At 35.6% G+C, this 288,358-nt stretch overlaps 15 protein-coding genes, 4 long non-coding RNA genes, 2 other non-coding genes and 3 pseudogenes across 37 annotated transcripts; 10 read left to right on the forward strand and 14 right to left on the reverse strand.

The window, feature by feature from the left end:
• The first annotated feature begins 846 nt into the window (after positions 1-846).
• Positions 847-5,459, forward strand: LOC112765373 (myosin-binding protein 3). Of its 3 annotated transcripts, none has more exons than XM_025811271.3 (6): positions 847-2,194; positions 2,289-2,513; positions 2,587-2,715; positions 2,785-2,886; positions 2,992-4,404; positions 4,873-5,459. In XM_025811271.3, exons 1-5 carry the CDS (start codon positions 862-864, stop codon positions 4,359-4,361), a joined length of 3,159 nt encoding a protein of 1,052 aa, XP_025667056.2. In that variant the 5' UTR covers positions 847-861; the 3' UTR covers positions 4,362-4,404; positions 4,873-5,459. The 3 variants fall into 3 exon arrangements, with proteins under 3 accessions (XP_025667056.2, XP_072078578.1, XP_025667059.1); XM_072222477.1 differs by having other exon boundaries at positions 948-2,194; positions 2,608-2,715; XM_025811274.3 differs by lacking the exon at positions 2,785-2,886 and having other exon boundaries at positions 948-2,194.
• An 11,235-nt stretch (positions 5,460-16,694) lies between these two features.
• On the reverse strand, positions 16,695-20,287 carry LOC140180903 (uncharacterized). The gene is made up of 2 exons (XR_011875010.1): positions 18,250-20,287; positions 16,695-18,179 (listed from the first exon to the last, which is right to left on the reverse strand). It is a non-coding gene; the product is annotated as an uncharacterized lncRNA (long non-coding RNA).
• Positions 20,288-21,604: 1,317 nt separating this feature from the next.
• On the reverse strand, positions 21,605-37,304 carry LOC140180904 (uncharacterized). Of its 2 annotated transcripts, none has more exons than XM_072222486.1 (5): positions 35,741-37,304; positions 22,925-23,984; positions 22,561-22,839; positions 22,355-22,462; positions 21,605-22,262 (listed from the first exon to the last, which is right to left on the reverse strand). In XM_072222486.1, the coding sequence occupies exons 3-5, from the start codon at positions 22,777-22,779 to the stop codon at positions 22,041-22,043; spliced, it is 549 nt and encodes a 182-aa protein (XP_072078587.1). In that variant the 5' UTR covers positions 22,780-22,839; positions 22,925-23,984; positions 35,741-37,304; the 3' UTR covers positions 21,605-22,040. The 2 variants fall into 2 exon arrangements, with proteins under 2 accessions (XP_072078587.1, XP_072078588.1); XM_072222487.1 differs by having other exon boundaries at positions 22,925-24,003; positions 35,741-36,400.
• Positions 36,124-37,555, forward strand: LOC112764629 (HMG-Y-related protein B). Its single transcript, XM_025810320.3, has 2 exons — positions 36,124-36,319; positions 36,742-37,555. Exons 1-2 carry the CDS (start codon positions 36,269-36,271, stop codon positions 37,234-37,236), a joined length of 546 nt encoding a protein of 181 aa, XP_025666105.1. The 5' UTR covers positions 36,124-36,268; the 3' UTR covers positions 37,237-37,555.
• A 3,454-nt stretch (positions 37,556-41,009) lies between these two features.
• On the reverse strand, positions 41,010-48,784 carry LOC112764411 (DNA repair protein RAD4). The gene is made up of 14 exons (XM_025809982.3): positions 48,423-48,784; positions 47,527-47,559; positions 47,333-47,418; positions 46,873-47,166; positions 46,694-46,786; positions 46,419-46,511; positions 46,213-46,314; positions 45,888-45,937; positions 44,922-45,671; positions 43,460-43,703; positions 43,187-43,381; positions 42,914-43,066; positions 42,023-42,232; positions 41,010-41,626 (listed from the first exon to the last, which is right to left on the reverse strand). Exons 1-14 carry the CDS (start codon positions 48,463-48,465, stop codon positions 41,216-41,218), a joined length of 2,757 nt encoding a protein of 918 aa, XP_025665767.1. The 5' UTR covers positions 48,466-48,784; the 3' UTR covers positions 41,010-41,215.
• Positions 48,697-52,222, forward strand: LOC112764412 (tRNA(His) guanylyltransferase 1). Of its 6 annotated transcripts, none has more exons than XM_025809983.2 (3): positions 48,697-48,943; positions 49,807-51,434; positions 51,580-52,222. In XM_025809983.2, exon 2 carries the CDS (start codon positions 49,866-49,868, stop codon positions 51,432-51,434), a length of 1,569 nt encoding a protein of 522 aa, XP_025665768.1. In that variant the 5' UTR covers positions 48,697-48,943; positions 49,807-49,865; the 3' UTR covers positions 51,580-52,222. The 6 variants fall into 6 exon arrangements, with proteins under 6 accessions (XP_025665768.1, XP_025665771.1, XP_025665769.1 ...); XM_025809986.2 differs by having other exon boundaries at positions 48,714-48,939; positions 49,802-51,434; XM_025809984.3 differs by having other exon boundaries at positions 48,716-48,943; positions 49,802-51,434.
• Positions 52,223-54,793: 2,571 nt separating this feature from the next.
• On the forward strand, positions 54,794-59,641 carry LOC112764413 (THO complex subunit 4C). Of its 3 annotated transcripts, XM_072222488.1 has the most exons (8): positions 54,909-55,143; positions 55,476-55,730; positions 55,988-56,258; positions 56,579-56,722; positions 56,813-56,881; positions 58,204-58,394; positions 58,628-58,678; positions 59,184-59,641. In XM_072222488.1, the coding sequence occupies exons 3-8, from the start codon at positions 56,256-56,258 to the stop codon at positions 59,359-59,361; spliced, it is 636 nt and encodes a 211-aa protein (XP_072078589.1). In that variant the 5' UTR covers positions 54,909-55,143; positions 55,476-55,730; positions 55,988-56,255; the 3' UTR covers positions 59,362-59,641. The 3 variants fall into 3 exon arrangements, with proteins under 3 accessions (XP_025665774.1, XP_072078589.1, XP_025665775.1); XM_025809989.3 differs by lacking the exon at positions 55,988-56,258 and having other exon boundaries at positions 54,794-55,143; XM_025809990.3 differs by lacking the exons at positions 54,909-55,143; positions 55,476-55,730 and having other exon boundaries at positions 55,988-56,342.
• A 13,672-nt stretch (positions 59,642-73,313) lies between these two features.
• Positions 73,314-84,199, forward strand: LOC112762878 (uncharacterized). The gene is made up of 8 exons (XM_025808698.1): positions 73,314-73,598; positions 78,546-78,609; positions 78,968-79,038; positions 82,304-82,552; positions 82,613-82,783; positions 82,886-83,069; positions 83,169-83,669; positions 83,778-84,199. The coding sequence occupies exons 1-8, from the start codon at positions 73,314-73,316 to the stop codon at positions 84,197-84,199; spliced, it is 1,947 nt and encodes a 648-aa protein (XP_025664483.1).
• A 411-nt stretch (positions 84,200-84,610) lies between these two features.
• On the forward strand, positions 84,611-85,351 carry LOC112762880 (uncharacterized). The gene has a single exon (XM_025808699.1). The coding sequence runs from the start codon at positions 84,611-84,613 to the stop codon at positions 85,349-85,351; it is 741 nt and encodes a 246-aa protein (XP_025664484.1).
• A 19,325-nt stretch (positions 85,352-104,676) lies between these two features.
• Positions 104,677-111,092, reverse strand: LOC112765059 (outer envelope protein 80, chloroplastic). The gene is made up of 16 exons (XM_025810922.3): positions 110,395-111,092; positions 110,164-110,257; positions 109,971-110,053; positions 109,711-109,808; positions 109,561-109,630; positions 109,194-109,284; positions 108,532-108,613; positions 108,240-108,275; positions 107,599-107,752; positions 107,363-107,503; positions 107,169-107,239; positions 106,998-107,076; positions 106,807-106,922; positions 106,549-106,696; positions 106,142-106,211; positions 104,677-105,010 (listed from the first exon to the last, which is right to left on the reverse strand). Exons 1-16 carry the CDS (start codon positions 110,950-110,952, stop codon positions 104,856-104,858), a joined length of 2,046 nt encoding a protein of 681 aa, XP_025666707.1. The 5' UTR covers positions 110,953-111,092; the 3' UTR covers positions 104,677-104,855.
• Positions 111,093-134,589: 23,497 nt separating this feature from the next.
• Positions 134,590-141,593, reverse strand: LOC112764132 (xanthine dehydrogenase 1-like; annotated as a pseudogene).
• On the reverse strand, positions 139,471-145,882 carry LOC112764131 (DNA-directed RNA polymerases II and IV subunit 5A). 3 transcript variants are annotated; one of them, XR_003815075.2, is made up of 7 exons: positions 145,449-145,882; positions 144,387-144,609; positions 143,846-144,242; positions 142,710-142,823; positions 142,444-142,601; positions 140,309-141,599; positions 139,471-139,811 (listed from the first exon to the last, which is right to left on the reverse strand). XR_003815075.2 is itself a non-coding variant. In XM_025809668.3 (5 exons), exons 3-5 carry the CDS (start codon positions 144,224-144,226, stop codon positions 142,476-142,478), a joined length of 621 nt encoding a protein of 206 aa, XP_025665453.1. In that variant the 5' UTR covers positions 144,227-144,242; positions 144,387-144,609; positions 145,449-145,882; the 3' UTR covers positions 142,264-142,475. The 3 variants fall into 3 exon arrangements, 1 of the variants encoding a protein (XP_025665453.1); XR_011875008.1 differs by having other exon boundaries at positions 140,291-141,599; XM_025809668.3 differs by lacking the exons at positions 139,471-139,811; positions 140,309-141,599 and having other exon boundaries at positions 142,264-142,601.
• A 2,583-nt stretch (positions 145,883-148,465) lies between these two features.
• Positions 148,466-150,926, forward strand: LOC112765498 (GDSL esterase/lipase At5g37690). Its single transcript, XM_025811397.3, has 6 exons — positions 148,466-148,746; positions 149,151-149,278; positions 149,366-149,492; positions 149,581-149,693; positions 150,101-150,350; positions 150,461-150,926. Exons 1-6 carry the CDS (start codon positions 148,497-148,499, stop codon positions 150,670-150,672), a joined length of 1,080 nt encoding a protein of 359 aa, XP_025667182.1. The 5' UTR covers positions 148,466-148,496; the 3' UTR covers positions 150,673-150,926.
• LOC112765499 (uncharacterized) lies at positions 150,199-152,268 on the reverse strand. 2 transcript variants are annotated; one of them, XR_003183797.3, is made up of 2 exons: positions 152,154-152,268; positions 150,199-150,643 (listed from the first exon to the last, which is right to left on the reverse strand). It is a non-coding gene; the product is annotated as an uncharacterized lncRNA (long non-coding RNA). The 2 variants fall into 2 exon arrangements; XR_011875009.1 differs by having other exon boundaries at positions 152,003-152,188.
• A 539-nt stretch (positions 152,269-152,807) lies between these two features.
• LOC112764949 (glucan endo-1,3-beta-glucosidase 2) lies at positions 152,808-156,053 on the reverse strand. Its single transcript, XM_025810792.3, has 4 exons — positions 155,790-156,053; positions 153,733-154,986; positions 153,311-153,338; positions 152,808-153,216 (listed from the first exon to the last, which is right to left on the reverse strand). The coding sequence occupies exons 1-4, from the start codon at positions 155,854-155,856 to the stop codon at positions 153,054-153,056; spliced, it is 1,512 nt and encodes a 503-aa protein (XP_025666577.1). The 5' UTR covers positions 155,857-156,053; the 3' UTR covers positions 152,808-153,053.
• Positions 156,054-169,594: 13,541 nt separating this feature from the next.
• Positions 169,595-175,202, forward strand: LOC112764323 (uncharacterized). Its single transcript, XR_011875011.1, has 3 exons — positions 169,595-170,085; positions 171,372-174,739; positions 174,824-175,202. It is a non-coding gene; the product is annotated as an uncharacterized lncRNA (long non-coding RNA).
• LOC112764321 (proteasome activator subunit 4) lies at positions 172,434-176,917 on the reverse strand. Of its 4 annotated transcripts, XM_072222490.1 has the most exons (8): positions 176,590-176,912; positions 175,334-175,405; positions 174,038-174,114; positions 173,685-173,716; positions 173,549-173,591; positions 173,311-173,462; positions 172,970-173,064; positions 172,434-172,881 (listed from the first exon to the last, which is right to left on the reverse strand). In XM_072222490.1, exons 4-8 carry the CDS (start codon positions 173,699-173,701, stop codon positions 172,805-172,807), a joined length of 384 nt encoding a protein of 127 aa, XP_072078591.1. In that variant the 5' UTR covers positions 173,702-173,716; positions 174,038-174,114; positions 175,334-175,405; positions 176,590-176,912; the 3' UTR covers positions 172,434-172,804. The 4 variants fall into 4 exon arrangements, with proteins under 4 accessions (XP_072078591.1, XP_072078592.1, XP_025665673.1 ...); XM_072222491.1 differs by lacking the exon at positions 174,038-174,114 and having other exon boundaries at positions 176,590-176,917; XM_025809888.2 differs by lacking the exons at positions 175,334-175,405; positions 176,590-176,912 and having other exon boundaries at positions 174,038-174,181.
• Positions 176,918-182,015: 5,098 nt separating this feature from the next.
• Positions 182,016-185,501, reverse strand: LOC112766260 (protein BTR1-like). The gene is made up of 4 exons (XM_025812166.3): positions 185,026-185,501; positions 182,978-183,216; positions 182,775-182,881; positions 182,016-182,490 (listed from the first exon to the last, which is right to left on the reverse strand). Exons 2-4 carry the CDS (start codon positions 183,044-183,046, stop codon positions 182,364-182,366), a joined length of 303 nt encoding a protein of 100 aa, XP_025667951.1. The 5' UTR covers positions 183,047-183,216; positions 185,026-185,501; the 3' UTR covers positions 182,016-182,363.
• A 19,454-nt stretch (positions 185,502-204,955) lies between these two features.
• Positions 204,956-213,361, reverse strand: LOC112762881 (arogenate dehydrogenase 1, chloroplastic-like; annotated as a pseudogene).
• Positions 213,362-213,364: 3 nt separating this feature from the next.
• Positions 213,365-217,508, reverse strand: LOC112762882 (arogenate dehydrogenase 1, chloroplastic-like; annotated as a pseudogene).
• A 2,346-nt stretch (positions 217,509-219,854) lies between these two features.
• On the forward strand, positions 219,855-223,129 carry LOC112767019 (uncharacterized). The gene is made up of 2 exons (XR_003184666.3): positions 219,855-220,767; positions 222,933-223,129. It is a non-coding gene; the product is annotated as an uncharacterized lncRNA (long non-coding RNA).
• A 25,072-nt stretch (positions 223,130-248,201) lies between these two features.
• LOC112766544 (uncharacterized) lies at positions 248,202-251,079 on the reverse strand. Its single transcript, XM_025812431.2, has 3 exons — positions 250,360-251,079; positions 249,782-249,933; positions 248,202-248,640 (listed from the first exon to the last, which is right to left on the reverse strand). The coding sequence occupies exons 1-3, from the start codon at positions 250,903-250,905 to the stop codon at positions 248,433-248,435; spliced, it is 906 nt and encodes a 301-aa protein (XP_025668216.1). The 5' UTR covers positions 250,906-251,079; the 3' UTR covers positions 248,202-248,432.
• A 19,821-nt stretch (positions 251,080-270,900) lies between these two features.
• Positions 270,901-271,004, forward strand: LOC112768178 (small nucleolar RNA R71). The gene has a single exon (XR_003185616.1). It is a non-coding gene; the product is annotated as a small nucleolar RNA R71 (small nucleolar RNA).
• Positions 271,005-286,435: 15,431 nt separating this feature from the next.
• Positions 286,436-286,543, reverse strand: LOC112768004 (small nucleolar RNA R71). The gene has a single exon (XR_003185444.1). It is a non-coding gene; the product is annotated as a small nucleolar RNA R71 (small nucleolar RNA).
• Positions 286,544-288,358: the final 1,815 nt, after the last annotated feature.

A 288,358-nucleotide genomic window follows, 5' to 3' on the forward strand; every position in this document is an offset into this window, starting at 1 on the left:
AGTACACTAGTTGGTACATTTGTTTTCTCAATGAAATTCAAAGTAGTGGATTTGATGAAAGAGATGAATGGCTGGAAGACGGAGATGAAGGAGAGAGAGTAGAGGGTTTTTTTATTGAGTCCTTGTAGGAAGTCAATGGAATATTTGTACAATGTGTATAATAGGCTCTTGACCTTTCGAATCTAGAACTCTGATACCATGTCATGATATCACTCATCCCAAAAGTTTCAATTGATGGGAAAAGATAACACTAATGGTTATATTTCTAATATTGAATTGGATATCCGTACACCTCCATTGTACACATTGTACAAATATTTCATTGGCTTTCTATACTTTCTCTTTTTTATTTTATGTTGAGGCACTTTTATAATTTAAAAACTAAAAAGATGTTATCTTTTAAGTTTATATTTTATGTGTAGTATATTCGTTTTATTTAATGAAATATTTTGTTAATTTTAATTTTTTATAATAATAGAGAGTTAATTATAAAATTTGATATAATATAAAAATTTAATTAAAAAAAATATAAAAATATAATTAAAAATTTAATAAAACTATAAGAATAGACAGGCTAATTAAATCAACTCTAAACTATGTTATTTAGTTATTTACTTCTCCTCCTTATACCTCTATTACTGCCTTGAGCATTGCAACCTAATATTCTGATCCGTAAATTTATATTCTATTAAGAGATAATCCTATTATCACCTTCTGAATAGTATCTATATACTTATATCCATATTTAGAAGAACTGTTGTATTTATTATTTTTAATTTCCATTGTAATTTATTTTTAGATCGTTGCTTATAAATTCGATCCAAACTTGGACAGACAGTCAAAAGAATATCGTATATTGTAATGACAATATTTTTGACTCACCATGATGTGATAATTACCAAACTATCCCTTAATGTACTCTTTAACATCCTTCCTTCTTTCCATTGCTCTTTCTTTTCCCTTCCCACACTTTTCCCTCTTCTCACATTCTCTTCCACACTCTTCATAGAGTCACACACATATGCAAAAGAAACTCCAAAGCTTCGGAAAATTGGAAACAAAACCAAAAAACAAAAACCATCAATGGCCGCCAACAAGTTTGCCACCATGCTACACAGAAACACCAACAAAGTTGTGGTGATTCTTGTGTATGCAGTTCTTGAATGGATCCTCATAGTACTTCTTCTCCTCAACTCCTTGTTCAGCTACCTCATCTCAAGATTTGCAAAATGTGTTGGCCTCCAACCACCATGCCTTTGGTGCTCAAGGGTTGATCACATCTTGCAGCATGGAAAAAGTGGAAATTTGGATAAGGATCTTGTTTGTGAGTCTCATGCAGCTGAGATTTCGAAGCTTGGTTACTGTTCAAATCATAAAAAGCTTGCTGACACACAGCACATGTGTGAGGATTGCTTGGCTTCTAGGCCGAACCGGCACGAAAACTCAGTTGGGATTGGACACAACAGAATCGCATTCATATCTTGGATTAGTCATGAAAACGGTGATGATGATGACACAAAGAGATGCTCCTGCTGCAATGAGAGCTTGAGGAGAGAGCTTTACCCTCCTTATCTTTTGTTGAAGCCTTCTTGGGGAGATGCAAGAAAAGGCTCTTTCATTGTAGAATCAATACATGATGAAAAGGAAGCTGATAAAGACATTGAGTTTGAGATTAACAATGGAGAAGAAGAAGAAGAAGAAGATCATGATGATGTGCATCAGATACTTTCTGATATTGAGAGTTTTATCCTCAGGGAAGTGGCAGAGGATCGTTCGAGTTCTGTCTCGAACTTGCACTCTGATGAAAAGGAAGGAGAAAAAGATGATCTTATCATCATCACCGAGCTGGATCCTAATGGTTCTATCAATTGTTGGGAAGATAGATCAATTGAAGTCATCCATAGACACTTCAAGAACAATGTGGAATGCGAAACGAATCGCTTGATACCTGTTGAGTTCATAGATTCTGTTACCTCTTTGCCTTTTGAACCATGCAAGATTGATGAACTTGAAAGGTTTGATATAACTGAATCAAGCTTGGAGAATTCTATAGTTTTTGAATTTGAAGAATTGAAACAGGATTCAGTAGCAAAGGTACATCGAGAGAAGATTTTTACTTTTGAAGAAGCTCAAACTTCTTCGAATGAAGACAACAATGTTGAAGCTGTCTCAGAAGAACAAAATAACACTAGAGGTACAAGAATGTTCATGATTTTTTCATGTTTCTTTTACAATTTCTTTTTAAGTGAAATTCATCCAATAGTAGAAATAACCTTTTGGTCATGTAGTTGATTTGCCTATATCTGAAGAACCACTTTGCTCATATGGAAGCTCACATGAAGATGAATCTTCAATGGATGATGAATCCTCAACAAGTGATGATGATGATGATGATGTTGGAAATGCCTTTGAAAAATTCATTGCTCAGAATAATCTAAGCAAGTCTCAAATTTTATCCAATGGTGACAATGATATAGAAGATGATATGGAAGAATCACACAAAAATCCAACAGGTACAAACAATTACATAAATTATAAGAACTAACATTTCAATCTTTTATGTGACTTCAACAATTGCTTACACAGATAATTTGCCTCCATCTGAAGAACAAGAATTCTCATGTCAATGCATAGCAGAAGACGAATCTTCAGAAAGCGAGGATGATACTGGAGTTGCTAATGCCTTTGATGAATTCATTTCTCAGAATAACCTATGTAAGTTTTCTTGTACCTTACTCTTTTCGTTTTGTTTCATTCTAATTCTGAAGCACTCAAGTTCTGCAGGTTTAGATAAAGGTGAAAAAGATAATGATTATGCTGAAATGATTGTGAATGATGATGGAGTTGACAATGCCTTTGATAAATTTATTTCTCAGAATAACCTATGCAAGTTTTCTTGCACCTTACTCTTGGATTTTCCTTTTCTTTCATTCTAATTCCGGAACTTTTCAATATAGAAATTCTTAGCTATTTCATGGTTTCACAATGCAGGTTCAGATAAAGAAGCTGCAAAAGATAATGACTATGCTGAAATGATTGAGAAAACAAACTCAGCCGAGAAAAATCATGAAGAAACAAGCCATCAATCATGTGAAGCAGATGAAGATAAACTTCCTGGAACTCCCAGTTCTGTAAATGGCCTGCAATATGCGCATAGGAAATTGATGCAAAGAGAATTAGGAGCTGAGGATTCAATGGATGGCAGCGTTGCAAGCGAGCTAGAATATGGTGATCCAATATCAACAATTGATAATCTAAAAACAGCTCTAAAATCTGAAAGAAAGGCTCTGAGTGCTATATATCAAGAACTAGAAGAAGAGCGAAGCGCATCCGCTGTAGCTGCTAATCAAACAATGGCAATGATTACAAGATTGCAAGAGGAAAAGGCCGCGATGCGGATGGAAGCGCTGCAATACCAGCGAATGATGGAAGAACAAGCAGAGTATGATCAAGAAGCTTTGCAGCTTTTGAACGAGCTAATGTTGAAAAGGGAAAAAGAGAAGCAAGAGCTTGAGAAGGAACTGGAAGAGTATAGACAGAAGGTCATGGATTACGAGGCGAAAGAGAAGATAAGGCTGTTGAGAAGAATGAAAGATGGAACCACAAGAAGCAGAGACTCTTCTTCTTCCTCTGATATATCCATTGATCTCAACCGCGAAGTAAGGGACAAAGAAGAAGAAGATAACTTGAACAACAAGGCAACTACTGCTGATGGTGTTTCGAATTTGGAAGAGATGGCATTGGATTGTGTGAAACATATTAGTGTTCTTGATGATTCATTAGCCGAATTCGAAGAAGAGCGAGCCTTGATTCTTGATCAGCTAAGAGAATTGGAGGAAAAGATTATGAATCTCGAAGAGAGCGAAGAATTCATGGATGATATCGAAATAACTGAGCATTCATCAACACATTGTGACAAAGAATTGAATGAGAATTGCAGCAACTATAGCAGTCCAGAGGAAAATATGCATAATTTTTCAGATGATAAACAAAATAATCAAAGAAGAACAATGGGATCATTGGCAAAAAGGCTGCTACCATATCTAGATGCCGCGGAAAATGAGAACGAGGAAGAAGCATACACACTTGATCATACACAAATCATGAAACCTGAATCAGTTGAAGATGTGCAAGATTCAGTTGGTGCAATTGAAAAGGTTTCAGTTGAAGAAGAAGTGGATCGTGTTTATGAGCGGTTACAAGCTCTTGAATCTGATAGAGAGTTTCTGCAAAATTGTGTGGGCTCTATACAGAACGGTGACAAAGGAACCGATCTGCTTCAAGAAATTTTGCAACATCTTCGTGATCTTAAAGCCGTTGAACACAGATTGAAGAACTTGGGCACTGATCCATTGATGTGAAGTAGAATTCAGCAACCATAGACATGTAGAAATCAACTATAAGGTATGCATTTCACAGATAAACGGAAAATTATTGCGTACTCATTATATTAGTTTAATAGTATTTAATTTAAATAGAATCACACTTTCTATTGAAAGTATTTTATGATTATGAAAAAATTTCTTCAAATCAAAACTTGAACGAGATATTTACTAAGACTAAATTTACACTTGATGAAAACAATATGCTAATTAAATGATTGAAATTTACACTTATTTAAAATATCAACGTCATATATCATAAAGTAATTTTACATATACATAAAATAACTATTATTTACATTGACTGTGTTAATAGTCATCTAAAAAAAAATGGATGTAATTGAATGATTGTATAAAATATTCTGTACATCAAAATTAGAATCATTATATATTCTATTAAAAATAATGGAATTATTTTATACATCCAATTATCTTTATTCCAACTTCCAAGTACTGATTTCTCTTTTTTTTTTTCTTTTACTGTTTGCAGATTGCTTTTGTTGGATCATGATGAATATGTCACACTTCATGGTACCAAATTTTGTTGCAAAAACAATTAGGAAAAATTTCTCCTTGGAGGGAGAGATTTATGGTGTCATGCCAATGCCATGGTTTGTTGAAACTAGTACAAAATGCAAACCACGAAGTTCAAGTTCATCTTTATTTTAAGGTGTCGATTTGAGCCACATATATGACAAAATTATGTGTGAAAGCCCAAAATTTTGCAAGATGGTGTGAGAACCTTTGGTCTCTTGACTATTAAGTTAATCAATCTAGGAAGTTAAAAAATTATTAATACATCAAAGATCGTTGTTTTATATTTCCTTTGATTATCCATTGTTAGGTTGGGAAGGAGAAGTAGGTGGGAATGGGGGCTTTGGAACCTCATAGAAAAATCATGCGTCCATCATCTTGTATAATGTGTATTTATTTGGGAGTTATGGTTGTCAATGCCTCAATTGGTAAAGACTAAAAGAGTGTCAATTTTTTTTTCCTTTGTATCTGTCCTTTTCAAAATAGGGTGTAATATAAAATGGTATAAAATGGTAAAGGCTAAATCTGCCGTCTTTACTTTAATTAATTCATATTGCTTACTCGCTTGAGTGACGATTTGGTCAATAACTCAAGACTAGTTGTAGTGCTAAGTAGTCTCTTTTGTTGTTGGGCAAAATGTTCATATAATCTTGAGCTTAATATTCTCATTGGTTTATATAATAAGTGTTATGATGTGATATGTTTTGTGTTTTATTATTATTCTTGTACACTTAAGGCTATATTTGGATATTTTTTTATAATTTAATAAATAAGTATATTTATTATTTAAATATATATTATGTTAATAAAAAATAAAATTGTCAACTAAAAAAATTTAATTCATTTGATAAATATTTTAAATATTGAAATTCAATTTAATTTTGTAGTTCTACTAATTCATTCGAAATACTTGAATTCAATTCAGTTCTGCAATAAATATTATCCTTTTAAGTGGAAGGTTGTTACACTTAAAAGTTGAAACACAGTATAGAATAACAATCTTTGTCAAACAACTGTTGTAGAGATTAGAGAGATCCACTACAATGTCTTTTTTTTTTTTTTGTGAAAAAGGCCACCGTCGTTAATCACTGATTTCTAATCACATTTTTCTTTTTGATCGTGAGTCACAATTTGTTCCAATAGATCCAAACCACCACTCACTTTGGATACGGCCTCACCTTATCAGGTTTAATACAAGAAAGAACCAAAAATTAGAAATGAAAAACAAATGCCGGGTTTAGAAATTTTTGGCGTTAGACCGAAAAGTATCTCTCTCTATGCTGACTATCGGTGAAGGTCGTGATGGGGTGAAGCCCCATTGGTTGAGGAGGTAGACAACTTTTGAAGGAGTAAAAGGAAACTGTGAAGTGAAGACAAGGTGGAAGATAACCAAGTTGTAAAGAAGGGAATGTAAGGTCAGGGAAGGGGCCCTGGAGCTCCACAAATAAAGAAATCGTACGTGAGCATGGTTAAATGTCCAGACTTCATTTATGAGGCAGAATCGGAAGAGGAAGAGGAGTGAGGAGGACGACTCCGACTATGATTTCGAGTACGAGTATTCGGATAAGGAAGGGAAAGTTCTAAGAAGTAAAGATTGGAGAGATCGACGGACGCTCTTGAGGAGGAAGATTGTCTGGAATGAGGATGGATGCCCTAACCTCATTATGAACAAAGCGGAGCAAAACAGATTGAACAAGTTCTGGGAATACACTCTAATAGTGAAGCTTCTAGGGAGAAGAATTGGGTTTAACATTTTGAAAAGGCGATTGGATGCAATGTGGGCTAAAGAAGGAATGATCACTCTCATTGATGTTGGGAATGAGTTCTTCCTTGTTAGGTTCACGATAAGAGAAGATTATGACGGTGCCCTTAAAGGAGGTCCTTGGTTGATCTTCGACAACTACTTAGCTTTTCAAAGGTGAAAACCTGATTTCAACCCAGAAGGGGAAAAGTTGGATAAGATAGCAGCTTGGGTAAGGATTCCAGACCTTTTCATTGAATATTATGACAAGCACGTCCTGCGAACTATTGGGGTTACCATTGGTAAGACCTTGAAGGTGGCCTATAATACGGCGGAGCAAGCGAGGGGTAGGTTTGCTAGGCTGTGTGTGGAGATAGACTTATCAAAGCCCCTCAGGTCAAAGCTTAGAATCAAAGAAAAAATGGTTTTTGTTGAGTATGAGGGATTTCACTCCATTTGCTTCCATTGTGGGAGATGGGGATATACTAAGGAGCACTGTTCAGAGAATGACCATAGCCAAATAGGTAGGGAAGCTGACATTGTGCATGGGGAAAGAGCTAACAGTAATCCGACATCACCTGGCTAGTATGGGGAATTGCTTATGGTGTAGAGGCCAAAAGGAGAAAAAAGGTAAATGATAACAAGGAGGGAGAAAAGGTGAATAACAGAGTGGAGATGGGGTCTAGATTCAGTGCTTTGCAAGAAGGTGAAGCCAACGCGCCCCAGGAAATACAAGTGACAGGGAAGCAGACAACGAAAGAAAATAGGATCGAGGCAAGTAAAGCGAGTGAGGCCGAGGCAAATAGAGAGAAAGAAAAAAGAACATTCCTTTTTGGAAGCAAAATGCGCAAGAAATGTGGTAAGGCACCCAGGATTTTCGAATGACCGTTTTGTACGTATCTGAAACACCTTTGGAGAAATATGGTGGTACGAGGTGGAATCAATCTCCTTTAGGAGAGAAGGGAGCACAAAACGACAAGATAGCAAATTGCCTAATTAGTAAGGGGACCCAAGAGAGAGAAATCGTTCAAAGAAAAGTGAAGGGGAGGGTGGAACTGATATGGATATGGAAGGAGTCATAGTGGGAGTGGATGGGTCAAACCCAAAGCCACCGGATATACATGACAAGAATATAGGCCTTTTAAAGAGTATATGCTCAGAAGGAAATAGACTCTTGAGATAGACAATAACATGATGCCTAATGATACAGAGCAAATGTGTGTTGATCCTGTAAGGGATGACAATGAGATGCAGGCCTAGGCCCTTTTTTTGTTTGTACTCTTTCTCTTCTGGTTTATTTATGATTATTTTGTCTTGAAATGTTAGAGGAGTTGCTAGGGGTAAGTTCAACAGAGCCTATAAAGACTATCTGAACCCTTATAAGCTAGACATTGTGGCACTTAAGGAAACTAGGTGTAGTGGGATTAAAGCAGAAAAAGTGATTAAGGAACTGGGCTTCACCAAATCTATTCTAGTTGAGGCTAGAGGTTTTAGTAGAGGTATATGGTTGCTTTGGAGAAGGGATAACTTTGGGCTCAGACCCATACAACTTCATGAATAATTTATGCATGTGTTGGTAGAAGAGAACAGAAAGCCTTTGTGGACCCTCACCATTATTTATGGTAGTCCAAGAGAGAATGAACGAAGGGAGGCTTGGCAAGAAATCAAAATATATGCCAATCAAGTTCAGGGAGCCTGCTTCATGGTCAGAGACTTCAATGTGATAGCTGACCCCTCGAAGAAGAAGGGAGGTAGACCGGCTGACCCTCAGAAGTGTCTGAATTTAAAAATTGGATCTTCAACTGTAATTTGATTAATTTAGGGGCGAAGGGCATGAAGTATACATGGAAGGGAGAACCAGAGACGACAGAGACAGAGTTTTAGAACGCTTGGATAGGGGACTGTGTAATGATAGATGGCACATCTTATTTCTCGAAGCTTACTTAACAAATCTGGTCTGAACGTACTCATATCACCATTCCCTCTTGGTGCGGGTTGAAGGTGACCCTGTGGAAAAAAGAAACAAACCTTATAGGTTTAAATTCTTTTGGATGCAACATCCTGATTTCAGAAGACTACTGGAAAGTAGTTGGGAGGATGGGTGAAGTTACTTTACCAACATCAATGAGCTGAAATAAAGTATTGAAATATGAATAAAAGAAGTTTTTGGTGACATATTCAAAAAGAAAAGGCATCTCATGGCAAGAATTGGAGGTATTCAACTATGCGGGTTGTATGGAAGGAATCGGAGGTTAGAGGTCTTAGAAAAAGAGCTCCAAAACCAACTTGAAGAAATCCTTAACCAAGAAGAGAGGCTTTGGATTCAGAAATCAAGAGCAAATTGGATTAAAGATAGGAACCGCAATACCAGGTATTATCATGGTAAAACCATTATTCGAAGAAGGCGTAACAAAATTCTGTGCTTGAGGGATGATGATGGAACTAGGTGGAGGAACAAGGGATTCTAGAGGATATGGCCATTAGATATTACCATAACCTCTTCTCTGAAGATAAAGATGTTAGGGAGGACTTGAATAGTACTATCTTTTTTCCTCAAATTGTTGTGAATGCTATGAGACAGCTGGATAAGGAGGAAATCCGTAAAGCTATCTTCAACATAGGAGCTTTAAAGGCACTTGGAGTTGATGGAATGCTTAGTATCTTCTACCAAGAGAAATTAGGACAAAGTGCATAAGGGAATTGAAAAGGTAATCCTTAATCTTTGGAGAAACCCAAATGAAATTAATTGCTTGAATGAGACCATGCTTGTGCTTATACCAAAGGTTGATAAATCGGAGTTTTTGCATCAACTTCACCCCAAATCCCTGTGTAATGTGCTTTATAAATGCGTTACTGATGAATACGAATTTTTGACGGTTTAGAATTCACAAATGAATTTTCGTTGCAAGTATAGTTTCTAAACCAACATTAATCCTTTCATACAAAAATTTGTTTGTCACTAAAACAAACCCCTAAATTTATAAACCGAAGTATTGAAACCTCGGGTCGTTCTCCCTAGGAATTGCAAACAAATGTTCTTGTTATTGGCTATGAAGTATGTTTAGGATTTTTGAGTTAAGGAACAAGGAATGTAAATTGCAAAAGAAATAAACTAACAACTAAGAAGGCTCTTGGCAAAGTGTGAGAACTAGAAATCCCATCCTAGTTATCCTTATCAATTGTGATGAGAATTGTTCATTGCTCCCACTTAGTTAACCTCTAACCATGGAGGAAAGTCAAGTGGATGAATTAACTTGATTCCATAAGTCCTAGCCAACTCCTAAGGAAAGACTAGCTTTAGTGGTATCCAAGTCAATTAGCAATCTCTAATTATCAATCAACAAAAGAGTTTGATAACTCAAGTGTCACTAATTACTCTACCTAGGCCAAGAGGAACAAAAATCTAACTCATATCTAGAAGAGGCATTTCAACAAACACATAGAAGGCAATAAAGGCAAACATTATTAATTGCAAGAATTAAAGGAATCTACAACTACAAAAGCAAGAGATTAACAATAGAAAGGCAAAACAATTATGAAACAACAAAGAACTTACCAATTGCATTGAAGAAGAAATGTAGATCTACAAAAGAAAGTTCATAAACTACAACTAACAATACAAAGGAATTACAAGAGAAGAAGAATTCTACAACTACAAGAGAGCAATTAGGGAAAAAAAGGAAAATTAGAAGAGGAGAAGAAGTAGATTTAGATCTAAAACTTAATCCTAATTCTAGAGAGAAGTGAGAGTTTCTCTCTCTAGAAACTAACTCTAACTATTTCTAAAACTTAAACTATGACTAATGATCAAAAGTATATTAATTCTCCTTCAATCCTTGGCTTAAATAGCATCAGAAATGAGTTGGATTGGACCCACAAGGCTTCTAAAATTGCTGGCCACGAGTTGCATTAAGTGAACCATGTGCACCCATCGGTGCGGACGTGTACCGTGCACGTGCGCGCCCCTATCCGCGATGCAACTATGACAAATCTTATATCATTTTGAAGCCCCGAATGTTATCTTTCCAATGCAACTGGGACCGCATCATTTGGACCTCTATAGCTCAAGTTATGGTCGATTGAGTGCGAAGAGGTTGGCTTGACATCTTTTGCGATTCCTTCATTTCTTCATGAGTTCTCCATTTTTACATGTTTTTCCTTCATTCCCTTGATCCAATATTTGCCTCCTAAATCTGAAATCACTTAACAAACATATCAAGGCATCTAATGAAATCAAAGGTAAATCAAGATTAAACAATTAAGGGCCTAAAAAGCATGTTTTCACACTTAAACACAAATTAGGAGACAATCATGAAACCATGCTATTTCATTGAATAAATGTGGGTAAAAGGTCATAAAATCCCCTAAATTAAGCACAAGATAAATCCTCCAAATGGGGTTTATCAACCTCCCCACACTTAAACCAAGCATGTCCTCATGTTAAACCAAGAAAGAACAAAGGGGTATCAACAATTATTCAATGTAAACTAATCTAAATGCAAACTACCTATATGCAACTATCTACATGAATGCAATTGCTTGGTCAAAATAAATCAATTCCCAGAAATACATATATGCACAATGGCTAAGGGTATTAACAACCATGCCAAACCACAATTGACTTGAGCTATTAAATATTTTTACAAACTTGCATGAGGAATGATGATCATAGGTGGAAAACATGTAATTGAGCAATCGAACCCTTACCGGTAGTGTTTGCACTCTATTCGCTCAAGTGTTTAGGGTTGATTCACTCAATTCTCCCCTAATCATGCTTTCCAAAATTTATTTTTCTTCTCACAATCGACATTTATTTCATGCATGCATACAAGTATCATGAGGTCTTTTCATTGGTTGTAATGGGGCTAGGGTCAAGGTAGGATGCATATATGGTTAAGTGAGCTTGAAATTTGAATCTTTGATAAGCTTAGACTTCCCACCTAGCCTATGACATCCTATACAATTCAAAAGTTAACCTAACTACCCATTCTTCACTTTTTAACATACTCATGCATTTTCTTTTCATTTCACAACAATTATGCATTGATCCTTATTGAGCTTTGCTTTGGGGCATTTTGTCTCCTTTTTATTTCTTTTTTTCTTTGTTTCTTTCTTTTTCTATTTTTTTCTTTTTCTTTTCTTTTTTTTTCTTTTTGCTTTGCGATATATACAAAAACATCAATGCATAAGGTTTTACATTTATTACACATGAGCATGTACCCAATTCCCAACATTTGCAATAAAAATACAAAACTACCCTTTTATTCATCCAATGTCCCAAGTTTTCTCACACTTGAATGATACACACATTAGCCTAAGCTAATCAAAGATCCAAATTAGGGACTTTTATTATTTTTCGCTTCAAGGCTTGTAATGTGCTAAATTAAGAACAAGTGGGTTAAGTGTATGCTCAAAGTTGGCTAACAAAGGAAGATAAAAGGTAGGGCTATTTGGGTAAGTGAGCTAAATAAAATAATGGCCTCAATCATATAAATGCATGAATACACAAAATAATGGACATAAAGAATCAAACAAATCAAAGATTACAATCATAGGAAGAGAATAATGCACACAAGAAGGAAGAATAAGTGGTTATAAGATGTAACCATACCATTAGGCTCAAATCTCACTTGCTTGTGTTCTTAGCTCAAAAACATGATCCACAATATATATAAAATTCAAGCAAGTCCTATGAAAAGTTTTCACTCAAATCAATTGGTGCCCTATAGATAGAAATCTTGAAGAACCTCATTATTTTTACTAAGCTTATTATGTATATATATGCAAAATTAAGAAAATGCAACAAAAATCCAAAAAACCTAAAATGAAATGCAAAAGTGTTGGATTAGAAATTTCTCACCCAAAATCGCTGACCGGTCGGACGACCTCCCACACTTAAAAGTTTGCACCGTCCTCGGTGCACTCAAAGATGAGCAAGGGGGTACGGCGACTCTCTGGGTTGCTACCTTCAGCTGGTAGGTCAACCGATTGCTGTGTGTTCTTTGCGCTTCCGTTTTTACTTGTGGTGCATTAGTCATGAAAAATAAAAATATAACACCATAAGATGAGAGAACACAAAAACAAGGAAGCATACATTGTTGGGAATGAGGTACTAATCACTAGAATTGAGTGAGTGAATTAGTGTGACATTAGGAAAATAGGGATGTGAGTTCTAAATTAGGCGCCTTTTAGAACACACATTAGCATAAAAAGTTATGTCACAAAAGGAGCATGCACTTTACTCATTTTAGTGTGCTTGAGATGCTTTAAGTAAACTTGTAAGGTAAAACAAGCATTAAAGAAGCATGAAGGCATTCAAGCTATAAGCATATGGATGCATATGATCGTGAAATACAATGCATTAAAGTAAATGCACACCATCCAATGTCAAGAGATTGCCTAATCAAAGAATAGGGTTCAAATCACATCGTGGCCAAATCATGCAATTCAAGAAGAGTTACAAGCTCGAAGGCAATTCTCATCACTTGGTATTCTTAAAAGGTAAGCATGAAAAACTCAAAACCAAGTAGCAAAATATAACCTCAATAATAGAATCCAACAAAGATTATAAACATAATGATGTTAAGATAACATCCCTTTTTAATACTCAACAGCAATTAATGGTAAACAAGAATAACAATCCAATACTTACAATGAAAAAGAGAAAATGAAATGAAAACTAACTAATCAACTAACTAACTAACTAATTAGTTAACTAAAATAAATGGTTATCAATGGTGTTTGGGAGTATTAGATGAGGGGTAGAAGAAGGGAAGAAGAAAGGAGAAGGAAAGAAATGGAAAGAGGAGAAGAAAAGAGATGTGTTGAAGGAAGGACATCCGCGCGTACGCGCGCATGGCGTGCGCGCACGGATGGTGGTGCAATGGGCATGACGCGTACGCGTACATGGCGCGTCCGCGTCGATGGCTTATTTCGAGAGTGACGCGTACGCGTCATGTACGCGTACGCGCGAGTGGTTTTGTGCCAAAGGCACAATGCTAGCGCAGCGTTCGCACAACTCTCGGGTTTTTGGCTTGGGGGTGAAATTTCTCAATCCACGCGTACACGTACATAGCGCGTGCGCGCGGATAGGCGAAAATTCTTGATGCACGCGTACGCACGCAGTGCGCGTACGCGCAAATGGTGCTCTGTTTTTCAAAAAAAAATTTCTATGTTTTTGCACTAATCCAAGCATTCCAAACCTCTAAATAGCTACTAAAACACCATAAAACATTATTTAACATACTAAACTACCAATTAGACTCAACAAACTCAACAAAACATGAAATTAAGCTAATTCTATTAGTATGTACAAAAGAGAAAAAAAATGAAAAGAATTTACCATGGTGGGTGTCTCCCACCTAGAACTTTTGTTTATTGTCCTTGAGTTGGACTTTTGGGGAGCTCCTCTCAAGGTGGCTTGTGCTTGAAGTTATCCTTGAACATCCACCAATGCTTGAATCTCCAATAAGCTCCATTCTTCAATTGTAATATCTTCAAGCTTTGATGGAGTTCTTCACAAACTATGAGCTCCCAAATTTGATTTTCCTTGTGCGATCCGGGATCCCACACTTTGTTTTGACACCCGTCCTTAAATTGGTCATCGTTATTCCATCCGGGTGGCGTGACCTTAGAATTATCAAAGAAGCTTCCAAACAACTTCCTAGACCCATGCGAATTAGTTCTCCACCAATCATTACTATACAACTTTGAGCATGCAACCGTCATGAACCTAGAGTGATGTTTCCAACCACTACACAACTCTCTTCTACTTTTAACTCCACAAAGAGCTCTAAGTTGACCATCATTTTCAATCAAATCATATTCAAGTGAGAAAGTAAAGCTTAGGGATAAGAATTTTACCCACTTGAATGTTGTGTAGGATGGTGACTTAGGAAGGGGTGGTCCTAATGATCTTGCAAGCTCCACTCCTTTGTGCTTTTCCTTGACTATCTCCACCTCTTCGCAAGCTTCTTCAATTTCAACCTTTTTCCTTTTATCACTTGGCTTGGTGTTGTCTTTAAGAACTTCGATTTCTTGCTCAATGGGAGGTGATTCAATTTTGGATAGGAATTCATTGATGAATGAATCCATCTCTTGATCAACCTCTTCATATTCTTCAATTTTGATATACACCATGCCAACTTTTTCCCCTTGGTAGCTCTCTTCCGATTCACTCTCTTCTTCCTTGCCCACCAAGGGTATAGGAGGTTGTGCACATTCTTCTATAATTTTAACTTCATGTCCAATGGGAAAGGATTCAATTGTAGATAGAAATTCATCCATGATTGAATCCATCTCTTGATAAACCTCTTTCAAGTCTCCAAGTATGATATGCCTTGTAGGTTGCGCACCCTCCTCAACATCAATATCAAGTTTCTTGGAAGAGTGCTCCATGATGCTACATTCCCATGGACTTTCAATATCTCCTAAATCTTCAACCACTTCCTCCTTTTCTTCGATGATCATAGGCTCCTCCAATTGTTCTAACACAAAGTGGCATCTCTCATTTTCCACCAGAATTTTCAATCTCTCCTTCATGCTATGCTCTTCAATTGATTCTTCACATGTGGCTATGGAAGCACCTTAAGTGTTCAAGCATTGGTAGGCTAAAGTATGCACTACCTTGATCAAGTTAGTCACAAACTCTAGGGTGTTTCTTTGCATATCCGCTTGTCCTTGAAGTAGCAAGGTGAGAGAATCATCTATTGGGGCTTGGGGTGGATAAGAGGGTTCATTATTTTGGAGAAAGGGTTCATAGTAGGAAGGTGGTTCTTCTTGGTAAGGGTATAGAGATGGTGTGCATTGAGGTGGTCATGATAAGGTTGTGGTGGTTCCAAGGGTTCTTTCTCATAATGGTCATAAGAATATGGTATGGGTGATTGGTCATGTGATGGATATGGATCATAGGAAAGTGTTCGGTAATGAGAGGCTTGTGAGAATGGTTGAGGTTCATGTTGAGGATAAGAGTCATAGGCATATGATGGTGGTAGTTGATTTTCACATAAAGTTTCACCATAGCCATTGAATTGACATGCATTAGGATGGAAATTATACCTATACGCATCCGGAGGTTGTTGCCAATAGGAGTGATCAATTCCTTGAAACTCCTCCCATCTTGAAGTTTTCCATCCTTGGTACATGTTGTCATTAAAGTCCACATTTCCTACAACACAATCAGAACCAAACTCATAGCCAAGGTGAGAATTCATGATAGCAAAGACAAAAATAAAAGGCACAAAGACAAGGAGATAAAATCTAGCTACTAAATCAAACAAGCAAACTATTCACAATATTCACATATGTACAATAACCAATAATATAACACCATTGCAATTCCCCGACAACGGTGCCATTTTGATGAATACGGATTTTTGACGGTTTAGAATTCACAAATGAATTCTCGTTGCAAGTATAGTTTCTAAACCAACATTAATCCTTTCATACAAAAATTTGTTTGTCACTAAAATAAACCCCTAAATTTATAAACCAAAGTATTGAAACATCGAGTCGTTCTCCCTAGGAATTGCAAATAAATGTTCTTGTTATTGGCTATGAAGTATGTTTGGGGTTTTTGAGTTAAGGAACAAGGAATGTAAATTGCAAAAGAAATAAACTAACAACTAAGAAGGCTCTTGGCAAGGTGTGAGAACTAGAAATCCCATCCTAGTTATCCTTATCAATTGTGATGAGAATTGTTCATTACTCCCACTTAGTTAACCTCTAACCATGGAGGAAAGTCAAGTGGATGAATTAACTTGATTCTACAAGTCCTAGCCAACTCCTAAGGAAAGACTAGCTTTAGTGGTATCCAAGTTAATTAGCAATCTCTAATTATCAATTAACAAAAGAGTTTGATAAATCAAGTGTCACTAATTACTCTACCTAGGCCAAGAGGAACAAAAATCTAACTCATATCTAGAAGAGGCATTTCAACAAACACATAGAAGGCAATAAAGGCAAACATTATTAATTGCAAGAATTAAAAGAATCTACAACTACAAAAGCAAGAGATTAACAATAGAAAGGCAAAACAATTTTGAAACAACAAAGAACTTACCAATTGCATTGAAGAAGAAATGTAGATCTACAAAAGAAAGTTCATAAACTACAACTAACAATACAAAGGAATTACAAGAGAAGAAGAATTCTACAACTACAAGAGACCAATTAGGGAAAAAAAGGAAAATTAGAAGAGGAGAAGAAGTAGATCTAGATCTAAAATCTAATCCTAATTCTAGAGAGAAGTGAGAGCTTCTCTCTCTAGAAACTAACTCTAACTATTTCTAAAACTTAAACTATGACTAATGATAAAAAGTATATTAATTTCCCTTCAATCCTTGGCTTAAATAGTATCAGAAATGAGTTGGATTGGGCCCACAAGGCTTCTAAAATCGCTGGCCACGAGTTGCATTAAGTGAACCATGTGCACCCATCGGTGCGGACGCGTACCGTGCACGTGCGCGCCTCTATCCGCGATGCAACTATTGCAACTATGGCAAATCTTATATCATTTTGAAGCCCCGGATGTTAGCTTTCTAACGCAACTGAGACCGCATCATTTGGACCTCTATAGCTCAAGTTATGGTCGATTGAGTGCGAAGAGGTCGGCTTGACAGCTTTTGCGATTCCTTCATTTCTTCATGAGTTCTCCATTTTTACTTGCTTTTCCTTCATTCCCTTGATCCAATCTTTGCCTCCTAAATCTGAAATCACTTAACAAACATATCAAGGCATCTAATGGTATCAAAGTTAAATCAAGATTAAACAATTAAGGGTCTAAAAAGTATGTTTTCACACTTAAGCACAAATTTGGAGATAATCATGAAATCATGCTATTTCATTGAATAAATGTGGGTAAAAGGTCATAAAATCCCTAAATTAAGCACAAGATAAACTCTCCAAATGGGGTTTATCAGTTACCAAAATCCTTATTGAAAGAATAAAGACCTTGCACTAGGATAGAATATCACTGTTTCAGTCTAGCTTTGTGCCAGTGAGGAATATTCATAATAACATAGTAATTGTTTAGGAAATGGTCCATTCTATGAAAAGAGTGCGTGGCGCTCGGGGATTCATGTCTATCAAGATTGATTTGGTTAAAGCATATGATAGACACTCACAAAATTTGGTGTTCCCATTTAATTAGCCAACATAATTAAACACTGCATTTCTTTTCCTCAACTTTCTATTAATTGGAATGGCCAAAGAATGGCAAACTTCTCCCCAATAAAAGACATCAGACAAGGCAACCCTATTTTCCTGTATATATTTGTTCTGTGCATGGATAAATTGTCTCACTTGATTTCTGAGGCAGTGGATAATGGTAATTGGGTTCCCATGAGAGCGGAAAGAAAATGACCTCTTATGTCTCATTTGGTGTTCGTTGATGATTTAATTTTATTTCTAGAGGCATCCCCGCAGCAAATGAGTAATGCCTTAAAAATTCTGGACCGATTCTGTGAAGCCTCTGGATATATGATTAATAGGGTGAAGACTCATATATATTTCTCCAAGAATGTCTGAGAGTAGCAGAGGCAAAACATTAGAGACTTTAGTGGTTTCTCAGAGGTGAAGGATATTGGAAAATACCTGGGTGCGGTCATTTAGGGAAGTAGAATTTGAAAGGAGCATTTTAATCATATAATGGAGAAGGTAACCAACCATCTTAGTGGTTGGAAATTGAAGTGCCTTTCAATGGTAGGAAAAATCACTCTCGCCCACTCCATCATTGGCTTAATGGTGATGTTTCCGATGCAACATACTCAGGTCCCTAAAGGTGTTTGATAGTCCATTGAAAGAGCGCAGAGAGAGTTTATATGAGGGCATACTAGTACGAAAAAGAAAGCTCACCTTGTGAGTTGGAAGAAGATAATGCAACCAAAGACAAGAGGTGGCTTGGGATTCAAGGATCTGAGTAAGGTTAACCAAGCCTTTGTTATCAAGAGGGGATGGAAACTCCTTTCCAAACCTAATACTTTGTGGGCCCAAGTCCTTATTAGGAAATATGATCGAAATGTCTATCTTAAAAAGGAAATTCTATGCAATAATGGGGATTCTACATTGTGGGAATACCTAGCCAATAATTAAAAAACTCTCATTGAGAATACTAGTGTAATTATAGGAAAGGGGGATAGCATAAATTTCTGGAAGGACACTTGGCTGGAATCGGGTGTAAGCTTGATTGATGTTGCCTTTCCTATGCTCTATCTTGAGGAACACGAGAAAATGATTGCCGATTATGTGCGTAATAATGAGAGATGGGACTTGGAGCACATGACATACCTTCTACCTGATGTGGCTGTGAGCAAGATCAGTAAGTGTATGGTCTTAAAAGAGGAGGATGGCATTGATCGCTTGTGTTGGAAGCCAAACCCGAGAGGTGAGTTCACAGTCAAGTACACGTATAACCTACTAGCTAACCACCAACACCAGAGTAAGGGCCCTTGGAAGAAGATATGGAATTGGAAGGGTTTGTAAAGAGTTAAGGTGTTCTTATGGAAGCTCAGCCATAATGGAATTATGACTGCCTCAAGAATTACAGCTTGGAAGTAGGAAGGGAATCCGATGTGTCTGTCCTACAACAATCACATTGAGACTCCCATTCACATCATTAGAGACTGCCATAAAGCATCTTAGTTGTGGCTTGCTCTGTTGGATTCGTAACATACTGTTTCATTCTTTAACCTGGGTATTGTGGACTAGCTAGACTTTAACTTGACTAAGGAGCTGGGGAGAAATATAGAGACTTTTACTGGAAGGATGTCTTTATGGTGACTGCTTGAAAAATTTGGCAAGTTTGAAATGAACTAGTTCATTCTAATAGTTGTAGGCCTCTGAACATCCAGATATCCTAGATCAGACAGCTGGTGTAGAAAATTTGTAGTGTGAGAGTCAACCCACCAACTAACATAACGGACCTTCATCCGATTAGGTAGCAGCCCCACCAGAAGGTTGGTTGAAGCTTAATACAGATGGAGCCTCCAGGAAAACTCCTAGTCACGGTAGTCGGGATGGTGTGCTACGGAATAACAAGGGGGGATGGATTTGGGGATATGCAACAAGGATGGATAATTTAAAGGCTATAGAAGTGGAAATCTTTACAATTCTAGAGGGGTTGTGCATTGCTTGGAATAGAGACATCAAGAAATTAATTGTCGAATTAGACTCCAAAAGGGGATTGGAGCTCACTGCTAACCCTTCTCAACACCACCCCACTCTCACTAGAGCTATTAGAAGAATCACAGGGCTGGTTAAAAGGAATTGGAAAGTTAAGATGCAACACGTTTTGAGAGAGGCAAATAAGATTGCAGATGGAATGGCAAATTTCATTCTGGATTCTCACGATACCTTTCTTTTTTTGGAGCACCCTCCTGCAGAGATTACTCTTAGTTTGTTTGCTGATATTTGTAAGGTTCTATTTCTCCGTGGTAGTTAGTTTTGTTTTCTCTTCTTAGCCTTAGGCCCCTATTATACAAAAAAAAAAAAAACAAATGCCCCATTGGCAATGTATTTATCAGTCTTGAATATTATTTTGTTTGGCTTTTCAATCATCATTGTTTATTATAGAAGAAGATTTAGAAGTGGAAGGGGCTACAAAGGGTTAAAACTTTGATTTGGTAGATGCCTCATGAGAGTCTTCTATTCTTGCTAGAACCGTTAAATAGACGCAGGAGAGTAGTTCTACTTGCATGAGCTGTAATAGTGATAAGGAATCTATTATTCACATCATTAAATATTGTCCCAAAGCCTCTCTGGATAAACCTTATTCAACTCCAACAACTTAACCAATTTTTCTCGCTAAACCTTCAAGACTGTATTTAACTTAATCTTTTGGCATAAATTGGTAAGGAGCAGATTGGTTAGGTAATTTAATTTTTTATTCTAATAGAGATTTAATATTTTTTAATATTTGCTCCAGTAAAATACCACTGAAACTGTATTTAATTAAAACCAAAAAATCTTTTGATGCTTTATATTTACATCCCAACATTAATGCTAAATAAACTTTTGAGTAAACAACAAAAAAGCACTTCTAAGTTTATTTATATATATATATATATATCACAAATTAATTAATTAAATAGCTTTTCCAATCAAACCTCCAAAGCAATAATATCGAAGTTAAAAAAAATGTCTAATTAAAGAATTTATACTTGTATTTTTTATTTCTTTGTGATAGGCATTTGTAATTAATCGTGTATGGAATTTTAGTTTATTATTAGGTATGTTAAGTCTTTATTGGATAACGGGTAGTTTTCAATTTAGAGATTTGTTTTAAATATTCAATAACTTGATTTTTAATAATTATCTTCATGGTCACATGTATAGAACCAACTTCGAGATTGGCCACAGTATAGAAGAGATCTTAGAAGCACACATTCCTCAAAGGGGTAGATTGGGGTGTTGCGATAATTTACTTCAACGACGAGGTCTCTAGTTCAAGTCCAGGATGGCTCAGCTGCACCAAGAAAAAGAATAGAAGACTGACTTCTTCATGCATGCTCCACTTGGCTCGGGGGGATATAGCTCAGTTGGTAGAGCTCCGCTCTTGCAATCTATAATCAGTTAGTTTAGCAGTTGATTTCCATACATTAGTTCCCTTGCAAAATTATTATCCACTTTCACTACAAGAAAAACGTTGAGTACCATTAGATTTATTGTCGGAAGGAATCAAACGGTATAAATCTCGCCGGTAAATATTTACTGTCGGATTTTTTTGTCCAATGATAATGAATTATCTATTTGGAAAACCATTTGGTTATTGGCAGATTTTTCTAACGGTAATGTTGGCACCAAAATATGTTGTTTCTCGCACTATTACTATCGAATTATTTCCTTGGTAAATCCGATGGTAATGTCAATTTTTTTAAAAAAAATTGAATTAAATGGTCAATTTTAATTTTTTATTTAAATTTATTTTTCACACAATTAATGGTCAATTCATAAATAATAAAAATATATTATTTAAAATAAATAATACAATATTCAAATAAATTCAAAGTCAAGTACATCAAATAAATATAATAAAACAATAAAATGAAACACTAATAACTAAAGATCCAAGTAGTCGTCATCGTCGTTGTCGGTCCTGTGGCCCTGAAGAGGAGGCGCAAAAGGTGGTGATGTCTATTGCCACCAGTAGGGATGATGCCAGCGGCACACATCTAAGCCTAGTACACCTCCATCTGAGCCTCCATCCGCTGAAACCGCTCCAGCTACTCCCTCCATTCCAGCCTGAGATCATCGGTGTTTGTCACGCATGTGAGAATCTTCTGATACCTCTCCTGATAATCATTCAGCTCTTGATTCTACTGATGATGGTTGCGTTGGAGCTCCTGCATCTGCAGCCTCAAATCCACGCTTTCCTCGGCCTCGACGGCTCAACTAGTGGCAGAGCCTGATGATGGTCTCAACATGGAGGTGCAGATGCTGCTGGCAAATAACGACGTCAACCTGTATAAGCGGTTCTTGTACGGTGCTAAGGCGGTCTCGCGCCAAACCACATCGGGATCAACAACTGAAGCAACAAAGCTATCGACGGCGTTTTCGCCACTTTGCTGAGATTGCTGAGTCGCAGCCTCTAGTCTCTGCCTGTAGGACTCCTGTGTAACACATGTTATTGTGATTAGTACGACAACTATACAGTTAATCTCCAATAATTTTATACCAGAAGATCAAATGTATGTTTACTCACATAATAGTCCTGAGACCGCTGATAAGCAAATCTAGCTTTGTTCTCCTTCAGCGTATGGGTGTACTTGAACGTCTCCGCCAATGTCGGCTCGCAATCCAACGACTTCGACTACACATGTTGCATTGAAACAATATGATTAGGATGCCTAGTAATGATATGTAAAAGAATATAACTAAGTTATTAACAAAATTAAAGATATTACATACCAGCCTGCCCTTAGTCTTCATGAAGGTCGTTGAGCTGCCGGTATACTTGGACGACCAGGCCGATGCCCTTAGCTCTGTTGGTGAGACTCGATGCCTGAACCCCGCATCGGTCTCCCAATAAACTAATAGTGCCTTCTTTATTTCTGGTCGAAGCCAGGTCGTCAGGTGGTCCCGCCCCTCATGAACATCCTCCAGCATCAGTTGTAGCCGCCGTCCCATTCTATGATCATATATATTCCTGATAGTAAGATTTTGCCCAGCATCCTATATAAAGTGCAACTGCACAAAGAAAATTTAAAATTAGTTAATCAGTATAGAAGATATAAACTAGCTAAATTGTTTGAAACTTAAAAAAATTAATTACCACTTATTTCTTAAACCATCGCTCTCTGGTCTCAAGTTTGATCTTCTTGTAGCTAGGCCAGGAATGGTCGTACATCAGCTTGATGACGTTGGTCATCTCCTGAGCACATGTGTTGTTATTCGATGCAAACCTATCAACAATCCACAAACAAAATAATATGGCAATATAAATTAAAACTTGATTATAAGCAAATAATTAGATACTTTCAGCAATTCCATAATCAGGAAACATAAAACACTTCCAGCCATTTAAACCTAAATCCATTAAACAAGAATTAATAACCAGACACTTTCAACAATTCCATAATCAGAAAACAGGAAACACTTTTAGCCATTCAAACCTAAATTCACTAAATAAGAATCAATTTTTAGGCACTTTTAGCAATAACAATAATTAGGAAACATGAAATACTTTCAGCCATTTCAAACCTAAATCCACTAAACGAGAATCAATTTTCATGCACTTTCAGCAATAACAATAATCAGGAAACAAGAAACACTTTTAGCCATTCAAACCTAAATCTATTAAACAAGAATCAATTTTGGGCACTCTCAGCAATAACAATAATCATGAAATAGGAAACACTTTCATCCATTCAAACCTAAATCCACTAAACAAGAATCAATTTTCAGGAAATTTCAACAATAAGAATAATCAGAAAATAGGAAACACTCAAAGTGATACTTATCCCGTGCCGCCATCAGGCCAAATGGTCAACCGTACGATGGGAGGTGGTGGAGGGACATCAGCTGCCTCACTTTCGTAAGAGGACTCCTAGGATGCGGCTTCTGTCACTGGAGGCAGCGTTGTCGTGACAGCGGGCTGTTAAACGGTAGGAGGCAGCGTCGTTGCCATAGACGGAGGCACGTAGTTGGGTTAGAGACCATGATGAACGGCTGGTCTGCTAAACCCGCAACCTGTGATGTCACCTAAGTAGTCGGAGTAGAGGGAGAGGATCTAGAATTCCTGGGGTTACCGAAAGAAACCCTTCCTATACCACGACCACGACTACCTCCACGACCAGCACCCTAGTCTGCAACACCTCTATCAGTTGTCATGTCTGCAAAGATCAAAATCAGCTGTAACACAATAAATCAACATATTTCACACAATTTTAAACAACTCCAACAACAATATTCAGTAATACAATTCAATAATCAAAACACTTTTCAAAGTTCAAATTCAAATTCAAAATATGGTTCTGATTATTCAATCAATTAGTAAATTTTTATTCAAATCTAGTAATTCATATCCATACTCATTTCATTTCTTTAGAAACCAATATATGGTTTACAATCAAGCAATTTCGAATAAGAAGCTTCACCTTCTCGAGTAACTGCACTCAAATAATTTTGACCTGTAAATTTTACCATACATGCATATACACATACACATACAAAAAATAGAACAAAACCAACTCCTAAAGAAAAAACCAGAACCCATAATAAATAATTATAAAAAAATAAAAATAGAAATAAATCTCAGAAAAAGAATAAGAACAAATAATAAAAAAATCATAACAAAAATAGAAAATCAAGAAGTTTAGGAAAAAAACCCTAAACCAAATATTAGAATAGAAGAAAAAATAGAAGTTTAGAAAAATAAAAAAAATGAAGAACCAAGAAAATCAAAATAAAAAATCAAATACAAGAGCAAATAATCAGATCAAAGAAAAATTTGACTAAATAATTTACCTATGGCTCCATTCTAGATGCAGAGATGGAAACATAGAGGTTAGAGAGAGATGACATAAACAATGGAGAGGATATATAAGGGAGGCGAAAACAACAGAAAGTGAAACGAAGCACACGAGGAGCGAGGGCGATGGAGCTGATGAGAAGAGACGATGGAGGAAGGAGGGCGGAGACTGGTGGCATGGAGGAAGGAAAGGCGACCTCTGTTGGATGGCCGACGTGGTGAGTAGTGAGCAAAGAAGGGTTTGCGGCAGAGAGAAGTGAGCGTCGAGGGAGTGCTGGCTCCGACAGAGAAGGGTTATGGGAGACGACGGAGGGAGTTCTGACAAAAGAGAGAGTGCAAGCACCAACAATGAGCTCTATTTGAGTAAGGGATAAGCGACGGAGTCTGAGTGTTAAGGTTTTCAAAGCGTTAGTGTAATATTGTTAGGGGAGAAGAGTAGAAGAGTCTGATAAGTTAGTGTAGCGCGTTTGGGACTTTAATTTAGGAAGTTCTTTTTTTAGTGGGAACTTTTTCACCACGCTTTTCTCGGGGTGCCAATAGAGTTATTGGAAACGGGGACGCTTTAAAGCGTGCCAAGATAAAATACTTTTCGCCATGCTTTAAAAGCATCCCTGTTTCTCTCTATGGCCACGGTTTTGAAGTTCCGCAAAAAATGTGTGGCCATATCTCTAATGAATTTTCACCCTTATAAAAGTGTGGCCATTGAGCCCTTTCGCTACGCTTTTGAAGCGTGACAAGAAAAAACGTGGCCGAATCTCTAATCAATCGCCACCCTAATAAAAGTGTGACGAGAAAAAAGTGTGGCCACAGGCCTATTTTTTTGTAGTGTGTGTTCAGTTAGAAAAGTTTGGAGTATTATTACAAATCCGAATTTAGAGTTGCAAAATGATTAGATAATTTAGTATTGGAAGTTAACTCTACTATATGAGCAGCCTAGTTGCGAAATCATATTTTGTGTGGCTCAAGTTTTCGTTTTAATCAGTTTATCTAATTAGAGTTTAGAGAATCAAATCATAGTTCTCAAAATTGGTTTAATTCAATTGGTCGAACCGTAAACTAATGAAAAATGCAACTTAGTTTGATAACGAAATTGGTCAATTAAAAAATTGGATAGAAATTGAAAAATCTTCCAAAAATTAAGGGTTGGATTGAATCGAAAACCAAACATTTTTAAAACTAGACCAAAATTAGGGCAAGTTACATTAATAAATCATTTAGAGATCAAATTTACGCAAATGCAACTTTTAGAAACAGGTTACATTCTTGTCTTAAACCAACTCTATGTGATTCGGTACAAATATTGCGGATTACATTCAAAAGACACACAATTATAATCCGCTACACCCTATCGCGGACTATGAATAAAAAATGCAAGACGAAACCGCTGCACTCTGTCGCGGTTTATGACCAAATGGTGAAGTATAATTTGCTAAAGGTTATCGTGGATTACGTGCTGCATTGTTATAAAATCGCGATTATTCATTCGCTAGTTTTGAGTAGGTTTTGAATTGAGAGAGAATTTTGGATTGAGAGAGGAGGCCTTTCGGGAGACCTTAAGTGGGACTGTAAGGTCCCACATTGGTTGGGGGAGGGGAACGAAGCATGCCTTATAAGGGTGTGGATACCTCTCCCTAGCATGATGCATTTTGACGAGTGAGTGTGGGGGGTTCCGGCTATCATTCCTATCGTCAAAGGCAAAACCGTAAGGCCTTGTGTGCCAAAGCGGACAATATCGTGTTAGCGGGTGGTCTGTAATGTTACATATGGTATCATAGCCGGAGCCCGAATCGATGTGCCAGCGAGGGGCGTTGGGCTCCCTTAGGGGGTGGATTGTAAGGTCCCACATTGGTTGGGGAGGAGATTGAAGCATGCCTTATAAGGGTGTGGATACCTTTTCCTAGCATGACGCGTTTTGACGAGTGAGTGTGGGGGTTTCGGCTATCATCCCTATCGTCAAAGGCAAAACCGTGAGGTCTTGTGTGCCAAAGCGAACAATATCGTACTAGCGGGTGGTCGGGACTGTTACAGAGACTATGGCGGAAAAAAATTACTTGTACCAGTTGAGTGGCATTACTCACATATTGAATTTTTTTAATAAATTATTTTTTTTAAAATTTAAAATTTAAAATTTGTTATCTAAATAAAATTTAAAATAAATAAAAATAAAAATTTATACATAATTTACGTAGAATAATATGTGATATTGATATATAAAATAATATATAGATAGATGTATAGTATGTACTAACTATAGAAATATATATAAACTATGTTGAATTAACTATAAATTCTATTTAGATAACTTGATTTAAATTTATTTAATCTAAAATTTATATACATGTCTTATCCATTTTTTTAAAAAAAATGTTAGGACGATTCTCAAAAAAAATTTTATGACTTATTTTGGATGTAATTATTTAATGTTATGAAATTATTATTATTATTATTATTATTATATTATATCATTTTTTAGTTTTTTAGAGTATATTATATAACTATCAAATTTTTAAGTGTAGGATTATAAATATTTAGACTCGTCTTCTAACTATAAATAAGAAAAATTGGAGCATATCTCTTAAAGTTCCTCATACGATATATGGTAACGTACTCTAATTAGTACAAGATTTAATGTACTTTATAGAAATAAAAAATGGTATAATATAATAATAATATTATCACATTAAATGATTATATCTAAAATAAGTCACAAAATTATTTTTTAAGAATCGTCCTAACATTTTTTAAAATGGATAAAATATGTGTATGAAATTTTCACTTAAATAAATTTATATCAAGTGATTTAAATAGGATTTATAGTTAATTCAACATGATTTATATATATTTCAATAGCTAGTACATACTATATATTATTATTATTATTATTATTATTATTATTATTATTATTATTATTATTATTATAGTGGATTATGCTTCATCATTTGGTCACTGCGATAGGGTGCAGCAGTTTATGCCTTGTGTTGAGTTAAGTTTAATTTTGGGTTTATATATAAATGATAGCAAACATTTATTGGGTTAAAAGTCTAAAGTTGTTTAATGTGTGTCAGTGATGCAGGCTTATTTACTCACTTCTCAGCCCAAGTTTATGTTGCTTCAGCAAATTTAAATGTCACAACTCCAAAACTTCAGCCCAATATTAGTGCTCATCTTCATGCAGCGTTTCACACACACTATTCTCCACTCCTTCATCCTACTCTTCACATTCTGCAACTTACTAAGTGTTAATTCTCATTCTGTGATATACTGGTTATGTTTGCTCTCTTTTTTAAAATTTCCATTTCATTTGCTTATTTATTGTTGAGGCACATGCATGCATGTGTTAGTTCGAAAAATGCTTTACTTTATGTCATGTTTCTTAGAAAAATTTTTCAATATTATAATGTTGATTTTGGGGTTGAGATTTCTAGAGAAGTTAATTCTTACATTAAATGGGATGGTGCAGTAAAAAGAATAGCGACCAAGCATAAAAGCACTGATAATGACACTGAAACTCCATCTCAAGGTCATGATCCATTGATTCCTAAGTCTAACTCAACCAAAATCCGAATCATAACTGGTATCATGAAGGATGTGCTCCAAAAATTTATAAATCTGATAGTTCTTCTCATCAACTTTGGGGCCGAAAGGAAGAGAGCTGAAGGCATAAAGGAAACTGTGTTCAAGAAGACTAAAGGTCGCATTCGCATTCTCAGGAATTATGTGGAGGAAATTGAAGTTGGGTGTACCACCACTAACATTGAGGATGAGGATGAAGGCTTCGATGACTCCAATTCTGATGCCTAGTTTATCTCATCTTTGATATGGACAATTTCAAATAATCTCTACTTTTATTTTGAGACTTTATAGTTTTATTTTGTTTTTCTTAGATGACTGTAGACATTTTAATACTTTGCATTGACTGCTACTTCAGAATGCCTGTGTTAAGCCACTAACAAATTATTTGTAGGATCTTTCATTTCCCTCCTTGATGATAAGGGAGAGAAAAGAAAAATTAGGCTTGACTTAGGATATTGATGATGCTTAATGATATATATTGCCTTATGTATTGTTGTGTTATTTTATTTGCTTAACTTTATTTGCTCTGTGTCATTATTGTTGTGTTATATTGCTTTGGTATTTGTTCTTGGCCGTTTTAAGTTATCTCCATTTCAAGAGTAAGCCTTAATTAAAGGGGAGAAATACTGACATCGAGGGAGAGTATTACACACTTTGGATGATCATCAAAGGGAAGTATTATCAACTCATTTAAATTAATATTTTAAATTCAATTATCCTCTTTTATCATGTTTATCATCAAAGGACCGAGGAGATTGTTGAGTTAAGTTTGATTTTGGGTTTATATATAAATGATGATAAACATTCATTGGGTTAAAAGCCCAAATTTATTTAATGTGTGTGCTAGTGATGCAGGCCTATTTACTCACTTCTCAACCCAAGTTCATGTTGCTTCAGCAAATTTAAATGTCATAACACCAAAGTTTCAACCCAATACTCCTAATAAGCACCGTTTAGGATATACAAGCCAAGAGAGAAGGTTTCTAAACATTCATGGTTTGAACAAAAGAAGAAAAAGGTAAAGAAATATTTGGCACTATTATGGGACAGCTGTGGCTCTAGGAAAGCAACAATGACACAAGGACAAAACAAAGTCAAAATGCAGAAGATCACTAGCAAAGTTTGGAAGAGCAAAACAAAAATGCAAAGCTATGGACAGCAGTTGGTATGGCAGGAAAATAGAAATACTGTGCATGCTAAGGAAGGCAGCGGCTCCTTTGACAACAGAGTAAATGGAGCAGAATGGAAAAAGCATTGCATGCCAATGAAGACAGTTTCAACGAGAAGAAGGTACAAGAAATTGGAAGAGACAATGAAGAAGAATTGGAAGAGCAAGCTGCATCTATAAATCTGGACTCACTTCAACATTGGTAGACAAGAAAAATAGAGTGATACAAGAGCATCATCTCAAAACACTTGAGTTGAGTTCTTTTTAATTCAATTTGTACTTCATTTCAGATTTTCTTTTTTATGACTATCTAATGTCATCTTTTTGTATTTGAAAAAAAGGCTTATGAATGTGAGTTTAAAAAGCCATGAGAGAAGAGGTAAGAGAGATGCATGAAAAAGCCAAAGAATTATTTCTATGTATTTGTTTTTGTTGAACTAGGATTAGTTCTCCTTGCCAAGTTAGGATAGCACTTGGTGTATCTGAATCTGGTTAGGTGCTCCTTTTAAGTTGGGACAGCACTTGAGTAGTTAGGCTTTGGGGTAGAAAGCTTAGTGGAAGATACTAGATAAATTAGGTTGTAATTCATTAGTATTGGTATTTGTAGGTGGTTTGATTATAGTGAAAATTCTACCATGGTTATGATGGAGACTGGATGTAGGTTTTATGGCACTTGAAAATCGAACCAGTATACATACTGCCCTCATTCTCTTCTTTCCTTCTCTATTTCTATATAGTTTTAGAGACAAAATATGAAAAATCTCCTGCATAATTAGCTTCCGCAAAAACAGAGTATAAGAACTATATTTTTGAGTTAACTTGATTCAACCCCCTTCTCAAGTTCTAGCAATTCCATCACCTTGCATTTTTTATTCATAATCTGCGATAGGGTGTTGTAGATTATGATTGTGTATTTTGAGTGTAATCCGTGATACCTTATAGCAGATTATGTCTAAATAGTAAATCATGGTAGGGTACAGCAATTTACATAAAGTTGGTTTAGAACAAGAATGTAACTTGTTTACAAAAGTTACATTTGTGTAAATTTGATTTCTAAATTATTTATTTATGCAACTTGCCCCCAAAATTATGTCATTTTGGTGGGTTCTCCTTAGAAAAAAAAGAACAGAATGCATATAAGAGAAAACCATAATAAGTGCAATGAATAAAAAGAAGAGAAAAGTATAAAAAAACAAAGAGAGGACAAATGGAACAAAACGAGAAAGAAAGCGGACACAGTGGATCCGCAACAGTACAGGAACGTATGGTGGGTTCGGAATGGCATGGCGATGATGAATCTGGAATGACATGACGATGATGGATCTGGAATGGAGTAGCGGCATGTTTGCTTTTCTTTCCTCTCTTCTTGAGGAAATGAATATCCCCTCTTTTCTCTTTTTTATCTTTAAAGTGGTGTGATACTGATATGAATATGATACAAGGGAATGAGGAGTGATATTATTAGGGTTAATATTTTACTCTTATGTTGGAGATATGGACTGCTCTTCTATTTGAGACATGAAATATAGACACAATAATAAAAAAAGTCTATGAAAATGGTAAATACTATAACAAGGAGAAGGATTAACATAATGCACCTGCAAGAAATGAGATGGGTAGGGATGAAGGCAATGGAGTTATATATTTCTGGGTTTAAGATTTAGTATATAGGTAAATAATAAAAATGGAGTAGTCATTATTATGGATAAGCAGTAGAAGAAGGATGTGGTAGAGGTCAAAAGAATAGGCAATCGGATCATCATTATAAAATTATAGTAGAAAGGAGTATTTTTAATGTGATTGGCGCTTATGCACCACAAACAGGTTTGGATGAACAACACAAGAAGAGTTTTTAGGAGGAGCTAGAAAGTGTAATTCAAAACATACCTTTGGGAGCCAATAATTTTTTAGGAGATTTAAATGGTCATGTCGAAAAGAATGTGAATAGATATAAGAGAATACTTGGGTCATGGTTTTGAGAGGAGTTAGAAAGTGAAAAACCATCTTGGACTTTTCTTTAACGGCTCAACTTTTGATCTTCTTGTCGCGAATACTTGTTTTAAGAGAAGAGACTAACACTTTGTAACTTAAACTTATAAGAGTGGTTTTAACAAGCTCTCAAATTGATTTTCTTTTGCTAAGGATAGTTGATTAAAAATTTTGCACTAATTGTAAAATTATTTTGGGAGAGAGTTTGACAACGCAACATAGGGCACTCGTCATGGCTTTTCACATTAAACAAAACGTGATGAAAAAATACCAAGAGAAGAACCCAAGAACGAAGTGGTGGCAGATGAAAGGAAAGAAACACAGAAACTTCTAAAGACAGATAAAAGAAGAAGCAAAGTGAAAAGGACATTGAAGTGCAGATGAGATGTGGAATGAGATAGAAAACATTATCAGAAAAGTGACAAAAGAAAGTTTTGAAATTAGAGGGATTGAAGCAAGAGACAAAGAATAATGGTAGGGGAATACAAGTGTACAAGAGAAGATAAAAATTAAAGAGAAAATATTTTAAGGAGTGGTATTTAAGCTATAATGCTAAAAATTGAAAAAAGTATAAGATTGCCAGAACAAAAGCGTATGTGGGTCTTTATCAGTCTTTAGTTATGAAGGAATGAGAAAAAAGTATATATAAGATAACAAAGAATTAAGAAAGAAGAACAAGAGATTTGGATAAAGTTAAGTGCATCAAGGGCAAAAATAGTGAGGTTTTGGTCCAAGATGAGGGCATTAACGAAAGATGAAAAAGTTACTCTTATGAATTATTTGATGAAGGACAAGAGACTTTTTCATGCTTTGGTCGGTTACACGAGGGAAGAAAACTAAAACTTCAACTACTATCAAAGAATAAGAAAGGAAGGCTCTAAAGCGGATGAAGAGTGGAAGAAAAATAGGACTAAATAATATTCTGATTGAAGCGTAAAAAATTTAGGAGGGAAGGATGTCTTTTTGTTAACCATACTTTTAATGAGATCCTAGTATCTAAGAGGATGTCAGATGAGTGAAGAAAAACTACGTTGGTCCATGCTTATAAGAATAAAGAGAATATACAAAACTGTGAAAACTACAAAGGGATCAAACTAATAAGTCATACCATGAATTTATGAGAGAGAATAATATAACAGAAGTTGACATAGAAACATAAGTCTCGGAGAACCAATTTGCCTTTATGCCGGGTAGATATATCACCGAAGCTATACTTGTTAAGAAGAATGATGGAGAGATATCGAAGTAACAAAAAGGATATACACATAGTGTTTATTGATTCGAAAAAAATTATATAATAGGGTATCAAGAGAGGTTTTATGGAATGTCTTAAAAAAGAAGAGAATAAGAATTGCATATATTCGTGTAATTAAGGATATGTACAATGGAGTTACAACTAGTATGAAAATTCAAGTTAGTGTGACAAAGGAGTATTCTATCGGTCTAGGATTGCACCAAAGATCATTTCTAAACGTATATCTCTTCACATTAGTTTTGGAGCAGTGGCGGAACTTGAAACAAAATTTTGGGGGGTCAGATAAAGGATAATTGTCAAGATGCTTTTGATATGGACCCATTTAAGATAAGCTCGTCTAATCTCATCTCTCTGGTTTGGGTGATATTGCCAAATTTAAAGCCGTTTTCCAGGGTCTCGTTCCAAAATATTAAGGTTAAACTCATCAGATGTAACTTTTTGAACTTTTAAAGGTTGTATCTCACTTTTTTCGTGATTCATTAAAGTAGAAGAACTATCTACAGGTGCTGATATTGTAAAAGTTATATGTTCTCCATCTTAAATATTAGCATTCCTCTTAAAAAAACATAAATTCTTTAATTTTTTATTATTATTTTATATAAAATTTGAATATATATTCTGTAAAATATGTAAGGAAGAAGTTAGAATGACAAATATTAAAATTTACAATATTTATTGAATTATTTTTTATTATATAAAAAATTAAATTAAATAAAAAGTAAAATATAAAATAATATTAAATTAAATAAATAAAAAATATCTAATTTTTTATATTTGAACTTAAAGATAGAGGAAGTATTGCTTATTGAACTTATTGGATATTTTAAGTCATAATAAAGTATTTAAGTCAATTGAACTATTTTTTATCTTTTGAAAAAGTACTACTAATTTTTTTATAAAAAGTTTGGGGCCATGGCCCCCCTTATCTCAACTAAGCTCCGCCCCTGTTTTGGAGGTATCGAGCATATTAAGGTTTTGCCGATGACACTATCCTGATGGGAGAAACAAAAAAGATTTAAATCAAAAGTTAAAACTGTGGAGAAGAGCTTTTAGAGGATACAGTTTGAGCATAAGTCATAGTGAGATGGTAGATATAGAATGTAACTTTGGTAGGCAAGAAAAAACAATAATATAAAAGTAAAAGTTAGAGAAACTATTCGCCGCAAGTAAAGTACTTTAAGTATCTTGGGTATATCATGTAGAATAATAGAGAAATTGAGAAAGACGTAGAACATCGGATACAAGCAGGTTGGTCAAAACGGGAGAGTGCGTCTGATTTATATGCGACAAAAAATACTTTTAAAACTTGAATGAAAATTTTATCGCACTACCATTAGATCGATTATGTTATATAGAATAGAGTGTTGGGCGGCAAAGAGTGAACATAAACATAAGTTAAGTGTGACAGAAATGAGGATGCTAAGTTGGATGAACGGTCACATACGTATGAACAAAATAAGGAATAAAGATATAAGAGAAAAAATTGGAGTAGTGTCTATTTTAAAAAAGATGGTCTCAAATAATTTAGATATGTAAAAAGAAGATCAGCAGAACACCCGATCAGAAGAATAGATGAGATAAAAATGGACAAATGACAAATGGTGGAGAGAGAGCTAAAAAAAACCATACATAAAGAGATAAAAAAAAAAAATTTGTGTCAACAATCTCACTATAAACATTATATATGATAAAATACAATGACATCATTTAATCCGTTTAACCAAATCCATTTAATAGGATAAGGCTTTGTTGTGTTTGTGCTTATTTATTAAGATTTATATTTTTTTTGTAATATCGATTTAATTTATTTATTTTTATTTATCATAAATTATACTTATGTTTAAAATATTAATATAGATAAATTATAATACAGATAATCTAAAATAATTATAGACGCTACATGATAAATTTCTGCTAAAAAAACCTTTGAAATGACTAAGGATATATTTGATTTATGATTTTTTTCTCTGTTTTTATTTTTAATATTTTTATTTTTTAAATTTTGTAAAAAAAAATAAAAAATTAAAAAATAGTACAAAAATTTATTTTATTGTGAGTTTCACACAAAATTTCTTTCCAATTAGCAAGAAAATTAGAGAAAGTGCGTTGTTTTTTTGTATTTTTCCAATAGTAACCTTGATTATATATTGTTATTATTATAAAATTAGTTTTAATAATTTTAATAAATTATCACAGAAGAATCTCTTCTTTAAACATTATATTTATTAGATAAATAATTTATCAATATATACATTTATAATTTGTTATAATATTTAAAAATACAAATAAAAATAAATAAATATAAACAGTTATATTTTATTTTATGAAAAGAATAAAGATCTCGCTCATTTTATATACTAGTTATTTTTTTTCTCTTCATTCCAATAATAGAAAAGAAAATATAATTTTCTCTTTTTTTTTTTCATTTTTTTAAGATTTTTTTTCTCTTATTTTTTCTTCTTTCCAAACGAAGCATAAAAGTGGTAAAAGAGTAATAAAAAAAATAATAATAAGAGACAAAAATATATTTTCGAAAAATTATTTTAATTTTTATCAAAAGATAAATAAAAATAAAAATAAAATATTTATAAAAAGTCAAATATTAAAAATAAAATTAGAATTATTCAAATATTAAAAACAAAAATAATATTATATCTAAAATTATTTTATACAGAATAAATTTATTTAATTTTTTTGTATTTTAAAAATTTTTTAAAAAATAAATAAATTTAGCTAATATATATCTTAAAAATACATGTTAATATTAATAAAAATTTAAAATTTAAAAATATAAAAATAATTAATTTTTAATAATTATAGTCAAATATATTTTTTATGATATTTAATATGGTCTTAAAACATAAGTTAGCAAAATTCAAATAAAATAATAAACGACACTTACTAAAGAAAAAAAAAACACACTAAAAAATTAAGACTCTCCTCTAAAATAGAAATGAATCTTCTCAATTTATTTTAATAATTAAAAAAATAAAATATAATTTTTTATTATTAATTTTATAAAAAAATTAAAAATCACACCTTCCTATTCAATTTTTTTTTTTTTTTTTCACAATAGAAAGAATTCATTCTCATTCAAAAGCTACATGGAAAGAAAAGACAAGAGTGTACCAACCAAAAGTTTCCGTGACTCCAACGCACACACCTGCCACGTCATCGATCCTTGTGAGTTCTGACCTTTTTCTTCATTAATTGATCCTCGCCCAGACAACACCCCTACCTTACCTTAAAAAATTCCTATGAACTAGCACAACATATGCCACGTCATTGATCCAAGTTACCTTCTTCACAAAAAACCTCCACCATTAGATTACCTCCACTTCGGTGATTCCTGGCCGTCCATATTCTCGATAGATGAACGAACAATAGAAGATTGAAAAAATAAAAAAAGGAAGTGTAGCATTATTTTTTGTTTAAATTAAATTTTTCCCAATTTAAAATTTATTTTTTTTCCTTTAAATTCAATCCTCAGATCATTGCAAGTGTCACCCATATCAAAACACTTTCCTGAAAATTTTCGTTTTTTTTTTTTGAGAACTTCCTCTGTTTAGAATTTGCATTTTTAAGGCCTTGTTGTGAGTGTGAGTGAACTGCACAAAAAGCTTTCATAGATTCTTCATTCATCAGCAAACAAACAACTTCAATGGCAACCGAAGAGGTTAATAAACCTCCATCACTTCCTCCTTATCCTGAGGTAAATTCAATTCATACCCCAAAAATCAAGATTTACTTTTTACCTTTTGTTCAAAAACTAAAAAAAAAAAAAAAAGAAAAACTTGAATAGTTTTATAATTAAGTTGGAATTTTTATTTTTGATCTGCACATTTGCACTGACCTTGGTGTTAGATTTTGTTCAGTGAGCTGAAAATTTAAACATTTTTAGGAAGAGAAAGGGAAAGGAATTAGGGTTTTTGGGTAATTCAATTAAAAAAAGAAAAATCCATTTTTCCTCCCTTTTTGTAACGAATTTTACCCAAACTTGGAAACCCAGTAAAATAATCTATGGTTTCTACAGTAGGCAAGATATTACTGAAAAAGATTCCATTTTTGAAGATGCGAACTAATTATTCCATCTGGGTGTAGCTGTTACTGATTATGCTATGGTTCTTGTTGTAGATGATAATGAAGGCATTGGACGGACTCAATGAACCAAATGGATCCAACAAATCAGCCATATCGAGGTACATAGAGTCCACTTATGGAGAATTACCAGAGGGACACACAACACTCCTCAATCACCACCTCAACAAGATGAAAGACAGTGGGGAGCTTGTGTTCTTGAAGAACAACTACATGAAACCTGACGCTAGTGCGCCACCAAAAAGAGGCCGTGGAAGGCCGCCGAAGGCAAAGGAGCCACTTCCTCCGGGAACCGTTTTGTCACCACCAAGGCCAAGGGGAAGGCCACCAAAGGATCCAAATGCACCACCAAAGTCACCGAAGGCAAAGCCTTCAGGTGGAAGTGGTAGGCCTAGAGGCAGGCCTAAGAAGATTCCTCGGACGGCGGCGCCTCCCCCGCCGTCGACGTTGAGTGCTCCTTCTACCCCTAGGGGTAGGGGTAGGCCTCCAAAGGTGAAGCCTCAACTGACAGAAGTGAGTGTTGAGATATAGAGAGAATATAATTTCTTTTGGGGTGGTCAAGAAAGAAGAAAAAACCATGCTTTGATAGATTGGTCTTTGTAGTAGTGGGCGGGGTGTGTGTGATGTTTAGAATCTTGTGTTCTTTGTTACTGCCTTGTAAAATTGTGTAGTGGTAGTTAGATTATGATGATGAGGCTTTGTTTTTTCTTTATCTTTTCTCTTATCCTAATTATCAAAAGAAGAGGGACAGTGACTTGAGCTGATTATGATGATAATTTGGTTTTTCTCATAGCTGTGTTCTCTCAAGTTTCTTCTAACTTAGAAATTCATATTATTGTTGAAAAGAAAAGGAAATTGTGTTGTTTCAGATTTTATTAAGTTTCAATGGTCAATGCAATGTTAACCCCTAATTGAGTCAACGTGGCACTGTATCTAGGATAAGGGAAAAGAAAGGATCTCAATGAAGAATGATGTAAGAAATTTGAATGTATAACCTCGTACGGCTCAGAATTGTTGTACAATTATATTCCTCTATTTGTTTTCTGTTCCCCTTTGATAAGACCTGGGTGTGTGTTGTCACAGTTATGAAGTGTGTGACTAAAATTTCTTATATTTTGTGAAGTGGCTTTTCTAGTTTGGTTTAACCATTTTAAGTTAAGCGTATTGTGTTGACTTTTCGTCCTCTCAAGTAATCATGTTGGTAGATGTTGCCACACTTTGTGTTGGTGGAAATTAAGATATTTATGTGGTGTCTAAGGAGTTTTGTCACAATTGGAATCAAATTGAATTCATCAAATGAAAAGGGTAAATGTATTTGGGATTCAATAGAAAGAAGTGATTTGTGTTTTACTACATTTTAATTTTCATATCAGGTTATGATACCTATTTCATTATACACGATTACATGATTTGTCATTTTAGAAAATATGATATAGTCATAAACTCAATTCTAATTCTAAAATCTTAATTGAATGTCTTTAGATAAATAGAATAAGGAATAAATCAGAGTACATAATTGACAGTCATTACCACATATATAGAACTATAGATGCATTAAATTATGACTATCAAATTCTAAACGTGACAAATTACTTGGGTTTTTGTTGTTTAAGGCTATTTTGATTTGGTTTGATAAAATTTACTTTTGAAAAATGATAACATCTATAGTTCTATATTTGATAAATTAAATTAAAAATAATTTTTAATAAGTACAAACAACAATAAGTGTATTTAATAAAATAGTTTTTAAAATTTTAAAATATTATAATAGATATTAATCTAAAAGTTAAATTTAGATAATATATGAGATTATATTAAACTTTTTAATTTTGATAAGTATAAGTTATTTTTAAAAAATTTTATCTTAAATACTTTTAAAAATACTCATATCTTTTAAAAATTACAAGTATAAACATATATTTTTTTTTATTTATCCAATACAAAATGAAGAACTTGTGCTTAAAAAAAGTAGAAATACCTTTTCAAAATGCTTTAACATATCAACTCTACTATCTTGGATGTGACAGTTTCACTTTCTTTCATTTGATGCTGAGTGTACCTATTTTCCCAATGTAATTTCTTTCATCAACTGATATATTCTGTAATTAATCTTGTCCTGTATTGTTCTAGCAGCTAAGCTATGGAATGTGTTCAATCAAGCAGAATTTTAGGAATAGATAATTCCTACATCCTATTGACCTATTATAATTTAATACGTGCATGCTTCCATTTTTCCTGACTTATTATGGTAGTGCCTCACGCAAAATAGCATAAAATTAGGCAAAATTGGCAATAGGAAAACTGAAAATTTGAAGTTTTTGGCCGAACATATTGTGATACTATATAATGTAATAGTATAATACAAATTGCTTCAGTAATTTTTGCTGTTTTTCATTAAAAGTCCATCTGTCCATGTGAAGAGCAGGTAAAAGTCTGACCAATTTTAAGGAGTGAATAAGATAAAAAGAGGAAAAGAGAAAGTTTGTAATGCTTACAATTATTATTGTCGTTGTTGTTGGTATTATGTCATCATGCATGTGGAATCAGAGAAAAATTGAATTAATTTCTTGGAGTCCCTACATTATATTTGGAACGTTTGGCAAAAATAGTGATGGTTTTGATGACATGAAATGGTAGGTTCCATTTATTTGGAGAAAAGCAGTACCACAAATTGGCAATAATTTTGACTTACTTTTTTGTATAATTAAATGTGCTTGTATTGATGTTTATGTATTAGAAGAGAAGAAGTTATATGGATAAATAAAACTGAAAGCACTTTCCACATGCAACTTTTACTGAAAATATGATGTCATCTATTTGGCATTATTACTCAATTTCAATTCATTTTTCAGCTGTTTTTATAATAATCTATGATAACATACATAACTACCAACTACTATTGGTATATCAACTATCTCTCTTCTATAATCATCAAGGCTTAGTTCAAATACTTGATATTTGTTTTTATTGAGAAAGATTTTGGATTTGAATTTCTGATTAAATGTGAGATTCTATTTATTTATTCCTCAGGACATATGTAACCTGTTATTTATTTAGACAGAAGTTAAATTCACATGAGGTTTTATTATGAATTGACAAAATAGTTCATATTTGAACAATATTAGTATGGGTAATGCTACACGTATATTTTGTAGCCAAATTTAATTAAGTTGACACAAGTCTAATTAAAAAAAAAAAAATATGCATGCATACGTCGCTGCTTCTCTTTCTTTACATTTTTTTAGCACAAAAATGTTTTGTTGAAAAACACATTTACTGATATAACACAAATTTTTACACATGATACAAAAATTATTGTATAGAATAAAAGTTTTATCAATACAGTATAAAAAATTTTAACCATAATACAAATTTTTGTTACTAATATATTTTTATGATTAAGTCAATTGTGAATTTTAAAAAATTTATGGGTGTCAATATTCTAAGCATGTGATTCTTTAAAATTGTGTGTTGTACACAAAAAATTTGTGTTGTGAATCAAAATTGTTGTGCTATAATTTTCTAAACCTATATAAAAAAAGAAGAAAATGAAAAAGACGTCGACGATGATGCAGAAGGAGGATGGAAAAAAAAGTGAAGAAATCAAACAAGAGAAGAAGATGTTGAAGAGTAAGAAGACAACAATGACGACGTCGTTATTGAAGAAGTGTGTACAAGAAGTGAAGTTGAAAACGAATAAACAATGATGATGTTGAAAAAGAAAGGAAAAAAAAAAGAAAATAAAGAAGAAGACTATGATGAAGACTACGCTAAAAAATGAAACGCGCGTAGAAGAAGGCCATGATGTTGAATAAAAAAAAAAAGCGCGCAGAAAAGAAGATGATGGAGAAAATGATGATGACGACTATCTCACTTGGCTGGGATTTGGTAAGTGAAATTACTTCGCTTTGTAGCTTTATTATGTTTCATATAATACGGGGCGGCATCTTTGTGTATGCTAATGGCTGTAGGCTGTGGCCACCCCAATATTTTCAATATTTTTGGGAACATTTTCATTTTTTCAAAACAAAATCCTAAAAGAATTTGGACCACACCCCCCTCTAATTTTTTCTGAAAATGGATCCTCTTCACTGGAGAAGATCCTACACTAAACATTATCCAATTTTTTTTTTTCACTGGAGAAGATCCCTTCCAATTTTTCCTCCACTTTGTTTGGTTCTGATTTTATTCCTTCTTGAAATTTGTGATACTTAGTGCGGTATTAAACAGATTTATAGTTAAGCAATTCAATTGGGCTCCATCTTTTTGTGGGGGCCTTATTTGGTCCCCTCTTAAAAGATTAGTTGACAAACATGTCTTCTATATTCTGTGAAATTGCATTCACAAACTGAAGTATGTTTAAGATGTACATATCTGGAAAAGTGAGTCCCGAAAATACAAGGTTTTAACTGCTTTCAAGTTTCATCAAAACTCTGCATCCAGACAAAACGTGTTTTATACATTTTCTTTGTTGGGGGTGGGTGTTTTACATGAGTGTTTCGCATAGATGCTACAATTCTTCTACTTGGACTGAAAATCCACATTGGCATCGTTTTGTTAATAGAGAGGCTCCCTCATCAAAGCTCTCATACTCTTTCAAAAACACATGCTCATGTGCTTTACCAGGAGTACTTACCAAAGCCTCGAGATCGAGACCGCTATCATTCTTGCTTGTGGTTACTTGCTGGTTTTTGGGAGTCTGATTCTTGTCATAACTATCACTCACTGTGGCATTTGATTCCTTATCATTCACATGTTGGACTTCAGTCAAAATCTCTGATGACAAACCATTATTATATCGATTTTTCAACCTTTGGCGCGTTACGATAGATGAAAGCAGCTGGTACCACCGACGAAGAGCCTCAGCTTCATCTCTTCTCTTCTCTTCTGCCTGCCGTCTTTGTTCTTCCTCGGCAAATGCCTGGGAAATGGAGAAAATCAAGGAAGAGGTAAATGCAGAGAACTATAAAAGCAGGATGCAAAATTAACAATTTAACATCCTGGAGTCAAGGATAAAAACCAAATTTTAGAGGGGTGAAGATGAAATTGAGTGCTTTATTGTAACTAAAGAGGCTAAGGGATTTCTATTATTATTATTAATATTATTTTTTTGAAGGCTAAGAGATTTCTACTTTTCTATTTTATATAGCATACGCAATTTTCATGAACTGCTTGCTAGCCACAGTAATCATTTGATTCATAAGATTTAAAGAACTAAAGAGGCATTTACTTAGTTGATAATGTGACAAACTTTTCACATGTCAAAATTCAGTTTATCTGCAGCAATATTATTTCTTTAGCAAAAAAAAAAGAATACCTCTAACAGTACATCCTTGAACTCGGCACACACCACAATACCATCAAAGACAGGGTATGAACGCCCGTTTTTAAATTCAAAACCAACCATAGCAGGAGCATAATCAATTTCTAGCTTCTTTGCAATTGAAAACGCCCTTGGAAATCTCAGGTGCACGGTCCCTGGTGGAAGACATTTCTCAGACCAAACATCTACCTGACCACGTTCGTTCTAATTCAAAACAGGAAATGTAACAATCAATAATAAAAGAATTCATGCAATCACATAAAACAAGATGTACATATGTGCATATTCCAGCTAGCAGATATTTATGATTATAATCTTATAAATGCAGTGCAGTAAGCCAGTAAGTACATAGGGGCAACTAGCTTAATTTACTCATAGCTACGTAAGTCTCTATTCAACCATACAAAAAAAAATACATCTTCAGCCGTGCTCCACATACACCAGATGGGGCCTCAAAGCACTGTTTTATTAAACTGACTGGTGAGGTTTTGGCTTGCCAAACTCCCTTTATTGGAACTTGGAAGATGGTTTTGGCTTTCCTTTCTTCTTTCTTTTTATTTTATTTATTTTCAACCTCATTATCTACAAAATACAGTAATTTAGAACAAGACGGTCTTCATCAGGGCAGTACACTGAATCTGTTCGAATATGTAGTTGCTATGGAAAATAAGCCTGGCTAGACCCAAATCAGAAAATGTCAAACTATTATATTGTATATCGAGTGTTGATCCACGGAGCAAAATGCATGGAACATACTTCTACATAAGAAATCTTGAAGGGATAAACCGTTTAAGACGTTAGCAAGGAATTTCTAATTTTCTACCATCAAATTATCTTCATACCTATACTTTTTCCGAGTATTTTGCAGAAAGTAACAGAAAATACCTTAGGTACTATCCCATTCATAGCATGAGGCAAATTTAATGGTTCCAACTGCCAGCTCCCATAAAGTTTAATATTTTCCTTAGAATCAGTGCACTCATAGTCATCAGCTTCAAAATCTTGTAAGTTCTGGGTCTTCACGGAAGGTTTAAGCTCCTGAATGGATTTTTACATTTTTTAAAATTTTGGATAAAGAATCAAACAGATGTAAATCAAAAGGGAAAAAATACAAGGAAATCAGGGGAACAACACTAAAAAGTGTTTGCAAGATGAGACCTTCACAGGCAGTTCATTGGCTTTAACTTGCAGTCCTTCCCTGAGCCATCTCTCTTTCGTCTTAACAGTTTGCACACAAGTCCGAGGGTAAACATGGAAACCTCCACATAAGCCCAGAATTGGACCCTTTGGGTGAAGTACTTGATACTTTGTAAGCCATCTTTCTATGGCATAAAGTGGATGAGCTTTGTAGGCCTGCAATGGGAAAGAGAGCCTTAAATTATATATATATACAATATAATTCTTCATGTTTTAAGGGTCACTTCGAAATACCTGCTGGTTAGTTGGAAGAGGCTCAGTTAATGCCCTAGTTTCCAACTCAATATCCTCAAGAGAGCTCCGTGTAGGTACGAAAGAGTCACTCATGTTGGATTGTGTAGAAGTGATGTGGTTTGTTCTTGAAGGAACCACACCTCCAGTTGCCCCCGATTCCAGGTCCCTCAGCGGTGCCAATACTGAATCCCACCACATTGAATTAACTCGTTCCGATGCTATCTTATACCATTTCATGCAATACCTAATACAACAAAATGAACAAGCATCTTCAGGAAATGAGACATAACCCTTATGAATCACCAGTCAACTAATTGAAGCTACTAATCAGCATTAAAATTTAAGAGTTGAGTGGAGGTAAGAATGCATATAAGCTACCTTCTGAAAAATACAGCTATGTCTGACAGGAAATGAAATATTTATTAGGCAACTCTACTATGTCACAATTCAATTTTTTGGGATTCAAGAAAAAAATCGGACAAAGATTAGCTTCATGGAAAGGTAAACTACTTAATCATGCTGGTAGAGTATGGTTAAGTCTGTTCTTTCCTCTTTACCCATCTATTCTATGCAAGCCATGTGGTTGCCACAATCTATTTGTAATTCCATTGATGCTTGCTTGCGAAATTTTATTTGGAGTGGCAAGAGCAATGATAAAGGTTTCAATCTCGTAAACTGGGATAATATTACTCTTCCAAGGGAGTACGGCGGGTTGGGAACTACGGATACAAGACTAAGAAACATAGGACTTTTGGGAAAGTTAGTCTGGAATTGTTTTACACAAACTGATAAACCATGGGTTACAGTGCTGTGTGATAAGTATGTCAAACAGGGATCATTCTTGCAAGCTACTAATACTATTCCTATTAACGGGTCTTATTTTGGAAGAGTATAATCAACGCAGTAAACTTCCTCAGAGAGGATTTTCGGTTTAAGTTGGTAATGGGTCTCAATCTTTATGGTATAATGACTGGCTTAGTATACGTCCAATATGCTCTATGGTATCATTTGTAAACATCTTGGACACACATCTAGCGTATCTAATTGTTGTGTAGTGACAGCTATTTTTCCTTTCCTGTTAATAAGTAATTCAGTAATAATCATGAAGGTTTTGCCATAACTTATAAATATTTCATTAATTTTTCTCTCACAAGGGTAAGAATGACTGAAAATATATACTAGTGTACCAGTATATCAATTAATATAATTAAGCCTGCTATGCTTTTTCACTTCAAAACTTGTCATGCTGCCTATTTTGCATCCAGCATGAACTCAATGGATTTTTGTGCCAGTATTGCTCATCAGATCAGAGAAACAAATAATCTATCCTACGATCAAGAGTAATCTCCCAAAACAAATAAAATGAAAGCTTGAGCAGTAAAGCATCCGATGAACACAGCTGTTGGGAATTTGAGTTTAAATAAAGCTTCAAAATGAACACAAATGAAGGGGAAACTCTAACCTGCGGGTCACATCTTTGGCCCCCTGCCCAGCAAAGGCAACAACATATCTCAAAGATGTTTTGCATGCAGCTGCCATAGCTTCAACCTTGTCCTCCCCATCAATAATAGAATTCACGACATCAACATGCACCCATTTTCCTGTCAAATTCTCTTCGCTGCAATATACTTCTGCCCAATACAGAGGTGATCCTACTTTTTTTGATCCTAGTGCGGTGGAAATTACTTGAGGGGGCGTTGAAGATTCTCCACTTATATCTCTCTTCATTTTTTTTGATGGAGAAGAAACATTTGCTGCATCATCATTTGTATCCGACTCCAATTTACTATTCAAGGATCCAACTGCTGTAGCAGAAAGAGCCATTTGCAACTGCATCTCAAATTCAAGATCCCCTTTTCTCTTTGATCTACAAGATTGTTCAGAAAGACACGGTTTGGAGTTCTTATCTTGTGTCTCAGAAGTTTGTGACTTGGACACACTATCATTCAAGTTTTCAGCAGTGGGAGGATTGTTAGACTCAGACACTTGGCTTTTTGCACGACCTTTTTTACTTCTCCGTGAATTCCCACAAGAGCTTTCACAGACTTTTTCTTTCTCATTGGTTAATGATTTTCGTGTTGAATTAAAATCCAATTTTTTCTTAGACACCATTGGTGTTGAAGTATTAAATATCCCCTTACTGGATCTACCTGCATCTGATCCCATGGATTGATTTGGTTTGAGAGATGCAACATCCAAAATGGATACAAACCTAAAATATAGCATCAAAAAGAAATTTAACTTAACTTCACATAAATGCTTACCAGAAGAAATTAAATTCTTCCAATCTTATCTCAATAATTAATATTATAAGAAAGAGAAAGGAAATAGTACGAAAGGAAAAAAGATGAGTGGATTTCTGTTTTTAGAATACTTTTGGATTGAAGAAAAGAAGATGAAAAGAGAGGAAAACATAATGTTGCAATACCTGGTTGTAAAATTCAAAGCTCTAAACAGTGCAACTGATAAAGCTGCAATCTGCAATTACATAAATATTTTTTAAGAAATTCATGTTAATTTTGTTAGAGGATTATATTGCATGAACTCTACAGATGATACAACCAATCTGATCTGAAGAAACTTTATTTTATTTAGCATAGCATGTGTTATACACCTCCCTAATCATATTAATATTATGATGATCGATGCAACCCTTATTGAAGTATAAACTAAATATCTAGTCAAATATATATATAGTCACTAGTCAGGAAGTAAATATTGAAACAACAAGGCTCTAGTAAAAGAAGGTCCACCTCTTCAGGACTACCCTCACGTGATTCTAAAGCTGATGACAAAGCAAAGTGTAGTGATGCTTCTGCATTTGTATAGTTTCGAACATGAAAGTTATCATGGAACTGCAAACATTACACACTAGGAATCAAAAAGGATAGAATGCGTGGTACAAACTAAGCACTAAATGCAACAAAACAAAGCATATAATAGCTGAATCAAAGCATACCCATGAAATTAAAGGATGTAGAGCTCTTGATGTGAGTTTTGTGACATTTGACAACTGGAGCAAGTGTGCTGGGAGTAGAGAAAGCAAAGAAGCCTGCCATTATCAAGAAGTGCTCAATTTCACAAGCAATTTAATTATCATAAAATAATAGATATTAGGGAGGCAAGATATGAAAACACAATTAAGTTATTTATAATATCCAGTTTTTTTATACTTAAAAATGTTACTAAGAATTTTTATTCATTAAAAAGATTAAAAGGTTATCAAGGATTAACCTGAATAAGAGGATCATCACAAGCACTATCTATTAACCTTCCACGAGCAAGTAAACAAAGCAAATGAACCTTGTGTACAAGTTCAGCCAAGTCCTGAAGAATTTACTAAATTTTTAGCAAGTGGCTGAAAGTTATACTATTAAAGCCAACTATGCTACTGGTAAAAGATAGTAATTAACCTTATCCTTGGCAGAAGCACGACGAACTTGTTTCTTCACAGCTGGATCCGGAGTCACATCAAATTCAATAGTCACAGGACTATCATCCACGGGAATGGTACCCTCTTCCCAGTCTGAGTCATCTAGTTCGCCCTTGTCGTTCAAGTATCCTTGGTCTATACTTTCGTTATTACATTTCTCCTCTGCAGAAGTACTTCCTATGGGATTTCTATGATTATGTCCAACCTCTGAAGTCTTCGGTTGGAGAATTTGTTCCAATATGTGAGTTCCATTTTGTTCCGTCTCAGACTCCAGCTATAAGAAGATCAAACGAAGAACATGAAACACTTTAGAATTTTCCAACATCACTATAAAACGTCAAACACTGACAATAAAGTTATTCCACTTCCATGTTACTAAGCAACAAAACAACTGCAGTTAAACTTATGAATAAGTAATGATAACAAATTAACAAACCAACCATCATCTTTCTCCTCCTGCCACCAACTTTATTAGCACGCTGTAAAAGTTTCCCCACTGCCTCCCTTGATATTTCCGCCAAAGTTCCTGAAATCCAGTGTAAACGTTGGCGAATCATGAGTAACATGATTTGGCTCAGTAATTGAAATGATATTATAGAATCATTATCACTAAGTGATTGAAACTTGCTCTGACCTTCTGAATCTTGTTGTGATCTTGGTTCATTTTCTGCAATTTCAAAAGCAAATGCCCGTAAATAATGTGTGAACATTAGAATAATTTGGATCAGCAATATGCACTGGGTTTTGTACATGCTTCAACTGAAAAGAACAGGAGAAAAAAAAGAGGGAAAAGAGAGAGAAGGGGGGGGGGGGGAGGAGGAATTTGACCTCCTGTTATGTTTTCGTTTCAATTTCACTAAGAAAGTGATTCCTGACTCAAGGAAAACTTAAACTTAAGGAAAACAAATACTAATGCTCCCATGTTATGGATTTATAGTTTCATTTCAACAGAGGAAGACAAAATTTGAATTTCATTTCTGTCAAAAAATCCGTGCGAAAGAAACTGCATACATCCATCCACCCCAAAAGCAGAAGAACACTAGGTAAATAATCCTTAACAAACTAGAAATTTAAAAATTGAAATTCAAATTAATTATTTGAGACACTGTTATGCTTCTTACATGCTGCAAGCTGCTAATTCCATGGTGAATAAAAGTTTAATACAGGGAGACACCCATGAAAGAAAGTGTATATATATATATATATAAGAAATATTGAAGCACAAGATGGATATAACAATGTACACCTGAAGAAAAAAAGGAATGGATATGCAGTTTTCTGGAGGAATAATAAATTAGTTATTGGCCTAACTAATTAGTTATCGGCGCAAACCAATCTTGGACGTGGATAGAATTGAATAACCATTTTCACAAGCAAGTGATGAAAACAAGTACATTTTCAATGTCATGAGATGCAATGGAACTAAAAATGACATTTGGATGATGACGTTGCATCTTCCATGTGATTTCTGAGGAACACTGAAAAGGAACATAAAAGCATAGATAGATAGAGAAGGATAAAGTTAGCTACCTGAGACTGAGGATTGCCCCTTCCGCTGGCTTCTTCGTCGCATTGTTCGTTTCGTTCTTCACTCTGCAGAGAAAGAGGGAGACGAGGGTTAAGAAGTGAACCTCCTCGCGCTCAAAGCTGTTGCTTGTGTAGGAAACCGCGCTTGTGCTACGCTGCGTGCGTCTACACCACTACCTTCCAATGCACACGCAACAAATTAAATGACCGAAAACACCCTCAAGGCCTCAATGGAAGTAAAATGGCACAAAAGCCCCTGAGAGCCATTAAAATTTCAAAATGACCGCGGTTGGCTTGTGTGCATATTGTGGAGAAAGGACAGCGCCAGTCCGCCGCTGAGAACTGAGAGTTTAGGCTCTGTCGGTGAAACCCTAAACCCCAGCCGCCGCAGGCAGCCGTTCGTTGGTGGTGGTTGGTTTTCGGGTTCCGTTCGTGTGCGTCGCCAGTTAGTCGTCGGTCGCTCCTCCTTCTCCTTCGTCGTAGGTATCCCTCTGCTCTGCCGTGCTCGCCGAAGATTCTGGTAGGTGAGTCCTCTCCTCTTTGCTGCGTTGCTGTGTTCTTGTTATGGTGTTAATAATTGTTCTTTTTGCTGTGTTATTGATTAATTGTTAATAAATTTATATTACACAATAATCTGTATTTTTTTTGTTAATAATCTTGCTGTGTTGTTCTTGGTGTTGTATTTAAACTGCTGCTGGTGTTGTGGTTATTAACAATTTAGACATAAGTGTCATGTTATTTACATGGTTTTGATTTTTATGCTTGTGCTTGTGCATTTTTAGTCTTGTTTCAAAGACGTATGTATGGAAGAATACTATATGTATATGCTGCATATTTATGCTTAGGTGCTGACTCTACATAGCTCTCTTCTTGAAGTTCTGCTCTTTATTTATGATTTATGTATTAGAATTGCTGAATTCTTGAACTCATACTTTATATTTTATGTATCATTTTATTATAATTTGGTTACTCCGGTTGAACCATGGTTGAACCACTAAATCAGTAAACAAGTAGTTAGAATGGTTCGATGACAGTTCGATTTTCAGAACTTTTGGGTATAACAATCATTTTCTTTTGGGGGAAAAAATTGTTTAGGCTTCTAGTGATTTTGATAATCACTTTTCTGTTAATATAATCACCCAATCATTTATTTTTATTCCTCTTTTACACAATACATTTAACCTGCGAAATGTAAATAATTGAGGAAATGTTCAATTTGTTCTTGAATTTGTGATTTATTTGTTTTTTTAATAATTTTGATATAGTATTAAGATGTGATGCTTTTATAATGAAGAGTACGATTTTATAGTATTAAAATATGATTTTTTATAAATGAAGAGTACAATTTCATATAGAAAATAACTAACTCAAAATGCCTCTAGTGTAGTTTGTACAGGAAAAACATTCTTCGTAGCATGATCTGATTAATAATTTTTGAACAACATAATGGCAAACAGCAAGTATGAGTATGTCAAGAATTTTGAACTGGAGGATGAGGTTATGTTTCCCAACTTCATCCTTGTTCGAATCAATGGCCGTAACTTCACCAAGTTTTCTCAACTCCACCAGCTTCACAAGCCTTATGATGAAAATGCCTTGAACTTGATGAACTCTTGTGCTGTTTCCGTGCTTGAAGAGTATGCAGATATTGTACTTGCTTATGGGTTCAGTGATGAGTACACTTTTGTTTTCAAGAAGACCTCCAAGTTTTATGATAGACGAGCCAGCAAAGTGCTATCCATCATCACTTCTTTTTTCTCATCTGTGTTTGTGACAAAATGGAGTGACTTCTTCCCACAAAAGGAACTGCAGTATTCTCCTTCCTTCCATGGGCATGTTACAAGTTGTGCTTCGGTAGATGTCCTCCAAGCATATCTATTGTGGAGGCAAAATATCTGTCATGCAAATAATCAATATGATCAATGCTTTTGGCGCCTTGTCAAACGTGGCATGGATTTTAGGGAAGCACATGATTTACTCAAGGGTGCTGAGAAATGTAACCTAAACAATCTTCTATTTGATGAGTTCAATGTCAACTACAATACACTGGAGCCCATATTCCGACAAGGGTCATGTGTCTTAAAGGCTGTGGTTGATGATATTGTGAAGTACACAGATAATGGGGTTCCCATTAAAAGACAAAGGAGAAAGATTATTACAGTGCATTCAAAGAAGATAGCAGGTAGAAAATTTTGGAATGAGCAAACTGTTCTTTTGAAAGAGCTTGGTTGTTTTGTGGAGGATATTGACAATGTGAAACCAGAGTATGTGAAGTCCTTTGAGTTTGATAGCAAGTTGATGCCGTTGACATGGATTGTAATTAGAATAGATGGTTGCCACTTCCACAGATTTTCTGAGCTACATGAATTTGTGAAGCCAAATGATGAGAGAGCCCTTAATTTGATGAATTCTTGTGCTATGACTGTGTTAGAAGAGTTTCCTCACGATATAGTCTTTGCCTATGGGGTTAGCGATGAGTATAGCTTTATTCTTAAGAAAACCACTGAACTTTTTCAAAGAAGAGCTAGTAAAATCGTCTCTACTATTCTGTCATTCTTCACGTCAACTTATGTGATGAGATGGAAAGATTTCTTCTCGCAGAGTGAGTTGAAGTACCCTCCTTCCTTTGATGGACGAGCAGTGTGTTATCCATCTACAGAGATTCTAAAAGACTATCTTTCATGGAGACAAGTGGATTGCCACATCAACAATCAGTACAACTCATGTTTCTGGAAGCTTGTTGATTCCGGGAAACGGAAAAGGGAAGCCCAGCAAAACTTGAAGGGTGCTCAGTTGCAAAAGAAAATTGAGGAACTAGCTATTGATTACAATAATTTACCAGCCATGTTCCGACAAGGATCCTCAGTTTTTTGGGACAAGATGGACAATGCTCTCACTCATCAGCAGAATGGAAAGTCTTCGGAAAGTTGTGGAAGGGTCATTGTAGAACATTGCAATATCATTAGATCAGGATTTTGGTTGGAACACCCAAGAATACTTGAAGAGAAGCAATAGGTATAATGTTCACTCGGAAAATTAAATTTGATTACTTGTCTTTGGCAATTTTTTTTGCTATGGCGAATTTAAAGGATGATATATGTGAGACTCTTTTGCAACAAATATAACTATTTTCTTAATCGCACTTTCGATATAAATGCAGGGTTTTCTATCTGCATTTGATTCAGATGCATGGGTTGGATCATTTTATTTTGGTGATTGCCAAGGGACTTCAGGTTTCTTGCTTTCTTCAAATCCGGAATTCACTTCCCATCCCTCAAGATATAGCTGGTTGAGGTCCTACCTTGATCTCACGGTGCTCTGTGTCTTGTGCAAATATGGTATCATCTGAATGTCACCCGAGACAATTTCGAGGTTCAACAGAAGCAGCAGTTGCGCAAACAGTCTCATATGTCAATGGTTGTTTTGATGAAGTTCCCTGGAAAATCATGAAGATGCAAAGGGACAAGGACAGCGGTAGTTCGAATAAGAGGCTAGCGCATGCAAAAACCATGGAGGGAATTTTGGGCAGTGGACCAAAGTTTTGATGGTGAGGGGAAGATATTGGTGTAGAAAATGGTATGTTCTCTGTTTTTCGGGCGTGAGATGATTATTGACTTATTTAAATATTAATTTAGAATTTTCCTATCTGATGTTAGTATCACACTAATTTATGTAACATTGCACTAATATCACATCGTACAATTATTGAAATTTATTATATCCCTATAGATATAGCCATATAGGTAACTATGTTTATTTGTCTTATGAATTATGATATAAAACTAGGTTGTCTTTGTGTTTTACGAGTTACGATTCTAAACTATGTTGTATTTTAATTTTATTACTGCAATATATTTATTTATCACGAATATCTTTTCATGCGGGCTTTGGGTCCCTGCATTAGTTAGGAACCTAGGATATAAAACCAGGTTGTATTTTTGGAAGAGAATTATTTTGTTATTATTATTTTTTTGTTTGGCCAAAGATTGTACACACTACACAGAACAACAACTTAGATATGTTCTCTTCGTTTCTTTCCTTGGGAGTAATAATTTGGAGATTTGTTAACAAATGACATGGGAACATGATGATGATGATGATGATGATGATATTTTTGCGACTTTTCAAAAGCTTTCTTGTTTTTCAACCGTAGAGTAAACGTTTAAATTGGTGCTTGATAGATTTTAGATCAGATGTTTTAGTTTATTTTTATTATTCTTAAAATGATTAAAAATTACTGTCGTCAAACAATCTTTCTTCGTTTTCAATCAAATAAGTCTAAACCAATGTTGTCACTAAAACTGCTTTGCCAATGCAGTTTTTTTTCCAATCTGAAAAATAGAAAATGACTTTAGAATTATGCAAATTTTATCTCGAAACGACGGTTTGGATTAAGTTTTTTAATAAACTAAAGATCATAATTGTATGGATACTCTAGTTCAAAATTCAAAGATTTTATTTAGCCATCTTATTTCCAAAACTAATTTCTGCAGAATTTTAAAACTAGATGACCAACTTCTAAAATTTACCACTAATTTCACGTTGCTAAAAACTATAGTAGGAGACTAAAACTAAAGTAGAGCTTAGCGTCTCTAGAGTATAGGGATGACAATTAACACTGACCTAAGCAGACTCAGCTAACCCTACTTCGAATATGAGAAGTTTTTTAGATAGTTGATTGGATAGGAGTGACTATGAGTATTGGCCGATCTGACTCGGATATATGTTGTTGTAAACAATTTGAGATTATTTTTGTATTTTATTATGAGTTAAAAATAAAAATTACCCACAAAATAATAAATTTAAAAATTCTTATTCAGTTATTTCACATCAAATTTTAAATTTTAAATTTTCTAATTTTAAAATTTAAATTTTTAAAAAATTCAGTTAGTTATTTTAAAAAAATACCCATTTGAAATTCTCCAATACTCTCTTCTTTTTCAACCGGCGGTTACCCCTACCTACTAAAATGACCATCCTAAATTGACAATTAAAATAGAAGAAGATGAATAAACAGAAGAAACTCTTATTCTGGTAAAACATAATTTTAAAGGACTATTCATGACAAAAGTGGTACTGTTGTGAAGCATAGGATTCAAATCATGAAAGAAGCGAATCATGCTTGGGTCTGAAGAAGAAGAGCATGGTAGTATCATCGGTGAGAAGAGACTTGAAGGAATGGAAGAAAGCGAAAGTGCATCGGAGGAGGTGAGGGCGGTGTCGGGAAGAAGGCACACCGGCTGCGACGGAGGTGCTGGACGTCCGAGTTGCTGCGGTGCCGTTAGTTTGACCCACACAATATGCGCGTCCTCCCTTGACAGTGGCCTGTGCGGCAACGGCGCCAGTCGGAACAGTGTCGACGCGATTTCCGATGGTGGCTGGTGACCGTGGCGTTAGTGTACCGACGAGACTCAATGAGAAAGGCATAGAATGCTGATAAACAGTATTGAGAGAGAGAGGTGAGAGAATGAGGTAGTTTATTTGTTTCCAAAATCGACGGTAATCCTAATATTTGATTTTAATTTCAAATTAACTCCATTGTACATATCCTATAAAACATACATTATTTTCTCGTACTTCTCATTTTGAAACACTTAATCATGTTTTCAGTTTAATTTATCTTTGTTATAATTTTTTTAAAGAGAAAAACTATGAATCAATTAGGTTTGAGGCAAAACTTGGGTAATGGAATAGGAAACGAGGCAACATATGAATGATGGGAGTGGATCCTCTCCAATAAAAAAAATTGGATGGTGTGAATTGCGATCTTTTATTTTTTATTATTTCTCTCATATTTAATTTTGGTCTCACTTATAAAATTAAGTGTGAGAGATCACAATTCATTTTTTTAAGTGTTAAAAAAACGGAAGAGAATTCATTTCCTATGAATGACCAAGACAAATTTAAAGAATAAAAAATTTTATTTTTTTAAACATATAGCTTATAAAAAACTATCGAAGTCTAATTTCTAAGAAAATTTTATGTGAATACGTACCTTATCAAACTAAGATACTTTAAGGGACAAAATGTTTTTTTTTAGCTCAAATAAAGGGTTAATTTTTTCAACTAATATGAATTAGTTTTTAAATTTTAAATTTTAAATTTTAAATTCTAAATTCTAACACTAAATTTAAAATTTTCAAAAGATAAAAAATAAAAAAAATAATTTCACAATTGAAAGGAAAAATTAATTAATATTAACAACTTAAAAGTTGTAGTCACAAAAAAAAAAAACAACTTAAAAGTTGTTTACGGCTTTTCCTATATTTTTTTAAAGGCTATTTTGTAATAAAAGAATTATATATTTTGGGAACTAAAATAGCTTATTTGATTGTTATCTTTACCTTCATAACTGAAATTACCAAAAGCTCCGAGGAGGCAAACCTGAAAAAGTATAATGACATAAAAACCATGATAACTATTCAAAATTATTGGAGGAAGAACACCGCCTTTACTCATATATATATAATATTATTCTGCTAAGTAACAAGTGAAACCACACTCCGCACAAATAGAAGGATGAATCTGTTTTCTCTTCTTCGATCATCAAAACTCCCATAATCTTTGCGCCTTCTTATTCTTCTTGCTGTTGAAGCTTCTGCCCCCAAATACTCGCACTCAACTCAAGCCCTCTCTTTCTTTCCTGCCATCACATTTTTCCGTTCGGATTCTAGGGTTTTTTTCCCTTCTGCGTATGCACCCCTCGCTTCGGCTATTTCTCTAGGTAATTCTAATTTCATTTTTGTTTTTTGAACTATGTCCTCTCATCCGCAACACAATTTATGAATTCCCGTAGCGTTTTGATTTTTGGGTATTGCGATATGGTTTGGGATTTGATTAGGCTTTTCAATTTAACGTGTTGGGAGTTTTGAGCTACCTATGAGAGTTTGCGAACTTAGTTAACAATAAATTTGAAGGGTTTTTTCCCCCGTTTCAGGTGATATAGAAAAGTACGAAAAAGAAAACTAGAAACTTTTAAATATATATTTAAAAGCAGCTCGGAGTATGTTATTCACATTAGTCTAATTGAACTAATTCGTTTCTTACTTGTTGCAGGGCTGAATTATTCTCAGTTTCGGAGGAATTTGATTCTTTTGTTAGATTGAAATTGCAATGGCTTCTTCCTTGGATATGTCACTTGATGATAGGATAAAGAGCAGCAGGAGTAACAGAGAAAGAGGTAGAGGACGTGGCAGAGCCCGAGCTCACACTAGCCGTGGGACAGTCAGGAATCCTGGTGTTGGTGGAAGAATAACTGGTGCTGCTCGTAGAGGTCTTAATACCCGGCCGTCATCCTATGCCATTGCCAAGGCAAGCTCAAAAACAGTGGATCCTTATACATGTGCTTGAGATTCTGGAATACTTGGATACCCTAGTATCCTATTCCAGAGAGGAAAATTATAGAAACTCAAAAAAATGCAAGAGGAAAGATACATTAGTATTTGTTCCAAAGAGAAGCTAAAGCTTGATCATTCTGCATCTTCGATGCAATTGTCATAGTTTCTTTAACATTGCAAATAATGTGAACCTAAAGAGTTTTGCTTTTGTGTTTGGGGGCATGGCTACAGATCTCTGATGTATTCAGGAGTTTTTGGTGCTGCCTAGCATACTATATGAAGGAGCTTCATGCATGAATTTTAAAATGGAGCTCTTATGGCTAGCTGCAAAATTTTGTAGCTCTAAAGTTGGGCTAAGTGCTAAACCATGCTAATCCATTTGATTTAAGATCAGATGATTTAAAATGCTCGAGTGCTGGGTGTGTGGACAGATGTTTTATTGGATCCTCTGGCTAAGTTTGGTTCTACAGTGCAAGATTTCTCTTTACTTCCCTCTTTCATGGTATTTTGCAATGAAGCTTCCTCCACTTACATCAGAACTCGAGCTTCAATTGTAGCATGCATATCACAAGTTTATTTGAAATTGGTTGAATTCTTACTCCTGGTTTTCATCATTTACTTAAAAGATTGGTGTTTGAATGTAGTGTGTCTTTCTGTGTATATTATTTTGGCTACATTTACTTTGCCACATGCTTTATACTTCTGTCTTTTAATGTTGATGTTTCTGCTCTCACGACTGCTCTTGAACAATGGTGGTTACCTAAGAAGTTGTGTTTGTTTGCTACTCAAGATTCAAGAATCTCATTTGATTTTGTTTTCCAGTCCATCCGGAGGACCGGGCCTTTTCCTTGGCAGCAAGATTTGTTTGAGGATAGCTTAAGAGCTGCAGGGATACAAGGAGTTGAAGTTGGTACGAAGTTGTACGTTTCAAATTTGGACCATGGAGTAACCAATGAAGACATAAGGGTACAACTTTTGTCATGGCTTCCTTTTTAGTAGTCTCTATTTCCTGCTAATATTTCTTGAAGTTCTCTTCAATCTTAATTTACCATGCAGGAGCTTTTTTCTGAGATTGGAGACTTGAAGCGCTGTGTTGTTCATTATGATAAAACTGGACATCCAAGTGTAAGTATCATACTGCACTTCAACTCGAGCTTGATATTGTTGATTAGCTTTATTTTAGACTTTTAGGACTTTGACGGAATGTCGAAACTCTACCACGTTTTCCTTGTTGAGAGTTAGTGTTACAATGTAACAAATGTTTCTGTAGATGTAGATATTGTATTCTGTCTCCAATATTAATATTAATTTGATTTCACTGGAATTCACCAAGGAACATATCGTTAGATTGTCACTCTGCCTTGACAGGTGGAACTTTCCCACTAGCAATCAGATAATAATTAATAAATTATGGCAGTGTAATGTATATTATTCTTTACTATCATAATCAACAAAATACTTCAACTACTTTGATAGGGTTTCTCAAACATGGATGTTAGGGACACACTGATTATAATTTTATTTCTTTCTTTCCTTTCTTACATACAAGTATTGAGTCTCAAAACTTCTTACTGACCATCTCTTAAAGAAGCCACCACTTTAGGGAGTAAAATAAATGGGTGAATCTTTTGCCCTAGGATTTTCAGAATTGCACTTCTGGTCGATATTGAAAGTCAGGACAATTTTGAATTAGTAATTTTCATTTGGATTCTAATAGGATTCTTTTACTAAATGATTCCAGTGGAAAAGTGGCATGAATTCCCCCATTATGTTTTTAGATGCTTTTACGATGAAGGGGAGGGAAGGGTAAATGAAGTGGCCTTTGGATTTGTATTGTAACGAACCTACTTGACCACTGCTCAGTTTACCCTACTTTCTAATGTTGCCCCATGACACTTGAAAGTTTTGAGATCTGAAACTCTGTCTTCCTTCCAATAGTTTAATGTCTGGACCTGTTCTTTTCTCTCACCTAATAGTAATAGGACTTATTCATCCACCTAATAGAGGAGAATGAAATACACGATGATTATGGACTACAGAAATAGTAGTTTTATTTTATTTTGTTTCATTATAATTGTTTTATAACAGCTTTAGTTATTAGAAACTATGGGGACGAATCTTATCTATGGGGTATGGACATGTTGTACATGATGAGCTATTTTGGTTTGATTACTTTAAATGTTTTTTTTTAAAATGTAAATGATACATTCTTATGGTCTAATAGAGGAACCTGTTTACAGTCATGTTGAGTAAGAAGGGTGATTTTCAATTGGTTTATTGTTGCCTGAATATATGTCTGACATTCCTATGGAATTGCGCTAACTTATGTGAAAAATGTTTGCTTCAAAGATCTGCTGTTTGGCAGTATTGGTTTGTTCATTTTACTTTTGAAAACAAATTTGACATCACTATCTTTTGTTTCTATGATGACTTGAACTGGGTTGCAGGGTTCTGCCGAAGTTGTCTATACAAGAAGAAGTGATGCATTTGCCGCTCTTAAACGATACAATAATGTGCTTCTGGATGGAAAGCCCATGAAGATTGAGATTGTTGGTGCCAATGCAGAATTGCCTATAACTGCTCGTGTAAATGTATCGGGGGTAAATGGGCGAAGGAAGAAAAGGACAGTTGTGATGATGTATGTGATTTCTATGGACTCTGAATATGTTTCTAGATGCATATGTCGTCTAGTTACTCCTTTTTCTTTTCTTTTCTGGTCCCCTCCACGGGTATTCTGGAAACATATGGGAAAATTTTATGGATTTTATTTGTAATTACAATTCTGCAAAGTTGCTTTAAAATAACGCATCGTGTATGTATTGAACAAAACATCTATTATCTTGGATGGTATGCTGATGTTAGGAATTGCAGGTCTCGTGGAGGTCAAACTGGAGGTGGTGCTGGGCTCAGTCGCGCTGCCACGTAAGTTTACATTATTATCATTTAGCTTTAGCATGCTATAGATATGGAAATTGCTTTTTCCTAAGATGCGTCTCGTTATATGTGTGTGCACATGCGCATGCAGGCTTATTCCATCGGATTTTACATTTCATGTTAATATTAATGTAGACCTTGTGTTCATGAAGTGTGCTCAAGCATCTTGTTTTGTTAAATTAGGACACTCTGGTCTCTAATGCTCTATAAGCCTTCATATGAGGGACTTTGGTGGACTAAGAAGCCCTGCTTGATATTGCTTCCTTGACTTCTCTGGTTTCCTACATTTTGTGTTGTCGGAATAAAAGCAACTATTCGATTGAAACTACAACATATTAGAATTGTTAAATTTGCAAGTATCTCCTTAAAAATGGTCCTTGTTATATTATTTTCTCATTGATTGGATAGATGGAATAAAGGCAGCACAATATTTGAGAAGGGATTTAGTTGTGTTAACTTACATTCTAAGACTTGCCATTTGATTAACGTGTAGTCGGGTACAACGTAGTGGGGCAAGGCCAAAGGGTGGAACTTCAAGTGGCCGAGGCCGTGCTCGCGGCCGTGGACGTGGCAGGGTTGGACGCCAAGGGCGTGGGAAAAAGGAGAAGTCAGCTGAGGAACTTGACAAGGAGCTGGAAACCTACCATGCTGAGGCTATGAACATCTCGTAGATGATGACAAAGAACTTGACGTGGCATATGGAGTTCAAATTTGTTTAGTTAGTTAGTTACATTTTTATTTATAGTTATTTCTTCATGATTGATCTTCTCTGACTACGCTTTGTGTTGTTAAGGCTATATCTTGTGTTTTCAATGCATCATTGGACACTCTTGATGAGACGTGTTAGGAATGTGCCAAATTATGTATATTCTACGTTGTAAAGCACTTTGCCTTATCATAATTATGATTTGCTTAGGGTCTACATTTGCTTATGTATCTTGCTCTTTGAAAGATTGTTGCTTCTATATGAGTACAAAATAGAATTCGAAATATTAGCAACGATATCAATTTCTTGTTTCTCATTTTATTACTATATTTTATCTAAAATGAGAACCAAGTTTCCATTTGTTGCTGTCGTCTGTTGATGCTTTGCTTTTTCTACAATTATCTGCTCGAGTCAATGTTGCATATCGAATACTTATCTGCTCAATGCAGTATTGTTTTGGCCAGATCATTAACAAGTAGTGACTTCTTATTGAGAATAGTGTTTCTAGTGTCACACTAATCTGCCTAAGTAAGTGTTGGGGTTTGGGGTTCGATTTTCGCTTTGTGTATGAAACAATCTATTGGCTAGTGGCAGATTTTTAAATGAAGCTCGATTCACGACAGATTAGTCTTTGGTTTGTCGGGAGAGAAAAAAGATAAATAAAAGAAAGTGTTTCCAGTGTGAAACCAATTGGAGGGAGTGAGAAAAAATAAAAATAAAAAAGTATGTAAAGGGTAAGTATTGTTTTGGTCCCTAACTTTGAGGGTTAGAATCGAAATCGTTCCCAACGTAATTTCTGATTTAGAATCATACTTAACGTTTTTTTTTTGTATTAAAATTGTCCTTTTAATTTTTTTGGACAAAAATACTCTCACCATTACCAGCACAATTACCTCCACCAACACCAACACCACCAGCACCAACACCACCACCACCACCACCATCACCAAGAACACCAAACAACAGCAACAACACCAAATTACACCAAACCAAGAAGTAGAAACAGAAAGCAAGACCACCACCACCACCAACGCCAACACCAACACCAACACCAACACCAACACAGAACATCAAACAATAGCAACCACCAAACCAAGAAGCAGAAACAGAAAGCAAAAAAACAGAAGCAGAAAGCGATGTAGAGGCAGAGGCGGCGAGGCGACGAGGTTGCGAGGCGGCGGCAGTGGCTCGCGTCTCCTTTTTCCCTTGCGATCCCCAATGGCGACGGCTACGACGACGGCTCCAAACTTCGCCGCCGCCGCCGTCCCCCCCACCCCGAACCCACGCCCTTTCATTTTCTTCTTCTTCTTCTCCAGCTTCTTCCACTTCCCCTCCTCCCTCTCTTCGCCGTCGGCGCCGTCCCCCCTCCCCCACTTCCCTTCCCCCTCCCCCTTCCCCCCTTCCCTCCCCTCCCCCTTTTCTTCCCCCCCTCCCCCCAAACGCGTTTTCTTTTATTTTTTTTTTAAATTTTATATTTTTTTTATTAAAGTAGAGGTAGTTTAGAAATAAATTAAAAAATTTTATTAGAAAGGACAATTTTAAAATGAAATGCAACATTAAGGATGATTTTAAGTCAAAAATTACATTAGGGATGATTTCGATTCTAACCCTCAACGTTAGGGACCAAAACAGTACTTATCCCTTATGTAAATAGGGGTTGTAAAAGATTGAGAAGTTTAGTCATGATCTTATTTCAGCAAAATCCGATCAACTCCAATTGGTATAATGTGCATGTTCCTTGGTTTATACATTCAAAATACTAATTCATGTGGCTAGAAGCATGCATTTTAATTTGGCCAATGATTTTTGAACATTGGTGTCTACTCTTAGTGTATTTGGATAGTGATTAAAAATGTATAGTCCATGATGCAAATTACCCTAAAAAGTTTATTCATAGTACTCGTTATCTTTTATTCCTTAGCTAAAAACAACCTTAATGTTAGATGTTAAATTCACTAACCTAATGAGGATTGTGGTTTGACGGATAATTATTTAATTATGTTGATACAATATTACAATTGATAAGAGATGCATGGTTGAGAGGAGGCTAAGAAGCACCATGTCTTTTTTATGCAAGAAAAATGAACATTAATGTTACAACTTATAATGGGGGATTTTTTTACTGATATAAAATGAAAAAAAAAAGTTTTATTACTACAATGGTGGATAAATTTTGTATTTTCTTTTTTGAAATTTGGAGAAGTTCGGCCAAACACTACATACAGGGAGGGACCGATCCACCTTTGAGTTTACGGGATAAGTGCTCCCACTAATATTTTTAAAATGTACAAGAAAATATCTATTTTTGTATATATGTCATATGTGCTCTCATGGTAAAATTGTGTTTGGTCCCATATAAAAATAAATTTATCTTATAAAATTTTTTGTCAAAAAATTATTTTATTTAATAAATTTAACTATTTTGTATCTTAAAGATACGTTTTAAAAGTATAATAAAATTTTTTAAATTTTTAATGTATTAAATACATTGAAATTATAAAATATCTTATCTTTTTAGTTATTTTTAATAAAATTATTTTTAATTTTCTTAAATAAAATGCTATACATGTAAGAATAAAAAAAGAAAAAGAATTTCTAAGCGGAAGAATGAAACTTATGCAAAAGGATTTAGAAAGTGTTATTTTTCATTTTATTGTTTGTACACTAAAGTAGGAGTATATATATATATATATACACAAAAGCTTCCATTACTAATCTAACTAATCCTACTCCTCATAACAGAATTATTTGAAAACATTATTTGAATTAATTTGAGAATTGCTCAACTAAACTTATTAGATAGAATCTGTTTTTTTTTTCTTCTTTTTATAACAGATTTTTTGTATTCTTTATATATGTTAATACCCCCTCCTCCACAAACTCATGATGGTCTGATTGCTGAGTTTGCTCTTGAACTTATCAAAATTGGCTAAGGACAAGGGCTTAGTTAACACATCCGCTACTTGTTCTGTGGAGGGAATGTGAGTAACAACAATGGAGCCTTTTATCACTTTGTCTCTCACAAAGTAGAGATTCAATTTAAAGTGCTTGGTTCGATTGTGTAAAATTGGATCATAGGTAAGCAACACAGCTGAAATGTTATCACAAAACACAGTGGGAGGAGCAGAACAGGGCTGGTGTAGCTTAGCAAGAAGGTTTTGAATCCATAGCAGCTCCGTGAATACTGCTGCAAGGGCTCTATACTCTGCCTCAGTAGAGCTTCTGCTGACCGTGGCTTGTTTGCTACATCTTCAGGACACCAAATTTGATCCAAGATACACACAAAATTCCGTAGTAGACTTTCTATCATCAAGGTCGTTTGCCCAATTTGAGTCTGAAAAGGCAGTAAATTTCAAGTCAGTGCATCTGTGAAATTGAAGTGTAAAATCAACGGTACCTGCTAAATAACGTAGCACCCTTTTTGCTGCAATCCAGTGTTCTTGACATGGGTTGGACATGAACTGATTTAGTTTATTAACAGAGAAACTAATGTCAGGTCGTGTAATAGTTGCATACTATAACCCTCCTACTATGGAACGATACAAGGTTGGATTTTCAAAGAAAGTTTCACCATTGGCTGTTAATCTCAGAGAGCTTACCATAGGTGTACTAATTGGTTTTGAATCCTACATTACAGCCCTCAAAAGTAAATTGTGAATATACTTTGATTGACATAAAGAAAGTAAGGAATTGGAATGCTTGACAGCTTCTATTCCCAAAAAGAAATTCAGATTTCCTAGATCTTTTAATAAGAAAATGGAATGCAATTTAGTAAGCACAATTTTAATATCAGTTTCATTATCACCAGTAACAAGCATATCATCAACAAAGATGAGAATGTAAATAACAGAATTAGTAGTAAATCTTATGAACAGAGAGAGATCATATTTTGTAACTGTAAAACCAAAAGACTGAAGAGTAGCAGTAATAGTTAAATACCAAGCCCTTGGGGTTGTTTAAGACCATAAATGGCCTTGTTGAGTTTACAAACTAATTTAGGATTGGAATTAATGAATCCTGGAGGTTGAGTCATAAAAACAGTTTCATGTAAAGTTCCATTCAAAAAGGCATTGTGAAAACTATATTGTTGTATTCTCCATCCTTTAGATAAGGTAAGAGTCAGAATGATACGAATTGTAACATGTTTTATTACAAGAGAGAATACTTGATCAAAATCTATTCCTACAGTTTAGATAAAACCCCTAACAACTAATCGTGCTTTATGTCTTATAACTTCTCCTTTGGCATTTCTCTTGACAGCAAAAATCCACTTACAGGTGATAACTTTTTCATTTTCAGGGAGCTCAAATAAGGTCCAAGTATTATGATGTAATAGAGCCTTATATTCAGTAAGCATTGCTTCTCTCCATAAAGGATTCTGAAAAGCACTTCGAATACTTTTTGGAAGTAATTCAGAATCATGTATAGAGCTTAATAGAGAAGTACTTACCTGAAAGGTCTTTGATGGTTTGCTACCTGTTTTAGACCTTGTCTGCATAGGGTGAATATTGTCTGAAGGAGGGATAGGTGAAAAATTCTGAGACGAGGGTAGTATAGCTTCTACAGAGGAGAGTGGTATAGAATTTTGTGTAGCTGGAATAGTAATAGTTGATTGTGAGCTTGGATTTATTGTGTGTGAGAGTTGATTTCCTTCTCTAGTAGTAATGTCAGCATGCTTGTCCAAAGAATGAGTGAAATGCATAAGAATTGAATGAGGTAGAGGGATGGCAGGATCAATGGATGAAGGTGGAATAGTTGCAATCTGAGGCAAAAATTCTGTAACTGTAATACTACTAACACCTTAATTTTGATCATTATTATTATGAAGAAAAAAGGAGAGAGAAGAAAAGGTAGTTTCATGAAAATTAACATTCCTAGAAGTAATTATTTTTTCTTACTTTGTTAAGCATCTATATCCTTTCTGATTTAAAGAATAACCAAGAAACAACAAGGTTCAGATCTATATTCTAGTTTATGCACATTATATGGTCTAGTATGTGGAAAACATAAGCAACCAAACACTCTTAAAGAAGCATAATCAGATTTGTTATGAAATAACAATTCAAAAGGTGATTTATTCCCTGTTACATATGAAGGCATACGATTAATTAAATAAACTGAAATTGCAAAAGCCTCATTCCACAAAGTTAAAGGAAGGGAGGTAATGGCTAAAAGAGTTAGAGCAGTTTCAACAATATGCCTATTCTTCCTTTCGGCTATTCCATTTTGTTGTGGAGTATGAGGGCAAGTAAGCCTATGTATAATACCTTTTTGGGCTAAAAAATATGTAAAAATCTGTAAATGCCTACTCTTCATAACAGAATTATTTGAATTAATTTGAGAATTGCTTAACTAATCTTATTAGATAAAATTCGTTTTTTTCTTCTTCTTCTTTTTATAACAGATTCTTTGTATTCTTTATATATGTTAATAATACATACCAAAATTAACTACTAATATATTTGTGTGTGTATATATATATTAATTTATTTTTAGTGTATATTTTATATTTTATATTTTAATATATATTTTATACTAGTAGTTGATTTTGACATACACCTATCATAGTTTATTCTTAAAATATGTTTTTAGAATAAATATTAGCAAAATCTTATATATTAAATTAATTTAATAAAAAATAAAATATTGTGATAATATTTAATTAATAAATTTATTTAGTTGAAGTTTATACTTTTCTACTCAATTTTAATATCTACTAATAAACTACATATGTATTTTAATGATTAGTTCTCAAGCATATATTAAATAAAAATCATTTAAAAATTAGTTGAATAGAAGATTTTGAACTTCTACCTAACTACCTACCTACCTATCTATCTATCTATTTATTTATAAAGTACGGACATTTCGTCGGACACATTTTGAATATGACACTCCTCTAACATTCTGTTGTGTCCAATTTTGTCTTAATACAAAACACAAAATTTTACTCCAGACACGTTTGAACACACTTAAATACCATCATATGTCAGTGTGTTTAGCCTTATTCTTAACATATATTGTTGAAATAAATTTAAAAATAGTATATATTATTATTCATTAAAATAAAAAATATTTTAAATACTTTATATCATTAAAACAAGATATTAAAAATAATTAAAAAATTAATTTATATTTTACTATTAATAAAATAACAAAATATCATTAGAATTTATCTAAAATTACTTTATATTTTATATATATGCGTATTCCCGCATCTTATAAAATTTTAAAATTTGTATGGAAGATATGTCCCATATCGTATCATATCGTATCCCGTATCTATATCTGTACATCATAACTATCCATCAATGTATCTATCCAAATTTATTATTATTATTATTATTATTATTATTAGAGATTAAATTTGATTTTTTTATTGAATAATTGAGTTATTACTAAGTAATCTATAAAATATATTACAGAGATACGAGAGATTCGGTACATTTTTTTTTCTAAAATATCATTATTATTAAAAAAATCCATCTCTTATCTTGACTAATCTCACATTATTATTATTATTATTATTATATAACATTTAATGTTAAATTTTTAAATATGGATAATTTACTAATATGAATAATGTAACACCTACCACACTTAATCTTATGCTTAAGTCATGAGACTGAAATAGTAAGGTATTACGACATCTAAAAGTAAAAATATATGTATAATAATAGTGAAAGATATTTAACTAGGAGCCTTAAAAAATGGGTAAAACACAAGCGCAAAGTAAAAGCGCAACGCTCAGGAAACGAGATAACTTGCACGCGAAGAAACCGAAAGTCAGCGAACATAATATAACAGAAACTAGGAGTAGAAACCCCAAAAGATACATAATAACAAGCTCCTAACTTAGCCTGCGAAGCCAAGGCTGGCCGAAGAATATTTACATACGTATATACATATCTCAAAGCCCAAAATACATAAATAAAACCCTAACTCTCCATTAGCCTCTAAGAGGAACAAAATAAATAAGTTTCTTGGAGAGAAAGCTAAGTACATATATACATAAGCTACATAACAAGAGAACCCAGAAACCACTCCGCTTCAAGAATCCAAACGCCTAGCGAAGTGCCTCTCAACCTGCATCTGAAAACAACAACACAGTATGGGGTGAGAACCGGAGGTTCTCAGCATGGTACAGGTGCCACACATATAAGATATAAGGTCTTTAGAATTCTAGAGACGCCGACACTCAGATTATAAAGCTTAAGATATTAAACATAAACCATAAAAGGTGGCCTTCTAAGGGTTCCGAAACTTAACTAAAACTCGACCTAACACTAGACCCTTTTATCCTTCCTTCGTTCCTCCATCTCTGGTGAATATGCACAGACAGATAAGCAAATAAGGCAAACACAGGTAATTTACAGGTAATGCAGATAACAATTATAACAAGTAACAGATTATAATCACGTAGGCAATCCCAAACAATTCACAATCAAACAATTCAAACAATATGCACATGATGCATGCCTGTCTTATCGTTGTTGATATCAACTGTCGGTTACGTAGCCATCCCGACATGTCCTCAAACTCAAAAATACATCATGGGGGAGAATTCCCAAGCTCAATAATATCCATGGGTGGTGACTCAAGCTGACATGGGAAAAATAATACCCCAAGGTGACATAAGGGAGATAATACCTCCAAGCTCAAAATATTCAATCATTTCTCATAATTATCATTTTCATTCTCGATACTAATTTATGTCTCTGATAAACCCATATTTTATGATATATTTTGTGCTCAATTTAAGTGATTTATTCAATCCTTCACTCACTTATTCATGTAAATTGCATGGTTTTACTTTCCCTTCCTTATTATGTGATATATGTGAAAAATATGTTTCCTAGACTTAAAAATATTAATTTTAATCACCCTTTATCACCATTCGATGCCGTGATTTGTGTGTTGAGTATTTTCAGATCTCCTAAGGCAGGAATGATTTAAAGGATGGAAAGGAAACATACAAAAATGGAGAGAAAGCACAAAATGGAGTTTTTGAAGAAACTGGTAGCGACCCGAACGCATGGACGAAGCGGCCGCGTGCCCAGCGCGAAAAGGGCAGCAACGCGAATGCGTGACTGACGCGGATGCGTGCCTTGAGCAGAGCACAAATGACGCGTACGCGTGACTGAAGCGAATGCGTGATAAGGAAAACTCCCAGATGACGCGACCGCGTGACCCACGCGGACACGTGACAGACGCCACGCACCAGAAACTGCAGAAAACGCTCCCAGCAATTTCTGAGACCCTTTTAGGCCCAGATCCAAGTCCAGAAAACACAGATTAGAGGTTATAAAGTGGGAGAATGCATCCATTCATGGAGAGGCCTCCAATTATCCACTTTTCACAATTTAGATGTAGTTTTTAGAGAGAGAGGTTCTCTCCTCTCTCTTAGGTTTTAGGATTAGGATTCCTCTTAAAGGATTTAGGATTTCAACTCTTCATCAGGTTCAATATTTCTTTTACTTTATAGTTCTCTTTTACTTTCAGATACTTTAATGCTTTCTTTTAATTACTTATGTTGCCAAATTGGCTTATGAACTCTTCATGTTTAGATTGATTTTCTCTTATTAATGCAATTGAGGTATTTCAGATTTATGATTCTTATTTAGCTTTTTATATTCTTGGCTTTAATAGATTAATTGGAAGCTCTTGAGTTATTAAACTTATCGTGATTGTTAATTAATTCCTCTAATTGACTGGAATTCCACTAACTCTAGTCTTTCCTTAGGAGTTGGCTAGGACTTGGGAATCTAACTAATTAGTTCACTTGACTTTCCCTTGCTTTAGTAAAGGTTAACTAAGTGGGATTAACTTCAAATTCTCATAAGAATAACTAGGATAGGACTTCCGAATTTTCATACCTTGCCAAGAGTTTTATTAGATATTAATTTATTAATTCCTGCAATTTATTTTCCTTGTTATTTAAATTACCTGTCCCTCACTTTCAAAACTCCCAATTTTTAAGACTCATAACCAATAATAAGAACACCTCCCTGCAATTCTTTGAGAAGACGACTCGAGGTTAAATACTTCGGTTATCAATTTCAAAGGGGTTTGTTACTTGTGACAACCAAAACGTTTGTACGAAAGGGATTCCTTGCCAGTTTAGAAGCTATACTTGCAACGAGGATTTATTTTTAGAAAATTCTAGATCGCGCAGGAATTCAGTTCGTCAAAATGGCGTCGTTGCCGGGGAACTGCAAACGTGTGCCTTATTATTGGTTATTGTAAATATTTTTCTTTTATTTGTTTATTTGTTTTGTTTTTCCCTTTTATTTCTATTAGCTACCATGAATTCTCACCCCTCTCGCTTTGAGTTTGGTTCTAAATTTGTTGAAGGGAATAGAAGCTATAACAGGAATATGCATCAAGGTCTAAGCAATCAAAGATGGATGGAGCCAAGAGGATCTGATCAACCCTTTAGGCAACAACACCCTCCAAGATATCATGGGCAAGGACCACTCAACAATGCATACCAAGCTGATAGATATGGTGGACCCCCTTGTAATTACCGACAAGCCCCATCCTGTGCTTATAGACCATCCTCTCAACGTAGCTTTGAACCACCACACTCACAAGTTCCTTTTCACCATTCACCACCGTATGACCCTTATCCACCACAATCCCAATCCAATTACTCCCGAAAACCACCACATTCTTGTTTTGAACCTTCTTCCCCAACCAATGAACCCTCATACCCACCCCAACCTCCTATGGACAACAGACTTCGTGTCTTCTTCAAGGGCAAGCGAAGATGCAAAGGATCGTATTGGAACTTACTACTGCCTTAACCGAGGTGGTAAATATAATAGCTTCCCAAAATCTGAGAACTCAAAGTACTCCCATGGCTGCATGTGGAGAATTAAAAGAAGAGTGTAGCATGAAGGAGACCCTAGAAACTTTGGTGGACAATGAGGAGCATGGCTTTGTATTAGAACAGGTGGAGGAAGCCATGATAGTTGTAGAGGAAGAAGTGGTTGAAGATTTAGGAGATGCTGAACCTCCATGGGAATCGAGAACTGTAAAGGATCTCGCCGAGAAGTTCGAATTTAACGCCAAAGAGGACAGTGCACAACCTCCTAAGCATATACCTTGTGAAAAATTGGGCGGAACAGACCAAGAAGTTGATTCCATAGGCAGTGATGATCATGAATTAAGCTCTCCTAATCACGAACTCACATCCGCAACTGAACTCCTTGAGCCTGAAGAATCTTATCCAAGTGAATACGAAGATGACGTCGAGGTAGATTTCTCTCAACCTCCAACGTATGACTTGAGTGACGAGGAAGACATAGAAGACTTTGATCAGGACGCAGTTGCAGTTGAAGAATTTTGCAAATAAGTAGAGGAATTCACAGAAGAATACAAGGGAGTAGATCTCACAGAACCACTGGAAACACCTATCCCAAGACCATTACCACCTAATACAAGCTTCAAGTGGGTACAATCTTTAACCTTTATCTTTACTTTTCCACTTGAATATGGTTTGCTTGAAACAGATGGCCAGCTTATAGCTCTCTGCGGCTTTAAGAGTAGGAGGGAAATGGCTCGTGCTCAGAGCTGGTGTGCACGATTCAACAAGGTTCCACGCTTCAATTCGAAGTGCACGGATTGGTACCAAGTTCAATTGAATGGGTCTCGGAAAACATTTGGTCATCTTGGTGAGAATCTAATTTCTAAACCACCCGGATGGAAAAAATTAGATCAAGATAAAGGCGGATTTAAAAACAAAGTTTGGGATCCTGGAAAATATTCTGACATTCGTCACCCCGGGAGCCTGAGAATCTGTTTGAAGCTGCTCAAAAGCTTCACATGCCTAGTTTGGGACCCCGGAGGCTGTTGGCATTCCAAACATTGGTGGATATTTCTGGATGAATTTAAGCATAAGCCACCATAACAGGAAGCTCATCCAATGTCCAACTTAAGGACTTTAACTAAAAGTGCTAGGTGGGAGACAACCCACCATGGTATGGTCGCTTCTTTTTCAATTTTTATTTCGTGTTATCTGTTTTTATATTATATTATTTTCATTAAAACTGAATATTATTCATAGCATTTACATTAAGCATTGCATACTGCATAATTGCATAAAAAAAAAGCACGCGACGCGTCCGCGTCACAAGTGCATTAAGAAGTAAAGGAAAGTGAACAGAAAGTCACGCGAAAGCGTGGCTGGAGGCGTGCCTTTGGCACAAATTGTTCCACGCGACCGCGTCGCTAACGCGTTCGCGTCAGTTGCGAAAAATACCTCCCACGCGTCCGCGTCACTCACGCGGACGCGTGATCTGAAAATCGGCGTAAAAATCCAACGCCCAGAAATCTGGGCTGGAATCGTGCGGCTGGTGTGCGTTTAGCACAAAATGGCCGACGCGTTCGCCGCCCTAACGCGAACGCGTCACTTGCAGAACACTCATCCCACGCGAAAGCGTGCGCGATGCGTCCGCGTCGCGTGGATATTATGGCCCCCTAAATGGAGACAGAGAGTTGTGCTGAAACGACGCTGGAAGTGTGCGTCTAGCACAATTTCCAGCGACGCGGCCGCGTGCCTCACGCGTCCGCGTCATCCATCTTGTACCCAACCCGCGCGGTCACGTCAATCACGCGACCGCGTCAACCCCATTTCACCCTAGCCACGCGATCGCGTGCCCCACGCGTTCGTGTGGATTCAAAATCACTAACCCCCTATCACGCGAAACCCTACCCGTCGCGCCCCCCATACCCCCCTTCTTCTTCCTCTCTTTTCTGCAACCTTCCCTCCTCCACCACCCAACCACCAACACTTCCAGCCACCACTGCCGACCACCGCACCACCCCCACCACCACACCCCATCGCCGAAAACCACCCCCTCTCTCCTTCTCTTCTTTCTTTTCTCCCTCCACCACTCCCAACCTTCCCTCTCACCCGCCACTGCCCCCCACCGCGGCCAGCCCCGACCACCCCGCCGCCAGCGCCGCCCCTCCCACCATCACAACCCCTCACCCAACCCAAACCCCACCCTCCAACCCAACCTGCTCCACCACCGCGCCGCCCTGTTCCGCCACTGCGCCGCCGTGCCCCCTCCCAGCACCACCACTTCGCCACCGCCATCTCTCTGATCCCTACCTTAGTTCATACGCCTACCAGGTTTCGCCGAACGCCATTTTTCTTTCATTCGTAGTTAGTTGCATATTTTTCAGTTTATGTTCAAACTTAGGATAGTTAGAGATGCATGTTGTAGTGGATTCTAGGTGGTTAGGTAGCTAGGATGTGGTTAGTTGACTTAGGCCTGATAATTGCGCCGTACTTGTTGCTTGTTTTACCTATTCTGCAATTTTGGTTCGGCTGTGATATTTATACTGTTCATATGCTACTGTTCTTCACTGTTTCATGCTGCTGTTACACTGCTCTTTCATGTTCATATTACTTGTGTCTATTTGCAGCTTTATTTTAATTTATATAAACTGTCTGCTTGCTGTTTATTATCCGGAAACATCCAATTTTAGCCGAAATGCTGCCCAATTTTCTGCAAATTGTTTCCTTCTCATTCATGTATTGGTTTTGGCAATTTTGAATTTTGCATTACTTAGCTTTTACCAAACCAATTCATGAATGCACGGGATAGCATTCTTATTCCTTCTTAATTCCCTGGCTAGTAAATTGCATTATTGATGATTTCCTTTTAATTTTTGCTACTCTCATCTCTATTTGAATTTTCATCAATACATTGATATTTTTGCCCGAATATGAGTTGATTATTCTTTAAATTTGTGAATTTCTTGTTACCTAGGAAACATTTATCATGCCACTTACTTTAACTTTCTTTCTCCTAACTCACTGCTTTCCACTTTTCAACCCCTTTTTCACTTTTAACCACTTTTAACTTTCTAACTTCTCCCTTTGTTTTTTAACTAACTCCTTCAACTTTTTAACTCGTGGCATGATTATTGTTTCTCCTAATTAACAGGTATTCTACTTATAATATATTTTGGATTGTGATTTCTCATCTCAGATTTTTAACTCCGAAATAATCCAAAATGTATATTTATTTAACTCATTTCATTATTCTACTGTTCTTTTGCCACTATGTGCTTATATTGCTATTATTCTATTTGCCTACTTGTTTTCCTGCTTTGTTCTTCATTTATATCCTGGAATTTTTGCTTTTCAGGATGTCTAACCCTCAACGAAAAGGAAAAGGCAAGGCAACCACTGGTAAAAGGAAAAGAGGTGAATCCTCTATGTCTATCTTGGACATTATGCATGATGACTCCTGGCGGAAAAAGCACTTTACCCCGCAGAAGAAGGCTGACCAGCTCCTCACTGCCACAGATCCAATAAAATTTGCAAACAGATACTGTGAGCTGAAGTATCCAGTGTTTGCCACCTCCAAGAACCTGTACCTGGAGAGAACTCTGAAAATTCCAGAAGAACTACAGCAGTACACCTCCGAACAGATAAAACAGAGAGGCTGGTTCTTCTTGGAGAGAAACTTGACAGAGGTCAATGCTTCCTGGGTCAGAGAGTTTTACTGTAACTATTTCAAGACTACCCTGGACGCAGTGCACCTTAGAGGGAAACAGATTCTGGTGACTGAGGAAGCTATTGAGGATATCCTCCACCTTCAGCCTAAATCAGATCAGCCTGACGATTACCAAAAGGCTGAAGAGGACATGCGCTTTATGAGATTTGAATGGATAACCCTTGATCCTACTGTCCCATGGGTCATGGGAAAGAACACAACAATGCCTAAGGGAATCAAGCTTATGTATCTGAATGATGAGGCTCGGCTCTGGCACCAGATCCTGAGCAACTTTGTTATGCTGAGCACTCATGAGACGGAGCTGCCTGCTGCTATGATCACCCTCATCTGGTGTGTGATGGAGGGTAAGGACCTGTATCTTCCACGATTCATCCAGCATTACATGGCCAGGGTCCATGTCAGAGGCACTCTCCTTTTCCCTTATCTGGTTACCCAGCTCGGCTGTCGAGCTGACGTGCCTTGGGAGCTTGCTGATGAGAAGCCACCTACTGCAAATTGCAAGAAGATTATCCCTCACAGCAGAAAGTTTCAGGCTTTGGGTTACAGACTCCCATTCCTCACCGCTTCTGATGAGACAGCCACACCTTCAGCTGCCCATTCTTCATCTACTGCTCCCCCAGCTACCACCACTGCACCTCCACCTGCCCCTGAGCCCATTTATCATTTGGTGCATTGACTCTTCACCCACTTGGATCATATGGAGCGTCGCAACAAGCGATGCTATGAGCACCTCAAGTTGATGATCCGATCCGGCGGCGACATCCCCTCCGAGCCTGACACACCATCAGAGCCATCTGAGGAGGAGGCGGACGAGCATGAGGATGAGACACATGCACAGAGAGAGGCTGAGCAGGCAGAACCAGAGCAGGCTGCACCACAGCATGAGGAGCCTCACCAGATTCAGGCCGCCGACCCAGAGATTCCTATACGGTCAGAGCCTCCACTGCAGCAGACAGATCCTCCTACCCTTATCCAGTCTGCAGACCTTCAGGCTTCCACCACAGAGACTCCAGCAGCCCATCCTTCCAGTGATGACACTCCTTCACACCCAGCTTGAGTGAGCACCGAGGACGATGCTTTATTTTAAGTGTGGGGAGGTAGCCATTTCTGGCGTATCTTTTTGGTGAACCACTACAGACTCTTTTATCTTATTTTATTTATTTTTCTGTATTTTTATCTTTGTTTTTATTTTTATTCTTCAGTACTTATACATTGTTCTTTTGCTATATTTTTACTTTATTCCCGCATTTTGCACTTTAGTTCATATCTTAGACATTTAGCTTAGTTTGCAATTCTAAATTTATTAGTTATAGAATATGTGGTTTAATTGAAAATAAAAAAGGAAGTAAACTAGAGACTTCAACATAATAAAACAATCCACACACCTTATATATATAGCATTACATGTTAGTTAGTTAACAACATTTCTTCAAAGAGGAACACTAAGATTTTAAGGGCCACCCTAAGATTTACATTGAGAATAATAGGAACTCTTAATTTTTACTTGCATGACATATATAACTGATATATGATTTTTGAGCTGGAGAACACACAGCTTGTGAGTTTTGAGCTAAATTGTATGGTTACATTCAAACCATAAATTTTATTCCTGTGTGTTTTACCCTTCTTTTTCATTCTGATGTTCTTTACTTTGTTTTAATCTATATGTCCAATATAGAATATAGATACATACCTAGAGATGATTGAGGCCATCATTTGAATTTTTACTCACTTATCCCAAATTAGCCTACCTTTTATATCACTCTTGTTAGCCCCCTTGAGCTTTTTAATCCCCTCTTGTTCTATAAACCACATTACTAGCCTTAAGCAGAAAAAACAAAATAAAAATCTCAAGTTGAATCCTTGGTTAGCTTAAGATAGAAACTGTGTATTATTTAAGTGTGGGGAATTTTATGGGAACATGGGATGACAGAAACAAAGTAGGAATTTAAAGAATAAGTTGTTTCAAAAACTAAATTTGGGAAGCATGCTCATGTGAAATCAAAACAATTGAATTACCATGTGCGTCGATGATTCAGATTAAAAAAAAATTTAGTATTTAAATAAAGGGGATACAAAAATTTCCCAATTGCAAAATAAAAAGAGTCAATGCACATGGGACAAAATCAAAATTAATGCATGAGTTTGCAAAACAAAGTGGGAAAATTTGGGTAAATAGGTAAAGGAACCTTAAAATTATATAAAGTATGTATGTTAGGTGAGATCTTAGACTAATCAAGGATTCACTTATTAGCTCACTTGGCCTTATGCATGTACTCTTACCTTCACCCTGGCCCCATTACAACCTTGAAAAAGACCTCATGATTTTTGTATGTCTGTATTCTATAATTGTTAATTGGTTAGATGAAAAACAAAGTTATAGAAAGTAAGGATAGAAAAAGAATAGAGTGATTAACCCAATAAACACTGAGTGACTAGAGAGTAAACACAAATTCCAGTGAGGGTTCAATAGCTCATCACCATATATCTCTGCTTAACTGTTAATTGTCTTGCAAGTTTGTGAAATATTTTTTTTACCCCGTCTCAATTGTAAAAAGTGCTTTAACATTATCTAGGGTTTGGCTATGCATATATGATTCCTTGAGGATATGAATTAATTTGACTACATGTAAGCTTTATATACAAGTGAATAATAACTAGAATTGCATGACTCATTTAGGTAATTTGCATTTAGAATAGATTGCGTTGCATGAGATTCCACCACTTTAACCTTACCTTATTCTTTATCTTGGATTTAGCATGAGGACATGCTATTGTTTAATTGTGGGGAGGTTGATAAACCCATATTTTATGATATATTTTGTGCTCAATTTAAGTGATTTATTCAATCATTCACTCACTTATTCATGTAAATTGCATGGTTTTACTTTTCCTTCCTTATTATGTGATATATGTGAAAAACATGTTTCCTAGGCTATAAAAATATTAATTTTAATCACCCTTTATCACCATTCGATGCCGTGATTTGTGTGTTGAGTATTTTCAGATCTCCTAAGGCAGGAATGATTTAAAGGATGGAAAGAAAACATACAAAAATAGAGGAAAAGCACAAAATAGAGTTTTTGAAGAAACTGGCAGCGACGCGAACGCATGGACGAAGCGGCCGCGTGCCCAGTGCGAAAAGGGCAGCAACGCGAACGCGTGACTGACGCGTACGCGTGCCTTGAGCAGAGCGCAAATGACGCGTACGCGTGACCGAAGCGAACGCGTGATAAGAAAAACTCCCAGATGACGCGACCGCGTGACCCACACGGACGCGTGACAGACGCCACGCACCAGAAATTGCAGAAAACGCTCTCAGCGATTTCTGAGACCCTTTTTGGCCCAGATCCAAGTCCAGAAAACACAGATTAGAGGTTATAAAGTGGAAAAATGCATCCATTCATGGGGAGGCCTCCAATTATCCACTTTTCACAATTTAGATGTAGTTTTTAGAGAGAGAGGTTCTCTCCTCTCTCTTAGGTTTTAGGATTAGGATTTCTCTTAAAGGATTTAGGATTTCAACTCTTCATCAGGTTCAATATTTCTTTTACTTTATATTTCTCTTTTACTTTCAGATACTTTAATGCTTTCCTTTAATTACTTATGTTGCCAAATTGGCTTATGAACTCTTCATGTTTAGATTGATTTTCTCTTATTAATGCAATTGAGGTATTTCAGATTTATGATTCTTATTTAGCTTTTTATATTCTTGGCTTTAATAGATTAACTGGAAGCTCTTGAGTTATTAAACTTATCGTGATTGTTAATTAATTTCTCTAATTGACTGGAATTCCACTAACTCTAGTCTTTCCTTAGGAGTTGGCTAGGACTTGGGAATCTAACTAATTAGTTCACTTGACTTTTCCTTGCTTTAGTAAAGGTTAACTAAGTGCGATTAACTTCAAATTCTCATAAGAATAACTAGGATAGGACTTCCGAATTTTCATACCTTGCCAAGAGTTTTATTAGATATTAATTTATTAATTCCTACAATTTATTTTCCTTGTTATTTAAATTACCTGTCCCTCACTTTCAAAACCCCCAATTTACAAGACTCATAACCAATAATAAGAACACCTCCCTGCAATTCCTTGAGAAGACGACCCGAGGTTAAATACTTCGGTTATCAATTTCAAAGGGGTTTGTTACTTGTGACAACCAAAACGTTTGTACGAAAGGGATTCCTTGCCGGTTTAGAAGCTATACTTGCAACGAGGATTTATTGTTAGAAAATTCTAGATCGCGCAGGAATTCAGTTCGTCAGTCTCATCTCATCATTCTCAATTTCACTTAACTCATTGATCATACATTTTATTATCCTTGATTAATTAATATCATCAATTCTCAATTTCTTACATTACTCTCTTACTTGCCTCATACATTTCATAATACTTGTAGAAAATCAATCATTTAAGGCTTAGCGTCAGAACTCATTCATACATGCACCTCCTTCTTATACAATTCATCATTTTTAACCTTTACTTCATTCCCAAGTTATCTCTATTTCCTAACTCTAACTTATAACTAAGCTTATCATTATGTTCTAGGGCTAAAAGGGTAAAAACAAAGGTTTGGAGGTTCAAAATTGAGCTTTAAAACACAAAATACCTTTGCTGAAAATAGGAGAGTCACGTGTACGCATGCAAACCAGGCAGTAGCACTTGTCTGCGAAGGGGGTAAATGCGTATGCAAAAGTTTCATGTCACGCGTACGCATGGACGTGCGTTTTTCCAAAAATTTCACTAAGTTTCAAAAGCTGCAGAATTTCTGTTTTTCACCTCAAACTTTCGACGCACATAACTTTTTCGTTTTAAATCATTTTTCCTTTATTTTTCGAACGGCGTAAACTTCACGGATCCAATTTTCATACAAAACAAGTTTGAAATAATTTGGGAGTCCGGAAGCCAATTTATGGCTCGTCGAAGTTCGACCAAAAACCAAATTTTACAAAACGCTTCAAACCTCATTTTCTTTTCAAAGCTCATTCCAGCCCAATTCATCATACCTATAATCATCAATATCACGTACTTTTGACAATATCGCAATAATCTCTTCAATCCTATCATTTCTCAATTCAATACCATCTCACTTCAATCTAAACTTCACAAGTTTATCATCAAACATCAACAAACCAACCTATGTCTATACCAATATCTATACCAATATATAATGCTAAAACTCATTTTGGTGTCCAAATTTCTTTCCATTTTTATCCTTCCTAATAACGTACTCTTAGTTACAGCATTCCCACGACTTCATTTTCATTCACGTTCACGTTCACGTCAATGTAACTTCTATAATTATTTCACTACTAATAGGAGATACCAGTTACTCCCGTTAATTTCTCTAACTTCATGTTACTGCATAATACTCCACTACTTCATCTTCATCTATAGTAACTAATAGGATAGCAGTTTCTCTTCTTAATCTCTCTTACTTCACATCATTACTGGTTACTCCATAATAGAAAAAATTTCTTTCATTTTTCATCCATCTTCTCTTACATCCTTCTCATTTCACCTAAATATAACGTAAAACCTACTGTAATTTTCTTTTCGTTATTAAATAAAAGTGTAAAACTATGTTTATATGTTTCTTTGATTTTTTGCAGTTGACAACATACAAATGGAAGATTCACATGGAAGTGGTCGACGAACTTGGCAAGACTATGCCAGGCAACGAAGACAAAATATGAGCAAAGAACAGAGGCAGCAATACCTTGGCATGCCAATTACCGAGAGAGTATTAGACGAGGAAAACAAATCGATACATCGAGTGAAACTAACACACCAAGACTATTATAAGATATCACAAATACACCCGCTCATCAATATTCTGTATCAGGTACTCTAAGTTATACTTTCCATTAATAAATTTATGTTGTTAATTTATCAGTTAAGGTGAATTATTTTTAACGATATATCTATGTTACTATACTTAATACCAATTATTTATAATTTATCTCTTGAGTGTACCCTTAAATTATCAAATTATATTATTTTCATCCTAATAATAATTTTTCTATATATACAGATACTCACAATAACAGCAGAACTGCTGGTTCAAGCAATATATCGAATGATCCAAATATGGGCAGGAATCCTGTACATATATATTTATTTAATTAATAATAATTTATTTTTTTTAAAGTTTAATTTAATAAATCTTTTATTATTGGCCTAAATAATATTATTATATTGTCTTAATGTACTTTACATAATTATAATCTCAATTATTGGATAATTTAAAATTTTTTTAATATAATATTATATACATATAAAATTTTTATAACTATATTATTATAAGAAAAATATATATGTTTAGTGTTTAATAATATATTTGTTATTAAATTTTCTGATTCTATAACAAAAAAACTTAATGGATAATTCTGGTATATTTTTTTAACTTTTTTCTACAATTTAGTTTGCCATTTAATTTGAATTATTTCTACAATATCTTTATGTTAATGTACTCTTAGTACTATTTATCTGTAATTTATCTATCGAATGTACTCTTAAGTTCTCAACATACATTATTTTTAATTTAATAATAAATTTTTTAAATATTTAGATACTCATAATAGACCGAATGGTAATAAATATAAGTAGGACTCCTGTATATTTATTTAATTAACAGTAATTTATTTTTCCTTAAATTTTGATTAAAAAAACCTTTTATTATTGTCCTAAATAATATTATTATAAGAATAAATAAAATGTTCACGCCGTGTCATTAAAGAAAATTATAATAGATATATGTTTAATAATATAATTGCAACTTAAATTTTTTCACTGTATAACAAAAAAAAAATTTGCATATAATTTTGATATTTTTTATACTTTTCCTTCTAAAAAATAGATATATCAGAAGTGGCAATTTCTTCACTACATAAATTTAAATTGATAAATTTACTATTTTTAATATATTTATTATGCTACCAGTTTAATATAATTTTTATATTCACGAATTACTTATCTATAAAGAATAATTATACACCGTAAAATATAATCATTTAAAATACATTATTGTCGTTTCAATAATATAATATGATTGCTATTATTCAGATGCTCATAATAATAGTGGTCCAATTAATATCTAATAGAATTTTACATTTCATATGTTTTTTAATATTCTACAATTCTTTTAAACGTTTTATATTTAATACATAAAAAAGGTTCAAATATTTTTAATTAATATATATAACATTGTAAATTATAAATGATAATTTCTTCACTTAATAAATCTATTATACGGTTACACTTGAATCATTTTTTAAATGGTAACTTTTTACGGGAACTCAAACGGCCTATCATGTATTTATATTTTACGTTCACTATCTATTTTTTTTAGTTATTCAGAGTTTGGATAATTATGATATTAGTGGGTATTCTATGTATTCTATTACTTCCAATCAATTTAATTTTGTATGATTTGTTCCTTATAAAGTAACTTCTCAATTACCATTGATATTATACAAACTTAATTCATTGAACAATTTTATAATATTGTTAATGTGTTCTTTTTACATACTATCAGAAATTCATGGAAATAGATCTTATCAAAACAGTAGATGCGAAGAAAATATAACTGGTTAGTATTCTACTTTTTTTTGTATATATTTAGTATTGTGACACAATTTTAATAGATAAATAAATTTATAAAAAAATTATTATTTTAACCTTATATGTTAGCATATTAATATATTTATAGTAAACATTAAGTATGAGCATAATTGATGTTAAAAAATTTATTTATTTAAGATTATTACAAGAACCAATTATTAAAAAAGAGTGACAGTGCCTAACAAAAAAAATTAAAATCTATATACAAAAAAATTTATAAAAACCAAAATGATACTTAAAATATTTATTTGCCAATTAAAATAAAAAAATATGTAAACTTTAGCAAAAACAAAAAAAATATTTAATTTAAAAAAATTTATATTTTGTTAAATCGTTTTGTTATAATTTACACAAATATGAAAAAATAAAATAATTAAATAAAATATATTTCAGGAAATAAAATGAATAGTAAAAATTAAAATGATAACTCTAGGGGAAAGCATACAAAATAAAAATAATTAGAAGTAATAGAACAAATAAAATATGAACCAATATTATCTTCAATTGTATTACTTCGACCAGTAATATCTAAACATTTAAAACATGAAACAAAACATACAAACTAAAAAATTTAGTCAAAGGCAAAAATCGTCATACCCTATATAAGATAATTAACTAAAAAATGCTATAAGACAACTGATGCAACTGAGAACTTTATACAAAAAAAATATGCTATATAAAGATAGCATTTTTAAAATTTTTTTTATTTATTTCAGACTCAAACTATATTGTATTGACTATTTAATCTAAAAAAAAATAGTCCATAACAAACATAATGTTAACATATAACTCAAAAACATATAATGGAATAAGAAAATAATAAATATTTAAAATAATATAATGTTGTTATAGATCGTATGTGGTTTTAACTTGGTTATAACAGTTTCGAATAAAAGGTTTTAAACAAAATAATTTTATTAAAAAAAGGAATAAAACTATTTTGATACATAATAAATAATATTTCTTTATAATTAAAAGAATAAAAACATTTATTTAACGAATAAAAAACATCTTTATAAAGAATAAAATAAAATATTTTATAATTAAGGTTGAAAGAATAAAATAAAATATTTTATAATTAAGGTTGTTAAATATATCTGAATAACAAAATTTGAAAAAAATAAAGTCAAACAACATTACAATATTATACAGTGTAACAAAATTAAAAAAAATTATTGAAACATCACTTAAATACTTGATAGTTACTTATCTCTTTTTTATGATCACTATAATGGAAGTAATTCTTTGTATTTATAATCACCAAAATCCTATTTTTTTAGTTGTTACAAAATTAATCATTTTCTGATTTTCATTATGAATGTAACCAAATATATGTAAATTTAATGCGAGTACAGAAATTAGACAAAATGTTCGAGCATCCCACAATTGTGCTCGAAATTTTTAAGAGGATGCAACAATAATTCGAACTCCGCTACCAATCCCAAGGACATGTCATTACTGTAGCGCACGTCTATTTCACCATGAGACGTTCGAGATGTGCTGTAATGGGGAAAAAGTCTCTCTTTCCTGAGTAAATGCTCCTCAGGAATTGCTTGAAATCTTCCTGGACCCCTCTGCAGAAGGAAACCATTTTAGAAAACATATTCGTGGATACAATCATGTATTTTCCTTCACTTCGTGTGGTGTGTACATAGACGAACAACTAGCTATAACAGGTCGTGGTATATATACATTTCGTGCTTAAGGCTCAATATATCACAGTATAGGGGGATTTTATCTGGATCAGGGCATGCGACCACGTTTTTTGCAACTGTACATATATGATACTGAGCACGAGTTGCAGAATAGGATGCTGGAGAACACACAACTACATGAAACATTGGTTTTCAAGTTACAACAATTGCTACACCGGTATAATCCTTTTCTCCATGTATTTCGCCAGCTTGCACAACGGTCAGATGTACATGAGTGTAGTTTGGTCATTAGAGAGCGACCTGCTAATCAGCCACAATATAGTCTTCCAACTGCGTCGCAGGTAGCAGCTATAATTGTTGGTGATGACATTGAAACAATGATTCGTGGATGAGATATTAAGGTGCAAACTCATACTGGTAGCCTACGAAGGATTCAGAAATTCGTTGGCTATTACGATCCACTACAATATCCTCTTCTTTTTCCATTTGGAACTCATGGATGGGATATCAATACTCGAAGTCAAAGTGGTGGCAAAGTATCATGCCGAACATATAATAGCTATATGCTCCAGGTACAAATCCCTATTTCCTACGCAGTATAGACTTCAATAAAATTCTGCCAAAAAATTGTTCAATGTATCTAATCTTTTTTGCAAATTCTTAAAAATTTGTAGATCCGTCCCGATGATCATTCTACCGTATTGCAAGCAGGGCGACTACTACAACAATATGTTGTTGATAACTATGTAAAAATTGAAACTGAAAAGTTAAGATGGGTTCAAACTAGACAGAAGAAATTACAGGCTGAATTATACCAAGGCTTACAAGATGCCTTGCACACAGGAGAAACCAATGTAGGTAAATATTGTTGTATCTAATTGCTACTTCGTAAATCATTAAGAATTACCCAAAATAATTATTAAAACTATTTTTATTGCTCTCTATATTTGTATCCAGAAAATGTTGGAAGAAAAAGAACAATATTACCATCGTCGTTCATTGGTAGCCATCGCGACATGACCCAACGATATGAAGATGGAATGACGATTGTTCTTAAAGAGGGCAAGCCAGATATTTTTCTCACAATGACATGCAATCCATCTTGGACTGAAATAACTTCAGAACTCAACCCAGTTCAAACTCCACAAGATCGTCCAAATCTAACAACAAGAATTTTTCGAGCCAAATTTGAACAGCTGAAAGAGGATGTAATTACTAAGGGTGTCTTGGAAAAGGTGAAGAGCTATATTTATGTCACTGAGTTTCAAAAAAGAGGGTTGCCACATGTACATATATTACTAATCTTAGAAAACAATGACAAGTTAATTGACCCGGAACATTATGATAGTTTGGTACGTGCAGAGATACCATCTAAAGAAGTAGAACCACACCTATATGATGCAGTGCTAAAACATATGATTCATGGTCCTTGCGAAACACTTAATCAATCTTCACCCTGTATGAAAAATAGCCAATATAAACGCAACTACCCAAAAGAGTTCGCAGCAGAAACACGAAGAGGTGACAACTCATATCCGCAATATAAGTGACGATTCGACACACCAGTACCAATTAACCAAAATATCACAGTTGACAATAGCTGGGTAGTTCCGTACAACCCATGGCTACTACTAAAGTATGATTGCCATATTAATGTTGAGATATGTAGTAGTATCAAGAGTATAAAGTATCTCTACAAGTATTGCTACAAGGGTCCAGACTGGGTTGCAATGGAAGTTCACAACGGTTCTAATGTTGATGAGGTCCAACAGTTTGTTGATGCAAGATGGATCACTGCTCCAGAGGCATGTTGGAGAATATTTAAATTTAACCTTTACCGAATGTATCCATCAGTGGAAAGGTTACAAATTCATTTGCCAAATCAACATCAAGTGAGCTTCTATGATCACCAAACCATTCCTGAAATACTTAATGATGATTATTTCTCTAGAATAATGCTCACTGAATTCTTTGCCCTAAATCGTTAGGAGGACCAACAATCTAGGCATCTTCTGTACAGAAAAATTTCAGAGTATTACGCTTGACACAACAAGGAAAAGGAATGGCGTCAACGCAAGACACAAAGGAGATCCATCGGTCGAATTTATACTGTATCACCTTCAGAAGGAGAAAAATTCTATTTGCGTATTCTGTTATCTAATGTCAGAGGACCAATCAGTTGGGATGACTTGCTAACAATGAATGGGGTCCAATATTCGTCCTTCAAGCAATCTGCTCAACACCGAGGATTGTTAGAGAGTGACAGTAGCGTCTGTGCGTGTTTGGTTGAGGCTTCTGTTTTACGATTGCCATGTGCTTTACGAAGGTTGTTTGCAACCATCTTGATATTTTGTGAGCCTACAGATGTAAGAAGCGTATGAGATGGATTTTTTTCATATATGGTGGATGATTATCCGTCAACCAGCACTACAACAGCCTTAGTGTTCACAAATCGGCTACTCGGGGATATAAATGATATACTCCTTCAGCATAGAAAACAGATTACACAATACGATTTGCCAGCTCTAACTCATGAAAATGACAATGAAAACTCGATACTCAGAGTTATCCAAGAAGAACTGTCAATCGAAGTACCCCAGAAAGACCTGTGTTCCATAGAAAGATTGAACAATGACCAATCTAAAGCTTTCAAGTGCATTATGAATACAATTGATCGAAGAGAAAGTGGAGTGTTCTTTATTGATGGGCCAGGAGGAGCAGGCAAAACATTTCTTTACAGAGCTATAATTGCAGAATTGAGAAATAAGGGTCATATTGTCTTGGTAACTGCATCATCAGGAATAGCTGCAACATTATTGCCTGGGGGTCGAACAGCTCATTCTAGGTTTAAGATCCCAATTAATGCAGAACCATCATCCATTTGCAACATAAGCAAACAATCAGATCTTGCAAAGCTAATTAGACAAACAACGGCAATCATCTGGGATGAAGCACTAATGGCAAATAAAGAATCAGTGCAATCATTAGACCGCACTCTAAGAGACATATTAGCAAACGGTATGCCATTTGGTGGAAAAGTAATGGTGATGGGAGGAGATTTCCACCAAGTACCGCCTGTCGTACCAAAAGGCAGTAAGTCACAAATAATTTCAGCTTCTATAGTTAAGTCTCATTTATGAGCTTCCACTAAAATTCTCCATTTGCGACAAAATATGCGATCTTCTAATGATCATGTTTTTGCTGAGTATCTTATGCGCATTGGTGATGGTCTGATGGAATTGAGCCCACCATACATGAAGACTTTGTACGGATACAAGCAAATATGGCAATTTCGTGGGAGGGTAAAACATCGTTACACAAGTTAATAGAAGAAATATTTTCAAACTTACAATTTCATGGGTGGAACCCTTCTTACATGGTAGAAAGGGCAATATTGACGCCAACAAATCAGGATGTGCAACAGCTTAATGATATAATTATCAACCAGTTTCCAGGAGAAGAACAAAATTTAGTCTTATTTGATGAGGTAGAAGGAGATGCTAATAATTTATATCAACAAGAATACCTTAACTCAGTTTCTACAAGCGGGTTGTCACCTCATGTGTTGAAGGTGAAAAAAGGGGCACTTTATTAAGAAACATAGACCCTAAGGCTGGCTTATGCAATGGTACAAGGTTACTATGTCGTGGAACTTTTCAAAACATGTTGGATGTAGAAATTTTAACCGGCCATCACTGTGGAAGAAGAGCTTCCTTGCCTCGGATAAAACACAAAACCACAGAGAATTTAGGACTGCCTTTTATACTTATCCGGAAGCAATTTCCTGTAAGGTTGAGTTTTGCAATAACAATAAATAAATCACAAGGACACACCATTCCTAAAGTAGGGATCTATCTCCTTAAACATGTGTTTAGTCATGGCCAATTATATGTTGCTCTGTCTCGAAGTATTTCTCAGTCAACAACAAAAATCTTAGTCAAAGAAGGAAATATAGATGGAACAAGTGGAGAATTTATCAGAAATGTAGTTTTCAAAGAAATATTGTTACCTTCACCACAAGTAATTTATGTTTTTAGTAAGTATGTGTGTAGTTACTTCTTGGTACAATTCAGTCTATATATAATTTTAATCTTTAAATCATTTTCGTTGATATAGATATTTTTGTATACAAACTTCAATTTATTGACGACTAACGACTTATATTTTTTTAATAGACGATTTGATTTCAAAGGAACTCATTAATATATGTCAGGAGATAAAGACGACGAGCTTGAACATCTGTTTTACGCAACAAATACGTACTAATTATCATTAACTAAGACATACTAGATATACAAGAAATATATTAACAAATATCAATTACAGGAAGAAGGATACCAAAGTCTCTGGAGTGCATGAAAAGATGAGCAAGCAATTGCATCAATCAAACCAATAGACAATAAAGTAATTTTTTAAATTAATTACTGTCAAAATTGCATTAAACATACATACTTCTATTTCTATGTTAGTAATCATAATCATATGTTATCTAATAGGTTCATTCCCTTCAAATTTATTCTATTGGTTGGGGGAGGAATGGTTAAAACAGACAAGACCCAATTCTGGAAGATGATAAAAAAGGAAATACTGCTCCAACAACATACAAGGTAATGCAATCATCGTAATCAAAATGTTATTGATATGCCTATTATCTATCCCCTTTCTATGTTCTTTTTTACTATTAAATAAAGGGAAAAAGTATATGCCTAAAATTTTAAAAGATTACTCTGAAATTGTAACGGAGATTATGTTTCCCATGTTGAATAAAGTTACAAAAAATAATTTTAAACCAATGATAATAAATTAAACATTTTTCTTTTTCCAGCAACAAACTCACAGGAGCGGAACCAACTGATGTTAGTAAAGAACAACATTGCAGATACCTATCATTAAATTAAGAAACCGCACAAAATAGAGGTAATATCGGATAATTATAGATTTGAATGCTCTACAGAGGATTTAATGGCTTCCTTTGTTGTGCATGTGTAGGAAATTCAATCTCAAACAAGAAATTTCAATTTTACAGGTTTTATTTTTTTTATTATTAAATTGTCGTTCAAATATAATGAAATATGTATTGGCATATGGTATATTTTATTGATTTCTAAATTTTGTAGTTCTTCAAGGCTCAAGAATTTATTGATAAGGAGATGTATGAGGAATTGCTAAAGATTTTTACTCGGTATAAATTCAGAAATTACTTTAGGTTTATCTTAACGTTTTTACTTATAGTTTGATCTATAATTTCCAAAAAAAAAGACATAATTATTTTTCTTCTTTACACTTTTTGCATGCACATGAAAGATTCTTCAAATACAGATCCGTACTTTGGTTTACCACTTAAAAAAAAGGTCCCTAAACAAAAAAAAATGACTTTTGAATATAGCTCATTTTTTTTGTAAATAATCGTATTTTTATATTTATTTTTATGACTGAGTTAGATAGAAGAAGATAATATATTACAATAATTACTATTTTATGGATTATGTTATTTGTAGATAAGTGACGTATGTATTCATTATAATTAAATCATTTTCATATTGTTATTGTTTATAGGTAGGTAATATATGATTATTTTAATTTAAACATTTCTATATTAGCATAAGTTATTCTATATTATTATTATTTTTAAGTTATTCAAATTTAAAATTTTAAAAATCATTAAAATAATCAACTTTAAATCCCATAGAAAAGCGGCTGAACAGGTACGGCAGTGCCTGTTAAGCCGCTAGTTTACATAATGCCAAAATCACAAGTTCTTCAAACATCATCACCTCATCATTCATCATTCCAATACCAACAAAACCAAGTGAATACCACACATACTCAAACCATATCATTATTATTAAACATCCAATACACATAATCATTTCAGCTTATCCTAAGGTTTTCTAGCCTAAGTTTTCACACGACATTATATATTATACACGTGAAACCTAAACCATACATTGGCCGATTTCAACGTATTAACCAAAGCAAACCACAAGGCAAAAGGGCAATGCTTCAATCACCAAGATTTAACTCTAACTCTACCAAACTCTTAAATCAAGCTTCCAATGATTCCAAGAATCTCCATATCATGCATTCATACACCTAACACATATATATACATACATATATCCAACAATTCAATATCCAACATAATTCAAACAAGAAAAACTAGGGTTTAGGACTCTCACCGTGCCCATGGACTAAACGAACTAAATCCGTCAAGATCTACAAGTTAAATTGAACCTAGAGTACCAAATTAAACAAAATCTCAACATGGGTTCCCGTTAATTTCGAAAATTGAGGGATAGAGAGGCTGGGGTGAGATTGAAGCTTACCTATAAAATTGATCTGATAGAATCGTAGAGCTAGATGCGGTGGACGTGTGGCCACAAACGGTGCGGCGATCGGAGCTCGGATGAAGAAGTTATGGTGGATTAATGTTATGGTGAGGGTTTGGAGCCCTTCTTCTCCCTTGGCTGTGTTCAGCGATGATTTCTGCTGAAATGGGGAAGAAGATGAGCCCTTGGCTCATTTGTTTGATGGGTTCGATTGGACCCACGGGTTCGGTTTAGGTTCAGCCAACCGGTTCGATCTGTTCAATTCAATTTTAGGCCAAATTTTTCGAAATTAGTGTTAAAATTCTCGTTTTAAAGAGGTCTATCCTATTTTAATATAAGATTTTTATTTCTAATTTTTCTTGTTAAAATTCAATTTATTGACTAATTATATACTAATTTAGGAGGTTTACAAATAACAAACAAAAATGAATATTAAATGTTTTTATATTATTTAATTATATATACTTCGATATATTTATGTAAAAATTTTTATTATTCTTATATATTATAAGTCTACCTCTACGATTCACTGAGTACAACATCCATTATGTGAAATTTACATTTTACTATACACATTTTTTTATTATTATATTTATTTTTATTCTTTTATTTTATACCATAATTAAATATTCATTCTCCTATAAAAATATTTACCAGTATAATAAAGTAATTATTAATTTAACTATTTTTTATTGTACTCATTAATATTTTTAGTGTATAATAAAAAATATTAATGAGTACTATACAAAATATTATTAAATACAAATTATAGTTATTAGAATCTCATTAATTTTTTAAAGCTACTAGTTTACTAATTTATTAATTTTAAACACATGAAAAGATTCTTAATTTTTTGAATCTCATTTTTCTTTATATTCTACACCCAATCACCTTCAAATGCCAAAACCCTAATTCACCAAGGGCCCGAATTTCACCATAATTTCTACGAAAAATTCTCCTCCAATGAACATGCTGTACCGATGCCAATTCCAATGATATCGGTACACCGAACCGCCGTGAAGCAGGGAAAAAAGGTTTCAGTGGCATCAAACGGAAGTGTAACAAAACAGTCACTACTCGTAAAAGAGTTTCCAAGAGTAGCAAATGTATTGGTTAATGGAATTAAGGAGACAGCTTCATCAGACTCAAATGAGAAGATTGATTTCCGGTTGGAGGCGAAATTGTCAACGGAGAAGTATTCGAGGATATTTGCATGATAAAATTTGTTTCACATAAATAAAAAATAAAAAATAATAAAAATTTTAAAATTTAAATTTAAAATATATATCTTCGTTAATGTCTTTTAAGTTTTAAATTTTAAAAATAATAAATATAAAAATAAATATAAAATTTGTTAGTATTACTTTAATAGTATTTTAATTTGACACTATATGAATAACAATTAATACTTATCATCTAATTATAATATCAGTAGATTTTAACACTAGTATTAAAATAGATCAAGCAAATTAATAAATTTTTAAAAAATTTATACTTATATTAATAATGGTACACAATTAAAATATAATTAACTCAAAAAATAAAGAATACACAGTTAAATTAAATTAGATATCTATAAAATTATTTAATTAAATGGATACTATATCATTAGTTTTTGTCATATATAATAATAAGAAGAAAAAATATGAGGAGTCAATGTACTGTACTAGCGGGATTCTTTATTGTACTCATTAATATTTGTTAGGTTAAGTACTGAAATCGTCCCTAAGGTCTGGGGCGAAAATCAAATTCATCCCGATCTTTTTTGTTATTAAAATCATCCTCAACGTTACAAAACGTTGTAAAATTGTCCTTTTTCACTTTAATTTTTTTTACCATATTATCCTTCATTATTAATAAAAATAATATTTAAAAAAAAAAGCATAACCCCACCCCACCCACTCCCCAGCATCTCTTCGGTCTCTCCCCCCACCTCTCCCCCAATCCCCTTCCTTCTGCTCTTCACTATCACCCTCTTCTTCTCACCTTCGCCATGGCAATTACTACTGCCGGAGGACACCCACCCCTCTTCCCCTTCCTCTTCTCACTCTTCTCCAATTTCCTTTCTCTTCTCACTCTTCCCCAATCCCCTTCCACCTCCTCCCTCTCCCTTTTCTCACCACCATCACCACTACCACCATAGTCATTCATTACTCATAACAAAACAAATTAACAGCAACATTCACAAAACAAAATAAATCAACAAAAAAATCAGAGGCAGAAGAAGCATAACAATTTCAATAATCACATCAATTTCAATAAACAATAATTCAATAATCATCAACTACAATTTCAGTTTTCAAATCTAAAAACACCAAAACAACAGAAATTAAAAAAATTAAAAAATCACAGAAGAAGAAGCATAAACTCAAACAGAAGCAAAAGTTCAAGAAGAAGCAGAAGTTCAAGCAGAAGCAGAAGTTCAAGCAGAGCAGAAGAAGAAGTAGAGGCAGTCACAGAAGAAGAAGCAAAGGCAGTCATAGAAGAAGAAGCAGCGCCAGCGGGGTCCCCCTCCCGATTACCACGCGACGGCGGCGGCGGCGAACACTAGAAACGAATAAGTAGGGCGGCAAGAAGAAAAATTGAAGTTGAAATTGGGGTTGGAATTTTAAAGAGAATGGCATCAGGAAGGGGATGGTGGGTTACGGGAGTGGGGTGAGGGGGTTACCGAGGGGGTTGAGGGGGTGAGGGAGTGGGCTGAGGGGGTTAGGGAGGGTGAGTGAGGGAGTGAGGGAGTTATGGGAGGGGGGAGGAGGGAGGAGGGAGGGGTGAAAATTAGATAAGGGACAGTTTCGATTTTGGCGCTAAACTTTTGGTACTAAAACAATACTTAACTATTAGTTTATTATTATTATATAATTAATATATATTATTATTGATTAATATATTTTTGTATATTACACACTAAAATAAATTTACATATTAGTAATTTAATACGTATAAATTATAATATATATTATAATATATTAGTAGCAATTAACAAATAAGTTTAAAAAATAATAAAAGCGTATAAATATATAAATAATTAAAAAGTTATTAAAAAATATAGGTTTTGATTAATGTAAAAAGTAATAATTATAAAAAAATTCTTGTTTTGACTCTTTTTATAACAACAATAACAATTGAATAGATTTTTTAAACAATAAAAATTATTAAAACAATACTTTAAAACAATATGAAAGACGAATTTTTAGCATATTATATAATTGTATATGTTGAAAAAGAAAATGCTTCAAAAAATTTATTTCAGATGGTAAATTGATAATTTTAGTTATATGAAATATCACAGACCAATTTCAAAAATACCAAAATCCCAAAGTATGTAGTTGAATGTTAATTTTTATATAATATAATTATTAATTTTGATCTATATACTATAAATTATATTTTGTTAATTTTTTATTATGTTATATTTTAATTTATTTTATATTTAATTTGGCCCCGTTCTTATAAAATTTCTGGATCTGCCGTTGAATAGAGGGATTTGGAAAGCGAAAATGAGAGAGATGGAGAAGTTAATTCACGGAGAGAAGAAGTATTTTGTGATATTTTTTTTGAATAAATCTATACAATCAAGTGATTTACTTAACTAAGTTCAATTAAGTTATTTACATACACGCACGCACGTTCTTTTTCTTCTCGCTCCTGCTTCTTCTTCTTAATGTTTTAAATTTCGATGCGCACATTTTTTTCACCTTTTTTTCTTTTTTTTTTTTTTGCTATTATTTTTTTTGTTATGGTAGTCACCACCTCCTCCTCTTCCTCCTTCTTTTCTCATTGCAATTTCTTCTCCTTTTTCCTTTATCACCATCGTCGGTATCACCACTTCCATCTCCTTCTCCTTTTTCTTTTTTCATTTGAATTTTTTTGATCTCCTCCTCCTCTTCCTCCTCAATCATCATTATTATCATCATCGTCGTCTTCTTCTTATATTATAACAGAAAAAGGAAAGAAAGAAATAAGGAAAAAAAGAAGAAAAAATACAGCATTAAAATAAACATTTTTATGCTTTTGTAGCAAATTTCGGTGTAAAAACTAAGAAATTTATGTGCCATTGCTAAGAAATTTTGGTATATTTATATTTTGATAAGTTCTGCATAATTCAAAACTCTTCCTCTTCTTCCTCATCTTTTGCTGCCTTTTCTTCTTTTTCATCGTCGTCATCATCTTTTTTTTTATTATTAATTTTTTTATTTTACTTTCTCAAATTTTTTCTTGTTTTACTCTTTTAATAAAAATAAAAACAAAAAAAAATCAAACAAAGAAAAAGAAAAAACATATAATGCTACAAAACTACTTGAAAATGATGAACCTACATTCATTCAACTAAAAGAAAGAAAGAAATAAGAAAAAAAATGCAGCATTAAAGAAAATATTTTTGTGTATTTTTAGCAAAATTTAGGTGTAAAAACTAAGAAATTTATGTTATTTATTGTTAAAAAAATTTAGTGTATTTTTATTCTGATAAGTTTTGTATAATTCAAAACTCTTCCTCTTCATCTGCTGCTGCTTCTTCTTCTTTTTCATCATAATTTTTTTCTTATTCATCTTTTTCTTTTTATTTTACTTTCTCATGTTTCTTTTTGTTTTACTCTTTTAACAAGAATAAAAACAAAATTACTATGAAGAGAATAAACCTACATTCATTTAACTAAAAGAAAGAAATACGGAAAAAAAAGAATAAAAAAATGCAGCATTAAAAAAAATATTTTTGTGTTTTTGTAGCAAAATTTCAATGTAAAAACTAAGAAGTTTATGTGTTATTGTTAAGACATTTCGGTGTATTTTTATTCTAATGAATAATTCAAAACTCTTTCTCTTCCTCCTCCTCATCTTCTGCTTCTTCTTCTTCATTTTCTTATTTTTTTTTTCATAATTCTTTTTGTTTCATTCTCTCAAGAGGAATAAAATAAAAAAAAGAAGAAGAAAAATTAATGCTGCAAAATTACTAGGAAGAAAAGGAGAAAAAGAAAAAACGCAACAACAACAGCAACAATAAAAGAACGACGATGGAGAGAAAATAGGAGAAGAAGAAGATTCCGTCTTTGTTTGTGTGCTTGTTTTTTACCTGAGTTTGTGTATCGCAATCATTAAGGTAGCGTTTGGTAGAGAGACAGAGACTGAAAGACTGATACTGAGAGACAGAGACTTAGAGACAGAGACTGAAATAAATTTCAGTATTCTGTTTGGTGCAAAGTGGGAGATAGAAATGAAAACAAGAATAAAGTTCTAATTTAATTTGTACGAAGGATAAAAGGTATAAAATGTTATTAAAGTTTCAGTCTCCATTTCTAAAAATTTCAGTCTCCTGTGTCCCCACTTTTTGGAGGTACTGAAATACTGAAATTTTGGGAACAGAGACAGAAATTTTAGTATCAGTCTCTGAGCCAACAAACATGATACTGAGTCTCAGTCTTCCAGTCTCTATCTCAGTACCTCAAAACAAACGTTACCTAAATAATTTTGGTACATTTCTGAGTTAATTGAGGTGGATTCTGGATTTAATTTTAGAATTAATTGAGGTGCATTCCGAAAACAAGCTCAGACCAAAAGTGCACCTTATTTAGATCCAAAATGCACCGAAATTAAATCTAAAATGCACCTTAATTACTTAATGAAAACCCCTCTTAAAAACTTGTCTCACAATTAAAAATTTTCGTATCAAAATTGAGAAGCTTCTGTGTAACAGTTAGAAAATTTCAGTGTTATTTCCTAATAAATTTTGTATAATTTAAAACTCTCCTTCCTCCTCATTCTTCTTCATCATTATCATTTTCTTTTCTTGTTCATCTTCTTATTTACTCTTAATAAAAATAAAAAAAATCAAACAAAGAAAAAAATACATAATATTACAAAATTAATAGGAAGGTGAGTAAAAGAAAAAAAAATATAGCAACAACAGCAGCAATAAAAGAACGACTATAAAAATGATACACGCAAAAAAAAAAAAGAAACACGAAAAAAAAAGAAGAACGCAAAAAAAAGAAAGAGGAAAAGAAACGCGTCAGAAGAGAAAGAAGAAAAAACACGTAAAAAAACAGGATTTCTCGCGTGCACTATGTAAGTAGGTTATGTAGAGTTATGATTAACTTGGGTAGACTATGTTAGCAAAAAAGTTTGGATGTGGAGTGGAACTAATTTTTTTTAGTTTTACAGTCCTGGATAATGGATATTGTTTTACAGTCATGGATATTGAAACAGTAAGAGGATCGCCACATGAATTAATAGTGTTGTACTTTGTTTATTGGTTATGGGATTGAGTTCGTTAACACACACTGTCAGCATTTACTGTCCTGACACTTTCGCGGAGTTTGCCATTTTACTTGTCGGATTGGGCATCTCAACTCATTCATAGTCTTTTGTCTATGTTTGTCGAGTGTCGACAACCCTTATTATATTGTAGCCAGCGAAATACAAATCAGTTTACAATTTTAGCTTATTTTTACTCTATAACTCTAAATTTATTGTTCTTAGCTTGAGAAATTAGTACTGTTACGGTGGGTAACCGGAGATTAGTGGGCCGGATGACGTTGGTTGACCCAAACGTGTGAGGGAGGTGGCCAGCTGGTGCACCTGAAACTCGGTGTTCCTCCGTTCGACTTGCGCGTCTGGAAGAATGGGGGGTGGTACCTGCAATGACACTCCAATGCCTAAGTTAGCAAGAGTGTGAGCAAGTTTAGAATGTATTGGAACTTAGTGATACCTGAGGGATGTCAGGGTATTTATAGTGGTGAACCAATAACCACCGCTGAAGTAGTGCCACCTTTTTAGGTGGATAACCGTTCCCATATCTTAGGGAGGTTAAGATATGGCTCTATGAAGTGGTTAGAGAGTTTCTAGGGGCGGTTACTCATTCGAATGAGTGTTATCTGCCAGCTAACCCTCGTATCCGACTTCTTTGGAGTAGGTCGTGTTCAGTACCGACTTCTGGGAATGAAGGCCGGTACTGGGGGAGGGCCAACCCCTTTGGGTTGGGCTTCTTTGCTTGGATCCTGGGTCCTATTTATTGGGCCAGGGTATGAACAGTGCCCCTACTCGAGCCCAATTTATTTTTAAGAGTTGGGTTGAGTATTCAACTCGGGGTCGTAGCCGATTTGTGAGAGGACCGACGTGATGGTTTGAGAACCGACGTGATTTTTCGTGACCTTTTGGTTCTGACAGTTACGTCTAATCAAGCGTCGTGTCCGTTAGGGGTGTGCGTAGGGATTTAATAGCCTTGGTAACGGTGCATCCTCATTAATGATTGCCCCGATTTTACCGTTATGCCCCTAACGTTCTTATAAATATTTTCCCTCTCTTTCGTTGTTTCGTTTCTGCGATCTTTCAAATTTTCCTTGCCTTCGTTCGTGCTGCGTTCTTGCGTCTTCAAAGGCTTTTTGCTTCCAACCCTTATTTCCGGATAAAGGTTAGTTCTTTAATATGCCTTTGTAGATAAATTTGATTTGTAGACTTTAGTTTCGCATCCTCCTCCCTTTAGAGACCGTGTTGGTGACATTTCTTTTCCCCTTGTAGGTTTGTTACCCCCCTTTTTTATAAAAAGAAATGGCTTCTGTAGATGCTCTCTCTCACTGGGTTGATGTCACGGTCTTAGGGGAGGAGCCCTCAGTCGATTCTGAGTTCATTACCAACCTTCGCACTCATCACAGAATTTGTACTTCTGAGGATGACGAACCAAAATACGAATTGGTAGTCCCGGGTCCTGAAGACCGGGTTTGTTTTGGAAGAGTCGATGAGGCGGCCCCTCATTTTTTCTTTATGTATGAGTGCATGATCACCCGTTTGAGTGTTTTTCTTCCTTTTTCGAATTTTGAGATATCTGTTTTGCGTCACTGTCGAGTCGCTCCCACCCAGCTTCACCCCAACTCTTGGGGTTTTTTGAAAATTTATCAATTTGTCAGCCAGGCTTTAGAGTTCCCGACTTCTTTAAAGATTTTCTTCCATCTTTTCCATATGACAAAACCCTTCAGTGGGCTAAACAATAAACAACAGTGGGTGTCGTTCCGAGCCATACAAGGTCGGAGACTTTTTACCCTTTTTGACGAGTCCTTTCATGACTTCAAGAACTACTTTTTCAAAGTGCAAGCTGTAGAGGGTCACCACCCCTTTTTCCTAGATGATCATTCTTCTCCCCGATTTTCTTTATATTGGCTGGAGGCCTCCGCTTGCGAGAAATATGGTCTGGATGATTTAACTGAGGTAGAAGCAGCCATTGTGGGGTTCCTCCGAGAAGCGTGGGGGAGGGCCCCATACTTGGATACTAAAAAATTTCTCCAGGGGTCGCCGTCCTTTGTCCAGTCACAATTAGGTAGCTTTTTACGTTTCTTGCTTGTTTCCGACTTGCAATTTCTTTTACCGACTTTGTCTGATTTCGGCTACCAATTTGTTTTTTGTAGAGATGGCAAAGAAAAACGCTCAAGAGTCTTACCAGAGGGTTCAGGAAGCCAAGGCAAAGTCTCGAGCCAGGTCTGGAGGTGTTAGGATGGTTGTCTCTCCTCCTCCTCCTCCTCGGAACGTTGGGACTCCTTCTCAGCCTATTGTAATTTCTTCCTCTGCTTCCTCTCTGCCACCCCCTTCCGTCCGACCTACTCCCGAACCAGAGCCAAAGAAGCGCAAGACCTTAGAGTCTGGCGCTTCTGGTGAGGCGGACGCTCTTGCGTTCATCCGAAAGAACATCTATCCTCATGCTCGTATGAGTATGGATGATGTTTCTGTTCGGCACTACCTCACTACTGTGGTTGAGGAGAGTCTCAAGACGGCGGGGGTTTGTGGCAAACTCTTGGATATATTTGAGAAGACTCCCATCAGCTCTTTAGGGACGACCTCGAGGGTCGAGGAGCTGGAGGGTAGGCTCCATATATATCAGGAGCATGAGAAGGAGTTGGAGGGGAAGGTCGCCAAACTGGAGGGGGAGAGGAACAGCCTCCGAGAGAAGGGGCAGAAGTTGCAAGCCCAATGCAACATGGAGGTGGAGTTGAGGAAGGCAGCGCAAGCCAGCTACAATAGTTTATTTGCTGATCTTGTGTCTGTAAAGAACGACTTACTGAACGCTCGGAAGGCCTACACCGAGTTGGAGGACTCTATTGCGGATGGTGCTGATGAAGCCTGGAGGATTTTCAAGGAACAGGTCGGGGTTATTGCTCCTGACTTGGACCTTTCTCCTTTGGACCCTGATAAGGTTGTTATTGATGGTGCCATCGTGGATCCTCCTGTCCCCATAGTGGAATCTGAGTCTGATTTAAAGACTCGGGGGCAGAGGATCGTAGAGTCCCCTCCTCGCTCTAAGGACGCTCCGAGTTCTTCTACCGTTCCTCCGACTTCCTCTTCAACTCCTACCCCTGGCGTTCCCCCTGATCCTGCTGGTGGTGATCTAAAAAAGTGATTTTTGGCTATCGGGGCCCGGCTTGTGGGCCCCTCTTCTTTGAACTCTTTATATTTATTTGTTGGTGTTTTGAACAATTTTGGCCTTTTAAGGCCGTAAACAAAACAGTGATGCCCCCTTTTAATAGGGGTTTAATTTAGCGTTAAATAAATGCCCTTTTTGGATAAGGGTTTTGAGTTACCTTATGCGCACATGCTTTTCGTGGTTTATTTGACTCTTTGATCTTTTGTGGAGAAAACCTTTTCTTTGGGACTTGCTTGCGTTTCTGAATTTCCTTGATTCTCAAAGCAGCCTTTTTCTTAGTTTTTCCTTATCTCTTTTGGTATTCCTAGTACTCAATTTTGTTTTATTGAGTTTTTCGTGACTTAGGCTACTTTTGCGATTCATTTTAATTGTACTCGTTTTCGCATTCCGCCCTGTGAGTCGGACCGATCCCGAGTTTATCATGATCGACTTCTATAGCCTCTTTACACCGACTTGTACCTCGTCGTTTTATCCTGACGACCATCTAGGTCGGTTCATGGGATTTTTACGTTTTGTCGAGCTTAAATCGGCGCGTTTCGTAGAAAGAAAATTTAAAAGGGAATTTTGAAAGAGATATTTAAAATGAAAGAGTTCTTTATTAATTGAGGAGGTACCTTATTGCTACTAAGGGCTTTTGCTAATTTATTTCCCTTAGCCCCTACTGTGATGCCTCGTTAAAAACCCTTCTTCAGAAAAAACCCTTTGATTCTGGGAAAAAATCATGAAGCTGGGAAAAGAGTACATCAGGGAGTAGGGTTTGCTTTTAACTGTAGTACCTTTTCATATTACAAGCATGCCATGACCTTGGTAACTCGGTGCCGCCTAAGTCGGTCACCTTATAATAGCCCTTTCCTAAGACTTCCTTGATTTTGTATGGTCCTTTCCAATTGGCGGCGAGCTTTCCCTCCCCAGATTTGTTGACCCCAATGTCGTTTCTGATTAAGACTAAGTCATCTGGGGTGAAACTCCTTTGAATGACTTTTTTGTTGTACCTTGTAGTCATCCTTTGTTTCAATGCTGCTTCTCTTATCTGAGCTTCTTCTCGGACTTCAGGGAGCAAGTCGAGTTCTTCTTTATGTCCCTGTATATTCCTGATCTCATCGTGGAAAATCACTCTTGGGCTTTGCTCGTTGACCTCTATTGGGATCATGGCTTCTACGCCATAGACTAGTCGGAAGGGTGTTTCTCCAGTGGCGGATTGGGGAGTTGTTCTGTAAGCCCATAGTACTTGTTGGAGCTCTTCAGCCCAAGCCCCTTTCGCGTCTTGTAACCTTTTCTTCAGCCCTGCCAGAATGACTTTGTTGGCTGCTTCGGCTTGCCCATTGGCTTGTGGGTGTTCCACCGAGGTGAACTGGTGTTTAATTTTCATACTGGCTACCAGGCTTCTAAAGGTGGAGTCGGTGAACTGGGTTCCGTTATCTATGGTAATGGAATAAGGTATCCCATACCTTGCGATTATATTTTTGTAGAGGAACCTCCGACTCCTCTGTGCAGTGATGGTGGCCAGTGGTTCTGCTTCTATCCACTTTGTGAAGTAATCTATTCCCACTATTAGGTATTTAACTTGTCCTGGCGCTTGGGGAAAAGGACCTAACAAATCCATTCCCCATTTTGCAAAGGGCCATGGAGAAGTGATACTAATGAGCTCTTCTGGAGGAGCCACGTGGAAATTTGCATGCATTTGGCATGGCTGGCACTTTTTCACAAATTCTGTGGCATCTTTCTGTAAGGTTGGCCAGTAAAATCCAGCTCGGATTACTTTCCTGGCCAATGACCTGGCTCCGAGATGGTTCCCGCAGATTCCGCTATGTACCTCCTCCAACACCTCGGTGGTTTTTAAGGTCGGTACACACTTTAACAATGGTGTTGATATCCCCCTTCTGTAGAGAATATTTTTCACCAAAGTATAATGTTGTGCTTCCCTTCGGATTTTCTGGGCTTCTTTTTCCTCCTTAGGGAGGATGTCGAATTTTAGGTATTCGACTAAGGGGTTCATCCATCCGAGGTTTAATCCGACCACTTCAAAGACTTCTAGTGTGTCTTCTGTTTTTACCACTGAGGGTTCCTGGAGGGTCTCTTGAATCAAGCTTCTGTTATTTCCTCCTAGCTTGGTACTTGCTAGCTTGGATAGGGCGTCTGCTCTGCTGTTTAGATCCCGAGTTATGTGCTTCACCTCGGTTTCTGCAAAGCGCCCCAAGAGCTCCGAGGCTTTCTCCAAGTACCTTTTCATAGTTGGGTCTTTTGCCTGGTACTCCCCACTTATTTGAGAGCTCACCACCTGAGAGTCGCTGTATACCATTACTTTCGTAGCACCGACTTCTTCAGCCAGCTTCAATCCTGCGATCAAGGCTTCGTATTCTGCCTGATTATTTGAAGCTGGGAATTCGAACTTGAGGGAAACTTCTATCTGGGTTCCCCTTTCATCTACCAATATTATGCCTGCGCCGCTTCCTGTTTTATTGGAGGATCCATCCACGTAGAGTTCCCAGGTAGTCGGTTTGTTCTCTTGATCCCCTGCATATTCAGCAACGAAGTCGGCGAGGCACTGGGCTTTAATCGCCGTCCGCGTTTCATACTTTAAGTCGAACTCGGAGAGCTCTATTGCCCATTGTACCATTCTTCCTGCAATATCCGTTTTTTGGAGGATCTGCTTCATGGGTTGGTTCGTGCAGACCCTTATTGTGTGAGCCTGAAAGTAAGGCCGTAGCCTTCGAGAGGCTATTACTAAGGAGTAGGCAAACTTTTCTAATTTGTGGTACCTTAGCTCAGGGCCCTGTAGAACTTTACTGATGAAGTAGATTGGGTGTTGCCTGACCTCCTCTTCTCTTATCAAGGCTGCTGAGATAGCCCTGTCTGCCACGGAGAGGTATAGGATGAGGTCTTTTCCGGCTATAGGTCGGGTCAAGATAGGAGGCTGGCTCAAAACTTTTTGAACTCCTGGAACGCCTCCTCGCATTCGGGGGTCCACTCAAACTGGTGCCCCTTTTTTAGTAGGGAGAATAGTGGAAGGGATCTTAATGCTGATCCTGCCAAAAATCTGGAGAGAGATGCTAGTCGGCCATTCAGCTGTTGGACTTCTCTCAAACAAGTCGGGCTTTTCATCTCTAGGATAGCTCTACACTTGTCGGGATTGGCTTCGATCCCTCTTTGTGTTAGCATGAATCCTAGAAATTTTCCTGCCTCCACTGCGAAGGCGCACTTTGCAGGGTTTAGTCTCATCCCGTGCAACCTTATGGTATCAAAGACTTGTGAGAGGTCGGATAGGAGGTCCACTTCTTCCTTGGTTTTTACCAGCATGTCGTCGACATAGGCTTCCATTAAGCTCCCTAAGTGGGGGGCAAACACCTTATTCATCAGCCTCTGGTATGTGGCCCCTGCATTTTTCAATCCAAATGGCATGACCACGTAGCAATAGTTGGCTCTGGGCGTGATGAATGATGTTTTTTCCTGGTCTGGTTCGTACATCGGGATTTGGTTATACCCTGAGTAGGCGTCCATGAATGACAGGTATTGATACCCCGAGCTAGAGTCCACTAGGGCGTCAATGCTTGGTAGTGGATAGGGGTCCTTGGGACATGCCTTATTTAAGTCGGTGTAGTCGACGCACATTCTCCATTTACCATTTTGTTTTTTGACTAGCACTACATTGGCTAGCCATGTTGGGTATTTGACTTCTCTGATGAAGCCGGCTTCTAGGAGCGCCTGCACTTGTTCTTCTACTACTAGGGCTCGCTCTGGGCCGAGCTTGCGTCTTCTTTGTTGTACAGGTCGAGACCCCGAGTAGACCGAGAGCTTGTGAGACATGAGCTCGGGATCTATCCCAGGCATGTCGGAGGCCTTCCAGGCGAAGAGATCGGAGTTATCTCTTAGGAGCCTAGTCAACCCTTGTCTTAGGGTTTCTCCTAGGTTGGCTCCTATGTGAGTGTTTTTTCCTTCCTCTTCGCCGACCTGAATTTCCTCAGTTTTTCCTCCGGGCTGTGGTCGTAGCTCTTCTTTAACCCTTGCTCCCCCGAGTTCTATTGTGTGGACTTCTCTGCCTTTTCCTCTCAGGTTTAGGCTTTCATTGTAGCACTTCCTTGCCAGCTTCTGATCTCCCCTCACCGTCGCTATTCCCGACGAGGTCGGGAACTTCATGCATAGGTGGGGCGTCGATACCACCGCTCCAAGTCGATTAAGGGTAGCCCTGCCGATTAAAGCATTATAAGCCGACCCCACGTCGATGACTATGAAGTCTATACTCAGAGTCTTTGATTTTTCCCCCTTTCCAAAGGTGGTGTGGAGGGGTAAAAATCCTAGTGGCTTTATCGGCGTGTCACCTAATCCGTATAAGGTGTCGGGGTAGGCTCTTAACTCTTTCTCATCTAAACCTAGCTTGTCGAAAGCGGGCTTAAAGAGGATGTCTGCTGAGCTTCCTTGGTCTACTAGGGTTCTGTGTAGATGGGCATTTGCCAGGATCATAGTAATTACCACTGGGTCATCGTGCCCAGGGATTACTCCTCGCCCGTCTTCCTTTGTGAATGAAATGGTCGGAAGATTGGGGGACCCCTCTTCGACCTGGTAGACTCTCTTGATGTGTCTTTTTCGGGAGGATTTTGTGAGTCCCCCTCCCGCAAATCCTCCTGAGATCATATGGATATGTCTCTCCGGAGTTTGTGGTGGTGGATCTCTTCTATCCGCATCTTCTCGCTTTCTTTTTCCATGACCGTCCGACCTTTCTATGAGATATCTGTCAAGCCGACCTTCTCTGGCTAGCTTTTCTATCACATTTTTAAGGTCGTAACAGTCGTTTGTGGAGTGTCCATATATCTTATGGTACTCGCAGTAATCACTGCGGCTCCCCCCTTTTTTATTCTTGATGGGTCTGGGGGGAGGCAGCCTTTCAGTATTGCAAATTTCTCTGTATACGTCCACTACAGGAACTTTCAATGGAGTATAAGAGTGATATTTTCTTGGCCTATCAAGGCCGAGCTCTTCCTTCTTCTTCGCTTCCCTCTCCCTTTCTTTCGTTGAGGGAGGGGGCCCGATTCGCAAACTCGGGTCTCTTAGCCTAGCGTTTTCTTCCATATTAATGTACTTTTCAGCTCTTTCCTGTACATCATTTAAAGAGGCGGGGTGTCTTTTTGATATGGACTGTGAGAAGGGACCTTCTCTAAGACCATTGACTAGCCCCATGATGACCGCTTCGGTGGGCAGGTCTTGAATATCCAAACATGCTTTGTTGAATCTTTCCATATAGGCCCGTAAGGACTCCCCGACCTCCTGTTTTATTCCCAGGAGGCTTGGTGCATGTTTTACTTTGTCCTTCTGGATGGAGAACCTCATCAAGAATTTTCTTGAGAGGTCTTCAAAACTGGTAATTGACCTCGGAGGGAGACTGTCGAACCACTTCATCGCTGCTTTGGACAAGGTTGTCGGGAAAGCTTTGCATCGCGTAGCGTCTGAGGCGTCGGTCAGATACATCCGACTTTTAAAGTTGCTCAGATGATGCTTTGGATCGGTGGTTCCATCGTAGAGGTCCATATCGGGGCTTCTAAAGTTTCTCGGAACTTTTGCCCTCATTATGTCCTCGCTAAACGGATCTTTCTCTCCTAAGGGAGAATCTTCTCTATCGCCTTGGGAATTCCGACCTTTGAGGGAAGATTCTAACTTTAAGAGTTTTCTTTCTAACTCTTTTCGTCGCTCCATCTCCTCTTTTAGGTTCTTTTCAGCTTCCCTTTGTCGTTCCCGCTCCTGCTCTAGCTGCTCGAGGCGGCTATGAATTAGCCCCATAAGCTCACTAGCGAGAGGGGGTCCTTCTTTTTCTGACTCGCGCCCCTCCGAGGAGTTTGCCTTCGGATTTTTGATTCCGGAAGTGCCTTCCTTATTTTGATCATTAGCTTCCTGGTGGAGGTTCTGATCTGCTTCATTGTTTCCGGTGTTCAAATTCTCTTGATCAGAATCTGTCTCCACATGACCTTCTTCAGGGGATCTTTCCGCCATCACTGGTCAATCTCTCGAATCCCCGGCAACGGCGCCAATGTTACGGTGGGTAACCAGAGATTAGTGGGCCGGATGACGTTGGTTGACCCAAACGTGTGAGGAAGGTGGCCAGCTGGTGCACCTGAAACTCGGTGTTCCTCCGTTCGACTTGCGCGTCTGGAAGAATGGGGGGTGGTACCTGCAATGACACTCCAATGCCTAAGTTAGCAAGAGTGTGAGCAAGTTTAGAATGTATTGGAACTTAGTGATACCTGAGGGATGTCAGGGTATTTATAGTGGTGAACCAATAACCACCGCTGAAGTAGTGCCACCTTTTTAGGTGGATAACCGTTCCCATATCTTAGGGAGGTTAAGATATGGCTCTATGAAGTGGTTAGAGAGTTTCTAGGGACGGTTACTCATTCGAATGAGTGTTATCTGCCAGCTAACCCTCGTATCTGACTTCTTTAGAGTAGGTCGTGTTCAGTACCGACTTCTGGGGATGAAGGCCGGTACTGGGGGAGGGCCAACCCCTTTGGGTTGGGCTTCTTTGCTTGGATCCTGGGTCCTATTTATTGGGCCAGGGTATGAACAAGTACCCACTTTTTTCTTCCTCCATTGTCGTACGTCGGAGAAGTGCAGAACATTTATATGGATCCATAAAGTAAACAAAGTTGTACACGAAAGCCCCTTCAATTTGGCCATCTACCATCATCATCGGTTCTCTAAGATGTCCTTTCACGTGTTCCAATTGGAATGTGGACCCAATGCCATGTGTACCAACAGATTTCAACGCATAAACATAGGAAACCCAGATCAACCATTTCATCTGAGCAATACAAAACACTATCACTGCCTTTCTTTTTTACCAAAAAATGATACACTATGCAAGCTAAGAACTGGATATGAAACAATTAAGAGGTGCTTGTTAAGAATAGTTCATGGGAAGAATGTTCAGTTTCTGTAGCCAACTCCGAAGTGAAACCTCTTGTCTTTCTTGTCATTAAAGGCATACTCAAGGCGCAACGGACCCAAAGGTGAGTCCACACGGATACCAAATCCACAACCACATCCGCTTCCGGGCTTGAACCTTGCACCGGCAGGGTCACCTAATACAAAACCATAACTCCATTGACTATGTCTCTAGTTGAAGCTAGGCAAGGATGAACATCATTGCCATATATTTAGTGGCTACCATTTAAAACTTGTTCACAACTAATTTATACCATCTGACTGTAGTGGGTTCAAGACACATGTCAGGTTGAATCTTTCTATTAAAATTAGAAGGATGGTGGCATTCATGTTCACTGGGCAATCTCCAAAATATCATTTCGTATAATATAAACAAGGGTTAACCACAAAAAATGCCTCCGAATTATTTAAACGCGGACAAAAATGTCTTCAAATAATTTAAAAACACCACAGTACCCAACAATAAATATATATTTTTCAAGAAATACCTTAGAGATTGAATTTTGATACAATTTTTTGCAAGCATGATTATAAAAATAAGATATTATTATACATAAAAATTAGTGATTTTTCGTTAAGTATATATTTTTTTATAATTTTTTTTGTTAACAACCAATAATAATTTTAAAAAATCACAAAACAATATATACTTAACAAAAAATCACCAAATTTTAAGAATAATATCTCATTTTTCTAATCATACTTGCAAATAATTGCATCAAAATTCAATCTCTAATGTATTTTTTGAAAAATACATATTTAATGTTAGATGATCTTGCAAAAAAACTAACATTAAATATGTATTTCTCAAAAAATACATTAGAGATTGAATTTTGATACAATTTTTTGCAAGCATGATTAAAAAATTGAGATATTATTATCCTTAAAATTTGGTGTTTTTCGTTGAGTATATATTTTTTTTTGTAATTTTTTTGTTAACAACTAATAATACTTTTAAAAAATCACAAAAAAATATATACTTAGAAAATAATTACCGAATTTTAAGAATAATAATATTTTATTTTTTTAATTATGCTTGTAAAAAGTCACATCAAAATTCAATCTCTAGAGCATTTTTTGAAAATATATATTTACTGTTGGGTATTGTTGTTGTGTTTTTAAATTATTTAAAGGTATTTTTGTCAATAGTAAATCGAGTGCATTTTTGTCGGCGTTTGAATAATTTTGAATAATTCGGGGGCGTTTTTAGTGGTTAACCCTATAAATAAATAAATAAATAAAAGCAAACAAAAGAAATAAGGACCTACCAGGGACACTTGGGCCTGTTCCAAGATCAGTTCCGTAGTCAGAAAATAGAACACCTTCTACCGGCCCAAACTACAAACACAGTGTAAGAATCAGTGAGTCAGTTGGTCAAATATTGAAAAAAGAATCAGTGAGTCAACTATTCCCCAACTATACAATTTAATCAAATGCAATGCATGCACCCACGATCACACAACCACGTGTATACTCCAACTCTTATAATCCCACCAGTATTCCCTTTGGAACATTATAAGTGGGTATTATTCCTCCATCGATTAACAATGCTTTTGTTTCCTATTTCTACTTTTACACTGAAACATTTAAAGGATTCCTAAAGATGGGGCACGCCATGAAAATCAGGATAAGCACAAGCTTAATTCAATGGGCAAGAAAAAGCTTGATGATGTACCATTGGGAAAGAAATTTCTCCAGAGCCAATAACATATGATCTACCGGAGCCCACTGCACCTTCATCATAGCCTCTCACGCTGTTTGTTCCACCAATTGCAAATGCTTCATAGGGAGGGAAATTTCCCACCACATGACCACCAGAAACACTAGCACAAAACAGTTTTAAGTTGGAAAAACAAACGAGATTTCTCATTCAGCTTTGATATAAAGAACAAAGCATTCATCCTCCTTTTGATGAGAAAGGTAGGCCTCATACCTTAAGTTAAGGCGAGCAGGACCTATCTCAATGCCCTTCCTAGCCCGTGCATTTACCCTAGTAAAGGATAGCCATTCAGGCAAAACAGGAAGCCCCTGCTCCATGTTAAGGGCAAACTGCAAAACAAGCAAAAAATCATGAATCATAGAACACGAAATTAAAAATGAAGAACCATAGTATGCATTACAAACCATTGAAGATCCATGGTCACCCGAACCAGTGTAAACAGTCTCAACTTTAGCGAGCAATGTGTCATCATAATTATTGCCACTACAAAGAAAAAAATTGATAGAATTAAAAACAACCACAGAAAATCATCGTAGCTATACTTTAAAACATGTTGCATGCACTCAGATTACAACCTTGCGGTAAGAGGACTGCTGTATTGATCCTTGATGATAGGAACCCCTTTGTCATCACGAACTCCAGCATGCTGGTTTAAAACATCATAAAAGGAAAAATTAGAGTCAAATAACACAAACTAACTGATAACGAATTAGAAATGACAATATTACTACTCACGTAAACAGCTAAAAAAAGGTTGTCAATGAAGCACCTGGAAAAGAAGTCCTGCCGTGCCACTCCATTTTGGTCTGATTGGTCGACTAAACTCTATACCACCTGTGATGCGGCCAATGGTCAGGATAATGTTGCCATCCCGGTCACCATGAACCATTGTCCCAGGAGTTCTTGAATTCTAAACAGAAAATAAATGAATATAAGAACACACACTATTTTTTCTCTATCATCAAAATCAGTCTTTGGTATCAGACAAATGAAACTTTGGGCTACCTGAATCATTATTGTTCTGGATGTTCGTTTATCGTCTCCTTGAATCCAAGGGTCTGTGTAGTTTATACGAAAAATTGAGTCAATCTGACCCCTCTCTAAGGAAATATTGAGTTTCTGGTTTCTCCCAAACACATTCCTATGAGAATAGGCAAAGCTGCAAGAAAATAAAAATAGATTTTACTGGACATCAAACTGTAAACCAGTTATAGTCAGACCATAACATACAATATGAAAATATACACTGAAGCAAAAACAATTTTTTTCTGTTGACAAGGGGAAGAACATACATAGGCATAACAAACTGAGATAAGCTAGCAGGAAGACGTTAATATCCACTAAATTTCTATATGGCCTAATTTCTATAGTCTGCAAAAAATACAGGAGAGTAATCTACTTTTAGCTTCAAGTGCCATGTTTAAACATTTACAAGTGTCATAAACAATAGATAGTAAGTAATATATCCTATATGGAGCAACCAGCACGCTAAATAATCAATAATATAGTTATGATTGCATGTAAGAAGGAGAGACTAACATAGAAGAAACATTAACTCATTGGATAAGATAGAAGGAGAGAATAAGATGCCAAAAGAAGAAACGTTAACTCATAACTTCATCTATCACGCAGAAATATCAGCTCACCTTCCAATGAGTCCATTCAGTGTACCAGTTGTAATCCTGCAGGTACAAATAGTAAGAATTTAATAAGCAAATGGAAAAAGTTAAGTTGATTGCCCCTGCTGTTTTAGAATAACAATTATCCCCTCTAAAGTGTGTTTCACCATTATGGAGTTGTAGGAAGGATGTACTTAAGTGTGTATATATCCATAAAATAAAATACAAGGTATTGTCCTTTCACTTTCACAAATTTTTAAAGTAATGCTTTACAGTCATTTATAAAATTAAAACAAATATTTGGAATGGTCTCACTTACCCACTTGATATTCCACCACCAGCAGAAAATCCCCCACTAGGTCGTTCGACCACATTCATCACCATGTCAACCTTCCCTGTATCTGTAGGATGCCAAAAGGGGGAAAAGGGTTTAGATAATAGCATGCACTTATTGGTGAGGGAAATCAAGACATTAAAAAAGATTATCTCAATTCTTTAAAAGTATATACATTTCACTATTTTCACCTTAACAACAAGAACTGAGGTGCAGTTAAGAGTTGATAAGGCACAAAAAGAAATACTTGGAAACGAATTAAGTCACTTGCAGAACCTGCAACTTACAACTCCTGTTTTAGCACTATTAAATTGTACTAAAGGAATAACTTCTATTTTCAGCAGTGGAATAACATCCTTTTTCTAATTCTGGCCTTCTAGTATTTTTGTAAATCGTTAGTTGCCTAGTTTCTCTTTAAGTTAGCATGAAATGTTCTAACTCTCCCCCCCCCCCCCCCTATTTTCTTTTTTTCACTTTTCATATAACAATTTTAAAAATTTCTTTTAGTAGGAAAGTAAAATGCTAAATAAAAATATTAATCCTCAATTCTTCACACAGGGCTGGCGAAAAAATTATACTATAATTTGGCAATATTTCTTACAACTATTCAACTTATCTTAAAGCACATTTTAACATGTAGGCATTACCTGCTGGTTGAGGAATAATGCTAACATCTTCCATTATCCCCATAGTTAGTACAGTCTCCACATCTCTTTTTCCCTGAAGCATGCTGTAAACCTGGAATACTATTAATTATTATCCAAAATGCTTATTTAAGAATGGAAATTCGAGAAGGAATGTTTTGCCAAAGATTAGTAAAATCATAGCTAAGATTAGAATCCCCCCTTCAATGGACAATCCAACAACCATTGAATAGAGCAGAGAATGCTGATCATAAGCTTGATAAATCAATGCTATAATTAGCTTAATTATATTGGGAAAACATATTTATTTGGCCTGTATCCCAGTTTTGTGCAAAATTTCCAAGTACCCAGTATTAGGTCAAGTAAGTACCTGCCCCTTCTTGGTTGTAATTTGCCTCAGTATTGTTTCTGGTTTTGTCTTCCCTATAGTGGGCTCACCTCTACAGATAGGAAACCACATTACTAACAGAAATGCACTATGTGTTTTTGTGTGTTGATCAATTTGAAAGAAGGTGCTTACGTCTTCCTGTCCAGAAACCGTATGGAGATATTGTTGACCTCAGCCTCTGACACTTGCAATCTCAGAATACCCCCTGAGAGAATCTCAACTGCTGAAACCTACAAAAATTATCAAGGCAGCAAACAAAAAAGATATGAAAAATGCCAATCATAACACTGGTCAGAGCATAAACCTAGCTCTGGGTTGTAACTCAACTATAAGCAAGAAGCGTTCTTATTATTAAAGCCTAAAGTTTGAACAAAAGTTAAGGGCAATTTTACCATAGCAAAAAGACCACGCTCCATATACCAGCCATTGATGGAAGAAATTGCTTCATCCAACCGCCTCAGGTTGATAACTTTCCCTGAACAACTTTAACATGTAAATTTGAATACATTGAAAAATCATGTACAACAAAAAATGCAACATTATTCTTCATAACTGCAAGATGCGAAACAAAGAATAAAAAGATACCATATCCATCTCGAAAGGAATCCTCCAAGAACTTAGCCGGAAGAACATTAGCTCCCTCACACACCAACCCTTTGAACTCTTGATTTGGTTCTACCTTATTCCAAAGAAAGCCATTACCAACGGAGTAATTTAACATCAACAAATTTCAAAGCATCCATCAGAACACAATGCAGATAAACATTAATTCTCACATTGCAAGAACAAGGAAGAGTATCGCCGAATGCCTAATACCTGAAACACCAATCGAATACCATCGCGCGTGTCAACCGCAACGGGCATGCAGGAGCAGAAGTAGCCACTGTTGATGATGCGATGCACATCTTCTTGCACCTCACGCACCGTAAGAGCCGAGTTCGCTCGACATGCTTTTAGCGCTTGCAGCGCCTCCGCCTCAAGGTCCTTCCTCTCGAGCTCCTCGCCGTCCTTGTTCCGAACCAGCACCTCGCTTATCAGAACCCTCTCTTCGCTCTGTCGAACCGAAGCAGGAGAAGAAGAAGAAGGCGAAGATATCCCCTTGAGCTGAGTTTCCTGCGGCTGAGTCGACTCGGCAAGTGACAGCGAAGCGGAGCAGAGAATCGGAGAGGACGGTCTCCTTTTGCCGGTGAGGGAGAGCGTGGCGCAGCATAGGAGTACGGAACGAGTCAACTCGTTGGAGTGAGTGTTGAAGGAGCGAACGAGTTGAGCGATGTGAGAACGTGCGGTTTCGAAGGGGCATCTCTTTAGGGGTTTGGGAGGAGGTGGGATTCTAATCGAGGAAGAAATGAAGCGAATGTCATCGTTTCGAGGCATTCTGATACAGATTCCGTTTTGAGACTCTGCTACAGCGAAGAGTTGCAGCTCACTGTTATTCCTTCTTCTTCACCTCACCACTGACGACTCGCGACTCACGAGCAAGGTAGCGAGAACCGTCAATGAATATAAATTAAAATAAAAATATTAAAAATTTAATAATTTTTAAACTAATAAAATTTAAAATTTTATAATTACATAAAAAAAAAGTACAAATAGGTCCTAACTTTTTTATTTTTGCGGATATTTTTGTTCTCAAATGACTCTTCTAAAATGTAGATAAATTTAGCCCTCCGTTGAAGTCACTCCATGGGACCTGACGAAAAAGTCTGACGTGACTCCTATAGCGCTAACCTGGCCGTTACGGAATCACACGTGGCTTGTAACTTTCGAAAACAAGACATATTAGTTCCCACGCACCAAAACGATGCTGCTTCAGCACCACCCCCAATCTTTCAAATTCTCGAGCCCTAATCCTTCGAATGTACAGAAACAGTGAAGTGGCTGAACGAAGAGAGAAAACATTTCGTCCCATGGCATCCGATGGAATATCATCAATCTCAAGAAGAAGTGGAAGTGGAGGTGGAGGAAGACAAGACCAGTTCGCTGCGAGTTCGGTTCCTAACGGGAAGGAAGACAAAGATGGTGTCTCACCAAAGCACTTTTGTGGAGTATATGCAATCTTGTTCATGTCGAAGACGAGCAGCAATCCTAATAGATTATTTCTGGGGTTTATTCTCGAATACCAATTTTTTTCTGAGTTTTGTGGACTGATTTTTTGTAGGTAAGATAACTATATTGCAAATTTTTTTGTAGCTTAATGAGCACATTGCAAGACTTGGGATAACTGATACAAGGTATTTGGGAGAGAAGGAAATTGGAGATGTTGAAGAGTATCACTGGAAGCAAGACATGAAAAATAGGATCACATATTTGGAGAAGAGGATAATAGTTTTAGAGATGAAAAAAAAACTAATAAGGTGGTGTATGTGTGTTATTTTTATTGTCCTGAGTGTTGCTGTTTTAAGTTGTAAGAATTAATCAATGATTGAACAAGATAAATGTGGTGATTTTTTGTCAAAAAAAAAAAAATTCAGCATGTCCTTTGTATAAATTATTTGAATACTCTGTATCAATTTTTAACCTATATGTTACAATGTATGTATGAAATTAAAGTTAGCAAAATAACAAGTAATCAAACATTTAAGAACTGACATTAAAGCTATAAAAGTAAACATCCATGTTTAGAACTGATTCCAAAAAAAAAAAATCAGTTTGCCAGTAATGTATACACATGTATGTCATATTACTATTAACAAGTTTTCACTTGACCAATAGTCAGTAACCAAAAAACAGGTAACAAAAAAAAGAAAATTGTATTTGAAATTTGCTATTAACTATTACAACATCACACATTTATCCCAAAATAACATAATGGCACAACTCTTCACTCCTTTGTCTCTTTGGATGTTGATGCACTTGGTAAAGTTGGTGGTGGAACCTCCTGACTCTGTGCAGCAGGTTGTGTGTTAGATGGAGTTAGTCCTTGGAGAAGTTCCTAAACTGATGCTGCCTACTGTGTGTTAGATGGGATTGGACCTTAAGCAAGTGGAGCTGGTGGCCTGAAAATTTTCTGCTCTAGTCTGAACTTTGATTATTTTGGGCGAGTTGTGTCATTGACCATGGATGGAGCTTTTCCTAGAGGTTTAAATGGATTGCTTGAAGTTAGGGCCGGTGGGCTGGCTTGAGTAACTGTTAGTCTTGGTGGTGCTATCACAAGTGTGGACCTTGTCACTCTTGTTGGACCTGGTGTAACATTTCGAGGACTTGAGCCAGCTGCATTCATAACTTGGAGTGGGAGGACACCAAAACATGACAAAACATAAAGCACATCACATGAGATTTAATCAATGCATATACCAATCAGATTACAATGACAAACAAATGCATCATTACAGTAAAGTGTTGTTGGTGGCTTGTTGAGCTACCTGGTTGGCTGTTAGAAGCATCCTGGGCATAGTAGTGTAACAGATTAACAGATTATACTAAGACAGATTAATTTCTAATGAATAGTGTACTAAGATAGATTGATCTCTGAAGAATATAGTACTAGGACATATTAATCCCTGACTAGTATAGTACTAAGACAGAATAATCCCTTACCAATGTACTAGGACTGAGTTACTGCTAGGCATGTATGGTGTATAAACAAAAACACTATAATCATTAAAGTGATCTTACATCTGGTGGGAGAACTCATTGTGACAGAGGAAGCATCACTGGTGATTGGGAGGTGCTAGCTCCCTTCTTCTTAGGCCACTTTGTCTTTGTCTTTCAATTGAGGTTGGAAGGAGCTCCTTTACAAGTTTTGTAGTTGTGGCCCTTTTCACCACACTTGCTGCAAGACACAGAGAATGACTTCTTTAATTTTTCTCTTTGCATCAATGGCTCAGCAGGATCTTTTTGTCTATTATGAACCTTTAGCCGTTTAATTGGTCTTTTGATGATGGGTGGGTTTGGCTATGAGAATTCAGTTCTCGGCCAAAATTTTGCACTTGGTACAGGTTTAATGCAGTGTGCATATGTCCTCTTGATTGACTCCATACATAGCCATGGGTGCACATAGTCTTGTGGCAAGTTGCATTTCTTCCTAATGGCATCAAGTGCATGTATGCAAGGCATGCCTGAGGTAATGCAGGAAAATTAACCAATGGTAACAAAACAAGAAAGAATAATCACAACAAACCAACATAACGAATGAGTTAGAGTGAGTACAGTAGGTACCAGTTAGTTGTCATATGTTGCATGAACAAGTGTACTTAATGAGGTCTACATCCACATTGGTTGCTTTGCGGTTTGATGCACCACTATTTCGTGGTACATTTTGTGCTTAATTTAGGTGGATTTTATCCACTTTTTCCACATTTATTCAATAAAATGGCATGGTTTCATAGTTTCGTCCTAAATTGTGTTTATGAGTAAAAACATGCTTTTTAGGCCTTAAATTTGCTAAGTTTAATTCACCTTTAATTCCACTAGATGCCTTGATGCGTTTGTTGAGTGATTTCAGGTTGAAAAGGCTAGGAATGAATCAAAAGATTGAAGAGAAAAGCATGCAAAGTGGAGAAATCATGGAAAATCAAGGATTTGGGATGCATTCATCGACGCGCACGCGTGGAATTGAAGTCGCACGGCGACGCGTACGTGTACATGACGCGTACACGTGGAAAGCAAAAATGCCAAGCGACGCGTACACGTGACCCACGCGTACGCGTCGATGCTCACACGTGACTTCATTAAAATGAAACCGCTGGGGGCAAATTCTGGGCTTCCCAGGCCTAAATTCAACTCATTTCTGAGCCTATCATATGCAGAAATCAAGAGGAGTGAAAAGGGGGGAAGCTCATAATTGATTTTTGGGGGGAGGGGGGATCACATAGTTTAGTTTAGAGTTAGTTTCTATAGAGAGAAGCTCTCTCTTCTCTCTAGAATTAAGTTAGATGTAGATTAGGATTTTTTAGATCTAAGTTTAATTCATGCTTTGATTTACTTTTCCTCTTCAATTCCTTATCCTTCTACCTTTCCTCTCTCTAGTTTAGCATTTAATTCTTGTAATTCTTTCCTTTTATGTTGATGCACTCTTGTTTCTTCTATTTCTCTTTTAATGCAATTTATGTTTCGAGTTCCTTTATTGTTGATTTGAATTGTTGTTGTTAATTTCTTGGAATTGGTAGTGTAGATCTACTTTTCTTACAATTTGATTTTACTTTCCTTTTATGCCTTCCAAGTGTTTGATAAAATGCTTGGAAGGATGTTAGAGTAGATTTTTTCCTCTTGGCTTTGGTTGAGTAATTGGAGACTCTTAAGTTATCAAACTCTTTTGTTGATTGATAATTGAAAGTTGCTAGTTGATTTGAATTCCACTAAAGCTAGTCTTTCCTTAGGAGTTGACTAGGACTTGAGGAATCAAATTGATTATTTTCACTTGACTTTCCTTCATAGTTAGAGGTTGACTAAGTGGAGCAATGGACAATTCTTGTCACAATTGAGGAGGATAATGAGGATAGGACTTCTAGTTCTCATTTCTTGCCAAGAGCTTTCTTAGCCATTAGTTTAATTCTTGCAATTTACTTTTCTTGTCCCTTATCTAAAACCCCAAAATATACATCTCATAACCAATAACAAGAACACTTCCCTACAATTCCTTTGAGAGACGACCCGAGATTTGAATACTTTGGTTATTTTTATTGGTGTTTGTTACTTGTGACAAACAATTTTTTTGTATGATAGGATTATTTGTTGGTTTAGAAACTATACTTGCAACGAGATTTCATTTGTGAAATTCTATACCATCAATTTTCCATTCATCAAAATAGCGCCGTTGCCGGGGATTTACAAATGTGCGCTTGTTATTGGTTATTGTATATATGTGAATATTATAAATAGTTCTCTCTTTTGTTGATTTGCTTGTTTGATTTAGTAGTTAGATTTTACCTCCTTGTTTTTGTGCTTTTTTTTGTCTTTGTTATCATGAATTTTCACCACTTTGGCTATGACTTTGGTTACAACTATGTTGTAGGAAATGGATATTACAATGAGAATATGCATCAAGAATGAAACAATCAAAGGTGGGAGGAGCCTCAAGCATATGCTCAACCTTCTTGACAACAACCTCCTCCGATCTCATATAAGTATAACTCCAATCCTAATGCATATCAATCTAATGGATGTGGTAGTCCTTATTGTACTTGTCAACAACTACCACCACATGCCTATGGACCACCTCCTCAACATAGCCCTCAACCATACTCACAAGTCCCTTTCCACCCAATACCTTTCTATGACCCTTATCCATCATATGACCAATCACCTTTACCTCATCCTTGTGACCACTATGTAAGAAAATCTTTAGAGCCACCACAATTCCAACATCAATACTCCCAAGAACCATACATTTCATATGCACCACCTCCATACCTGTACCAAGAAGAACCACCTTTCTATTATGAACATTTTCTCTAAAATAATGAACCATCCTATTCACCCCAAGCCCCAATGGATGATTCTCTCACTTTGCTACTTCAAGAGCAAAGAGAAATGCAAAGGGAGGCACTAAAATCCATGGCCTTGTTGATAGAGGTGGTAAACCGATTAGCCTACCAATGTTTAAGCACTCAAGGAACTCCCATGGCCACATGTGGAGAATCAATTGAAGAGAATAGCATGAAGGATAGATTGGAAACTCCAGTGGAAAAGGAGGAATGTAGCTTTGTGTTAGAACAATTGGAGGAACCTATGCTTGTTAAAGAAAAGGAAGAAGTGGTTGAAGACCTAGGAGATGCGAAACCTTCATGGGAATCTAAAGTCATAGAAAACCCCTCCAAGAGGATTGAATTTGATGTTGAGGAGGAGTGTGTACAACCTCCAAAACAATTGTTGAATGAAGACTTGGAGGGACTAGAGCAAGAATTAAGTTCCCATGGTGATGAAGATCATGCATCAAAACTTCTTGGTGATGAATCCTTTGAACTTGAAGAACCTTCTCCCGGTGAATTTGAAAGTGTTGAGGAAGTAGATTTCTCTCATCCTCCCATTTATGATTTGAGTGATAGAGAAGAGTTAGATGAAATTGATAAACAAAGGATTGAATTGAAGAAGTTTGTAAAGAGGTGGAGGTAATCAAGGGAGAACACAAGGGAGTGAAGCTTGCAAGGACATTGGAAACACTTCTTCCCAAGCCATCACCATCCATTCTTTCATTCAAGTGGGTAAATCTCTCATCTCTAAGTTTTATGATTCCACTTGAATATGGTTTGCTTGAGACGAATGGGCAACTTAGAGCTCTTTGTGGCTTTAAGAGAAAAAGGGAGATGATTAGTAGTTGGCATTGTAATTCAAAGTTCATGATGGTTACATGTTCAAGGCTTAATTGCAAGAGTTGGTGTAGAACTAGATTGCTTGGGTCTAGGATGAAGTTTGGTCGCTTGATTGAGAATTCATCTTACTTACCACCTAAATGAACTAATAACGATCAACTTGAAGATGAGTGTAGAAACAAGATATGGGATCCGGGAATACATGAGGATCAATTTTGGGAGCCCTTAGCTTGTGAAGAACTCCATCAAAGCTTGATGGCATTAATTTTAGAGAATGGAGCTTATTGGAAATTCAAGCATTGGTGGATGTTCAAGGATGCATTCAAGCACAAGCCATCTTGATGAGGAGCTCTCCATAAGTCCAACTTAAGGACAATAAATAAAAGTGCTAGGTGGGAGACACCCCACCATGGTAAAATCTTTTCATTTTATCTTTTGTACATATTGGTAATTAGTTTAATTTCATGTTTTATTTGGTTTGTTGAGTTTATTTGGTAGTTTGATATGATAAATAAGGTTTTATGGTGTTTTGGTAGCTATTTGGAGATTTGGAATGCTTGGTTTGGTGCAAGAACTTGGAAAAATTTTGAAAAACAGAGCACCAACCCACGCGTACGCGTGCCCCACGCGTACGCGTGCCCCACGCGTATGCGTGAGCCCAAGTTTTTCGACCATCCACGCGCACGCGTCATTCACGAGTACGCGTGGATTCAAAATTTCCACCTCCCAGCCAAAAACCCGAGAGTTGTGCCTGAAATGTGCGCGTTTTGTGCCTTTGGCACAAGCCAACCCACGCGTAAGCGTGAAGGACGCGTACGCATCGACGCTCTGAATAACACACCACGCGTATGTGTCGCTACCATTTCACCCACCCACGCACACGCGTCACTCTACGCGTACGCGTGGATAGCCTTCTTTCACCATCTTCTTTTCTTCTCTTCTTTCCATTTCTTTCCTTCTTCTCTCTTCTTCTCTTTTCTTTCCACCTCTTACCCATCATCCAACACTACCAAACACCATCTATAACAAATTCTTTTAGTTAGTTAGTTAGTTAGTTAGTTTAATTTTCATTTCATTTTCTCTTTTTAATTATAAGTGTTGGATTATTAATTTTGTTTGTTGTTTATTGCCGCTTATTATTAACTGAATGCTATCTTAGCATTAGTGTTTTTGGATATCCATTGTTGGATTCTTTGTGAGGTTACAATTTACTACTTGGTTTTGAGTTCCTAATGCCTAATGTTTGTGAATACCAAGTGAATGAGTATTGCCCTCATGCTTCTTAAACTTTTTAAATTGCATGATTTGGCCACCATGTGATTTGAACTCTTTTCTTTGATTAGGCAATTTCTTGTTAGATGTTGTGCATTTATCTTAATGCATTGTGTTTTTTGATTATATGCATCCATATGTTTTTGGTTTGAATGCTTTCATGCTTCTTCATTGCTTGTTTGGTTGTCTTAACCTACGAGTTCAGAGCATCTCAAGCACCCTAGAATGAGTTAAGTGCATGTTCCTTTTTGTGTAACCATGACATAGTTCTTTTTATGCTAGTGTGTGTTCTAGACCACATGCATCTTAGAACTCACACACTTAATTCATTAATGTCACACTAATTCACTCACTTCATTCTAGTGATTTACCTTATTCCAACAATTTACGCTTCTTTGCTTTTGTATTCTCTCATCTTACGGTATTATTTTCTATTTTTCATGAATGATGCACCACAAGCAAGAATGGAAGCAGAAAGAAAGAACACGCAGCAGCCGGTTGATCCACCAGCAGACGGCCAGCTTACTAGAAGCGGGCTTCATTCAGGAACTCGACTACGTGACTTGGCTATCGAACGTGGTCTTGGTTAAGAAATCCAGCGGGAAGTGGAGAATGTGTGTGGATTACTCCGACCTTAACAAAGCATGTCCCAAGGACTCCTTCCCCCTGCCCAACATTGACGCTCTTGTGGACGCGGCGGCGGGGTACCGGTATCTGAGCTTCATGGATGCCTACTCTGGGTACAATCAGATACCGATACACTAGCCAGATGAAGAAAAAACGGCGTTCATAACGCCAGGAGGGACATACTGCTACAAAGTAATGCTGTTCGGACTGAAGAACGCGGGGTCCACATACCAAAGGTTGATGAACAAGGTCTTCAGAGACCTCATCGGCAAGACGGTAGAGGTATATGTGGACGATATCTTGGTCAAGACTGACAAAGCTGACGGCCTCATAAGTGACCTGGAAAACGTCCTCACCTCTCTTCGTTGACACAGAATGAGGCTTAATCCGTTGAAGTGTGCCTTCGCTGTCGAAGCTGGAAAATTCTTGGGGTTCATGATAACCCAAAGGGGGGGTGGAAGCCAACCCAAAAAAATGTGAAGCCATCCTATAGATGAAGAGCCCGGGAAGCGTGAAAGATGTCCAAAGGTTGGCGGGCAGACTCACCGCACTATCCCGTTTTCTCAGCGCGTCGGCGGCCAAGGCTCTGCCTTTCTTTAACCTGATGAAGAAGGGGATTGCGTTCGAGTGGACCCCGACATGTGAGGAGGCTTTCCAACAATTCAAAAAGATAATCTCCACATCGTCCGTCCTTGCGAGGCCTAGAAACGGAGAAGCGCTGTACCTATATTTGGCGGTAACCGATGAAGCCTTGGCAGTGGTCTTGGTGTGAGAAGAGGGAAAGGCCCAACAACCGATATATTTTTTGAGTAAAGCGCTGCAAGGAGCAGAGCTAAGGTATACCAAGATGGAGAAAGTGGCATACGCGCTCCTAACCTCGTCGCGGTGGTTGCGACAGTACTTTCAGGGTCACCAAGTAGTCGTTAGGACGGATCAGGCGATCCGACAAGTACTCCAGAAGCTCGATCTAGCGGGTAGAATGATGACCTGGGCTGTTGAACTCTCCCAATATGATCTACATTATGAACCCAGGCACGCGATCAAAGCTCAAGCCATGGCTGACTTCCTGGTAGAAGTGACGGGGAATCCGGCCGGGGTACCGAACACACGGTAGAAGCTCCATGTGGATGGAGCGTCCAACCAAACATTCGGAGGAGCAGGAATCATCTTGGAAAATCCAGCTGGAGTTGTATACGACAGTCAGTCAAATTCGAGTTCCCAGTATTGAACAACCAGGCAGAATACCAGGCCCTGCTGTGCGGGCTAGCTCTAGTAAAAGAGGTCAGAGCTACCCGGGTGGAGATATGTAGCGACTCGTAGGTCGTAACTTCTCACACGGGCAGACCTCCTGTCAAAGCTGGCGAGCACAAAACCAAGAACGGGCAACCGGTCTCTCATTCAGGGTTTGATAAAAGAACCGACAGTGTCTTTACATCTAACCCAGGCAGATCCCTCTTGGATAAACCTGATCGTCGACTTCCTGGAAAAGGCTAAGCTCCCCAGCAACGAGAAGGAGGCCAAGGCAATAAGGAAAAAAGCGGCTAAGTATGTAATCATACAGGGCCAGTTGTTTAAAAAAGGACTGAGCTAACCACTGCTGAAATGCTTGCGCCCTGACCAAATGGACTACGTTCTCAGGGAAGTCCACGAAGAGTGCTGCGGCCATCACATCGGAGGAAAGGCCTTAGCCAGGAAACTCGTCAGAGCTGGATATTACTGGCCCTCTATGATGGCAGATTCTAAGGAGTTCGTGAAAAGGTGCAAAAGATGCCAAGAGAATTTCAACTTCTACAAAGCGCCAGCAACTGAACTTAGCCTACTGACGGCCTCCCGACCTTTCTCACAATGGGGAATCGACCTCTTAGGACCCTTCCCGGTCGGGCCAGGACAGGTCAAATACCTAATAGTGGCCATTGATTATTATACAAAGTGGATAGAGGCCGAGCCGTTGGCTAGCATATCCTCGGCAAATTGCAGGAAGTTCATGTGGAGGCAGGTAATAGCAAGATTCGGTATCCCGGAAGCCGTCATCTCGGATAACGGGACACAGTTCGTTGATAAAAATTTTGGAGAGTTCCTTGCCGGTTTGGGCATAAAGCAAAAGTTCTCTCGTCAGTTGAGCATTCCCAAACCAACGGACAAGTTGAAGCCGCGAACAAGGTCATCTTGCAGGGCCTCAAGAAGCGTCTCGACCAGAAGAAGGGAGCCTGGGCAGACGAGCTGGCTTCAGTTCTTTGGTCCTACCGTACAACCCAACAGTCGGCCACCAGGAAAACACCTTTTCGGCTCACATATGGGGTAGATGCAGTAATACCTTTGGAAATCGGTGAGCCGAGCCCACGACTACTCTTAGGAGGAGTCGAAGAAGTCGTGGAAAAGGACCTGGTAGACGAAGCCAGGAAGATGACTCACTTGTCAAAAACGGCGCTAAAGCAAAGAATGGCCCTGCGCTATAACACCAAGGTGCTCAAGAGAGAGTTTGAGCGGAACAACCTAGTCCTAAGGCGAAATGATATCGGGATCCCGACACCAGGGGAAGGAAAGCTGACGGCAAACTGAGAAGGTCCCTACAGAGTGAAAGAGGTGATCGGCAATGGCACCTACAAGCTGGAGCGACTAGACGGCAAGGAAGTCCTGAGAACATGGAACACGGGCAATCTGAGAAGATTCTATCCCTAGAACGAACCCGCCGGCCTAGTAAGAGCCCGCTATGATGAACTGTTTGTCATATACTTGTTATCATTTTGCGTTTGAACCACTTTAAGTTTCGGCCATTTACTGTTACCATTTATAAACTACTTGTCATCTCCTCCTTTTTATCGGCATTCATTACTTATTAATTAAGCCACCATGATGAGTAAACGGCCTCAAGCCGATACGGTAACCCGGGACTAATCACCCCAGAAATCACGAAATTGTACGCCAAAATATGCGGCTATTAAAATAATGAAAGCCACGACTTGGCTCCGCTAATTACCAACTAAACGGTAAAACAGTCATAAATAGTTAATACCAACAACACGGTAAAGAGCAAAAAGAAAAGTAAACGCCGACAAGGCGGGAAAAAGCGGTTTGTCACATGCCGGCCAGGCGGCAAACAAATTCGAACAATACAAAAAGGTAATAAACATTACAAGTTACAAAAGTACAAGTTGCAAAGAGGAGTCACTTCTTCGGAATATCGACGATCTTGCCATCCTTGATAGTCTTGAAAACGCCAACGGCCGAGGTGTCGAAGTCGGGAGACAGCAGCTTCACCTGAGCCTTGAGAGCCTCCTCGGTCATCAGGATGGCATTCTTGCCCTGTTTGACGATCTCTTTATACTTCTTCTTAAACTCAGCAGTCTCAGCTTGAGCCGTCTTGACCAAGGACAGAGCAGCATCACGCTCTTTCTCCAATTCAGCCACCCGACCTTGAGAAGCGTTAAGCTGACCCTCCAAGGTAAGCTCCCGCTCAGTGAGACGGACCACGACAGCGTTGGATGTCTTCAGTTTCTCCTCCGCGGACTGCAACTTGTCGCCAGCAACCTTAACCTTCTCTTCGGCCAACTTGGCCTTCTCCTTGGCAGTTGCGAGCTACTCCCGAAGCAACTTCACTTCCTCCCTGTATTTGGCGTTAGCCTTAACCGAAGAATCAAGCTTCACCTCAAGAGATCGGGACCCTGCCAAAGCAAACTCAGCCTTCCTAGCTATGGCGGCTCCCCTGAGCAGAGTGCGGTACATCCACCTCGCCTGGGAAGAGAGGTCCCCACCATAAAAGAAGTCCTCCGTGCCGGGGAGTAATTGGGAATCAATAAAGCTCCCGGCATCAAAGTTCTTCTCTATAACGGTAAGAGCCCCCTCCGGGCTGGAAGACGGTCTCTTTTTCCTTGGCTCCTCAATTATTTCAAATTCAAGACTAGCAGGTGATTTCCTTTTCCTTGGATTATCTCCTTCCTCCTCGGCCCCCTCAGGTCGGGACCCCGAGCCATCCCCCACCTCCAGCTGAGGACCCAAAGAGGCGTTGGCCCCAGTCCCCTCCCCCTGGGCAGACTGGGACTGGACCTCAGGCTCAATAACGTCGTCAGCAGGGGTCTCCTGAGCGGGGGTCACGGAGTCGTCATCATTACCAGCTAAGAAGGTTTTGAATAAACCCTCAAGTCCAGTCACCTCGGCAAACATCGATACTGCAATGAGACACTGAAAACAGTTAACCAACAAATCGGGCAGGAAATCCAAAACATGTAAGCAACAAAAAATCACTAGACGGCTACTCACGTATATAATTCTTAGCCATATCCCGATCGCCCATAAGGAGATGGGGGTTAACGAGATTTTTTCCAAAAATGGCCAACAACACGTCGGCAACCCTTTTATTCTCCGGGGATAACCCCTTATACATTATTTTCGTGAAGGCATTAGCTCCCGCCCCGAAACTCTAGTAGGTCGGTATGCGGCGTTCCCCTTCTAATGTCAACCAGAAGGGATTACGACCTTCTGTAGGACAGACTTTGAAGTACTTGTCCTTGAAACCATGTTAGGAATCTTTGAATACCCCGAAGATCCGCTTGCCTTGGGCCGCCCGAAAGGACATATAGCCCTTTTTGGCCCTCCCCTCCTTGGAAGGGTGGGGTTTGTTAAGTTGAAAAGAAAAAGAAATACTTCGACGGATACCGGCAGCTCCAAGTACTCGCATACCATCTCGAAACAGCGGATGGATGCCCAGCTGTTCGGATGCAATTAGGACGGTGCTACGTCACACCAATTCAGCAGCGCCATTTGAAAAGGGGAGAAGGGAAGGCGAACTCCCAAGCGAGTGAACATGGCCTTATACAGCCACATCCAGTCGGGGACCTGAGGGGAGTGCAGATTCAATTCATATATTCATTCATGGTCGGCAGGAACGAAGGCCGTGTAGTTAGCCTCCTCGTCGATCCCTCCGCAGAGATAGTCGGCCTGTCGGAACTCCGTAAGTTCCTCTAGGGACATCTGATTAGGGGTATCCTTTACATCCGATGTCACCCACGCGTATCGGTCGTACAGAGCCGGCCTCACGACCCTTACGACAGGACGCTGAGCCATACCTACAGTGGGGGCACCACTCAAAATCAGTCTATAAGGTCGGGAGGTCGGAAGTACTACCAAAAAACTACAGCACTACCAGCAACTACAATTTTCCTATCCATTAACTATAATCATCAGAATAAAGCCAGGAAAAACAAAATTCTAGAATGGTAACCCCCTACAGCATCTACCTAATGCTAAAACACAGGCGAATACGCAGTTCACATCAGGCAGTTCATCCCAACAGTACAAACGCGCATGCAGAGCCAGAAGAATAAACACCAATATTAAGAAAAAGAATAGGAAGCTTACCAAGATAAGGATGATAATGGAAAGAGATCGAGGACTTGATGTGGAGCAAGATGAAGCAAGGGTGTGCGATGAAGATTCTCGAGAGAAAGAGGAGAAAGCAAAGGAAATGTAGCAGAACTGAAATGAAACCAAACGAAAACCGCAAGGAAAACCAGCTCTGAGAAGTGCAAAGGACAAGGGTATAATGGTCTTTTCTCGCGAGGTTTTGAATTGCCATTAAGAGAATTAAATGCCCAGTGCGATAAACGAGGCAACAAAGGGCGCACCCCAACAGCGAACAGGTCTGCACGCGCACAGAAGGCGCGTCCTCACCACGGGGGACCGGCGAAACGAAGACTTTGCGAGGGAAAAAGGAACGCGCCATCAACGGTGCTCGCGACAGCAGCTGGCGCGTTGGGGGCACTGTTACGGCCCAGCCCAGCAGAGCGAAATTGCCGCCTGGCCCATGGGTAAACCGATCTGCACGGTCGGGTCGGAATGTGTAACCCGCCGGGTCTACGGCCCGGACACGCGTCCTGCTGACAGCTACTTGACAGCTGTGGGAAGCGAAGCTTCCAGGAAGAAGACCTCCCCTCGTGGGACCCATACACTGACAAGGTATATAAGGGGAGGGTCCTACCCCTCTCTCAAGGTACGTCACCACCACTTTTCTCCTTACCACCTGCACACCAGACTGACTTGAGCGTCGGAGTGTCCTTGCAGGTGGCACCTCTCCCTCCGCTCACGAAGAACCCGGGAAGTCGGGAGCTCACGTTTCTCATCCCCAAGACCCAGGCCGAGGTAGGGACCCACCTTCACACCCAACAAACAACCCAGAACCGTCCGGTAACCGACCTACCGAACAACAACAACAACAACAACAACAACAACAACAACAATAATAATAATATAAGGTTAAATATATATGAGTTACTAATATAAATGACATTAATAATTTACGAATATAAAGATATTTGATGAAACTTTAACAATTCTAAACTCATCAAAAAATACCAATAATTACTTTTATCGACAAAAGTCGGACTTGATAATAATATTAATATTATTATCTAGGCTCCATTATAATTAGAGCGAGTAAAATAAATAAATAAATAACATAATATTACCATTTATTTTACTTCAGGGTTCCATGTCGACTCGTCAAAATAAAACTAATCTCTTTAAAATATTATTTTAAGAAAAATTCGCGTTAGTGCAAAAATTAAGTTGTTACAGTGTACACTTGGTATAAAATGTCAATGATTCCAACTTATATACCCAATAGTCTACACCTCTATAGATGATATAATCTTTCATCACCATAATGACAACTTTTCTAAAAGTGAATTTCATTCTCACGACAAATTCATCATCTGCCATAATAAGAATTTCTACTACGATGACAGTTATATAATAAATATTTAATAAAAAAATATTTAATAAGTGAAATTAAAAGTAAAATCTACCTATAACTTATAAATCATATCAAGTAATTAATATTAGTATAATAAATTTTCATATCAAAAATCAACATTCACTATATTAATATTAATATAAAAAATTAATATTCACTACATCAATATTAATATAAATAAAATTTACATCAAGTAATTATCTCACCAAATAAAAACATAAACACATAAATAAATACTAATTAATATTTAACCAAATCAATAACTAAATAAAAAAAGTATTATCTTAAATTTAACTAAATAAAGATATAAACAAATGTTAATTAATTATATTTTCACATGTCACGTAATTAATTAATCTCACTAATCAATATAAATTATAACAAAATTCTAATCTTTCGTATAAATATAGGCAATTACGTACCTGCATTCATATATTCAAAAAACTCCGGAGCATGCATGGCCTCCAAATCCAAAGTGCGCATGAAAGATGGCTCCTTAAACGGATGTTGGTTTACCAATGCATTTGCCACTTCTGTCACATTTACCTCTATAGTGCCATCAGCTTGATCTTCGTCTCCATGTGAATCAATGACCTCATAATTGCTTTCAAACTCTTCCTCACTGTCACTATTGTAATCTTTCCGTTCAATATTTTGGTCGGCTTTAGATTGTTTGAACTCAATATACAACTCAATGAACGACATCCGAGAGTGACTTTCAATATACATTGAAAACATCTCTTGCATGCTCGCTTCATCAGTTACATATTTGGTTTGAAATTGAACGAATCCACCAAATACCGGTGTAGGATACCTGTATAAAATACATGATATTCTTTTTGATATTTCAAAATCTATCTTCTCACAAATCACACATTTTTCTTCAAATGAGATTGTGAATAGAATAACAATATCTAACGGATTTTTACAAACAAATTTTACTCATTCAGATTTTTGTAACAAAATTTTACCAAAATAATATACTTTTAATATGACTCTATCATCTATTTTTTTCTTCACATAAACATGAACTTCACTGTAATTTTTTTCAAGCACAAACGAAAACGATAGTTCTAGAGGGGCTGAGGGAAGAAGAGATTTGCCAACTCGAGTATGAGTTGCACACACACGCGCGCACACACATATATAAAACAAATCGGTTGGTCCAATTTCTATTGCCACATTCAAATATATATATATATATATATATATATATATATATAATCGGACGGTCCGATTTGTTCTCTCCCGAAATAAAAAAAAAACTACATTGAAATCGGACGGTCTGATCACAAAACTCAAATTCAAATTTTTCCTCCCATATAAATCGAACTGTCCGATTTGTGTACTTACTTTCTCTAACAAAGAAATCGAATTGTTCGATTTCTTCTACTTATTTTTCAGAAAAAGCTGCCACCACATTCAGGTCTAGCACCACCAATCTCTATAACAAGACACAACACACACAATATACATATCGAAAAATTGAGCCCATCTTTTGAGTACACTATAAAAATAATGTGATATGTTAAATAGTATATGACATGGCAAGTAGAAATATACCTCGATATATAAGTATAATTGGTTTATATTGTTGTAAAATAAAAGATATATAAAATAAAGATGTATAAATAGAAGACTCTAATATTAAAATAATTAGCTCAATAATAATATATATATATATAATAAAATTATATGTTGTAATGTATATATATATACAAAGATAGAAAGGAGTATAAAAAGTAAAGAGAGAGAAAATTGCATAAATATATATATATAAAGATAGAAAGGAGTATAAAAAGTAAAGAGAGAGATAATAGCATTTGCTTTTATTATTGCTATATGTATAAAGAGAGAGAGAGAATAATATTCAATTGTTGTTGTTGTGTATTACGTACAGGGGCTTAAGCCTCTATTTATAGTGGTCATGAGGTAGCTTTTCCAAATTATCATTAAATGTATTTTTCCTTGGAAAAACTAAACCGCCCAACATAAATGGGCATCCACGTAACTTAAGCTTATCACAACACTCCTCCTTGGATGACCATTTAGAATTATGCCTCGTTAAAACCTTACTAAAGAAAAACCCAATGGGAAAAAAAACCTTAGTGAAGGAAAAAGAGTACAAAATCCTTTAGTGATGAGAACTGCCTCATTAAAAACCTTGTCAAGAAAAACCCAATGGGAAAAAAACTTGACCAAGGGAAAAAGAGTACAGTCTCCCCCTCTTGCCGACATCATTTAATGTCTCGAAATCAACGCATCCCAATCTCATGTACCAATCTTTCAAAGGAGGATTTTGGAAGTGACTTTGTAAATAAATCTGCCAGATTGTCACTTGAACGGATCTGTTGGACATCAATTGTCCCTTGATTTTGAAGGTCATGAGTGAAGAAGAATTTGGGAGAAATATGCTTTGTTCTATCACCTTTGATGTATCCACCCTTAAGTTGAGCAATGCATGCTGTATTATCTTCAAACAGGACAGTTGGAGCTATTTTATGATCAATCAGTCCACATGATGACAGAATATATTGAATCAGACTCCTCAGCCAAAAACACTCACGACTAGCTTCATGAATCGCCAGTATTTCAGCATGATTAGAGGAGGTTGCTGCTATCGTCTGTTTTGTGGACCTCCATGATATGGCTGTACCACCATATGTGAACATGTATCCTGTTTGAGATCTCCCTTTATGTGAATCAGACAAGTATCCAGCATCTGCATAGCCAACTAATTGTGACTTGGATCCATAGGGATAAAACAAATCCATATCAACCGTCCCATGAAGATATCGAAAGATTTGTTTGATTCCACTCCAATGTCTTCTGGTTGGAGAGGAACTATATCTTGCTAGTAAATTCACAGCAAATGATATGTCAGGTCACGTATTATTAGCAAGATACATTAGCGCTCCAATGGCACTAAGATATGGTACTTCAGGACCAAGGATATCTTCATTTTCTTCTTTAGGACGGAATTGATCCTTTTTCACATCCAAAGATCTTACGATCATTGGTGTACTTAATGGATGTGACTTATCCATATAAAATCTTTTCAAGATCCTTTCTGTGTATGTTGTTTGATGAATAAAGATCCCACCTTTTATATGCTCGATCTGCAGGCCGAGACAAAACTTAGTCTTTCCAAGATCTTTCATCTCAAACTCTTCTTTTAGAGTTTTTATAATTGTTGGAATCTCTTCAGGAGTCTCAATGATATTTAAATCATCAATGTACACAGCAATTATAATGAACCCAGATGTAGTTTTCTTTATGAAAACACATGGGCAGATATCATCATTCTTGAATCCGTTTTTGGCCAGATACTCAGTAAGACGATTATACCACATTCGTCCAGATTGCTTTAGACCATATAAAAATCTTTGCAATTTGACTGAGTATAACTCTTGCGAATATTCATTGGATGGTTTAGATATCTTTAGTCCTTCAGGGACTTTCATATAGATATCACGATCTAATGAGCCGTATAAATAGGCTGTTACCACATCCATTAAATGCATATGCAGTTTATGATATGCAGATAAGCTGACCAAATAACGCAATGTTATCGCATCCACTACGGGGAATACGTTTCTTCATAATCTATACCGGGTCTTTGTGAAAAACTTTGTGCCACAAGTCGGGCTTTGTAGCGCACAACTTCATTTTTCTCATTTCGTTTTCTCACAAATACCTATTTGTATCCAACAGGTTTTACATCTTCTGGTGTACGAACTACAGGTCCAAAGACTTCACGTTTTGCAAGTGAGTCTAATTCAGCCTTCATGGCTGCTTCCCATTTTGGCCAATCATTTCTTTGTCGACATTCTTCAACTGATCTTGGCTCAAGATCCTTACTTTCATGCATGATATTTAATGTCACATTATATGCAAATATTTCATTGACAATTGTCTTATTTCGGTCCCATTTCTCTCCTGTAAAGACATAATTTATCGAGATCTCGTTATTTTTACAATTTTCAGGTACCTGAACGTCTTCTGGTGTTATATCAGAATTTTGGACAACTGCAGGTGTCTTTACTATGTCTTTTTCAACAGGAATCGTATTTACCTCTTTTCTCTTTCGAGAATTTTTGTCTTTGGAACCGACAGGCCTTCCACGCTTCTGGCGTGTATTTGCTTCAGTGGCTATTTGTCCTACTGGGACATCAATTCGAATTGGGGCATTTTCCGCCCTACCATGCTTCTGGCGTGAATTTGCTTCAGTGGCTACTTGTCCTACTGGGACATCAATTCGAATTGGGACATTTTCCGCTGGTATATAAGATTTGGTAATCCTCTTTGTATCGGAAAATACATTAGGCAATTCATTTGCTATTCTTTGCAAATGTATAATCTTTTGAACTTCCAGTTCACATTGCCCTGATCGAGGATCTAAATGCATCAACGATGATGCATTCCAGTTAAGTTCCTTTTCAGGAAGCTTATTCTCTCCCCCTAATGTTGGAAATTTTGATTCATCAAAATGACAATCCGCAAACCGGGCTTTAAACACATCACCAGTTTGTATCTCAAGATACCTCACTATAGAGGGAGAATCATATCCAACATATATCCCCAATTTTTTTTGGGGTCCCATTTTGGTGCGATTAGGTGGTGCAATGGGAACATATATCGCACACCCAAATATTCTTAAATGGGAAACATTTGGCTGCTGGCCAAAAGCTAATTGCATAGGAGAGAACTGATGGTAACTCGTTGGCCTCAACGAATAAGTGCTACGGCATGTAAAACTGCATGCCCCCAAACCGAGGTTGGGAGATTTGTTCTCATAAGTAAGGGTCTAGCAATTAATTGGAGGCGTTTAATAAGTGATTCTGCTAACCCATTTTGTGTGTGAACATAAGCTACTGGATGTTCAACACTTATTCCATTAGCCATACAATAAGCATCAAAAGCTTGGGAAGTAAATTCACCAGCATTATCAAGACGAATTGCTTTGATTGGATTTTCTGGAAATTGTGCTTTTAATCGAATAATTTGAGCCAGTAATCTCGCAAACGCCAGGTTGCGAGAAGATAATAAGCACACATGTGACCATCTCGAAGATGCGTCTATTAGGACCATAAAATATCTAAAAGATCCACATGGTGGATGAATAGGTCCACATATATCACCTTGAATCCTTTCTAGGAATTCAGGGGACTCAAATCCAATCTTTACTGGTGATGGCCTTAAAATTAACTTCCCTTGAGAACATGCAGCACAACAAAATTCACTAGATTTAAGAATCTTCTGGTTCTTTAGTGAATGTCCATGAGAGTTTTCAATAATTCTCCTCATCATGGTTGTTTCCGGATGACCCAATCGGTCGTGCCAAGTTATGAATTCATTTGGGCTAGTAAACTTCTGGTTTACGGTGGCATGTGATTCAATTGCACTAATCTTTGTATAATACAACCCAGATGAAAGTGAGGGTAATTTTTCTAATATAACTTTCTTATTTGAATCATGAGTTGTGATACATAAATACTCATGATTTTCCTCATTCATAGTCTCAATATGATATCCATTTCGGCGAATATCTTTAAAGCTCAACAAGTTTCTTCGAGACTTGGTAGACAACAATGCATTATTTATTATAAATTTTGTTCCTCCAGGAAACAAAATTATAGCTCTTCCGGAGCCTTCTATCACATTGCCTGAGCCAATAATAGTATTAACATATTCCTCTTTTGGCACAAGATAGGTAAAATATATATCACTTTTGAGAATAGTGTGTGAACTTGCACTATCCGCAAGGCATACATCTTCATTACATATCCTTGCCATTCTCTTCAAAAACAAATAATAATAAAATGAGTAGTATGCACAGTTAAATTGAATACTTGATCAGAATTATTTTTCTAAGAAACACTGTACATAAAATAATGTCATATACTGAAATTTTATTTTAAAATTTGACACATTTAATAATTTCAAAATTCATAAACATTAATATTTCATTATTTATGTACATCATATTTGAAACTTAAATACATAGAAAATAAAACTTAACAATAGGTTCTTTACATTATTTATTTACATATATACTTCACAATCCCACATATTAAACTATTCCATCATTGATCAAATGACCAATATTTCCTTCAGGATCCTCAAAGAAATCAGATACATCATAATGAGTGGTGGAGTTCTCAGCATCATTTGAAACAAAATTTGTTTCCTTTCCTTTGTCGTTCTTTTTCAAAGATGCCTGGTAAAGATCGACTAGGTGCCTTGGGGTACGACAGGTACGAGACCAATGACCCTTTCCACCACAGCGGAAACACTTCTCCTCGGTTGATTTATTCTGCCCGATATTCCTTTCTTTATCCCACTTCTGGTGAGATCCTCTCTTTTGAACATAATTCTTTTTCCTTCCATAATTTTTCTTATTATTAAAACCTTGCCATTTACCTCTTCTGGGGTAATTTGCCACATTTACTTCAGGAAATGGGGCAGCGCCAGCTGGGCGCGCTTCATGATTTTTCAATAACAACTCATTGTTGCGTTCAGCAACAAGAAGGCAAGAAATTAACTCAGAATATTTTTTAAACCCTTTCTCTCGATACTGCTGCTGCAGGAGCACATTCGAGGCATGGAAGGTTGAGAAAGTTTTCTCCAACATATCATGATCAGTTATTTTTTCCCCACACAATTTCATTCGTGAGGTGATTTGAAACATTGTAGAATTATATTCATTTATAGATTTAAAATCTTGTAAACGCAAATGCGTCCATTCATATCGGGGCTTGAGGAAGTATTACCGTTTTCTGATGATTATACCTTTCTTCAAGGTCTTTCCAAAGATCTGCAGGATCTTTTAATGTAAGATATTCATTTTTCAATCCTTCGTCAAGGTGACGACAAAGAAAAATCATGACTTTGGCTTTATCCTTCTGGGATGCATTATTTTCAGCCTTAATGGTATCTCCAAGATCCATTGAATCAAGATGGATTTAAGCATCTAATATCCATGATAAATAATTGTTTCCAGATATATCAAGAGCATTGAATTCAAGATTAGAGAGATTCGACATAATGAAAAATTTGTTACCTGAGTCTTCCTAAAAATTTGATCAGAGTCTCGTGCTGATAACGTGTTGTAAAATAAAAGATATATAAAATAAAGATGTATAAATATAAGACTCTAGTATTAAAATAATTAGCTCAATAATAATTTATATATATATATACAAAGATAGAAATGAGTATAAAAAGTAAAGAGAGAGAGAATTGCATAAATATATATATAAAGATAGAAATGAGTATAAAAAGTAAAGAGAGAGATAATAGCATTTACTTTTATTATTGCTATATGTATAAAGAGAGAGAATAATATTCAATTGTTGTTGTTGTGTATTACCTACAGGGGCTTAAGCCTCTATTTATAGTGGTCATGAGGTAGCTTTTCCAAATTATCATTAAATGTATTTTTTTTTGGAAAAACTAAACCGCCCAACATAAATGGGCATCCACGTAACTTAAGTTTATCACAACATATATTTTTATTTTGTAGTTTTTTATTTTAGAATTTTATAAAAAATTAATAACAAATTATATATTTTTCGATACTATTTTTAGTTTTTATGTAAAAAATTTAAAAATAGAAAATACAATAAAATCAATTAACTGACAACTGAATATCAAAATTAAAAATCATAAATACTTTTGTAGCTACTGAACATATCTTGGGTACTCAATCTTCAATTAAGGATTTGTGTATATCTCAGATATTAAACATCTTTATACATTTTACATATATCTCAGTATTTAGTACCTATTTGCCTGTTGTGACGGATTTAAATATCTAAAATCTACTATTTTTTAACAATATCTTCAATATTCGAAATGTGATGCATTATGTATTTAGGTAATTGTGTTGAATTTTATATATTTTTGTAAATTTTATATTTATTTAATTTAAATAAAAAATATGAAACATTCTAGAAAGAGAAAGAATAACATAATCAAATCAGGTAATTTTTCATGGATAGACATTCGCACTTCGCCGTGAGCTCGGCACCGAAAAAAGAGAGGGCTTGAAGACAGAGACGGACTCCACCAGTTAATTCACCATCTCCACCATATTTTTACAAGTCTCCACCACTTCTAGTCCACTCACCACCACCACCATATAACTATAAGTCTCCACCACTACCAGTCCATTCTCCACTTCCTCAAGTCTACTCACCACTCCCACCATATATTTACAATTCTCCACCACCTCCACCAATATCTACAAATCCCTACCTCCTCCAGTCCATTCACCTCCACTACTCCATCCACATGTTTATAAGTTTCCACCTCCTCATGTTCCCAATCATCCACCATACCTCTATAACTCGCCCCCACTTCCTCCAGAAGACTATTAAGCTTGCTTTTAATTATAAGCTATCTTAAGTTGCTTCAGTACTATTATGGCATGCATGTCTTGCGGTTCGAAACTATGAATTCGTTATTAACGGGTTATACAATCTACACTAAAGAAAATTGTCGTTAAATGTAACCTTCTTGTGTACGCTTTTGATTAACTAACAATGTTCAACTATTGTAATTCGCTCGTGTTAAATATCCATTTACTTATTTGCATGATATTCTTATATAATTCGTGAGGTAATACTTCGAAAAAAAAATATTTTATTTTACATTATGTTCTTTTGTCAAAGAACTATGACTTCAGTCTCGTTAATATATGAACCGTTGCAAATTTTGAAATATAAAGTTAACCTTTCTCCTCTCTCCAAACGATGACTCAATTTCCTTGTTTACAACAAAAAATTGTTAAATGGGACTTACTAGCTAACTTCCCATTTTTTTTCACTAAAAGTATTAAACCCGTAACATTAGCCTTTAATTATTGAATCAATATTAAACGCTAATTAAATCCGACGTAAACATACAAAATTTTTTATAGCCCTATATATTATTTATAAAGATTTGTAAAATACAGCATTCCCTAAATTAAGCAATATATGAGAGATTTATAATAAGCAATACATGAGAGTCCTTGATGTCATGCCACAATTGATGCATCATAATGTATGAAGTGATAGTTGAGACATACTTTGATTTGAGCACATGATTTAACTTTGAAGATCTCAGATGTGTGTATAATAAAGGGGAAGTGGCATTTATTTAATGTAACAAATTAAGCGTACATATACATTTCCTGCTCCATTCTTTGTATGTTGACATGCTGTGAATAAGAAAATGAACAAGCGAATAAGTGCAGTGTCAAACACGAAGTGTGGGATGAAAATCTGAGTTAATAAGTGAGGATGCAATGTCATCTAAACAAGCCATCCGAATTCTCTCAGGAGTTGCTGGATTATCAAGAGGAAACCAATCACTCCATCCCACTTCAAGTCGTGCAGCTCTGATCGCGTCCTTGATGGCGAAGAACACTGCCGATGCTAGGAAAAACGGAGGCTCGCCAACAGCTTTAGATGAGTGGATGGCCTTAACATTTGGATGGCACACAACAATGAACAACGTAAGTAACCATGGAGTTAACTTCAATTTTTTTGGCTACTCATGAAAATGTCTTCAATAATAGTTAAGATATTAACACTTATTATATTAAAGCATTTTAGACAAATATATCAAACCATTAGACATCTTCATGTGAGCAGTCATCTAACAGGCAGTTATTTAAAACTGGAAGGGGAGCTTTAGGGAAAAAAGAAGAACTAAATAACTTTTCAGGAATCAAGAACACACCTTTAGAAGTGAGACGTTGAATTTCAATGGAACATCATTGATAGAAGGAATTTTGTAAGCTCCAGGGCCACATGTGTAAAGGCAGCCAGGGGAAATCCATTTATGTGCTGCATCTCCCCATTTAAGTTCTAAAGCTAACCAGCCCAAACCTTGAATAAAAGCTCCTTCAGTCTGTGAAAATAAACAGGATGAACAATATATATATATAGCATGAAAAACATATCAAATAGGATTTTTCAAGAACATAGAAGAAAAGTCAGGAAGTTGCAAGTCTAAGGAATGTATATTTAGCAAACATTCTTCTTTATTATGAAAATTAAGAATAAAAATAATAAATCCAACTGCAGAAGATGAGTACCTGACCGACATCTATTGCAGGGTTTCGAGACAAAACAAGAACCATAATTCTGCTTGCCACTCTAGTGTGAAAATCTCCAGTCAAGGTGTCAATTTCCACCTCAGAAAATGCAGCCCCATAAGTGAAATACCTAAAGGGTGTGTGTGGTTCAAGTATTACTTTGTTACTCAGATTCCATTCTTATGGGAATCAAACATACCCAGGGGAAGATGAAAATGAAACGATGGTAATTTTGATTCCCTGGAATCAAACTTGCTTGGGAATAGTTTTTCAAACTTTGAACCAAACATGGGAATATGCTATTCCCATCTTAAAATTCTTAGGAATTATTTATAAACCACACACACCCAAAAGGTTTTCCTTTACCCATCTTCCAATCAAAGCCAATATCAGGTGTAATAAAAAATCCATGACCAGAAAGGTCTATTCTCTCTGCAAAGCACACAACAGCTAGCTGAAAACAATAAAAGCAAGAAAATGTTCAGAAGATATCTTTCAAGCACAAGCCACCTTGTAACCGTACAATAATTGTTGACAATACCTATACAGCATACATATTAAGAAGGATTTAAATATAGATGTTACTTTGTTTATTAGAAATTTTAAACAGTTTCAATAGGATCTTGTGAACTATTTATTTTGTTTATTAGAAATGTTAAACTTGCCATGCCAGCATTCACATAACATTTATGTTAAAGTAAAATTTCCATAAATGCTGTTAATCAATGTGCTTAGTCCTTTATTCTGAATGAATCATGCTGAAGCAAAATCTGTACCTCAGCAAATGAGTTGAAGTTGTTCCGTGAAGCAACAGGTTCCATGCGTGCCTTTATTTGCTCACATGCATCTAAAACCGCTGCTCCATACATATCAGAACTGGCAGAAGCTGCTGTTGGAGAAGAATTAGGAACCTGATTTTGTAGCAAGCATGAGTTGAATCAGAAACAATACTTCTAGACACAAGAAAGAATAATCCAAATGAACCAAGAAAAGAACCTCAGGATATTATATTCAACATGTTTATCAACAGAAAGGTTGCAAAAAAATCTACACAAGTTTGCCAGGATCTTTAGTTGGTATCCTCTGAAATTAGTTAACTTATTACCTTGTCAGTACTTGTATCTGATATGAAGACAGAACTTAGGGGGATGTTGAAGGCTGATGCAGCAATCTGAGCAACTTTTGTATGCAAACCTTGCCCCATTTCTACACCCCATTGGTAACTAAAACAGTTCCATCTGTATAGACATGAACCAGAGCACCTGCCTACAGTAATTAACAACATATTAATTTAATCATCATCACTAATTTGATAATGCAATGCTATCATAAATAACATAGGAATATAAAGGAAAATAATGGTTTTAAAGAAAATCATAAAGAACCACAAAATGCGATCAATTTGATTACTCCCCAGAATTCCTTCAACTTTAGTTGAGATCAATTCCCCCCCCCCCCCTCTCTCTCTTTCCTCTTCCCTCTCCTCTTCTTTGCAGCTTTTCTAGTACCATGATTGTAGATGGTAATTACCTGGTTCATAAGCTTTGTTGTAAAGGATATGCCAAACTTAGTTGGAACCATAGCAATGGCACGCTTCTTCCAGCAGTTATGACTATTGAATAAGTCAACTTGTTCACATGCCTTCACAAAGTCACAGGATAACTTGAGTTCATTCCACAGCTGATGTAGTGTGCAGTGCTCAAGTTGCTGGCCGTAATGTGAAATATATCCTTGCTGAAAATTAATTTGCTGGAAAGAAACTTATTTAGTAAAAATGACAGTAAAAATCCAACATCAAGTGAGGAAATGAGGAATGCACAAACCTATTAGAGAATAAACCAAAGTTTTATATCTTACCTTTATCTCTTCTGAGCTCATCTTGAGTTCATCAGCAATCCTATGAATCCAGTTTTCAGTGATGAGCATGCCTTGCGGACCACCAAATCCACGGAAAGCAGTGTGGCTAGGGAAATTAGTGAAGCAGACCTTTCCAGTTATCCTCATATTTGGAATATAATACACATTATCTGAATGAAACATAGCACGTTCAAGGATAGCAAGTGACGGATCCAGTGAATTTCCAGCATTGTTATAAATTTCGAGATCCAATGCAAGTACACTCCCTTCATTTGTAAATCTAACCTATATCAGATAATATCTCTATTTGATTATTCAACCACATTAAAAACAGAAGAACCAGTGATGTCTCTCAGAATTTAAGCCAGGTAGAAGCAATCAAAAGTACTTAATACAATAGTTCATAGTCATTTTCTGCCTAAAATACATCTTTAAGAAAAAATAAATTTTACAATAAAATCTTCACCTTCAAAGAACCACAGTTGTTTTACCAATGTATTTGATATTAGCAATACCTTGTACTTCCCAAGAAAACTATGGCGTTGCCCAGTTATCATCATGTCAACATCTCGATCAAGTGTGAGCTTCACAGGCCAATTTAACAGATATGCTGGAAGTGAAGCTGCAGCAGCAATAAAGGCTGACCTTGTCTCCTTCCCCCCAAATCCACCACCAATTCTCTTTGTTTTGCAGACTATCTTTGACATGGGGAGACCAAGAACATGAGAAACATATTTCTGGTGCTTCTGCGGGGCCTGCAATAACTGACCAAACCAGAAAATTTATGTAAATGTGGCAAAGATAATACATAACTACAACAAGTACTTATATAGTTATACTTAAGTTTAAATTTTCCTTTAGTGTGGGATCACTTAATTAATAATGGGGAAAAGTTTATACATAAGAATATAGATGTAAAAAGATTAAATTAAACTCTTTAGAGGGGCAAATGGACCCCCCAAACCTCCTAACCTGGATCCGTCCCAAGCAATAACACTGATATTTTCACAACTCAGTTACTTATTTCAAAGTTCAAGCTATACATTACAGGCCACACAAGCCCACACCATTCACCATACCTAGTTGAAGCTTGTTCCAATGATAATTTGATAATAACAAAAACTTCATCGTAAAAGTCTTGGCTAAACACAACAGAAAGAGTAGAAGACCAAAAAGTGAAGAAAACACCACCTCCCACAATCATTTTTGTAACAGAAGAACCACAAATAGATTATCAACCATTTTCCATCCTTTTTTCCTTCCAGTGTTTGAGTCTCTTATCATCAATTGTCCAATCATATATTGCCTAATGTTTCCATAAAGAATTTGATATATCAAAAACATGCTAAATATTTCAGACAAATTGAGACTTCAAAAAGATAAACATTACAAACTTTAGGCTCGGTTAAAAGAAATGTAAGACCTGAGTAGATGATATCATATGAACTTCATTTCCACCATCCAATGTCCACACCAAACTGCTATGTGGCTCAAGATAGAAGAGTTCCTGACCTCCAATGTGAACTTCCCCTTCAATTATTCTGTCACACTGACCCGACTGAAAACATTAATCTACATCACCTTTAATCAAACACTTCTCTGCATTGGGATGAAAACTTCCAGCATTGATGGCCTCTTTTATTGACAGGATGGCCGGTAGATCTTCATACTTGACATTAACTTTTCTTGCTGCTGCCTTTGCATTTTCATGTGTATCAGCCACCACTACTCCAATAACCTGGAAAACTTATATCAATCCCACAGACTAATAATGGAAAAGGCTAACCCAAGACTAAATATTCCATAAGAATGCATCATCAACTCTATAAAGGGTCAGCCACCGACTTCAAGATCTGGTAAAACCTACACTTAAATTGAAAAGAAACCATCAACAGGTAGATGAATGAGCATCCTAGTATGATTGGGAAGGGGAAAGCGCAGAGAAGTGGTCAATTCATATCAATTTTAAGTGAGATTTTAAAGGAGATATTTGTTGTATGGCTAGACAGTAGGCTATGGTGTAGAAAATATTATAGACTAAGCACACCATAAGAAGGAAGTAGGAGAGTTCCTTTTCCTTTTACTCTTCAAGTTCAAATCATAATAAAATAGTCAAAAGTTAGATATTATTCAGTAGGCTATATATCTGACCCACACAGGTTACATATTCTGTGGCAAAAAGTTCCTCATCATAAACAACAGGCTCAATTTTATTATGAGCTAGTACATCTTTGGCCAGAAACAAGCCCACAAATCCATGTGAAGACATGGCCTCTGAACCATCATCAATTGAAAGTATCCGGGCATGGGGTTTTCTGCTCAAAACTAAGGCTGCATGGAATCCATTCGAAGGCAATTGTATGTCATCAGCATATTCTGCTTCTCCTGTAACCTGAGTATACAATATGTTAAACATGTAATCAAGCATTCTACCAATAAGTAGATAGTTTGCCTAAAGAGTAGAAATACACCAAACATAACAAAAGCGCTAAGAGAATACAAAGTGAGATTAGAAAGGAAAAGTAAAAATATTAAGGTACCAAAAGATACAAGCAATATGTTTAGGAAAGATTTGCATGATAAGAAAATTTTCTTTTAAACCCTAAAATAATGATCCCAGAAACTCAATATAGAATAAATATTCCACAAAAAGAATTATGTTATGACTTATTATGTGATGTTTTTATAGAGTGACTTTTTAGATACCACTACAATAGGTAAACAAGTACTTCATGAGATCATGTGTCTGAAAGTTAAATAGCTACAGGAACAGGAAGAAGGAATATGCAAGCATGCTTGACCAATCATAACACTTCATAACTGATATAAGGAAGAATGCATAATCCGTAAAAAATTGGCTTGTCATTTTACCATGTAAGTTCAACAAACCTGAGGTTTTGCAGATAGATGAACCTCAGGAGAACCCACAGATGTCCATGTTTCATGATTTCATAGTCTTGAGATCCTGTAATTGTTGGGTGGTGCACTGGGTGCACGGCAGACAGATGAGATGCCGGTATCGACTCTTTCACCCCATCCAGTTGATGAGACACCCACAGAAAAAATTTAAAAAGGAAACTTAGAGTCAAAGATTTCCGGAACTCAACCATTCCACCAGGAGCATCATCCTTAAGTAATATATCATTTTGTAGGACTTTCAATGCATCTTGTAATAGATTTTGATCCCAGACCTTTCCAACGAGAAATCCCTTAGCTTTTTTAGCAGAAAGCGAACATGGAGCTACCCCACCATAAGCAATTGATGCATCAGCAACCACCCAGCTTTCGCTAGTTTCTTGCAGCTGAATGCACATACCTGCATTTACAATTGCAATATCATCATCCTTTCTATGAGACTGCTTAAATTCCTTCACATATTCGAATCTCTTATTCCATGGTAGGAATACTGACAGCAAGATTTCACCACTTGCCAAATCCACCTTACGATATCCCAGGAAGAAATTTTCAGCCAATGTTGTCCTGCTGTTTCCTTTGGAATCAATAATTAGAAACTTTGCTCCAACTGCCATCCAGAGAGGATTTAAGTCTGATATTAAACTCGCAGTACATATATTCCCACCAACTGATGCAGCATTTCTTATGTGTTCCAGCAAACCATTTCAGTTTGTCAATAAAGGCCCTACACGACGATGTTTCATGAGCATCTCACTCCGTTACAACCTTTCTTAAAACACTCAAGAGATCAGATAGGCTTACTGCAGCACCTATCACTAGCCCGTCATCCTTTACATTCAAAACATTTAGTTCTGGCCTATACCACATTAACCCACCAAATCCAGTCAAACTCAGAGGTCATTGTCCTTAACAGGAGTTCAGGTGGAAAAATAAGTTCCTTTTCTGTATATTTGGTCCCATCTACTTCATCATAGGAAATAGCTTTATATCTATTATCACTCACTACACATTTATCATTCACATTGTTTGAATTGCAAGAGCAGGGCTTTCCAGTTGAAGGGCAACTAGACTTAGCTTCTTCAGGGCTCACAGAAGAAATGCCAGTATATAACATATCGCTAGTTTTGGCAAAGACACGGAATGCATCAACTATTGGTCAGTAACCAGTGCACCGGCACAAATTTCCAGCAAGACATTCTTCGATTTGCTCTTTACTAGGCGGGCTTTGACTTTACCACAATAATACATACATGGACATAACAACCTGTACATGAATAAATAGTTTGGAATTAAAAATTAATAAATTATGCATATGTTCTAAATCAATTGTTGTTACATGGCTATCTTAAATAAGTGTATTTTTACCAATTTAGGAATATAAATAATGCAATTGAAAAATCAAAAACGAAATTGATGCACTTCGAATCTGAAGACCACTTTGAGGTTTGACACATTTTTTGGGGGTATAAAATCAATTTTATTTTTTCGTAGATAAATTTATCAACATTGTAAATTATTGTGGATAAAAATAATAATTTACTCCCAAAACAAATTAATATTATGTTTCCTAAGAATTTAAAAAATACATGACAAAAAATAGTATTGACACCTGTCAACCATTCTTATCCTGGTCTAGTAACTTTAATCATTTACAGGTATAGACCAGATTATGCGCAATAACCTAAGTGATAATTGTTTGAGTCATGAAAATCCTAATTTTTTTTACCTAACAGCCAAGTTATAATGACAAGATCAAGTTAAAATGACAAACATAATGAATTGAAAGAAAATATTTTAATTAAAAAAAGTTAATAGTAGATCCTATTCTGATGCCATTTTATGCGGAATCCGAGTGACCATATTTTCCGATATTCAGAATAATCCACCGAGAGCGCACAACCAAAAGAATTCGTGCAGTTAAAGACAGGTTTTGCGGAACATTGGAAACTAACCACCGTAGTATAGAATGTCTTAGTTTGACTACTAAGGTTCAACAATAACTTCTAAGTGATAGCAAAAAGAGTACACCCAAAAGAAAAACACGGTTCTTTATCCTTGTCCATGCTTCAAGCTCTCATAAATATCTATCGATAGAGGGCATATCGTACCATAAATATAGTCAGGACGTTTTAGGAAATTCTTATACAACAAATCGGTAGGTAACATATCTGCCTGCAGTCTCACTTGGCCGGATTATCTTAACAACTTGTCCACGCTTCAATCCATAATATCTTGCAACAGGATCAGTAACTTGAATCCTAGGAAGCTGAGGAAAACCCCATCATAAATATTAGGGTTGAAGTAACATGTTAATATGTTGCAAGATTTGTAGTACAATTCTAGAATTAAATATATAAGTCAAAATTAAACATACTTGAGTTTCTTTCACAGTATATCTCTCAATCAAAGTTTTCTTCTCTGCATCAGTAAGTACTTGATGCTCAGGGACAAGAACATGTTCTTTTATGTTGATCAGCAATTCTGCTTCCTGCATCAATAGGTTTCTTACAAGTTGTAATTGACAAAGAGAAGCAACCATATTTCTAGCAGCAAAACTAATATAATACAAAAGGAAATGAAAAAAAAGAAAATCTTAACCATTGAAAGGATAACCTAAAGAAATAATTAATACACTATTTCCTTTGCACATATATCTCTTGGTGAAAATTTCCAATCACAAAAAAAAAAAAGGTAAAAGAATACGGGTAAATGTGAAGCTTAAGCAGCTCCCACCATTATGAACTGTATTAATTATCTCTAAGCTTGCAAGACTAAACACAAGGACAATAGTCTCTGACTCCCTATAAAATCCTGTTGTTTATTAATGAGTAGTATGTTCTAAATTCAACACCAAAACTAACAAATTTTATTTTTATAAATAATGTTTGGATTAGTGATTTGAGGGGAAGTGGAATAGAGTCCAAGGGATTTAATTGGTTTTCATTGTTTGGTTTGACAAAATGAAATAGAGTGGAATGGTTAGTAATAAAATAACAGAGAAGATTCCATCCTACTCCATCAAACTTTCAATTCTGTTTTCTCAATTTGGGGTTAGTGATGGAACCATATTTTATAAAAAAAAAAAAAGAGAATGGAATGTTGGAAATTATTTTAATTAATATTGGGTTTCTATTGATTGTGGGTTATTTTGTTGCTAAAATTGGTTGAACGGATAGCTTCGATTCTTGAACCATCATGCATTATTAAACTTGGGCTCAATAGTCAATAGTGAATGCTAGGGTATAATAGTCCAATTGATGAAAACTAGGTCTTTGATGAAACTAAGTTACTATACATTTATCTTATAATCAAATCCCACTTCCACCCTCAATCTCTTCACATATGAATACCCTAAACCCTAACTCATTCCATTCCATTTCTTTAAGCTCACTACACTCTCCTAATACCTACAATCAATAGAAATTGAATCTACATAGATGTTTCAAGCTATTGTAGAAATTGAATATATGACTCAAGAGGTACATTATAAACATATAGGAAAAGACAGACCTGGAAAACCTCCAAGTGAAATTTTGCAGCAACTTCACTGATACAAGTGCGGGCAAATGGTGTTAAATTCTGTTGACAAACCAAGATAGCCCTGAAAACATTCTCGGAGTTCATTCGATTGGTGTAGGTCTTCAAGGTCTTGACACCAACCTTAGCGTCTTCGGGGAAGAAGACATAGATCTGGTCAGAAGAATTATCCTTCTTGGATTTGTTGATGACAAGGTCTTCCCTCTTCATGTTCTCGCCATATTTTCTTCTAAATTCTTCTCTACTCATCTTGATCTCGAAGTCCCCAACAAGGTAATCCCTATCCCTCAGCATCTGCATCACCGTCTTCCTAATTCTATACAGCCTGTTGATTTCCTCCTCCGATAGAACCATCCTTCTTCTTCTTTCTCTATTCACCAGAAACCAAACAAACAACAAAATATAGGGCATATTATAATGTGAACAAATGGCAGATTGATTCGGAAGACATGCACGTTTACGATATAAGAAAAACTTCGCACTTCAAAATTATGATTCTGAGAACAAAACTCACGATAAATAATAAAGGGTTGAAAAGGTTGGAAGAAAGGCGATCCTCGAAGAGATGTTCTTCACACAGAGTAGCCGCTGCCTGTCTTCTGCATTTGAAGGAAAGGATTTATAAAAGCGTATACACAGGCCAGGCCAGACCAGGTATATACATAGTTATCAAAACCAAACCGATAATTGACCCAATCGTGGTTCAACCGGTGGATCACGAATTCATCCGATTGACCCTGTCATAAGAAAATAAAAATACAAAATTATAAAAATAAAATTAAAATTAAAAGTTAAAATATATGCCTTCATAAACATAATAAAAATCAAGTATCAATTTTTAGACATAACTAATGATGCAAAAATTAATAATGAATTAGTCACTAATAATCTAATACAGAATACTTTCTCAATTTAAATAATCAAGAGAGAACAAAATTCATTTGATGATGCTTGTTCTTGAGATAGTGGTATTTCTGATGGCTTTTGTGAGGAAGATATTTTTGAAATTCTAGTCCAAAAAAAGAACAAACAGAAAAATTCATCTCAGCAACAATTTTCAACAAAAAATTCAACTCTAATGATTTTCTAACAACAAAAATTTTGTTAACTGATTATTTCAAAAAGACAAACAAATTCAAGATTCAACTATGATAATCAGTAACAAATTCAACTTTGATGATGTTTAGCAACAAAAAAATTTAACTAAATGATTATTCAGCAACACAGCAACAAATTCAAGGTTCAATCGCTAACAAATTAAACTCAGCCATGATTTTCAGCAACAAAAATATTTAGCTAATTAATTATTTGAGGAAGACAGCAACAAATTCAAGATCCAGTTACGACAATAAGTAACAAATTCATCGTGATTATTTTCAACAAAAGAAACTAGCTCGTTATATTTTCAGCTACAAATTTCAGTAACAAATTATTCAAGATAACAAATTCATGAGGATGATTTTTAGCAACAAAAAAATTAGTTCAGTGATATTTTCAGCAACAAAATCAAAGTGCATTGATGAATTACAGCAACAAAACAGAAAAAGAAAGAACATGAGAATTTGTTGGAACTCACCAAATCGGGTTTAGGGCTTCTGGTTCCAGGAAGGAAGCTGACAGCGGGGAGGAAGCTGACGGCAAGACTCGAAGCAAGAAGACAACAACCACGACCAGCCCGGGACCTGCAGCTTCTGCTGCCGGCGATGACGAGCGCAGGGAAGGCGCGCGAGCGCGATTGAGTGCGAGACAGTGATGACTCACACAGAGTGCGACGACCAGCTTCAGTGCGAGACCGAAGGCAGTGAGAGAGACCGGAGACGAGAGAGGGAGAGAGCTTGAGTGCGACTGTGGGAGATCCAAAGAACCACAGGGAGAGAGATGAGAGCGCTCGTGCTTTAGTGAGAGTGACCAGAGGAGGGAGACATCGAGGGGCTAGGGCAAAAGGGTTTTTGATGAATGGGAAACGACGTCGTTTCCAAAATAAAAAAAAAATTAAACAGGACCCAGTCCGAGTTTTGAAAACCGACCGGTCCACTTATTTTAATAAAAATCAAGCGGGTCGAACCGGTTTTGCCGAGTTCAATGCTCGACAGTTTGAAAGGTGGCTTGGCCCAACTAAGTAACTGAATTTTCAGTCGAACCGACAAGATTGAATCGAGTTTAATGACTATGAGTAAAAATATATTCGAACCCAATCCGATTTTTTTTTAAAAGTTAAGATTGAGACTCAAAATCAAAATCTTTAGATAAGGATGGAAAAATGATACTATTTGAGTTATAATTAGTTGACCAAACCGAATATTTTATCATATCCATTTTATTGAGTTAAAATATGATACATTAACTTATTTGTTTAATATTAAATACCTTGCTATAAATTATATTTATAAATTCCTTTTAATGAATTAAATTTATAATATATATTCTTGAGAATGTATGAAGTGCTTTTACCTTTACTTTTATTTTCTGAAGCAACTGAAGTCACTTGGAGTTAAATCCCGTTTTTGTACATTGCGACGTGAAGAGCTTCAATTTTATACTGATTTGTTGATAATATTAGTATCTACCATAGTACCATAGATTGAATTGAAAGTTTTTTTTTTTTCGGCATTGGATTGAATTGAAATTATACTAGTTTGCTTTTGGTGAATGAGCACTTCTACAGTTCTACTGCCCTTGTGTTTATTCCAAAATGTTTTCCTTAAACGTTTTTTAGCCTTCAAGCTTAAAATGATTACGAATGTTGAATGTACTCATAAATGAAGATTAAAAAAAAAAAAACATAAAGGGAAGAACCTGAGAATAAAGCCCAAATTATATAAATTGGTAAATAAACGACGCCTAGACCAATTGGTCCACATTATCCCACAGTAAGACCATAAGTCCAAAAATGTTCACAGTCATGAATTTCAGTCGAGACTAATTAGAGTTGTGGTATAAAAGCTAGCACTGTGTTTAAGCTTTGTGAGCTCTTAGAATTTATCACATGGAGGGGCCTTACTCCATGGCCAAATTTGATGCCAAACAAGTATGAAGGGCCACTGCTTTGGCTCTTTTTGACAATGTAGTTTGCCTGCACAACGACCTATAAAGTGGATGTGACATGTACAATTTGTCAAATTCAATTATCAATTAGATTGCTTGATCCTGATGTACCTCATTGTGCTCCCTAGTGGGGCATAAACAAGTTTTCTTTACCATGACATTTTATCTCTTACTCAACTACGATTTTTCTTTCAATTTACAAATATCTTCACCTCACGCAACAAGCAGCCTATATTTCCTATAGGAAAGCTCCTTTATTTTGGATTAAAACCAATTTCCGACAACCACCTTAGTAGTTCAATACTACTAGCTACTGTGTGGCCTCTCGATAAAATTCAATTTTAGCAACCCCGTCTTGTATAAAACTTTGGAGGTCAAGCCTAATTTTATGAAATTTATAGTTGGTGAACAATATTGTCGTTTTATTTGTCAATTTAATTAACTTACTGCACAGAAAAAGTATAGTAATTGGGGAAAAAATCACAACAAAAGTATAAGCACAAGCACAGCTGGAGTGAAGGAACTAGCAAAGGTTTCACAATCACGATAGATGCACCTAATATGGGTGTTTAACTTTTTGCTTACTTTAACAAGATTTATTACCGTTTGAAAATTTATTATCAACCTATTTATCTTTCTTTTTTTTTTTTTTGTGGGGAAAAAAACTAATAAACTATGGTAATGAATTCTTTTTTTTTTTTTGGACCGAAAACTATAGGTACTTAGGTAGTCATAACATAAAAAAGTTTTTCTTCTTTTGACAAATTAAAAAAAAAAAACCATTTTTTCTTCTTTTAACTTTCTATCAAAATAAAATGTTTAACAAAGCAAAAACTATAACCGTTAATTAAAACAGTTCTACAAACCGAATAAAAACAAAATTACAATTTACAACACAAGTTGTCTTCACCAACCACAATTCGCATAATGACAAACCACCAAAGATTTCCCCAGTATTTTATTTGTTCAAACTTCATACTATCACTGTGAATTTTGAACCCCCCAAAAAAACAGTAAATATAAAATCTTCTGCTCATTGAAATATTCAGCGTTCAATAGGTCATAAGATTTAATTTCTGTGCATTTTTGGTTAGTTGTAAATAATCTTACACAAATATCTAATAATTTATCATATATCCCATCCATGAAAATATTCGAGTTAACAATTTATTATTCTATACATAATATAAACAAAAATATTTAATTAGGTGATAATAATTTTTTTATACACTGTTAATACGTACTAATTAAACTCTAGAATCGTGTGTAGTAGTTATTTATTTTTCTTAACACACGTGATGTAAGATTCTTATCCAATATTTATTACTAGTAATCAACAATTTATGGAACAGGTGGACCATTAGATAATAATATTGCTGACTCAAGCTTCTGAGTTGGCCAACTCCTTATGAGAGGCTCCATCATTTCCTCAAGAATCTATATGGGTTGGAAAATAATCACCAAACATGCAAACTTGGAGGAGTGAAACAGTAGTTCATATAATGAAATATGGTAATGCTAATACTATAAAATCCGATGATGCACAATCACACTTTTCAGGACATAAAGTTGGAAACAGATGAAGATAATGATAATGCTAAGGGTGGTTTTTGCTGTCTTTGTTTTCTCATCATTGGCAGCAATGGGTTCTTCAGCAACAACACAACTTGTTACTTATGTTTTTGGTGATTCCTTAACAGATGTTGGTAACAATAATTTCCTCCAATATTCATTAGCTAAGTCTAACTATCCATGGTATGGGATTGACTATAGTGGTGGCCAAGCCACTGGAAGATTCACAAATGGAAGGACTATTGGCGATATAATATGTATTTTCTTCATCTTAATGCTTTTGTTTAGTGTTATTTTCGTTCGCTTATGCCTGAGTATGTGTTTATAGACAAGAATTTAATTATAATGCACAGTAAGTCAGTATATTATGTTTAGGTGATTTTTTAAGTGATGAATATTTTTACTAACATGCCAATATATAATTGGATATGGTAAAACTCTTTTATACTGTGAGTATATAAAAATTAAATGTATTTCTAATTTTTGAATGGACATAAAACAAATTTATTTTAGAATCGAGAATTTTGTTTGTTTTTATATTTTTCTCTTTTTCTAGTATCTTTTTACTCAGAAACAATTATCAAACAGGATATTGAAAAAAACTAATAGTAAATACAGGATTTTATTTCTTTTAATTGTTCTGTTTTATGGTATTTTGCAGCTGCAAAGCTTGGAATACCATCACCACCAGCTTATCTTGCAGTGTCTCAAAACAGTGATGCCCTCCTCAAAGGAGTAAATTATGCATCTGGTGGTGCAGGAATTCTCAATGATACTGGACTCTATTTTGTAAGCAAAGACATTTTTAAACCTACATGATTCTTATTATCTTACAGCTTAGTAGCTTCTTATCTAACATTTTTCCTCTATTTCTAGATTCAGAGATTATCCTTTGATGATCAAATAAACAGCTTCAAGAGAACCAAAGATGTAATCACGGCAAGAGTAGGTGAAGCAGCAGCAATCAAGCATTGCAATGATGCCATGTATTTCATTGGAATTGGTATATTTTTGCTTAAATATTGATTTCAATGTTTAAAACTTCAATTATCCACTTCATATACTAAAGATGATGAATTGCACTTTTCCAGGAAGCAATGACTACGTAAATAATTTCTTACAGCCTTTCCTAGCAGATGGCCAGCAATACACACATGATGAATTTGTAGCACTCTTAATTTCAACCTTGGATCAACAACTTTCGGTAATAAAAACACTGCATAATACTTTGTTAATTTAAGTTATAGATCCTTCTCAATTGGAAAATGCAGTTAATAGGTCAAGTGTAAACTGTAATTAATGATGGGATACTCTCCTCAAATCTGTACTAAAATCTTGTTTATAATCAATATTTAAGGGTGTTCATAGTTTAGTTTTTCATAAACTGAACTGCACTAAACCATTCTAAATTAAACTGAACCACAAAACCTAGGTTTTTAACTGGGTTTTATAAAAACTAAACTATAATTTCAGTTCAGTTTATTTAAAATATTTTCAGTTTCAGTTTACTGATATTTTTTAACAACCCCATCAAACCCCATCAATATTAGTGAAAACCTGTAATATAGTCAAATAAATTTGCTAATTGAGATTTTATTTGCTTATTTCTAGAGACTGTATCAACTGGGAGCAAGAAAAATGGTCTTCCATGGAGTTGGTCCACTAGGTTGCATTCCATCACAGAGGGTAAAATCCAGAAAAGGTCAATGTTTAAAGAGAGTTAATGAATGGATCCTTGAATTCAACTCTAAAGTACAAAAGCTACTGAACACACTCAACCATCGTCTTCCAAATTCAAAGCTCATATTTGCAGACACCTATCCATTAGTTCTTGACTTGATCAATAATCCCACTACCTATGGTAATTTTTAAGAGCTTAAAATCAAATCCTTAAGACATACTCATTCATACTAAGCAAATTCTTTCATTCAACTTTCGGTAGACATGGTCTAATACTATATCATCACACAGGTTTTAAGGTTTCAAATACATCATGTTGCAATGTAGACACAAGCATTGGGGGATTATGCTTGCCAAACTCAAAGCTGTGCAGCAACCGCAATGATTTCGTATTTTGGGATGCATTCCATCCATCTGATGCAGCAAATGTAGTTCTTGCAGAAAAATTTTTCTCTACTCTTTTTTCATCAGCTCCTGCAGCAGCACCAGCACCATCAAACTAAATCTCATTACAATCAGTCATCATTAATATCAGAATTGAACCACACCTTTATACCAAGACTTTACCCTATATGTCTAAGTCAATTAGATAGTCCATTGTAACATAGATTAGCAACGTGCAATCAAGGAATCATTGCAATAATCATGAAAATGTTAGAAATATGTTACCTATGAGTCTATCTGTCTATGACATAATAGGCATATGCATATCCAATTTTTGATAAATTTAACAACAGAAATTATCAGATTTTTCCAATGAAATGTTGGTTAAATGTCATAGTTACACAAACACAAATTCATAATACAGAGATAGTAACTTGTATATCAGTACTACAAACACCATCATCCATTCAATTTCCAATATAAACAAAGACATTTAAAGATTCTGGGAACACATTTGATTTAAATATAAAGAAGTTATAGATTGCTCTCAGTTGAAAGGCCAAATTTTTTCCACATAAGAAGACATGAGATGGATAAGGCCTCTCCCATTTAAACCCAAACTGCTTCATGATCTTGACACAGCCCTCTTTCAATCTCTAAAAGGAGAGGTAACAAAACCTCATCCATTAGAAAAAGACATCATCAAGCAAAATCAAGATCAAGAAGCACTTATAAGCTCAAATGAAAAGAAGCCTAAAACCCCCATCCAGCTTCAATTCGGTGTGGTTAAAGCAAAACAATCATCATCGAGCATCACAAACCAATTAAAACAAAAGCCAAAATAAAAATGGTTTCTACTGAATTCAAGGAAAATTTGATTTGAACAGGGATGGAGTAACTTCCTTGCTCTCAGTAGTATAGGCACAATTTATTTCCACTTGAGAAGATTTGAAATGGAAAAAGCCCCCTACCAATTAAACCAAAATGCATTGTGTGCTTAACAAGACCTTCTTCCAAACCCTAAAAGAAGAAGTCCCATTCCGAAACCTCGTCCGTTAGAGAACGGATTCATTAGGCAAAATCAAACACCATACATCCATGAAGCTTAACTAATAGAGTTCTAATCCCAAAACTAGCTTCTATTCGGTGTGGTTAAAGCAAAAAAGCATCATCGAGCATCACAACAATAATTAACATAATTAAAACGGTTTAAAAACTCAAAAAATCAAAACCTAGAATTGAAAAATATGAAAATTGTGGATCCTACGAGAAATAGCAGAATCCATATTATAAATTAGGGAAAATGCCAGTCCAGAGGAACCGATTTGATTTTGCATCTTTTCGTATTCTCTATGCCATGGTTAATTAACATAGAGAATCATAGTGGATGCAGATTTCGAATCTGAATCAGAAACTGAAAACGAAAATGGAATCGAAGAAGGGAAAAACCTAATGCTACAAAGAATCCGTTAGATGTGAGGACTAAAACAGAAATGAAATCTGTGTGAGGGGCGAAAAAGCAGGGGACGTAGTGTGTTTATATAACCCTTTTGCGACGCGAATAGGGTTTTGAATTTCACTGATAAAATTACGGTTTTACCATTGCAGAGTGGAGGAGTGTGGAAGCTGCAGTCCGCGGAAATTGCGAAAAGTGGAAAGGAAAATTTATAACTGAATTAGCTTTATTTTACAGTTGTAGTATTTTTGGCCATTTGGCAACTACTCCATAAATTACACTGAAAAAAAAAAACCCACTAATAAGACAAACCGAAAAGTTTACTCATAATAATATGAATAAGAAAAACAAAAATATTACACGTACATTAAAAATTAATTAATATATATTTATATATATTATTATTTTATATTTTAATATATGTTCTATTTATTGACTGATTCTTTTATATATTTATCATAGTAGTTGTAAAAAAAAATTTAATTAATTTTATTTTAAAAATTAAGAGTAAAACTTGAACTTATAACCTTTAAGTAAGTATGAAAAGATTAATTATAACTCATTGACATTTAATTAACTAATCAATTAGTGTGTATAATAATACAAATAATTTTTCAACCTACTTAAGCGGTCTTATTGGAAGTGGCAAAAAGAATTGGAGGAGCTCACGCCGGCATTATCGCCATGGGAGATAGTAGATAGGAGACTACAACTTCAAAATTATATACAACAGTAAGTAAATAATCTAATGAATTGATTTTAAGTGATATGTAGAATTGTAGATGCATAATAACAAGATTTTAAGCAACCTAAAGGATCCGTGAATGGTTGATAAAATTGACCAATTTGAAAGAATTACAATGATGATTCAATTGCATATTTGCATCCTCACTTAGTCCAAACCCTTTACCGGTTTCTTTGTACAAAATTGAATGGATCAATTTGAACAATGCTACCAAAGATGATATAACCTTGTAGCACCATCATTCATATATAACAAAATTTTTGGATGAGAAACACATTTTCAAGATTATGTACCACACTTCATAGCAAAACCACTCCACATATTAAGAATCCTATCACCATTAATAGAAGGCTTCTAATTCTCAACTCAGAGCTGTGGGGATTGTAGGCTGATGAGGAATCTGAAGCTGTAGAATTCATTGATGGTGCTGTGACATTGGTAAAAGTAGCATTTCTTCCCAAACTGCACATTCAAAAACCAATCACTTGTAAGTAATACTAATTTTACAAAGCAAGCAGGGATAATGAAAATGAATCAAAGAAATAAATGTCTTTACCTTCCAGGAAATATACAAGAACCATGACCTACAATAAATGAAAAACCACAAAATGTTAAAACTTCAAAGCCTTAAATAATAGGTTAAATTACTCTAGAGATCTCTAGATTCATTCATCTCTCATTTGGGTTTCTATAGTTTTACACATTTGTAATCAAATCCCTATATAGTACAAACGTTTTTTAATCTAGTTCATTTGAATAGACGTTTCCTAATCAAGTCCCTCTATATTGGATGACGAATCGCTGTTTTTGACAAAAAAGTTCTGCACAGTATAAGCAGTTGACTATCCATGTTTAAGCTATAGAGACTAATTGAAAATTTGTGCACAATAAAAGAACTTTATTAGAGCTTTTAAACTATAGAGATTTCCAACGTAATCAAAGCTAAATTAAACTAAAAAAATGCATATAGCAGCTTACTTGGATCCGTGGTGGAGATAGTAGCCACTCCATTGAAGTCACAGGAATCAGGAGTCTTTCCCATCTTATGATAGTAACTATCAAAAGCATAAGTTGAATGTGCAATCACATTGTCTGGTTCATAGCATGGTTGTCCCTGCCGCATAGCAGAGCATTCCACTTTTCCCGGTCCACACGCCCAATCTAGTGCAGCCTGCAACATCTTCGGATCAGCACCCTCCTTTGCAATGCAGAAAGTTTGGTTGCTGGTATCATTTGCTAAGAGTGCATCTGATCCAGTCAAGTGTAAAATGTAAATAGGTGCACCATTTGCATCAAAAAGTCCCCAATTCTTCTCGGACAATGGCCCCGGCTTCATATCCTCGTTGTAGAGCTCATAAATGTAAGTGCTAACAGCAATTCCAGGATACTTGGGAGTTCCAGTTTGGTTCAGCACATGCTTTATTAGATTGCTATTGTAAGTATTTGCATTGTCAATCGTTGCATCAGGCTCGTTGGATCCACCTTTTGAGGGCCATCCGGATTCAGTTACTACTACAGGAATGTTAGTGTAATTTAGAAAAAGCATGGCAAAGTATGCTGCATCAACCATAGCATCAAAGACATTGGTGTAATGCAAAAGGGTATTGGAATCAACGGCTTCTTTGTTCGGTGGCAAAGGCTTGAAGAGTGCATAGTCCAATGGAATTACACCATTTGTCTGCATGTAATCATAGTAAGGGTATATATTGAGCATGAGATAAGAACCAGTGGATTGCAAGAAATCAAGCATTGGGACTAAAACTGAATTCAGTGACTTGTTAAAGAAAGCCTGTGAAGGTGGAAATGAATCGAGGATGATTGAAGAGGAAAGGGGCGTTGAGACTTTGATTTGGCGATCAAGATTGGATGCGATGAGAGCTGAATGAATGTACTTAAGAGCATTGACAAGTATTTTTGCTGCATTAGGAAGGGCAGTTAAGACTTCAGAACCAACACAAATGGCTGTGATGTTGGTTGCTGGATAATGGGCTACAACATTGTGTGAAACCCAGTTGGCAGCCGTCGAATTCGATTGGCCGATTGCTAGGAGCTCTTCATTAGGGACAGTGATAACAACTTGAATGCCTGTCTTTGCTAGTGCGACAAGCATAGCTTGGTCAGCATCATACAATCGAACATGTCGGATTTGCTGAGCTTTAAGTAGTGCTACTACTTGAGTAGGGTGTGGCATATCTGATAGATCTGTTCCAATATTCACACCAATAAATGGTTCTGCAGCCAAAAGAAAAAAAGAAAAGCAACAGGATTCAGCTTCAGCTACTCAAATGACACAACTCCAGAAGCATATGCAGAAAGAATCTTAACAGTTAGCACAATATTTCTCTTTTAAAATCATTTCCCTCTTTATTACCACTCACCAGTATCTAAAATCTAAATCCTTTTCTAAAATCTGACTAATCCGATTCAATGAAAAATAGTTTTTGAAAAAGAAAAACCCTTCTCCCTTTTGAAGACTTAGTTATAACTGCAATGATTTCTGAACATTAGGATAGTTCCCTCAAAGAAAGAAAGTGACTGAAATAGAAGCAATATGATCATCCTACTCCATTTTATATATCTAAATATATCATAGATGGGCCGCACTCAAATCAATAAAAGCCTAGCTAATTGTTTTTTATATATACTATAATTTAATTTTATTTACACCCAAAATTGGCCAAAGTTTATTAATCACATTCAAAATAAGTATAACATATACACAATAATAATTATTGAAGGGTCTTCTGCCACAGCTATTCTGTAGCTTATAGCTGATTACAAACCTTGAATCTCACAGAAAACAGCTATATGCTACATGCAGTTCATAACTTCCAACCAACTTCATTAGTTTTCACACTGAGTTCTGAACAATGCCAAAACAATGTTACTTTGATGAAACACCAACCCAAAGGAGAGAATGGAAGAAGATTCATGATTCATAATGCAAGCATAAACTTTACAAAGCAGAAAACGGAAACTCTTAACACAGAACTCAAAAACAGAGAAGCTATGTAATAAAGAGTGTGCACACAAACCTTCATCAGCTGCAACAACAAGAACAGACACTGCAAAAAGCAGCAAAAGAAGGGAATGCACGGCCATAGATTCAAACAGAGAAATCTGGAGCAAAGGGAAAAAACTCAATAATGAATGAGAGAGAAAGAAAGAGAAGGACAAGGAGTGTAAATGAAATGGGACTGTAGAGAGAAAAAAAAAAGAAGAAAATAATGAAGGGAAATTAAGGTGTAAATGCAAAGAGGAAAGTGGGGTAAAGCTGTAGAAGTAGTAGGAGAAAGAAAGAATATAAGAGAGATGGGGTTTGGAAGATCAAGACATAAATCACACGTGGAAAGCTTGTCAGAACAAATCAACGGCTAAGGAATCATCTCTGTTTGAGAGAGTTTCACTGTTAACAAAGCAAAGAAAATAGAAAACCAATGAACAAGGCAAAAACAACTTTTTTTTTCCAACATTTATTTAATCCATGGTTCTTTTCATTTTATAGTAATATGAAGAAGAGAAAAAGAATATGTAGAAATTAGACAACATTCTTTACTTGTTAAGCATTTTTTGTATGTTTAACTTTTATATAATTAAGTTTGAATTAATAATTAGGGCAAGAATCCATTTTTATTTATAAGTATTGTCAAAATGTTAATATAAAGGGAGGTGAAAAGGTTGCAAATGTTAAAATGTAGAATAATGTAATGGAAATGGTGATAAAGATGTTATTATTTAATTTTTTTTCTAAACATCTTTATATGTTTATGCATATTATTAAAAAAAATATATTAATAAATTAATTTTAACAAATATTACATAATATTTTTGTTAAATAAAGTTGTATTGATGAGACTCATTTTATTCACTAAAATATAAAAATTAAATTGGTTCACATCAATTATTTAATATTTCTAGCGAAAGATTCTAACTATTTTTAAATGTTAAGTATACATGCACTAAAATGAGAATTAATGACTTGAATTAGCAACGAAGGAGTATAAGTTGATATAATAAGTTAATAACCAACAATGATTACATTTTTGTTCATATATAATTGATTAATGTGATGTAAGTGCATGTGGAGGTGATATCCTAGCCGTTACAATAAGGTGAATTCTTTCTTTTGAAATCAGTTGATTTGTGCTTTGTTTTGTTTTGTTGTGTTGTGTAGCAGCATTCTCACTGTGTATCTGAGCATGCAAACTCTCTTACCTGGAATTTGTGTTATGCTTTGTGAGCTTTTGAAAACGGCACACCTTGAAGACACCGAAAAGATACCCCTAGAATTATATTATTTGTGCATGTAGAACATGGTAATTTAATACCTTTTTAAATATTTATCATTTACATATTTAAAAAAACTACTTGAGGCTTGAGGGACTTTTTTCACTAACCCACAACCACGAATGTGCTCACTCCTTCATCTCCAATATGAGGATACTATCTTACACAATTTTACATACATGAATCTATTTTTATTATGGAAAAGTCTAGGAGCCATCAACTTTTGTGTTTTCTGGCCAGTACTTAACTATCAAAATTAAAGTGAGTGATTTTTCACCATTAGATGTAATCTCACACCATTAAAAACACTATTGATAACCAATTAATGGTTACAAAACACTAAAATTACTGCCCCCTAACATTCCTCTTTTATTATTACATATGACATTTATTATGAACAGATCTTACATTTTTAGTGATTTGAATGTGGGTTCCCCTTTTTTTTTTTGGGAATGCTACAGTGAAGAACATTATTTTTTTCTACACATGAGGAACTTAGTTGGTATTTTCTGGTGAGGAACATTATTTTTTTCTGCACATGAGGAACTTAGTTGGCATTTTCTATTAAGTGACATCTGTAGGAGGGCAACTTTTAATCGTTTACAGACCACAATGTAAAATCTGCAAAGTATTTAATGTGGTGTCAATAAATTGCAGTTAATTAAAAAATATAATTAAACCTTTTTTAACTCTCTAATACTTTGAATTATTATTTAAGTTGTGGATTTTTTTTTAATTGGCTTATGTTTGGACTTTGAAAGAATAATTAATTGCACTCACTTTTTTTTATAATACAAAATTGATATTAGACACAAACAAAAAGTTTTATTAATTAATATGTCCATTTGAGATAATATTTAAAAATTTATCTTTTTTACACACTCACCTTTTTTTGTTTCTTTTTGTTTTATCTAAATGATTTGCAATTTTTACTTGTTTTTTATTTTGAATATTAAAGTAAGTAATTTTGTATTGGCCTATTAATATTAAATGTGATTATATTCAATGTGAAATGATTTAAGGTCTAAAGATTTTTTTTAAGAGTTAAAATTTGATCCGATGCTAAAGATAAGTTTGGTATAAAAAATGTTGAAATATTTTATTGTTGGTAATACTTAGTGTGTTTTGCATAATAAATAGTTAAATACAGAGTTGATGAAAGACAAATTTTTTTAACTAACAAATCTCAATATATTTATTGTCATCTATTGTATTCTGAGAAAAAAGATAAATTTTATATTAAAATTGACATATAATAATAATAATAATAATAATAATAATAATAATAATAATAATAATAATAATAATAATAATAATAGTGAGTGTTAACGATGTAAGTAAAATCAAATAATCAATGTAAAATTAGTTAAATTATCAAATATTTAGATTTTTTTATTGAAGATTATAAATTTAAGCTGAAAAGATTTTAAAAATATATATTTAATGAAAAAAAATTAATCTTCTATAAAATTTTCAAATTATATATAAATATACTTGTTATGTACAAATTTAATTTTATCGCTATTGTCAAATGATCAACTGAACTATATATCTTTTGAGAATTATATATCATTTGAAAATTTTATAGAAGATTAATTTCTTTTCATTAAATATATATTTTTAAAATCTTTTCAACTTCAATTTATAATCTTTAATCAAGAAATCTAAATATTTGATAATTTGACTAATTTTATATTAATTATTTGTTTTTGTTTGCATTATTAACACTCACTATTGTTATTATTATATGTCATTTTTAATATATAAAATTTATCCTTTTTCTACTTGTAATACAATAGAGGACAATAAATATATTGAGATTTGTTTATAAAAAAAAATTGTCTTTCATCAATTGTGTATTTATTATGCAAAACACACTAAGTTTTATTAACAATAAAATATTTTAACATTTTTTATATCAAAGTTATCTTTAGCATCTGATCAAATTTTAACTCTTGAAAAAAAATTCTTTAAATCTTAAATCATTTCACATTGAATATAATCACATCTAATATTAATAGGCCAATACAAAATTACTTACTTTAATATTCAAAATAAAAAACTAGTAAAAATTATAAATCATTTACATAAAAAAAACAAAAAAAAATGTGAACATCTGTTAAAAAAGACATTATTAAATATTATCTCAAATGGACATATTAATTAATAAGGTTTTATGTTTGTGCTAATATTTTTTTGGTGACTGAAATAAATTAAACAAAGAAAAACAAAATAAACAAAACAAGGAATTGTCTAAAAAGAGAGACAGTCCCGTTTAAGACTATTTTTAAACTCCTCCCAAGGTGTTTGTGTTAATATTAAATTATTAATCCTATATCATAAAAAAATGAGTGCAATTAATTATTTTTCCAAAATCCAAACATAAGCGGGTTAAAAAAAAAGGCCCACAACTTAAATAATAATTCAAAATATTAGAGAATAAAAAAGATTTAATTACATTTTTAAATTTACTGTAATTTACTGACACCACATTAAATGCTTACAAATTTTGTATTGTAGTATGTAAAAAGTTAAAAGCTGCTATCCTTCAGTGAAACAGATGGCACTTGATAAAAAATGCCAACTAAGTTCCTTTATGTGTAAAAAAAAATAGGTGGATACTACCATGAAGATTTTACTATTGTCTTCATATAAAGATACTTCTTTTTTACCATTAGATGATAAAATGTATGGTTTGATTTTGATGTGTTGCAAAAGTGTTATTTTTTTTAAAGTGTGGCTAAACAAACAAAGTACACTTTTAACACAAGAATCTTCATAAAAAGATGTTTTTAGCATCTTCATTTGAGTAGTTGCCAAAAAAATAATGTACCTCACCTTAGCACTCCCTTTTTTTTAAGGTGCAGCTACTTTTGTGCACCATTACTAAATTACCATTATTAATTCAAATTGTACTCTCGCAAAACCGAAACAAGAATAATGGGATATATGATGTATGATATGATATAAATCTGTAATTCATCCAATATTATATAGTGATTTAGCTTCGCATAAGAGGAGGGGAAAATTAGAGATGTATTATTTGCATCACTTTTTAATGCATATCTTTTGTATACTTAGACATAAAAGTAAAGAAAACGAGTTTAAAAAAATAAAAAAATATATGTAAGACAATTAAAATTGATGAAGTTCATATCAAATTTAATTTAAAAAAAAAAATTGAGAGGGTGTCTGACACCTTTAATTTATCTACCTAAAACATTTTCCCTACCCATTGTGACTGGCCAAGAGGCACATTAGCAGATAGTTATGGATTGGGATTGAACAGCATCAATCCAATCTATCTACCCGCTATTCCAGGGTTTTGTACCTACTAATTAGTAGTTGCTACTGATTAATTAGATACAATACAGGATTTCATTTTTTGTGTGTTGCCTTTTTTACTTGCTCATCTTAGACGTAGTAAATAATTGTGTCCCTTTTTTTTATCCATATCGATTTGAAAGAAGAAAATAACTCTGTCCAATGTCGACACAAAACGAAAGCTAAAACCACGTATCCCAGAGAGATAACCCACCAACATACATAAGATAGAATTAATTTACAAAGAATAAATACGCCAATAATCACATTCTATTTGATGTACACAATCTCATTTATGCATGTGTTTCAACTTTCAAGTAAGAAGGCAATAATAATCCATCATATGTAAAGACCAAAGAAGCAGTAAATAAATGAAAGAAATATAAAAGAAGCAAGTATAGCTCAAAAAAACCGTCATGTATTATGAAGAAAATGTATGTAAACAATAATGGGAGGCGTGCTTATTTACGACGAGTTCTTGCAAGAAATTAAATGTGCACGCACGTAGAGAGATAGAAAGAGTAGAGACTAAAAGAATGTACGTAGTTGGGGGATTAAACAGCAGCATTCAACAAAGGCTCAGAAGACACGCCCTGCTGCTCATCACTTGGTTTCTTTCGTGCCAAAAGCTTGAGAAGGACAACAGTCAAATTGTATAGAGCACTCTTAGAGTTCAATTTGCCGCTCACTTCGTATCTGCATTAACAGTAACATAAAAGGAATTGAATATGGAATTGGTACATTATGGCACAAGGGAATAACATGAAGCATGTCAATTGATATGACCAACAACTTACTCTTCTTCTGCATCGCTTTCTTTTACTTGAGCAGTTCTTGGAGCTTCATTTGAGGATCCTATTGAATCAAGAATTATCATCACAATGTACGTAGCAACTTAAATTGAATCAAGAATTTCATGCAAAAATTCACTCACTATCGGGAAGGAGTGGAACATGTTCATGGTGGCATAAGTCAGCTTCTTGAATGCCATCGCCACCTTGGCCTGCCCGCTCAGGATCAGCACCGTCTGGATGATGACCTGCTCCGTTGCCATCGCCACCTCGACCTTCTCCGTTGCCATCGCCACCTCGACCTGCTCCGTTGCCATCGCCACCTCGACCTCGACCTTCTCCGTTGCCATCGCCACCTCGACCTCGACCTTCTCCGTTGCCATCGCCACCTCGACCGCGACCTTCTCCGTTGCCATCGCCACCTCGACCTCGACCTTCTCCGTTGCCATCGCCACCTCGACCTCGACCTTCTCCGTTACCATCGCCACCTCGACCTCGACCTTCTCCGTTCCCATCGCCACCTCGACCTCGACCTTCTCCGTTGCCATTACCACCTCGACCTCGACCTTCTCCGTTACCATCGCCACCTCCGTTGCCATCGCCACCTCGACCTCGACCTTCTCCGTTGCCATCGCCACCTCGACCTCGACCTTCTCCGTTACCATCGCCACCTCCGTTGCCATCGCCACCTCGACCTCGACCTTCTCCGTTGCCATCGCCACCTCGACCTCGACCTCGACCTTCTCCGTTGCCATCGCCACCTCGACCTCGACCTGCTCCGTTGCCACGGCCACCGCGTGGATGATCACCTGCTCGGTTGCGGTTGCCGCCACCGCCACCGCCACCGCCCCATCGCCGCTCATCTTCCCGTCGCCGATACCAACTCTTTAATTTTTTATAGCCGTACCAGCCGAGATAAACGAGCATCAAAGCTGCAAACGCCACATACTTGTCCTCCATGATTGAAGAAACAGAGAAAGATCGAAGAAATGGAATGAGAATGAATTGGAGAAGAGAGAGAGAGAGAGAAATCAGAATGATTTCAAGAGAGCGCAAAATACACACACTCCACTACCAACTTATATACTAGTACTACTTCATTCTCATCAATAACCAATCATAAAATATCTCCAACTAACTTTCCCGCCAAGCTTAACAAACTAACCAACTTCCTCTGTCTTCTTTCTTTTCTTAATTCTTTATTATTTCCAAATTCCTCACTTCAATTATTTTTGTATTCATAACTCTTTACTGCAATATTGAACCGTGATTGTGATTTCTATTAGATTTTACTGCAATATTATTATGAATGTAAAAACTTTTTTTTATGGTTGTGTTTTGATAGATTGAGTGATTTTTGTCTCTCCATATATACTTTTATTAATTATGTTAGATTTATATATAATACAAGTTTAATCACCCGTGTCATGCACGTGATAAAATTGAAATTATAATTTTAAGTTGTTATGTTAAATTTTATTTTAATTATAATAATTTAATTAATAAAAAAATAACTTGTATGCGTTATTTTTCTTTTCTTAATATAGTGTTAATTGTATTAACTATAAAATAGTTATTTAATCTACTTTTTTCAATAAATCAGGCATATATACTCAATATGATCATAAATAATCTAGTAATACTTAAATCTATCAACAAAGTTTTATAGATTGGTATACTGTGAAGTAAAAAAATATCAAAATCAGCTCAAAATGAAGAACAAATTGATAAAGAATCCTAAAGCAGAAAGTTTTGTAATAAACAATAAATAATTTAAACCTACTGAATAACAATTCAATGCTATCATTTGATACCTGCAAAATATATACATGAAATAACATTGTATCAATATTTGTATATAAAATTATATGATTAACGTAATTATAAAATTATTTGTCAAGAGAATAAAATTATACGAATTTTTATGATAATTTTAATATTCTCAAACTATTAATGTACAATAAGAATTCATCTATTATTAGTTCCTAGAATTTCTAAATTTTTTTAAGTGATAGTAATAAATTTTTTGTTATTACCTTTTTATTATAGGCTCTCAAAAACTTCTCTATATACCACATTCATCATGCAGTAATTTCCAAGTGTATTAACCCGTGTCATGCACGTGATAAGATTAAAATTATAATTTTAAATTATTTTGTTAAGATTAATTTAAATTATAATAATTTGATTAATAAAAATATAACATGTTATGTATTATTTATTTTTTATTAAGCTAGTGTTAAATATATTAACTCTAAATAGTTATTAATTGGTTTTAGTAATCTACTTTCTTCAATAAATCAAACATATATACTCAATGTGACCATAAATAACAATACTTAGACCCACCAACAAATTTTTATATGTTATTTTACTGTCAAATAAGAACATATCAAAATTAGCTCAAAATAAATAATAAATTATTAGAGAATTCTAATGCACAAAATTCTCTAATAGAAAATGAATAATTTAAATCTATTAAAAAACAACTCAACACTTTTCTTTGATGCCTGCAAAACATATACCTAAAATAATATTATATCAATGTTAGTATATAGTTTTACAATCATTGACCGTATTTACTATACATGACTCATTCTTAAAAGTTATTCTATACACGTGTGCAGTCAGAAGATAAATTACTGGACTTTATTTTATTTTTCTAAATTATTATAATTATGCATTATTCATTAAATGCTAATTGTAAGATTGTAATATAATTATAATAAAGATATTTTTCTAAAATAAATTTAGAAGAGAGAATAGTACTTTCATTTTGGAGAGAAAATGAATTCATGAGGAATTGACACTTCACTTTTATTAGTTGATAATGTATTAACTATTGATTTTATATAATTATAATAAAAATATTTCTCTAAATTAGTATAATCATACATTATTCGTTAAATGTTAATTGTAATATAATTATAATAAATATATTTTTTAAAATAAATTTTGAAAAGAAAATAGTGATTTTATTTTAGAGAAAAAATGAATTCATGAGAAATTAACACCTCACTTTTATTAGTTGGAGAAAAAATTCAGTTTTAGTATATTTTGTCATTATTATACATTTTTCTCTAATCATATATCCACTGTTTTCTTTTCTTTGTTTCAGCATTTTGAACTTGGGTTTAACTTCTCGTAGTTCTTACTTCTCAGTCGTTCTATTAGATGTAGTTAATAACTATTGAAATTTTTTATTAATATAGGAAAAAAATATATTATTATATGATATAATTAATATGAGTATATTTTATTATTAAATAAATAAAGTTAATATAAAATAAAATTATACATAAAAAACAAAGAAAATAAAATTAAAATAGCAAAAGTGATAAAAAGATTATTTTTATAATTTTGTTTTGACATTTTTATGTATAGAAGATTAGAAAATAGTAAATTTTTAACTAAATTAATTTATATTTGTTGTATACAATTTAAATAAGTAATAAATTATCTTATTTTAATTTATTCCTTAAATTTATATATCATAAAAATTAAATAAAATAATTAATATACATAATTTTAAATTGTGTGATACTTAAATATCTATTCAAATCAATTAGTTGATATAATTAATTCATCATAATAAATTGACTTTAATGAGTTAAACAAAATAATACATAAGCATGCTACGTTGATTCTATCATTAAAGGTAAAAATTCGATTTTTATATGATAGGATAGATAATATAATAGACGGCGAGAAAGAGAAAGATAAACATTTTAGATCCTAAGTTGTTTCATTTGAATGTTGCAATGTGGGTATCACATTATTTTACTTATTCTACCCTATGGACCCTTTTGTAACTTTATTTCAGTATCAATATAATTTCACTACCTTTGAGTACTAAATTAAAATTCAAAATGAAACTAAAAAAAAAGTAAAGAGTATAAAATTATTGATTGAAAAACACTCTAAATAATAAAAAGCTAAATTAAATTTAATATTAAATTCATTAATACGATTTTAATTTTATATAATAGTTAAAAAATATATTAGTAAAAGCAAATGGAAGAATAGCTTTAATTAGTATTTGATAAAATATTTATTTAGAATAATTAAAAAATATAAAATTATGATATTATTAAAAATAATACATTTTTATGTTAAAAAAATATATTTAAATAAAATATTTATAAAATATAAAATTTAAAGTAACATAGCTTTATAAACATTAATCATTAATTAATTATGAACTAACATAAAATTATAATATAATTTATTTATGAAAAAATAATCAATAATTAATATTAATAAATATAAAAATCATCCAAACACTTTAATTAAAAGTATGAATGGTTGATTATTATTCATTATTAATAATATTTTGTTCATAAAAAAACTGAAAATATAATTATTCAGATTTAAATTTTAAAAAAATAAATGTATAAATAATAAATGATCTATTTTATCATGTATATTATAAATTAATGAATTAAACTAACTGATATAATGAATTATAATTAATTAATTGGTATAAATTATAATAAATTATATGATATTTAAAAAGAAAATAAAATAAATAAAAGAATAAAAAATAGAAGAATAGAAGACTACAATAAAATAAATTGAATGTAAGTTTTTTTCTTTTTACAAATTTATATCACATCTGCTTCAATAATAATAAATAAAAATACATCAACTTAATATCTAAGAAAAAAGGATGAGATAAAATCATAACACAATTCTAAAATAAAAGCTTAAATTAAACCATAATATCATTGCACAACACAAATAAAAAGTAATTTCACACTATAATATACCACACAAATAGATAAATGACTTAAGCTTAATTATGGATTTTTTATTTATTTATGCAAACATGATAACACCATGGTCTATAAATGCTTAATGGATAACATATCATATATTGCTCTAAATGATGAGCACGGGAGTTGAAGAGTGTGTGCTGATTTGTGTTAATGATAGTTGCCTTCTTGTGATGGCGCCTCATAGGAAGAAAAAGAATTGTTGTAAAAGCTACCCAATGAAAGAGTAATTGGTAAATGAATGATATTTTCTTCTAGTATATATGGTCTTTTATAGTGGTAAAATAAAAATGAAATGAATAAAATTTTGTATTTTTATATTAGAAATAGAATTTGATATTTATCCTAATAAAATTAAATAATTAATTAGTTATAAAATAAATAAAATAAATAAAATAAAAATATTTTTAAGAATTAATCAAATCAATTAGTCAATACAAATAATTAGTATAATTAATTTTATTTGATTTATTGAATTCAAAAAATAAATTAAAAAATAATTGATTGAATTAATTAATTGATATAATTAATTTATTATAATTGATTGGATTTAATGAATTAAAAAATAAATAGAAAAACATAGGAGACAGTGATTTTTTTTAACTAAATTAATATGTATTTATTGTATTTAATCAGTATAAGTAACAAATCATCTATGTTATTATATATCTTATTTAATCTTGCATGGCACGGGTAATTATAAGTTATATTTTGATTTCTAATTATTTACGTACATAAATGATTAAAATATATAACATAAATATCATAATTATTATAATTCTATGATATAATTATAATTAATATATTTTATCATAATTAAATATTGATTTGATATAATTATAATGAAAATACTTTTCCAAAATAATACAATCTACTATTATTCATCCACTAATTATTTGGCAATAAACCTTAATATGATTTTTTACATTTTCGCTATGGGAAATTTCTGCTATGGGAAATAACTACTTAGATATATCAAATAATATGTAACATATTACTACCTGTATAAGTTAAGGCACAAACACAGGATTTAATTAAGGTGATTGAAACTTTCACCAAACAGAATATGACCTCAATCGAATAAAAAAGGATACTCAATTTTGCATTAATTAGCTAGTCGAAGAAATAACATACTCATTTATTATTCATGTTTCATTATATTTTTTAAATAATATATAGAAAATATATATCTTGTGCATAAAAATGTGACTATTAGTAATTTTATTAATAAACCTTTTTTTAAACTATTACTAATTTCAATTTTAATAGAAAATCTGAGGAAATAACTTCGCTTGCCATAAATAATATACTAAAACTGTTAGTATATTATCTTCTATATAGTTAATTGAATTTATCAATGATTTTTCCGTGTAAATCGTTATTACCCAGTTTTTGATAACTACTTAATATACAAAATTTGAAATTGGAAATTGTTATTGCTAATTCAATTAACTGGTTAATTGAGTAATAATTGTCAAATTATTAAGGTGCAAAATCATTGATTTACTCAATAAATTTCTATATATTATTTATATTTCAAGTAATAATTTGAAATTATATTATTTACCCAGTTAATAATACTATTATTAATAATTATTTTTTGCATTAATTTTTAAATCAATTATTAAATAATTATTTTTGTTAAGATAATTGTTTATAAATTATTTCAAATTATATTTTGTTAAGATATAATTATTTAGATTATTACTGATGGCACGGATATAATTTTATTTTATATCAATTAATCAATTATAATTATATGACACGGGTGTAATTTTAATTTTATCCACCGATTATTGGCAAATAAATTTTATTCCAATTATAAATAAAATCTGTTTTTATTGGCAAATAAATTATCTTTAGGTCAACGATTTAATATATGTATAGGTTTATTTTTTGTCAAATATAATGATAATACAAATAAAGAAATAAAAAATAAAAATAAACTTAATAATATCTCACACTACTTCATTTTATTAAATTATTTAAAAATAGCAAATCCACAAAAAATAATCGTAATATATAAATTGAGACAATAATTTAAAATTCTATAATTATAATTTAATCAAATACTAATAGTAAAACCAAATTATCTAAACAATATTGAACCTATTCTAGTCCTTAGTCACGTATAGTATAGAATCATTCTTATAACGACAACCAACTGAAATAACATCGTAAGTTTCAATATTTAGAATTCGTGCAAAATCAGACCATCCTCTTGTTAGATAAGCTTCATCATCCGTTATCCATGCAATGCGGCAAGATATAGAATTATCACACCGAGAAATCAAACTAACTCTTATTCCCCTCATTGGCATTGCATGCATGCAAAAGAAAGCTAGTAATTTCTAAAAAAAATTAAAATATGTTAAAAAGTTATTCTAATAATTCACAGTTTAAACTAAGAAAATTTAAATATATTACCAATTATTGAAATTGCATATCTGAATTTGTCACGAATTTAGCAAAACTGAACTGAAATTGAGGGAATTCAATTTCATTATGTGCTCCACTTCGAAGATTTTTGGGCAGACATAAAAAGCATGGAGGGGATGGAACTTGAACTTGCCCTATAAAGTTCCGTGTATGCAATTCCTCAATAAAAAATCGAGCTCCTCCTAAAAAATCTAACTTTAACCACGTTCCATTGGGTTGGTCATAATAGGTGAGTAGATCCAACCATCCTTCGGTAAAGTAGAGACTATTGCCTCTTCTTTGAATGCTTACATCCATGTAGTTGGAATCCGAATCAGTGAAGACAAGTCGATGAGATATTTCATGGATGTGATGCATTGTAAATGATTGTGGCAAAAGACAATCGAACTGGAACATTAGACGATAAGAATAACTTAGAGTAACAACAAATAAAAAATTATCAAAAGAATAATATAATAGAATGAGTGTATGATATTATAAAAAATTATAAATTGTACCTTAAAAGGATAAACTTCAATAAAAAACGAAGAATACATTCTTATTCTATGCAGTAGTAAAAAAAATACTAAATATAAAATTATGAATTGACTATCAAATTTAGATTCATGTACCACAGGAAAACACTATATATAGACTTTAGCAAAACAAAAATAAATATGTAAATTACCTATTATTAAGGTAATTTTTTAATAATGCATTAAATTCTGATTTGATACCATTATAATGAAGATAAGTTTCTAAATTAGTATAATTATATATTATTCATTAAATATTAATTATAATATAATTATATTAAAGATATTTTTTATAGGTGTTTGCTACGGTACGTTGATAAATCAATACGTATCGATACGTTTAAGATATCGACAAATAACAATAAGACATGTGGAATTTATTTTCCACGTCAGCATTTAATTTTTTCTTTTTTAAATATATAGTATATCACCACTTTTACTAAAACACCCTTTTAATTAAATAAAAATAAAAAATATTTATTTATTTAATTTTATAAAAGGACTTAAATATCCTTTTTTTTTGTATATATTAGACAAAAATTATTCTTTTAAATTAATTAAAATGTTTAATTTTATAATTTTAAAATTTAAATAATCTAAAAAATAAAAATAAAAATACATTTAACAAAATTATTTGTCTTTTCATAAATTCTAATCAATTATTCATACCAACAAAATTAAATAAATTTAAAAAGTACTAAACAAAATCACTTTGTTCTTTGTTTACCGAGTTCTCACGCAACCTTCATCTATAATTGTTCATACCAAAAAGTCATCTGAGAAACTGAGAAAAAAAAATAAAAGAACAGAGCTTCGTGTCTTCATCTTCCCGGTTTCTCACCAGCACACTCTCAACGAACGTCTCTCTCATTCCCAATTCTGAAACTCAAACTGTCTCTTCTCTCTCACTGCCACTAGAGTCTCTCTCGATCTCACTAGATTCTCTACTCGTTCACACTCACCAGCGTCTCGTTGCTGCTCTCGTCTCGTCGCCGGCATTTCAACGTCTCACGGCCTTCCCTGGGCTCCTCCTCGCCGGCGACAGAAGCACTCATCAGATCGTCGTCGCTCATCGTCTTCTGGTTTCAAGTACTCGCTGTCGCGAGTCGCCGTGGATCGTGGACCATCGTAGGGTCGTCAATTGCTTCGTTGCTCGTCCTCTTCTGGGGTCGGGTCCTCTTCGTCACCCAGTCGCCGTTGGTAAGTCCATGCATCATCACTTTCCCTGTTCTCCCTTTCCCAGATTCCCTTCTCCCTGTATTTTGAGATGATGTTGAATTGGTAATCAATTAATTTGTTAGTGATTGAATCTTGAATTTGTTGCTGTCTTGCTGAATAATCACCGAGTTTAATTTTTTTTCTTTGCTAAAAATCATCAGAGTTGAATTTGCTCAAACACCCCCTATTATGTTTTCTATGCACTACTTGTGTATGTTACAGTTTTCATATGACCGGGCTTACAATTTGTTGCTGTCTTGCTCAAACACCCCCTATTATATTTATCTCTACAGTTTTCATATTGTACATTGCTTCATGATTTCAGTTTGTTTTTGCATGATATACTTCAACTGATAGCTTATTTCCCCTGAATGAATTAAAAAAAAATTGTAAACTGAACATATACACCATTCGGGTATTTGGATCAAATAAAAGCAAACAAGCTAAACCCCCAATTGACAAAAGGAAAATACAGCCAGTCTTATTTCCATTCACATTTCACATATCTCTAAATTTTATAATATAGATAGAAGATGACTCCAATCATTGGAAGGAAAATAAAATCTTGAATGCAAATGGACATTCAGAATTGTAATGGTTCATATAACTTTAAGGAAGCCAGTAAATAACAACAAATTCAGAAATTAATAAATATGATAATGATAAAAGTAACAGTTAAGAGAATATATGAATATGTAAACTTTTAACATTAAAAATGCAAAGAGATATTTTTTCTTCTTATGTTCTAAAACATAATGCAATCGGATTACCAAATGTTCAAGCATCAAATACTAACTAAAGATTAATGTTTCTCATTTGTATGGTCTAACTTCCCTGCTCACAACATACATGCTCATATTGTACATTACTTCATAATTTCAGTTTGTTTTTGCATGATATACTTCAACTGATAGCTTATTTCCACTAAGGTAGTTAGTGATATCAGTGCACTTAAGAGGTTGTATTATAATATGTACAAATTTTCTTATTTCACAAAAATAGTTTTGCACTTGGTTGACTCGGTTAAGTAACAATAGAAGAAGGAAGTATGTAATGCATGAATCCTAATAAAATAATGGCCTAATTAAGCAACAAGATCCATTAGTTTGCCTTAGGTTTCTTCAAATTTATTACCATGATAATATTCTGGGGTAAAAAGTAAGTGAAAGATTACCATGCAATTTTATGTTCATCTGTCCTGGTTTTTTTCCTTGGTACTGTTCACTAATTTAGACAAGTGCCTTTCTCTAATATGCCTTCATTTTCAGGATTGTCACAATACACATATTTCATAACAATTTGATCACCGGTGAAAACTCATACAGCAAACTTTCTTGTTGATTTGAGGAGCTGTTTAATTTAGCCAACTCAGATTCAAGTGCCACTTCTCAGTACCAATTTAGCATTACCGGTTTTGAGCTCTATAATGAATAGGTCCTGTTCTCTTTTACTTACTGTATACAACTTTCCTGGTATCCACTGTTTGCTTCCTGGTTTTTGGTTGGCAATTTTCTTGTATACAACTCTTAAAGTTGTTTATTTAAAAAAAGCCAAGTTCCTAGTTGTTTATAAGTTATCTTGGAAGTGATTATACTCCCTGTACAGATTGCACAGAATATAAGAACTCAAGTAAAACTTTATGTCACTATCTAGCTATCCTTTGTAAAATGAGTGGAGGAACTTTAATTTTCAGGAGGGGGAGACTCACATAAAAATGGCAAAAACAATTTTTTTTTTTAGTTGCTGACGTGTTACTCTGTGATTGGTTATTTATGTTACATTTTGTAACTTCTCTTTGTAACAAAAATTACAACCAAAATATATATTATTAGAGATGTCAACCAACTATTTTAATGGTGTATGCATGGAAATGTGGAACTGTATTATGTAAGATTATTATATATCTAGGTCGCATGCATGGACTTCTTCAATCAAAAGGAGGGAAGACATGGTAAAGGATGATGACACTAAGAGGCTCTACCATTTCTACTTTAGCAATAATTTTGTATATTATTATTACTATTATGCATAACAAGTTTGAACTCTTAAGTTAGCTAGCTGAATTTGATTTACATATAATGGTTTTTCATATGAAGCTATTCCATTAAATATTTTCCCTTAAATTTGTTTGTTTAGTTGCATATTTTAATGCACAGTCTTCTCAATGAACATTACAATGAGCATGTAACTAATTTAAAAATCATGGCTTGTAACTTTATTGTTGTATTGATGTGAACAAGCTTGAAACTTACAACCAAAGGTCATAACAACATTTAATTAAAATCAATCCCACACATAAATGGGGAAACCTTGTTCTTGCCACAGAGAAGGAGAAAAAAAATTGTATTCCATACAACAAAAATGGTAGCATACAAAGAAGGAAAATTTTTCCCATTATTTGTTACCTAAAAGTACAAGGGACTGGCCCCAGAGAATTAAATGGCACCAGGGTCAAGCACCAAAAATGAACTGTAAAGAATAGACTAAAACAAAAACAAGGTTGGGGAAAAAGAAAAAGAAAAACCACTGACATGCAACACACTTTTTTTTGGTGTTTGTCAGAATCTCTCAAAATTGTTCTAGCCATATCAGCCATTAAAGGTGCGAGTTAAAGCTTCTTCAAGGGATGACTTGGCATTGCCTTGCAAATCCTCGAGTACAGCAGATTTCTCACCAGGTGACAGCTTGTACGGTGATTTCTTTAAGGTGTATTCAAAGCCGAAATTGCAAGTATCCTTGTCTGAGGAAGTTGACTTTTCAAATTCTTCAAAAAGTGGCCTATACGAGCAAAAGCATAGATAGTAAACACAATGCACAAAAGATAGCACAAAGGAGGATTCAAAAGTATATAACAAGCAATACAAACCAGTTGTTTCACTCAGGATTCTAGTTGATGAATTTGGGTGGTTCCGAGAAGCCAAAGCTAGCAAGAGCAAAACTCTGTTAGCCATTAAATTATACCTGAAAGAGAAAAGTATTTTATTGAGCCAAGGCTTTGAATGTGCAAAATTATAAAATAGAAAGCATTTACAAGTCAAAAAGATGTAAAGCAGAAAGCAAACTAAAGATGAATAAGATAAAACAAAAGTAGTGAAGAAACAGAGCCTAAAGCATGTGTCAGGCCATCTCAATCTATAGTGAGTGTTAAACAACTTTAAAACCTAGTCAAATATGAAAAGAAAGAAGGCCAAATGAGTTGCCATTTACCGCCAATGCAAGCCAGTGGAATCAAAACTCATAGAGCCAATCTGAGAAACCAAATCTGAAAATCCCAGTCCACAAGTATGGTTGTCTTTGTCTGATATCCTAAAAAAGCTTTTAGATACTCCAGAAAATTGGATGTTGTACTTTACAAAAAGCTGTTAAAAATCAGGAACTATTAAATTATATCAAGACAATAAAACTACAATACAAGTCAACAATCATCTGAAGGGGATAAGTCTACCTCATTAATTGCTTTCTGAGCTTTCAAGGATTCATGATGAGAACTTCAAGGAGAAACCAGCAACGTATTAGTCTCTCAAATTACGCATAGCACAACAATTTCTAACTACAATGGGAAACAATGAAAATGGAAATACCTTGAGAGAATAGCCATGATAAATGATAGATCCTGGAATCAAATAAAGCATACAAGAAACATGAAACTAATAACCACCCAGAAAGACAATTTAAAGAAAATGCTTGATCATCACCGTAGTCAAAATGTAACAGAAAATGAAAATAGAATTGAAATTGCAACCAAACAGGCCCTAAAATCCTGTTTTCTGATTTCACTTTTTCCTTCACAAATCTTAAAAATAAAGAAGATTGAAAATGAAAACTGAAAATAGAAACAGAAATGCCAACCAAACATGCACTTTCCTTCCCCTAGAATTCGCAAACACACCCTAATAAAACACAACAAAACTCACACAACCAGCTATATACATACCTGTACTGATCTATTGGATAATAATGAACCTGATTTCCAAGAAGGGATCGTAGAAGACGATCAGCAGCCCCATTAACCTATCATTGAGAATAAGAATAACCAAGGTACTCATACTCAACACTTAAATCTTCAGATTGATCACCATCCTTATATGACTCTTTGCCATCATTCTCCATGACTGAACTTAAAATTTTAACATGTTAGGTACTAACTAAATGCTAGGAGAATGGAATAGGCAAAATGAACTAAACTTTTTTTTTTATTAAAATTATTGGTCAATCAAATTCTATGAAACCTAAGAGCTATTAGTGCATAAGAGTGTTAAAACAGTTTTTCATACTTAAAAAAATTATAATAAACATGTGGAAGTCTAAGCTCAACTTCTAGGTGTTTTCACAGTTTTCTTAGTCATCCCTTGCATTTTCTCAACAGGTTCAATTCAATTTCCTTCTGAATTTCTTGAATTTCTATGTGTGATTGATTTTCCCTTTTTTGCTCTCAATTTCCCATTAGTTTCTTATAAAGTTAATTCCTTTATCATGTGTTTCCCAGTTACGGTTTACTACTTGTGTAACTGATTATTCTTTTCTTTTCTTTTTTCCTACAAAAAATCCAGTTTTCTATGAATATGATTATGGAAAAGAGAAGCTTAACATCATTCAATTGTTAGGAAATATGGCTTCGGGCAAAGATGAGACAAAGGTAGAATTCTGAAAATAAGGCAATATTTCTTGTGAAATTGACTGTATTTGTTGTTGTTAATTACTTAGTTATCTTTTGTAATAGTACTGTGCAGGAGAAGATGGCAGAAACTGAGTTTTTATCACCAGTGGTGAAGTCTCTAACAAGAGATGCAGAAGAGAGGAGGGAAGCAGTGGGACTGCTGCTAGAACTATTTGATCTTCCTGTAGTTCGAGGGCAAATTGGAAGAATTCAAGGGTGCATTGTAATGTTAGAATGATCTTCCTGCTTGAGGTTGCCTTTATTGAGTTCTCTCTAATCATTCTTTCATTCATTATTAATTTTGGTGAAGCAATTTTGAGCTTGCAATATGATAATATCTTAGGTTGTATTGATAATTGAGGATAACATTTGTACAGCAGAGTGTATAAACCACTCAAGTTATTTATTTTGTAAATAAAAGTATCATCTTTTTCTCTTCTTATCCTTAAATATGTTGGTTGGTTTATAGGTTTAGTAGTTGTATAGTTGTATTGTTTCTAGGAAATATAATAAAGCGACCAATTTTCTAGATCAGCAACATAATAAGCATAAAAGTATATCAAGCAATTAAACCTGCAAGAGAATCCAAGCATGCAGCTGTTACAAGGCACCCTTCCAAGTTTAGTAAGGAAAGCTTTTGCAACCCTGAAATGAACCAGGACATCATCGAAAATTAATGAAGAATAGATAATTATGAAATACTGAAACTCAAGAATTCTGTTCAAACTGGCAAGCTGAGATGCTATTATGCTTGGTTTAGTAACTTGTTCTTGCCATTCAGGTCTCAACTACCTCAAAAGTAGTCCCAAATCATTTGCAATAACAGTGATCTATGCTTCATAAACTACTCAAATTATCAAAATCAGAAACATGAATCGCACTATTCAGAATCTAGGAGAGGCATACCAATTTCAAGAAACGCATAATTGGCACAATTTATCAAGCATACCAATAATAAATATTCAATCATCTACTTATCTAGTTAATTCAATTCATCTATTTTTTTGTTAAAAACAAAGATGAAAAAATTATTTTTTCTATAACAAAAGATTGATCATAATCAAGGTCCATATTCATGTGAGAACTTGTGTAACGCTATAATTTCACTTATAAAAGCATGCCAAACATCTCTCCTCATTTCACCTCCCAAATCAATGAATTCCAGTATTCTGCTATTTGAACAAAGCATACTTATTGTGAGCAGAAAAAATGGAAACAGCAGAGTCAAAAAGTGCAGACCCTAAAGGCCCAACCGTTGCATTCTCTACCTTTAATCCTTGTTGTGTAAGATCCATTCTCATGGCTCTCTTCTCTCCCAACAAGTCAACTACTGGAATGTGTATTTGAAGTTATCAATAGAAAAAGATAGTGATCCTTTTCTCCTTGCAGAAGAAGTATTCTAAACCCCTCCTACTCATAATGAACAAATAGAAATTCTAACAAACTTTTAACAAAATTTTCAGCATAATTTCAATAAAGATTAATAAGATTTTCAGCTAATCACAATTTTAGCAAAATTTAAGCACAATTTTAACAATCCAATAGCCTTAGGTGTTTCTTAGTTGAAAAAAATCCAACAACAATACAATATCACAACAATACAATCCAATTACAATATCACAGTAAACCACAGCAACTCACTCCAACCCAGTAATCTCAAGTCTCAACGGTCAAAATTATTCAACAATTATTCAATTCAGTAACAAGTCCACAGATTAACTAACAACAATTATTCAGCAATTATTCAACCAGTAATAACAGCAAGGTTCACAGACTAACTAACAAGTAACAAGAATTATTCAACAATTATAGTTTAAAAAAATTAATACCTAGACAGTGGCGCCGGCAAGACAGTGGCTGCGCAACGGAGGCAGGAGGCGAGGCCGGCGACGGTGGTTTCGAAGCTCAAGCGTGGCTGCACGATGGAGGAGAACGACGTTGCGACAGTGGCTTCAAAGCTCCAAGTTGCGACGGCGGCGGTTGCTTGCCAGTGGCGGGACGGAAGTGAAGGAGGAGCTCAATGACGATGAGAGGAAGGGTGATGGCCTGATGGGAGTGCTGCGCGTGTTTGCATTTTGGAGAGTCAGGGTTGGAAGTGGGCTGTTTTGGAGAGACTAGGGTTGGGAGTGGGACGTTGGGTAAGGAGTTCCTCAATCCAAACGGCAGCGTTTTGGAGAAATTTTAAAAAACCGGCCGGGTCGCGGTTCGGTTCGGCCGACCGGTTCCCAGCCGGTTCGACGGTCCAATGGCGATTTTTTAAATCCCCGGTTTTGGCATCTGTCCGAATCGCTTTTACCATCGGTTTGACCAGCCAGTTCGAACCAGTTTTCAAACCCTTGCTGGTTAGGGTTCCTCTAACCAACGGCGCTGTTTTGAGCAAATTTTAGAAAACCGGTCGGGTCCCGGTTCGGCTCAACCAATCGGTTTTCGACCGGTTCGACGGTCCAACGACGGTTTCTGAATCTTTCGGTTTTGATATATGACCGATTCATTTTTTATACCAGTACACGGTTCGACCGACCGGTTCGAACCGGTCTTCAGAATCTTGGTCCGAACAGCTTTTTCTTCCGGTTCACGATTTGACTGGTTTGACCAGTCGGTTCGAACCGTTTTCAGAACTTGGCATTTTTCCCTTATTCCAAAAATCTGGCCAGGTGACGGTTCGGTTCGACCGACCAGTTCTTGGCCGGTTCGACGGTTCAATTGCGGTTTTTGAGATTAGGGGTTTTAACATTTGTCTGAGTTATTTTTTGTAGCGGTTCATGGTTCAATCGGTTCAACTGGCCGGTCCGAACCGATTTTCAGAAGATAGATTATAACCATTCTCTCATGTTGTTTTTATTTTAAAATGCTTAATATATTTTAGTATCAAATTTTCAATTAAGCTTACAACACAGAAGTGGTTCAAGGAATCAAAATGCTAGAGTGAAAATTAAGCTTCACCTAAATTCAACTATAATCGAACGAAAGACAGAAACAATAATTTTCAACAAAAGTCCATAAAAAATATAGTGCATAATAATTTTTTAAGTAAAAGAGATGAAACTAACAAGTCTTAGTAGTTAATATAATCTAAACATGACTACATGACAATTACGATTATTTAATTTTTGTTTGACTCATTTTGTTTATACTTATTGTAATTCCTGGTAGCAGATTCAATGACATTATGCAGCATCAAGTTGTGGGGCCTTAGAATCAAATCCAACGCAAGTCGCATCCTTGTACCATGATTAACCTGAAAAATATAAATATTTTAGGTTACCAATAAAACCATACACATTAGCAATTGAAGTACTATTTTTTTTAGCAAAAAAAAATTACATTTATTGTATAACTATACGTCTTCCTGTAGTTTGTCATCCAAGTTGCCACCCATACCCCACAATCATTACTATGTTAAATAAGACGCGGTTAGCTTATGCAGATAAAAATTTGAAAGAGGAAAACACAAATACAGATATTCCTTACGAGCCAGGAGCTTGTTCTCCTGTTTCTAGCATATCCACAAATGCAAAATCAAGTATCCTTAGCCTGAACGGAATGTTGTATTTATAGAACGAGTCATACTGGAGCATATCTTCCATATATTTTGCCTATTTATATAGGAAAAAAATTAAATAAAGGACGATATTTGAAACCTAAAAAAAATGTCATAAAAGTGAAAATGGGAAAAAGTTAATTTACCAGCTTTACTATACTTGATCTCTTTTGCTCTTTATTTGTAGCAATCGGTAGGGAGTCTAGCAGAATTGTTTGATGATTGCACAAATCAAAAACAGCCAGATACCAATGTGTGTTGTTCTCGTTGACAGGTAAAAAAATCTAGTACCAACTTTCACGTATTAGAATATTACTAGATACAATTTTTTTTAAAAAAAAGTATAGATCAGTTCATAAAGATAAATGCCATTAAATAATAAAACAAAATTAAAAATACAATAAATCATATACCTTTTTTAGACCTTCATCAACTTTTTCCATAAATTCTTTTTGGCAATATTTAAACAGAACTTCAATTTTGGTATCACATTGCAGTATGAATTGCTGAATTTAATAGTTAGGGGCTAAGTCAGTGACACCAATTAAGTAATAAGATAAAATAAATAAAAACGGTAACAAGCCTGAAAAAGACATTGCGTACCGAAAACACAACTGGCAAATACCAGTTTGTTTGACATCCTATTTCTTTCTCCTGCATAGTTAGCATAGTAACCACCAAATCTAACACCTATGTGGTAAATAATAAATATATTAGGAATTAAAGTATGCTAGAGATAGCAGCTTAATTATGCACTTACATCCCCATGTACCCGCTCCTTGGGAATTAATGACTTGAAATTGTCACGAGTTCTGCTAAATTTGTTTATTGTCGCCAATACCTCATCACTACAAATACGAATTCCATTAATATTGAACTATTTTTAAAATTTTTAGTAGATAGATAATGAGATATTTAACCTTCGTTTATTTGGTGCAAACACATAGGTTGCCATTTTAATATCTAAGTCATCCAAATCCATGTATGCAGGAGGCTTAAATAAAATCGGGATCCACTGCAAAAAAAAATTGATGAGATCAATAAGTTATGTAACCGTAGAGGATTCATGCGAATGACTGTGATATGAGAACTTACTGATGGCCATTCAATTCTCCGTTTATTATGTTCGATTTTTTTCTGGTTTAGGGTAGGCATGCTAATAGAATATCCACTTGGTGTACTCTTTTTTAAGAGTGCCTTTTGCTCCTCAGTTAGATATTTGTGTGAGGTCCCTGGTGGAGTTTTTTTATTTTTTGAAAAATTGCCTTTAATGGAGGCAGCCTTCACATCAACCTTATTTTCAGACAAATGTGAATTCCAGACAATTCTTCTCTTGGCCGTAGATATCTTCTTATCGCGTACACTTGTCTGTTTTGATGCCTTTTTATGTACCAGAGTCAGACTAATGATGTTGTGGAGACTTTAGCAGTTTAAGAATTTCATCTGAATCTCTTGGATTAGTAGATTGAAAAGGATATAAGAAAGTAGGAGGTTGAAAATTTGTGACAGTTGGACCTACAATAAATGATGGTGGGAATATGTTGTATAGTGATGGATGCATGGTTGTCGGATATTGGTTAGAATATACTGCAGCAGTATAAAAATCGGGGTAGATAGAATACAAAAATTGGGGCATGCGAGATATATGGTTCAAGTACGAATAATATAAGAGTTGGTTATCAATAGCATTAATGCTAACATCTCTTGTATCTCTATTGTAAACTATACGTTGAGGTGATCCGGATGATTCTCGCTTACCCATATCAAACACTCAAACATATATGTAACACAATTAGAATTATAATGTGAATATAATTTGCTAATGATATACTGAGGAGTGTTTTTATATATAGAATAAAATTTTGTTTGTTTATTCTTTATTATCGAAAAATATCTTTTAAAAAGATTTTATTGTTTTATATATATATATATATATATATATATCATATAATATAATTATAAAGAATATGTATCTATTATTGTAATTTAAAAAGATTTACTATTTAAAGTGGATATTATTTTTATTTACAAATTATTTAAAATAGATATTATTCTTTAAATTTATTATTTTAAATTGATATTATATTGTCCATGATAATATAATGTAGAAAGCTTTGCCTATTAATACATAATATTTATTAATAAATATTTATTTTTTTAAAAGATCATAACATTACCAAAACATGCTAATTTTAACTTTATTATTCTATGTGATAATAAATACGTAATATTTAATAATAATTATATAATATTTTTAAAATTATATATTATTGTAAATTTATTATTTTTATGTCGAAATTATTCATAATAGATATTATTATTTAAATTTATTATTCAACGTGACAATAAATATGTAATATTTTTAAGGAAAAATTATTCTAAAGGACCGTTAGAAAGATTTAATTATTAAAAAAGACCTTTAATACTAAAATTATTAAGAATGACCAAATCTTTTTATAATATTTAAAAAAACGAATCAAATCTTTTTATAATATTTAACAAAACGAATCAAATCTTTTTGTAAGGAGATAAATATATCTTTAATTATTTTTTATTTATTTTTTATAATTTTTATGTTGATAAATTTTATTTTTTTTAAAATTTTAGTAATTTTTATTAATTATTTATTTATTTTTATTTATTTTTTTATTTTTATGATCTTTACCTGACGAGAAAAAAAGACAAAGGATCATAAAGTAATAAATAAATAATAAAAATTACCAAAATTTTAGAAAAAATAAAAATTTTTAAGATAAAAATTATAAAAACTAAATAAAAAAATAGTTAAGAATCAATATTTTAATAATTAAATCTCCTTAACAATCTTTTAGAGTAATTCTTTTTAAATTAATTAACTAATTAATCCCAAGTGAATATTCATAAATATCTATATAACATTGTAAATCAAATAGCATATATTAAAGATTATACAAAATATTCATGTTCATATTCATGTAAAAATTGTTTTCTTGATTCTTATGACATTATGTAGTGTTGAGTTCTTTCTAGATAGGTAGGCATAAAGTTTAGAACTAGAGAAGCTCTGATATCATATTTTAGATTATAGTGTACAAAATTTCTTGTAAAATAATCAAAAAGCTACTTAATTTTCTTGGCCTTCACTAATCATGCTCTAATACCTAAAAGCATACTCAAAACACAATCAAATCATAATTTTTGTCTTCTTTTGCGGCAAATCAAAACACAGAACTCCCAATCTGCTACTTCCAAATTGCTTTCCAAGTGGCAGAATGGTTTGGTTTAATGGCTTTGCTTTTCCTTCTTTTATTTGTACCAGAAATAAATGTTACACTGCTTTGGTATATCTTTGGCCAAGAAAGTTAAATTCTTTTTTCTCTGTTATTTGCCTTTCCTTGACATGAAGTGGAACTTTTGAGGTCATATCCTTCATAAAGTAGTGTTAATTATTTCAAATCAGGTCATGCATGATTCAATTTCTTTAACCATTGATAATCATTTCTTGCCTTCCTAGAGTTGCTTTTATGTTTAGGCTTTTATAGCCACCCCACAATGAATGATTGTCCTGACCAAAATTTGTTATGGTATTCTCTGTTAATTTATCAGCAATGATTTAGATACTTAAATGGTTATATGATAATTGCAGTTCAATTAACACTATTTTAAATTGCAATCATTCAACATCTTTGCAGAATGTCATTTTTTTTATTAATTATCTAGTCAAGAACTGAAAAGTGAAAGAAAAAGAATAACTTTGTATAGATCAATATCAGCCAATACAATCAAAAACCATGAACATAAGTCGAGCAAGGGGCATAGTTTTTCCCAGTCAATTGGCTTGGGTTAAAAGTAAAACCATTTTCATCAGTAACTTCATTGTTTTGGTCAGACAAATCTAGGCCTGAAAGATCTCGAGATAGCACCCTTTCAAGATCTTCATACTCACCTTGTGATGGCGATACTTCAGTTCTATCAACACTTGTAGGAAGGATATTAGAATTAGTATTTTCTTCTTCCTTTTCAAGTAAAGTCTGAGCATCACTAGAATTATAAAACTGAACATGAGCAGAATCTAACTGTACATCACGTATTGAAGCATTTGTTATCATCAAGAGTTCCTGTCAGTGTCACTAGCCTATCATTCAGTCCGTAATAATTATTATCCTGAGGAGATATCTTAATTCCAGCCTGAGCTTCTTCAATGAATGACCTGACCAAAGGCAAGAATTTATGCTCTAAGCTTTCATCACCAATCATGTGTAATTTAAAAACAAAGAGAAAGGGTCCTACAATTAAGAACTCTCTCTTTTCTGACATAATTTAGGGGAAGCAAGGGGAAATAAAAGTTGAAACACCAAAGAACCACATGAAATCACAATACACCCAGAATCATAAATTAAGACATAGTAGTATGATAGTATCAACAACTACTTTTATCTGTACATATTTCAAAAAATTGTAAATAGATAACTTAATGAGGAAAAGCAATAGTACCTAATGGTAGCACCTCCCTTGCCAATTATACCACCACAAGAACCATTTGGAACGATGAGTCTCACTTTTGTTTTTGGCTCAGCATCATTTTCATCCTCACTTTGAAGCTAATGACACAAGGTAAATAACTTTCAGGAAAACAGGAAATTGTAATACATGTTTTCATTTTCTTCATTACCAATCAAATTGACATCATAAATTACCTCACTGAGCAACTTAGACAGAATAAGTTCAACAGCTCTTAGGATTTCATTTATTCCACCAGATACCATGATAATCCTATCAGTAGTCCCAGGAAAGAATTCATGGTTGTGTGATAACTGGATTCGTGCCCCAGATTGTGACTGAAAATCAGTGATGGTTGAACCACCCTTTCCAATAACAGAACCAGCTGCAGAGTTTGATACAAGAAACCTAACATATGTTGGCTTCTCTGCAGAATCTGCAAGTGATCAACATAATGTCATATAATATTAAATAAATAAACAATTAAGACATTTACATATTTACAAATAAGAGTATAACTTTTGGATACAACAAGACAGAATAACTATTGAACATAATTTTAAGCTTCAATTGACCAGATTCTATATATGAAACAACTTGCCTCATCTTATGAGGGAAAAAAAAAACAACAATTCTTCTCTTCAACTACCACTATGTACAAAATCACTGCAAAAAATTCAAAACTACATCCCACTTGCATAATGAGAATAATAAAAGGAAACCAAATCTTCAATCAACGTTAGCCAAAATAATAACAACCAGGACCAGAATATCCGGTTTATTAAAGAAAAAGTTAAGCTAAAAATAAATGAATAAACCCAGAGAATTTTCGAACACTTATGTTAAGGGTATACAATACTGCCTAGTAAAAGTTAGTTCCAGTTGTGTGCTAAATCGGTAATGAGATGCCGAAAGTGGCCTAACTAGATTCAAACCAAAAGAGATCCAAATTTGACCAAAATGGAGTATATTTGGGAAACCTTCATTAGCTCCCTCGAAATTTAAACTTAAATGAATGAAAACAAAATGAGCAAAGGAACAAAAATTAAATGAATAAACAAATAAATAAATAAGCTCTCCTAGTTTCTGCCATCAATAAAAGTTGGTAAGCAACAGCATATTATCTTTCTATGCAACTGAATATAAGCATATCCACTGAAATCTAAAGACCAAAGCAGAGAGATAACAAATAAGTAAAACCCAAAATCACATCCACTCAAAACCTAAGAGAACATGTGATAATGACATTGAAGAAATATTAAACCAAATATAAGATTGATAATGACAATCAACAAAGAATTAAATAGCAAGTATTTCCTTCTTTCATCGCTGTCTTAGTTCCTTAAAACTCTCTGGTTTGCTCATCAATTTTACAGTGATAAACAAAAAGTCATTAAGAGAGACAAAAATCTGTTTAGTCAAGAAGGTAAAAACAATACAAATTTAAGCTAGATAAGTAACAAGGATCAAATTCTTTGTAACATTACATGCATATTTAAACCAAATGCCTATTTCTGCTATTGACTACTAGGAAAGAGTTAAAACAGTACTATTAATTTGGTTTCAACTTTCAATAGGCATGCAGCTTTTCAATTTTCTTATGAGTTTTATAAAAATGATTTGTAACATGCTCTATGAATTATAATTAGCCAAACTTCAAAGATTTAGTTGTATTACTAATTATGATATAAATGAAACACTCGTATATGAAATAACATCAAATAGCGTGCTATGGTGAATCATAATAGATGCAGTGAAAAATCAAGAATCAAGAATAAAAAATCAAAGAACAGAATCAAGTCAAGTACAGAACAGGAAAAAATAGAAGCATTAAAAAATTATAACAATAATCAAGAATCAAGAATAGCAACCAAGAGAATATTAGAGAACTGCAGAAAATATGCCAACCAAGAATCAAGAAATTTAAAAATCATAACTAAAATCAAGTACTACAATACTTAGTACTTAAGTTACAGTGGTGATATCACTCAGATGCATGTCAATAAAAAATAAAGAACACGTAAAAAAGCAACACAGCAACACACAAAACAGCACCACAGCAGAAGCTCATTCAAAAAAATATCACAACACACAAAAATAGCAACACAGTAGAACTAGAGCTCATTAGTAATCAAATAATCATTCAATAAAAATTAAAACACAAAACATTCAAATATTCAGTAATCAAATAATCATTGAAAATGGCATAAATAAAAAACGCAGAAGAAGTTAGCAGTGAACTGACCGTCGAAGTCTAAGGTTTTTTTCTTGGTTGAGCTTCTGCTCTCTGAACTCGAAGGAAGGAAACTGGAATGGAGATGGGTTTTTCTTCTGAGCAGTCTGAGAAGAGGGGGGCAGAATCATGACGGAGACAGAGGCCAGGCGACGAACACAACTCAGAAGACGGTGGTGGGTTGGAAGAATCTGCGACGACCAGACGAAGACGATGGTGACTGAGCGCCCGACGGACGGCGGCAGGAGCGCGATGGAGCAGATGAATACCAGGAACTGACGCGCCGAGGTCGAGGAAGAAGAAGCTGCGATTCTTGAAGAAGGAGGAAGCACGGATGACCAGACGACGATGGTAGTGCCTGAGAGCGACGGACGGCGACAGTCCTTGCGGCGGTGGTGGAGAAGCTAGGGTTTCTGTTTCAATTTCCTTTTTTGATTTGGGGAGAAACTGTTAAGATAGGGGTATTCAAAAGGTATTTTTGTCTAATCAAATAAAGGAAGGATGTTTAAGTTTTTTTATAAAATTAAATAAATAAATATTTTTTATTTTTATTTAATTAAAAGGTTATTTTAGTAAAAATGATGATATATTATATATTTAAAAAAAAAAATTAAATGCTGACGTGGAAAATAAATTCCACATGTCTTATTGTTATTTGTCCATATTTTAAACGTATTGATACGTATAAATTTATTATCGTACCGTAGCAAACACCTTTTTTATAAAATAATTTAAAAAAATTATTTGATATACGTGAATCGGGTAACAAAGATTTATTATTATTATTATTATTACTATTATTGATATTATTATTATCATTAAAATTATTAAAAGTATTTTTAATTGATAATTGATAAGTAGTTTAATAGTGCATTAAATATTGATTTGATATAATTATAATGAAGATATGTTGCTAAATTAGTATAATTATATATTATTTATTTGTATTAATTATAATATAATTACAATAAAATAATTTAGAATAGAAAAAAATTTATTCGTTTTGGAGAAAAACGGAGGCATGAGAGATCGACACGTCACCTTTAATAGCCGGGGAAAAACTTAGTTTTAGTATATTAAGTAGGTAGATAATATATATTAAAATATAAATATAATTAAAATTGAGTTAAATAATACATATATTTATACAAAAATATAATACATAATAACTTATTTTTAATGTTTTTATAACAATTTATAATTTTTATTTTTATACTTCCTATAGTTTGTATACATGTATACTTTTATATTATAAAATAATATTTATATAAACTTTTCAAATAATATAAATATATTTTAATCAACTATAAAAAATAATTACAAAAGTAATATGAATAATACATAAATTATGCTATTTTTAATAATTATACGTTTAAACGACATAATTTTAGTTAAAGACACTTTTTATAATAACATCTCTAGAATGAAAGGTGTTAATTGACTCTTTGACTAATTTTTTATAATATTTTATTTTTTTGGTTGAAATTGGATTGGTCATCGTCGATTTTCAATTGAATCGGTCGACTATCTTGTCTGATTTTTAAAATTTAAATAAATAATTTGAAAATAATGAATTGTTAATAATAAGTTTAAGAAAGTGATATACTATTAGTAAAAGAAAATGTGTTATTTTGTACTTTAAAGTCAATACTGAGAGTGTGTATTTAATATAATAAAAACATAATATTTTTTTCTTTGTTTAAAAATTAAGATGACTAAGTAGAGTAGGCAGAGATACATCATTCTCGCTCCTCTAATTGAACTAAAATTATCATGATATTATTTTTATAATTTGTATACATGTATATTTTTATATTATTATAATATTTATATAAACTTTTCAAATTATTAAATATATTATATTCAAATATAAAGAATGAACTACAAAACTAATATAAATAATATATAAATTATGCCATTTTGAATAATTATGCCTTTGGACATCATTTTAGTTAAAGACACTTTTCATATAGTTTTTTGAATGAAAGACAATAACTGATTTTTTGACCAATTAATTTTTTGTGTTTTTTTTTTGGCCCGAGTTAAATTGGTCATATGATTGGTTCGATAAATTGTTTTGTCCGGTTTTTAAAATTATGAAATAAATAATTTAAAAATAATGATATGTTAATAATAAGTTTAAGAGAGTGGCATATTAGTAAAAAAATGTGTCGTTTTGGACTTTGAAGTCCACAATGAGAGTGTATATTTAATATAATAAAAACGATAAAAGAGATCATATCTAAAATTATATATAACATAATATTCATAATTTTATATATAATATTGGTAATTATATATTTATTATTCATAAAATTAAATAATTATTTTAATAATAATTAATAAATACTAAAAAATATTTTTTAATTGTTTAAATTTATTTTCTATTGTATTCTAAACATTATTGTAATACAAACATACATGATTTTTTTTAAAAAAAATTAAGATGACTAAATAGAGTAATTATTATAATATTCTACAATAAGTAGCATTCTAGCGCTAAAATTACTGATGTGACGTATTTTAGTGTTACTATGCAAATCTCTTTTTTCTAAATTTATTTTTAAAAAAATTATTTTTATTATAATTATATTACACCAAATGTAATAATAAGTGCGATGCATATGAAGATTAAAATTATAGTTTTAAGTTATTTTATTAAAATTAATTTAAATTATAATAATTTAATTAATAAATACGTAACATGATGTACGTTGTTCGTTTTTTTATTTTTTAATTTGGTATTAAGTATATCAACTCGAATGTAGTTATATTAATCTTTTTGTTAATTTACTTTGTTCAATAAGCTAGACATATATATTCAATGTTAAATTAAATATTTGAGTAACATTTAACTCACCAACAAATATTTGTATGTTATTTTACTGTGAAATAAGAACAAATTAAAGAGAGTTTAAGATAAACAACAATAAATTTAAGAATTTCTAATGTACAAATATCTCTAATAAAAAGTAAAAATTTTAAATTCACTAAAAAATAACTTAACATCCCCTTTAATGTGTGCAAAATATGTATTTGAAATATCTATATCTCAATATTAGTATATAAAATTCTATGGTTAATATAATTTTAGAATAGTTTATCAAGAGAATAAAATAATATAGATTTTTATTAATAAATTTTAATAAATTTGACTAAGAAATTAAAAAATTACCTTTTTCATTATAAGCTCTCAAAAATCTCTCTATATACCACATTCATCGTATAGTTTTCTTCCAAGTGTTTGTGATCTTGCAATAGCACTCGTAAACCATCTTTACTCTTTACTCTTAATAATGCAACATATAATTGACCATGGGTGAAAACTTACCTTAAAAGGTATATTTCAACTTTTGATAGAATTTGCCCTTGAAATTTATTTATTGTCATTGCAAATGATATAATAATTGAAAATTGTCTTCTTTTAAATCTGACCGGTAATATTTCGTTATTTGGAATTAGATTTAGTCTTGGGATAAGAATAATACTTCTAGCTTTGTTATCGGTTAAAGTCTTGCATTTTATCACATGGTTTTGCATTCACGTTCCATTGCACAAACCATTAGTTTGGTCTATATTTTGCAGTAACATGACAGGGGCGCCTTCTTTTATAATCAATTTGTGTGGTGGTAGATCTGAATAATTTTTTCCATTTAGAATATTTAGTGAGAAGGAATCTAACTCGAATTTTATATTTTTCATCCTCCGCACAAATAGAGTTAGAACTTAAGTATACTTTTTCTTCTTCAGGTAACCCTGCAATCATCTTGTTGTTGACATCAGTGACACAGTCTAGAGTTGGTGCAAGAATTGCTTTATCTTCAAAATAATTTTCAGTGGATAAATGGTGCGCGAATTAGAAACTCGCACAGCTTAATCGACAAGTGCATCGGGTCATCTAAGTAATACTTTAGATGAGTGAGGGTCGATCCTACGAGGATTGTCGGACTAAGCAACAATGGTTATCCAACTGGCTTAGTTAGGCGAACAAAAAGGGGTTTTGATGGTTGAAATTCATATAAAACAATAGACAAGAGAGTAAAGAAAGCAAATAAAATGTTTGGTGTAAAAATAATAAGAGAAAACAGTTAAGGTTTCGGAGATGTTTATTTTTCCAAATTAAAAGTTCTTACCAACTATTTTAACAATGCATGATTCATTCCATGGCAAACTGTAAATGTCTAAACCCTAATCTCTTAATGATTTAGCCTCCTCTAACCTTCCTTAACCGCTACTCTCGTGGTCACTTAATTCCTATTAGAGGGTTAAGTTCAAAAACTAGTTTATGGCCACAAAAACCCTAATTATCCAAAGCTAACAGGATTACATATACGTCACATATCCCAATTAATTCATGTAATTAGCAATTTAGGAGAAATTTATTTTCAACCTGTTGTTCAAGCGAAATAACTCTTTCAAAAATCACAAGAACTCATGTAGAATAAAGATCATACTCTCGTTTCACCCAAATTCATATCACATGGATGATCACCTGCTCGGTTGCGGTTGCCGCCACCGCCACCGCCCCATCGCCGGTCATCTTCCCGTTGCCGTGCCCAACTCTTTAATTTTTGATAGCCGTACCAGCCGAGATAAATGAGAATCAAAGCTGCAAACGCCACATACTTGGCCTCCATGATTGAAGAAACAGAGAAAGATCGAAGAAATGGAATGAGAATGAATTGGAGAAGAGAGAGAGAGAGAAATTAGAATTATTTCAAGAGAGCGCAAAATACACACACTCTGACTCCACTACCACCTTATATACTAGTACTACTTCATTCTCATCAATAACCAATCATAAAATATCTCCAACTAACTCTCCCGCCAAGCTTAACAAACTAACCAACTTCCTCTGCCTTCTTACCTTTCTTAATTCTTTATTATTTCCAAATTCCTTCGCTTCAATTATTTTGTCTTCATAACTCTGCTTACAAACTGGCCTCTCGTTTAATTGGGGATAATTTTGTAAAATTAAATTTATAGGTTAATTAGAGTCAAAATTTTTTGTTTTGTTTTTGAATTTTCTTTTGTTATTTTCATACAATAATAATATATTCTTTAATTTTTTTTATTGAAATTAATTTTTTTAAAGTATAAATTAAAATTTTATCCATTTTTTATAAATCCAATCTTACTTTTGTTCTTTTAATTATATAACGAGTGTTTTTACTTAATTTGTTTTCTTTTTGTCCTTGCAACAAAATTGTCTTTTACTGTAATGATTTATAATGCATCACCCCATCATGTTCGATCTCAAGTTGTTTTGTTGATTGGGGTGTTAATTATATATGGATGTAAGACTTCAATACAGTAGAAGCAATGAACTTCATTTTGCTAAAAGATGGTTAGATTTAGAGGGTGTATATGGTCCGGTCCGATCCGAAGACTCGGCTCGATTCCAAACTAATTTGGTGTGATTTCACCGAATCTAGGGTCGGGTAAGGGTCTAAAAACTAGACCCGGTTATTATTTCGGGTCGGGTCTGGGCCATAACTCGGGTCACCCGAACTCGGCCCGGTGGTCCGGTCATCATACACAATTAATATTTTGTGTTATTAGTGATGAATGATGGCTATTCTTATGTGGAATTTAAGTATTGTAAACTTTAATATTTTGTGTTATTAGTCATTATAAGACTATAAGTTAATGTTTTATATTTAAAATGCATAAGACTTTAGACTAATGCATAATACTGTGTTATTTGTATTGATTTAAATATTTGGTGACTTGGGTGTTATTAGACAATATAGTATTGATTGTGGTTATGCTTTAATTTTAGAGAAGAGTTGATTTTTATTATATTTTTCTAAGTGAATTTTACCATATCAAATAATTGTTGGAGTCTTGAAAATTTTGATATTTTCACATGCTAACTTACAAGAAGGTATTAAGGTAATGTAATGTTAACGACCCGATTTTTATCCGGTATAATTGTGGCCCGAAAGTGTATAGATTTCATCGGGTTTAGGGCCGGGTTCGGATATGATAAATAGACCCGGTATATATTTCAGGTCGGGTCTGTGTCACATCAAACCCGGTTTCACCCGACTCATGCACGCCCCTAGTTAGATCTTCTTATATATTATAACCAACATAATAAAATGTTGAAGTTATCTTTCATAGGAAAGCTGAATTTATTATTGAGCTAAATGTGATTATTCTTGTCTTGTTGTATTATATGGCTAACAAATGATTGAACTTATTTAAAAAGAGAAAAGTCTGAATTTGCATAAATTACATATTCAATCTGATCAAACTATTTTTGCTAGTTATTATTATAAAAATAATTTTAATGTATATGAATCTAAAGTCTAAAATTGAATGTTATAGATATTATTAAAATAATTTAATTATAATATTAGAACTTGATTTTAGCTTCAAAAAGAATTTGAAAGTTGATCTCATTTTATTAGTTAAGTTTATTTAATTTAGATATATAATACTTAATTTATTAATTTTTAATTTTATATTTTTATTAGTTTATTTTATCAGTAATATATCCAAATAATTTACTGAAAAATACTACTAATATAATAATATGTCATATAATTTTTATACACTTTTAATCTACCAATAATTAAAAATTAAATCATTTAAAATAATAATAGTATTTCTTTGTCAATAATAATAAACATGTATAAGAAAAAAATGTTTTTAAATACAGTGTTCTATATAATACTTTACGCATATTAATATATTATATAATATTAATAACTAATGTTATTTAATAAATATAGATATTAATATATTATTATGAGAAAGATAATATTATATTATTATTAAAATTAAAATATGTATATTAATATTTCAAATCAATTAAGAACAGGAATATATATAATTATATTATTAGAAAAAAGATAATATTTTAATTTATATTAATTATATTATATATAAATAATACAAATTATATTTACAATTAGAAAATTGCTTAATACAAATAGATTTACAGATAAATTTGATCTATATTATAGATAAATTTTTGGTTACCGACGAAATTACCGACGGATTTTGTTCCTCTATAAAAGCCTTGTCGAAAATTATTTACCGACGGATTTTTTTTCCGTTGAAAAATTATCGACAAATTTTTACCAGTTACCGACAGATTTTTCTTCGGTAAATTCTTCCCTCCATTTTCTTAAAATGTCGAACTTTTCGACGGATTTTCTGTCGGTAATTATAGATGAATTTTTCGACAAATTTTTTGTCAGTAATTACAGACAAATTTTCTTGTTCTTAAACTAACGATCAAGTTATTATATCAAATTATTATAGTACTACAATTGTACATAATTATTTGTTCTTAAACTAAAGATCAAATTATTATATCATTAATTAATAATTTATTTTTTAATTTTAACAATATTAGTTAAATACATATACTTTAATTAAAGGAATTAGTCTATTAATCATAATTTATTTTTTAAGGGAATTAGTTTGTTTTAGGTAATTAGTTTGAGATTTTATTTTTGGTTTAATTACTCTGTTGGTCCTTATAGTTTCGCAAAATTTTCAATTAGGTCCCTATACTTTTTTTCCTTTTAATTGAGTCCTTGCACCAATTTTTTTTTTAAATTGGGTCCTTACACTTTTTTTTCCTTTTATTTAGGTCCCTATACCAATTCTTTTTTTTTAGTTAGGTCCCTATAAAATTAAGTCAATTACTACTAAGAAGGACTTAAGTGAAAAAAAAAAATAGTGCAGGGACCCAATTAAAAGAAAAAAAAGTATAGGGACTTAATTGAAAATTTCACAAAATTATAAAAACTAATAGAATAATTAAACCTTTATTTTTTAATGTATTGATCTATTGGGTATAATTTTATTTTGATGTTTTTTATGTTGGGCCAACATTAACATTTTATTATACCATTAATTAATAATTTCTATTCTAATATTAAAAGAACTATACTTACGAAAAGAATGTGAATATTATTATATAATTATACAAAAGATAATATTTATATGTTATTAAAGTATTAATATTTTAAATTAATTAATGCTTGCAATATATATGATGATATTATTAGAAAAAATATAATATTTTAATTTATTACTAATTATAGTAAACGTAAATTATACAAATTATATTATAATTGTGAAAAACTATTTGTTTTTAAATTAGAGAATTAAATTAATATATTATTAATTAATAATTTATTTTTTAATTTTAAAAGTATTATAATTAAATAGATATACTCTAATTAAAGGATAAATATATTATTTAATTAAAAATAAATTTTAAATTAAATTTTGAAAATAAATAATATTTTTAAATTTTTTTATTATTGAAAATTCTGTAATTAGTTTGTTTAAGGTATCATTTCAAGATTATTATTTTTTGATATATTGGATATTATTTTATTTTATTTTGATATTCTTTAGTGTAAAATTCACATTTTTAAATTTTGCTTTGAGTTTGTAAGTTTTATGGTGATTTCAGGTATTTTCTGGTTGAAATTGAGGAGTTTGAGCAAAAGTCTGATTCAGAGACAGAGAAAGCACTACAGATGCTATCAGGATCTGACCTCCATGCACTCGAAGGAGCTTTTTTGGAGCTACAGAAGTCTAAATGGTGCACTTTCAACGGCTATGGAAAGCTAACATCTAGGGCTTTCCAGAAATAGATAATATTCTATACTTTGTTTCGAAAATGAAGGCCCAAAACTGGCGTTTAACGCCAGCCACCAGCCCCATTACTGGCATCCAACGCCCAAAGGGGAGTAGCTGGCGTCCAACGTCCATTCAGGAGTCCAAAGCTGGCGCTGGACACCCAAAGGGGAGCAAGCTCGTGGGAGACACTCTTAACTCAGCCCAAACACTCACAAAGTGAGACCTAGAAGTGGATTTTTGCACTACAAGACCATTCTATCATGTTTTTGTAATCCTTAGTTATTAGATTAGTATATATATAACAAAGATCACCCTTGTTAGAGATCTTTGCCCATTCGAACCTTTCATAGTGTTTTGTGTATAGTATGAGTCACTAACCTCCTAAGGTTAAGGTTAGGAGCTCTGCTGAGTTTCATGGAATAATAATATTACTGTTCTATCTCAATATGTCTGATTCTATTCTCTTATGCAACCTTGTTCTTTATCTTATGAATTGAGGGTGACATGTGACAATCACCCTTGTTCTACTTGGGTTTCGTGCGAGTCCTGACCCAGATAGCGTTGAACTAAAGCTAGAGATTGCATTGCGGATTCCAATAGAGCATCTGAGCAACTTTGGATACATGACATGAAATCCCGTTGACTATGGGTGCGTGAGATCTTTGTGGCATTAAGGCTAGAGTATGAGAAGCAGCGTTTCCTGATCTGGAATACCTGCCTTGTCTGTGGCACCTTGAGTAGGATCGTGAAGGGGAGTGGATTGCTTAGAGCTTCATCTTCTACTATAGTGAGAAACCTAGAGGTGGCTTGATGAGAGGATATGATGGTGGGGAATTTATAACCCACAAACTAACCGGCAAGTGCACCGGGTCGTACCAAGTAATACCTCAGGTGAGTGAGGGTCGATCCCACGAGGATTGATGGACTAAGCAACAATGGTTAAATGATTTACTTAGTTAGGCAAGCATAAAATGGTTTTGAGATGTTCAAAAGGTTTAAAAAGTGACTTTAAAATATCAGAAGGCAGGCATGCGAGTAATTAAGTTGAAAATAAAATATTGAGAAACCGTTAAGGCTTTAGAGTTATCTATTTTTCCGGATTAACTTTTCTTACTAACTATTTTAATCATGTAGGATTTAATTTATGGCAAACTATAAGTGACTAGACCCTAATTCCTTAGACCTTTCTAGTCTCCCCTAAAATTCATCAACTGCCAATTCCTTGGTCAATTAATTCCAATTAGAGGGTGATGATCAAATTTCAGTTTATATGCCACAAAACTCTAATTACTCAAAAATAAAAGGATTATATGTCACGTATCCCATTAAGTCCAGATAATCAAAATTTAGGAGAATGTGTTTTCAAGCTGTTGTTCAAGTAAAGAGCTTTCCAAGTTATATAAGAACTCAAATAGAAAGAGGGTCATACTTCCGTTCCACCCAAATTCATAAGATAAAGAGCAAAAACAATTCTTAAATTATAAATCCATACATGAATTAAAATAGAAAAAGCAATAAAATCAATCCATACAAATAGACAGAGCTCCTAACCTTAACAGTGGAGGTTTAGTTGCTCATAGTTCAGAAAGAAAATAAGGATTCGGGTAAAATTGTAAAGTGGAATGTTATGGAATGGAATGGGATACGGAATGTTAATTTGAATAGAATCCCATGTCTTTTATATCTAATCCTAATTAATTTAAAATCTAATTTCTAAAATTAAAATAATATCTTTTCCTATTTTAAAATTTAAATTTGAATTTAAATCAGAATTAATTATAGCAATCAGCAAGTCTTCAATTGATGGGTGGGACCACTTGCTTCACTGGATCCACGCCTAATTCTGCAAAGAGCTGCACCTTACTTGAGTGCCAAAATGGGGCCCAGAAATCGCCCCTAGTATTTTCTTTGTTTTCTGCACGTGGCGCATGTCACGCGTACGCGTCGATGGTCTTCTTTACGTGTCACGCGTACGCGTCAGTCACGCATATGCGTCACTGAGCAAATCTTCAAATCACGCGTACGCGTCAGTCACGCACACGCGTCGCCATGGAAAGCTCCAAATCACGCACACGCGTCAATCACGCGTACGCGTCGCTCCTCGCTGCGATCTCCTTTGATTCTTGTGCTGCAGAAACTCCATCAAATCCAGCCGAATGCTACCTAAAATAAATAAAATTGCACAAAACTCAAAGTAGCATCCATAGTGGTTAAAAGATAATTAATTCTTTATTAAACTCAACAATTTAGATGCAAATTCACTAGGAAAAGATAGGAAAGATGCTCACGCATCAATGAGTCATCTCAACGTGGTAGATTGCTACAGTAGAGGAGGTTAACTTCATGAGAGGACATGAGTTAATCACTTACGGCTGCCATTGAAGGAATCAGAAGGTTATTGAAGAAGACAGTAAGAAAAGTTAATTAAAAAAGACAAAGCATCTCCAAAGCCTCAACCATTTTATCACCATTGAATTCTCATCTATCTAGTAACGTTTTATTTCTTTATTCTGTTTTATACGTTTTCCATGACAAATTATATTTTTCTATTCGCTTAACTAAGATCTGCAAGATAACCACTGCTTGCTCAAACCAACAATCTCTGTGGGATCGACCCTCACTCACCTGAGGTATTACTTGGACGATCCGGTATACTTGCCTGGTCTATCTGTGCAAAATGTACGGAGCTAGTTTTGTGCACCACCTTGACACTAAAAAGTTCCTTCTCGAGACTCCAAGTTTTGTTCTTACTGAACTAGGTAGTTTTTAACATTATTTTCCAGATAACTCGTTTGCTTCTACGACTTGTTTGTTGATGTTTATCTTTCTTTTTGTAGAGAAAATGAAAAGTGGCTCCAAGGCTTACCAAAAGGTTCAGGAAGCCAAGAGGAATGCCCGTGCCCTAGCTACTCAGCTATAGGAGAGCAGCAAGTCAGATACCTCTTCTCCCACTAAGTCTGACTCGGGGACCTCTTCTCAGAGTAAGCCAGTAATCCCTCTTCCTCCTCCTCCTCGTTCTTTAGTTCTTACTCCTCCAGTTCCTCCCTTCTTGGAGCCAAGTTCTAAAGAGAAGAAGACCTCAGAATCTGGCGCCTCAATATCAATGATGCTGCATTTGATGGGATAAAGTTTTATGAGAATGACATTCTTCCTCATAGCTTTGTTGCTATGGATGACGCTTCTATCAAAAATCACTTCCAGGTCTTAATCTGAGGGGGGATCCAAACTGCTGGAGTATGTTCTGCCTTACTAAAGGAGTTGGAGAGAACTCCCCTGAATGCTACTCAGCATTCTTTGGAGGCCCTTCAGGCCGAGGTGGCCACTCTTCGGGAGATCGAGAAAAGGTTGAAGGAGGAGAAAGTAAGTCTGGAATCCAAGCTTTTTAAAACTTGTGATCGGGAGAGGCAATCTGCGGCTTCCTGTACTCTGTCTGAGGGGCTACTGAAGAAGGCTGAGAAGAATTATGTTAGTTTTTAGGAAGAACTTGAAGTTGAAGAAGCAGGTGGAGCGGCTCCGGGAAGAATATGTTGAGTTGGAGGAGTCAGTTGTTAAGGGTACAGATGAGGTAATTGAAGTTTTAAAGAACCAAGTTTGGGTCATTGATCCCGACTTGGACTTGTCTCCTCTTCATCCCGACAAGATTGTGGTCGACGGGAAGATTGTCTCTCCACCCGCCATCCTACTGACTCCAAGCTTAAGACTGCGGGACAAAGTTTGGTTGACTCTCCTCCCCAAGAAGCCGCTGCTCCCGAGGAGAAGATGCTGAGTTCCCTCCATAGCCAAAAGCTACTCCAACCGAGGAGAACCCTCTGACCTCTTCTGCCAGTCCCGACTCCTCTCCAGCTCCTGATCAGAATCCTTTTATTGGTCCTGTTTGATGTTTCAGTTATGGCCTGGCTTGTGGGTCTTTGTTATGAACACTTTTTATTTTGTGTAGTTTTGTTTATATGCTTCTGTTGACTCTGGTCCTTTATGGGAGACCTTGATGACTTTTATATTTTTCTGTTTTGGATACTAGTCCTTTTTGGTAGGACTTTAACAAAGTAGTCGTGTTTTCCTTTTTCGAAAAAGGTTTCTACATCTGTGAGTTTTTGTTCTAAGGCTTTTACTATGCTTTGCTTGCATGTTGAATAATTCTGCTACTGTTGGGCTATTCGTGAAGCTTTTGTGAAAGCCTTTACTAGATAACCTTTGCCTTAGGTTTTTTAAGGATTTTCATTTTCCACTACTTAGTGCGAACGCTCAACTTACTTTGTTATCGAATCGTTGGGCAATAGATTTTCACAATTTTTTGAGCTTAAGTCAATGTGTATCGTAGAAAAGAGAAATGGAAATAAAGAGATATTCTAATTGATGAAGTGTAATTTAAAAAGATGCTTTGCTACTAAGGGAATAATTTTCTTGCCCTTACTCCTCGCTTTGATGCCTCGTTAAAACCCCCTTCAGGAAAATCCTTCTCGGAAAAAAAAACCTTGAGGTCGGGAAAAAGAGTACATCAGGGAGCGAGGTGCGCTTCTAGCTATAGTATCTTTTTAAGTTGCACGCGTGCCACGACCTTGGGAGCTCAGCTCCGTTTATGTCAGACACTTTGTAATAGCCTTTCCTCAAGACTTTGGGGATCTTATAAGGTCCTTTCTAGTTAGCAGTGAGCTTTTCTTCGCCCGACTTGTTTACTCCGATGTCATTCCTTATCTGGACCAAGTCGCTTGTGGCAAAACTTTTTTGTACAACCTTTCTATTGTATCTGGCTGACATCCTTTGCTTTAGCACTGCTTCTTTTATATGGGCTTGTTCTCAGACTTCTGTGAGGAGTTCAAGTTCATCTTTATGGGCTTGAACATTTCTTCCGACCTCATCATAAAATTTCACCCTTGGACTTTGCTCATTTACCTCTACTGGGATCATGGCTTCTATTCCATATGTAAGTCAGAAGGGTGTTTCTCCAGTCTTAGAATGAGGTGTTGTTTGATAGGCCCATAGGACTTGCGAGAGTTCTTCTGCCCAAGCTCCTTTTGCATTTTGCAGCCTTTTCTTTAACCCAGCTAATATGACTTTATTGGCTGCTTCAGCTTGTCCATTAGCTTGGAGATGTTCTACCGATGTGAAAGTTTGCATGCATCTGGCAGGGTGGACACTTTCTAATAAAGTTAGTCGCAACCTTTTGCAAAGTCGGCCAGAAGTAACTAGCTCGGATTACCTTTCTAGCCAAAGATCGTTCCCCGAGGTGGTTGATTATGTGGGACCCACTGGTTCTGAGAAGTTAGGAAATTCGAATTTACTGCCCCCTTGTGGGTGTTGAACGCCAGCTCTTGCTCTTTAGCTGGCGTTCAACGCCAGCTGTATGCTCCATATAGGGCATTGAACGCACAACCTCTGCTCCCTGGCTGGCATTCAACGCCAGCAATGTTGCTCTTCTTGGGCGTTGAACACCCAGTTGGGACTCTTCTATTGGCGTTCAACGCCAACTTTCTTACCTATTCGAGGCGTTGAACGCCCTTTTTTCCTCCTTGTCTGCCGTTCAACGCCAGCAAGGGACTCACTCTAGGGTGCTCTGTTTCCATCTCTGGATGTCTCTGGTTCTAGCTACTGCACATGATCACAAACTTAAAGAAATAACTATAAACTTAAGGAAAAACAAAACTAACTAATTATGGTTGGGTTGCCTCCCAACAAGCGCTTCTTTAACGTCACTAGCTTGACGGTTAGCTCCTTACGGAGATGGATAAGGGTTCAGAATTTCGCCCCTTACAGTGAACTTCTTGCCTGTGCTCTTCTGGATGAGTTCCACATGCTCTAGAGATAGGATCCAATTCACTATGTGTGCAATGATTGGGTTGTCAGTGAAGACAACTCTCATGCCAGGTGAGAGGCCTTCAATGGGGATTTTCTTGTCCCTCCAGCCTTTAGGTACCTTCTTCATAGTACCTTTATTCTCAATGCTTGATGATGGTCGCACAACACTAAACTTAGAATTGGTGTCTAGGGTTTTGTATAACTCTACACTAAGAGAGAGGGTTGGAACACTAGGTGTTGCACAACTATCTCTTTTTTGTCAGAGGGAGAGTTAGGGTTAGGCATCTTGAACAAGATGTGGTCTTTCCATAACTGTAAAATCAGCTCTCCCTTTGCTACATCAATGATGGCATTGGCACTGGCTAGGAAGGATCTTCCAAGGATGGTGGATCCTCTTCTTCCCCAGTGTCCAAGATTATAAAGTCGGCAGGAATGTAAAGGTTTTCAACATTTACTAGGACATCTTCCACTAGACCATATGCCTTTTTCATTGACTTGTTTGCTGATGCGTGAGCATCTTTCCTATCTTTTTCCAGAGAATTTGCATTCAATTTGTGAGTTTATTCAAGAATAAATTATCTTTTAGCCACTATGGATGCTACTTTGAGTCGTGTGCAACTCTATTTATTTTAGGTAGCATTCGGCTGGATTTGATGAAGTTTCCACAGAAAAAGAGAAGAAGGTGAATGATGCTGTCAACCATGACCTCTTTGCCCTCAAATCTGAATAACTCGAGCTACAAAGGTTCAATGGACGTGATTCTAGTGGCATTGAAAAGCTAACTTTCAGAGCTTTCCAACGATGTATAATAGTTCATACTTCTTTTCCACCAAGTCAGCAAGGGTGGCGCCTAACTTGAGAATTCTCAAGTTAGGCGCCAAGATGAACTATACTCCTTTGACCAAAGCTGCCAAGGCTGCGCCTAACTTTCTCAAGTTAGGCGCCATGATGAAAGAGAGGCGTCCCAGGAGTTCGGCCAAGGCTGCGCCTAACTTGAGATTTCTCAAGTTAGGCGCATGACATTAACAACAACACGCAACAATTGCCTTGACCCCTCAAGTAAGGCGCAACAAATCTTCAAGTAAGGCGCAGCACATGAGCTCAACACGCCTTTCCTCATTGCATCCCTCAAGTAAGGCGCAGCTCTTTGCCAAGTTAGGCGTGGAATTTAGTGAAGCCAAGTGGTCCCTACACTTACAAGGCTCTCATGGATTGTTTGATTGATTCTTTATTAAACTTTAATTTTTATTTTAAAATAGGAAAAGATATTATTTAGTTTTAGGAAATATAATTTACATTAATTAGGATTAGATATAAAAAGGAAAAGAATCAGCTCTTTGGGCTCTTCTTTTCTCTTTGACCTCATTCCGCAATTTACATTTTTTCAGAATCCTAATTTTCTCTTTGAACCATGAGGAGCTAAGCCTCCACTGTTAAGGTTAGGAGCTCTGTCTATTGTATGGATTGATACTATTACTTTTCTATTTTAATTTATGTACTAATTTATAATTCAAGAATTGTTTTCGTTCTTTATTTTATGAATCTGGGTAGAACGGAAGTATAGCCTTGGTTCTAATTAAGTTCTTGTATAACTTGCAAAAGCTCTTTACTTGAACAATAGCTTGAAAATATATTCTCCTAAATTTCTAATTATCTGGACTTAACGGGATACATGACATATAATCCTCTTATATTTGGGTAATTAGGATTTCTGTGGCATATAAACTAGAACTGAGCTTCACCCTCTAATTGGAATTAAGTGACCAAGGAATTGGCGGTTGATGAATTTTAGAGGAGACTAAAAAGGTCTAAGAAATTAGGGTTTAGTCACATACAGTTTGCCACGAATTAAATCTTGCATGATTAAAATAGTTAGTAAGAAAAGTCAATTTGGAAAATAGATAACTCTGAAGCCTTAACTATTTCTCCATATATTATTCACAACCTGTTTACTGCTTGCTTTCTGATATTCTGAATTATTGTTAATGCTTTTGAACCTTTAAACACCATTTTCTGTTTGTCTAACTAAGTAAATAATTTAACCATTGTTGCCTAGTCCATCAATTCTCATGGGATCGACTCTCATTCACTTGAAGTACTACTTGGTACGACCCGGTGCACTTGCCGATTAGTTTGTGGGTTATAAATTCTGCACCAAGTTTTTGGCGTCATTCCCGGGGATTGACAGTGATTAACAATTATTTTTAATAATTTATCCTAATTTCTTGTCCTGAACAAAAAAATTCTGGCACTCCTATATCATTCAAGAACTTCACAAATACATAGCTGATGAGCGGATAATTTATACGCTTTTTGGCATTGTTTTTAGTATATTTTTAGTAGGATTTAGTTACTTTTAGGGATGTTTTCATTAGTTTTTATGTTAAATTCACATTTCTGGACTTTACTATGAGTTTGTGTGTTTTTCTGTGATTTCAGGTATTTTCTGGCTGAAATTGAGGGACTTGAGCAGAAATCAGATTCAGAGGTTGAAGAAGGACTGCTGATACTGTTGGATTCTGACCTCCCTGCACTCAAAGTGGATTTTCTGGAGCTACAGAACTCGAAATGGCGCGCTTCCAATTGCGTTGGAAAATAGATATCCAGGGCTTTCCAGCAATGTATAATAGTCCATACTTTGTCCAAGAATAAATGACGTAAACTGGCGTTCAACGCCATCTTTCTACCCAAATCTGGCGTCCAGCGCCAGATAAGGAGCCAAAACCAGAGTTGAACGCCCAAACTGGCACAAAAACTGACGTTCAACTCCAAGAAGGACCTCTACACGTACAACACTCAAGCTCAGCCCAAACACACACCAAGTGGGCCCAGGAAGTGGATTTATGCATCAAATACTTACTCATGTAAACCCTAGTAGCTAGTTTATTATAAATAGGACCTTTTACTATTGTATTAGGCATCTTTGATCAGTGTAAACCATTTTTGGACGTCTGGTTCTTAGATCAGAGGGCTGGCCTCTCGGCCATGCCTGGACTTTCACTTATGTATTTTTAACGGTAGAATTTCTACACTCCATAGATTAAGGTGTGGAGCTCTGCTGTTCCTCAAAGATTAATGCAAAGTACTACTGTTTTCTATTCAATTCATCTTATTTCGCTTCTAAGATATCCATTCGCACCCAAGAACGTGATGAAGGTGATGATTATGTGTGACGCTCATCACCATTCTCCCCTATGAACACGTGCCTGACAAACACTTCCGTTCTACATGAAATAAGCTAGAATGAATATCTCTTAGATCTCCTAACCAGAATCTTCGTGGCGTAAGCTAGAATGATGGCGGCATTCAAGAGAATCCGAAAAGTATAAACCTTGTCTGTGGTATTCCGAGTAGGATTCAATGATTGAATGACTGTGACGAGCTTCAAACACGCGAGTGCTGGGCGTTAGTGACAGACGCAAAAGGAGGGTGAATCCTATTCCAGCATGATCGGGAATCGACAGATGAATAGCCGTGCCGTGACAGGGTGCGTGAGCATATTATTCACTGAGAGGAGGGGATGTAGCCACTGACAACGGTGATGCCCTTGCATAAAGCCAGCCATGGAAAGGAGTAAGACTGACTGGATGGAGATAGCAGGAAAGCAGAGGTTCAGAGGAACGAAAGCATCTCCATACGCTTATCTGAAACTCTCACCAATGATTTACATAAGTATTTCTATCCTTATTTTATTATCTATTTTTGAAAACCCAATCACCATTTTATATCTGCCTGACTAAGATTTGCAAGGTGACCATAGCTTGCTTCATACCAACAATCTCCGTGGGATTCGACCCTTACTCACGTAAGGTATTACTTGGACGACCCAGTGCACTTGCTGGTTAGTTGTATCGAAGTTGTGAACCATGGTATTGGCACCATGTTCTTGGCGCCATTGCCAGGGAAAGAAAGAGCCATGAATTTTACATAATTAAAGTGTAATCACGATTGCGCGTACCATGTTGCTCACGTTACCAGGGATTGTTCGAGCCTGGACATCACAATTTCGTGCACCAATAGCAAAGCATCATGACTAGTTTCAATCCTTACAACTATCCAATTTCCAAACTCCAAAAATCAATCAGTTTATAAAATAAATCTTGCAAATTGCAACACAGACACATGATTGGTACATAGATTAAAGAATTGACAAGATTTATATTTAGAATATTGTTACCTATCCTTCATACGAATCAGAATCTTCCCTGACTCTTCTTTTGCTTTATTTTCCACTATTTGTTTCACATAGTCCCTTAAGCTGTGTTGCATTCTTTCAACTGTTTCTTCATCCAATTCAAAACCAGAAATACAAGCTGAAAGTTTTGATACGACAGCTTTAGTCTCATGTTTAAGAAGCTTCCTTATTCAAAACCAGAAATACAAGCTTCTTTATTGGAAATTTTAATTATGTTGTTATTTCTGATAACTTTGTGTCACGTATGATGAAGCATGTGACTCAATATCCCGACGCAGTTTGTCTCTAACTTTTGATGCACTCCAACTAGCCTGTCTCACAGTAGCATCTGGAATGTACAAACAAAATTACAAAAGCACCAAATAGAAGTGAGCAATTCACCAGCAATATGAAAGTTTTACATGATTACCAAGAAGGAAAGAGATTTCAAGTAAATCCATATGAGAGAATACGTATCTTTAATGTGAGAAAATACGATCATAAGATGCTAATGTAACTCATTTGAGAAAATAGGAACATAAAAAAGTATCTATCATTAATGATTCATGCACGTCCTTGACACAATGACAAGGAAACTGATACCATCCAAATCTTTAAAGAACTTGATATAAATCAAACAATGTTACTGCTTATCGCTTTTTTCTCCATTTAAAGTACTTGAATTCTCCATATGTGTGGAGTGATGTATTATTAACTAATGGTGGAAAACATAGCATTTGAGATTTGGCAATAAATTCTAGAATATACAAATAAAGTTACAAGTGACAATGTATCTGCAAAGAAGGCATTCTATCAGACTATTTACCAGTAGATCCTTTTTCAAACTCTAGCATAATAGACTCAGTCCACATGTGAACAGATGAAGCAAATCCTTCTCCGTTGTTCAGTGATTGCTCTAGCTTTGCCTTAAAATCATCTACCGCTTTAGAACGTAGGTGCCCCAGCAGCGTATACAAACGAAAAAGTTGAGCAAAAAAAATGTCATATAAATTTTGTGTATCAGACACAATATGGACACTCTGTCCATCTTCAGACGCCCTTAACAATTTTTCAGCATAGTCCATCATTTTCACTAATTTTCTGATAAATAACCAAGTGCACTTGTGTATATTAAAGAATGTTGATGCATTGTTACTTTTATATGATTGAACTTAATTGCTTAGCTTAAGATTTTAGAATAATGGGTTATAGAATCATTCAGACAACCCATATTGCCACAACCCATATTGCCAGTATTGAAGTTTAGTATAAATGAATAAAAATAAATCAATAAAGACAAAAAGTGTTACCCTAGTTTTAGAATTAACAGATTTATTTAAACCTACTATGCGGCTTACAATGCTAACCAATGGGATGGAAATCTTCGGCATAAATTCCTTTGGTGTCTACAGTTTTTGAAAGAGGTGATGACGCATCACTGTCTTCATATTTCTCTGGCAGTATAAACCTCTCTGGCAAAGCAAGGATCTGTTCTTCATCTTCAAGTAGTTGTTTTCGGTAGATACTATGCAATTGGTTGAAAAGCTGCTTCTTCAATGATTCAAAAGCCAAATGGAATCTTTCTAGTTGCTCCATGGCATTTAAATTATACAAGAATAAACCATAGTACAGATCAAAACTATCCCCCATGGTATTTTCCACCAAAGTCAACAAAGTTTCATAACCCTTTGTGTTAATTGGTGTTGTCCCTAACTCCAATTTTTCTAAAATTCTTCCTGTTGTGTGTATAACAAACTGGGATCCAGCTACATGCCAATCATGTTCAGCACAAGACATTTCAACCATCCGACATCCTTCACTAGCAAAAATGTCAAGAAACCGATAACATCGCAATACTCTGGATTCTTCATTCCCAATTCTAACTTTGTCACAAACAACGTAGGTCAGTATTAGTAAAAGAGCTTATAAAAAATTAAATAAAACTAGGCAGCAAAACGTTGTTAAACCAAGTAACCAAGTCTCCAACCAAAATGAATGAACCCACTCTAAAGTTAAAAAAACAATTTGGTTCCCATTGTAAAGAATCCAAAGTCCTAGGATCAAGTAAGCGGTGCACATTCCATTACTTAGTTTTGGTAATAACCCCATTCCATTTGAACAAATTTGACACCTAAAAAGATATTTTTGTCTTATTATATATATTGATCAGGTATCGGATTCTTTCACTTATTTTCGGAATAACGTGTATTGGTTAATGCTTGTAATATTATTTAATATATATGTACATATGTATGTACTCCTTGTGAGTTTTTGTAAGTTGTATTGTATGTACGGATGTGTGTTACATAGCACAAGTATTTTTGGATCGGTATTGCGGTTTAAAGTTTTAAACAAGCTCATATTTTAGTATTAAATAGTATAAGAGTCGTCGTAATGTCCGATCTATTAGAGTCGCGCAGCCAGAAGCGTGTATTTTGGTAGTTAGGGTATTACATCTGATCTAGAATATGCCAAAACCTCATGACCTTGACTAACTATAGTTTTTGCAAGGAACTGGGCAAAGTTTCCAAAACAAACTATTGCAAACTTGAGCTTTGTGTTCTCATCAAACTGGCTAGAATTGTATGAAGCGGAACTACTTAGCTGTGCAACATCATTGGATCTGCATTATTAGCATCATTACTCATTAATCATTATCATGTAATAACCCTTTTTCTATCACAAGAACAACACCTTCCGAATCAAAATGATTAAGTTGCTTGTTCTCAATCTTAACAAACACGAGCACTCTCTAAAACATCAATAGCAAATATTCACACAATGTAGCAAAAACCCTTGAGATTTTTTCAAATTCCAAATATCAAATACCTGAAAAATACCTAGAATGCAACAATGCAGATCCATTACGAGCCCAACGAAGCAGTGCATGGCTGTTATTTCCATCCAGCTGCAGTAACCTTTCACCGTTCTCCATCAACTAATTCCTCACCACATGATGCAACTGCGCAATGAGCTGTTTCTTGAGATCCTCAAATGCCAAATCAAGCTTCTACAGCATCTCCAAAGAATTCTTATTAAACATGAACAAACCACAATACAAATCAAAGCTATCCCCAGCAGTGTTCTCCACCAATCCCAACAAACTCTGGTATCCTTTCGTATTAATGAGCGTCGACTCAAGCATCAATCCTTCAAGAATCCTTCCAACGGTATGAGTAATTAACTGCGAACCAGCGGCGTAACGATCGTGATCCTCGCAACTCATCTCCACCATCCTGCAACCTTCTCTGACAAACGCATTGAGAAACTTCTCACAGCGAGAAACACGGTGCTCCTCGTCCAGGATACGAACCTTCTCGAAGACGAATGGGATGCCGGTCCATCCGTCACTTGCGAACTTATGTCCGAACATCGGATGAGTGCAAAAGACGTCGAAATCGAAGGGGAGGAGCTCAAGGAGGAGCTTCATGGAATTCTTCGACGGAGAGGAGGTCAACAAAGAGAGTGTTGCGCTTGAGGCGCTGGAGAGGGAGGGTGAGGATCACGCGCTCCGTTGAGATTATGGAGGAGCAGAGGAGGATCACTTTGGGATGCTGCTCGCATAGGTCGTCGGGGTTTTGGAAGAACAATACACCAAGCTTTCTGGCTGTGGCAGAGTGGTCAAAGCGGGAGTAGGCGAGGACGCTGTGGCCCTGGCGAACCAATGCGGCAGCAAGGAACCAGCCGAAGTTGCTGAAGCCAACAATTACAATCTTAAGGTGCTGGGAGACAATGGACTCCTTGGTGAGCTTTGACTCGTAGTCGAAGAGCTGTGCGGCACCGTTGGCGCGCACGCGGAGGGGTGTGTAAGGGAAGGAAGAAGAATAGGGATTGGATTTGGATAGTAGTGAGAACGTGGATGGGAGGAGAGAGTGACGGTTGAGGATATGCCGAATAGTGTAATTTGGGGAGTGGTTGAAAGGGGTTGAAGGGTTTAGGGTTGTAGTGGAGAGCATGATGGCTTCGATGGCTGTTGTTAGTGGATTCGGAGAAAGTAAGGAGCACTCTGTGTAACCATGGAGTGACAATATATTCGGACTTAGAGAAAGTGGAGGATACTCTGAAATCGTGGCTGTGGGAGTGCCAAGTATAATGAGTGGGCTATTTATAAGACAGATCTTCTATCCTTTTTTTTCTGGGTCTGGTAATGCACTGTTAAAATATTCAATTAAAAAGAATGAAGATTTGAAATTACAAATTAAAAAAGTCTCATATTTAACTATTAATTAGTCTGCTACTATACAGACACAATATAGGTGATGCGCGTGCCAAGTATAATGAGTGCCAAGTATAATGAGTGCCAAGTATAATGAGTGGGCTATTTATAAGACAAATCTTCTATCCTTTTTTTCCTGGGTCTGGTAATGCACTGTTAAAATATTCAATTAAAAAGAATGAAGATTTGCAATTACAAATTAAAAAAGTCTCATATTTAACTATTAATTAGTCTGCTACTATACAGACACAGTATAGGTGATGCACGTGCCTATGAAAACTTGACCCCTTTTTTGTTTACATAAATAACTTGTCTAATTTAATTTGACTATCCGAAACACTATATTCATATATAAGTTTACATTTTTAATTGTTTACGAAATAAGTAGGAATCTGATTTTTTTATTTAATTTCTATTTAAAAATTTATTGTTATATGTATATATAAGACAAAATTTAAATTTTTATTATTTATTTAAACAGATAAGTAAATTAATATTTGATCAATATAAATTTATTAAACATGTCATATTGTTAGCACGCACTTGGCTAATTTAAATTGAGTAACTGTTATAAATTTTTGAACTAATTATTATTATACAAAATCAACTGTTAAATCAGATATTTGTGTATGATATATATTTAAATATAAAATAAATATTAAAAAATTGACTAATTTGGGGGTTATGATTTGAATAAACATGTAATTATTGAGAAAGGTATGTATCTAAAATTCTCAATTATTACAATGCAACCTCAAATTTTTTTCTTTTAATTTTTCTGAGGTAAGTATAAGTACTCTATTTGCTTAGGGCTAATTTATAGTAGTAAAAATGTCAGCTTGTGGCACCAACGCAAGACTCCTAGAATTGATTTGAAACTTCTTTATAGGGAGAAGTGCTTGAAAATTTTTTATGGATAATGGGTTATAGTGTAATTTTTTTAAAAAAAATGGTGGGGTGTGTTTGTATTTTTTTATTGAAAATTATCTGGGATATTCGTGAAATTTTATTGATCAAGTATGGTAAACAAACAACGTAGGTCAGTATTAGTAAAATAGCCTATAAAAAATTAAATAAAACTAGACAGCGAAACGTTGTTAAACCAAGTAACCAAGTCTCCAACCAAAATAAATAAACCCACGCTAAAGTTAAAAAAATAATTTGGTTCCCATTGTAAAGAATCCAAAGTCCTAGGATCAAGTAAGCGGTGCGCATTCCATTACTTAGTTTTGGTAATAAGTCCATTCCATTTGGATAAATTTGACACCTAAAAAGATATTTTTGTCTTATTATATATATTGATTAGGTATCGGATTCTTTCACTTATTTTCGGAATAACGTGTATTGGTTAATGCTTGTAATATTATTTAATATATATGTACATATGTATGTACTCCTTGTGAGTTTTTGTAAGTTGTATTGTATGTACGGATGTGAGTTACATAGCAAAAGTATTTTTGGATCGGTATTACGGTTTAAAGTTTTAAATAGGCTAATATTTTAGTATTAAATAGTATAAGAGTCGTCGTAATGTCCGATCTATCAAAGTCGCGCAGTCGGAAGCGTGTACTTTGGTAGTTAGGGTATTACATCTGATCTAGAATACGCCAAAACCTCATGACCTTGACTAACTATAGTTTTTGCAAGGATCTGGGCAAAGTTTCCAAAACCAACTATTGCAAACTTGAGCTTTGTTTTCTCATCAAACTGGCTAGAATTGTTTGAAGCGGAACTACTTAGCTGTGCAATATTATTAGATCTGCATTATTAGCATCATTACTCATTAAACATTATCATGTAATAACCCTTTTTCCATCACAAGAACAACACCTTCCGAATCAAAATGATTAAGTTGTTTGTTCTCAATCTCAACAAACACGAGCACTCTCTAAAACATCAATAGCAAATATTCACACAATGTAGCAAAAACCCTTGAGATTTTTCAGTTCCAAATATCAAATACCTGGAAAAATACCTGGAAGGCAATAATGCAGATTTATTTCGAGCCCAACGGAGCAGTGCATAGCTGTTACTTCCATCCAGCTGCTGCAACCTTTCACCGTTCTCCATCAACTAATTCCTCACCACATGATGCAACCGCGCAATGGCCTGCTTCCTGAGATCCAAAAACGCCAAATCAAGCTTCTCCAGCATCTCCAAAGAATTCTTATTAAACATGAACAAACCAAAATACAAATCAAAGCTATCCCCAGCAGTGTTCTCCACCAATCCCAACAAACTCTGGTATCCTTTTGTATTAATGGGCGTCGACTCAAGCATCAACCCTTCAAGAATCCTTCCAACGGTATGAGTAGTTTACTGCGAACCAGCGGCGTAACGATCGTGATCCTCGCAACTCATCTCCACCATCCTGCAACCTTCTCTGAAAAACGCATTGAGAAACTTCTCACAGCGAGAAACACGGTGCTCCTCGTCCAGGATACGAAGCTTCTTGAAGACGAATGAGAGGCCGGTCCATCCGTCACTTGCGAACTTAGGTCCGAACATCGAATGAGTGCAGAGGACGTCGAAATCGGAGGGGAGGAGCTCAAGGAGGAGCTTTGGGGAATTTTTCGACAGAGAGGAGGTCAACGAAGAGAGTGCTGCGCTTGAGCAGCTGGAGAGGAAGCGTGAGGATCACGCGCTCCATTGAGATTATGGAGGAGCAGAGGAGGATCACTTCGGGATGCTCCTCGCATAGGTTGTCGGGGTTTTGGAAGAACAATACACCAAGTTTCTGGCTGTGGCAGAGTGGTCAGAGTAGGAGTAGGCGAGGACGCTGTGGCCCTGGCAGACCAATGTGGCGGCAAGGAACCGGCCGAAGTTGCCAAAGCCGACAATTGCAATCTTAAGGTGCTGGGAGACAATGGACTCCTTGGTGAGCTTTGACTCATAGTCGAAGAGCTGTGCGGAATCGTTGGCGCGCACGCAGAGGGGTCTGTAAGGGAAGAAAGAGGAATAGGGATTGGATTTGGATAGTAGTGAGAATGTGGAAGGGAGGAGAGAGTGACGGTTGAGGATATGGCGAATAGTGTAATTTGGGGAGTGGTTGAAAATGGTTGAAGGGTTGACGGTTGCAGTCGAGAGCATGATGGTTTCGGTGGCTGTTGTTAGTGGATTCGGAGAAAGTAAGGAGCACTCTGCGTAACCATGGAGTGACAATATATTCGAACTCAGAGAAAGTGGAGGATACTCTGAAACCGTGGCTGTGGGAGTGACTAGTACAACGAGTGGGCTATTTATAAGACAAATCTTCTATCCTTTTTTTTCTGGGTCTGGTAATACACTGTAAAAATATTCAATTAAAAAGAATGAAAATTTACATTTACAAATTAAAAAAGTCTCGTATTTAACTATTAATTAGTCTGCTACTATACAGACACACTATAGGTGATGCGCGTGCCTATGAAAACTTGACCCCTTTTTTGTATACATGAATAACTTGTCTAATTTAATTTGAATGTCCGAAACACTATATTCATATATAAGTTTGCATTTAATTGTTTACGAAATAAATAGGAATCGAATTTTTTTATTTAATTTCTATTTAAAAATTTAATGTTGTATGTATATATAAGACAAAATTTAAATTTTTAATATTTATTTAAACAGATAAGTAAATTAATATTTGATCAATATAAATTTATTAAACATGTCATATTGTTAGCGTGCATTTGGCTTAAATTAAAAAAGTCTCGTATTTAACTATTAATTAGTCTGCTACTATACAGACACAGTATAGGTGATGCGCGTGCCTATGAAAACTTGACCCCTTTTTTGTATACATGAATAACTTGTCTAATTTAATTTGAATGTCCGAAACACTATATTCATATATAAGTTTGCATTTAATTGTTTACGAAATAAATAGGAATCGGATTTTTTTATTTAATTTCTATTTAAAAATTTAATGTTGTATGTATATATAAGACAAAATTTAAATTTTTAATATTTATTTAAACAGATAAGTAAATTAATATTTGATCAATATAAATTTATTAAACATGTCATATTGTTAGCGCGCATTTGGCTAATTTAAATTGAGTAACTGTTATATATTTTCGAACTAATTATTATTATACAAAATCAACTGTTAAATCAGATATTTGTGTATGACATATATTTAAATATGAAATAAATATTAAAAAAATTGACTAATTTGGCGGTTATGATTTGAATAAACATGTAATTATTGAGAAAGGTATGTATCTCAAATTCTCAATTACTACAGTGCAACCACAATTTTTTTTCTTTTAATTTTTTCGAGGTAAGTATAAGTACTCTATTTGCTTAGGGCTAATGTATAGTAATAAAAATGTCAGCTTGCGGCACCAACACAAGACTCCTAGAATAGATTTGAAACTTCTTTACGGGGAGAAGTGTTTGAAAAATTTTGATGGATAATGGGTTATAGTGTAATTTTTTTTAAAAAAATGGTTGTGTGCGTTTGTATTTTTTATTGAAAATTATCTTGGATATTCGTGAAATTTTATTGATCAAGTATGGTAAACAAACAACGTAGGTCAGTTTTAGTAAAAGAGCCTATAAAAAGTTAAATAAAATAGGCAGCGAAAAGTTGTTAAACCAAGTAACCAAGTCTCCAACCAAAATGAATGAACCTACGCTAAAGTTAAAAAGCATATTGGTTCCCATTGTAAAGAATCCAATGTCCTAGGATCAAGTAAGCGGTGCGTATTGCATTACTTAGTTTTGGTAATAACCCCATTCCATTTGGACAAATTTGACACTTAAAAAGGTATTTTTGTCTTATTATATATATTGATCAGGTATCGGATTCTTTCACTTATTTTCGGAATAACATGTATTGGTTAATACTTGTAATATTATTTAATATATATGTACATATGTATGTACTCCTTGTAAGTTTTTGTAAGTTGTATTGTATGTACGGATGTGCGTTACATGGCAAAAGTATTTTTGGATCGGTATTACGGTTTAAATTTTTAAACAGGCTAATATTTTAGTATTAAATAGTATAAGAGTCGTCGTAATGTCCGATCTATCAAAGTCGCGCAGCCGGAAGCGTGTACTTTGGTAGTTAGGGTATTACATCTGATCAAGAATATGCCAAAACCTCATGACCTTGACTAACTATAGTTTTTGCAAGGAACTGGGCAAAGTTTCCAAAACCAACTATTGCAAACTTGAGCTTTGTTTTCTCGTCAAACTGGCTAGAATTGTTTGAAGCGGAACTACTTAGCTGTGCAACATCATTGGATCTGCATTATTAGCATCATTACTCATTAATCATTATCATGTAATAACCCCTTTTCCATCACAAGAACAAGACCTTCTGAATCAAAATGATTAAGTTGCTTGTTCTCAATCTCAACAAACACGAGCACTCTCTAAAACATCAATAGCAAATATTCACACAATGTAGGAAAAACTGTTGAGATTTTTTCAGTTCCAAATATCAAATACCTGGAAAAATACCTGGAATGCAACAATGTAGATCCATTCCGAGCCCAACGGAGAAGTGCATGGCTGTTAATTCCATCCAGCTGCTGCAACCTTTCACCGTTCTCCATCAACTAATTCCTCACCACATGATGCAACTGCGCAATGACTTACTTCCTGAGATCCACAAACGCCAAATCAAGCTTCTCCAGCATCTCCAAAGAATTCTTATTAAACATGAACAAACCAAAATACAAATCAAAGCTATCCCCAGCAGTGTTCTCCACCAATCCCAACAAACTCTGGTATCCTTTCATATTAATGGGCGTCGACTCAAGCATCAATCCTTCAAGAATCCTTCCAACGGTATGAGTAGTTTACTGCGAACCAGCAGCGTAACGATCGTGATCCTCGCAACTCATCTCCACCATCCTGCAACCTTCTCTGACAAACGCATTGAGAAACTTCTCACAGCGAGAAACACGGTGCTCCTCGTCGCGGATACAAAGCTTCTCGAAGACGAATGGGAGGCCGGTCAATCCGTCGCTTACGGACTTAGGTTCGAACATCGGATGAGTGCAGAAGACGTCGAAATCGGAGAGGAGGAGCTCAAGGAGGAGCTTTGGGGAATTTTTCGACGGAGAGGAGGTCAACGAAGAGAGTGCTGCGCTTGAGGCGCTGGAGAGGGAGCGTGAGGATCACGCGCTCCATTGAGATTATGGAGGAGTAGAGGAGGATCACTTCGGGATGCTCCTCACATAGGTCATCGGGGTTTTGGAAGAACAAAACACCAAGCTTTCTGGCTGTGGTAGAGTGGTTAGAGCGGGAGTAGGCGAGGACGGTGTGGCCCTGGCAGACCATTGTGGCGGCAAGGAACCGGCCGAAGTTGACGAAGCCGACAATTGCAATCTTAAGGTGTTGGGAGACAATGGACTCCTTGGCGAGCTTTGACTCGTAGTCGAAGAGCTGTGCGGTGTCGTTGGCGCGCACGCGGAGGGGTCTGTAAGGGAAGAAAGAGGAATAAGAATTGGGTTTGGATAGTAGTGAGAATGTGGATGGAAGGAGAGAGTGACGGTTGAGGATATGGCGAATAGTGTAATTTGGGGAGTGGTTGAAAGGGGTTGAAGGGTTGACGGTTGCAGTGGAGAGCATGATAGTTTCGGTGGCTATTGTTAGTGGATTCGGAGAAAGTAAGGAGCACTCTGCGTAACCATGGAGTGACAATATATTCGAACTCAGAGAAAGTGGATGATACTCTGAAACCGTGGCTGTGGGAGTGACTAGTACAACGAGTGGGCTATTTATAAGACAAATCTTCTATCCTTTTTTTTCTGGGTCTGGTAATGCACTGTAAAAATATTCAATTAAAAAGAATGAAAATTTACATTTATAAATTAAAAAAGTCTCGTATTTAACTATTAATTAGTCTGCTACTATACAGACACAGTATAGGTGATGCGCGTGCCTATGAAAACTTGACCCCTTTTTTGTATACATGAATAACTTGTCTAATTTAATTTGAATGTCTGAAACACTATATTCATATATAAGTTTGCATTTAATTGTTTATGAAATAAATAGGAATCGGATTTTTTTTATTTAATTTCTATTTAAAAATTTAATGTTGTATGTATAAGACAAAATTTAAATTTTTAATATTTATTTAAACAGATAAGTAAATTAATATTTGATCAATATAAATTTATTAAACATGTCATATTGTTAGCGCGCATTTGGCTAATTTAAATTGAGTAACTGTTATAAATTTTTGAACTAATTATTATTATACAAAATCAACTGTTAAATCAGATATTTTTGTATGATATATATTTAAATATAAAATAAATATTAAAAAATTGACTTATTTGGCGATTATGATTTGAATAAACATGTAATTATTGAGAAAGGTATGTATCTCAAATTCTCAATTACTACAGTGCAACCACAATTTTTTTTTCTTTTACTTTTTCCGAGGTAAGTATAAGTACTCTATTTGCTTAGGGCTAATGTATAGTAGTAAAAATGTCAGCTTGCGGCACCAACGCAAGACTCCTAGAATAGTTTTGAAACTTCTTTACGGGGAGAAGTGTTTGAAAAATTTTGATGGATAATGGTTTATAGTGTAATTTTTTTTTAAAAAATGGTAGGGTGTGTTTGTATTTTTTATTGAAAATTATCTTGGATATTTGTAAAATTTTATTGATCAAGTATGGTAAACAAACAACATAGGTCAGTTTTAGTAAAAGAGCCTATAAAAAGTTAAATAAAATAGGCAGCGAAAAGTTGTTAAACCAAGTAACCAAGTCTCCAACCAAAACGAATGAACCTACGCTAAAGTTAAAAAATAATTTGGTTCCCATTGTAAAGAATCCAACGTCCTAGGATCAAGTAAGCAGTGCGTATTGCATTAGTTAGTTTTGGTAATAACCCCATTCCATTTGGACAAATTTGACACCTAAGAAGATATTTTTGTCTTATTATATATTGATTAGGTATCGGATTCTTTCACTTATTTTCGGAATAACATGTATTGGTTAATACTTGTAATATTATTTAATATATATGTACATATGTATGTACTCCTTGTGAGTTTTTGTAAGTTGTATTGTATGTACGGATGTGCGTTACATAGCAAAAGTATTTTTCGATCAGTATTACGGTTTAAAGTTTTAAATAGGCTAATATTTTAGTATTAAATAGTATAAGAGTCGTCGTAATGTCCGATCTATCAAAGTCGCACAGCCGGAAGCGTGTACTTTGGTAGTTAGGGTATTACATCTGATCCAGAATATGCCAAAACCTCATGACCTTGACTAACTATAGTTTTTGCAAGGAACTGGGCAAAGTTTCCAAAACCAACTATTGCAAACTTGAGCTTTGTGTTCTTATCAAACTGGCTAGAATTGTTTGAAGCGGAACTACTTAGCTGTGCAACATCATTAGATTTGCATTATTAGCATCATTACTCATTAATCATTATCATGTAATAACCCTTTTTCCATCACAAGAACAAGACCTTCTGAATCAAAATGATTAAGTTGCTTGTTCTCAATCTCAACAAACACGAGCACTCTCTAAAACATCAATAGTAAATATTCACACAATGTAGCAAAAACCCTTGAGATTTTTTGAGTTCCAAATATGAAATACTTGAAAAAATACATGGAATGCAACAATGCAGATCCATTCTGAGCCCAACGGAGCAGTGCATGGCTGTTACTTCTATCCAGCTGCTGCAACCTTTCACCATTCTCCATCAACTAATTCCTCACCACATGATGCAACCACGCAATGACCTGCTTCCTGAGATCCACAAACGCCAAATCAAGCTTCTCCAGCATCTCCAAAGAATTCTTATTAAACATGAACAAACCAAAATACAAATCAAAGCTATCCCCAGTAGTGTTCTCCATCAATCCCAACAAACTCTGGTATCCTTTCGTATTAATGGGCGTCGACTCAAGCATCAATCCTTCAAGAATCCTTCCAGCGGTATGAGTAATTAACTGGGAACCAGCGGCGTAACGATCGTGATCCTCGCAACTCATCTACACCATCTTGCAACCTTCTCTAACAAACGCATTGAGAAACTTCTCACAGCGAGAAACACGATGCTCCTCGTCCAGGATACAAAGCTTCTCGAAGACGAATGGGAGCCCAGTCCATCTGTCACTCGCAGACTTAGGTCTGAACATCGGATGAGTGCAGAGGACGTCGAAATCGGAGGGGAGGAGCTCAAGGAGGAGCTTTGGGGAATTTTTCGACGGAGAGGAGGTCAACGAAGAGAGTGCTGCGCTTGAGGCACTGGAGAGGGAGCGTGAGGATCACGTGCTCCATTGAGATTATGGAAGAGCAGAGGAGGATCACTTCGGGATGCTCCTCGCATAGGTCGTCGGGGTTTTTGAAGAACAATACACCAAGCTTTCTGGCTGTGGCAGAATGGTCAGAGCGGGAGTAGGCGAGGACGGTATGGCCCTGGCAGACCAATGTGGCGGCAAGGAACCGGCCGAAGTTGCCAAAGCCGACAATTGCCATCTTAAGGTGCTGGGAGACAATAGACTCCTTGGTGAGCTTTGAGTCGTAGTCGAAGAGCTGTGCGGAATCGTTGGCGCACACGCAAAGGGGTCTGTAAGGGAAGAAAGAGGAATAGGGATTGGATTTGGATAGTAGTGAGAATGTGGATGGGAGGAGAGAGTGAAGGTTGAGGATATGGCGAATAGTGTAATTTGGGGAGTGGTTGAAAGGGGTTGAAGGGTTGACGGTTGCAGTGGAGAGCATGATGGTTTCGGTGGCTGTTGTTAGTGGATTCGGAGAAAGTAAGGAGCACTCTGCGTAACCATGGAGTGACAATATATTCGAACTCAGAGAAAGTGGAGGATACTCTGAAACCGTGGCTGTGGGAGTGACAAGTATAATTAGTGGGCTATTTATAAGACAAATCTTCTATCTTTTTTTTCTGGGTCTGGTAATACACTGTTAAAATATTCAATTAAAAAGAATAAAAATTTACATTTACAAATTAAAAAAGTCTCGTATTTAACTATTAATTAGTCTGCTAATATACAGACACAGTATAGGTGATGCGCGTGTCTATGAAAATTTGACCCCTTTTTTGTATACATGAATAACTTGTCTAATTTAATTTGAATGTCCGAAACACTATATTTATATATAAGTTTGCATTTAATTGTTTACGAAATAAGTAGGAATCGGATTTTTTTATTTAATTTCTATTTAAAATTTAATGTTGTATGTCTATATAAGACAAAATTTAAATTTTTAATATTTATTTAAATAGATAAGTAAATTAATATTTGATCAATATAAATTTATTAAACATGTCATATTGTTAGCGCGCATTTGGCTAATTTAAATTGAGTAATTGTTATAAATTTTCGGACTAATTATTATTATACAAAATCAAATGTTAAATCAGATATTTGTGTATGATATATATTTAAATATAAAATAAATATAAAAAAATTGATTAATTTGAGGGTTATGATTTGAATAAACATGTAATTATTGAGAAATGTATGTATTTCAAATTCTCAATTACTACAGTGCAACCATAATTTTTTTTCTTTTAATTTTTCTGAGGTAAGTATAAGTACTCTATTTGCTTAGGGCTAATGTATAATAGTAAAAATATCAGCTTGTGGCACCAACACAAGACTCCTAGAATTGATTTGAAACTTTTTTACGGAGAGAAGTGCTTGAAAATTTTTTATGGATAATGGGTTATAGTGTAATTTTTTTTAAAAAAAATGGTAGTGTGTGTTTGTATTTTTTTATTGAAAATTATCTTGGATATTCGTGAAATTTTATTGATCAAGTATGGTAAACAAACATTGTAGGTCAGTATTAGTAAAATAGCCTATAAAAAATTAAATAAAATTAGGCAACGAAATGTTGTTAAACCAAGTAACCAAGTCTCCAACCAAAATGAATGAACCCACGCTAAAGTTAAAAAAACAATTTGATTCCCTTTGTAAAGAATCCAACGTCTTAGGGTCAAGTAAGCAGTGCGCATTCCATTTAGTTTTGATAATAACTCCATTTTATTTGGACAAATTTGACACCTAAAAAAATATTTTGTCTTATTATATATATTGATCAGGTATCATATCGGATTCTTTCATTTATTTTCGGAATACGTGTAGTTGTTTTACGTGTTAGTTAGGTACAGGACAAAAAACCAAACATTTATAACAAATATTTTTGTATCAAGCTTTTAATATATTGTAAATTATAATATATTTCATTATAAATTAGACACAAAATAATCATATTTTGTAGAATTTCAACGACTTTTTATAAAAAATATTTTGTTTCAAAGTTCAAAATTTTAAGAATATTTTGAATCAAAATTTTAATCGGTTTGTTTCAAACTCTTAATTTTTGACTTTTTGAAAAATTTTGTAGTACTATAGTAACTCAAATACCCTGTAATATACTATTATACTAATATATTATTTTTATATATAAAAACTATATATTATTTTTACTCAAAAAATTACTCACTAAATATTTTATTTGTATATATATATATATATATATATATATATATAAATAAGTTAAATAAAAAATATATTTATATACAAATATATAGTAATAGTTAATTTTTATGTATATTTTATTTTTTATTTTGTAAATAATATTTATTAAAAAAATTGACTAATTTGGAGGTTATGTTTTGAATATGTAAGTCCCAGATTTTTAAAAAATAAATAATAAATTATTTATAATTATATATATAATTTTTTTAAAAAGATTATAAGACTTCATGTTTTAAATTAATTTGGTCTTATATAACTTTTAATTATAATTAGATATTTTTTATTTACTAAAATTAATAGTTTTTGCTTAATTAAAATTCAGAGTTTAGTGATTGAAGATGAAAGAAAGTTTTGTATATAATTTAAATTGAAATAATTTAAAGTTTTAATTAATATTATAATTAAAAAAATTATTTATTTATCTATAATTTTAAATTAAAATATTTAATTACAAATAATCTGTAATTTAAAAAATAAAATAATATTTTTAAAATTAATTATATTTATTAAATTGGGTTTTAAATCAAAATTCTACTCAAATCTTAAATTTCCAATTTTAAACCTTAATTTCACTAGCCCTAACCCCTCTCACCCAAATCACACACGTAACCTCTCTCCACACTTGTTCATCTTTTTGAGTGCCACGCTCACTCACCACCGCTACTCCCTTTTTCAGATATACACACAGACAAAGAGCTCACAAACAACAAAACACACACAGTGAATCAGAGAATTAGGGAAGAAAGAAAGGGGAAAGAGAGAACGGGGAAGAAGAGAGAAGAGAGAAGAGAGGAAGGAGGCGTCACTGCCTGTTGCCGCCGAGCCTGCTCCACCGCCGATCAACACGCTCTGCTGCAGCCATCGCATGCATCGCCGTCCAACGAGCGCCGCCGACCCGTCACCTCCATGGTTGGGTTGTCGTGGCCGTCAAGTCCAGACGAGAGAGGGGAGATGCGGGCCTGAAACCCCAACGAGCCGAGAAGAATCAGCGCTGCCGCTGCACCGCTTGTGGATCTCATTGCCGCCGCTGAAGGTTCCGATCGTTCAACTCGTTGCTGCCGTTGCCTCGCCGCAGATCCGTCACCCCTGTCGTCGTTGGGAAAGCAGAACCACAAGAGAGAGAGACGCGGTAAGAGAGGTAGGGTCATGCCCGGACGTCTTCGCTGGAGGACTGAAGGGAGAAGCTCGCCAGTTCTGCTTCTACTTCTAGTTTCTGGAATTTGAGAAAACATCACTGCCGCTGCTGTTTGTTGGGTTTAATCGTTGCTGCTGTCCTTGCTCTGTTCTGCCTCTGCTTCTAGTTTCGTAGTTGCTGGAGCCTTTGCCGCCGGGAACCAATGTTGGAGCTGCTCTTGATGATTTTGATGCTGCTAGGTAGGTTCCGAGCTGTTGTGTTGTTGCCAGAGGAAGGAAACTCATAGAAAAAATGTCCCCGAGGCTGCTGTTTGGTTTGGTTACGTTGTTAATGCGACACTGAGGTAGGGGATATTTTATTAAATTAAATACTTTAAACTTTGAATGCCTAAGAAGTTTACTGAATTATTGTAAATATATGAATGCTTGATCTATGATGGATTTTGGATGCAGAGTGAATGTGTGACTGGTTGTGTCTCTTGGTGGTTTTATGTAGTTTGAGATCTTGGTTAAAAGAACGTGTATGTTGGTGTGAAAGTTCACTGAAAATGTATTGGGTGTTTGTAATTGTGAAAGCATGTTTTGTTCTTTGTTTGAAATATGTTTGAATGATGACTTTAAAGATGCTTGGTAATGCTGATTTTGGTTTTTAAGAACGATTTTGAGTTAAGATCGTGATTGTGACTGGATTGCTGGAAATTCTGGTTCTAATTTTTTATGTCAGATGGTGGTTATTGAACTGTTTGTTTGATTAGGTTGTGATTGTTGTTAATTGAATATGTTAGTTTAATTGTGATATATTGAATTAAGAGTTCTTGGGCAACTTTGGTTAGTCAAAAGAAAGTTAGAAATGTGATTTTAGATGAATCCTAGGCTTGAATATAGGATTTGGTATGTGAGGTGGTTGGAAATACTTTGTGCAGAATTTCTGCAGAAATCTGCATAATTGGCAGCAGAACGAATGACTTTTTGGGAGCAGTCCAGACCTAATGAGCAGTCTAGACCTAATTTTTAGATGAAATTATTTTTCTGTAAAACTTTAGTGTGTTTTGAATATTCCATAAAAATTTCAGGGAATTTGGCCAAGTGGTTTGGAAGATATGATTTTTTGAAGTTTAGTGGTTGCTGTAGATTTTTCTGGTTTACTGGTTCTGCAGTACCAACTTCCAGACGCTATAACTTTTAATTTAAACAGAATTTTGAGTTGATTTCAAAAGGATTTTAAAGATCTATCAGTCTATTTTAAGTGAGTACAAGTTTCATGTTCATATCTATTTTGTAGACTTAGATAAGTCACTTGGAAGGTTGGTTGTTTGCTGGAAACTCTGAACTGGTTATGAAAACAGGGCTCCACTTCCAATTGATAATTAATTAATCAAATGAAGTTATATGAACCTGAAACTTGTGGATTCTGAAACTTAGGGATGTTGACTGTAATCTCACCAAAATTTAGAAGCAACGGATTAGAATTGAAATTATTATGGAATTTATAAAAAACATGGCTGCTGTCTGTTTTCCGAATTTTTGTAAATGCAACAGCAGAATTTTAAAGCTTGTATAAAATTCAATTCTAATCCAAATTCAGTAAAACCTAACTTAAATTAAAGATTAAGATCTCTAGAATTACCTTACCAACATGGTTTTAGATTAGACAAACTTAGGAAATGAAAAGTAATGTAAGTTGCCCCTAAGAAAGGTTAAAGTTAAAGACAATGATATTGAGAGATATAGTGAAGAAAGAAAAATGAGGAACAGGGAATGAAAGAGAAGTTGAGAATTATATTGAATGGGCCTTTGTGCCGAGTGCTAATGCGGAAGTGCCCGCCTAACTGATAGCCTAAGACTGCTAATGCGGGAATGTCCGCCTAACTGATAGCATATTGTATGTTTAAATGGGCCTTTGTGCCAAACTGCTAATGCGAAAGTGCCCGCCTAACGGATAGCCTAAGGTTGCTAATGCGGGAATGTTTGCCTAATTGATAGCACTGTTTCTTACTCTGATGCACATTATGATGAGACCTAATTGACACGGGTAACCGTGATGTCAAGGTGTCTAACTGACACAGTAAAGGAACCATATTCGGGGTTCACTCCGAATAACGTCGGGTTGCGGATAGACAACCGACGCATGAGCTCATGGTCTGCGCTAGGAACAGGCATGCACCATCTTGTTTGCGCATTTACATCTGATTGTGTTTGCTTTATTGTTTATTTGTGATTGTGCTGTTGTTTTGGTGATTTGCTTGTGTGTTTGATGGATATTTTACTTATGTTGTGGTCTTAATAATGTATTTAGGAATGTTGTTTATGTATAAGGAATTGTTAATGTGACTGGAATTTTGTTAAGTAACGTGATTTAAAGAAAGGAATTTAAAACTGTTTTAAGTGAAATTGTTTTTATGATATGAATTAGCTATTTGTATTTACTCTGTTTATTGCGGCGTTCACGTTCCCTACTGAGAACGTGTGGCTTTGTTCTCATCCCAAGGTTTTTAAAAAACCTTTTCAGAGGTACAGACAGGATGGCTAATTGAAAAGCTACGAACGAATAGAAGGCTTGTTTGGCTAGTTGCTTCTGTGTTTATTTTCCCTCGTCCTTGATGTTGTAAAGTGTTGTATTTTTACAGAGGGGTAGGTTTGTATTTAAGTCTTGTATGAATAATTATTATGTATTAATATTAATTATGTGAGTATATGTTTATCTGACGTAGTTGAGTTTGAAGTATATACCAACTAAAAGGAATTTCGTTTTTCTTAAAAACTATCGTGTAGAGGCTCAATATTAAATAGCTAATAAAAGAAAAATAGAGTCATCACGCTGTATTTTTAGTACGATCATGACGTGCTAGAAGTTAATGTGTTACAAAATAAGCATATAATTATTGAGAAAGGTATGTATCTCAAATTCTCAACTGGTACAATGTAACCACAATTTTTTTTGTTTGTCCGACGTAAGTATAAGTACTCTATTTGTTTAGGGCTAATGTATGGTAGTAAAAATGTCAACTTGCAGCACCAACGCAAGACTCCTAGAATTGATTTGAAACTTTTTTACGGGGAGAAGTACTTTGAAAAATTTTGATGGATAATGGGTTATAGTGTAATTTTTTGTTTAAAAAATGGTGGTGTGTGTTTGTATTTTTTTATTGAAAATTATCTTGGATATTCATAAAATTTTATTGATCAAGTATGGTAAACAAACAACGTAGGTAGGTTAGTATTAGCAAAATAGCCTATAAAAAATTAAATAAAATTAGGCAGCGAAAAGGTGTTAAACCCATAGTTGTCAGAACCGAACTAGTGATCGAACCGGTTAGGTCACTGGGTCACTGGATCATTGGTTCAACCGTTGAGTTACTGGTTGAACCGGTTGATTCGGTCCTATGTAAATAAAAAATAAAAAATAGTCAAAAGTTTAAAATTAAAATTTAAAATACATATTTTTACTAACATTTTAAAATATCAAGTTATTTTAAAATAATATAGAACATGAACAATAAATATTTTATTATTTTTACTCTATCATAAATATTTTTTATTTTGTTTTTATATTAAAATAACTATTATTTTTAAATTTTAATAATTTATTAATTAGTTTATATCTTTTATACTATTATATACTACAAGTCTACAAGTATTTATTAAAAAATAATATTAATAGATATTATATAATTATAAAAAAAAGTGAGTTTATAATTATTGTTAAATAAAAATATAATTAATTTAAGAATGAGTGAGTTTATAATTAAAATTAAAATAAATTAAATAAAAGTAAACTATTTGGTAGAAGATTTTTTTTGGTGACTGAACATAACACAAAGAAAAAAGACCTAAGAAAAAGAGTAGTACTCCTTTCTAATAATAATGTCTAAATTATTAGGAGGCAGTAACCATTCTAGATACACCTGCTTGTTTAAAACAGCAGTCTTAGCCATTAAATCAGCCGCTCTGTTTGCTGTTCGCTGGATGAGCACTAAAGTAGCTGTCCAATTGCGCTGGAGCATCTCTTTGATTTTGTCAAGCAGATCAGAGTCATTCCTAATCATGCTGGTTGTGCCTCGCGAAACAAGAAGAAACGCATCAAGATTATCAGTTTCACATATGACCTCTTTGCACTCGCAATCCCAAGCCATAACAAGCCCTCTCCAAATAGCATGAAGCTCACAACAGAGAACACTAGAAAGAGGTATACTGGCAGAACAACCTTATCCAAATTCCCATGCTGTCTCTAATAATACATCCAAAGCCAGCTAATTGCTCATTTTCAAAAATGCTTGCATCGCAGTTCACTTTACAGACATTCATTGGAGGTGGTTCCCAGTTATATTTCAAAGAAGAAGGAATAATATGCTTTTGGTTGATAACAACATTAGAGAAATCTCGAACAGCATGTTTAACTAAGTGAACAATTTTCTCCTTACTCCATGGATCATCTTGGTGGAAGATGTCATTATTCCTATCCCTCCAAATCCACCAAAAGGCCGCTGCAAAGAGAAACTCATTTTTGTTGAGGTTAGAACGAATCCAAGACACAAAATTCAAATTAGAGTCCTCAGCGGTCATTCTCAAATTTAAGCTAATCCAAATCTGACGAGCTTTTTGGCAAGTCCTAAAGCAGTGTTTAATATCCTCTAGAGCAAGATAACATCTCTGACAAAAATCAGAAGTAGAAATACCTCTTTGAAACCGGTAACTAGCTGTGGAAACTCCGTTGTTAAGGTAAAGCCAGAGCAGACACTTTATCTTCTCCGGTATTCTCAAGCGCCAAAGCCAAAGCCAATTTTCATTATCATTCCAGCCAAATTTCTTCTTCAATAGCCATTCATACCCGCTTTTAGTCGAGTAGGTGAGAGTATTTGAGTTTGTCCAAAACCAACCTGTTTTATCTCCTTCCTGCTTGATAGGATCAAAGAGCATCAAATCAAGTTTAACTTCTTCCAGAATCATTGTGCAAAGAATATCCCACCGCCAATGCCCAAGGTGCCAGACATCTTCTAACTTCAAGTGAGAATCAGAAATGTGCACAAAAGGAACCAAAGGAGCTAGCGTTCCACATGGTCGCCAAGCATGATACCAAAAGGATTGAGACATCCTGCCTGTACACCAATCAAAACCATCACGAAGCTTTTCTATTGTCTTATAAATCGCTCGCCAAGTGCTTGAAACATTATTAGAAAATTTGGGTGAAAAGCAAGAACTCCCAGATAAATATTTTGCCAACATAATTCTTACCCAAAGCTTATCTTTATTATGCAATAATTGCCAAACAAGCTTTCCGAGTAAACCAAAATTTACGCATTGAGTATCTCTAATTCCCAAGCCTCCATATTTTCTTGGAGTGACAACTTTGCTCCACTTGACCAAATTTAAGCAACGCTCCCCCACCTTTCCCTTCCACAAGAATTGTCTAAGCACAGAATCAATCTTTTGACAAACCGAAGTGGGAAAAAGAGTCACTTGCATCTGATAAATAGGAAGAGAAGAAGCAACAGATTTAATTAAGCAAAGCCTGCCTGCTCTGTTAAGGAGCCAACCTTTCCAACTAGCTAGCCTATTCTTGATCTTCTCTAAAGAGTCCGAAAAAATAGATCTAGCAGCTCGAGGATGATTAAGGTTCACCCCCAAGTATTTGCCTAGGTCACTAGTAAAAGGAATATGAGAAACACCAGACAACATTTCCTTCCTTCTATTAGAGATATTTCTAGAACAAATAGCTTTAGATTTTTCAATGTTAACCTTCATACCTGAAGCTTTACAGAACAACTCCAAGGTGTGCACAACATTCTGAACTTGACTTTTCTTCGCTTTACAAAAAAGGAGGAGGTCATCTGCAAACATTAAGTGAGAAACTCTAGGTCCCCCTCTAGAAACAGCCACACCATCCCAAATATCCTCGTCAACTTGTTTGGAAATGAAGCACGCCAATCTCTCCATGCACAAAACAAATAAATACGGAGAAATTGGATCTCCTTGCCTGAACCCTCTGCGAGGTTGGAAGCTGTCCAATCTATTCCCATTCCAAAGGATGGAAAGATTTGAGGCCTGAACACAATTCATTACAAGCCGAATAATTAGAGAAGGAAAGCCAAAAGATTCAAGAGTGTGCTCAAGAAAATTCCAATCAACTCTATCATAAGCCTTTTCTAAATCAATCTTAAAAGCCATAGCTCCTTTTCTAGACTTTGTTCGCTTAAGAAAGTGAAGAACTTCTTGGGCGACAATAATATTATCAGGTGCTCCTCTACCATGAATAAACCCTCCCTGAGTTGGGCTAACAATCTCATCCAAAAATGGTCGTAATCTATTAACCAGCACTTTAGTCACTAGCTTATAAATTACATTACAAAGGCTTATTGGCCGAAAATCCTTCAATCTAATTGGAGGGTCGCACTTAGGGATAAGAACAATCAAAGTTTCCAACAAAGAATGGCTTAACGTCTCCCCTAAGAATGCTTTCTGAACAGTACGCCATACCTCATGACCCACCACATCCCAATATTCCTTGAAGAAAAAAAATTGAAAACCATCCGGCCCAGGAGCTTTGAATGAGCTTATATTATCCAGAGCTTCTTTAACCTCCAACATTGTTACTGGTTTAGACAAATTATCACAAGCATCCTGGCTAAGAGATGGCATAGGAATTTCTCCCATGCAATTAACCTCAACAGGCTCAGTAGAACAAAAAATATTTTTGAAGAAATGAACAACCTCCCTTTGCAAAACTTCCGGATCATCAGACCAAGACCCATCACTGACTAGCAACCCATGAACCTTATTAGATTTTCTTCTAAGGATGGTTTGCATATGGAAAAAGCTAGTATTTCTATCACCATACCGAACCCATTGATCTCTTGACTTCTGGTACCAAAGCAATTCTTCCTGGGCCAAAACTATATTATACTCAGCTCTCAATTCTTCCTCTTTGTGCTTCAGAATTGGATCATCGTCAGCTTCTATTTTTCGTTGAATACGATTCAAATAACCCTCCAATTCCCTCTTTTTAATAAAAATATTGCCGAAGACCGTAGAGTTGAATTCTAACGAAGCTTCTTGGACCCCCAGCAACTTCCTATGGATGCCAAAGTCTGTACTATCCCAAGATTTCTGAACAATGGCCTTGTAATCAGGATGCGTTGCCCATGCCGCTTGGAATCTAAAAGGCTGGTTTCCTTTCTTTATAGGAACTCCTTGACATCGGATAAGTAGGGGACAATGATCAGAGTGGGAACGACTGAGAACTTCAACAAAAGCTTCTGGAAAAAGAAGGCGCCATTCTGTAGTACAGCAAGCTCTATCCAATCTCTTTGCAATTTCTTTGTTTCCTTGAATTTTACGGAACCAAGTAAACCGTCTTCCAGAGGTTGTTAGATCAAAAAGACCACAAGAATCTAGAGTACTTGCAAAGATACTACTGCGATTTGAATAGAAATTACCCCCCTTCACCTCATGAACACTCAAAATATCATTAAAATCCCCAACCACCACCCACGGGTCCTGAATGCACAAACCAATATCAAGCAAATGACTCCATAATTCTACTCTATTAGTGGCTTGAGGGCTGTCATAAACCGCACTGCAGATCCATCTTCGCCCACCACCATCAATTTTCAAAGTTACACATTGATTCATAGTCCAAAGAATTTTACAAGAAAATTTTAAATTAGCAGAGAGGAACCAAATTCCTCCCTTGTGTCCAACAGCATCTACAATCCCTACAGGATAATAGCCTAATCTCCCCCAAAATTCTTTCATAGGTTCAAACCCAATATGAGTTTCCACCAAAATAAAAAAAGTTGGTTGAAATTTTCGTACCAACTCCTTACAGTGCACTCGAGACATCTTATTTGACGCCCCCTAACATTCCAACTAATAATATTTAAATGGTCACAATTCATAAAAAATAAATTAAATAATTGGAATGTTTAATCATTCTACCTCACGTTGATGGACCCCTGTCTCCAAGTGTCTCTTTGTGGACTTGCACCGCAGAACCATCATTCTTCTGTTGAGGTTGGGTCTCCAAGTTTGTTGTTGCACTAACTTTATCAAGCTCTTTTTGTACTCGAGAATCCATTGACAATGCTTCAGTAGGTGAGTTTTGAAGTGAAATAGGACGTTGCCTTTTGTGCCCTGCTTTAAAAAAGGGAGTATTCTGATCATTGAAAGTCACCTGAGTTGTTCCCAAAGAGCCAAGCGTGGATGGAGGATCTTTCTTTTCCTTAGGCCCCACCTTTGCATTTGATAAGGACTTCACCTTTGCATTTGATGAGGATCCAGCATGCATGTTATTAGACCCAAAAGAAAATTTCTTACTCACCAAATTGGAGCATATTGCTACGTTGGCTTTTTTTGGCACCACATTATGGCCTTTACCCACTTTTTCCTTGCCTTTTCTACTAACTGTAATCCATTCACCCTCTTTTGTACGAGTATCCCTTTCCATACGTGAGTCTTGCAAATTATCATGCACAAGATCTGCTGCACCATGCTTCTCCATAATTGGAATTGATTTGGCATTAATTCCAAATTCAAAAGATAAATTTTGATTTTTTACTGGGATTTGACTACCTTCCACCGTTTTCTCGTTGTTATCTACAGGAAAAAGTGACGGCAAATTTTTCTCCTTCACCGTGCTTTCCTTCCCAATGCCATTGTTGTTCTCTTTCACACATTCTCTTGTGACATGCCCAAAGCAGCTACATTTTTCACAAATTAAATTCAAGTGCTCATATTCTATGTCATACATATGACCATCAACTTGAATTTTTTTTATAACTGGAAGTCCCAAGTTAATTTGCACACATGCTCTTGCATACTTTTCCCTCTCTGCAGACTTGGTGGCTAAGTCGATGCGGATCGGTTTGTCAACAGCTGACGCAATCATTTTCATGACTCTCTCTTGATAGAAGATATCTATATGTATTATAATTTGCATAAATTTTAATAGAAAACATAGTGGTTTGGTGGTTGTAGAGCCTTTTGGTTTTCTTGAGGGCAGGGGTTCGAACCCTACCTCAAGTATTTTGGAAATATTTTCGCTAAAATTAAAAAAACAGTTTGGTTCCTATTGTAAAGAATCCAACTTCCTAGCATCAAGTATTTTGGAAATATTTTCGCTAAAGTTAAAAAAACAGTTTGGTTCCTATTGTAAAGAATCCAACTTCCTAGGATCAAGTAAGTTGTGCGCATTCCATTACTTAGTTTTGGTAATAATCACATTCCATTTGGACAAATTTGACATCTAAAAAGATATTTTTGTTTTATTATATATATTAATGTGTAGTTATTTTACGTGTTAGTTAGGTACAGTACAAAAAAGACATTTATAACATTTTTATATCAAGCTTTCAATATATTGTAAATTATAATATTTTTCACTATAAATTAGACACAATAATCATATTTTGTAATTTTTCAACTTTTTATAAAAAAAATTTTTATTTCAAAGTTCAAAATTTTAAGAATATTTTGAATCAAAGTTTTAATCAATTTGTTTCAAATTCTTAATTTTTGCCTTTTTGGACAATTTTATAGCACCATTCTAGCTCAGATACCCTATAATATACTATATATATATATATATATATATATATATATATATATATATAATATAATATAATATACAAATAAAATATTTAGTGAGTAATTTTTTGAGTAAAAATAAAATATAGTTGTTATATATGAAAAGAATATATTAGTATATTATAGGGTATTTGAGCTAGAATGGTGCTACAAAATTGTCCAAAAAGGCAAAAATTAAGAATTTGAAACAAATTGACTAAATATTTTATTTGTATATATATATATATACTAAATACATATTTAAAATAAGTTAAATAAAAAATATATTTATATACAAATATATAGTAATAATTAATTTTTATGTATATTTTATTTTTTATTTTATAAATAATATTTATTAAAAAATTTGACTAATTTGGAAGTTATGTTTTGAATAAGCATGTAATTATTGAGAAAGATATGTATCTCAAATTTTCAGCTGGTACAATGCAACTTTTTTTTTTTAGTTTTTTCGATGTAAATATAAGTACTCTATTTGCTTAGGGCTAATGTATGGTAGTAAAAATATCAGCTTGTGGCACCAACGCAAGACTCCTAGAATTGATTTGAAACTTCTTTACAGGGACAAGTATTTTAAAAAAATTTGATGGATAATGGGTTATAATGTAATTTTTTGTTTTTTAAAAATGGTGGTGTGTATTTGTATTTTTTATTGAAAATTATTCGTGAAATTTTATTAATCAAGTATGAAAAACAAACAACGTAGGTCAGTGTTAGTAAAATAGCCTATAAAAAGATTAAATAAAATTAGGCAGCAAACGTTGTTAAACCAAGTAACCAAGTCTCTAATCAAAATGAATGAACCCACGCTAAAGTTAAAAAAACAATTTGGTTCTCATCGTAAAGAATCCAACGTCCTAGGATCAAGTAAGCGGTGCGCATTGCATTACTTAGTTTTGGAAATAACCCCATTTCATTTGGATAAATTTGACACCTAAAAAGATATTTTTGTCTTATTATATATATTGTTCAGGTATCGAATCCTTTCACTTATTTTTGGAATAATGTGTAGTTATTTTACGTGTTAGTTAGGTACAGTAAAAAAACAGATATTTATAACAAATATTTTGTATCAAACTTTCAATATATTGTAAATTATAATATTTTTCACTAAAAATTAGACATAAAATAATCATATTTTGTAATTTTTCAACAAGTTTTTATAAAAAAATATTTTGTTTCAAAGTTCAAAATTTTAAGAATATTTTGAATCAAAGTTTTAATCAATTTGTTTTAAACTCTTAATTTTTACCTTTTTGGACAATTTTGTAGCACCATATTAGCTCAAATACCTGTAATATACTAATATATTATTTTCATATATAACAACTATATACTATTTTTACTCAAAAAATTACTAATATATATATATTTAAAATATGTTAAATAAAAAATATATTTATAAACAAATATATAGTAATAATTAATTTTTATGTATATTTTATTTTTTATTTTATAAATAATATTTATTAAAAAATTGACTAATTTGGAGGTTATGTTTTGAATAAGCATGTAATTATTGAGAAAGGTATGTATCTTAAATTCTCAACTTGTACAATGCAACCACAATTTTTTTTTTAGTTTTTTCGACATAAGTATAAGTACTCTATTTGCTTAGGGCTAATGTATGGTAGTAAAAATGTCGGCTTGAATTAATTTGAAACTTTTTTACAGGGAGAAGTATTTTAAAAAAATTTGATGGATAACGGGTTATAGTGTAATTTTTTTTTTTAAAAAATGGTGGTGTGTGTTTGTTTTATTTTTTATTGAAAATTATCTCGGATATTCGTAAAATTTTATTAATCAAGTATGGTAAACAAACAATGCAGGTCGGTATTAGTAAAATAGCCTATAAAAAATTAAATAAAACTAGGCGAAACATGGTTAAACCAAATAACCAAGTCTCCAACCAAAATGAATAAACTCACGCTAAAGTTAAAAAAATAATTTGGTTTCCACTGTAAAAAATCCAACGTCCTGGGATCAAGTAAGCGGTGCGTATTCCATTACTTAGTTTTGGTAATAACCCCATTCTATTTGGACAAATTTGACACCTAAAAAGATATTTTTGTCTTATTATATATATTGATCAGGTATTGGACTTTCACTTATTTTCGGAATAACGTGTAGTTGTTTTACGTGTTAATTAGGTACAGTACAAAAAAAAACACACATTTATAACAAATATTTTTGTATCAAGCTTTCAATATATTGTAAATTATAATATTTTTCACTATAAATTAGACACAAAATAATCATATTTTGTAATTTTTTCATGGTTCTGAAAACTGAACTGGACCGGCCGATTCAATCGGAAAAATCGAGAACCGGTCACTTAGTTGGTCCGAATAAGGTCAGAAATCGTCTGACAAAAAATGGTGAGAAAACCGGTTGAACCGATGGTTAACCGGTGAATCAAGAGAACCGTCCGATTTTTTAGTGGTTTTTCGGTTTGGATATTAACTACAAAACGGCGCCGTTTTGAAGGTGGAAAAAAAAAACAAAACAAGCTAAACTCACTAACCCTAATCCTAATCTCAGTCTCTCACACTCTCACAACTCACAAGAGAAAGCACAGCATAGCCACAACCATCGAGCAGAACTGCAGAAGAGAGAGCACCGACGGGCCACGATCGAGCAGCCCCTCTTCGCTGTCGCATAGTCACCACCATCGCCACCGCATTCCACCGCCATCGCCACCGCATCCCACATCCCACAGCCTCTCTTCGCCGTCCCACAGCCCCTCTTCATCGTCGCCGAGCTCCCCTCGTCGTTGGTCGTCGCCGAGGTCGCCTCCTCCTTCGTCGCCGTTACTCGTCGCCGGTAATACTCGCCGCCGTTACTCTGTGTTCATGTTTTGTTATCTGTGTTCATGTTTTGTTATCTGGATTCATGATGAGGTCATCAGAAAAATTTTGTTTGAGTTGCTGTTCATGATTTAGTATCGGTTCATGATTTGTTCATGATGAAATGAGTTGCTGCTTCATGATTTTGGTTGCTGAATTATTTATTTGTTCATGCTGGATTACATGATTTTGGTTGCTGTTTCATGATTTTGGTTCCTGCTTCATGATTTCTTCTTTTAAAACAGGTGGTTGTAGAATCGGTTAAACCTTGCATCTCCAAAAAATGAAGTTAAAATAAAAAATCATGCCGTTGTCACCATTTTGCCTTCTTGTTCTGCATCGGTAATTTACTGCTCCTCTGGTATTGAGATAAACAGATGACTAAAAGACCCAAATGTTCATTACATCATGGTACCATTGGCGGGTTCATGTGGCAAACATGTTTAATGTTTTATGTGCATAACATCCTTGACCAACAGCCATTCATAGCCCCGAAAGCAATGACATTGTTTTGGAAATTTTTTCGTTTAGGTTGGTTTATGTTTCTAACATTCTTTGGTACGTTTTCACATGTAATTCATGGTAAAACCTAATGCTTAGTTGCAAAACCTCATTATTTGTGCTAAATTGTGGTCTGAGGGACGAGGTGGAATGTTGAATGCGTTCCATTATTAACAATCTATTATAACGAGTCATCTTCATTGTACTTCTGATTTGGATAATATAATCAAATCTCAGTTGAACAATAATGTGAGTGTTCTTAGTTGGAACACTTAATGATAATTATGACTTTTGATGAGTTGCACCTTTGATTAGTTGAAAACTTGCTAGTAATTATTTTTTTTTAATGTAGAACATTATGGGTTTGTCATTATGTGTATTTTTTTTAGTTATAAACTTTGATGTTTGAAGTTGTTTGTGAACCTCTAATATTAAGTAATGGATAATTTATTATGTGAAATTTTAAATTTTATTAAGTTAGAAATTATTGAATTTATATATTTAAAATTATTTTTAGATTTTTTAATAATTTTATTTTATATTTAATTAAACCGATTGAACTCCGGTTGAATTCCAGTCGAACCAGTGAACTATTGAACCAGTGACCTCACCGATTTTTTGACCGGTCCGATTCTCGCAACCTTGAATTTTTCAACAACTTTTTATAAAAAAATATTTTATTTCAAAATTTAAAATTTTAAGGATATTTTGGATCAAATTTTTAATCAGTTTGTTTTAAACTTAGTTTTTGCCTTTTTGGATAATTTTGTAGCACCATACTAGCTCAAATACCCTATAATATACTAATATATTATTTTCATATATAACAACTATATATTATTTTTACTCAAAAAATTACTCACTAAATATTTTATTCGTATAATATTAAAATAAGTTAAATAAAAAATATATTTATATACAAATATATAATAATAATAATTAATTTTTATGTATATTTTATCTTTTTTTATAAATAATATTTATTAAAAAAATTGACTAATTTAAAGGTTATGTTTTGAATAAATATGTAATTATTGAGAAAGGTATGTATCTCAAATTCTCAATTGCTACAATGCAACCACATTTTTTTTCTTTTTAAAGTATAAGTACTATATTTGTTTAGAGCTAATGTATGGTAGTAAAAATGTTAGCTTGCTGCACAAACGCAAGACTCCTAGAATTGATTTGAAACTTTTTTATTGGAAGAAGTACTTGAAAATTTTTTATGGATAATAGGTTATAGTGTAATTTTTTTAAAAAGAACGGTGGTGTGTGTTTGTATTTTTTTATTGAAAATTATCTTGAATATTCGTGAAATTTTATTGATCAAGTATAGTAAACAGCGTAGGTTTGTATTAGTAAAATAGCCTATGAAATATTAAATAAAACTAGACAGTGAAAGGTTGTTAAAAAATGAATAAACCCACGATAAAGTTAAAAAAACAATTTGGTTCACATGGTAAAGAATCCAACGTCCTAGGATCAAGTAAGCGGCGTAAGCGGCGTGCATTCCATTACTTAGTTTTGGTAATAAATCCATTCCATTTGGACAAATTTGACACCTAAAAAAATATTTTTGTTTTATTATATATATTGATTAGGTATCTGATTCTTTCACTTATTTTCGGAATAATGTGTAGTTGTTTTACGTATTAGTTAGGTACAATACAAAAAAAATCAACATTTATAACAAAAATTTTTGTATCAACTTTCAATATATTGTAAATTATAATATTTTTCATTAAAAATTAAACACAAAAAATCATATTTTGTAATTGTTCAACAACTTTTTGTAAAAAAATATTTTGTTTCAAAGTTCAAATTTTTAAGAATATTTTGAATCAAAGTTTTAATCAATTTGTTTCAAACTCTTAATTTTTGCCTTTTAGGACAATTTTATAACACCATACTAGCTCAAATACCCTATATATTAATATATTATTTTCATATATAACAACTATATATTATATTTACTCAAAAAATTACTCATTAAATATTTTATTTGTATATACATACACACATATATACATATATATATATATATATATATATATATATATATTTAAAATAAACTAAATAAAAAATATATTTATATATAAATATATAATAATAATTAATTTTTATGTATGTTTTTTTATTTTATAAATAATATTTATTTTTTATTTATAATATCTTTCAATTTGACATATAACTTAGTATAATTTTTTAATATTATAAAAAAATTGCATAATAATTAATCTTAATGAATAAAAAATATTTATATAATAGAGTAGAATACAAAGAGCTAAATATGTAGCAGATTATTATTAATATTAGTCTGCTACTATTATTTATTTAATTACAAATAATAGGAAAGATTTCAACAACCAAGTAGGTAGAGTAGTGTACAAAGAGTACTCAATAATTACGAAATAAGATAAATACTAATTATTGTTTCTAATTATATATATATAATTTTCAGCACTGATTTGAGATGAGATGGGTGAAGAGAATAGTTGTTACGATGGGTAACCGGAGATTAATGGGCTGGACGGTATTGGTTGGCCCAAACGTATGAGAGAGGAGGCCTGCAGGTGGATTGACGATCCACGGGCTCTGTCCGACCTGTTCGTGAGAGGTGAGGGGGGTGGTACCTGCAAAGACGCTCCGATGCCTAAGTCAGCATGGGGTTAAGCAGGTTTAGAATGTATTGGAACTTAGAGATACCTGAGAGATGTCAATGTACTTATAGTGGTGAACCAATAACCACCGTTGAAGTAGTGCCACTTTTTTAGGGTGTTAACCGTCCCTTTATCTTGGAGAGGTTAAGATATGGCTCCTAGAAGTGGTTAGAGAGATTCTAGGGGCAGTTACTCATTCAAACGAGTGTTTATCTGCCAGCTAACTCTCGTCCCCAACTTCTTTAGAGCAAGTCGTGGTAGGAACCGACTTTCTGGGAGGAAGGTGGGTGAAATGCGGGGCTCATCCTTTAGGATTGGGCCTTTTATTTAGACCTGGGCCTTATCATTGGGCCAGGGTATGAACAGTGCCCCTACTCGAGCCCAATTTTTTAAGATTTGGATTCGAGTATTCCACTCGAGGTTGTAGCCGACTTGTTTGGGGACCGACGTTATGGTCTAAAACCGACGTGACTTTTCGTGACCTTTTGGTTCTGACAGTTACGTCTAATCAAGCGTTGCGTCCGTTAGGAATGTGCGTAGGGATTGATGGTCTTGGTAACGGTGCGTCTTTATTAATGACTGCCCCGTTTTTACCATTGTGCCCCTAGCGTACTTATAAATACCTTTCCTCTCTTTCCTTGTTTCGTTTCTGCGATTTTTCAAATTTCCTCTTCATCTGTTCGTGCCGCACTCTTGTGTTTGAAGGCTTTTACTTCCTCCAACCCTCATTTTCAGATAAAGGTTAGTTTTTTCTCCTTCTGTAACATGCTTTTCTATTTGCATGCCTTTATTTTGTAGATAGATAGGTTGGTTTGTAGACTTCCATTTAGTTCCGTATTCCCTCCCTTTAGAGACCGTGTTTTTTGATTTTCCTTTTCTCTTTCCCTTGTAGGTTTTTGTCACCTTTTTAAGAAAAGAAAATGGCTTCCGTAGATGTTCTTTCTCAGTGGATTGATGTCACGGTCCTAGGGGAGGAACCTTCGGTCGATACTGAGTTTATCACCCATCTTCGTACTCACCACAGAATTTGTACTTCTGAGGAAGACGAGCCGAAGTATGAGTTGGTAGTCCCGGGTCCAAAAGACCGGGTTTGCTTCGGGAGGGCCAATGAAGCAGCCCCTCATTTTTTCTTTATGTATGAGTGTATGATTACCTGTTTGGGTGTTTTTCTTCCTTTTTCAAATTTTGAGATGTCTGTTTTGCATCACTGCCGAGTTGCCCCTACTCAACTTCACCCCAACTCTTGGGGTCTTTTGAAAATTTATCAACTTATTAGCCAGGCTTTGGAGTTCCCGACCTCTTTGAAGAATTTTTTCTATCTTTTTCATATGATCAAACCCTTTAGTGGGTTAAATAATAAGCAACAGTGGGTGTCTTTCCGAGCCATACAGGGTCGGAGAGTCTTCACCCTTTTTGACGAATCCTTCCATGACTTTAAAAATTATTTTTTCAAAGTGCAAGCTGTAGAGGGTCACCACCCCTTTTTTCTGGATGATACTTCTTCTCCTCGCTTTCCCCTGTACTGGTTGGAGGCCTCCCCCTGTGAGAAATATGGTCTGGATGACCTAGACGAAGTAGAGGCGGCCGTTGTGGGGTTCCTCCGAGAAGTGTGGGGGAGGGCCCCATACCTGGACACTAAGAAATTCCTCCAGGGGTCTCCGACTTTTATCCAGGCGCAACTAGGTAGCTTTTGTTTTTCTAATTTACTTCCGACTTGTGATTTCTTGTACCGACTTGTTTGACTTTTAGTTGCTTCTTGTTTTTGTAGAGATGGCGAAGAAGAATGCTCAGGAATCTTACCAGAGAGTCCAGGAGGCCAAAGCAAGGTCTCGAGCCAGAACTGGTGGCTCCAAGGCGGTTATCTCTCCTCCTCCTCCTCCTCCTCCTCGGAACGTTGGGACTCCTTCCCAGCCCATTGTGATTTCTTCTTCAGCTTTCTCTCAGCCGCCCCCCTCCGCCCGACCTTCTCCTGAGCCCGAGAGGAGGAAGCACAAGACTTTAGAGTCTGGCTCTTCTTTTGAGGGTGAGGTTAAGGCGGATGACCTTGCATTCGCTCGAAAGTACATCTATCCCCATGCTCATATGAGGATGGATGATGTATCTGTTCGGAATCACCTTACCACTTTGGTTGAGGAGAGTCTCAGGGCAGCGGGTGTTTGTGGTAAACTCTTAGATATTTTTGAGAAGGCTCCTCTCAGCTCTCTGGGTTCAACCTCGAAGGTTAAGGAGCTGGAAGGAAGGCTTCTTATATATCAAGAGCATGAGAGGGGGTTGAAGGAGGAGGTCGCCTAGCTGAGGGGGGAGAGAGATGGCCTTCGGGAGAGGGAGAGGAAGTTGCAAGCCCAATGCAACATGGAGGTGGGTTTGAGGAAAACAGCGCAGGACAGCTACCAAAGTTTATTTGAAGATCTTGTGTCTGTGAAGAATGATTTGCTGAATTCTCGCAAGGCATATACCGAGTTGGAGGACTCTATTGCTGAGGCTGCCGAGGAGGCTTGGAGGATCTTTAAGGAACAAGTTGGAGTCATTGCTCCTGACTTGGATCTTTCTCCTTTGGATCCTAACAAAGTTGTCCTTGACGGTGCCATAGTTGATCCCCTTGCTCCCATGATCGTTTCCGAGTCAGAACTGAAGACTCGGGGGCAGAGGATCATTGAGTCCCCTCCTCACTCAAAGGACGCTCCGAGTTCTTCAGCAATTCCTCCGACTTCCTCTTCGTCTCCAATGGATGCCTCTCTCCCTGGTCCTGGTGGCGCTCTTCCTGACTCTGGTGGTGGTGATCCGTCTACTCCCATTTCGAAAAAGTAATTTGTTGGCTATTTGGGGACCCGGCCTATGGGTTCCCCCCTTTTTTAAACTTTTATTTGTGTTTGGTGGTGTTTGAACAATTTGCTTCTGGCCTTATAAGGCCGTAAACAAAATATTTAAAATATCTTTTTTTAATAAGGGTTTAAGTTAAAAATAAATACCCCTTCTTGGGTAAGGGTTTAATGTTGATAATAAATACCCTTTTATGGATAAGGGTTTAAGTTACCTTATGCGTGCATGCTTTTTGATAGTGATTTTTCAAACTCTCTTTGATCTTTTCTGAAAAACCTTTTCTTTGGCTTGTCTGTTTTTCTGGACCTTTTTGTTTTAAGAATTTTTAGGACAGCTTTCTAACCTTTTCCTGGGTTTTTTCGATCTCTTTTGTTTATTCCTCGTACTCAATTTTGTTTTATTGAGTTCTTATGACTTAGGCTACTTTTGTGATTCATTTTTGTTTTACTCGGTTTCCTATCTCGACTTATGAGTCGGAATGTTTTCGAGTTTATCATGATCAACCTCTGTAACCTCTTTACACCGACTTGTACCTCGTCGTTTTATCCTGACGACCATCTAGGTCGGTTCATGGGATTTTCACGTTTTGTCGAGCTTAAGTCGGCACGTTTCGTCGAAAGAAAGAGAAAACAAAGAAGGAATTTATAAGAGATATTTGTAGGATGAAAAAGATCTTTATTAATTGGGGAGGTACCTTATTGCTACTAAGGGTTTTTGACAATCTATTTCCCTTAGCCTCTACTATGATGCCTTGTTAAAAACCCTTCTCCAGAAAAAACCCTTTGATTTTTGGGAAAAAAATCATGAAGTTGGGAAAAGAGTACATCAGGGAGTAGAGTTCGCTTTTAACTATAGTACCTTTTCATATTACAAGCATGCCACGACCTTGATAACTCGGTTCCGTTCAGGTCGGTTACTTTATAATAACCTTTTCCTAAGACCTCATTGACTTTGTATGGTCCCTTCCAATTTGCAGCGAGTTTTCCTTCCCCTGATTTGTTGACTCCAATGTCGTTTCTGATCAAGACCAAGTCGTTCGGGGCGAATGCTCTTCGAATGACTTTTTTGTTGTACCTTGTGGTCATCCTTTGCTTCAACGCTGCTTCTCTTATCTGGGCTTCTTCTCGGACTTCGGGGAGCAAGTCGAGCTCCTCTTTGTGTCCCTGTATGTTTCCGATCTCGTCATGGAGAATTACTCTTGGGCTTTGTTCGTTGACTTCTATAGGTATCATGGCTTCTACGCCATAGACTAGTCGGAAGGGCGTTTCTCCAGTGGCGGACTGGGGGGTTGTCCTGTAAGCCCATAGCACTTGTGGGAGCTCTTTGGCCCAGGCTCCTTTTGCATCTTGTAATCTTTTCTTCAATCCTGCCAGTATGACTTTGTTGGCTGCCTCGGCTTGCCCATTGGCTTGCGGGTGCTCCACCAAGGTGAACTGGTGTTTGATTTTCATACTGGCTACTAGGCTTCTAAAGGTAGAGTCGGTGAACTGAGTTTCATTGTCTGTAGTAATGGAATAGGGTATCCCATATCTTGTGATGATATTTTTGTAGAGGAACCTCCGACTTCTTTGTGCGGTGATGGTGGCCCATGGTTCTGCTTCTATCCATTTTGTGAAGTAATCTATTCCCACGATCAGGTATTTGACTTGTCCTAGCGCCTAGGAAAAAGGACCTAACAAATCCATTCCCCATTTCGCAAAGGGCCATGGAGAAGTTATGCTGATGAGCTCCTCCGGGGGAGCCACGTGGAAATTTGCATGCATTTGGCATGGTTGACACCTTTTCACAAATTCGGTCGCATCTTTCTGCAAGGTCGGCCAGTAGAAGCCAGCTCGGATCACTTTCCTGGCTAATGACCTTGCTCCGAGATGATTTCCGCAGATCCCACTATGGACTTCCTCCAATACCTCGGTGGTTTTTGAGGTCGGTACGCACTTTAACAATGGTGTTGATATCCCCCTCCTGTAGAGAATATTTTTCACCAAGGTGTAGTGTTGTGCTTCCCTCCGGATTTTCTTAGCCTCTTTTTCCTCTTTTGGGAGGATGTCAAATTTCATGTATTCGAGCAAGGGGTTCATCCATCCGAGGCTTAATCCGACTACCTCCAGGACCTCTTGTTTGTCTTTCTCTTTTACTACGGAAGGTTCCTGGAGAGTTTCCTGGATCAGGCTTCTGTTATTCCCTCTTGGCTTGGTACTTGCTAACTTGGATAGGGCGTCTGCTCTGCTATTTAGATCCCGAGTTATGTGTTTGACCTCGGTTTCTGCAAAGTGCCCAAGGTGTTCCAGAGTTTTTTCCAAGTACCTCTTCATATTTGGGTCCTTTGCCTGATACTCTCCACTTATCTGGGGGGTCACCACTTGCGAGTCGCTATATATCATCACCTTTGTAGCACTGACTTCTTTCGCCAGCTTCAATCCAGCAATCAAGGCTTCATACTCTGCCTGATTATTTGAAGCTGGGAATTCAAATTTGAGGGAAACCTCTATCTGGGTTCCTCTTTCATCCACCAATATTATGCCTGCGCCGCTTCCTGTTTTGTTTGAGGATCCATCTACATAGAGTTCCCATGTAGTTGGTTTTTTCTTCTTGGTCTCCTGCGTATTCTGCAATGAAGTCGGTGAGGCACTGGGCTTTAATCACCATCCGAGTTTCATACTTCAAGTCAAACTCGGAGAGTTCTATTGCCCATTGAACCATTCTCCCTGCAACATCCGTCTTTTGGAGGATTTGCTTCATGGATTGGTTCGTGCGGACTCTTATTGTGTGAGCTTGAAAGTAAGGTCGTAGCTTTCGTGAGGCTACTACTAAGGAGTAGGCAAACTTCTCTAGTTTGTGGTACCTTAGCTCAGGACCTTGTAGAACTTTACTGATGAAATATACTGGGTGCTGACCGGCCTCGTCTTCTCTTATCAGGGCCGATGAGACGGCCTTGTCTGCTACAGATAAGTATAGGACGAGGTCTTCTCCAGCTATAGGTCGGGTCAGGATAGGAGGTTGGCTCAGGAATCTTTTGAACTCCTAGAACGTCTCCTCGCATTCAGGAGTCCATTCGAACTGACATCCCTTTCTCAATAAGGAGAACATTGGAAGGGATTTTAGTGCTGATCCTGCCAAAAATCTGGAGAGGGCTGCAAGTCGGCCATTCAGTTGTTGGACCTCTCTTAAACAAGTCGGGCTTTTCATCTCCAGGATAGCTCTACACTTATCGGGATTTGCTTCGATCCCTCTTTGTGTCAGCATAAACCCTAGAAATTTTCCTGCCTCTACCGCGAAGGCACACTTTGTGGGATTTAATCTCATCCCGTGTAACCTTATGGTGTCAAAGACTCGTGAGAGATCTGACAAGAGGTCGACTTCTTTTTCGGTTTTCACCAGCATGTCGTCGACGTATACTTCCATTAGGCTTCCAAGGTGAGAGGCGAACACCTTATTCATCAACCTCTGGTATGTGGCTCCTGCATTTTTCAATCCAAATGGCATGACCACGTAGCAGAAGTTAGCTCTGGGCGTGATGAATGACGTCTTCTCCTGGTCTGGCTCATACATCGGGATTTGGTTATACCCCGAGTAGGCGTCCATGAACGACAAGTATTGATACCCCGAGCTGGAGTCTACTAGGGTGTCAATACTTGGGCAGTGGATAAGGGTCCTTGGGACAGGCCTTATTTAAGTCGGTATAGTCGACACACATTCTCCATTTGCCATTTTGTTTTTTGACTAGCACTACATTGGCTAGCCATGTTGGGTACTTGACTTCTCTGATGAAACCGGCTCCAGGAGCACCTGTACTTGCTTTTCTACTATCAGGGCTCGTTCTGGGCCGAGCTTGCGTCTTCTTTGTTGTACAGGTCGGGACCCCGGATAGACCGAAAGCTTGTGGGACATGAGCTCGGGGTCTATCCCAGGCATGTCGGATGCCTTCCAGGCGAAGAGATCGGAGTTATCTCTTAGGAGCTTAGTCAACCCTTGTTTTAGGGTTTCCCCTAGGTTGGCTCCTATGTGAGTATTTTTCCCTTCCTCTTCGCCTACCTGTATCTCCTCGGTTTTTCCTCCCGGCTGTGGTCGCAGCTCTTTTCTGGCCCTTGCACCTCCGAGCTCTATTATGTGGACTTCTCGGCCCTTTCTTCTCAGGTTTAGGCTTTCATTGTAGCATTTCCTTGCCAATTTCTGGTCTCCTTTTACCATTGCTATCCCCGCTGAGGTTAGGAATTTCATACAAAGGTGGGGAGTGGATACCACCGCTCCGAGTCGATTGAGGGTAGCTCTGCCGATTAAAGCATTATATGCTGACCTTACATCGATGACTATGAAGTCTATACTCAGAGTTTTTGATTTTTTCCCTTTTCCAAAAGTGGTGTGGAGGGGCAAAAATCCCAGTGGCTTTATTGGCGTGTCACCTAATCCGTACAAGGTGTCGGGGTAGACTTTTAACTCTTTTTCATCCAACCCTAGTTTGTCGAAAGCGGGCTTGAAAAGAATGTCCGCTGAGCTTCCTTGGTCAAATAGGGTTCTATGGAGGTGGGCATTTGCTAGGATCATAGTTGTTACCACTGGATCGTCGTGTCCATGGATTATTCCTTGCCCATCTTCTTTTGTGAATGAGATGGTAGGGAGGTCGGATGACTCTCCTCTGACCTGGTAGACTCTCTTGAGATGCCTTTTGCGAGAGGATTTGGTGAGTCCCCCTCCCGCGAACCCCCCTGAGATCATATGGATATGTCTCTCCGGGGTCTGCGGTGGTGGGTCTCTTGTATCCATATCATCTCGCTTTCTCTTCCCATGACTGTCCGACCTTTCTATGAGATATCTGTCAAGCCGACCTTCTCTAGCCAGCTTTTCTATCACATTTTTAAGGTCGTAGCAGTCGTTTGTGGAGTGACCATATATTTTATGGTACTCACAGTAGTCGCTGCGGCTCCCCCCTTTTTTATTTTTAATGGGTCTGGGGGTGGCAGCCTTTCAGTATTACAAATCTCTCTATATACATCCACTATAGAGACCTTTAGAGGAGTATAAGAGTGATATTTCCTTGTTCTATTGAGACCGAGTTCTTCCTTCTTCTTGGTTTCCCTCTCCCTCTCTTTTGTTGCGGGAGGGTGCCCGGGTTGCCAACTTAGGTCTCTCAGCTTAGCATTTTCCTCCATGTTGATGTACTTTTCGGCTCTTTCCTGTACATCACTTAGGGAGGTGGGCTGTCTTTTAGATATGGAGTGTGAAAAGGGACCTTCTCTAAGCCCATTGACTAACCCCATTATGACTGCCTCAGTGGGCAAGTCTTGGATTTCTAGACATGCTTTATTGAACCTTTCCATGTAGGCTCGTAAGGATTCTCCGACCTCCTGCTTTATTCCCAGGAGGCTTGGCGCATGTTTTACCTTGTCCTTTTGGATGGAGAACCTCATCAAGAATTTCCTTGAGAGGTCTTCAAAACTGGTTACTGACCTCGGGGGGAGGCTGTCGAACCATTTCATCGCTGCTTTCGACAAGGTTGTCGGGAAAGTTTTGCATCGCGTAGCATCAGAAGCATCAGCCAGATACATTCGACTTTTAAAGTTGCTTAGGTGATGCTTTGGATCTGTGGTTCCATCATAGAGGTCCATATCGGGGCTTTTAAAGTTTCTTGGAACCTTTGCCCTCATTATGTCCTCACTAAAAGGATCTTCCCCTCCCATGGGCGACCCTTCTCTATCGTCGCGGGAGTTCCGACCTTTGAGGGAGGATTCTAACTTTAAGAGTTTTTTCTCTAACTCTTTTCGTCGATCCATCTCCTCTCTTAGGTGCCTTTCTATCTCCCTTTGTCGCTCCCGTTCCTGTTCTAGTTGTTCCAAGCGACTTTGGTGAACATGAACTAATCCCATAAGTTCAGTTGCGTGGGACTGTCCGTCCTTCTCCGATTCACGGCCTTCAGAGGAATTTACCTTCGGGATTTTGACTCCGGAGGTACCCTCTCTGTGTTGGTCGTTGGTTTCCTGGCGGAGGGTTAAGTCCGCGTCGTTATTTCCGGTATCCAGATTCTCTTGTTCGGAATCTGTTTCTACATGACCCTCCTCAGGGGATCTGTCCGCCATCACTGGTTGATCACTCGGGTTCCTCGGCAACGGCGCCAATGTTACGATGGGTAACCGGAGATTAATGGGCTGGACGGTATTGGTTGGCCCAAACGTATGAGAGAGGAGGCCTGCAGGTGGATTGACGATCCACGGGCTCCGTCCGACCTGTTCGTGAGAAGTGAGGGGGGTGGTACCTGCAAAGACACTCCGATGCCTAAGTCAGCATGGGGTTAAGCAGGTTTAGAATGTATTGGAACTTAGAGATACCTGAGAGATGTCAGTGTACTTATAGTGGTGAACTAATAACCACCGTTGAAGTAGTGCCACTTTTTTAGGGTGTTAACCGTCCCTTTATCTTGGGGAGGTTAAGATATGGCTCCTAGAAGTGGTTAGAGAGATTTTAGGGGCAGTTACTCATTCAAACGAGTGTTTATCTGCCAGCTAACTCTCGTCCCCGACTTCTTTAGAGCAAGTCGTGGTAGGAATCGACTTCCTGGGAGGAAGGTGGGTGAAATGCGGGGCTCATCCTTTAGGATTGGGCCTTTTATTTAGATCTGGGCCTTATCATTGGGTCAGGGTATGAACAATAGTGTAGATGGAAAAGAGAAGAGTAAAAAAAGAATATAAGTGATAATGAGACAACCGCATCAGAAAATTAAAGAAAAGTAAAAACCATGAACAATAAAAGAGAAAATCAGAAGAAAAAAACAAAAGAGAAACTATTTTTTTTGTACAATTATTAATTTTCAAAAAGACAAAAATATCTCTCTTCAATTCACATAAAAGGTAACATTTTTTTTAAGCATCTTTATTTTGGAAGTACTTAGAAGAAGCTTAAGTCTGATTTTTTGTAGCTTCACGTTTTCGAGTGCTTCAAACGCTTCACATTTCTAGAAATTAGTTATAACTTTATTATTTTTTTTAAATCTTAAATAGAAAAGAACTCAACAACCAAATAAGTAGAGTGAAATACGAAGAATACTCAATGATTACGAAATAAGATAAATTTTAACTATCATTTCTAATTAATGATCAACATATATTTTAATTTTTAGCATTGATCTGAGATGGGTAGAGAAAATAGTATAGATGGAAAAAATAAGAATAAAAAAAATATAAGTGATAATGAAACAACATCAGAGAATCAGAAGGAAGCAAAAATCGTAAACGGTGAAAAAGAGGATCAAAAGAAAGATAAAAGAAAAATTGTTTCTCTTGTGCAAAGACAAAAATGGGAATGTCTTAGGTGGGGAAAGTATTTTCTAGTGCTTCAAACACTAAGGAAAAAGATTCTTGATGGAGGGTCCAGATTACTCCAAGCAAGAAATTGATAGTATTATCAGATTTGACCAATGATTTAATATAGAGTAAAGTATCGTTTTTGTCCCCAACGTTTGGGGTAAATCCAATTTGTATCCCTAACGTTTAAATCGTCCTATTTGTATCCCTAACGTTTGTAAAAGTGATTCAATGTTATCCTGCCATCAATTACACATCATGAGCGCTTTAGTTTGAGTTTTAAAAATCTCTTCTTGAGGTTAGAATACAAATGTCTAGGATAGAATCGATGATCTACTCTGAAAAATAGCTCATCAAATGTTGAAACTAATTCCTACAACATTTACATAATTCACTTTTCTAGGGACATAATTGAATCTAAACACAAATAGTGAGTATAATATTAAAATCGAACACATCCAAGTGAGACCTAATTGAGGATGAATACATCCAAGTGAGAATAATTGAAAAATATAATCTGATTTGTTAGTATAATTGATAGTAGGATAACATTGAATCACTTTTATAAACGTTAAGGACACAAATAGGACGATTTAAACGTTAGGGACACAAATAGAACTTACCCCAAACGTTGGGAACAAAAACGATACTTTACTCTTTAATATATTTGCAAACCGGTATAATAGATGGTTTAGTCGGACCGGCGGTTTTATGTCCTTTTTTTTGGATAAGGTATATTGATGGGTGGTTAATTTTTTGTTGGATCTGGCCACATGGCCCGCACTCACACAGCCCACCAAAAATCAAAATGCACATTTTTAAAACCAAATATTACTTCATATGTGTATGTTACCCAAACCCTCCTTCATATGTGTATGATGTTACCCAAACCCCCTCCTCCATAACTTTATCTTCTACAGTGACATGAAATATTTCTGGAAAAACTTCAAGGAGAAGGAAAAAAATTTATAATAAATCTCAAGTAATTTCAAGAGTTAAATTAATTTGAAACTTGATGTATATAATAATAATAATAATAATAATAATAATAATAATAATAATAATAATAATAATAATTCCGGATTTGGCATCTAATTGAATTGGAGAAATAAAATAGGAGAATCTATGTCATGAATTATCAAAAACAAATACAAGTCAGTCCATGGGAGTCACAATTTAATTGATCTTCGGTTTGTAATCCGAAGCTAATATTGAATATATATTAATTAATAATATGTGGAGAACTTGATTAAATAAATGACTATCGGGAACGAAATAATCCGTTAATTTTTTTTTTTTAAGTATCCCCTTTTGATTTGCACAAAAAAAGACGAATAGGAACAAAAAAAATGACCCCGTCATTTTCTCTCTCTCTTTTTCTGAAGAGAGAATTCAACTTAAATTGAAAGAAATTTTCTTCTGGAAAAGACTTTTTTTAATAAAAAAAATAAAGTTCATTTTTAAAAAACATTCAAAAAAATTGAAATGGACTTTTTTGACGCCTTCGGCATCCATGGGTCGCGAACCGACCATAGAACCCTGTTCAAAAAGCGGAACGCATTAGCTATCCACTCTCAGGTTGGGCAGTAAGGGTCGGATAGACCTCAACAGAAAACTGAAGAGTAACGGCAGCAAGTGATTGAGTTCAGTAATTCCTCATATAAAATTATTGACTCTAGAGATATAGTAATATGGAGAAGACAAAATTGTTTCAAGCACCGACAGAACCAGAGGCGCCCCTTGTTTCAAAGAAGGGGACGGGTTATTCACATTTCATTTGATGGTCAAAGGCTTATTATTATTATTATTATTATTATTATTATTATTATTATAAAAAATAGGTAATTTTCGTGTCTAAATTGCTACGTAAGTTAGCATGTTCCAATAATGCTAGTACTTAGTAATACTAATAACAACGTTTATTAACTCTAAAAATGATCATTTTATTTTATAAAAAATTTGCCCAATTTTTAATATTGGTCGTCTCTGCACTGCCAAAGCAGCTGTTAAAGCATTCAAAATTCTAGCTTCAAAACCAAATGATCCTTCTTTTCTGGTCCATCTTTTTACACTTACCTTGAAAGAATAGGTGATTATATAATTTGTCATTAAATTCTGTGGTACATACAAATTTAGATCTCTAATCTGATTAATTGTCGATCCTAACAAGTTAGATACATATCCCTTTTGATAAAGGGCCATCTCCAACGAAGATAATTCTATTTACTATAGCAGTAATGTGTATAAAGTGAACTCAAAAACATTGATTCTCCCTAACCTATCCTACTCTCTAACCAATCTAACGGAACTAAACTAAGATTTTTACCACATTGCACTCTAATTTCTGGCCTACCATTGTTTTGATTAGCTCTTCAGTATTAGGAATCCTTTTTACAAAATAATGCACACCACAAACCTCTTCTAGCAGTTGCTCTGCCACCACAGTCCCAGAAAATCTATGATCCAATTCTTTTATAACCTTTTGAATGATTTTATCGATCTCTGTGAATTCTGGCCTGAAAGAGAAAAAAAAAAAAATAAAATCCCTAAATCATCACATGTACTACGGTAATGAAGAATTAGCCTTCAATTCTTTGATTTTAAGCGACTTAACAATATAAAATCCAATTATTTTTAGAAAAATCAGAACAAAATATACATGCTTTTCAAATTAATTCTTGACGGACTTCAACTCAAATAAACTCTCAACCACTACAACAAAAAGAAACCAATTCCCAGTTAATTTTCAATTCATGATTTGGTCAGTTTACTTGTTCTATGCAGTAATTGAATTCAATTATCTAATTTACAAATGTAGTATTCAAACATCTATAGTAAATTAAAGCATGATACATACTTATTTCTAAAAAAATAATCTGATTTCGAAATCAGTTCTCACACCAAATAAATTTAATATGTCAAGTATAAAAAATATTTTATAAAGAGTAAAATAAGAGTAAATTATAAGTTTCCCTGCTAACAGATTGTCTCAAGAACAAACCAAATAACAGCTAGAAGCAAATTTAGTACCACTAGACGACGAGGAATCACTACTTGAACTCAGGGGCGAAGTTAGGTTGAAGTTGAGGGAAGGGTCAAAAATTAATTTTGTAATAAAAAAAAGTAAAATAAAATTTTTAAAGGAGGCTAAAATAAAATTTGTACACATTTTATAAAAAAATTTAAAATTTGGGAGGGGCCATTGCCCCCTTTTTGTTATAGATAGTTCCGTCCCTGCTTGAACTGTTGGAGCTACTAGAATTCCTACTAGCATGGCCGCCGCCGACTTCTTATTGGGGACAACAAAATTTGACAAGGATTTAAGAGGAGGAGTTAGGTAAAGTAAATCCCTGCTTGATAACTGTTTCATACAAAAACTGAGAGGCATAAAACTATGGAGACCGAGACAAATACAAAATCAGGCAAAATGTCATTGTTCTAGGAGAATATGCTCAATTTTATGTCCATTATCTCTGTGTTTTTCTATTTTATAATACAAGATACTTACTGAACACAATCTAAGCTCTTCAACTAGATAAGCCATCTTGAACAAGACCTAAAAGAATCTATTTTGAAAAAGACAAAAATGAAGTGGTGTGTTATGCTGATGTTAATATCTACTACTTATTGAACAATGCATCAAAATAGGAGACATACCTTCCCATGTAAATTGGACTTCCAAGAAAAATTCTAGACAAGAGAGCAGAAGTTCCAGGTTGAAGTGGATTATAAAGAGCAACCATTGCTGGCCCTAATATCTTGTTGCACCATGTAATCAGTCCATAGTTAAGGGCAGATGTGATAACACCCTGGAGAAACAAGGAAAACATTTGTGAGCATAGTGAACTGCTCGCTTACATTTCTGCCAATGCAAGACAATTTTACATCTCTTGCTTCACCATACAGAAAGAAACTGCCAAAATGTAAACCAAAGAAATTCCATCTTGTTCTTGACTATGCTAAAAAAAAGTGCAGTATCATCATCATCATGTTAATAAATGCCTAGGTTGACTCTTATTATAATACTCCCTTCATTGTGGATGGTCTCCATTACAGAAACACACATACTCTCATCCAATGAGCTCAATAAAAAAAAAAGAAAAGAAAAAAAGCGGTTCAAAACAATGAATAGGGAAAATGGTCCAACATGATTGGTAATAAATAGTAATGTTCACAATACTGAAGACTAATCTGACATTCAGGTGACTCAGCATAAATAACAATAAGTGTCTTGCCTTAGGCTTTGGCTGCTTCAAAGGCTTCACCGGCCGGGCTCTCATAGGGGAAGGGGTGCGCACAGGCGACTGCACCATTGGAGGGTTCGAAGAGCTCGCAGGGACCTGCACTGGCTCGGGTTGAAACCCTGCCGGAGGGATCACATTCTCCTTCTTGAAGATCCACCGAACCTTGTGCTTCATGATCTTCTGTAAAACCTGTGAGCAGGACTTCATCAAGTTTCCAATCTCTGAATTCGATCGTTTTAAATCGTTGGTGATGGAATTCACCGGAAATGGCCGTTTGTTGCCGAAGATCTTCTTGGTCGACGATTTTTTGGGAGGGCCATTGAAGCTTTGCCTGGGTTGAAATTCTCCATTCTCGATTCGACTCTTAAGCTTTCGAATATGCTCGAGCTCCAAGATCAAGCGATTATTGAGCTCGAGCCCCCACTTGAAACCAATTTCGGGAGCATACCTCCAGCATGGTTTCCGAGAAAATATAGGATTGTAAATAAGGACATCAACACCACGGACCTGCGTCGACGGTTGCCTTATGTCGTCCATTGCCTCCCGTCTGGTGTATCTCAACTCGGCCAGGGCCCGATCTACGCCTTTACTTCGGCGGTGTTCTACCACTCCCTCTGCTCCATCGTGCAGTGCCGTCTGCTACTAAGTCGTCCAACCCAGGCTTTGTCGTTACCCAACCCAATTTAACTCTACATTTAAATTTGCCGTCACATGTTAATAGAAATTTATTTGTGAACTTTGTATTACTTGTGAACCAACTCCTATATTTTTTATTAATTTCATTTATTTTAGTTTTAATTTTATTAAATTCTTGCTTACAATTTTCGAAAATTAGCACCAATTGCTTTTTCTAATTTCTGAAATTAAGTTTGGAGTTCCCTAGTTATTCTTATTTTAGTTTTTGTTATTTAATTTGCCTAATAATTTCAAAATTTTTGTCTTAATTTTAATAGTAATTTTCAAATTTTAGTGTCTATTTTATTTAGTATTTTTTATTTTATTTCTTTACACAGGTTACCTCACTGAGAATTCTCTGCACTCTAACGTAGAGAATCCCATCTTTTCTTGTCTTCTGTCTGTTTATGAGCAAGAACAGGAACAAGGAATCTCTCTTAGAGTTTGATCCTGATCCTGAAAGGACTTTGAGGTGGCGTTTGCAACAAGTAAGACTTTACAAGGCTGCAGAGTCTACCATGGATCATAATCATGCTGCTAATGCCAATGTGGCAAATCCAATTGAGAATGAGCAACCTAGAAGGGTGCTTGGCTCATACACTGCTCCCAATGCAGATCTTTATGGAAAAAGTATTGTGGTACCTCCTATAGCTGCAAACAACTTTGAGCTGAAGCCACAACTAGTCACTCTTGTGCAACAAAACTGTCAGTATCATGGACTCCCTCAGGAAGATCTAAATCAGTTTATCTCTAATTTTCTGCAGATTTGTGATAATGTGAAAACTAATGGAGTGAATCCTGAGGTGTACAAACTCATGCTCTTCCCATTTGCTTTGAGGGATAGAGCAAAGCTATGGTTAGATTCTCAACCCAAGGAGAGTCTGGATACTTGGGATAAGGTTGTCACTGGGTTTCTTACTAAATTTTTTCTACCTAAAAAGCTGACTAAGCTTAGGGTGGACGTTCAGACCTTCAGGCAGAAGGATGGTAAAATCCTTTATGAAGCTTGGGAGAGATACAAGCTACTTGATGAGTTTGAAAAATTCCAAATTAAATTGATGATGATCAAACATTATTAAAATAATTAATTATAAAATTATTGACTTGGTTCTTAATCAACATTTGTTAACTAATAATTTTGTGTTGTGTAGATCTTAGCTTGGGCCGAAAAATAGCAAGCCCAATGGAATATAATATTCAGCCTTGATGCAAAATTGTTTTGATTATAGTGGCTGAAACAATGTTTTGTTAATTGGGCCAGAATGAATGCAAACAAGCCCAAAATAACATCTTGGTACAAGACCAAAAGGCTTGGTCCGAATTGAAAAAAGAGAAGGAGGGAACTTTGTTTGCTTAGTTCGGTTACCCACTTTCAATCTTTGGATGGATTTCAAATTTATTCAACTTGCTTTAATTGCATTGGAACCATGAGAGAGAAATAGCAATTGATTTGATTTTCATCATTAATGACACACGCTACTAAGCAAAAGGGAAGTGGAAATTAATTCAATTTAATTCTTTTGCTCAAATCACATTGAAAGTTTTCTCTCTTCTCTCTCCTTTCTCTCATCACTTTCGATCACTTCACAGGAAAAATGGAAGAAAGCACAAGCTATTAGAAGCAGGTAAAAGAAGCTAGGCTCAAGCATGAAGCCATTGTGATGATGGCATCAAGAAAAAGAAAATCTGAAGTATGGTTTGGCTGAGATATTTGCCACAAAAGGTAAGATGTGGTGAAGTAATCTCAAGCTCCCCATACCCTAAATTGGAAGAGATCAACTTCGGTCAGAAGAAGAAGATCCCTTGGAAGCATGACTCGTCTCTACTTTTGATCAACCACTACAGGAGGTAGCTATTGTAGCTACGTGGAGGAAGAGGCAAAAGATTAGAGCAGGAGAAGCTGTCAAGCATCAAGGACGCATCAAGGGCTAGGAATCTGTCTTGGGGAGCAAGTCAAGATGGAATGCCCGGATTGATGAAGCTTGGTGTGAAGGGAAGACACGGAGATAATTGCATGTTGGGTTTTACATTCGGTTTCCTCTCCTCTCTCTCTGGCCGAACCAGTTTTTGGGTTGAAGAAGAAGAAGATTAGCTTGGTCCAACAGTTTCAACCGTGGAGGCTTCCCCTTCTATAAATAAGGGAGAACAGCCAGGGCTTGAAGCAAGGAAAAGAGTGAAAGCACAGTGTTCTTATAGCTACCTAAGCTAACAGAAGTTCTTCTCCTTCAATGTTCTTCATTTTGTATTTTTCTGTTTAGTTTTGTCTGTCTTGAGTCTCATGGAAAAAGGCAAACAGTGAGGTTTGTAAGAAAAAGCCATAGAGTGGAAAAAGGCAGAGTATACAAAATTAAAAGAAAAAGCCATAGATGTCTTTAGAGGTCCTTTGTACATCTGTGTTGTGTTTCATGATTCTGTGAGAATCCCCTTGCAAGTTGGGTTAGCACTTAGCAGTTGAAAGTTTGGTGGGTTACCAAGTCAAGTTTAGGATTGGGATTAGATTTTGGACTTGTCCCAGATAGGAAAGGTAGTTCCTAGGGAGAATTGGTGTATATAATCATGGTGATTATAGTGAAATTCTATCATTGTTGTGATGGAGGCTGGATGTAGGCTGCATTGCACTTAGCAGCTGAACCATGATATATCTTGGTGTGATTTTCTCTCTCTTTTACTCCATTTCTGATTCTGCTGCGTAGGAGACAAAACTAAAAAATATCTATTGGCTAGTTACGAGACAAAAAGAAAAAGTCTCTTAACTAGGCATGAGACAAAAACAAGAAATATCTCCTCAAGTGTTCTAAAAGACAGCAAGTGTTACTAAGCAAAAAAAGGGGGCTAAGATTCAACCCCCATTTCTCTTAGCCACTGATAAACATCACTACTGACCAGGCAGTGTCCTCCGGATATATTTTCTAAATGGACTCAGTTGGATATCTTTTATGAAGGCTTGGGTGAAATGTCCAAGATGTGTTTGGATAATTCTGCAGGTGGTTCATTGCACATGAAGAAGACACTGGAGGAAACTATTGAGCTTATTGAGTTGGTTGCTAGCAACCAATATTTATACTCATCTAACAGGAATCTTGTGAACTCTGAGACTCCTAAGAAGAGAGGCATTTTAGAAGTGGAAGCTGTTGATGCTCTTCTTCCTTAGAACAAGCTTTTGTCTCAGCAAATAAATCTAATTACTCAACAGTTGAGTGGAATGCAAGTTTCAGCTGTCAACACCCAGAATGCACCTCAAGAGGTTCCTTATGACATGACAGGTAATTTTATGCAAAATGAGAATTATGATTATGCTCAATCTTCTTCTGAACAGGTCAATTATATGGGGAGTGCTCCTAGAAATTCCAATAATGATCCATACTCTAAGACCTACAATCAGGGGTGGAGAAATCACCCAAATTTTGGGTGGAGAGACCAACCTCAGAGATCTCAGAATTTTAATAATAATTTTCAGGGCGGTTTTCAACAGAATAATTTTAATGACCACCAGTTTCAGTCATCTCAGCAAGCAACTTCTCAGCCCTAGAAGAACACTGATTTGGAAGCAATATTGGCAAGCTTTATACAGGAAACCAAAGCATTAATCAAGAGCTTGGGGGTTCAGATGAGTTAATTAGCCACAAAAGTTAATGAAATTGATCATAGGACCACTAATAGCCTTCCTGGTAACACAAATCCAAATCCAAGAGAGGAATGCAAGGCTATTACCTTGATAAGTGGACAAGTGGCAAGTACGGAAGCACAAGTTAATGAGGAGCCAGTTGAAAAAGAAGCTCCAGAGGAGAAGAAGGAAGAAGTAGAGCACGCCCCTCCAAAGCGTGCGGACAACCGATTCCCAGACTCTCTTGACACTTATCATACATTGCCAAAGACTCCTGAGTACAAGCCTAAAATGTCATATCCTCAGAGACTTCAAAAGGAGACCAAGGACAAGCAGTTTTCAAAGTTCTTGGAAGTCTTTATAAAGTTGAAAATCAATATTCCTTTTGCTGAGGTTTTGGAGCAAATGCCTCTCTATGTCAAGTTCATGAAGGATGTAACAGCCCAGACCACCCGCTAGCACGATATTGTCCGCTTTGGCACATAAGGCCTCACGGTTTTGCCTTTGACGATAGGGATGATAGCAGAAGCCCCCCCACACTCACTCATCAAAACGCGTCATGCTAGGGAGAGGTATCCACACCCTTATAAGGCATGCTTCGTTCCCCTCCCCAACCGATGTGGGCCTTACAATCCACCCCCCTAAGGGAGCCCAGCGCCCTCGCTGGCACATCGATCCGGGTTCCGGCTCTGATACCATCTGTAACAGCCCAGACCACCCGCTAGCACGATATTGTCCGCTTTGGCACACAAGGCCTCACGGTTTTGCCTTTGACGATAGGGATGATAGCAGAAGCCCCCCACACTCACTCGTCAAAACGCGTCATGCTAGGGAGGGGTATCCACACCCTTATAAGGCATGCTTCGTTCCCCTCCCCAACCGATGTGGGCCTTACAAAGGAGCTGTTGTCAAAGTAGAAGTCTTTAAAGGGAGATGAGACAGTGGTCCTGACTAAGGAATTCAATGCCATAATTCAGAATAACTTACAAAGAAAGATGCCAAATCCTGGGAGCTTTCAAATTCCATGCAGCATTGGGAGCACCACCGTTGAGAAAGCCCTATGTGATCTGGGGGCAAGCATAAATCTAATGCCCTTATCTATGATGAAGAAGTTACAAATTCAAGAGGCACAACCCACAAGGATAGCATTACAAATGGCAGACAAATCTCTAAAGCTTGCATATGGATTAGTGGAGAATATCTTGGTCAAAGTGAGTAAGTTCTTCTTCCCAGCAGATTTTGTGATTCTTGACAGGGGGAGGATGAGAATGCCTCTATAATTCTAGGAAGGTCATTCCTAGCCACTGGAAGAGCTCTGATTGATGTGGAAGAAGGTGAAATAGTGCTTAGAGTGCATAATAAGTAACTAGTCTTTCATGTCTTCAAAGATATACATTCAGCAGGTGAAGAAGAGAGGTGCATGCAGACTAAGCTTATTGATCCAAACCTTCAAAAACCCCCTGATGATGCACAACAGGATCTGCAGCTCAAACCTCCTTTGGTGACAATCAATAAAATTCCTCCTAACATCAAACCTAAGTTTGGTGTCGGGAATGCATCATCCACCAAGGAGGAGGTTCCTAAAAAGCAAGTACCCAAGGGATGGAGAAACAAAAAGATTTCCACTGAAGGTTTCTCCCCAAGAATGAAGGTGGTGTTGACTAGCAATCCAGTGTTGACTTATACATTAAACCGAATCCTCTCTCTGGAGCATATTGAGGTACTTTATGGAGACACAGGAAAGAAGTTCAAAGTAAGGGGTGAAGAGCTGAGCCTCTATGATCCTCCTCCTTAGAGGTGCTGACCATCAAGCTAGTGACATTAAAGAAGCGCTTGTCGGGAGGCAACCCGATGTTTTCGTATCTTTTAGTTTGATTTCTGTTGGTTTAATTTTGTCATTTATTTGGTTTCAGTTGAATTTTTTCTGTTTTTCCTTTGTTTTACGTATATTTGGATCATGCAGAATTATTGAAACAGAAACATGTTCCTGAATACAGAGCTACGGATGTCAGGAGAGGAGTATATTGATTCTGAAGAGTTGACGCCTAACTTGAAATTCTCAAGTTAGGTGCCACATACTATGCGCAGAGGAGAATTTTGCTCTGGATGGTCTGCGCCTAACTTGAGAATTTTCAAGTTAGGCGCCACATACTATGCACTAGGGAACAATTCTCTCTGGAGGGTCTGCGCCTAACTTGAGAATTTTCAAGTTAGGCGCAGCAGGTGTTTGGATACTCGGTAGGCCTCAAGTAAGGTGCAGCATTTTCCAAGTTAGGCACAACGCTTGAAAGCCCTCAATCCAAGTTAGGCGCAGTGACTGAGGGACTTCAATCCAAGTTAGGCGCAGCGTTTTCCAAGTTAGGCGCAGGTGTGCTCCAGTTAGGCGCAAGCTTCACCCCCACACACCAAGTTAGGCGCAGCGATACACCAAGTAAGGTGCAACCTTCCTAACCTCCTTGAAGTTGGACGCAGCTCTCCTTCAAGTCAGGCGCGGTCCCCACACAAAACCCCCTATTAATTAGCCACAACCATTGCCCACCAAATCCTGCCCAAATCCTACCAAATCCAGTCAAGACCCCCCCAATCAGCCCCAGACCCTCTCCTCATTTTCAAGCACCCGTGACATCCCCCATTCCAACACTAACCCGTGACAGCCTCAACCCTCCCCCAAGACAGTTTCGTGATCCCTACCCCCTTCCCAAGACTCAACCGTGACCATCCAACCAACCCCTTCCAAACCCTCTATATAAGCCCCCCTCCTACCCCCTTCAAACCACATCCCACAACACTTCCTCCTCTCTTTCTAAACCCATCAAACACACCCTCCCTCCCTTATCCCTCTCTCTTTAACCCCCAAATATGTCCCCCCTCCTCTGAAGAACACCCACCCTCCTTCTAACCCCTCTCCACAACCACCATACACTCCACTACTCGTCCTTCTTCTCCCCTCCTCTATTAACTCCCCCATTCTCTTATTCTCCTCCCCCCTTTCTGTTTTAATTTAAAAAAAAGTAGAAACTAAAACTTTTAGAATTGATTATTTTTATTATCTTTTGTTTTATTTTTTGTTTCAATTTCTGTTTTTCTTCTTTCCCTTTGTATTTTTTTAATTTGCTCGGGGACGAGCAAAAATTTTAAGTTTGGTGTTGTCGCTTTGCTGTCTATTTTTTTTTTGTTTTCTTTGTTTTTTGTAATGGCACCCAAGACTACCACACCCTCAAAGAAAAAAAAAAGGAAAAGAGCCAACCACCAGTTCTCATGACACGCACAAATTCAGATCCAAGCTCCATGAAGAACATTTTTATGAGAATACCTTAAAAAGGGGAGTGATTCCCTAATGAACCACTATTTTATGGTTTATCTTGTGCTCAATTGAGTGGATTTTATCAATCTTTCATACACTTGTTCATACAAAATGCATGGTTTTACATTTTTCCTTCCTGATTTTGTGCTATGATTGAAAACATGCTTCTTTAGCCTAAACTTTGCTAATCTTAATCCTCTCTTATTACCATTCGATGCCGTGATATGTGTGTCAAGTATTTTCAGGGTTTATAGGGCAGAAATGGCTTAGAGGATAGAAAGAAAGCATACAAAAGTGGAAAGAATACAAGAAGTTGAAGGAATTGCTAATGTTGTTAGCCTTGGCCTCTTTGCACTCAATTGATCATAAATTGAGCTACAGAGGTCCAAATGAGGCGGTTCCAATTGCGTTGGAAAGCTAACATCTGGGGCTTCACAACAATATATAATTTGCTATAGTTGCTATGCTGTTAGGCGACGCGCATGCGTGGATCATGCGTACACGTGACCCGGCAAAAGTTCAATCCACACGTACACGTGGACGACGTATACGCGTCACAGAGCCGCGACCTGTACGTATCAGAAATTGCCCCCAGCAATTTCTGGGCTATTTTTGACCCAATTCTCGGCCCAGAAAACACAGATTAGAGGCTACAGAGTGGAGAAATTATTCATACTTCTCATACACACAATTTTAGGATTTAGATGTAGTTTTCTAGAGAGAGAGGCTCTCTCCTCTCTCTAGGTTTAGGATTTATGATTTCTTCTTTCAATGTCTTTCCAATTCCAGGTTTAATGTTCCTTTAATTTATGTGTTCTTCTTGTTGTTCTTCTTCTTATTCCATCTGGATATAAACTATCCATGTTAGATTTGATGATTTTCTATTTTATGCAAATTGAGGTATTTCATATTTATTACTTCTTCTATTATTTGTTTTTAATTAATGTTTTAAGTTAGATTTTTTCCTCTTGGCTTTGGTTGAGTAATTGGTGACACTTGAGTTATCAAACTCCTTTGTTGATTGATAATTGAAAGTTGCTGATTGATTTGGATCCCTCTAAATCTAGTCTTTCCTTAGGAGTTGACTAGGACTTGAGGAATCAAATTGATTAGTCCACTTGACTTTCCTTCATTCGTTGAGGGTTAACTAAGTGGGAGAAATGAACAGTTCTCATCACGATTGAGAAGGATACGTTCTTGTAATTGGAAGTTGTTGGCTATCTCTCTAGTCACTAACGCTAGTCCTTCCCAAGGGAGAGGATTAGGACTCGTGAATAGAAGTTAGCTCAACTACTTGACTTTTCCTTATTCGGTAAGGGTTAACTAAGTAGAAACAACAACCTATTACTATTAATCTTGGAAAATCCAATTCTCATACCTTGCCAAGAGCTTTTATAATTGTTAGTTTGTTTCTTTTGCAATTCACTCTTCTTATTTCTCAATCCTAACCCCAAATTTACATGACTCATAACCAATAATAAGAACACCTCCCTGCAATTTCTTGAGAGACGACCCGAGGTTTAAATACTTCGGTTATCAATTTGATTAGGGGTTTGTTACTTGTGACAATCAAAACTTTTGCACGAAAGGGATTCCTTGTTGGTTTATATGCTATACTTTCAACGAGAACTAATTTGTGAATTTCTAGACCGCGCAGGAAATCTCGTTTCGTCAAAATGGCGCCGTTGCCGGGGAATTGCAAACGTGTGCCTTATTATTGGTTATTGTAAATATTTGCTTTTTACCTGTTCTTAGTTTTTATTAGTTTTAGGACTTAGTTGCCTATTTTTATTAATTTTTATTTTTCTTTTCTACTATGAATTCTCACCCTTTTTTCTACGAGCGTGGTTATAATTATGTTGCAGGAAGAGGAGATTATAATGACAACATGCATCATGGTTGGAAAAATTAAAGATGGGAGGAGTCACAAGGATTTGATCAACCCTCTTGACAACAACCTCCACCAACTTACTACAAGCAACAACCATTCCATGATGCATACTAAGATAATGGTTATGGTGGACCTTTTCGTGACACTCAATACCCACCACAACACGTCTATGAACCCCCTCCTCAACATAGCTCTAAACCACCCTACTTACAAGCCCCTTTTCACCGTTCACCTTCATATGACCCTAACCATCATCCACCATACCAACCACCTTATGAGCCATGTGAACCGTATATAGAGCCACCCCAATTCCAACCCAATTACTCCCAAGAACCACCACCTCTATATACACCATGTCCATATCCATCAATCCAAGAGCCTTATGACCCTACTTATAATATCCAAGCGGAACAAGAGTCAAGGGATTGTCTCAAGGAGACACTAGATCAATTTCAAGCAGCCGTTCATCAATTGGAGCGAGCAGTAGGTGATTTAGCCTCTCGGCATTTTGACACTCAAAGTGCTCCCATGGCTACATGTGGAGAATCAATAAAAGAGCGTAGCATGAAGGAGACACTCGAAACTCCAATGGAAAATGAGGAACACGCCTTTGTATTGGAACAAGTGGAGGAAACCGTAATAGCTGAAGAAGAGGAAGTGGTTGAAGACTTAGGAGATGCAGAACCTCCATGGGAAACTCAAGTCATAGAGCCCCCTTCCAAGACGTTTGAAATTGATGTTGAGGAGGGTGTACAACCTCCAAGGCATATCATGGTTGAAGACTTTGAAGAGGTTGATCAAGATATAGATTCAATCATTGATGAATCCTTATCTATAATTGAATCTTCTCCCATTGGACTTGACATGGAGATTAAAGGAGAAGAAGCACAACCTCCCATGCCCTTGGTAAGCAATGAAGAAGAGATTGAATTGGAAGAAAGCTACCAAGAGGAAGAGGTTGATATTGAAGAAGCTTGCAAAGAGGTGGAAGTTGTCAAGAAAGAACACACGGGAGTGAAGCTTGAAATCACCTTGCCAAAGTTGTTGGAGACCCCTCCCCCTAAGTCACCATCATCCTTCACAACATTCAAGTGGGTAAAATTCATATCCCTTAGATTTCTCATTCCACTTGAATATGGTTTACTTGAGATAGATGGTCAACTTAGAGCTCTTTGTGGTATTAAGAGTAAGAGGAAGATGGTTAGTGGTTAGAGTTGTCATGCAAGGTTCAGTATGGTTATATGTTCCAACTTGGAATACAAAGGTTGGTGCAGAGCTCGAATGAATGGGTCTAGAAGGCTGTTTGGACGTTTCAGTGAGGATTCAATTCTCTTGCCACCCGATTGGAACAATGCTTATCAACACGAAGACGGGTGCAAAAGCAGAGTTTGGGACCCCAGAATTCATTCTAGCAATCAACACTCTTGGGGCCTTGTCACTTGCTTTAACTTGCTTGAAGGCTTTATGCGCCTAGTTTGGGATCCTGGAGGCTATTGGAATTGCAAGCATTGGTGGAGATTCCTGGATGAGTTCAAGCATAAGCCGCCCTGACAAGGAGCTCACCAAATGTCCAACTTAAGGACAATAACTAAAAGTGCTAGGTGGGAGACAACCCACCATGGTATGATCGTTCGTTTCTCTCTTATTAGTTTTATTTTAGTGACTCTTCTTATTAGTTTTGCATATAGTCTGCATTCTCATTTGCATACTGCATATAAAAAAAACTGGCAGAAAGTTGCGTGGGAGCAGTGCAGAAAGCGAGCCAATCGCACAAGCAACATCACGCGTACGCGTACCTCACGCGTGCGTATGACTTGATATTTTGGCACATCACGCGCACGTGTGGCCATAAAAATCGACGTAAAAGGTGCATTGGCCGAAAGTTGTGATGGCCTGGTGCTGGCATTGTGCTAGACGCACAAAATCATGCACGCGTACGCATCCCTGACGCGTGCGCGTCATTTTCAATTTTTGCTCACTCACGCGTGTGCGTGCCTGACGCGCATGCGTCGTATGCCATTTTGCCCACGACACAGAATGCACAGAGAGTTGTGCGTGCGCCGTGCTGCTCGCGTGCGACTAGCACAACTAAGGGGCACGCATACGCGTGCGCGACACTCTCGCATCACCTTCCACTTTGTGCGACCCACGCGTCTGCGTAGGGTATGCGTGCGCGTCGCTTGCGCCGCATCACTACACCAGCGTGCCGCCCAGTTTCAATTATTCCCTCCTTCCAAATCCTAATTCTCTTCTTTCTTCTTTCTTCTTTCTTCTTTCTTCTTTCTTCTTTTTTCTTTCTTCTCTCTTCTTTCTTCTCCTCCCCTCTCATCCTTTCTCCCTTTCTTTTCTTCTATTTGTTACATTTGCATACTTGCATTCATGGCATTTTAACTTCCTTGTTTCTTCTCCCTTTCTTTTCTATATTTGTTGTTTTCACGTTGGTGTTAAAATTTTCTTACTCAACTGTTGCATATTTCTTGCATTATTTTAGGTGCTCCTTGACTTGTTTGCTATTTAGTTGACGTGCCCTGTGCTTCTACTATTTTCTCACTTACATGTTGTAGCTACCATGTAGTTGAGAACCTTATTATTTGGCACTAGCCCACATACGTTTTATTTCTTTTCATATCTTTGCTTGTGGGTTCTTTCCCATACTTTTCCTCTTCTTTCAGGATGGCCACCAAGAGGGAAAAGGAAAAGTCTCTAACTGGAGCAATAAACAAGTCTGCCGCACAATCTTTGGAGAAAACGCATCAGTTGGAGCCACCAGTCCACTTGTACATCTCTGTATGCACCGAGGACGATGCAGTCTTTAAGTGTGGGGAGGTCGATACCGACTTCCGCGGGTTAGTTATTTTCTTCTCAATACCAATGTTTAATCCCCTTTGTTAGTTCATTATTGCATTTGCATGATTGATTGCATTATAGTTAGAGTTTGTGCATATTTTACCACTACTTGGTTGAAGTAATATTTTCTTTTCAAGAAACTATTTTATAACATTTCACTAATTTGAATTAAAATTTTTATTAAACTTGTTTGAAGAAATTTTATTTTTGGAACATGGTTTAGAGCTCGAACACACAAAACCAGTGAGATTTTGAGCCTATTTGATTGGTTGCATCTTATCAACCAATATTTTATTTTTGGTGTGTGTTGTTCTCTCTATAATTGTGATCTTTGTCTTGCTTAATTCTATATTTCCATTATTTGATGTATGCATACACTTATATGATTGAGGCCTTTGTTTCACTGAGCTTACATATCCATATGGCCCTACCCGTTCATTATCCTTTACAAATCAATTTTGAGCCTATTTCACCCCTTTTGTTCTCTACTTTAGCACATCACTAACTCTAAACGGAAAACAATAATGTCCTTAATTTGAATCTTTGGTTAGCTTAGACTAGTGAGAGTGTTCATGGTTTAAGTGTGGGGAAATTGGGTTTGTCAATATTTGGTTTGAGAATTGGGTGTTGTAAAAATGTGAAAAAGAATGTTGAGGACATGTTTATACATGAAATACCTTAATCATATGCATTGAGAAATACAAAAGAAAAGAAAAATAGAAAAAAAGAAAAAAAAAAGAAAAAGAAAAGAAAAAAAAGAGCAAATAATAAAACAGGGGACAAAATGCCCCAAGTTAAGTAATAATATCAATGCATATGTACTGTGCTACATTTGGGATGCGTGATATGTGGAAAACACAGTTAATAGGCAGCTAGATTTTGCATTGTAATTACATGGATTGTCTTAGGTTAGGTAGTAAGTTTAGGTTAATCAAGGATTCAGATTTTAGTCCACTTGACCAAATACAATCCTACATTGACCCTAACCCCATTACAAACCTTAAAATACCTCTTGATATGTGTATTTGTGCATTAAAATTTTGTTGATTGGTAGAAGAAGAGCAAGTCTTAGAAAGCAAGATTAGTAGAGAATTGAGAGAACCGACCCTTAGACACTAGAGTGATCAGAGTGTATACACTTCCAGTGAAGGGTTCGACGCTCGATTCTATGTTCCCGGCTTTCATAAGCTTTCTTCTTGCAAGTTTACTTGTACTTCATTTTGTGATTTGAATTAGTGAAATCCAGTTTATATTTGTTCTTGGAAGATTTATTCACTTTTCACCAAGTAGGTAGAATCATTTTGCATTTAGCTGCATTCATATAAATAGGTTGCATTTCATACATTCTACCATTCCTCTTCACTCTTTTATAGCTTCTCTTGAGTTTAGCATGAGGCCATGCTAATGTTTAAGTGTGGGGAGGTTGATAAATCACTATTTTATGGCTTATCTTGTGCTCAATTGAGTGGATTTTATCAAACTTTCATATACTTGTTCATACAAAAATGCATGGTTTTACATTTTTGCTTCCTAATTTTGTGCTATGATTGAAAACATACTTCTTTGGCCTAAACTTTGCTAATCTTAATCCTCTCTTATTACCATTCGATGCCGTGATATGTGTGTCAAGTGTTTTCAGGTTTTATAGGGCAGGAATGGCTTAGAGGATGGAAAGAAAGCATGCAAAAGTGGAAAGAATACAAGAAGTTGAAGGAATTGCTAATGCTGTCAGCCCTGACCTCTTCGCACTCAATCGATTATAACTTGAGCTACAGAGATCCAAATGAGGCGGTTCTAGTTGCGTTGGAAAGCTAACATCCGGGACTTTGCAACAATATATAATTTGTCATAGTTGCCATGCTGTTAGGTGACGCGCACGCGTGGATTACACATACGCGTGACCTCACAAAAGTTCAATCCACGTGTACGCATGATAGAGCCGCGACCTGTACGTATCAGAAATCGTCCCCAGCGATTTCTGGGCTATTTTTGACCCAATTCTTGGCCCAAAAAATACATATTAGAGGCTACAGAGTGGAAGAATCATTCATCACTTCTCATACACACAATTTTAGGATTTAGATGTAGTTTTCTAGAGAGAGAGGCTCTCTCCTCTCTCTAGGTTTAGGATTTAGGATTTAGGATTTCTTCTTTCAACGTCTTTCCAATTCCAGGTTTAATGTTCCTTTAATTTATGTGTTCTTCTTGTTGTTCTTCTTCTTATTCCATCTGGCTATAAACTATCCATGTTAGATTTGATGATTTTCTATTTAATGCAAATTGAGGTATTTCATATTTATTACTTCTTCTATTATTTGTTATTAATTAATGTTTTAAGTTAGATTTTCTCCTCTTGGCTTTGGTTTAGTAATTGGTGACACTTGAGTTATCAAACTCCTTTGTTGATTGATAATTGGAAGTTGCTGATTGATTTGGATCCCTCTAAAACTAGTCTTTCCTTAGGAGTTGACTAAGACTTGAGGAATCAAATTGATTAGTCCACTTGACTTTCTTTCATTCGTTGAGGGTTAACTAAGTGGGAGCAATGAATAATTTTCATCACAACTGAGAAGGATACGTTCTTGTAATTGGAAGTTGTTGGCTATCTCTCTAGCCACTAAAACTAGTCCTTCCCAAGGGAGAGGATTAGGACTCGTGAATAGAAGTTAGCTCAACTACTTGACTTTCCCTTATTCGGTAAGGGTTAACTAAGTAGAAACAACAACCTATTACGATTAATCTTGGGAAATCCAACTCTCATACCTTGCCAAAAGCTTTTATAATTGTTAGTTTGTTTCTTTTGCAATTCACTCTTCTTATTTCTCAATCCAAATCCCAAATTTACATGACTCATAACCAATAATAAGAACACCTCCCTGCAATACCTTGAGAGTCGACCCGAGGTTTAAATACTTCAGTTATCAATTTTATTAGGGGTTTGTTACTTGTGACAACCAAAACTTTTTTGCGAAAGGAATTCCTTGCTGGTTTATACGCTATACTTTCAACGAGAACTAATTTGTGAATTTCTAGATCGTGTAGGGAATCTCGTTTCGTCATTCCCGAAGTGAGATTTGCATTGAAACCGGATGACTATCCGAAAATCCAGTTTCAGATAAATAGCAGAGGGTGGAACTTTCTGTGCAACCCGTACACAAAGGTTGGGCAATTAATGATCCAAGAGTTTTATAGAAACCCCTGGTTCACATAAAAGGATATGAAGGGAGTCAATGAGAAAAATTACCAGAGCTATGTAAGAGGCAAGGTCATTGACTTCAGCCCAAGAAGCGTCAGACAAGCCCTCCACCTGCTGCATCCACCTCAGCTAACTCCTAGTTACAGTAGGAAAATGGATAAGGACCAGGAACTAGATCTAGTCATTGAAGCATTATGCATTCCTGGTTCTCAGTGGAAGCTAGGTGCTGAGAGAAAGCCGAATCACCTAAAGAGTAATGAGCTAGTCCCTTAGCTAGAGCATGGTTGGATTTCATCCGAAGGTCCATCATGCCAACTAGCAACCGGTCCGAATGCACTGTGGATCGGGCTGTCATGATTTACAGCATCATGAAGGGAGAATTAGTAGAGATGGAGGATATTATCCCAGAGTAGATATACGAGATTGCCGCCAGCCCCTACAAGAATGCTAGGCTCGGATTTTCACATCTGATTTATCGTCTGTGTGAAGCAGCAGGGGTAAAAGTGGAGAATGATGTCCCCATTCCTGTTGAAAAACCAATTACAAAGAAGAGAATGGAGACTCGCAGGGAACATCGCAAGGTGCATAGAGAAGAACAGGCAGCCACCACTGCCTCAGGGACAGCACAGTCCTCCTCAGGAATACTGGTAGCAGCTCACCTCCTCCATTGAGTAGATGAGGGTCACGAACAACAGCCACTAGCAGCAGTACACTGCGTTTGTGGAGGAGATAAGAGTGATACAGGACAGTCGTTGGGCGTATCTCTGTACCACCCTTGATGAGATGAGAGCTGCTCAGGGCTTTCAGCGGCAGAAGATCTCTCAGCTGAGACATGATTACAGCCGCCTGAGAGGACCATACGGAGCACAGCATGAGGAGAGAGATCCCACCAGGGAGATTGACGTGGTCTAGTTCTTTTCACCTTCTATAGTAGTTTGCCATTACTTTAATATGTTTCTGTTTTCTGCTATTTTGTTTTATTTATTTCATGATCCTTTATTATTTAAATTCCTAGGTTCTAGTTTAGTTCTGCTATTTTGAAAATTTCTGTTATTTGCTTTAATTCTGAAAAGTGTCTCATGTGTTCCTCACTGATTTTGAAATCAAAAAGAAAAAAGAAAAAGATGTATTGCATGAGAAATTGAGTTTATTTTTAAGAATGGTCTTATTTATCCAAATGTGGTGGTATTTTCTGTGATTCTGAATGCATGACATGAACAGTGCATATTTGAATTTGAACCAAGGGATCTTGATGTATAAAGAATAGGAATTTAAAGAACTATTATGAATTCTCTGAGGTTTGTGAAATCTTAATCCTTGAAGCAAAAGAAATAGCAAAAGAAAAATAAAAGCAAGGTCCAAGGCCCTGAGCATTAATGACTAGGGAGGTCAAACATGGTTAAAAGCTCAAAGAGTTGTTTTCCTAGTCATATGCTTGTGGTGTGAATGTGTCAAGTAATCCTTGAGATAGAGCACTAAGAATCGAGATCAAATGCATTTAACAGAGTATGCCAAAGTCTTTGAGCACCACTGTCTGGGAGTAACTGAAAGAAAAATCAGAACTTAAAGAGAGTTTCCCAGTTAAGTGCTTGTGGTGTTTTGTGTTAAGTGAAGCTTGAAACAAAACATTTAAAGTCACGGCTAGGCTCAAGGTGCAAATCACCAAAGAAAAGAGAATGAAAAGAAAACTGCTGTGTTCAAGGATTAAACTGAAGTATAAAAGAGTAGAGAATTCATAATATTATCCGGATTCTAATTCCGAATAACAGTGACATTCTCCTGATTCAAAGGATAGTGAGATGCCAAAAATATTCAGGATTGCAGTTGTAAACCCCACTTTAAGAAGAAACATGGGCTTAATGAAACTTTCACTCTCATGAAAATTCACATCCTAAGCCTATGTTAGTTTTGGTTGCTTGAAGACAAGCAACAATTCAAGTTTGGTGTTGTGATGCGTGAGCATCTTTCCTATATTTTCCTAGTGAATTTGCATTCAATTTGTTAAGTTTAATCAAGAATTAATTATCTTTTAGCCACTATAGATGCTACTTTGAGTCGTGTGCAATTCTGTTTGTTTTATGTAGCATTTGGCTGGATTTGATGGAGTTTCCACAAAAAAAGAGAAGAAGGCAAATGATACTATCAATCATGACCTCTTTGCTCTCAAACCTGAATAACTCGAGCTACAGAAGTCTAATGGATGTGATTTCAGTGGCGTTAAAAAGATAACTTCCAGAGCTTTCCAACGATATATAATAGTCCATCTCAACTTAGGCGCCAAGATGGACTATACTCCTTTGACCAAAGTTGCCAAGACTGCGCCTAACTTGAGAATTCTCAAGTTAGGCGCCATGATGAAAGAGAGGCATCCAAGGAGTTCGGCCAAGGCTGCGCCTAACTTGAGATTTCTCAAGTTAGGCGCAAGACATTAACAACAACATGCAACAATTGCCTTGACCCCTCAAGTAAGGCACAACAAATCTTCAAGTAAGGCACAACACATGAGCTCAACACGCCCTTCCTCACTGCATCCCTCAAGTAAGGCGCAACTCTTTGCCAAGTTAGGCGTGGATCTTAGTGAAGCCAAGTGGTCTCCACGCTTACAAGGCTCGCATGGATTGTTTGATTGATTCTTTATTAAACTTTAATTTTTATTTTAAAATAGGAAAATATATTATTTAGTTTTAGGAAATATAATTTACATTAATTAGGATTAGATATAAAAGGGAAAAGAATCAGCCCTTCGGGCTCTTCTCTTCTCTTGGACCTCATTCCTCAATTTACAGTTTTTCATAATCCTAGTTTTCTCTCTGAACCATGAGGAACTAAACCTCTACTGTTAAGGTTAGGAGCTCTGTCTATTGTATGGATTGATACTATTACTTTTCTATTTTAATTTATGTACTGATTTATAATTCAAGAATTGTTTTCGTTCTTTATTTTATGAATCTGGGTGGAATGGAAGTATGACCTTTGTTCTAATTGAGTTCTTTTATAACTTGGGAAAGCTCTTTACTTGAACAACAGCTTGAAAACATATTCTCCTAAATTTCTAATTATCTGGACTTAACGGGATACGTGACATATAATCCTCTTATATTTGGGTAATTAGGATTTCTGTGGCATATAAACTAGAACTGAGCTTCACCCTCTAATTGGAATTAAGTGACCAAGGAATTGGCGGTTGATGAATTTTAGAGGAGACTAAAAAGGTCTAAGGAATTAGGGTTTAGTCACATACAGTTTGCCATGATTTAAATCTTGCATGATTAAAATAGTTAGTAAGAAAAGTCAATCCGTAAAAAAGATAACTCTGAAGCCTTTACTGTTTCTCCATATATTATTCACAACATGTTTATTGCTTGCTTTCTAATATTCTAAATTACTGTTAATGCTTTTGAACCTTCAAATACCATTTTCTGTTTGCCTAACTAAGTAAATCACTTAACCATTGCTCCTTAGTCTATAAATCCTCGTGGGTTCGACCCTCATTCACCTGAGGTACTACTTGGTACGACCCGGTGCACTTGCCGGTTAGTTTGTGGTTATAAATTCCACACCATCTGCCATCTCTAGTGAGATTCTTGCGGCTTGCACCTCAAAGATTTCCAATATCTCCATTACAGAGAGAGGCATGAGGTTTATGCTTGACCCTAGGTCACACAGAGACTTCTCAAAGGTAATAGGGCCTATGGTACAGGGAATTAGGAAGCGTCCAGAATCCGACAGCTTCTAAGGTAGTTTCTTCTGAACCAAGGCATTGAGTTCCTTAGTGAGTACTGGAGGTTCTTCCTCCAACGTCTCTATTCCAAATAACTTGGCATTTAACTTCATGAGAATTCTTAGGTACCGAGCAACTTGCTCTTTCCTGGTTTCCTCTTCCTCATTAGAGGAGGAGTGGTCTTCATAGTCCATAATTTGCAACAAGGCCTTCAAGGAAACCTCTATGGTCTCCTCATGAGCCTTAGCTGCCTTCAGATCTTCAATAGGAAAGTTTTTAGTGGCCGTTGAATGCCCAGCTGCCCCATTATTGGCGTACAATGCCAGCTTTTGTGCCACTTTGGGTGTTGAATGCCCAGCTACTCCTCTGCTGGCGTTCAACACCACTGATGGCTCCTCTTTGGGCGTTGAACGCCCAGTAGGGACTCCCTTACTAGTGTTCAACGCCAATGATGGCTCCTCCTTGGGAACTGAACGCCTGGTAGGGACTCTCTTACTAGCATTCAATGCCAAAGCCTCCCCTTTAGATTCGGCCTCCACTTCTACAGTGATGGTCTTACACTCTTTTCTTAGGTTTACTTCAGTATTACTAGGAAGAGTGTTGGAAGGGGTCTCAGGGATTTTCTTACTCAGATGACCAACTTATACCTCCAGATTTCTGATGGAAGACCTAGTTTTTGTTATGAAACTGTGAGTAGTCTTAGAGAGTTTAGAGACTATGATTGCTAAGTCAGAGAGGTTCTGCTTAGAAGTCTCCATCTGTTACTAAGAAGGTGGAAATGGTCTGTTATTGAACCTATTTTGGTTTTTTCCACCTTGGTTATTGTTGATCTTTCCATGAAAGATTAAGGTGATTCCTCCATGAGGGGTTGTAGGTGTTTCCATAGTATTCTCCCATGTAATTCACCTCCTCCATCTCAGGTTGATCTGGATCATAAGCATCTCCTTCATAGGAAGTGTCTTGAGTGCTGCCAGCTATAGTTTGCATTCCAGTCAAATGCTGAGAGATCATATTGACCTGTTGGGTCAAGATCTTATTCTGAGCCAATATGGCATTCAGAGTGTCAACCTCCAAGACTCCTTTCTTCTGAGCTACCCCATTGTTCATAGGGTTTCTCTCAGAAGTGTACATGAATTGGTTGTTTGCAACTATTTCAATGAGTTCTTGTGCCTCTTCAGGTGTTTTCTTCAAGTGGAGTGATCCACCAGCAGAATGGTCCAAGGACATCTTGGACATCTTGGACATCTCAGATAGACCATCATAGAAGATACCTAGGATAGTCCATTCTGAGAGCATGTCAGGAGGACATCTCCTAATCAATTGTTTGTATCTTTCCCAAGCTTCATAGAGGGATTCACCCTCTTTTTGTCTGAAGGTTTGAAATTCCACCCTAAACTTGCTCATCTTCTGAGGTGGAAAGAACTTGGCCAAGAATGCATTAACTAACTCTTTCCAAGAGTCTAGGCTTTTCTTAGGTTAAAAATCTAACCATATCTTAGCTCTGTCTCTAACAGCAAAAGGAAAAAGCATTAGCCTGTAGACCTCAGGATCCACTCCATTGGTCTTAATAATATCACAGATTTGCAAGAATTCAGATAGGAATTTATGTGGATCTTCTTGTGGAAGTCCATGAAGTTAGAAGTGGGTGCAGTCACCAAAACCCTTCCTTGCATTAGAGATGCTTCTTCCATAGAAGTCAGAAGTGGGTGCAGTCACCAAGAACCTTCCTTGCGTCTCCTCCATCATTCGGATTGGCTGCCATGTTCGTACTTTCAGCTTCTTGTTCAAAAATTTCTGTGAGGTTTCCTTCGGAGTGTTGTGCTTTAACTTGTTGTAAACGCCTCCTTAGAGTCCTCTCAGGTTCAGGGTCAGGATCAAAGAGTGGTTCTTTATCTCTGTTCCTGCTCATAAACAAGAAAAAGAAAAACACGAAAGAAAGAGAGTGGGAGTTTCTATGTCAGAGTATAGAGAACTCCCTGTGAGATATGAAAAAGAAAAGAAGAATGAGAGTAGAGGATTGAGAAGAAGAATTCGAATATTAGGAAGTAAAAAGAGAAATTAGAATTAAAATATTTTTGTTTTTATTTTATTTATTTATTGAATTCGAAAAACAAGAGGGAAATTAAAAGCTAATTAACTAAAAGGATTTAAAATTAAAAGGTGATTTTCGAAAAAGAAGAAATAAGTATTTAAAATTGAAAAAGTTTTAAATTTTAAAAAGAAAGTAAGCTAGGTAAGTTTTAAAATTAAAAGATAAAGATAAGATGAAGATTTAAAAAGAAGTTAAGAGAGATGAGTTTTAAATTAAAAAGATTTGAAAATCAAATTTGAAAAGATAGCAAAGATTTAAAAAGATTTGAAATTTTAAAATTTAAAAGAAAGATAAGATATGAAAGAATCAAATTAAAAGAAAGATATGATAAGATTTGAAAAGTTTTGAAAATATAGGATTTGAAATTTAAAATTTAACTTTACTAACAGAAAAACACCAAACTTAAAAAAATTTTAAATCAAGATAAGAAAAGAAACAAGATTTTTGAAAATTAAAGAAAGATAAAGAAATAATTTTTATTTTTTTCTGAATTAATGAAGAAAGAGAAAAACAACCAAAAGAAACGAAACTTAAAATTTTTAGATCAAAGACACTAGTTTTTCGAAAATTAGAAAGAAAAATACCAAAAGATACCAAACTAAAAAATTTTAAGATCAAACAAAGAAAAGAAACAAGAACAACTTGAATACCAAGAAGAACACTCAAGAGCAATTTTCAAAAATTTTAAAGAAAAGATAAACACATAAGGGACACCAAACTTAAAATTGACACTAGACTCAACCAAAAGACAAAGAAAAGATGGATTTTGAAAAAGATTTTGAAAAAAAAAGAAAATAAAAGACACGATTAAAGACCTACTAAACCTTAAAAAGTACCTAATCTAAGCAACAAGATAGTTTGGTAGTTTGTCAAACTCGAACAATCCCCGGCAACGGCGTTAAAAACTTAGTGCGCGAAATTTAACTCCGCAAGTTTCGCACAGATAGACTGGCAAGTGCACTGGGTTGTCCAAGTAATACCTCAGGTGAGTGAGGGTCGAATGCCACAGAGATTGTCGGATTGAGCAAGCAATGGCTACCTTGTAGATCTTAGTCAGGCGATTAAAAAAGATAGTTGTTATGAAAAATGCATAAAAACATAATAAATAAACTGTCACAGAATAGGAGTGAAATCAGTGATATAAGAACGGTTGAGGCTTCGGAGATGCCTCCTCCTTCTGGATCAACTTTTCTCACTGTTGTTCTGTGGGTTACCTGAAACTGTAGGTCGATCTCAGACGAGATCTTCTGTACTGGTCGGAGCTAACGTGTCCGGCTGGTGAGTGGAGGCTGGAGCGATTGCGTCCGACTTGTTTGACTGGCTATGCTGCTGATCCTTTGTCACCGGAGGGTAGTGGTACCTGCAAGGGACTCCGGTGCTTAAGTCAGCAAGGGTATTAAACAGGTTTTGTGTAGAATCAGAGTATGAGTTATACCTGGGTGCTCCAGTGTATTTATAGAGGTGTGGAGTGACCCTTTTAGATAAGATAAGTTAGTTATCTTATCTTATCTTATCTTTGGGTGAGGTCATCTTATCTTCATGGGAACCGCCCTTATCTCTATAGGCTTGGGCTACCTTTGAATTTGGGTCGTGTTCCTCTATTCGGACCCTTTATTTGGGCTTTCTTGGTAATTTGGCCGAGCTCTTTGAGAAGAGACCGGATAGTCAGACCTGAAGAGGTCGGTCGCCTTGTCGCTAAACATCCCGGGTCGGATAGCTCGACCCAGGGTATGAACAGTGCCCCTGCTCGAGCTCGGTCTTTCTTTTTTAAGGTCGAGTCTTAGTTTTAGGACTTCGATATTTCTCTGCTGAAGCCGAACTCGAGCATCTTGTTGACTTCATCTTTGTAGTGTTCCCCCTTTTTGAATATGGAACGTTTTTTGTTTCTTTCTCTTTCTTTTAAAAAATGCGCGCTTTTGTATTAGTGCTCTTGCCTTGGGAATGTGCGAGGGTTTAATACCCTCATTAATTGTTTTTAATGCCCCGTTTCCCTTGCTTCTTCATTTTGAATTTCATAAACTGTTTCCCCTTCTCTGTAACTTCTCCTCTTCTTTTTCGCTTTCAGTTTTGCTTGAAACTTGCATCTTTGCGTTTCTTTCTGCGACGTCATTTGGTGATTTCTTGGTGTTTGGCTCGAAAGGCGATTCTGTCTCTCCGTCTTCAAACTTTCTTCGAAGTTTCTTCCTTTGTTCAGGTTGGTTCTTCTCTTTGTTGTTCTCATCATTTTTTCTGGTAAAGCTTTGACTCTGACTAAATGCATGTTGAAAAGCTTGAACCTTTTTGTAGTCTCGTGTTTGCTCGTCACTGTAATGTATTTTATTCTGGCTTCCTTTTCGTATTTATGCATACTCCTGGTACTTCTATTGAGGCTTTTTAGGGCTTTGCATATTTTGCTGCTGCTTCTGGTTGTTCTTTGATACTTTGAGTTTTGTGAAACTGCACTTGTTTGCTTCTGAAAAGATTGCCCCTTGATTTTTGCCCTATTGATAGCTTTCCTTACTACTGAACTTTGTAGGAGATAACGATACTTGTTTTGATTTTCTTTATTTGTTTGAGGGGGGTTTATTTCTTTGAAAAAAGATTGCGTCTTTGATGATTTCTTCCCGGATATATTTTGTTGCTTGGTAGCTTCGTTCGTTAATTAAACTAGGATGGTGAGTCTGGAAGGTGGTTATTTTGATGGCTTTACTTGGTTTGTGGCTCGTAGCTTTCTTCTCGAAGTGTCGCTTTAGTTCAAAAAAGGATTTATTGTTTTCCTGCTAGGACGTATCAAGATGTAGGCTTGTAGGTTTTCCTGAATCCTTGTCTTGTTAACTGCCTCCAAAGGATGCCCCTGGATCTTTTTGGTGTGGGTCTTGGGGTTTCCTTTTGTTGCTTGTACTGCGCTGGATTATGTTGGCCGAGTTGTTTTGATTTCGTCCGAGATATTTTTTAGTAATCCAATCTTCTTTTCTTGTTTGTAGGACTAGTTGGCCATGTCTTCTTGCAAAAATATTGTAGAGACGTCCTCTAAGGTCCCTGAGGGAATGTCCGATTGGTTGGATTCCCTTGTTCTAATGTGTGTTTCTGTGGTAAATGCTGAATTCTGTGTGGAGCTTAGGAAACATCACCGCCTCTGTAAGAGTAGAGATCAAGAAAGGAATTATGAATTGGTAGCACCTGACTCTGAGGAGAGGGTTTGCTTCCCTGCCCTGACCCAGGGGGAGTGCCCTTTCTTTTATGCTTACGACTATTTTTTCAGCCAGTTGGACATCACTTTTTCCTTTACTTCCTTTGAGACCGATTTGTTATGGTCGTGTAATATAGCTCTATCCCAGCTTCATCCGAACTCCTGGGGCTTTATTAAGATTTTTCAGCTTCTTTGCGAAGAGTTGGATGTTACCCCTTCTCAGACTCTTTTCCTTTATTTGTTTGTTTTAACTAAACCCGGGATTTCTTCAAAAAAGAAAGCCTCGTGGGTCTCTTTTAGATCTGCACAAGGACATAAGGTTTTTACTATATATGACGAGTCCTTTAGGGACTTCAAGAATTATTTTTTCAAGGTCCGAGCTGTTGAGGGAGCTCTCCCCTTTTTTCTGGAAGCAAATGATGAGCCATCCTTCCCTTTGTGTTGGCAGCAGAATGTATTAGTATCCCGATATACATGGAAAATGCTCGACGAGATTGAGCAAGCTTTTGTGATAGTTTTGGAGGACCTTTGGGGGGGAACCTCCTCATCTGGATACTAAAAAATCCTTAGGGGACCCCTCCCTTGTCCGAACTGCATTGGGTATTACTTGATATATATTGCTTCTTATTTTTACTTTGCTTTCTTCTTCTTTCCTGGTTTGTAAAACTGCTGGTTTTTATTTTTCAGAGATGGCCAAGAATAATGATGCCATGAAAGCTTTCAAGAAGGCAAAGAAGGCTACTGCAGCTCAGAACATCTCAACCAAGACGGATGGGGAAGGGTCTTCTCAGATAACGTCGAAACCGTCCGTGCTGAGCTCTCCTGGCCCGAGGAGGATGATCCCTACTCCTCGAGTCCGTGTAGTGGATCCTCCATAATCTTCTGCTGCTGCTGCATCTTCTCTTCCGGCCGTTCCTCCCTCCAAAAGACCTCGGACTGTTGAACCCTTCAATCTGGATTCGCCTGATTTTGATCCTATTGGCTTTGTCGACCAGCAGATTGGTCCTTATGGTGCCCTCTCTATGGATGATGTTTCCCTCCTTCGTCATTTGGATTTTATAACTCGAAGTAGCATCAAGATGGCACACATGGGAGCCGCCTTGTACCGAACTGCCCAAGACCTTCCTCTGCATGCTACCAAAGCCTTTATGGAGGAAGCTAAGCGGGAGTTCGACCGGATGAGGGGTTTGAAGGAGGAGCTCGAAGTAAAAGTGAGAAAATTGGAGAAGGAACTAGAGGGCGAGAAGGCTAGCTCCGTTGCCTTGGCAGCTTCTGTGAAGTTGGCAGAGGACATGGCATTGAGGCACAAAGAAAGCTACGTCATGACCTACCGGGAAGTGATGCGTCTCAGGGAGGAGTTAGAGTCGGCCCGGGTTGATTATGCCGAGCTCCAGGGTCACCTTGTAGGCAGCGTAAATGCTGCTTATGAGAACCTGAAGAAGCAGGTTCGGGTTCTTACCCCTGAGGTCGACCTTGCTCTATTCAGTCTGGATAATGTTGTGAAGGATAGCAAGATTGTCCCTGACGACCCTGATGATGATGATGTTGAGCCTCCCTCTGTGCCTGCCACCAAAGCTTCTGTTGTGCCGACTTCTTCAGCTCCTTCCTCTGAGGTCGTTCGTCCTGCATCAGATCCCGATTGCCAAATCTTGAATAGGGATGACGGGACAGTGGATGCCTTGCCTCTTCAGACTCGCCCTCCTTCACCCCGTGCTGATGCTGCCGAGAAGCCTTCGGATCTTAGCTGAATTTTCTAATTGGTTGTGTAGATAGCCCGGCTTGTGGGCCTTTAAACTCTTTATTTTGTAATGATGTCTCTGACTTTTGCTACATTCCTGGTTGCTTGTTTAGCAACTTTATTTTAAAAAACAAAGTATTTTCCAAGCTCTTGGGGCTGGTTTTGGTAGTCTCTTGAGTTTGCTATTATTATAACTTGTGTTTTTCGTAACATATCTGCCTGCACTCGTCTTGGTACCTTTCAAGATTTTGGGAGTGTTGGGACTTTCGTTGTCTGACCTCTTCGGATTGGCTTAATTCCTTTGAGCCTTTGCCTGATGTTTTTTCTAGTAATTCGTTTTATTTGGACCTTGTTCAGGTCTTTATTTAGGAATTACTTTGTATAATGCTAAGGTTTTCGGGAGGCCGATTTCGTCATGTCGGTTCTGTCCAAGTTTGTTGTTAATAACCCTCTTTTTTGGACCTTGTTTAAGTCCTTTTTAGGGGCTACTTTGATAACTTTTATGTTTTGCGCCGACTTCATCATGTCGGGCCCTTCCAAGTTATTTTTGTAATCCTCTTTCTTGGACATTGTTCAGGTCTCTTTTTAGGGATTACTTTTGTAACTTTTCGCATGGTATCTTCGGTAAAAGGATCTTCTCCTCCTAACGGGGTGTCTTCCCGAGTTGTGCGTGAGTTCCCACCTCGAATGTCGAATTCCAGCTTCGAGAGCTTTTCTTCTAACTCTTTTCGTCGCTTGATTTCTTTTTTCAGATTTCTCTCCACCTTCCTCTATCGTTCTAACTCTTGCTCTAGTTATTCAAGTCGGCCATGGTGTCCATGCAGCAACCCCATGAAGTCGGTAGAATGGGGTTGTTCTTCTCCTTCAGGGTGACGAACCTTGAAGGGGATCCTTCTATGGTGATGTCCACCTGAAGTACCTTCTCCGCGTGGTTCCTCTGTTGTTGAAGGAGGTACCACGAGAGCTTGGTCATTATTGACCGGGTCTTGGTACTCGGGATCTAATTCTGACATTGTGTGTGCATCTTCAAAGTGATCGTCCGCCATGGAGCGTCGACTTCCAGGTCCCCGGCAACGATGCCAATGTTCCGAGGGTTACCTGAAATTGGGTTGCCTTTGGGCTTGTAAGTGAGGCCCAAATCCTCAATGGAGCGAATTCTGACTTAGCCCATGTCCAATGGCCGTCGTCCGAGTTGTTTGTGAGAAGGTGGAGGGTGGTACCTGTAAAATACTCCGAGACTTAAGTTAGTAAGAGTCTTAACTGGTTTAAGTATATTGGAACTTAAGTATACCTAAAGAGTATTAGTGTATTTATAGGTGATGAGCTAATAACCAACGTTGGAGTAGTTCCACTTCTAATGGTGGATAACAATCCTTTTATCTTAGGATTGTTGAAATTTCTCTTCTAGAAGTAGATGAGAGATATTAGGGGTTAGTTATAACTCCTCTAGGAGGGAGTTATCATCTTGCAGCGTTCTTGTCCGACCTCTCAAGAGGTCGGTCATACGGTATATGTCTTTTGGGCTTTGGTATGTTTTTGGGCCTGCCTTGTGTTTTTGGGCCAGGTATAAACAGAAGTATTCATGTTTAATAGATTAAAATAAAGAATCTTATTAGGTGGCTAATCTTTTTGGATGTATAACATCAAGCATACTCAAATTAAAAACTTAACAAATAAAACAACTATGGTAAAAATAACAAACAAAAAAAATGCAGCAAAACCTGCTGGAACAATATATTGTTTATTTAATTTTGATATAAGATGCTAGAGACATACAAACAATAACAATTTATTCGTGGATATCTTTTATGGATCTCTATACAAACTCTGTATGATAGTTGTAGGTATAAATTATACTATTTTTTATATAAAATAATTAAAAGCATTTTATTGTTTCCTAGTTGTAGTTCTAAACAAAGCGTAGTAATTAGTTATGACTAGAATGTATTACACGAAATTATTCTCGGATGAGGAGGAGAATGGTTCTAAACCCTAAGGTTTAAAAACAAGTGAGTTGAGCATTTAGTTATGTGGTTCCAAAAAAGAGTTCTCCTTTTCTATTTAGTTCTGTAGTTGCCAAAACTTGTAAGGGCATGGTAAAGTTGAACACTATTTTTGCTTCGGGAGCTTTAATGGGTTTGCTATGGACCCCTAAACACTCCCAACAGTCGCATAACAACATCAATTTTGATTGCACCAACATTGTCGTTACTTTTTACACCTTTTCTTTCTCAACAAAGGAAGAAGCCTAGAGTATCAAACGCAAATCCCTTGCCCAACCAAGTTGCTCAGAAATGGGGCACAATAAGGAAGGTAGAAAATTCAATTAGTTAATGAGTTTTCATCTGAATTTTAGTTGACATAAAAAAATTTACAGGCAGCAGCGGATGCTACAACAATTGAAGATCTACTAATCGGTCACAAATAGTAGACGAAGGTATAACGAAAGTGTTTTGGCAACAAAACCAAACCCTTAACGAAATAGATCATTCTTAGGGTTTGGTAATATATGCATAAACTTTTATTCATCCTATTTTGTAAAATATTGGCACATGGGATAAGCAAGACACGAGTGTGAATATTGCCATGCACTTTTTTATATGACGAGAGGATAGAAAAGCACTACAATACAAATCACCGGAAATACACACTTTGCTGTAGAGGTGGCTGTTCATACCCTGGGTCGAAGATAAAAAGCAACCGACCTCTCGTAAAGGATTGGCTTGTTATCGACCTCTCCCCAAAAAGGTCGGCCAAATCGTCATAGAGGCCCGAATAGGCCCAAACAAAAGGACGCGGCTGGCCTGAAAGATAAGGTGACTTCACTCAAAGATAAGATAAGATAACTAACTTATCTCAAGGGAGGTCACTCAACACTACTATAAATACACTGGAGCACCTAGGTATAACTCATACTCTGATTCTATAAAAAACCTGCCTAAAGCACGTGCTAACTTAAGCATCGGAGTCTCTTGTAGGTACCACCACCCTCCGGTGACGAAGGATCAGCAGCATCTCCAGCTCTCTCAGGTCGGACACAGCACCACCGACCAACACAGAAGATCTCGTCCGAGATCGACCTTCAGTTTTAGGTAACCCTCGGAACATTGGCGCCATTGCCGGGGAACTTGGAAGTCATTCCATCGTCATGGCGGACAACCTTGACAACGATCACAACTTCGGTTTAGAAGAAAGAACGCCGCTTAAAAACACAGATGCCATATCAAAGGATACACCTCAACCCAAGGGAGACAAATAGTCTCCAGACACAAAAATTTTAAATGTCCTCCGCGAACAGCAGGATCGCCTCAAACAGCTCGAACAAGAGTCTGAGCATCAGCGGGAAGCCGAAAGGGACTTACGGAGAGAAACAAGACGGCACTAAGAGCTAGAGGGAAAGCTCTTGAAGCTCGAGGCCGACCTCAAAACCAAAACCACATGATCCTGCCATCCTCCACCATATTATCCAAGCTGAATTGAGTAAGGTCAAGCTCAGGGGCAAGAACCCGGACCTGGGCTTTCAAGTTTTCATACGCATCAGTCACACTGTCTACCATATGACCTTGGAGCTCGGCGTAATCAGCCTAGGTGGACTGAAGCCTTTCCTTGGTCTCCAACAACTCGCCATATGTGCGAGTGTAGCTCTCTTTCAACTTTTTAGCTATTTCCTCGGCTAGGTTGGCCGATGCTTTAGCAGAAGTAGCCCGGGCCTTCTCCTTTTCAACATCAAGCTCCAACTTGGCAACCCTGGCGTTGAGCTCCTCCTTCAGACCTTTAATTCTATCATACTTAGATTTAGAATCCTCCATAAAAGCCCTAGTGGCATGAACTAGAGACTCCCTGATAACCCGTGATAAGGCCACACCAATATTGGCCATCCGGATACTGTTACTCGATATAAAATCCAAATGATGAAGGATTGACACATCATCTAAAGGAAGTCTACCATAGGAAGTAATCAGCTCTGTGGCAAAACCCACACCATCAAAATTCTTATCGTTTAGATCATAAGTACCAATAGTTTTCTGCCGCTTTGGAGGAGGACCAGCTGAGGTAGGGGAAGAAGCAGCACCCGAAGTCTCAGCAGGCAGACCAGAAGAGACCGTCCGAACTCTGGGGGTCGGAATAACCTTCCTCGGACCACGGGAGTCCGATACTGGTACTTTTAGGGGCAACTGAGAAGACCCTTCTCCCGATGTCTTCGCCGTAAAATTTTGGGCCACCATCGCCTTCTTGGCCTTCCAGAAGGCCTTCATGGAGTCCGAAGATTTCACCATTTCTGAAAAGGAAATCCAGGAAAACAGTCACACAAATAAGATTCAAATGACAAAGACCACGAATAACAAAAGGTAACCACTTCTATACAGAAAGAGGTCGGACACTACCTAGTTTGGCACGAAGAAGGGAAGAATCTCCCAAAAATCTCTTAGTATCCAAATGTGGAGGTTTTCTCCCAGTGCTCCTCCAAAATATCCATAAAGACTTGTTCTATCTCACTCAAACTCTCCCAAGGATACTTGACTACCACTGTATCCTTTTGCCACCATAAAGGAAAGGCGGGCTCATTATTCTCATCTAAAAAGAAAGGGCGAGCATCCTCAATAGCTCAGACCGTAGTAGTTCTTAAAATCACAGAAAGACTTGTCAAACATTGAAAACACTTTTTTCCCCTGGGTAGCTCGCAAGGAGATCCAAGAGGCCTTCTTCTTGGCCACCCCAGGCTTAGTCAATATAAACAGGTAGAGGATGAGAGATAGGGTAGGTCAAATACCCAGCTCTTGACACAACAATTGAAAGATCTTTATAAAACCCCAAGAGTTCGGATGAAGCTGAGAAGGGGCCACATTACAAGTCCATAAGAGGTCGGCCTCAAAAGTAATAAAAGGGATCGTGATATTCAACTGACTAAAGAAATAGTCATAAGCATAGAAGAAAGGGCGTTCTCCCTGAGTTAAAGGAGGGAAACTGACCCTCTCCTCAGGGTCGGGTGACAACAGTTCATAATTCTTTTCATCATCCCTATTGCTACATATCCTATCGAACCTCCTAAGCCTCTCACATTATTCTGGATCGGCCACAGTAACACACATCAGGACTATAGAGTCTAGCCAGTCAGCCATGCCAGCAGGGACCTTAGTGGACATCTCGACAATATTTTTTTGGGAAAATATACAACAAACTACACCTACAGCAAAGGAAGATAACAAGGGGTCACTACCAAACAACTCGGATAGAATCGGAAAGAAAAGGAACAACCAACAAATAGAGAGGTATGGAAACAAAAAGGGCACCCCAAGATCTACGAAAACAAGAGGTTATCAGCAAAACCCAGGGGCACCCTTTGGAGGCAACAGTACAGAGCACAAAAAAATAAGTAACGCCAAAATCAAAACCCTAAAAGCTCTCAAACAAAGTAAACTATCGGAGATAGCAACGGAAACCTAATGCACACACATTTTCCTAAAACGGAGCAGCAGGGATAAAAAAAATCACGACTTTGATCAGAACAAGGATGTAATCTTTCCAGAAAGGTTCAACCTTTCCAAAGCAAACTCAATAAAGATCGAGACTTTGCACGTAAAGGCAAGCATGCAACAGAAAAAGCATACATAAAGATGACTATTAAAGCATAGAAGGAAGAAGAATACCAACCTGCGAAGAAGAAGGAATAAGCGCAAAGTGATGAGCAGATAATTTATACGCTTTTTGGCATTGTTTTTAGTATGTTTTTAGTAGGATCTAGTTACTTTTAGGGATGTTTTCATTAGTTTTTATGTTAAATTCACATTTCTGGACTTTACTATAAGTTTGTGTGTTTTTCTGTGATTTCAGGTATTTTCTGGCTGAAATTGAGGGACTTGAGCAAAAATCAGATTCAGAGGTTGAAGAAGGACTGCTGATGCTGTTGGATTCTAACCTCCCTGCACTCAAAGTGGATTTTCTGGAGCTACAGAACTTGAAATGGCGCGCTTCAAATTGCGTTTGAAAGTAGACATCTAGGGCTTTCCAGCAATGTATAATAGTCCATACTTTGGCTAAGAATAGACGACGCAAACTGGCGTTCAACGCCAGCTTTCTGCCCAAATCTGGCGTCCAGCGCCAGAAAAGGAGCCAAAACCAGAGTTGAACGCCCAAACTGGCACAAAAGCTGGCGTTCAACTCCAAGGAGGACCTCTACACGTGCAACACTCAAAGCTCAGCCCAAGCACACACCAAGTGGGCCCCGGAAGTGGATTTATGCATCAATTACTTACTCCTGTAAACCCTAGTGACTAGTTTATTATAAATAGAACTTTTTATCATTGTATTCACAGACTTGGTTACTCCGGTTCCCCTCTGGGGCCGAGACCAATGAACTCCATTATCACTTATGTATTTTCAACGGTAGAGTTTCTACACTCCATAGATTAAGGTGTGGAGCTCTGCTGTTCCTCAAAGATTAATGCAAAGTACTACTGTTTTCTATTCAATTCATCTTATTTCGCTCCTAAGATATTCATTCGCACTTCAACCTGAATGTGATGAACGTGACAATCATCATCATTCCCTATGAACGCGTGCCTGACAACCACTTCCGTTCTACATTAGAATTGAATGAGTATCTCTTAGATCTCTTAATCGGAATCTTCGTGGTGTAAGCTAGAATGATGGCAGCATTCAAGAGAATCCGGAAGGTCTAAACCTTGTCTGTGGTATTCCGAGTAGGATTCAATGATTGAATGACTGTGACAAGCTTCAAACTCGTGATTGCTGGGCGTAGTGATAGACGCAAAAGGATAGTAAATCCTATTCCAGCATGATCGAGAACCGACAGATGAATAGCCGTGCCGTGACAGGGTGCGTTGACCATATTCACTGAGAGGATAGGATGTAACCATTGACAATGGTGATGCCTCCAGACGATTAGCCGTGCCGTGACAGGGCATTTGGATCATTTTCCCGAGAGAAGACCGAAAGTAGCCATTGACAATGGTGATGCATTACATAAAGCCAGCCATGGAAAGGAGTAAGACTGATTGGATGAAGATAGCAGGAAAGCAGAGGTTCAGAAGAACGAAAGCATCTCTATTCGCTTATCTGAAACTCTCACCAATGAATTACATAAGTATTTCTATCCTTTATTATTTATCTTTTAATTATCTAATCCAATCACATTTAACCCTACCTGACTGAAATTTGCAAGGTAACCATAGCTTGCTTCATACCAACAATCTCCGTGGGATTCGACCATTACTCACGTAAGGTATTACTTGGACGACCCAGTGCACTTGCTGGTTAGTTGTGCGAAGTTGTGAACCATGGTATTGGCATCATGTTTTTGGCGCCATTACCAGGGAAAGAAAGAGCCATGAATTTTACATAATTAAAGTGTAATCACAATTTCTGCGCACCAAGTTTTTGGCGCCGTTGCCGGGGATTGTTCGAGTTTGGACAACTGACGGTTCATCTTGTTGCTCAGATTAGGTAATTTTATTTTTGTTTTCTTTTCAAAAATTTTTCAAAAATATTTCAAAATTTTCTCACCTGTTTTCGAAAAAAAATTTTATTCAAAATTTTTAAAGAATGAATTCTAGTAATTCATGAAGCATGTGAAGCCTGGCTGGCTGTAAAGCCATGTCTAAATTCTTTTGGACTGAGGCTTCCACTCATAAGTATATAAAGTTGGATGAAATATCAGCTGTTGTATACATGAGAGGTATCTATGTTTGCTGAAGCTTGGCTGGCCATTGGCCATGTCTAGTGTTTTGGACCGGAGCTTTCATTGAAAGCTTGGCTGGCTAGTGAGCCATGTCTAATTCCTGGACTGAAGCTTTAGACTAACATGGCAAGATTCCTGGAATTCATATTAAAAATTTTGAAATCCTTATTTTTGTTTTTCAAATAATTTTCGAAAAAAATCCAAAAAAAAATTAGAAAATCATAAAAATCAAAAATATTTTTTGTGTTTCTTGTTTGAGTCTTGAGTCATGTTATAAGTTTGGTGTCAATTGCATGTGCATCTTGCATTTTTCGAAAATTTTCATGCATTCATAGTGTTCTTCATGATCTTCAAGTTGTTCTTGGTAAGTCTTCTTGTTTGATCTTTGCATTTGCATGTTTTGTGTCTTTTCTTGTTTTTCATATGCATTCTGGAATTCTTAGTGTCTAAGCATTAAAGAATTCTAAGTTTAGTGTCTTGCATGTTTTCTTTGCATTAAAAATTTTTCAAAAATATGTTCTTGATGTTCATCATGATCTTCATAGTGTTCTTGGTGTTCATCTTGACATTCATAGTGTTCTTGCATGCATCCCTTGTTTTGATTCAAAAATAAAAGAGAAAAACATGAAAATGATGTTTTTAATTTTTCTCTCTCATCATAAAAATTCCAAAAATCAAAAAAATATCTTTCCCTCTTTTTCTCTCTCAAATTTCGAAAATTAGATTTGACTTTTTCAAAAATTTTTAAAATTTAGTTGTTTCTTATGAGTCAAATCAAAATTTCAAATCTTATCTTTTCTAAAATCTTTTTCAAAAATCAAATCTTTTTCATTTTTTTTAGTTATTTTCGAAAATTTCAAAAATATTTTTCAAAAATCTTTTTCTTAATTTTACATCATATTTTCGAAAAATAACACCATCAATTAATGTTTTGATTCAAAAATTTCAAGTTTGTTACTTACTTGTTAAGAAAAATCCAAATTTTAAGTTCTAGAATCATATCTTGTGATTTCTTGTGAATCAAGTCATTAATTGTAATTTTAAAAATCAAATCTTTTTCAAAACTAATTTCAATCATATCTTTTCAAAATATCTTCTTATCTTATCTTTTTCAAAAATTTGATTTCAAAATATCTTTTCTAACTTCCTAACTTCTTATCTTTTCAAAACTTGTTTCAACTAACTAACTAACTTTTTGGTTTGTTTCTTATCTTTTTCAAAACTACCTAACTAACTCTCTCTCTCTAATTTTCGAAAATATCTTCCCTCTTTTTTAAAAATTTCTTTTTAATTAACTAATTATTTCAAATTTTAAATCTTAATTTTCGAAAATTACTAACATTTTTCAAAAACTATTTTCAAAAATCACTAACTCTTTTTCAAAAAATTATTTTCGAAAATTCCTTCTCCCTCATCTCCTTCTATTTATTTATTCATCTACTAACATCTCTTCCTCACACCACCAAAAATCCGAACCCTCTCTCTCTCTCTGAGTTCAGATTTTCTTCTTTTCTTCTACTAACACAAGGACCTCTATACTGTGGTATAAAGGATCCATATTATTATTATTATTATTTCTGTGCCCTCTTCTTTGTCATATGAGCAGGAGCAAGGACAAGAATATTCTTGTTGAAGCAGATCCAGAACCTGAAAGGACTCTGAAGAGAAAACTAAGAGAAGCTAAATTACAACAATCCAGAGATAACCTTTCAGAAATTTTCGAACAGGAAAAGGAGATGGCAGCCGAAAATAATAATAATGCAAGGAGGATGCTTGGTGACTTTACTACACCTAATTCCAATTTACATGGAAGAAGCATCTCCATTTCTGCCATTGGAGCAAACAACTTTGAGCTGAAACCTCAATTAGTTTCTCTGATGTAGCAGAACTGCAAGTTTCATGGACTTCCATCTGAAGATCCTTTTCAGTTCTTAACTGAATTCTTGCAGATATGTGATACTGTTAAGACTAATGGAGTAGATCCTGAAGTCTACAGGCTCATGCTTTTCCCTTTTGCTGTAAGAGACAGAGCTAGAATCTGGTTGGACTCTCAACCCAGAGACAGCCTGACTCTTGGGATAAGCTGGTCACGGCTTTCTTAGCCAAGTTCTTTCCTCCTCAAAAGCTGAGCAAGCTTAGAGTGGATGTTCAGACCTTCAAACAGAAAGAAGGTGAATCCCTCTATGAAGCTTGGGAAAGATACAAACAGTTGACAAAAAAGTGTCCTTCTGACATGCTTTCAGAATGGACCATCCTGGATATATTCTATGATGGTCTGTCTGAGTTATCTAAGATGTCATTGGATACCTCTGCAGGTGGATCCATTCACTTAAAGAAAACGCCTGCAGAAGCTCAAGAACTCATTGACATGGTTGCTAATAACCAGTTCATATACACTTCTGAAAGGAATCCTGTGAATAATGGGACGCCTATGAAGAAGGGAGTTCTTGAAATTGATGCTCTGAATGCCATATTGGCTCAGAACAAAATATTGACTCAGCAAGTCAATATGATCTCTCAGAGTCTGAATGGAGTGCAAGCTGCATCCAACAGTACTCAAGAGGCTTCTTATGAAGAAGAAGCTTATGATCCTGAGAACCCTGCAATAGCAGAGGTGAATTACTTAGGTGAACCTTATGGAAACACCTATAACTCATCATGGAGAAATCATCCAAATTTCTCATGGAAGGATCAAAAGCCTCAACAAGGCTTTAATAATGGTGGAAGAAACAGGTTTAGCAATAGCAAGCCTTTTCCATCATCCACTCAGCAACAGACAGAGAATTCTGAGCAGAATCCATCTAGCTTAGCAAACTTAGTCTCTGATCTGTCCAAGGCCACTGTAAGTTTCATGAATGAAACAAGGTCTTCCATTAGAAATTTGGAAGCACAAGTAGGCCAGCTGAGTAAAAGGATCACTGAAATCCCTCCTAGTACTCTCCCAAGCAATACAGAAGAAAATCCAAAAGGAGAGTGCAAGGCCATTAACATAACCAAAATGGCTGAACCCAATAAGGGAGAGGATGACGTGAATCCCAAGGAGGAAGACCTCCTGGGACGTCCAGTGATCAATAAGGAGCTTCCCTCTGAGGAACCAAAGGACTCTAAGGCTCATCTAGAGACCATAGAGATTCCATTGAACCTCCTTATGCCCTTCATGAGCTCTGATGAGTATTCCTCTTCTGAAGAGAATGAGGATGTTACTGAAGAGCAAGCTGCCAAGTTCCTTGGTGCAATCATGAAGCTGAATGCCATATTATTTGGTATTGATACTTGGGAAGTTGAACCTCCCTTGTTTATCAATGAACTAAGTGATCTGGATCAACTGACATTGCCTCAGAAGAGACAGGATCCTGGAAAGTTCATAATACCTTGTACCATAGGCACCATGATCTTTAAGGCTCTGTGTGACCTGGGTTCAGGAATAAACCTCATGCCCCTCTCTGTAATAGAGAAACTGGGAATCTATGGGGTGCAAGCTGCTAAAATCTCATTAGAGATGGCAGACAATTCAAGAAAACAGGCTTATGGACAAGTAGAGGATGTGTTAGTAAAGGTTGAAGGTCTTTACATCCCTGCTGATTTCATAGTCCTGGACACTGGAAAGGAAGAGGATGAATCCATCATCCTAGGAAGACCTTTCCTAGCCACAGCAAGAGCTGTGATTGATGTGGACAGAGGAGAATTAATCCTTCAATTGAATGAGGACAAACTTGTGTTTACAACTCAAGGATCTCTCTCTGCACCCATGGAGAGGAAGCATAAAAAGCTTCTCTCAAAGCAGAGTCAAACAAAGCCCCCATAGTCAAACTCTAAGTTTGGTATTGGGAGGCCACAACCAAACTCTAAGTTTGGTGTTGAACTCCCATATCCAAACTCTAAGTTTGGTGTTGGAGAGTCTCAACAATGCTCTGAACATCTGTGAGGCTCCATGAGAGCCCACTGTCAAGCTATTGACATTAAAGAAGCGCTTGTTGGGAGGCAACCCAATTTTTATCTAACAATATTTTTCTTAGTTATATGTCTTTATAGGTTCATGATCATGTGGAGTCAC

This window comes from Arachis hypogaea, chromosome 17, assembly GCF_003086295.3.
Source record: "Arachis hypogaea cultivar Tifrunner chromosome 17, arahy.Tifrunner.gnm2.J5K5, whole genome shotgun sequence".
In the NCBI taxonomy this organism is placed as follows: Eukaryota; Viridiplantae; Streptophyta; class Magnoliopsida; order Fabales; family Fabaceae; genus Arachis; species Arachis hypogaea.

Bases quoted from the DNA above. Each gene is read 5' to 3' on its own strand.
- LOC112764131 (XM_025809668.3), bottom strand. From the start codon at position 144,226: ATGGTTCTATCGGAGGAGGAAATCAACAGGCTGTATAGAATTAGGAAG. The intron at 142,824-143,845 runs GTCTGTCTTTTC...CTATTGATGCAG, and splicing joins TTCACTTGGAGGTTTTCCAG to GAAGCAGAATTGCTGATCAA. The intron at 142,602-142,709 runs GTATGTTTAATT...GGTTTTCCTCAG, and splicing joins ATACTGTGAAAGAAACTCAA to CTTCCTAGGATTCAAGTTAC.
- LOC112764411 (XM_025809982.3), bottom strand. From the start codon at position 48,465: ATGCGACGAAGAAGCCAGCGGAAGGGGCAATCCTCAGTCTCAG. The intron at 43,382-43,459 runs GTATTTCGAAGT...TTCCCATTGCAG, and splicing joins CTCTTCCAACTAACCAGCAG to GCCTACAAAGCTCATCCACT. The intron at 41,627-42,022 runs GTATTCTTTTTT...TCCATTTCCCAG, and splicing joins TCAAGGATGTACTGTTAGAG to GCATTTGCCGAGGAAGAACA.
- LOC112764629 (XM_025810320.3), top strand. From the start codon at position 36,269: ATGGCAACCGAAGAGGTTAATAAACCTCCATCACTTCCTCCTTATCCT. The intron at 36,320-36,741 runs GTAAATTCAATT...TTCTTGTTGTAG, and splicing joins CACTTCCTCCTTATCCTGAG to ATGATAATGAAGGCATTGGA.
- LOC112766260 (XM_025812166.3), bottom strand. From the start codon at position 183,046: ATGGTATCTGGTGGAATAAATGAAATCCTAAGAGCTGTTGAACTTATT. The intron at 182,882-182,977 runs GTAATTTATGAT...TTGTGTCATTAG, and splicing joins TGTCTAAGTTGCTCAGTGAG to CTTCAAAGTGAGGATGAAAA. The intron at 182,491-182,774 runs GTACTATTGCTT...GCCTTTGGTCAG, and splicing joins AAGGGAGGTGCTACCATTAG to GTCATTCATTGAAGAAGCTC.
- LOC112764413 (XM_025809989.3), top strand. From the start codon at position 55,533: ATGGCTTCTTCCTTGGATATGTCACTTGATGATAGGATAAAGAGCAGC. The intron at 56,882-58,203 runs GTAAGTATCATA...ACTGGGTTGCAG, and splicing joins ATAAAACTGGACATCCAAGT to GGTTCTGCCGAAGTTGTCTA. The intron at 58,395-58,627 runs GTATGTGATTTC...TAGGAATTGCAG, and splicing joins AAAAGGACAGTTGTGATGAT to GTCTCGTGGAGGTCAAACTG.
- LOC112764949 (XM_025810792.3), bottom strand. From the start codon at position 155,856: ATGGCCGTGCATTCCCTTCTTTTGCTGCTTTTTGCAGTGTCTGTTCTT. The intron at 154,987-155,789 runs GTTTGTGTGCAC...TTTTGGCTGCAG, and splicing joins TGTTGTTGCAGCTGATGAAG to AACCATTTATTGGTGTGAAT. The intron at 153,217-153,310 runs GTAAAGACATTT...TTGAATGTGCAG, and splicing joins TCTTGTATATTTCCTGGAAG to TTTGGGAAGAAATGCTACTT.
- LOC112764412 (XM_025809983.2), top strand. From the start codon at position 49,866: ATGGCAAACAGCAAGTATGAGTATGTCAAGAATTTTGAACTGGAGGAT.
- LOC112762880 (XM_025808699.1), top strand. From the start codon at position 84,611: ATGGTGGATGATTATCCGTCAACCAGCACTACAACAGCCTTAGTGTTC.
- LOC112765498 (XM_025811397.3), top strand. From the start codon at position 148,497: ATGAAGATAATGATAATGCTAAGGGTGGTTTTTGCTGTCTTTGTTTTC. The intron at 149,279-149,365 runs GTAAGCAAAGAC...CTCTATTTCTAG, and splicing joins ATGATACTGGACTCTATTTT to ATTCAGAGATTATCCTTTGA. The intron at 149,493-149,580 runs GTATATTTTTGC...GCACTTTTCCAG, and splicing joins CATGTATTTCATTGGAATTG to GAAGCAATGACTACGTAAAT.
- LOC112766544 (XM_025812431.2), bottom strand. From the start codon at position 250,905: ATGGACGACATAAGGCAACCGTCGACGCAGGTCCGTGGTGTTGATGTC. The intron at 249,934-250,359 runs GCAAGACACTTA...TTGTTTCTCCAG, and splicing joins TGAAGCAGCCAAAGCCTAAG to GGTGTTATCACATCTGCCCT. The intron at 248,641-249,781 runs GTATGTCTCCTA...TTTCTCTTTCAG, and splicing joins AGTCCAATTTACATGGGAAG to GCCAGAATTCACAGAGATCG.
- LOC112764321 (XM_072222491.1), bottom strand. The intron at 173,463-173,548 runs GTAGACTTATCC...GATTTTTAACAG, and splicing joins CTCAGAAAGCAATTAATGAG to CTTTTTGTAAAGTACAACAT. The intron at 172,882-172,969 runs GTTTGTATTGCT...TTGCTCGTATAG, and splicing joins AATCCTGAGTGAAACAACTG to GCCACTTTTTGAAGAATTTG.
- LOC112765059 (XM_025810922.3), bottom strand. From the start codon at position 110,952: ATGCCTCGAAACGATGACATTCGCTTCATTTCTTCCTCGATTAGAATC. The intron at 110,054-110,163 runs GTATCTTTTTAT...AAAGTTGTTCAG, and splicing joins TTCCTTTCGAGATGGATATG to GGAAAGTTATCAACCTGAGG. The intron at 108,614-109,193 runs GTAATGCCTACA...GGCATCCTACAG, and splicing joins CATTATTCCTCAACCAGCAG to ATACAGGGAAGGTTGACATG.
- LOC112762878 (XM_025808698.1), top strand. From the start codon at position 73,314: ATGGCCAGGGTCCATGTCAGAGGCACTCTCCTTTTCCCTTATCTGGTT. The intron at 82,553-82,612 runs GTAGCAGCTATA...TGAGATATTAAG, and splicing joins GTCTTCCAACTGCGTCGCAG to GTGCAAACTCATACTGGTAG. The intron at 83,670-83,777 runs GTATGAAAAATA...TCGACACACCAG, and splicing joins ACTTAATCAATCTTCACCCT to TACCAATTAACCAAAATATC.
- LOC140180904 (XM_072222486.1), bottom strand. From the start codon at position 22,779: ATGGGACGGCGGCTACAACTGATGCTGGAGGATGTTCATGAGGGGCGG. The intron at 22,463-22,560 runs GTATGTAATATC...CAACATGTGTAG, and splicing joins TGAAGACTAAGGGCAGGCTG to TCGAAGTCGTTGGATTGCGA. The intron at 22,263-22,354 runs GTGAGTAAACAT...TGTGTTACACAG, and splicing joins AGCGGTCTCAGGACTATTAT to GAGTCCTACAGGCAGAGACT.
- LOC112765373 (XM_025811271.3), top strand. From the start codon at position 862: ATGACAATATTTTTGACTCACCATGATGTGATAATTACCAAACTATCC. The intron at 2,195-2,288 runs GTACAAGAATGT...TTGGTCATGTAG, and splicing joins AGAACAAAATAACACTAGAG to TTGATTTGCCTATATCTGAA. The intron at 2,887-2,991 runs GCAAGTTTTCTT...TTCACAATGCAG, and splicing joins TATTTCTCAGAATAACCTAT to GTTCAGATAAAGAAGCTGCA.